Here is a 242,957-nt window from a genome sequence, read left to right as displayed (position 1 = left end):
CTTTCATGGCGGGAATCACTGGGTTGCTGTGAATTTTCTGGGCTGTCTGGCCATGTTCCAGAAGCATTCTCTCCTGATGTTTCTCCCACATCTATGAAAGGTATCCTCAGAGGTTGAGGGATCTGTTGGAAACTAGGCAAGTGAGGTTTATGTACTTGTGGAATGTCCAGGGTGGGAGAAAGAACTCTTGTCTGTTTGGGGCAAGTGTGAATGTTGCAATTGGCCACCTTGATTCACATTTAATGACCTTGCATTTTCAAAGCCTAGCTGGTTGCTGCCTGGGGGGGGGGGGGTCCTGTGTTGGGAACTCACCCTGTTAGTTTGCCTAGTTTCCAACAGACCTCTCAACCTCTGAGGATGCCTGCCATAGACATGGGCGAAACGTCAGGAGAGAATGTCTCTGGAACATGGCCATACAGCCCAGAAAACTCACAGCAACCCAATTAAGACCATGTTAGAGACAGAATTGTTAAGTCTGGAGAGATGCAGTTCTGCAATTCACATAATATGCATATAAGAAAGGTTGTGATATTTTACTGAAGAAGAGCAAAAAATCCAGCACTGTGGTCAGACTGCCCATTAAATCTCCATCTGAATTGGGATTTGGGTACAACACCTCCACATTTCTTAGTATGAAATCTCAGGGTCACCGAAATAACATACAGGCTATTTTGTGACCACATCCTGGATCATTTTTATTATTTTTTTCTTGTGAAGGAAGGATGAGTGCAAGGGGACTCTGCCTTTGTTTTCAACACTTTGAGGAAATAAAAACCGCACAACTGCATCACAGCACAGTATTTAAATCATATGACGGATGTACCTTTAAAAAGGCAACTTGCCTATAACATGTCTGAGAAGCCTTCAAGAATGTGTGTGTACTTTCTTACTTTTATTTTTCTGAGCAAAATTAATCGTCATGAATAGTCAGCCTCACATAGACAACTTCTGCTGCGTTTTCCTCATTTCCTCTCAAGCTGTGCTGCTATGAGATACTCATTCCCTTGTCTTTTCTCACCTTTCAAGCCTTTGCCACTGCACCTGTCATTTCTGTGCAAATCCTAAATACACATGTTCAAAATCTGGATTTCTCAATATTGGGGTGGAATCGTGTTGTGAGTCAGTGAAGCACAATGATACCCAGTTGTTTTCACAGATATGTAGAATTGCCAGAAGAAGGCAGAATTGCAAGAGAGGGTAGGTTATCTGAAACCCAGGCCCAAAAATGCAGCTCAGACAGGTGACCTTCGGTCGACTTCAGAAGCAGGAAACAGTTGTTGGTGCCTGACTTTCCTTCTTCCCATCAACACACAAGATGCACAAGTCACTAGACTTCCTCATCGGCCAAGCCACCAGGCTAAACCACAGATCAGAATGCAAATAACCAATTAGCCAGCAAGCCAATCTTACAGGGGCATCATGAATATTTCCCAAAATGATGCATAAATTATAACCGCAACCCCACTCCCCATCCTTGCATTTATCTGATTCTGCTTCACTTCCAAATTGATAGTTGCAGGGTCACCCAAGTAAAGTATTAGGAGGAATTACACAAGACAAGTACTAAGACAGTTTGGTTACATGAATAAGGCACAAAGTGAGCCAAATTGCTCAAAAGCAGCAAGCAAAAAACGATTATGACTAGTTGAAACTAGTTGTCTTCCTGCATACATGCAGGCCTGTTAAGAGGCTCTTTCCTAAATAGCTTGTGGTGTGGGCTTGGCTCCTGGAAAGGTAGGGAGTCCCTCCTGCCCATCAGGCATGCTCTTGGGCTCATTTTGTCTTAGTTAATTTAATTTACATCTTGCCTTTCTCTCAGCACAGAACCAACTGTGAATTTTGTGCAATCGAGTGTTATCCTATTTTTCTTCATAGTATCTGCTTTAATAATCTGTAGCCCAAAGGCACCAGATCTCATCTGATCTTGTAGGCCATGTAGGCTCAGCCCTGGTTAGTAATTTGATGGGTGACCTCCAAAGAAAACCCAGTGCTCTATGCTGTATTTCAGAGGAAAGAACTGGCAGAACCACCTCAGAGTATTCCTTGCCTTAAAAAAATCCTATGAAATTGAAGGGGTTACTATTAATTCACTTGAAGGCACATAGACATATACAATTAAAACTGTGATAGTTGGTGAGGAAATTGTAGCCTGATGTTGGCCTTCATCTCATTCCTTTCTTTCTCACACATAATTGCATCTTTCTCCTATATTTCTTGTATCCTAATATCCCAGTTAATTCCCCCCCCCCCCCCCCCCCGGTATGATCTTAATCTTCAGGCAAAGAACTTAATGTACAAGGAAGTTCATCAAATATTCTGGAAGTGGTTAGATGTATGTTTGCATACTTCTAATAGTACTGTATTTCTCAAAAGTAAGATTGTAATCAAAGATAAAAATACCACTTCAGCACAGTAGCCAAAAATACAGAATCGTAGAGTCAGGAAAAATATAGTAACTGTCTTGTGGTTCCTTAAAGACTGATAAATCCATTACCATATATTCTGGACAAAGCTCCACACAGCATATGAAATGGACTGTGGTTCATGGAAATTTGTACTATAATAAATTTGTTACTTTTTCAAGTACCACAGACCTTGTTTATGCTCCAACAAACATGTCTACCCTTTTGAAAATAGCAAGGAGGGCCCAGTAAGCACAAGGAAAGGATAGAAAAAGCAATGATGGATTTTGAAAACTATGGTAAGTAAGTGAGTTGAGTGTTACTCTACTAAATTTGGTCCATGTATAACAGAACTTTTTTATTTTAACAGACCTATTTTACATGCAAAAGTATACTTTGCCCCCAAAAAAGAGAGTCCAGTAGCCAACTTCTTGTTGTAAAGCGGTATGAGAAGGCAGTAGAGTGCAGAAAATCAGCAGAAACATGGGCCACTCCTAACTTTTCTCAAAAATAGCAGGAAAAAGCAGACAGCAGGGAATGCGCTGAGCACCTCTATGCTTTGCCACTCTTCTGCTCCACAGAGCCTCCTTCCTCCAACAATCTTTTGCAGCCAAGTTAAAAATGGTGGTTGGGTATTTTCCAGATACATATGCATCTTGAGAGTAATTTGCATGTTGTTATATACACCCACATTTCAATTTAGTGTTTCTCTATTGTTTGCGTGTTCATGCCTTAGTGACAATGAATCTTGCAACAGATGAGCCCATATTGTTCACTGCACATTGTTTCTGTAGCCAGGGTGACAACTGAGGCTAGTTGTTTGCCTCAAGTCATTCAACAGGTTCATGGCAGAGAGGTGGCACTTAACCTTGTTGTTAGCAAACCTAATTAAAGTCAAACAACTAACATTTTGAAAAATGTAATTTTTCACTTCTTTGTACATTGAAAGCTTGTATTTTTTTCCACTATGAAACATTATTATTGCCTTTATATAGGTCTACAATAGAAGCCTGTGATATTGACCATAAAATAATTGGTAGAATTATTTGCAGTGGGCAAAGTGTGCAGAGCCCTGACCTCGCACTAACAGTAAACATTAATAAAAGTTTGTCAAAACTGGAACTGAACATTTCTTGTTTTGTCTAACATATACACTACTCTGTACAGTCCCTAAAAGGATGCAGACTCAAAAACATGACTCTCAGATCCATAGCAGTTGCCCACTCCATGATAAAACAACACAAGAATGAATAAACCTACAACAACCCAATGAATAAACTTAGTTTGAATAATGGAGCATTTTGGATAATATGTAGATCAGTCTATTAGTATTTGGGAGACTAACAACTTTTAAAGATGCTCATGGTGCCATTTTGTGTGTTTGCCGAAAATATTTGATACAGCGTATAGGGACGAAGTTAAATGTAATTTTCAGATAATGAAATGGCTTCTGTGCCGAAGAAACTAATCTGCCAGTAACCAAGGCATTTGCTGGCATATTAGTCACATATTGGATTCAACTGTAATGTAATATTGCTTGTGAGATTCTAGCTGTGTAAGACAGAAACGAAACAATATTCCTGATGACTGGCATCAGAGGCCCCTTCAGGAATGACCAACAAAAAACTGGAAAACACATTCATACACACACCACCCTGCTCTTAGTTTTTAAACAAAGGCTTTCTGTCATTATAAAAATGAGTACAAATACAGGCAAATTTATGAAACTGTTTTAAGCCATTTAGAGGAAGTCCACCTTCAAATATTTCATCATAACCTAGCACATATGTGTTCATTTTTAAATAATATCCTATGGCCGAGTTAAATGGCCACCTCCCCCTGCCCCCCAAGATCACATACTATTAACATAGCAACTCTATGCAATCTAGACAGGTGATTTTGAAACTAATAGTTTCCTAAAGAACAGACATCTAGCCTAGATAGAAACTTCATTAGTCATACTTTTGGTAGGCCCCTATCTTCATAGTTCAACCGGAATCTCCTGTTTTTATTTCATTGTCTTTTTATGATTTAATCATAGAGTTGTTTGTCATTATGATGTGTCTTCACATTTGACGTGTATCCAATCTCTTTAGGCTATATTTCAGAGGAAGGAACTGATGAAACCACCTCTGATTATTTCTTGCCGAAGAAAATCCTATGAAATTAATGGGGGCACCATAGGTTGACAGGGAACTTGAAGTCATGTACACACACAATATGTTATTTATTTTTTAAATAAAGCACTGGGAATATCTAGAGGATGTATAACTCTGGAAATCCCAGGAACAACTAAAGGACTAAACTAGATCAAGGTCCCCCAAAAGGTCTTTTTTTAATACTGCCCATTTAAAATGGCAGCATGAGACTCAAAATCAAACCCAAACATGCCACAGATCAAAGCTTGGAAAATTTACTTTCCCCCTACAACTGCTAGCATCCTGCAGTCAACTCTAGGGCAAACTATCCATTACATCATTCATGCTTTTTAAAAAGTTGTTTAAACTGTACAGTCTCATTCTGGAAGCAAAATTCAGGCACAGTGGCCCTAGCCTGATACATACTGCCAGTCTGGTGGAGAAGAGGTGCTAAGCTGCTTTTAATAAATAATGCAAAACCTTTGAGGGCCTCATTTCCAGTTTGATGACAAATGCAAACTTTTTATAATAAGTAAGTGAGGCATTCTCTCACCTTCCTGAAGTGGAAGATACAACCAGTACTGCCACACACCTTCAGAGGTCCCTTCTACACAGTCCTTATATCCCAGGATTTGATCCCAAGTTATCTGCTTTGAACTGGATTAAATGAGTTTCCACTGCCACATAATCTGGGATAAATAGACAATCCAGGATCAGATCCTTGAATATAGGGCAGTGTAGAAAGGGCCTGAGATAGGATAATGAGCAGGAAAGTTTGTCCTTTAAACATACATCAAGCCATCTTAAGATCTTAAGAACTTCCGGGGGGGGGGGGCTGCTCTCGGTCCCACCACCCTCACAGTCGCGCTTGGTGGGGACGAGAGACAGGGCCTTCTCGGTGGTGGTTCCCCGGCTCTGGAATTCCCTTCCACTAGAGATTCGATCTGCCCCCTCCCTCCTGACTTTCAGGCAATTACTAAAGACCTGGCTCTGGAATGTGGCTTTTGAGGACTGAATCTTTAATGAACTGTGACTACGATTGCGATTGTATTGACTTTTTGGCCAGGGTAATTGTAATGATGATGTTTTATTGTATTTTACTGTGTTGTTTTAATCCTTAATGATGTTGCACTCGGTTGTATTTGTATATTTTGTAATTGCATATATGCTGTCCCTCGGTTGAGGTGAGAAGGCCGGTATAGAAATCTTCCAAATAAATAATAAATAAAATATATTTGTTTGAGGGAATTCAGCTGACATTCTTAATATGATAGGCCTTCATGTCACACCTGTGTGTACTGCTCTCAGAGACACCAAATGAAACTATTCTGTATGCAAATAGCAGACTCCTCTCAGTTCGTATTTATAAAGAGAAGCTCATATTGAGTAAGCTTCAGATAGCTTCCTGACACATGAGCAAACTAAGTGAATGGAAGAAGGGTGAGATGATCATAAATCTTCTAAATGATGCCATGCTCAAATCAGCATCCATGGTTAGCACTACTAGCACAGTCCTAACCAAGTAGTACAAATCCTATGAAGGTCTGGTAAGGTTAGGTTGCAAGGATAGTAATATAAATCAAATGATATTCTTTGCTTATGACCGCACTGGCTTTTGTAATTGTATGATCTGTATTTTAATGTATTTTTGTATTAATGTATTATGATGCTATTATGTTCATTCTATGTGAGTATGAATTTTCCGCTGTTAGCCAGCCTGAGTCCTTCTTCGGAGGTCAAGAAGACCAGGTTATAAAAGCTCTAAATAAATAAATAAAATAATTATGAAAATTATAATTCTGCCTGAAATGAAATAAAATGGCAGCACCCACAAAACTCTGGGGGAAGTTTTATTTCATAAAAAAATAGGGATTAAAGATTAAGAGGGATGCTCCCCTGTATTTTCAGTTCCTACATTTTCCCCAGGCTTTTGTTTCAGGCATCCTATCAGCAGCACAAATCCCAGCATCTCCACCTGGTGTCACACCAATTCTCCATAGCATTGCTCTCCTTTGCAGTCTGTGCATGGAAATGTGTCTGGAATGACGTGTAGCTCTGAGGTGAACACATGGGTATGGCCCCCAGGTCCTGGGAAAGTGACCTGTAAAACAAATTGCAACTTTCTCAATGCTTCATGTTGCAAAAATCAGGAAGGTAAGCTGCATGTGTAGCATGAGGACATTCCCAACTGTTAATTGAACTGTAGTATGTAAAAAAAACAAGAGCCAGTATATATACAGTATATAAGAAACAAGGTCCGACTAGTGCAGTGGTTTGAGTATTGATTGACAATCCTGGGGGCCAAGGTTCAAATCCTGTTCAGCCATGGCAGTCCTCTTGGGTAAGTCATATTCTCTTGACTTCAAAGGAAGGCAAAAGCAAATTTCTCAAATCTTGCCCAGAAAAACCTGTGATAGGGTCATCTTTGGGTCATCATAAGTCAGAAACTACTCAGAGACACAGAACAAGGGTAAAAAATAGATCTTATACCTGCCACTACATTTTAAAACTTGTCTGATCTTGGAAGTTAGGCAGGGTCAGCCCCGGCTAGCACTTTAATGTGAGAATGCCAACAAATAGCAGGAAGTAGCAAAACTGCCTCTGAGTATTCTTTACTTACGAAATCCCTATGAAATTCAGAGGGTCACCATAAACTGACAGATGATTTGAAGGTACGCAAACATATCCTGGATAATGCGGGGGGGGGGGGGGATAACTTCAATCTGCTCCACCTCCATATATTTATGCATGAATTCTGTAGTGGGGAGTTTTTTCTCTCCAGTCAGATTTGTCATGCATTTTGTTCACCATTATCAAGATTCAACTTGATAATTACCTCTATAAAGAATCCTCTCCATCCCTTTAATGGTTTATTCACTTCTGCTTTATAAATGCCCGGTCTCTGCAAAGTCAAAAACATTGCTAATTAGCCTGCTTCTAATCATGAGGTCTAGAATGTTTATTAGTATGACATTGGTGGGATGTGTAACAAAATGTTGCAGCGAAGGGTGCTCCTATTTGGTTCAGCTCTTTTTAGCAGCCTGTTGGCATGCTACACTGTACCTTCTTTGAAGATGCTCTGGTTTCCCATCGCTCCTGCTCTCTCGCCCCACCCACCAGTAGTCAGCATTTCATGGCTGTTGGGCATGCTTAGTGCCCCTTGGGCTGCTTTGAGGTTCCCGCCTTTAAAGGACTTTTCCCCCCAAATAAATTTTTTTTCATACATGAGAACCTTGGGATTTCTGCAGCTTTTTGACCTAGATGCACCATTTTGCCTACAGAACAATTAACCTTTAAAAGCCCAATATGTAATGCTCATAGCTAAGATGGAGGGGGGGGGGGGGGGGTGTCACCAGAGGAACCTTTGGTTATTTTAAAAAGCATTTAATAAGTAGAGGTACTTTACTCTTTGATTAACATGGTCACCCCACATGTTGTTCTTTTTCCGTGTCAGAGGTGACTCGAGAAACTGCAAGTCGCTTCTGATGTGAGAGAATTGGCCGTCTGCAAGAATGTTGCCCAGAGGAAGCCCAGATGTTTGATGTTTTACCATCTTTATGGGATGCGTCTCTCATGTCCCCGCATGGGGAGCTGGAGATGACAGAGGGAGCTCAACTCGATCTCCCTGAATTCGAACCACTGACCTGTCAGTCAGCAGCCCTGCCAGCACAAGGGTTTAACCCACTGCACCACCAGGGGCGCCACACGTGCAAAGCCATGACAGCTGGATGGCTTCTGGGTGCAACTCTTTCCTCCACATACAGTCAGTGATTGGTCATGGAATGCTGCACCAGGTAAGGAGTGGGCTTAGTTGGAAGGTGACGCCTGGGCACACTCTCACAGCCAATCAATGGCAGAGAGAAGGCTATTCAGCTGTGCCCAGGAGCCCACTGGGCGCTGTTGCACATCAAGAAATGCAGTCATTGGCATTGTGAGCCATAGTGCAAATACACTGCAAGAGATTTACACTCTGCCAACCACGTTTGTGAAGACAGTATAGTTCCACTTACCACTTTTTCAACACTGCATTGACACCACAGTACAGGCTGAGGTATACCGGGTCCCACAAATAACCGGAAATCCCGCCTGGAAATGACAAAGGAGAGATGCAACACTGTAAGCTGATTGCCATCAAGCTTACAATTCAGAATTTGATACTCCTTTAAGAATCCTACCTTTGAGAGCTAAGCGTGCTAGCAAAGTAACACTTGGTTGACAAGGGCTCTTGATCTGTGAAGAGATGGATAATGCCGGAAGTATTTGTCTAGGAAAGGGAGATGAAGCAAAAGAATGGTGATCATAAAGGATCTTTCTTCCATATACCAATAATTCAAGTTTATTCTGTACTGGCAGTACATAGGTTACAAACAAGATAGGTTCTGTCGGTTTGTTCTTAAGCTGAGTTTGTATGTAAGTTGTTTCAGGTATAATTTTGAATGGTAACTCTGCCATTAAAAAACAAAGATACCATAGGAAAAAGTTAATACTCCTGTAATATTTTGTTTTGCTACCTCTTTGTTCAGAATATTTCACCTCACTTTCTGTCCCTGTGAAAGCTGGATTTCGTAACATTTGGCTTATTGTGGAAACAAAGATTGGGGATCAAGCTTCGGTTGAGACAACCTTTGCCTCATGATAACTCTTCCAGGAGTAAATTTCCCTTCTTTGGGGCAGATTTCCTCTCACTTCCTGTTGTCTCACCCCTGTTTGTAACTAGGAGTAGCATGTAAATAAGATGTTTGCAACTTGGGAACTGCCTGAATTAGCTAACTAACTAAGCTTTAACATGCAACCACAAAACAAACCTGTTACAGGTATAATTTCCCCAAAAGCCTGTATCATATTCAGACATAATAATCAGTTCCTGCTAATAATAGTTTGTTTGCTCTTTTTAGAGAGGGCAAGACAGAGAAGGCACTGATCTATTAAATCTGTATACAAAGGGCACTCCAGAAAAAAAAGACTCAAATCTTCTATTTTTTTACAGCTATACAGGCTAAGTCTATATAATAAATAGGGGTTTGTTTTGGTATGGATTCATGTTACAAACATGCATCCTGTATTACTAAGGCACATTTTGGGTGCTGGAGTCTTATGAATATTTCTCCTAATGGCAGGATTATAGGAAGTAATTATTGATTTTTGCAAATTTTGATATTTGCCGGAAGAATTAACTTTGAAAATGGAGAATCTGACATTTGCCAATCAATTTGAAGCCTGGAGAAGAACAGATTTTTAATGACCAAAGTTCATGTTCATTCCCATCATTTGTCTGCAAAGATCATTTACCAAGGTTGGTGTGGAAGTATTTCTAGCAAGCCTCTTACTACAAATATTTCTGACACTGACATCCAAGTCCTGAGGCTAATCAGGTCTCTTGGTAAATGACTATGGCTTGAATTCTTCTGGGGCACCATACTAGTGGTTGCAGTTTTTTCTTGTGCTGGCTATTATTATTATTATTATTATTATCAACATTATTTATACCCTACCTTTCTCCCTGTGGAGACTCAAGGCAGCTAACAATTCTAAACTTTAATCATAATTTAAAAAGTACAATACAAAAGTTTAAAAATTATATAGTACAGTGTGAATCAAGGTAAAAACAGATTAAAATACAAGCATTTACATTTAAAATAGCCTGTAAAACTCACAGACCCCCCCCCCCCCCCGTCAATTCCCATCCACAACTTGAGTCCCTCCGGGGTGACAAAGGCAGGGTAGAAATGTCGTAGATAAATAAATAAATAACTTCCACAGCAGCCTGCCCCTTATCTTTCCCCAAAAGCCTGTTAGCAGAAGAATGCATTGACCTGCTTGCAGAAGGCCAGCAGGCATGGGGCCATCCTGGTCACTCTTGGGAGGGAGTTCCACAGTCTGGGAGCAGCCACCAAACACATTTGAGTGGGTGGGGGACAGAGAGAAGGCCCTCCCCAGTTGATAGTAGATATCTCCCAGATTTATAGAAAGAGATGTGGTACTTCAGATTACCTGGACCTGCACCATATAGGACTTTGTTAGCCAAAGGACCAGAAACGTGTTGGCAGTCAGTGGAGCCACTGCAACAGAGGAATTGTCCGGTCCTTGTAGCCAGCCTCAGCAGTCTGGTGGCTGCTATTTGGATCAACTGAAGTTTCTGAGCACTTTTCAAAGGCATTCCGCATAGAGCACATTACAGTAGTCCAACAAGGATGTAACCAAAACATGTACCACCATGGCCAGGTCTGACTTCTCCAGGAACAGGCACAGTTGGTGCACTGGCTTTAACTGCCCAGCGTTTATTTTTTAAATTTTAAACTATTACATTTGGCCCGGCCATAGGTTTTTAAATCCTTGTGTGTTATTGTTTATATGTGATTTATATTAATTGTATTGTTTTTTGTTTATTGCTTTTCTGTTTTCTATTGTGTTGTCGGGCTTGGCCTCATGTAAGCCACTCTGAGTCCCTTGGGGAGATGGTGACGGGGTATAAATAAAGTTGTTGTTGTTGTTGTTGTTGTTGTTCTTATTACTACTACTATTATTATAACTGTGCAAAAGCACTTCTGATCTCTGCTGATACCTAGGCCCCCAGGTTCAGAGCCGAACCCAGGAGTATTTCCAAATTGCAAACCAGCATTTTCAGAGGGAGTGTAACCCCCATCTAACACCAGATGACCTCTCCCAGCAGTTTCATGTATATGTTGAACAGCATGGGGGACAACACAGAGCCCTGAGGGACTCCACAGGTTAATGGTCAAGGAGTTGAAAATGAGTCGCCCAACACCACCTTCTGGTTACAGCCCTCCAGGAAGGAATAGAGCCACTGAAGAACAGTACCTCCTAGTCCCATTCTAGAAAAGCAACCCAGAAGGATACTGTGGTCTACCTGAAAGATCCGGGAGAGCCAACAAGAACACATTCCCCCATCTAGTTCTCTGCATAGGTAATCCACCAAGGCAAATCCACTAAAGCTGTCTCTGTCCCATAACCAGGCCTGTAACTAGACTGAAATGAATCTAAATAATCTGTTTCATCCAGGAACCTTTGGAGTTGCGAGGCCACCACACTCCAGTACCTTGCCCAGAAGGAGATTGGAGGCTGGTCTGTACTTGTCCAGTACAGTGGGGTCTAGGAAAGGGAAAACAGGCAAAATCAGCTGACTCCAAGGGGTTCCTTCATAGTCTTTATTACCTTACTTATCCTGGTAAGTTGTAGCAGCAAGATTATAATTCAAATATCATTCCATTAACTAATTCTTGAACCAGGCAATTCAACATGTTATTATTTATACTGATGGCTGATGTGATTACTTCTCACCTCAGTCCTGTTCCAGGTGATTTGGGGCCTTCTCAGGTTTTGCATGGTGCTGACATAAAAGGCTTTGAGTGAGTCCAGGAGAGTTACCCTTTGGCCCAAAAGAAGAGTATGAGCATGACCAATATTGGGAACAATCCTGCAAACCAATAACAAGACATTCTCAAAGTCTACTCAACACAAGTGAACACACAGAAAATAACTTCCAAGCTAGAACAAATAGGGGTGGGGGGGGATTTGGGGTGGTGGATTCTCTATGCTGCTGAAATGGAGCCCCATGGAGTCCTGTTGTCCTGCGTCATATGGTAGACTCCATGGGACTCAATTTTAGCAGTGTAGAGAAAAGTGGGGAAGATGCAGAGAAGATCGTGTCTGATGAGGTTGCAAAAGTTACTTCCTCAGATGCATGGATTTTGAGACAGCAATTCACCGGAAAAGTTTCTCTCCCATCAGCTGAGAAAAGTAATAGTGTGAATCATCAGGCTGAAAAAATTCATCTCCTGTTGCCACACTGATGTACTTGGCCTGCATACTGTATCGTCCATTGTACTCTAGAAGGGAAAAACAAAGTGTTAGTTTAAAGGAAGGCATGTCCACTTCTCACTTTAAAAAGATATCAAGACAGAGCAGATGAGTAGAAAATGGCACAATGCAATGAAGGAAAACTAATTCCTTGAATAGGTTTATCTGTTCAAAATGGTGTGCATGTAACAGAAAACATCAAAGCTATCTCAGTGCATGAATACAACTCTGGATTTATAGAAGGATAAAGGGCAAATATTAAGATACAGTGGTGAAAAGCATTCTGCATATATAATATCTGTGCCTTGACATCTTTCTTAGGATAATTGCGTGTCAATGATTCTGAATCAACTAAAAAGGAAATAATCATGATTGCCATTTGTTCCTCTCAAACTAATGTTCCTCAACACAGTGCTATTCATATTTTTTACACCACCACTCCCATTAGCTAATATGAGCAGTGGCCAGTAATGACAGAAACTGTATTCCAACTCAAAGTTAAAGAAAGATGTATTAGTCCCTTTCCATTGTTCTCCTCCAGAAGTAAGGTTGGATCTTTTGGGCAATGAAATCCCAGGAAGGAAGGTGCCATTAGGCATGAAGGCTGGATTTGTGTGCCCACATGTGATACCCACATCCTTGAGGGTTCCATGCTTCCCAATGTGGACAGATACAAATGATCTCATGTATATGAGGCATGGTGGCAGTTCATGAAGGCAAATGGAAGAGTAAAAGGGGGTTGATTTCATGACCTGGATGCTTGATTTCTCTATCACATTCTCTTCCAGGATCCCCATGGTCACTCAGGCCCCTTCTACTCTGCTATATAAAATCCAGACTATCTGCTTTGACCTGGATTATATGGCAGTGAAGACTCATATAGTCAAGTTCAAATCAGATAATCTGGATTATCTGCTTTGATAATCTGGATGATATGGCAGTATAGAAGTGGCCTCAGTAATTTCTGCTTGAACATACTCATTCACACCATTTCACTTTTTCTTTCTTTCCTTCTTCTTTCTCCCAGAAATGTAATCATATACGAACTACTCACCAAGAGGGTCTATATGTGATGCCATTTCCTTGAACCGGGGTTTATCCAACTGTTGAGTTATGTTTGTATCACGTAAAGGCCTCAGTAAAAAAGTCCATCCACAATATGATCGGTATTGGTGGTGCAAATTCTGCCCCAAACCAAATAAATATGAGCTTTGGAATATATGTGGTGACACAGAGCATAGCTTTTTAATAATCTGTGATAATATAATTTGGAGAGTAGGTATACACATAACTTCGTCTCATACAGTGCCAACTTCCTGGCTTTCAATATCTTATGGTTACTGCAGTATAATAAACTTCAGTGCAAAACTAAACCTACATTTTGGAAGTGAGGTGGAATTGATAGGCACTTCCTTATCTTTCAGTTAATAAGTCAAAATATTTATGTTTCCTATTCCAGTATCTCATCACTGAAATGCCAAGCATGTACATTTGTAGCAAAACACATCCTTCTTATCTTCTGCTTCTCGGACCACACTATGTTATTCTGCTTATTACTGAATGGAACTATACAGTTTCTATTAGTCTGCTTAATGAAACTGTGCAATTCTAAAATCAGCATAATGGTTCCAGAAATGAAAATATTTTTTCAAAGTCACCATAAAGGAGGAGTGCAAATAATGCAACTTTCTAAATGTTATTGGACGGCAACTGACAGCAGTCCTAGATAGCAGGGCCAAAGATGAAGAATGCTGGGGGTCGCAGCTCAAACACACATGATTCTCATCCCTGATCTAAGGTTGAGTTTATGGGAAAGTGTCAGAGTGCTCCTAACTGCTTCTAGGGTGGAGAGGTCACACAGTAAGTATGTCTACAGTATTTGTTAGCTCCCTACTAGCTGATTTCATTGGCTTTTAAATCTACCTCTGTTCTGAGTATTACCATTTGGTGCTTCATAATCCCTCCTCCCCCAATAAGTGCAGTAGGAATGTGCTGGTAAGGTTCTTGGATCACTCAACGGATTAGTTATCAATTGATAAAGCTTCAAGTCCTTGCTCTTCTCACCTGCTCCCCAGCATCACACCATCTTGGTGTCTTTCTATGTGATCAGGTTTTCCTCATCCTTATTAATATTTCTGGATCATTCTGAAATGTGCCAAAATGTGCCACTCCAATCCTGAGTTCAGAGAACTTGATCCAAATCAGCCCGATTTGCTTTGTTACTTGCGATTCAGCCAAATCAATTTTACAGTTGTTCACTGAAGCAGGACAGCCAGTGTTGTGTAATGGTTTGACCATTGAACGATGGGTTCAAATCCCACTCAGCCATGAATCCCACTCAGCCAGGGTTCAAATCCCACTCTGGACTTGGGCATGCCATACACTTTCAGCCTCAGTGGAAAGCTATGGCCAAGGCAACCCCTTCTGAACAAATCTTGTCACAAAGGCCCCGTGATAGTCGTAGGGTCACTATAAATTGAAAATGACTTAAAGGCACACAAGAACAACACTTACCAGAGTTCATCCATATGGATTGTTATCACTTACTTGACTCCTAACTGTATGTGGCAGTCTTTCTTTAGCCACTCAATCATCATATTTACTGCCTACTGATTTTCCAGTTCTGAAGCAATAGGGAGGGGAAACTCACCTTCCTCATATTCAAAAGATCAGCAAGGAATGGGAAAAAAGAAACCACCCTGTTGTCCACGGCTGCAGTGAGCCAGGAGCTCCAGCCACGCTGCAACAAAGAGACAAAAAGATAATAAGCAATCAACTGGATTGTACCTTGCCCAGGATAAAGAGGTAATTGGGATAAAGAAGAGATCCACAGTACCTTGGAAATGCCTGCTAATGTAAACTTTGTGATATTCATCTTCCCATTGGATTCATTCATCAGGAAAGCAGTTATAGTATCCATAGCTCTCACAGTAGCCTGTACATGAGAAGAGAGAACTGTATCTTTTGGCATTGGGTTGAAAGATTGTTCCTTTACTAAGCTTTGATCACTAAGAACATTATTACTCTAAAAATGTGATGTAGAATCCTCAGTAATCCACATTGTCAAAAACGCAATATAAAAATTTTCAAAATTATATTCCGCACATGATTCTATGTCTTGTCCTCACTATTGTTCCTGTTGGGAATTCAGGGAAAAACAACTCTAAAATTAGCATTCAACGGGGATGTCCCTTCATGCTAGTAAGAACTGGATGGGCAGAACTATCATTATTTTAATGTGAGTTATCTGATTTGAGTAATCCAGAAGTGGGCAACAAATGCCATTTAAGCCATTTTAAAAGAAGACCCAGAAGTCTCAGTTTCCCTCCATCCTTGAGTTTCATACAAAACACAAGTAACTAATTTATTAATACAAGAACGAGGAGAGTCTGAAGACCCATCTAAACTGACCATATAATCCAGTTTCTGACTGCAGACTATCTGCTTTAAACAGGATTATATGAGTCTAGGTTGCTATATATTCTCGTTTAAAGCAGATTATCTGTGAAATGGTGGAAATCCAAGTGCAGTGATCAACACAAATCCATGCATCCTACCATTTCACAGATCCTCATGTCTCTCCAGCCTTGTGTCTTGTTTGTTCACTTGTTGTTGAATTCTGCATAAGATGTGAGGATAAGAGAGACTGAGGTTCTGAGAGATTGGGGGAAAATACAGCTATCTGTTTTCTACAGGACATCTCCAATAAGCCTGCCAGAACTCCTGTTTCTGCTTTGTAAACTAACACAAAGGAGCACCACAGTTGTTGCCTCAATGCTGAAAGCAGGACCTGGTGGCAAAAAGTTACCTATTTTAGAGGATTTCAGATTTCTGAATAAGGGAGGTTCAACCCAGACCTTATTTTAAGAACAAAAAAATTGGATTATCACATACTTCTGCTGACAAATTTGGGTCCCCTCCCCCCCAAGGTTGTTAGAAATAGGCAACCTATATAAAAATATATATTGCACATTGGCATAGTCTCTGTTCCTAATAGTTCAGAGTCACCCGGCAGCTGAAAACCAATTGCCAGGCATAAATACAAGTGGTTACCATTTATTTTCTTAAAAGATATAAAATTATGGTTTTCCCAATTGGTCATGATTTAAAAGGTTATGATCCTAGCAAGTCATAATCCTTCGTTTGGTTATGTGACCAGTGATTATCCAATATCCAATAAAGGCAGTTTTGTTATTATAATTACTTCTTAATGCATTTTCATCACATTAGGTGCAGTTACTCATACACAGATCTTTTGTATAGACATTTGTATACAACTCTGATGCATATTTTACATAAAATGTAATTCTTTGCTATATTAATTATCCTGCTATCTACAGTAAGAGGCCTAAGCTCTTCAGAGGAGAAGTCAAAAATATAATTGCTTATGTCTGGCCCAACTTCTGTTCTATACACTCTTTATCTCTTTTGTGAAAGAAAGAAAGCGCATTTCAAAAGTCTTTCCTCGACTCCAGCTTTTAGATCTTACTTCCTACCTTGGTTATTTTGCTGAGTTCCTAGACATTGACCTGGCTTAGAGGCTATTCACTACAGCCTCACACCCAGAAGCAGGATAGACTCAAACTATTGGAAGATGCCTCTGTGGGCCAGGTAAGTGTTAGGAACGTGTGCTCATTCTATGGGCACGAAAAGCTAGCTATAAGTATCTAAGAGGTCTGGGGGTACCTGATTAAACAGCACACACAGGCAAATAGTAGAGGTTTGGTTCCAAAATCAGGAATGCTTTTTATATTACAGTTCAGTAACACAAACAGCTTTGTACTATAATCACTTTCTCTTACTCTCAGCAAATTCTCCAACGTAGATCTCTCATTTCAACGTGCAGGAACAACACAAACCACCACCACCACCACCACCACCATGTTGGCTGTCCTGCTTTATACAAAACCCAGCCAAATCAAACATTGTTTTGCATCATCCCTGGTGCTTTGTTATTACCTCATGGTTTTATCAGATGCTTAAACTTCCCTTGCCACCTGGATATGCTGTCATACTTGGTTTCTTGCCAAATCCTGACAGTTAGCCCAACCTTTCTAGTCCTCTTCAATTGCTCACCTACACTACCTGGGCAACTATGAGATGATGGGCAACTGGTAGGCTGTCTTTGGGCTACATGAAATTTAGCCAAGAAAGTGTTGTAGCCTGTTCTTAATAATAACTGAATCCGTACGTGTGTGTTGCCATTCTCCTAGTGGGTGCAATAGCAAGAAATTACATTGTATAAGAATTTAACATTTCCTCAAGTTTGAAGAAAAGCCAAGAAAAAGTAATATATTCCTTCATGTTCCAGAATTAATGGGATCATATAGCAGCACAATATTATAAAAAAAATGGATTCTGGAGCTGCCGTGTCTGTTTTCAATGTGATTCTAGCCCTTGATCCAGATCAGCAAGCCCTTTAATCAAGAGGTACTATAGAATGACTCTGAATAAATTATGGTGCAAGGCAAGTTGTTCTGGAAGAGCCTGCTTTCTTTCTTTATTCCTGGAAACACAACCACCTATTCCAATGATTATGCCATCAAGATAGCAGTTAATTTATCTTTCTCATTCATTTGTGTTTGGCTAAACGCCTACAAGTCATCTTATTCTTAAGCAAGCAGAGCCAAGTCTCACTTTTCCAAGTTCTCAAATGTCTTCCCTACTCTGGAATATAGGCAGGACACAGTTACCTTGACCATCGGGAATTGTAACAGTGTGTGTGGCCGAGCAGTCTTGTCATTGAGAAATTTCCACCATGAACAACTCAGTCCTCCATCAGAAGAGCTTTTCTTGCATTCTTCGATGGGAATTTTCTAAAATTAATTGGGGGGGGGGGGGGGGGAGAAGAAAGAGATCAAAGCTGAGTTTGCTTTGGTTCATCCCTTCAGGATCCATCAGAGAATCTGAAAATTCTATCTAGATTAGTTCATATCCATTTGCTTTGTGAGGAATGAAAACACTTTTTCAGCCAGAGGCACAATGGGAGCAGTGCTAGCCCACTGGATTATTGTCATATCATGCAGGGCAAATCAACAGAAAAATAGAATTGGGAGAAGGGAAGGGAAGGAAGAGAAAAGGATAAAGATCAGTTCCTTGAACATGGCACTGTGCCAGAAGCAGCAGGCACCAGAATACCATTCATTTTGGGCTGGTTTTCTTGCTTCGACACCAGCTAGCGACTCTTGAGCCTTTGATCCAGAGATATTTTTTCTTTCTGCAGGTACTCTTTTTAGTAAGAAGTGGAGGGGGGTGATCACAGTGCAGCTTCCCCTTTTCTGCCAGAGATTTATGCAAATTAACATAGTTTTAGCCTTGTAGGTATATGGATAGTATACATATAAACTGGGCTTACAAAATGTTTTTGTGATTATATCTAAATACAACAATATTTTTAATACAAAAATACATTTACGTGAAATACTGCACAAAACTTAATAGATACTCAGCTTGGTTGATTAAAAAATTGGTTCAAAACTCATTTCAGATTTAGGGGGCACTGGTGGTTCAATTCTAAAGTCACTTCCAATTTTTTCTAAAAAAAAGTTAGAATGTTCTGAAACTTCTGAAACTTCCGAATTGATTCATTAATGGCTGATGTGATTGCGCAATACACGGAAAACAGCACTGGCACTGGGGAAACTCCAGGGCCTTCTCCCTCACTCATTTTTACACCAATCTGGATGAAACTTGATATACCACTACAACACATCCTCCTCTGCTAGCATACCAAATTTCAACATGTCCAGACAATCCACCATTTTAAAAGAATTTTTAAAAATAATTTTATAAATAATTTATTGAAATAAAAATAAAACATCTACCTCCTTGAATTTTTAAGGAAATGACAAAAGGTAATAGGGGATCACTCCCCCCTATGCTTCATCATAGTTCTGACTCACTTCCACATCCCTGAAATCACGCAAGGTGAGTTGAAATTATAGGGGACGGAAACGTGGCAGAAGTCCCGTCAGAAGCAAAAACATGCAATTCCCCCCCCCCCCCCCCGAATTACACCACATCTGAGAGAACCTACCAAACCCTAATAGACACTCATTTTGGTGTCACTCACTCTGTGTTGCTCAGTGAGGTCTGCACCCCACTGGTTTAATACAACAACATTAAAATCTTCACTGATGAATTTATGCTTTATTAAGCATGAGGAGTGCAGGTGGCTATTGGACACCCGTAGCCGGTTCTGCATAGGAAATGCCTGTAGCTCTCTGCAATGAGAGCATGACAAATTCTGGCGCAGGGTGCATAATTTGTATTCTTGACTTACATAGAAGGTGTTTGGCTGGTTTGGGATCTGCCTCAATAGAGCTGCACACCTGCAAAGTCAAAGCAGAGGAATTATTACAGATACTAATTGCACAATTGATGTAAATGGAATTCATGTTTACTGGTGAGGCAATGAATATCCTTAGGAATCTCAAATCAGAGGGGCCAAAGAGAAGGACACTCATAGTTCCATCATGCACTCATAAATCAAATGATATAATGGGACACACCGACTGTCGAAATGGTACAAGAGTCAGTGACAATGTTTTATTGGTATGAGCAATATACTGCCTATCAAGCAATGCACATGAAAGCTTATTCAAAGGTGTAAAGATTTCATTTTACAAATAATTTAGTTCTATGTTATTTCATCTTTATAATTAGAATTGATGCAATCTTGGGGGAGGGGGTGGGCTGAGCTGCTTCATCTGGATTATAACTCTGGCCCAATCTACACTGACCATTTAGGGTGGTATAGGGTTGGATCAGTCTGCTGGTGGCCACAAAATGCATGCAAGCTGATCCAGTTTAATCCTGGAAAAGCTGCTTAATGTAGTTGCACCAGAATTTGGGCATTTCAGCTACAGTGGCAACAGGGCAACATAATTCCTGCTCTGCAGCCTCTCTTCTTCCTTCTAAGCCAAACAGGAGGTAGGTTGCCCTGTCACCACTATAGATGGCAGTGAAAGGAGGGAGGGGATGGTAGTTTGGCCCACATCTAGTGGCATTGAATTAGCTTCAGTGTGGCTGGGCAGTAAGGATGCCCTATCACACTGAGACAGCTCAGGATATCTTATTGAGCCGCAATGAAGACTTGAACTGGCATTTTGGATGTCAGTTAGAGCCCACGTTATGTAGCTGTGTAGACCTCCCCTCCAACAGCAATGAGTCAGATGACCAAGCTGTAAACTAGACGAGTAGTCTTATGGTTCACAAAACTGTTGTATCATATCCTGTAAACTTTAACTCAGGGATGGGGGACATGTAACCCTGAAGATTTGTTGGACTTCAACTCCATCAGCCTTAGCCAGTGTAAACCATAATGAATGACTATGCGATCTGCATTCCAACAACATCTGGCGAGCCATAGTTTTCCATCCTTCCTCTAAATGACACTCAGTTGCTGCATACAAATCTACAATTGTCAAGCAAACAAAATTTGTAGTGATCTTCCAAAAGTATGTTGCTAGATTGTAACTTAGTGTCTGGATGCACTGAATTACAATTTAGATGTCTTTCTGGCAGTAATTCAAGAGGTATTATTAATCATAAGCCAGAACTGCCAGAAAAGAGTACGGACCTCATTAGATGCAGCAAGAGAAACATCTTCTCCCTGCTTCTCTCCACTTTTGGCATGGAGTCCCATGGAGACCATCACATGAGGCAGGACTCTGTGGAGCCTCATGCCGGCAAAGTTATAGCAGCGGAGCCCTGAAAAGTCGGGTATACACCCAATTTCTCATTGAACAAGGCAAGAAGAGCTGAAGAGGAATCAGGGACAGATGGGGAAATGTCGTGTGAAGGCAGAGGACAGATTCCCACAGTAGGGAACAGAGTGTGACTGATTTTCCCCACTGTCCATCACCCAAGATTTCCCCCACTGTCCGTCACTTTAGTCCTGGCCATGTGATAAGTTTCTAAGTTTAAAATGTGTATGGTTCTCTTTTCTGTGCTTCCATGTTTGGGTGCCTTATGGTCAAAATGCAGCTCATAACTATCATAATAAAAAAATAAGGTTTGTCATCATCTACATTAAAATTTTAAATTGGAAATTAGAATTCATATAATAGTTTGCCAATATCCTGTATTTTATTTTTAGATAAAGTCATTTATCAATGTTTACATGCAGCTTCCTCCTATGAATCAAAACATTATGAATCATAAGCAGGTGCCATAAGGTTATTCTCTTACAAAATATGGCCTGAATCCAGCTGTTAGTCCCAGCTAATCTAGACCAACAGAATCAAACTAAGGCATGCAGTTTCCATTGCAATCAGTAGCTCTGTTCTTATTGAAAAAACAACTGGATTTGGGCAGGTTTCTGAGACAAAATCAATGTGTGTCTTCAAACTCACCCTCCCTTTACTATTTAGGACTTAAAAAACAACAGTTCTCCACCCAATGTCTAGATCAGTGCTTCTCAACCTTTTTTGTGACCAGGAACCACTTGGCCAGGGACCACTTTGCAAACAATGCACAAGTATCTATAATGACATAGAACAAAAATGTATGTATGTATATCTTATAAGGCTCTCAAGAGGAACCACTTTGACCAGAGACCACACTCCAACATTAGTACCAAAAGGGTTTTTGGTCAACTTTAGATTTGGCTTGGTTATTTGGGGTGAAAATTCAGAAAATTGCATTATTATTTTATTTATTTATTTATTATTTGCACTTGTTAACCGCCACTCTCAGCCCGAGGGCGACTCGTGGCGGTGTACAGAACATAGAAAAGACAACAATTTACAATAGATCAAGACCATAACACAACATCTAAAAATCCGCTTCGTCTAGTTTGGGGTCATAATCAATCTCATAGTCATAGTCCATTCCGGTGGTCATTCCAAAAGACATAGCACTTAGTTGAAGGCCTTTTCAAAGAGCCAGGTTTTCAGGCCCTTGCGGAAAGCCATGAGGGAAGGCGCCTGTCTGATTTCAGCAGGGAGGGAGTTCCATAGCCGGGGGGCCACCACCGAGAAGGCCCGCTCTCTCGTCCCCGCCAGGCGTGCCTGTGAGGCAGGCGGGACTGAGAGAAGGGCCTCCCCAGATGATCTCAAGGTCCTCGTGGGCTCGTAGGCCGAGATGCGGTTCGCAAGGTTGGATAGACCTCACCAGCTCTAGTTTCTGATACAGAACATATGCCACCCAGTAGTCATCATCTGCTCACCCAAAGAAAACCATATTTACAAGGGTTATCTGGAAAGTAAGGTTACAAGGCACATAACTCTCGCAAGGAATTTTCATTGGGGAAGTTGGTATATCACTGCTGTGTAGCAGAAAGTCAGTGGAAGTGAATGAGTAGTGCTAGTTGACAGTAGCTCATTGACAGGCATTGTGGTGGTGGTTAGAGATGAGTAACCTCATTCTGTTTCCCTCCAAGTGCGAAGTTTGCGCTGTAATACGCTGCCTAAATACTAAGGATATGAACGATTGTATGATTCATCGCAAAATCGTTTCAGTTTATGGAGAGGAAGTAATGTCAAGACAGTATGTGACAAAAGTGGTATGGAATATCTTGTGAGTCCATGAAGAAATTTCACAGAGCTGTCCAAAACAAACATTGTGGGATGCTGAGGGCGGGAGTCTGTTTCCTTTATAACAATGTGCATCTGCACACCTCTCATGCAACACAAGAGTTGTTGACTTCATTTGGTTGAGATGTTTTGAGATGTTTTAAGTCACCGTTCTCACCCAATCTCGCACCCAGTGACTATCATCTGCTCACTAAATTGAAGGAACACCTTGGTGGAAAACACTTTACCGAAGACGAGGAGGTGAAAATTGAAGTGACAAACTGATTGAAAAAGGCGGAGGGAAAACTTGTCCCATGGATGACAAACTGTATTGAACTGAATGGTGATTATGTGGAAAAAATAATGTAGTACCTCTGCTACAATCCATGTAAGTTTTATTAAAATATATTCATTCCTTGTATTTTTTAAAAAACGTTTTACCTTACTTTCTGGATAACCCTAATAAGCTTTGGCACTATAAGAGGGTTTTGTGAGACCAGCCAATCTTGTTGCAACAGTGTAGTAACGGTGAGACCATGGACCATATTTTAGTTCTTGCGAACCACTTGTGGTCCAGAGATCATAGATTAGGAACCGCTGGTCTAGATGAATAGCCTGTATGTACGTGTGTGTGTGTGTGTGTACATGCCTCTGAATTATACTAATTGAGCTATTTTGCAACATGTGGCAGAATGGAGTAAAAAAACAAACCCAACTTTGAGCCCTTTCGTGATACACAATATCCATTACCTGAAACAGCCTGTATGTATTTTATGACTACCCACGGACTGATCCAACTCTACAGGAGGGCTGCTTTGTTTCCAGCTCCAGTATAATAGCTCCAGTATAATATAAACTGGATTCACAGTTTATTGCTTTTAGGTCAAAGTCCTTCATTGTTTGTGGCTTTTCACACAAGTTTGTTCTCATAATACAGCCTAGTGGACCCTACTCATCACTAGGAGAGACTTCTTACTTACGATCCAGTAGATTTTGCTGTGTCAATGATGTCGTTGAGGTTATAGTCAATATCTAGAACAGGTACACAATCATTTCTTCCATTGCTGGGAATCAGCAAACAGGAGTCATTCATTGTTTGGACTTTTGGCAGGGCAATGAATAGTTCATGCCACCAAACTGATCTCTCCACTTCGGATTCTGAAAACAGACACACAGGCTTTGGATCTCAATTTTTCCTTTGAATCTGGCTTAAGCAGGCTTCCCCTGTATGATGAGGTCGGGGGGGGGGGGGGGGGGGGAAGCCGGGACAATGCGGGGTGTGGCAGCTCGTGTGAGAAGCTATTTTCTCTAGGAATTTTCTGTTGTGGCCGTATGAAGAGGTAAAACTAACAAGTGGATCTGAATTTTGATCTTAATTGCAAAATGACTTTTCTTTAGCAACTTACCAGGACATTATGCAAGGACAGCTCAGAAAATTCAAGGTGGAGGAAAGAAATTTTAAAGACGCCCCATTATAATGGGAAAAATAAGCATAACAAAGCTCTTATTGCTGTTATGATTTCCCAGGAAGATGGAAGGAGGAGATAGAGTGGAAGCTGAGGTAAACCAAAGTGTTATTGCTCTATTTGTTCGGCCTTGGGAAATACTTTAGTCTGTGTTTAGACAGTTGTATTTTTCTATGTTATTTTCACACCACAATTATGGTTCCCTTCCAAAAGTGTTTTAAAATCTGTTTTCCCCTCTAGAAGACAAATCACATTAATAGTTAAACATATTTTTTAAAACATTTTTTAGAAAAATAACTTGTAACATTATTTTTAGCTGGTTTAACACTGTTTCAGTGGCCTCATTGAGGAGCCCCAGTGGCGCAATAGGTTAAACCCTTGTGCCGGCAGGACTGAAGACCGACAGGTCGGAGGTTCAAATCCGGGTAGATCACGGATGAGCTCCCTCTGTCAGTTCCAGCTCACCATGCGGGGACATGAGAGAAGCCTCCAAAAAGAATGGTAAAACATGAAAACGTGCGAATGTCCCCTGGGCAACGTCCTTGCAGACAGCCACTTCTCTCACACCAGAAAAAACTTGCAGTAGTCTCATTTTTCACTCCAGGTCTAACTATTTTTCCACACTCTTTAGTACAATAAGTTGGCTGATTGAGTTCAGAAGTTAAAGGACTGTTTCTGTGGAGGCAATAGATGTGAAATAAATTGGTGGCATTACAAGGATCACAACAGGGATTAAGTTAGCCAGATTGTCTGATTTCCCTTTTTGGCAAGGCAGAGGTGACAATCTATGCCACCACAAATCAGCATTGCTTATTTTCAACCCACATCATTTTACATTCTCAGTTGTCTGTATTTGTCAGTTTACTTCATCTTTAAAAGATGCCTCAATTATCAACAAATAATTTATGCTAATTAGGGTATTAAGTGGTTGCCTGTCTTACTAATTTTATTATAGTGACAGTTGTTCCTTTGCAACAGGGCTTTCAGAATGTATTGCTGTTGTTCTCTGGTTTGTTTGTTTTTTTAAAAGGCACAAACAACAGTTCTGTTACCCTCAACTATTTTTGGCCAATTCCTGACAGCAGCTGCAACATTTTATTTCCAACTTCAAGGGGATTTCTTTTTCATTTCTAGACATATGGGAACAAAGTGTCCATTCCATCTCTTCCTTTCTTAAATTGTTTTCTCCTTACCATTATAATGCACCAATGAAATATAATTTTTGCACTGTGATGCTAAGAAGAAAAAACTTAGAAGGAAAACATTTACCTTTCAAACCATAGGATCAGCTCAGCAAACTAGTTACCATTTTTTTAAAAAATCTTTGGAAGAATCTTAATGCTAATCCACAAAATTGTTAAAAGGAGATGCAGAAAAAGCAACAAGAACCCAAGGAGCTATATTGTGAAAACAAACTCTTCTTTAGACTAGTCTGGAAGAGCTCCCAGACAGATTTTATCATCTTTTATCTCTATTTTGACTGTTTCTTTCATAGCCAACCCCATGAAAAGTCAGGTACCCATTCCTCCCCATTTCCCTACTCTGAAGGTGAATCTGCAACAACCTCCTGAATACATCCACATGGAAGAATTATAGCAGTTTGACACCAATTTTACTGTCGTGACTGTGTTGTATAAAATCCTTGAATTTGTAGTTCGTGAGATATTTATTTCTGACAGAAAAAGAGTATATATTTCACAAAGCTACAAATCCCAGAATCCCATAGCATTGCACCATGACAGTTAATGTGGTGTCAAACTGCTATAACTGCAGTGTGGATACGGCCCTCATATTTTGCCCCTTCCCGTCTTCCTATGAAAATGGCAGTGAGATCCCCTTCTTTCTCATTTGAAAACTCACCATCCAGCCACTTCAGAGAAGTCATGTTGAGTGAATAGACAGTGACACCCTGCTTGGTCTCTTCCTTTTTGAGGGTGTAACTGTAATATGGATCATGTTCCTTCACGTAGACATCCAGGGCCTTCTTCTGTTCACACATCCACACAGAAGGCAAGACGGTTGCCATGAAGAGAAAGAGGAGCACCATTCCAGACATCCCCAAACAGGTTCCTGGGAACCTAACCTTGAAAAAGGTACCCGCCTGGTGTCTTGGTTCTGTTTGCACACCAGTAGGTGGAAGGTGTCTACAAGCTGCGGCAATGTAGCCCAACAAAGCTTTGCTCTCTAGGGCAGGTCCCTCAATGAAAGGCAACCTTGTCCTTTCCCAGTATTTTTAAAGACATGCTTTGTAGGCAGGGCCCTGAATCATCACTACAGTGTTTATGCAAATAGAGTCCAATCATAAGGGGAAGACTGCATCAAACATTCTTGGCTAGTTTCGAGGAAGAGTCATAGCTAGAGTGGAGGCTGTAGGTCCTGCTGTATGTATCCATCTGATTTTGATCATCAGTTTGTCCCAGCTGTAGCTTTCTTTGTTACAAGAGGATTTAAATTTATAGTTCTGCTTACCTGCTTTTAAATGGCAATTTTTCAGCCTTTTTCAGACTAGCTTTGATCCTAGCAAAATAATCAAAACTCATGCTGTAGTGAGTCTCCTATTGGTGAAAATGAAGACCTTCATTTTCTGAAGCTTATTGAAGGCAGTTGGGGGTTTGATTTTCATCAGAACAACAACCAGAAAAACAACTTTGGATATCCATTCTAGGATATATGCCAGAAACGGGTACTGTGGAGGAGGAAAGTGTCTATATTATTTCTTGTCGAACTACCCAATGGCTTTTGTTCTGGACTGTCTCTTGCAAAATGAAGCTTATAAGGAGGCTACTTTAGAGCACAGTAGTCCATTGATGTCTGCTAGGTTTGGTTTCAGGACCCCCAGGGATACTGAAATCTGTGGATGCTCCAGTCCCATTACAGTACACTCTTGCTTATCCAACCTTCTCTCATCCAATATTCTGTATTATCCAATGCAGTCTGGTTTCCATTGGGATCCACAGTTGTTTCAATACATTGCAATGTTTTGGTGCTAAATTCGTAAATCAGTAATTACTACATAATGTTACCATGTATTGAACTGCTTTTTCTGTCAATTTGTTGTAAGGCATGATGTTTTGGTGCTTAATTTGTAAAATCATAATGTAATTTGACATTTAATAAGCTTTCCCTTAATCCCTATTTATTATCCAACATTTTTGCTTATCCAATGTTCTGCCGGCCCGTTTATGTTGGATAAGCAAGACTCTACTGTTTATAAAAAATGGTGTAATAAAATAGTGTCAGTGATGTAAAGTGGAAAAAACAAGGTTTGCTTTTTGGAATTGAGGGAGAGAAGCGGGAATATTTTCAAGGCAAGGATAATAAAATACACCTGTACAAAAGCCATGATACCAAGGGCTGACTATACTTCTAGCTCTCTTTGAAGATAAGTTTTAAATAGTGGTACTGGGAGATTAATTTCACCCTTTTGACCTATGTTGTTCTTCAAGGTATGAACTTATTCACTTTTCTTTTGTAGGCATGTTTGAAGCCACCAGTATACATTTGTCTACTTGTCTTGAATGGGGTTTCACTGACATGCTGTGTGGATGCTGCCAAAAAAAAAAAAAAAAAAGGAGAGAGAGTTTTCAGAGCTCCTAGTAAAATAGCATTATGGACCTGTTCTGTCTTTCTTTCCTTAAGAGGGTTTCTTTTTTCTGCTACGAAAAAAACAGATGGGGAAACTTGGCTTTCTAATAGACTGTGACAATAGATTGTATCCTACTGTAAAATCCACTCCATTGCAATGCAGGTTGGTTGCAGCATAATTTATTGGGAGTCACCCAATGTCACTTTGCTCTTGCCTGCCCAGAGGCCATAGGTGGTTCTGAGTCAGTGATGATTTGGATAAGGACAAATTGAAGCTCACTCTGCAAAGTGGCAGCATGTCAATTTATTAATCCCAGAGTTGCATTCCACCCTGCCTGGCTTCAGCTCAGGGTCGATGCCATCCAGCTGCAGAGGTCCAATTGGTTGGCTCAAAGAGAATCTCGTAGCTGGAAAGACTTTTCAGGAGCAGCATAAAAGGGCTGGCATTTGTAACAGTGCACTGTTGGAAGCAGTCATTATGTTGGTTATTATGTTATGGTCACCTGCGTAATTCCCATTTCTGTTCTGAGTCATCCTGATGCCAAATTATTTTTTCTATTATCTTTGTCTTGCCCCCCCCCCTTTGCACAGCACCTCATTGTTTGTATTATATTTTTACTATTTTGATATGAAATCTAGAAAAAAATATTATATCCCCATACTTTCCCACTGTTTGATGGGACATATTACAGGATATTGTACTACTTTTATCTCAGTTTCCACAGAGCATGTGTGATTGCAAACTATAACACTATCATCATAGATTAGGTTACAAAAATCTGGACACTTCTTTGTATAGTCCCAGAAAAATCTGATAGCCATCAGATGCTTTGGTTTCTATAATTGCCATCATATCAAGTGTTGTGAAATCTTAAGTTTATTTTTGACTTACATGGGTATCACCTTCTGTATTTAATATGGGAAACTGCTCCTTAAAAATACCATACAATTGGTACTTATTTTATTAATTCCTGGAAATATCATGTTTCTCTTTATGTAATTTTCAGCCTATGCAGTCTTCCATCTTGGCATGGTGTCAATATTGTCTTACCGCGCTTTCTTATCTCTTATAATTTTAAGCAGGTTCAAGTTTTTAGAACATGTATCCATGATTATTATGATGTGGATTTAAGTGTTTTGGTTTGTGCTTGTTTCTTGTTTACATTGTGTGTATTCCCATATAAATGGGAACATAGTAGTGAAGGTGCTATAAAAGTGTGTAGGTTTGTTCATGCCTAGTAGCATAACTCTCAACAAAAGAGTTATGCTACTAGGTAGCTACCATAACGTAGCAGAATGCAAGAGTCAGAATCAGTCTCCCCATATTTATTTCATGAGGAAAGCCTGACATTCTCTCATTGCAAACTAAATGTAAAGTATGATCACATACGACCTCATCATATGAGAGTAAATTCGGCAGCATGCGCCGGTTTGCCTATCCTTTTACGATGGAGCCTGCTAGGTCCCATCCCACAACACACTACAACTTCCGACGGGGCTCCGTCATAACAAGGAAGATGAACCAGTGCTTCTGTGTTGCCTTGGATCAATGGGGGGAAGCCAGACAAGGATGAGGATGTGGGTGAGTTGTGCGATATAGGGAGTGGGAGGATGGTGGTGATTCTGGCAGCCTTTTTGATGAGGTCCATTGTGAGTGGGTATAGCCCTTGCCTTCTGTGGAAAGTGGGAATCATTGTGCAACAAATGTTGATACAACGGGCGTGATACCAACTCCACCCCATGACTATCAAAATCTGCAGATGTTCAAGTGCCTTTATACACAATGGGATAGTAAAACGGTATCCATTGTATACAATGATAAAAACAAGTTTTGCTTTTGGGCATTATGGGGAAATAGCCATGGATGGTTGGGTCCATGAATATGAAAGTCCAACAGTATATCAGTTTGTGAGGAAATAGCTCTTGGAACACTTTTAAAAATGGTTAGGGACATTGAAAAATATAAGATCCAAAAAGGAAATTTAAAACCAACATGGTGACAGAGACAGGCTTGTAGCGAGGGGGGGGGGCGTTAGGGGTTCAACCCCCCCCCCCAAATTTTTCAGGTTAAAAAAAAAAAAAAACCTGGTTTACTCATGAATTCTAACTGGTTAACCAAATCCCCGTGCTAAGTCTATGAGACGCAAAAAAATTCGAGTCCCTCCAGAACTGCAAGCACTATCTCAAGCAAATATTGACAATTTATTCACACTGTCATTACTTGCAGTAATAGCCGATGTAGTGAAGCAACCAAGTTTGGGGGGGGGGGGGTGTTGAATGCTCTCATTAAGGAGGCCGGACTTGGTGGAGGTGGTTGACAGGGGCGGAGCTACAGGCTATTGAAGGCTGCTCTGCCCCTGCTGTGCTCTTTGCTTCAGCGTGAGCTTGGAGGCAGGTTTCAACCCCCCCTCGAAATTTTCAACCCCCCCCCCCCCCAATTTTCAACCCTCTCCCAAAAAATTTTCTGGCTACGGCCCTGGACAAAGAGCTGATATTTTATGACTGCTTTCCCACAAAGCATAACATGAAAAAATATTGGGGCCTTAACATAACTGAAACACCAGTGTGCCTAGATCTTGAAATGCAACAGTTGGTGATGGGAATATACATAGGCATTTTTTTTTTGCTAGAAACTCCATTACTTTCTGTTTTACAGACTTCGGAATCAATGAATGGGATGTCAATGCAGACAGATTCTTGCAAGATGTGGCAGTTGATAGTTGATGTCAGAAGAACATCATCGGAGAGAATGTTCCTTGGCAGTTGAGCAGCTTTCAGTTGGAGGAATCTGAACCTCTCTGTGACTTTGTTCAAGGGAAAAGGTTTAGGCTGTAGTTCCCTGATCTGCATTTTCTCTCAGATGTAAGGTACTCATATTTTATATGAGTTAAGAATAGCCTTGTAAGTATTCTTATTTATCTAAATGGCTGACCTAGTAAATTATGACTTAAGGATGAAACTGAAATGACATGTGACATATCTTCTCATAGATTTTTTTTAAATCACACTTTCTTGAATGTAACTGCTGACAAATCTGAAAACAGTGGCAACTGAGGAGAACTTTTAGTTCTGAGCATGTACCAATCAAAACTGTGTTTGAAAGATTCTCCCTACATATAGAGACAAGATACTGGGTTTTTCTCCGACATGTAGAACAAGAACTCAGCTGACATACTCTTTGTTAATCCCAGCTAGACTAGACGCATTTTGTTAGTTCCAACTAAACTAACCAACTGTTGAATGGTGAATCAATAAATATATGACTTTAATTGATTAAAGGGTCGAATTGAGTCAGGAATAAAAGATCATTGTAATTTGCATTACCTTAGTAGTATTGTAGTCTTGATTTTTTTCATGGTCTTTATTGGACATATCTCGTTTGTAGTGCAAAAAAAAAGGGAAAAGGAAGAAGGAAGAAAGAACAATATATTTTAAATGAAGAACAATTTTAACCAACATAAACTTAACAGTATTTCAGTGGAAGCGGGGAAAGGAGCGGGAAAGAGGAGGGAAAGCTTGGGGGAGAGGGGAAGGGGAAAGAGGGAGGAGGAAAGCCCCGAGTTCCCAAGTTTGCTTCATGGAGCCCACTTTAAGAACTGCTGGTCTATTCAAATAGCTTTTCCAATGCTGCCCAGTTTTCCATTTTACCATTTTGGAGGTGAGGGAGGCAAGGAGGGGGAGGAGGAGAAGCAAGAAAGAGGAGGTAAAGCTTAGAGGGGGAGGGGGAAGGGAGGGGAAGGGGAGGGAGGAGGAGGAAAGCCCAGAGCCCCTCAGTTTGCTTCACAGAGCCCCAAGGGCTCCACAGAGCCCACTTTAAGAACCGCTGGCCTATTCAAATAGCTTTTCCAATGCTGCCCAGTTTTCCATCTTACCTTCTGATTTGTCTCTCTTATCTCCCCACATCTGATCTGACTCAGTCATGTGGGTAATACTTTGCAAAAACTAAAGCAAAGATTCTGTTCTCTAGGGGCCAAATAATATTACATTCAATACATGGTTTGACACTTCAATTTTTTTTAAAATTGACAATAACAGCCATGTGTGTAGGAGTGGTGTCAGAACTGTGAGATTTAAGAAATGAGAATTTCACCCATCTTCCTGCACTGTGATCCTGGCTGGTCTCTGGATCTCCGTCTCCCACTTAACCTCCCCCTCCCAGAAAAAAAGCAGAGCCCCGTGCTTTCATGTGAGGTATGCAATGGGTTTACTCTGTCTGTGATCCAGATTTCAAAGAACCAATCAAAGTGTTGAACTCTGGTTCCAAAATAAGTTCCAAAAATATATGCAAAGTTGAACCATGTGCGTGCTACTGTTGCCTGTTCCTATGGTCCTTTAGGTCAAAGCCCTTAGCCCTCCATGGATGAAAGAACTATATATTATAGACAAGTGGCTGTGTGGTAAGAGGGAGTGCCCTTACTGGGTTTTACCTCCTCTACCTGTATATTTTGATCTAAGGGCCCTATATCACATTATTATAACACTATTCTTTCACTTTACATGCTGTGGCAAGTTTCTGGGGTTTGTAGGTTAGTGAAATCCAAAGACTGTCTGTCTGAAACTACTAAATGCCCCTCCCTAAACTGCAAATTCCATATGATGTTGCCATAATAGTTGAAAGTGGAATAGCATGCTAGAATGGCACAATGTAAATAGGACCCTAAATCTCTGTTTAAAACCTTTATTCATCATAGCCTTTCTTTATTTGATGTTAAATGTTCTGCCTTTTTGGATGGAGCGGATCAAATGTTCAAAGCCAATATATCAGGCATGGGCAAACTTCAGCCCTCCAGGTGTTTGGGACTTCAACTCCCAGAAATCCCAGTCAGTTTACTAGCTGTTAGGAATTGTGGGAGTTGAAGTCCCAAACACCTGGAGGGCCAACATTTACCCATGACTGTTATATATGGTCAGCTCTTGCATCAACATGGGAGCGGGGTGTTAGGAAAGCCAGCCAACATGATTCACTAATTATATGCATATGCATGGGCTTGAAAGAGCTTTCATATACTGTTCCTTGGAAGTGGTGGTGGGTGAGATTTTCACTAAAACGGTGGGTCTGAACCAGTGGGCCTCCAAATGTTTTTTATTTCAACTCCTGGACACTCCAGCAGCATGGCCAATTGCTAGGGATTCTGGGAACTGAAATCCGAAACATCTCAAGGAATGGAAACTGAGAACCCTGATATAAAATACAGTCACACACCACACCTCTATTTTGCTATGGTGAATTCTATGCTACATAGTATATGAAAGAAGACAGAGTATCATGCTTCATAGGTAGTTCTGAAATATGTTGATAAGGATCTTTCATTTCAAATGCAATAAAATGAGAGCAATTTAGTGTCCACCTTACCATCTGCCATATTTTATCCACACAGTGGTTAGATTCTGAAAAATCAAGATGACGACAGATAAACGCCTAGACTTCATAGAAAATTACTGCACCCTCTATCTCCATGTTAAGCCTGACAAATGGGCCAAGTTTTCCGTCAGTGAAGATGTCCTCTCAATGCTAAATGAGTTCTACGAGAAGCCAGATGTGTCAGCCCTGGTGATCACTCTCAACCCCACAGGACAATTAGTTCCTTGCATTGGCTTTCCAGCAACACTGAAGAATAAGGGGATTTATTTTGTGAAGAAGAGGCCTGAAAACATCACTAAAGACAACTTCAAGGATGCAGTTCTTGTAGGCGATATCAGCCCTTCTCCTGTAGAGCAGATGATGGCTGTCATAGAGGAGGTGGGTTTGCGTTGTTTATTAATGTTTATTAATACTTCCTTCTTCAGCAACCAGAGAGAGAAAGTGATGTTAGGATTTGGCTTTCACATACAAAAACTTGTCACTGACAGTCAATAATCTCAATCTCCTAATTTGTCGCCTGCTGGGCAACAAGCGTGTATTCAGGGAGGCTGACAAACTTCCCCATTTGGACTTTGGGCTGCATAAAGGTGCTCTGAAGTTTTGTGGGAAGGGTTTGTCTTTTTCCAGTGTTGTATCAATTCACTGTAGTTCATTCACTACAGTATTAGATCTGGAAGTAGGGGAATATATCTAATTGTAAATCAAGAGTAGAAGACATTCAATTCTCTAGACAATTTTGATGTCAGCTCCCATAATCCTTTAGCATTGATGATGTGGAATGTGACTAATGGAAATTAAAGGCAAAAATATCTGGAGAGCCAAGAGTTCTCCAACTAAGCTGAAACTCACACTGTTGTTGTGTGGGTAGAATTCCTTTTGTGATGCTCCTTGGAGCTGAAATGGAATCAATTGACGAAACCCTGAAGCTCCAAATCATTAGGGAATCCCTGAGCATCAACCTTGTTTTGCTGTACCACCTTAGTAGAATTATACGTAATTACATTCTCCATAAGTGTCTATTAAAAACATTTAGAAGAACATGTCAGTGGCACAGCATGTCCCAAGACAAGTCTACACCCCATTTCAAATGTGATATTTCATTCCAAATCTGCTTGTGGGTGGTGATGTGGAATGTTGCCCTGTATATTATTAAAGAGGAACTTATTTCTCCCTCTGCTTCTAGAAATATTTGGATGGATGAAACAAGTTCTCAACAAGCTTGTCATTCTCTTCATGAGTGCTTTCACCCAATGATTCCCAATCTGTGTATTCCAAATGATTTCGGATTCCAGCTTCCTGATTTTTTAACCATTGGCCATGATAGTTGGGTCTTTTGGGAGCTGGAATCCAACAACATTTGAGGACAATTGCTATGGTTTTGTTCTTCACTGTTCTTTCAACATATCAGAAAACACAGAAAACAGCTTTATGCCAAGTACATCATTAATACAGGAAAGATATTAAAATATTACTGTTATCTTTCTTTTCACCTCTTTCTTAATAAACTCTAGCATAACAATGGCCATTGACACAGGTACTATTAGTGCCACAATCTGGGCCAGAATCTTTACTGCATTGCCAAACATGGCCTAACCATGAAGTGGTTTCTTTGACTTATTGCCTCTGGATAGAGCTAAGGTCATGGTTAAGTCTATGCATTAGAGAAAGTTAATACACTGATTTAGTGGATTTTTATATGTTGTGTTACTGTTGTGCCTGTGATTTGCTATGCCAATGTGAAACTGGCATGGTTGCAAGAATAAGTGTGACCATAGGATTGGAGTCTGAGGTTTCCAGACACATATGTTTCCCAAACCAAGTGCTGTAATATGTAATGACTGAAAAGCAGAGAGACACCACAAGAAAACAATTCTGCCTCCCTAGGTGGTTTATTCCTTGTTTATGAAGAGTGAAAACCTAGCAGGATGGCCTAAAGTGGTAGTGGACGATGTGATACGGCAGGCCCATCGACTAAAGAATGAGATGTTTGTGATGGGAGGAAAGATCAAAGGAAAAACACTGCTCCCTTTGCCTGACCACTTGGAGACTGTGGACAGTTCAGAAGATGTGTTTGAGAGGTGAGTGTTTTTTGGTTATGGAAAATATTATTACTATTAATATTGTGTGTGCGTATGTGTGTGAGTGTATACACACACATACATATATATACATACATATATACACACAGTTGTACTTTGTACTAAACACCCACCCAAAATTTAAGTAATTTTCTGAAATGACATGAATAAGATTGAGATGAGCTATGGTAACGGATTGGTTTTATAACATTATATAGATTTAATGTAATACAAAAGGCGAATAAGCATGATAATGATAAAATAATAGTAATACTAACTTACTAACAATTTAAATACAATATTAAGATCATTTTTCACTCAAGAACTGGAAAAGAATATATAAAAACCAGGAGACAAAGTGAGATGACACAAGAAGATACAACCAATGGACTTAAAATTAAAATTGTTAGAATCTTCAATATTTTATGAAATGTGTGTTAAAGAAATGGAGATGAAGACTTAGTTGTAACAATGATAACTTAAAATAATTCCCCATATTCCAACAATCCACACCTTCTTTGTTTTCTCCTTGTAACATATTAGATTTTTGCAAAGATGCAACTAACCAATAACAAATCTGCTATCTCCAAATTTTTCTTTTTCCTCCCCCCCCCCCCCCTTCCACTCTCCTAGTAAAAATTCAATAAAAATTATTTGGAAAGAAAAGAAAAGAAAGGTGAGCGTCTTTAAATAGTGACTGCCTATGTATGTGCATTATATGCATTATACATGTATGTGCATTATATGTCGTATCTGTCCATGTTCACTTATTTTAAAAATCAGTTTACACTAATACTAGTGATAGTTCTTTAGGTTCTGGGAATGCACACGTATGTATCCTACTACTACCACTACATTCCATTCCCTTCCGTTGATTTTATCCTGCCTGTGTCACCCATGAGGCCTTTTCTCCTTTTCTATCAATCTTTAATTCATTCATCATCTGAATGTTTTCATATAATTGTGTGAATCTGTAGACAAATACTTTGTGTATGTATTCTAATCAAGAGATTCTATCTATGCTTATTCTACATATGCACTGTAGGAAGAAAGAATTGGCCATTTGTTTAAAAGATTGTGGTAGAGTTATCCTTTGACAGTTGCACTGAATATTGAATATATATATATATCTCACCATGTTGTTCTTTGTGGATTTTCAGTCTGCCTTTAGCCGTGGACAGTGCACTCTTACATTCTATTGAAACCATCATAATTGACTGGTCTCATCAGATCCGAGATATCCTGAGCAAAGACTCTGCACAGCCTCTCTTGGATGGTTTGAACCCACTCCCTAGAGTGGAATTTGATTTCTGGTACAGTCGGCAAGTCAACCTGGAGTGTATAAATAGCCAGGTAAGCTGATGGTTATTTTGATGATTAATTGAGATAAATTACCTTCCTTATCTCAATCTCCTTCAACCTTTCAAGCATCTGCCTGAAGGCATGAATAACTCCAGACTCCTTAATTCAGCTTTCAGCCAAAAGTGGCACTTTTCTTTATTGGTAAATACACACTATATACATAAGAGAACTTTCTATCATGTCCGTTCACATCTCGACACATTCTAATCTTATTAGTTCTTCATTTCCGCCCGACACAGGAACCTCTGAATGTTATACTCTAGTAATACTTCACAACTGTATATATTAACTCATACATTACTGAAACCACAAAGTTTAAACTACAAGCAATTTTCACATCATATAAAACCACATACTGACAAATTTAACATTGGGTTGAATATCATCTACAACAAAGGTGGGGCAGAAGTGAGGCCAAATGAATGGCAACTCCCATCAACTCTAGCCAGAAGAGTTAGTAGTGCTGAATGCTAGAGTTTCAGTCCAACAACATTTGGACAAACAACAGGATTCACAGCCCTACTCTATAGTAATAAAAATCAAATGAAAATATTGTGGCGTTTTTGTTTTCTTTTGTTCTAGTTATATGCTCCTAAAGTTAAAAAGATCGCTGATATTTTGGAAAGGGCAAAGAGCTGTTACTGGCCGGCACTCACAAATGTTTTCAAGGATGTATCTGCAGGTATAGCTATCACTTCTTAAAATTTGAAATGACCTTTTGTGACATATATGCATATGGATTTGAAAACTATTCAGTCAAACCTCTCCTTGATTCATCTATCTTGTGGCTTTCCTTTTATGCAGGACTGAAGGAAGCTGAGGACATTAACCTGTATTTACAGCCACTAAAAGTTGCCTTGGAGGAAGCAGAACAAACCGAATACCAACAGGTAGAGGGAGGAAGGGAAACGAATATGTCACAGTTAGAACTATCTTGCTTACATGTAAAGGATGGCTCCTTTGTTGACAGACATGGTAGAAAGTGAGAATAATTCCTGCAAAGCTCTCACCAGTTCTAGAGTGCTGGCTGCCAGCCATTTAGAAAATGTCATGTTTGCTGTTTTCGTATTTGGAGATACTAAGGAGATTCTTCTCTGATCTTAACCTCAGCTGGGGAATATAGACCCTAGGGTGGGAGAGGGAGGGAGCACCAAAGCCCATCCAGATTAGGTTGAGAGAAGATGGAGCACCCTGAAATGTGAAAAAATAAAACCATGGTTGAGCCTCCTTGGGAATTATCAGTCAGAAGTGTGCTGAATAACTTAAACATCAAGGCAGAGATTTGTGTTGAGCCCTGCTAAGAATAATAAAGGGAAGTAGACATTTTCATATTTAAGGATATGGAATGAGAAAAGTAAATTGCCCTCTCCCTGCAGATATTTTCAAGAGGACAAGGTTAATAACCTGCCTGGTAGTATTGCACCTTCTTGTAGCTTAAAAGCAGTGCTGGAATTTCCCTAGAAGGGCAAAATATAGGCCCCCAAATGTTTACAAGAATCCCTAAAACTTCTGGCTTGGCATGTACTTGCTCCCCCATCCTAATCCTCCTCTTCACAAGGCGAAGAGGATGTGGGAATGATGCCTTGCTTCTGGCTGAAGGGCCAGATTGAAGAGCTCACCTGCCAGTGCTCCAGGCAGGACTTGTCTCATGTTAGCCATGGAGATGGGCTATGTCCCCTGGTATTATCCAACCCATGGAGGATTGCAGGCTTGAGGGCGGAAATTTGGTCTGCCTTCTCTTTTCATTCTGCGCTCCATGTGTAGAGTATGTATCTTGTTTGGTGTATACACTGGATCAAAATCCTTAATTCTACTCTCAAGCAGATCAATTTATATCTTGCATTAACAGTCCCTGGGCTCTCTTTTCAGTAAATGTGTAAGACCACATCTGGACTAATGCAGATGACATTTTCCAGCTGAAACTGCTTTTTCTATTGAAGGTGCTATTTATTGTAGAACTCAGTCTTTATTGCTAAAAATGTGTAAATCCTACTTGGATCTGTTGCCAACTTATATACTATATACAATTGATAATGAAATGTGTGAGACTAGAAGACAGGCATTTATTTAGTCCTACCTCAGACGTATTTTTTTCTTTGAAGCGTAAAAGTTCTGGAAATGAGAACGTTGGAGGCAAAGTTTGGACTCTTCATCTTTGCTTCCCTGCCTTTGCCAAAATAAACAACAAAATGTTTGTTCTTTTCAGCTTAGAAAAGATTAAGCATTCAATATTTGGGATAAGGATAATTGTTTGAATTTTGGGCTCAGTTCCCTGCCTGGATGACCTTGGATGAGTTTCACACTCTCAGCCCCAGAAAGCCTCATTATAGGGTCACTTTAGAGTTGCTATAAATTGGTAAGGCACACAAGAACAACAATTTTCTGAAATAATAAAGGTGACTAACAGCATAATAACTATCTAGGAAATACCTATCTCCTTAGATGTGTGCAGTTTTCTTTCCTGAAACGTTTGTTCTTTTTATGCCCACCCAGCTGCCTTCATTCATCAACAGCGTCATATATTCTGTGTGCTTGGTCTGGGCCAATTCTGAATACTACAACATTCCCTCCCGGGTCATTGTGATTTTGCAAGAGATCTGCAATCTCTTCATTGAAATGGTACTATTCTATGAATCTTGAAGACTCAGCTGTTACTATTTGGTTTTCATAGCTTTCAAATACAAAGTCAATCTGTTTTGTTTTGCAGATGCTACAAGTTTTTTGACACTACAAAAGAGTAAAAAAAATGTAAAACTGGGGATGTTTCACCAGCATGGTATAGTGGTTTGAGCAGTGGACGTTGGAGACCAGGGTTTGAATTCTCATCCAGCTGTGGAAACCCTCTGGGTGACCTTGGGCAAGTCACTCTCTCTCAGCCTCAGAGGAAGGCAAAGGCAACCCTCCTCTGAACATATATTGCCAAGAAAAAAACATGCTAAGTTCACCACAATGCTTTGAACTAGGGGCCCTTCCACACAGCCCTATAACCCAGAATATCCAGGCAGAAAATCCCACATTATCTGAGGGCGGATCCAGGCAGCCCTTTATCCCAAAAGCATCCATGTTATAAAAACACAGATGTTTTGGGAGGGTTGTCCGCACCCACCCCAGAAAGTGTACGCTTTCTGGGGTGGGTTGTCCACACGTTCTCTCAGGAATAGCCTGAGAGAATGTGGGGAGGCCCTCCCCCCTCCCCCCAAGCCCTCAGACCCTTTAGAAAAGTAAAAAAAAATTACCAGCTTGCAGTATTCCCTCTGAGCAGCTCTCCTGGTATGTACAAATGATGCGCCAGGAGAGGGGGGGGAGAGCAATTTTATCACACACACACACACACACACACACTCCTGGTGTGTAATTTGTACACGCCAGGAGAGCTGCTTGGAGGGAATACTGCAGGCTGGTAAGTTTTTTAAAAAAAAACTTTTCTAAAGGGTCTGGGGACTTGGGGGGAAGGGGGTGGGTATTCCTTATTTAGCCTGGTAAACTGAAGGAATGGTATGAGTAGGTGCGGAATAAATGCACTAACAAATCAATTCACTATAAACCAGGGTTTTCCTGGTGTGTAGCAAATTAATGCGGGACTGCCCAGAATGTTGTCTGGACAACCCCCTTTTTATTGTGGAAGTTTCTGTAATAAAGGGGCTGTCTGGACGGGCCCGGAGTGTGGACTCAGATAACCCAGTTCAAAGCAGATATTGTGGGATTTTCCACCTTGATATTTTGGGATATAGGGCTATGTGGAAGAGTCCTGCGTTAACTGGCTCCACAGTGCCATATATTCCAGTTTAAAGCAGAAAATGTGGGATTTTATTCAGCTGTGTGGAAGGGACCTTTGGCTTAGGTTGTGTTATCACAATCTTTTATAGCCATTGCTCAAGCTCCTTTTTAAATGGGATTTGAAAATAGTTCACCTTATTGCTAGTCAAGTATTATAGGAGATAAAGATAGCTAGAAGAATCCTGAGAATGGGATAAGTATTTGACATAGTGGCAAAATGGTCTGAATCCTTATGGGAAATTCACACTAGAGTCGACCAATTAAGTCAATTGGCTTCACATATGTATTAACTCACTATTCAACAGTTATTCAGTTTGTCTGTTATAGATGAGATTATGAATAGCATTTGTGTCAATGTTTGTCATGTTTATTGTACTTTTGTTTTTATGTGTAAACAGGGCCACAATGAGAAGAAACATTAATAAAAAGCCACACTGAAACAATCCTGTTTTGGCACCCAACAATTACCAGCAGAATTTGGGCACTATCAGTGTGTCTTGTACAACAAAAATGTTATGATGTTCCATTTTCAAAGACTGGTTCCTTGTTGCTGGTGCATACATCTAAACATCTTTTGATTGCCACCTTTTCTATTTAGACCCGTAACTTTCTGAGTCCTGAGGAAGTGATGAAAGGCTTGCAAGGAGAAATTGAGGAAGTGCTGTCTGGGATTAAACTGGCGATTTCTGTGATAGAGAAACTCTACAAGACCTACAACACTTGCTGCACAGACCTGATGCCAGCATTTTTTAAGGTTGGTCACTGTTTTCAGCAGATTTTAGACAGGTTTTCAATGAAGTGTGAGTTAGAGCTTCACACTGCAGTGTAGTAAAAAAAAGTTTAAGAAGCTCTGATTTTTTAAAAATATATAATTCATACAGACAAATGATTCAGTTCCATTCCTTTTAACCATCTGAGGTTGGTGTTCTAAGTTCCAGTGGGTAATGTAAATCACTGTTAGATACTTGAAGTGTACTGTTGTTTTCTTTATACAAAAGTTGAATTGCTAAACCAATGGATGCTCGTATGCCCTTTCGCAAACACCACTATCTCCTTTTCGTCTATGTCCCATCATTATCTCCAATTTTAACTGTACATTTGGCCTTCCCACTGTTTTTACTTGTGTGTTGTCTTATTGATAATGTTGTATATTTTTATTGTCTATGTTTTTTTATTTTTAATTACTTGCACTGTTGATTATTATCTGTATTACTGTATTTGGGCTCGGCCTCATGTAAGCCACACCAAGTCCCTTGGGGAGATGGTAGCAGGGTACAAATAAAGTGTTGTTGTTGTTGTTGTTGTTGTTGTTATAAACCAATTGGTGACCTTACATGGCATAGCTTTCCAACAGTTCATTTTACTAAAGATAAATTTCTTATCCCATAAAATCTCTTGTCATAATATCTCCTTTTCCCATAAAAGGAGCAGTCTTGTGTCCTCCACTTGCTCCCGTAAGCATGTCTATGGCAACCAGTCCTCTCTATTCACCCCTACCAAATCTAGTCCTGCCTTGTTTCAGGGCACAGATCATACAGCAATCATTGGAAGTTGGGATTTATCTTTCTTCCCTCCCTACTCTAGTCACATTCTTCTGAGAAATTTACTCAAATAATTGAGGACTGTCCCAATTCACCAGAATGAGCTACAGTTGAATTCTGGCTTTTTTAATAATATAGTTGAGTGCGGCCAGGTTTGCAACAGCAATCTTTATTTTTATCTGCAGGACAAAGAACCACAGTATTGGGAGTTCCCTTCTACCCTTGTCTTTACTAGAATGAATTCATTTTTCCACAGACTAAAGACAATAGAGGTGAGAATAAAATAGTTAATCTGAAATATAGATTGAAAATTCCTTATCCAAAATGCTTGGGACCAGAAGTATTTGGATTTTGATTTATTTGTTTTTTTGCTTTGCTTTAGTTTTTTTGTATTTTGGAATACTTGTCTTTATATATATGTACATAATGAGATATTTTGGAGATGGGACCCAAGTCTAAACCTGAAATTCATTTCTGTTTAATATACACTTTATACACACAGCCTGAAAATAATTTTATTCACAATATATTTTAATGATTAGGTGACTGAAACAAAGTTTGTGTATGCTCGACTATCAGAAAGCAAAGTGGATCCATGTGGACCTTTCTGGCATTTAGAGTACAGTATTTGAGATTTTGTAATTCTGGATAAGTGATCTTTAATCTGTACAAAACAACCAGTCATATATGACTTGACACTGAAGCCATATAATGTCTATAGCTATGTAGATACAAATACATTGATGCATATATAGATATATATGCTTAATTCACAAAATACAATCAGAAATCCTCAGGCTGCTCTTCAGAGTGAAAACTAAATTTTAAGGTTATCAATTTTTAATGGCTATATATTTGAAACAGTTCATTTCAAACAAAATTATTTGTTTATGAGAAATGGCATTTTTAATAGATTAAGAATGTCAATTTTGAAGGTCCTTATAAAAATGCCTTGAGGTTTCTGTTGACCATCTCACTTCAGATTTTAGGGGTTTTGTTGTTTGTGTTGCACAAAAGAAGAAGCATGCAATTAACTGTGTACACGTGTTGTATGTTTTTAAAGGAACTGTACATGACGGCAATTGAATTCCTCAAACTGGAAAAAATTGAACTGGGTGGTGTGAGAGGCAATATCCTCGGGAGCCTTGTGGTACAGATATATGAGGAGATCCTTGAACATGTGAAGGTCTTTGCTGAATGCAAATATGACCCTTTAGATCCAGCAGATGAGGTTAGTATGTTCTTGGTGACATTCGTGTGTGTGACAAACTGTTGTCTTAATATAGACTAGGAAATCTTGGCGTGTTGATACTACATCAACAAATGATATTCCTTTAAGCTAATTTGCCTTGTTTGCCTCAGTGTATTTATTTGATTATCTTTTTAAAAACTCAGCCTATATAGAATATAGCAGAACTAATTAGTATATGTTTGTTAAATTGTTGGCTTAATATTGACCAGGAATTCCTGTTGTGCACAAGTCATAATATCAGCACATGATATTTCTTTGACATAAATTGCCTCGCTTATCTCTTGCCTCAGTGTACTCAATTAAATAACTTTTAAAAGTCTGGCCTATGTAGAATATAGCAGAACTATTTAATATGTGTGTGTGTGATTGTTGGATTAATATAGGCCAAGAAATCCTGGTGAGTATAAGTCATTATATCGACAAATGATATTTCTTTAAGATAAATTGGCCTAGCTCCTTTGCCTACCAGCCCTATCTCCTTTGCCACTGTGTACCTATTTAATTTACTTAGTTTTGCCATATATTCTACAGTGGGTTTTTTAAAGTTAAAGTATTAAAACTTAAAAAAACCCCTATATTGTAAATGGCAAAGAACTAATTACTTCTGTTGTTATTAAAAGCAATTTGATGAAGATTTTGCAGACTTCCAAATCAAAATTCAAGATTTGGATAGACGTTTGGCCACCATCTTCTATCAAGGATTTACTGACTGCTGCAGTTTTGAATCTGCTGTCAAGGTAAATTTTTCTGTAGAGGATTTGTATGTTCCTTATCCAAAAATAGAGATATGTTTAGCTGCAGAGCAGCAAACCAAAGACCTCATCACACTGAGGTCCTGAAGCTGGGTGACAATGGGGGAATCTGTGGGGCAGCGTGGCAAATCCGTGGGGCAGTGGAGGAAACTGTCACTCTGAGCCCCACATCACCCTTCCCCCTCGCACGAGGGAAGTTGTCACTGCCTAGCTTCCCCCTTTGCTTTCTCAATCAGAACATGGGCAGTCACCTGTCTACTGATTTCTTCTCTCAGCACGCTTTCCACATGGAGCTGGCATGGAGCCCTGCTGGCAGTAGCCCAACATCATGTGATGGTCTCAGGCAGGCTCCATATAAGCTCCGTATGGAAAGCGTCCTACAAAAAGCCCTATGTAATGACGTGCTAAATCCCTACATATGAATATGCTTTCTGTGGCTAGCTAGGATGGAAGATCCTCCCAACTTCAGAATTAAGGGGAAAGATGTCCTTCCCCCTTTTCCCCCTCTGATGTCACCAGATTCTCAGATTCATCCACAGCTAAAAGAGTCATCAAACGGCAAACTTAAATTTGATCAACCACATTCTGCCTCCTCTCTGTTTCTGTCAAATCCATTTAAACAAATTGTTGCACCAAATGGGTTTTGCTAGCACACCACAATCAATGGGCCTTTTCCTTTCCTCCCCTTTGTAAACTTAGAATTATGCCCCTGCATTTTCTCAGATGCAGGACACAAAAAAGCCAATTACCTATCTTGGTGCAATCAGTCCCTTCTACTTCTTTGACAGTATGCCAACAGTAAAGTGATGACAAGAGGTGGGATTCTCCTTCTTTCCCCTTCTCCCCTTTGTTATTCCCAAAATGATGATTTACAATCCAAGTCAAACTTGAGTAAGGGAAGAGGTCTCTCCAGTTACTGATAACCATAATTCAGATCAACCAATTTTTTGGGGGGGGGGGGGGGTATAAATTTATGCTCCCTAGCCCACTTCATCAAAACTGGAACTTGAAAATGTATATCAAATATAACTGTTGACCCCACTTCTGGAAAATTAGAGGCTGGGTGGGGCATCCAGAATTGAAAGAAAATCCTGGAGGAGAAAAGATAAACTGGGGTCCTGAGCAGAAAGGGCATGGGGAAAGTGGGAGAGAATTTTCTTTTGTTGTTGATGCCAAAGCAAATGTTGTTGATGTCAAAACAAATTTTGCAAATATGTCTTCATAGTTCAGGGATGTTCTCCTCATAAAATATTTAATTTTGTTTTTTAAGATCTAATCCATTTTTTGGTTGCAATTTTTATCTTTTAGCAAATCCATATGTTTGCATCACTATTGGAGCGCCCGTTGATCAAGGCAGATGTAGCTCCTCACTATGAAAGGCTCTTGGAGATGTTCAACGTTGAATTGGACAATGCAAAGATTCTGTATGATGCCCAAATAGCTGCCACAAAAGTAGGAGACCATGTGCCTCCCATAAGCAAAAACATGCCACCTGTCGCTGGGCAACTGAAGTGGGCCTGGGAACTCCAGGAAAGATTGCAAATCCCAAGGAAAGACTTGCGTGCCATTGATCATCCGTAAGTAACATTCTTTCTGATACCTGATTTTAGAAAAAGTTCATTCCCCACCACCATTACAATATTCTACAAGTGATGTTCAAACTCATGTTTTCTCATAGTATTTTTGTGTCATTTTCTGGTGACAGTGACAATGAAGCTTTTTTTCCAATTTGCAGTGTTATGGTCAGTTCTGACGCCAAACTCATTTACGAAAAGTATGATGAGATGATACGTCTTCTGCAAGGTTATCGTGAACAGATTTATGCAGAATGGATCAAGCGGGTTGACCGAGACTGTCAGTTCAATCTAGAGCAGCCACTGATCCAGAGAGATCCAGAGACAAATCTTATTCGAGTGAACTTCAGCAAAGAGGTTTGAGAATAATTAACCAACACTTCAGTGTATTGTGTCAGTTTCAGTGACTATTTGTCTGTATACTTTCCCACCTGTCCTTCCTCCATATGTCCTCCCATTCCACGCCTTACTACCACCTGAATGAGCAAGAGAATGCACATACATCTAGCCCAGCCATCACGCTAGTTTGATTTCCTCTCTGCAAGAAAGAAACCTGAGATGGATTGGGTTCTCATTTTTGCTGGATTGGGGCTATAAGTTTGGAAACGAGCTGTTCCATTTTATATTTTCTTAAAATCCTGTTAATCTTGAGTGAAGATCATGTGAGATTTCAATGCTGTGGGCTAAACTAGAGGCATTTAATTCTTCCAACACACACAGATTTATACACGCACACAGGTCTTTGTGGTTACAGAGAGAAAAGAGGGGAGGCCCAGTGAGAGAGACATTCACTGAGAGCGCAAGTGGGTGGTAAGAATGACAGGAAAACAAGGAAAGCTTATATGGATGTAAGTATATTATCATGTATGCAGAAAGATAAAAGTGCAGCCTTTGCAGTCATGTGACCTAAAATAATCAAACGCAATAAATCCATGAATATGATAGAAATATTTTTGAACAAAGGTGATTTCAGAGTGAGAGAACTGTGTGGCTTTCAAGACCAATTTGAGTTTTAATTAAAACAGGTGTGATGTTAGCAATGTCAACCCAGGGCAGGATACTGCATAACTGGAGCTGGGATACAACCATGGTGTGGATTCTGCCTGAATCTGACCTTTAACATTGAGACTAAATTCTGGAACTGACTCACCACCCCACTGAAGCCAGCATCCACATGTGCCCTGTGCTGATCCTTAGAATCTGAAAAGCGAACACCAATTCACTTCTTTTCAGGTTATGGAAAGGGGTTTGTGTGTCACTGTTGTATTATTCTGCAGCTTGTTGCTGTTCTCCGGGAAGTCAAGTACCTGACCTTTCAGCAACAGAAAGATATTCCAGACAGTGCTGGAGGTCTCTTTGCTCAACATGAAATGTTCCGGAAGTTTGTGGACAACCTGGACCTCATTGTGGGCTGGTACAATAAGGTATGTGTCATGAAACAATGAAGGGTGATGTATTTTCTTTCCCTCTCTTTTTCTCTTTTATTAGTGTATTAATTCACTTCAGGAGTAGGAAAAACCTCCAGGTATCCCCAATTGATTTTGATGTGTAAATCGCAGACTTACAACCCTTTAAAGTGATATTTTGAGGGTTGCAATTGAGCCTATATCTAGTTTACCTTGTTGCATCTTAATCCAAAGCATTAATCTCAGCACAAACAGCTGCTCTGTGCATATGAGACTGACATTAAAGGTGCAACATTCTAGATAGCAAACACTTTCCTTAAAGTAAGTCAAGTATGTACTCTAAGAAATGTTGCTTCTTTTTAGATCAAACTAACAATTTTGCCAGTAGAACTTCCACTGGTAAAAAGTGAACTGGAAGAGATTGATGTTGGCTTGCAGAAAGCTGAGACATATCTCTACTGGAGCAATGAAGGTACAAACATCTATAAAATTTATATAACAAAGAGTTACTTGTTGAATCTGTCCTCTGTGGCACCAAATGTTATGATGTGCCCTATGAGCATCAAAAACATCTACTGTAGCACTGCAAGTTTAAGACACTGACTGAAATCCCAGGGAAGCTTCTCTTGTTCTTATCTGGGTGGAAAGACAAATCTTATGGAAAGTGTCATTGAAATAGGAGAAAAACCAACATTTTGTATATGAGGGAAGTGGTTTCAGAGTTGCCACCCAATCACCCTTTGCCACCTTTTTCTGTGGATCTCTGCCTCAACTTGAAGGAACCATAGAGTTAGGGGGATCCCAAGCATTCATCCCTCTGCCAGTGCAGAAATCCTCAGCTTAAGCATCCTTGATTGGTAGCCGCCCAACCTTTCTTTAAAATTCTCCAATGAAGAAGAATTTGTCACTTTGTAAGATAGTCTCAACTGCTAAATAGTCCTTGCCATTGCAAAGTTCTTAATGTTTAGTTAAAATCTTTTATCTTGTTATTTCATGATCTCATATAGGGGCTCTTTAAAGGTAATTTCAATAGATCTGCTTCAACTTACCATATTCCTCACTCTCCCACTCCCAACAAACAGGTGTTATGGACTATATTCAAGAGATGCGGAATGTCTTATATGATTTAGAAACAAGGATTCAGAAAGCTAAGTTTAATGTGGAGAATATTGAGCAGCTCATGCAGGTGAGAATTTTTTCCCTAGGCATCTATCAGTGAGACATCTGTACATCAATTGCTCCACCCCCTCCCAAGTTGCATAACAAAAACATTGCATCTGCCTGATTGTTCTTATAGGAATGGTCAGCTAGTCCTTTGTTTGAAAGGAAAGACAATAAAGAGACAACACTTCTTGACCTGGATGGAAGACCAAGTTATTTAAACAAGCGGTATGCAGCAGTTAAAGATGCTGCGCAGAAGATCCAGACTATGGTTGAGGTGAAAATGTTATAAATAGTTGGGATTATACAGCTCTTAGAAACAGGAAAATTTTAATATACTTTCAGGAATATGAGAAGCTGCCTAAAACTGAAGTCCCATCTACACACACGCTAACATCTGTTTGACCTTGGGGCATCCAGAGAACATCTCCCCCAATAAGAACTCCAAACTGAATCTAGCCTGAGACAACACGATTTTTAAAAACTCACCAGAAATCCTGATTCATGCCATACAATCTGTTGCGTCCATCCTGTGTATAAGCAAGGCACAAAAAGGAGCTAAATATAGAGTGCCAATGTAAATAGGGCTCAAGCTACAGCAACTGGAGTAAAAAAGCAGCTGCAGAGTCCAGCTGGAAGGTAAACGAATCCCTCCCCACTGGCAATGAAATCACAGCATTCCCATGGGAATGTTCAATTTCACTGTCTTGTCTTGTTGTGAAGCAAGCACTAGAGTAGCAGATTGTCTCTGCCAGGAGGTGAAAAAAATCCTGGATTTTGATGGAACCAATTGCTCTGGTCAGAATGTGGATCTGGAGGACCTCTTTGCCACTGGCAGCCAGTTGTTGGCACTCCGGAGCAAACCGGATCTCCAAAATCCACATTCTGATCTGGAGTAATCTCCTGTGTGGAAGGACCCTGAGTCAGACTGTAATTCCATCTAGTTTAATATTACCTACATTAACTGGCAGGAAGTTTGTAGGATTTCAGGCAGAGCTCTTACCTGGTCTGACATGTGTTCCATCACCAAGCCACGTCCATTATTTTACTCCCAAAGTAGACAAAATGTGGCCTGTGAGCCACATTTGTAACTCAGGGTATCTAGGTGTGTGTGTATATATACAAATGCCTTCTAGCTGGGGTTTTATAAAACTGGATGCAAACTAAAAGTATTTTATGGCTATTTCCAGTTTTGAAAAAAGGCATTTCCTGGGCCTAATAGAAGATACTTTCAAACAGAGTAAATAAGACATGGTCCATCCTGTTTGAGAAGTATCTCACCCATTTCCAGTCCTCTCACTCCATGCCACCCAGGCTTTTGCTGTTTGATTGGTTACAAGTGTTTGTAATTTACTTATCTGTTTATATTTTCAATCTCTCTTTCTTGATTTAGATAATTATGTGGAAAAGGACAGTTAATCATTGTGTTACTTAATGCATTGTTGGATCATATGTGGGTTGTCTAAAATGACTTGTTTTACATGCAGGAAAATGCAGAATTGTTCAAGGCTGATACAAAAACAGCAATGTGGTCTCATTACGTGGACTACATAGATGAGATTGTTTTGGATGGCTACTTTAAATTTGTCCGCAAATCACTACAGTTTCTGCTCAGCAACATGGCAACTGATGTATGTTGGTGAGGTTCCTAAGGATTTTCAAAAATTATTTGTTTCTCAGACACATGTCTTTCAGTGGGCTGTATGGTGGAACTTCATTACTAGCTTCATGATATTTCATTTCACAGCTAAATAAATTAAAAGATTTTGACTAGAAAACAGTATAATCAGAATAAATGTAGGTAGATGCATTTGTAGACGTGAGAACAAATTTTCTTAATTATCCTACAAGAGCAGTCCTGACTCCTTCAGCCAACAATCTGTCAGAGGTTTTAGTGGTGCATAGGGATCCTTCTGCTCACAAGCAAAGGCCTTGATCTGTATTGAATATCTGTATTGGATACTTTGCTTATGATCACCAAGAGCTGCAAAGTTGTAAAAAGTAAGCAGCCATAAACCACGACTGCTGTGCTATTGTAGGAAAAACTTTGGATAACTTGGATCAATATCCATTCTGCTTCTACAGACAAGTTTGTAGTATTCTGTATAGTATTTCACCTCCCATGATAATAGTGAGAGAAACATTGAAAGGGGGGGGGGGCAAAACCTCCTGTGGGGAATGGGGTTGAGTTCTATCTCCATCTCCTTTTTCCATTGGTGTTGCATAGCAGAACATTAGCTCACTCTCCTCCCAAATATTATTTGTATGCCATACTGATTTTTTACACTTACCATTTCAACAGGAATAACTACAGTGTTTATATCCAAAAGATATACCTACAGTGTCTAAATCCAAAAGATATGGTGTCTATATCCAAAAGATATAGGGGATATAGGTGAAACTTAGATGACTTCTGACCCCTACTTTCTGATACCCATTGAGGTTTTTTAACATTTCTGCATGATTTTAAATATCTGATTACTGGTATCTGTATTTACATATTTACTTGCAATACAACTTCTATTATAGAGAATGAAGAGTAGCGGTCATAGCCATAATTATATGATGGGAGGGACAGGAAGTGGATGGAGAGGTTTTCAAACTATATTTTCAGTGTAATATTGGTAAAGCCTGACTATAAATATACCAATGTGTTTCAGGCCAATGTAGCCCCTTTATTTGAAGTGCGAATGGAATTGTATAAAGACGAATTAAGGTACCGTCCATCACTAGAAGTGGGAGCTGAGCAGGGTCTTTTGGAAGTGGTAGAAAATCTGATGAATGATATCTATGAAACAGCTACATTAATTCCACGGTTGGCAAAAAGGAAACCCAGCTACAAGGTTAGTACTTATCTGACAGACAGTTTTTCCTTAATTGCGCGTGCAGAGTACTGAATCTGACTTAGCTTGGTTTATCTCTGTAATTATTTGAACAATGTCCGTTGCTGTTGAAACATCAGAACATCTGCTTTATGTGTGCTTTTGTTCTTGGACCTTTTTGAAGCATCACTGCTCTGTTGTGATAAAGCCAGAAATGTGGGACCATCTGTATCTGTGCTTGCAAGTCAAAGAATCTGAGCTGTACAAAAAATTGTTGCCATACCTATGTCTTTTAGGCTGAATATTCTCTTGATTTTATATATCTTTTCTTATTGACAGTGATTCAGAGGATGGGGCACAACTATGAAATAAATACTCATTCATTTACTGAAAGCATTTATTTTTAGTAACAAAAAGGAAGCAATTTTCATGATTAGAAGTGAATGACTGCCACCTTCACAGTAGGCTTCAATGATTCACACAATTTTTTGTTTAACAACATTTAGATTCCACTCCCACAATGCCCTCTAATGGGAATACAATAATCATACAATCAATTTGATCTCTTACGCACTTAGGTTTTGTAAAATATATGTAATCTGCATACCCACATTGAAGAATTGCCCCATCATAGGATACTTCAGCCTCTTTTCAAGCATAGAGAGGCATGGAGCTTATCACATGTTCTGGGGTTGAAAAGAGGCAGAAATGTCCTCAAAGGAGGGATCTCTGAACATGGGCCAGCAATTGTGTTCAGAGCTCCCGCCTCTTCTCACACATTACTCCCATAGTTCCAACTGAAAAACAGGTAGGAAATGAACCATCAAAGTTTCCTGCCCTGTTTCATTTGCCCAACCGTCAACAGTCTCTTGTAACATATGGGGTTTGGTGCAGAAACATAGGATCGCATGGAAAGCCATTGTTTTTAAACCTAGATCACCGCTTCTTGTATCTTCTGGGGTTTAGGGCAGAACAATTTTATCCCATTGAAAGAAGTGGTTTTAAACTAGCTTCAGTCTGCTTTAATTTAAGGGGCTTTGGGCAGAGCAAGGGATCTCTTGGCTTTCAGATATCATTGTTTCTCCTGATTTTTTTAAAAAAGTAATACTGACCATGTGGTGAATGTATTGCCAGCTCTTAGGTTCCCGTGTGTGAGTGTGATGGGGAGGCAGAACTCTAAATGGGACGGCTGATGACATATGAGGGGAGATTCTCTACTCTTAAAGGGACAGTCACCCGTGTTTTCCTATCTCAATGTGATGGGGTTGTATGTCTAGATCAGGGGTCCTCAAACGTTTTAAACGGGGGGGGGGGGGGCTAGATTACTGTCCCCCCAGACCGTTGGAGGGCCGGACTATAGTTTTTTTTAAAAAAAAACGATGACCAAATTCCTATGCACACTGCACATGTCCCATTTTGCTACTGTTATGAATCGTAATGTAAATATCTGATATGCATGATGTATTTTTATCTGAACATAAAGCATAGTTTTAGCATTTCTGAAGATAAAATAGTTCCAATTAAAATGAGGAAAACATTCTATTTTCTGTCTTTTTGAAAGTGATTTTTGGAATATGTAAGCATGAGTCCTCTTTCGGGGGGGAGAAGGGCAGGGTATAAATATAGGAAATAAATATATATAAATAAAAATGTAATGTTCGTTTGTGGGATTAACAGAACTCAAAAAGCACTGGACACCTAACAACCCAATGTATGTCTTTCACTAAAAAAAAATGATTTTGTCATTTGGGAGTTGTAGTTGCTGGGATTTATAGTTTACCTATAATCAAAGAACATTCTGAACCCCATCAACGATGGAATTGAACCAAACTTGACACAGAGTTCTCCCAATACCAACAGAAAATACTGGAAGGGTTTGGTGGGCAGTGTCCTTTGGTTTTAGAGTTGTAGTTCACCTACATCCAGAGATCACTGTAGACTCAAACAATGATGGATCTGGACCAAACTTGGCACTGATGCTCAATATGCCCAAATGTGAACACTGGTGGCGTTTGGGGGTTGTATTTGCTGGGATTTATAGTTCACCTGCAATCAAAGAGCATTCTAAACTCCACCAATGATGGAATTGAACCAGTCTTGGTACACAGAACTCCCATGAACAACAGAAAATACTGGAAGGGTTTGGTGGGCATTGACATTGAGTTTTGGAGTTGTAGTTCACTTGCCTCCATAAATCACTGTGAACTCGATGATAGATCTGGACCAAACTTGGCACGAATATTCCATATGCCCAAATGTGAACACTGGTGGAGTATGGGGGAAATAGAATCTTGACATTTGCGAGTTGTAGTTGCTGGGATTTGTAGTTCACCTACAATCACATAGCATTCTGAACCCCATCAACAATAGAATTGGGCCAAACCTTTTCAGAGCAGCGCTGCGGGGACTCCAGGAGCTGCTGTTGGTCCAGATAAGCACACACCCACAGCTTGTTCTCCCGGCGTGGCTGGGAGTGCAGTGGGAGGCGCCTCGTGGCCACAGAGAGCGCAGCAGAGCAGATGCCATTGCTCTGCAACAGAAAATCCCTGATAGCAAGGAAGGTGTCCGCAAATGGTGGAGGTGGCGCCGGGTGGGCGTGGCCAAGCGATGCTGGCTTCCCTGGCCCAGAAGCTGCTTCCCTTCCACTCCCAGCCGCTCTGCTTCGCTCTCTGTTCTCCGCGGGAGAGCCGAGAGCGCTTCTCCCTCCACAGGCTTCTCCCTCCCGTGTGGAGGGAGAAGCCTGTGGAGGGAGAAGCGCAGCAGAGCAGATGCCATTGGCGGCGGTGAGGGGCTTTGTGCGAGGCCAGGACAGGCCGCGCGAGCCGGATAAATGCCCTTGGCGGGCCGCATGTGGCCCGTGGGCCGTAGTTTGGGGACCCCTGGTCTAGATCATTAGAGCTAGAATCCTTTTAAAAATAAAAAGCTCAGTTCCAGGATGCTAAGCAGGTCACTGGTTTTTTGTGCTTGGAGAGTTGTGAAGTTTGTTTTCAGCTATGCCAACATACAGATTGCCCTACAATGTACAGGAAGAATTAGTTCCAATAATGTTTATGAGATATGAGTTGTTGATGTATATTATAACATGAATAATGTAGTTTAACATCTGCTGAAAATAAGGACAAAACACAAGAATGTGAAAAGAGATTTTTTTTTATTCAAATCAAAGACCAATGCAATACAGTATCAATTTTGCCATAATGACTAACCATAAGCCTGTGAGAAGCAAGTTGAAAAGCAAATTTTGGAGACTATAGCTCTCAGAATTCCAAGCAGTATCACTAGTGTTTAGCATAATGGTAGAAGAACTCTGGGAGCGGTAGTCCAAAATGTAATGTTCCCAAACTCAAGTTTATTCTGCTTATTCATTTCCCCAATGGAAATAATATTCCTCATCTTTGCAGTCTGACCTAGAAGATACAGGAGAATTGATGGAGATGCGAGAGGAGGTAGCACACATTGTGATGAATGCCATGAAGCAGGGTGAAGACTATGAAGATTCCTTTGAGAAATATGCATATCTTTGGATGGATGATCCGAATGAATTCATGCAGCGCTTCCTCACCTTTGGTCGGGCACTAACTCCTGAAGAGCTGGAGTCTCATGCAGAGGAGTATTTGCCTCATGTTGCACCCACCCTAGAACAGTTTCAGCTACAGGTGAGACATGATGTGTAGATGTGGTTGTATATCTGATCTGTATCAATTCCAGTCCTTCAAGGCCCTGTTCCCAGTGTGGCTGAACTATGACTGGCTTTCTGTAGTCCACAGCACAGATACCTAATCCATATCTGTAACCCCTCAAAACTCATGAGCTTGATAACTTGTTATCATGGAATGAATTCCATATGTATTAAAGTAATTTTTAATCTTGTATTACAAAAGAAGTTGTTGTTGTTGTTGCTTCTTAATTCCAATTGTGATATTATATACTTTAAGGTTTGGAGGAGAGTAATTACAGTATAAGTAACTAGTTATTTGCAATTGATTAATTCTGATTTCTGATGGACATGTAGAAATACTTCTTTGCTAGTTTACCCTGTCCTATTGTGCCATGGTTTTTTGTGCCTCTGTAGATTGACACTTATGAGAAGCTCTATGAGGAAGTTTCTAAGTTTGATAACAGCAAAGTGTTCAATGGTTGGTTGCAAAGTGATTGCCGTCCCTTCAAGCAGGCATTACTAAATACCATCAAGCGTTGGAGCCTAATGTTTAAGCAGCACCTTATTGACCATGTCACTACCAGGTAAGATAGGCGGTTTCCAACATATGTTATAATGCTACAGTGGTGATCAGTTATAATCACTAGATACAAAGCATATATCTATATCTATATATCACATCAGTACTCATTGTCAGGTCTCAAAAGGCATAAGAGTATAACATAACAAGACTTATCTTTTCACTAAGTGAAGAAATACTTCCTAACAGTTTTGAATTATTCAAAAATCTAGGATTATGAAAAGAAGTGAAACCTCTGAGAGACATAAAATGAAGTGTTATATCATCACAGTTAAAGGATCTTATTTTATCTGGATTTCTGAATTGAAGAATTGATATACTAAACCATTTTCAGCAACTGTTGGCTTTTTCTTATTCTCTCTTCAGCTTGCATTAAGATTCAAGGAGCCTTCTGCAAATTCTGCTCCTCAAAGTTTGTAAGGGAGTCACTCATCTCAAAATAATTGTCACAATTCACAGAAAGTGTGCGCGCGTGTATGTACATACACATACATACACTATATATTCCTTCATAAGTTAGTTAATCTTCAAGAAAACAGAAGATTCGTATTTTATTTTTTATTGCAACACAGAAGCACAGCTACCCTTCTGGAGCTAATGCCCACATTTCTTTCTGTTTTCCTTACTACAGCCTTCAGGGTCTGGCTGCTTTCATGAAAGAAGTCAATGCAGGCTTGACTAAGCCAGTGAAAGAAGGTGACTATGATGGACTTGTAGAAGTGATGGGGCACTTGATGCGGGTCAAAGAGAGACAGGTAGCGACTGACAATATGTTTGAGCCCCTAAAGCAGACTATTGAGTTGCTCAAACTCTATGGGGAAGAAATGCCTGAAGAGATCCATACGCAGTTGCACGTAAGTTACTGGATGTTTTCACTGGAGATATTTGTATATAGGTGATTTTAATTTTAGTTTTTCAAAAGTGGCATCGTTTGTTTCTTTTTGTTTTATTTTGTAGAAGACAAACATTATTAAGGATTCATTTGCTTTTCTAATATGTTCATGTATGCTTGGTGGAGGAACAAGGTACAGCCTTTAAGAAAGTCTCCATCCAGGCATGTATCTGGTCTAAACAATGTGTAGATGACCACAGAACTCTCTCAGGTCATATATGACCTCTTCATCCACTAATGAAGCTTAGGTCTACTTTTGTTGGTTTTATTGAATAACCATCCCTTTCCCAACAGTGCAAACAAAATATTTTGAGAGGTCTCTTCTGCTTGCTTTTAGGAATTGCCAGAGCAATGGAATAACACTAAAAAGCTGTCATTTCAAGTCAAACAGAACGTTGCTCCTCTTCAAGCCAATGAAGTTACAATTATCCGAAAGAAATGCCAGCACTTTGAGGTACCTTTTGTGCTTAACTATTTCCTCTATCCAACTTCCATGCTGAGAGGAAAGAAAATTTTCTAGCAGAGTAATTTGTGTAGCTTTGCCAAACTAAAAAAACCCAGGATTCCATGAGATGTAGCAACAGCAGATAAAGTGGTATCAAGCTGCTTTAGTTGTGTTGTGTGGATTCACTAATAGGACTATGTAACACAATTTTTGCTCTGGGATTGTATATGTCATTTCCTAACTGGTTGTATAATAAAAACATGGAAAAAGTTTATTGAACTGCAAAAACTTTACTTTTGCGGGACATCCTGCAGCACATTTCATTATAGGTTTTTTTCCCCAATGAATATCTCATAGAGTCTCAACCAATTCTACATAGTTTGTGGAAGCCACAGAAACATAATTTCTAGAGTATAACAACAAGTAAGTACCCTTGAGAAACTGTAAGTTGTTTCTGGTCTGAGAGAATTAGCCATCTGTAAGGATGTTGCCCAGGGGATGCCCTGATGTGTTACCATCCTGTTTGAGGCTTCTCTCGTGTCTCTGCATGAGAAGCTGGAGCTGACAAACAGGAGCTCACCCTGCTCACCAGATTTGAACCATTGAGCTTTCGGTCAACAGTCCTGCCAGCTCAAGGGTTTAACTTATTGCATCAGCCAACCCCTTATAAAAGATATGTGCATGTACATAAATTGTAATAATGAAATATTTGGAGTGACAACATATCTCATGAAAACCTTTCATATAGAGATTTCTAAATGTATGATTGGTAAGATAATATAAGTTTCCAAGATTTTTGTCATTTCCCATTACATTCACTCAACATACCTACCCAAAGCAGTTGACAGACATAGTTTAGAAAGCTCTGGTTTAGAGAGCGTTGGACCACAAGGAACCCTTACCATAGTTCCACTTTGTTCATGTTCCCTACAACACCATCCAGAGTTTTCTTGTTTAATTTCCAGAGGTCAGTTCTTGGCTTCCAGATATTATATGGTTTTGCTTAATCAAACTACTCTCTTTTATTTTTCTTCCTAGATGAAACAACATGAATTCAGGGAAAAATTCAGAATGGATGCACCTTTCACTTTTGTTGACCCAGAGCCCTATAAATCCCTAAATAAGGTAATTTGCTTAAGAGATGGAAGTTTTTATTTAGTATGTTGTTGGCTTCTACAAAACAATAAGCATGAGTTTAGTATTGTAGCAAAATAGTTTTTTTAAGTGATTTTCCAGTGCATGGTTGAATGAGGGTATGGTCACAATTAGGGCATGTTCTACCATCCGTGCCTCTGTGCAGCCTTCAGTGGTGTGGAAGCTAATCTGTCTTGCAGGGGAACTGCCAGAGAAGCACGCTTCAACACTCCTCCTCTATTGCTCTTCTGTCTGTATTTGTCCTCTGTCCATTGACATCACCACAAGTTACATTACACTACCAATATATGTTGAGAAAGTATATAGGCAAAGTAGACAATCCACCATCACCGCCAGCGTAACATCTGCATTTAGCTGAGCCAAGAACATTAGCTAATGCCTTTTCATTTTCTGTCTCTAGCAACAAAAGATGATTACTGCTATGGAAAAAGAGATGGCAGCCCTCTCCAAGTCAGCAGGCTTGTTTGAAGTATCTGTTCCAGATTACAAGCAGCTGAAAGCATGCCATAAGGAAGTCCGTTTGCTCAAGGAGCTCTGGGATATGATTGTTTTGGTAAGAAGCGAAACCTGTCATTTATAGGAAAATCTACATAGAGCTGTAGTACTTGTTCCTGAAAGTTGGACTTCTACCACAAAGAGGTGAAAAATATTGAGGTCAGAATCCCAGATTTTGGCATCACATTATGGAATGCAGTTAAAAATAATTCAGTCTTCTAAATCTATTGGTTCAGTAAATCAAAGTGTGAATATTAAGAAACTATTCCCCAATCAACTCCAACAAACCATGATTTTGTTTGGAAGTGTAGCCTGGTTAGAATTCATACTTTGATAAAAGACTATGAATGTTTATTATAGCATAGGAGTGTGCAAACTGTGTTCCTCCAGATGTCTGGGTGACATCTCCCATCATCACTGACCACTAGCTATGTTAGTTGGAGCAGACGGTGCCTGGAGTCTAACTGGACGGCCACAGGATCCCATCCTTGCTTTGTTGGCTGTTGAATGACCTTTGGGATGGGCAATGCAACTGCAAGGGCATGGGATCAGCCCTCAGTGTTGGACAGATGTATTTGAGAGAAATTAGGACAAGTAGACAGAAAAGGGGACTGGGGGAGCTTTGAGCTGGCTAAGCATCTGGGAGCCGTGGTTTCTCTCTAGGAAGCCAATGCTGGATAGCAGATCTCCCACCTTGCTGATTTATGCATGATGAATCCCAACCTCATTCTCTGGATAGCCCGGAGGACCAATCCCCATACAGTTGGTCTTCAAGGCATCCAATCGCAACTAAGGAAACTGTGAAGCAGGACTGTGGATGGTGACAGAATAGGTCAGAAGGCAGAGATTGCCTCAGACAATTTGGTCAAGGTGTGGATTTCATACAGCCAGAATGTGGATTTCATACAGACAGTTGGAACTGTGAGGTTTAAGCTTATAGAGACAGAGTTTTATGTTTGAATAAGAAGGGAGACCACCATGGTTTCAGGGAAGCCTAAATTGGTCACTGGAATTTAACATATTTTCCATTGTGTTCAATAAATTGATTCTTGTTGTTTTAAAGCAGTCTCTAGCTGTCTAGTAAAGATGCATCTATACTGTAGAAATAATGCAGTTCAACATCACTTTAACTGCCATGGCTCAATTATAGAATCCTGGGAGTTGTAGTTTGGTGACATACTAATACTATTTGGGAGAAAAGCTTAAATACTTTGTAAAACTGCAACTCCCGTTTTGCCATAGCATTGAACCATGGCAGTTAAAGTGGTGTCAAACTGCTTTAATCCTACAGTGTAGATGGACCCAACCCTGAACTGGAACCAGACTATGAAAAAACTGAATAAGCTACGCAATAATATAACTGCAAGTCCACACTAAAGGGGACACCCTGAGATCCAACAACCTAATCCAGCAAAGAAATAATTGGAGTAACAAGGGAAAGGTGAATCACAGGATTGCTAGGCATCAGAATTTTATGACCACTATCCTACAACCAAAATGCTATGTGTCACTTCTTTGCATTTCTTGCCTTCAACAGATTTCTAAACCACCTTTCAAGACTTAAAATGTCTGTTAAAGGGATGTACAAAATAATAAAAGAATATAATACTAAAATACAAATATAAAAGTATCTATCTACTTGTCTACACAGATATACACAGAGAGAGAGACTGAGATGTAAAATGAACACCAAAGGATACACAAAACATTAATAAAGGCAGATTAAAATTTCAAAAAAGGTGTTCAAATGTTTTTTAAACTGTTAGCTATAGGGTTACCAAAAGCCAAAGTGAACAGGAAAAGCATATATATGTGTGTATTCTAATTCAGGTTAATGAAAGCATTAATGACTGGAAGACAACCAAATGGAAGGAAATTAATGTTGAGCAGATGGATCTTGACTGCAAGAAATTTGCTAAAGATGTGAGAGCGTTAGACAAGGAAATGAGAGCATGGGATGCTTTTGTGGGACTGGATAACACCGTGAAAAACATGATCACATCCCTCCGAGCTGTGAGTGAGCTCCAGAATCCTGCTATCCGTGACAGACATTGGAAAGAACTCATGGAAGCCACACAGGTATATTATATAGGCTACAAGGAGTGCTTCTATTTATTATTCCTTTAAAAATTCTTGAGGTCCTTTGTATGTAATAAATTTTTCTACTGTATACATATTCCTCATCCAAACCATGTGTGCTCAGACATCTTGGAAAAATAGATCTATGCCAGCTCTCAGCATCACAAGTCCTCTGTATGCTTCCTTGTGTGACCCACCAGCCCAAACTGAGATACAGAATGAAGACAGTATTGGGTTGGCCAGTTTAATCTTCAGTCCTTCTAACACTGTTATTCCATATCTTCATTAACAGAAGCTCATATATGTACACTGGCCTCTGATGAACCAGAGATAACTAAGCTTTATTTCATGTTCCGTTGATCTGTGACAGCTATATAATGGACTTCTAAAAACTGAATTTTATTTCTTGTTCTGTGAGTGTCTCCTTCATGCACATGTGTGCTTCCTGTCTTGTGTGAGGACAAAGGCAACAGGTGTGATAATAGAAAGCAATCTAGATGCTTGATGCCATTTGACAAGGAAAGCGTTGTCTGGCCTAACAGTCTTTCTTTCTGTATTAGGTGAAATTTACCATGTCTGAAGAAACAACACTCGCAGACCTTCTTCAGTTGAATCTTCACAAATTTGAGGATGAAGTTCGCAGCATCGTGGACAAGGCAGTGAAAGAATCAGGAATGGAAAAGGTACTGTTTTTGCCACGTTGCATTTTTTGCTTATCAGTTACTTTTCTATCACATACCGCATTCTCAAGTTGCAACTTTTGTATTTATTTCTCGCAATCCTTAAAAAAATTGCTTCCTATATTGGGAACAAATAATCTCACAGGTACCCCCCCACACACACACACACAATTCACTGACAAAGGCAGGAAACCATACCAGTGGGCTAGCCTGAGAGCCCCCCAAACAGAACGGCAACACTTGCAAAACCAGACAAAACAGATTGGCAGATTCTATACCTAAGGATGATCTGATTTGTGTTCTGCTTCTTCTATGTTGCTCTTTCTTTAATTTCTAGGTGTTGAAAGCTCTTGATAGTACCTGGTCTACCATGCAGTTTGAACATGAGCCCCACCATCGAACTGGAACCATGATGCTGAAGTCTGATGAAGTCCTTGTAGAGACTCTTGAAGAAAACCAGGTGCAGCTCCAGAATTTGATGACTTCTAAATATTTATCTCACTTCCTTCACGAAGTCTCCAGCTGGCAGCAGAAGCTATCCACAGCTGATTCTGTGATATCCATCTGGTTTGAAGTCCAGAGAACCTGGAGCCATCTGGAAAGCATTTTCATTGGGTCCGAAGACATACGGAATCAGCTTCCTGAAGACTCAAGGCGTTTTGATTCTATTGACAAAGAATTTAAGGTGATAATCCCCCTCCCCCACCTTTTTACTGAATTACAACCTGTAGAGAAAATCACCTGAAAGGATGACAAATCCATTTTCTTCTCTTAACAGAAATTAATGGCTGATGCAGTAAAAACTCCCAATGTGGTTGAAGCAACAAATAAACCAGGTCTCTATGACAAGTTGGAGGCCTTGCAGCAAAGGTCAGGAAGATGGCATTTCCTAACCTTAATATTACCGAAGTGTAAAAAGGTGGTTGTTGTTAACTGCTGTTAATTTGACTTCAGCCTATGGCAAACATATGAATATTGTATTTGCTTTCATTTGTAACATACTTGAATCCCCATTTGGGGAAAAGGCAGGCTGTAAATAAATACAGTAGAGTCTCGCTTATCCAACCTTCACTCATCCAACATTTTGTATTATCCAACACAATCTGCCTTCTGCCGGGATGCGCAGCTGTTTCAATACATTGCGATGTTTTGGTGCTAAATTCGTAAATACAGTAATCACTACATAACATTACCACATATTGAACTGCTTTTTCTGTTGATTCGTTGTAAAACATGATGTTTTGGTGCTTAATTTGTAAAATCATAGAGTAATTTGACATTTAATAGGCTTTTCCTTAATCCCTCCTTATTATCCAACATGTTCGCTTATCCAGCATTCTTCCAGCCCATTTATGTTGGATAAGCAAGACTCTACTGTATAGTGATAGTGATTATAATGAAGATGCTTAAGAGGAGGAGGATTAGTAGTAGTAGCAGCAGCAGTAGTAGTGGGGCATTATATTTGCATGGTTATGAGCCTTCTCTGATTATCATAGTAATTTGTGGCAGCTCATTCATACGGGGAAATCATAAATTGATGCTATAAGCTATCCTTAGGATATATCCAGTTAAAGTAATCTAGTCAAAGTAATTAACACAAGTAAAGTATAGTTGTATCTGCCCCTCACCCACCCTATAATTGTTCAGCTGGAGAGCAACACTCTGAACAGGAGAGTCTCTGCTTTATTTGGAGGCTTTGTCTTTTGACTCTCATTCTCCACACGTGGATAACAAAGACAAAGATGTACTATATATTTATAGCAGTACGATTGTGTGGTGGAGGCTCCTTCTTTGGAGGCTTTTAAACAGAGGCTGGATGGCTATCTGTCAGGGGTGCTTTGAATGCAATATTCCTGCTTCTTGGCAGGGAGTTGGATTGGATGGCCCATGAGGTCTCTTCCAACTATGATTCTGTGATTCTATGATTCCCCTTTAATTGTCATAATACTATAGCTTTTCTGAGAACGGGCACTCCACTGTTTCCACTCTCTCCTGCATTTTGCCTTTTAGTTTGGCACTCTGTGAAAAGGCTTTGGCTGAATATCTGGAAACAAAGAGGCTGGCTTTCCCCAGGTTTTACTTTGTGTCCTCTGCTGACCTGCTGGATATTTTGTCCAATGGCAATGACCCAGTCGAGGTAGGTTATGCATGGAAGAAAGAACCTAGGTTACTTTGGCATACTTGTAATAGAAATTGGGCACATGGACTTTAGGCTTTCTTTGGAAAAGAATAACTCAGCTAAGTAGTTTGTCCAAGACAAAAATCTCAGACAAATTGAAAATATAAATATTATATATATGGCATTGATTGGCACTTAAAAAGGGAAACCATAAACAATGGTATAGGGATGGCTAGTCTTCCAGGATGAAAGACTAGGACTTTCCATAACTACAGGAAAGTGTCGGGTGATGAGGCAGGAGATTGGCCCAGGCCTGCCAAACTCCTCTGGACTGATGTCACTTCCTCCCTCCTTCCTTCTCTCTTTCTCTCCATTCTTCAAAACATCAGGTAAATATATGGTACATGTCAATTTTAGTATTTATTTTAAAAATGTATTGTCCCTTTTAAGGTAATTCTTATTCTCATGTAGTGTAGTGCGTAAAGAAAAAATGATATTGTGCCTCATTTCTGACATGATCCTAGAAAATAAACTCAAGTCTTGAGTATAAAACTGCCTGACTCAGGCATGGGAAAACTTCAGCCTTCTGGGTATTTAGAACTTTAATTCCCACAATTCCTAACAGCTGATAAGCTGGTTGGGATTTCTGGGAATTGAAGTCGACAACACTTGGAGGGCTGAAGTTTGCTTGGTTTAACCGAAGCACTAGGTGTATACCAGTGGAGCGTACATATTCTGCCTTTGATGGTTTAAGAAGAAGCGTTAGGGACTTCAGGAATGAGAAATACTTTTCTCTGTCTGAGACTTTCGAATGTCATTGTCAGTTAGAGAAGGCAGTGATGGAAGAGGGGGGCCAACAGTCTGTAATATATAAGAGACATCCTTTCTTATCTAGATAGTTTGGAGATTTCAGTTTGTTCTGTGCCTATTCTCCTCAAACTTCCCTCTATTGTTTGTCTTATTTCATTTACCCCATCTTTATCATCATCTCCATCTTTCTATATATTTTGTGCCTCAACACTCTGTACTTTATCTTGAAGGTGTCCCGCCACTTGGCCAAGTTATTTGACAGTATGGCCAAGCTGAAATTCAAATTAGATGCAAGTGGGCAGCCTCTCAAGATTGGCTTGGGAATGTACAGCAAAGAAGATGAGTATGTTGATTTTGACAAGGAATGTGACCTATCTGGACAGGTTAGTAGGATTCCATTTTAAATTTGACATTGATCCCATGCGTTGATTTGCATGATCACCAAGGGATTGCTAAAACTACCTGTGTTTCCTTATGGCATTGCATCATGTAGCCACTGAGAAGGCCTCTCTCCTCAACCATATTTCAAACAACACTCACCACAGAAACAAATTTCCCTGCTCTTACTCCCAAAAGATTCCAAATATGGCCCAAGCAGACTCCCTTCGAGGGCAGTTTCTGTTCTCTGAGAAGCAGTATATACTGAACACGAATAAATAGAAAAGGGGCGATTTAATGTCATCTGCGTAGGTGAGATGTGAGAAACATGAAGCCCATTTTGGCAGCCCACCATCAGTACCAAAACAGTGCCCACTGTTCCTGCCATAAGCCAGGTCACAAGAATTCATAACAATTTTACTACAGCTTCCATAAATGTATAGGGGACTCTGTTATTTGGTCACAGAGGGCTTTATAACAGCAACTGCAGTGATGAGAGAGGGATGCATTCCAGCAGTGATTGAATCCTATAAAAGCCAGATCTACATTTGTAAGCATTACTAGGTACTGCACCAAATCTTTTTTCAAAAAGTCTAACTCAGCTGAGGACTGATCACTAGAACTGGAGTCTCCAATATAGAAGTGAGGAGAAAGATTCCTGATATCACCATAATATCTACAGTAGAAGATTGTTCTCCAGTCCATACAACCTTTTAATAATAATTGTCCATTTTCAATATTTGATGTAGCATTTCAGCATTTATGGGGAAATTGCTTCTAGGTGGAGATTTGGTTAAACCGATTGCTGGAGAGAATGCAGAGTACGTTACGCAAAGAAATTTCTGAAGCTGTAGTGACTTATGAGGAAAAGCCAAGAGAGCAGTGGCTATTTGATTATCCCGCACAGGTAAGCAGAGAAAAAAAATCGAAATGGAAATTGTATTTTTCTTAGTTTGTCAAGTGTAAACAAAAAGAGGGAGAGGAAAAAGAAGTTTCACTTCTGATAGAGGATCAGAGCCAGAAGCAGCCAAGATAACACATTCCATATTTTTATAGTTCAAACTGCAATGCCTATGGATGGTTTTGGCGTCTGTGTTTCATAGAACTCTTTGGCTGTTCTTTCAGATTGCTTTAACGTGTACGCAAATCTGGTGGACGACAGAAGTTGGCATTGCCTTTTCACGACTGGAAGAAGGCTATGAAAATGCAATAAAAGATTACAATAAGAAACAGGTACACTATTTTCTGTGTTCAAATTTCCGTTCTCTGTTCTACGCAATGTCAGATTATTCAACTGGACAGTTTGTTTCCCCTGGTCAGGGCTTAGGGTTGACTTAACCTGCCATTGAATGTGATTCCACTTTGTGCACAAATAAAAATATGCATGTAAAGGTGTTGCGTGCCTCAAAGTCGTTTCAGACTTATGAAGATCCTAAGATGAATCTGTCATGGGATTTCTTGGTAAGAAAAGTAAGTTCATAGGGGGTTTGCCACATTCCCCTCAGGAGCTCAAAAAGGAGGATGGTTTTCCCAAGGCCACCCAATATTTTATCACATGAAGCTGTTATTCCATGGTAGTTGTGTGAACAGCGATAGTTAATACATACTGCCATAAAAAACCTTGTTATTGCACTTCTTTCTATTCACACAATAGTGGCAATTATCAACCCATGGTCCTACAGTCATATTACCACATGTCCTTATAATCCTACCTTCCCACAATTCCATTGTTAAAATTACACTACGTAACATAATTTTTGTTCCTGGGTTATAAATGTCATTTCCTAATTGGTTCTATCATAAAAATATGGTAAAAGATTATTAAACTGCAAAAACTGTTTTTGCGGGACATCCTGAAGCATATTTTGCTATAGTGTTTCAATGAATATCTCATTGGGTCTCAACCAATTTGAAATAGTTTGTGGCCAACACTAAAATGAAGTTTCTGGAATATAACAACTACTTTCAAAGTAAGTACCACACAATTAAACAGGAAGTAACACTTTCAAACAAGGAACAGATAATTTTTTCAAATGTTATTATTTTTAAATCAAATTCACAGTTTTGGCAGTGGTTGATTTAAAAAACCCAAATTATTGTAAACTAAAAACCAAAAAAATCTCTGGAATAGTTACTGGGAGAGGAAGAGAAGGATTGTGAAAATGGAATGTGATTTTTCCAAGATCACCAAATACTTTTTCACATGAAGCTGTTATTCCATGGTAGTTGTGTGAACAGCTACCATGGACATCGCTTAAGTGCTGACATCCCTTAAGTGCTGCGATGCCAGCACAGAAACAGAACAGCCCTTTTGCACAAGGTAGCTGATGGGGTTTTGCAGGACTGACAACTATTGATGGGTTCTCCATTAGTAATGGGACATGGTAATCATGGGAAGAAGGCAGATTGTCAACACGATGCACATGGCATTGTGCAATTGGGACCATTATCAAAGGTAGCAGTCTTGCATCAATGCCACTTTGCTTCCCTTTTATGATAAAATCCACAGTTGGTTTCCATGGCCAAATATGGATTTGAACTCTGGTCTCCAGAGTCTTAGTCCATTACTCAAAGTGCTACACCACACTCCCCTATATGTAAGCAAATCCCCATATCTCATTGCTAGAAAGATCATTCCTTTCATGTCTTCTTCCTCTCTTTTCCTAGATCAGCCAGTTAAACACATTGATTACATTACTCATTGGAAACTTAACCCCAGGAGACAGAATGAAGATCATGACTATTTGTACCATTGATGTCCATGCTCGAGATGTCATTGCCAAAATGATTGCAGCAAAGGTATCCTATGCCCTCAAGGGTGCCTGACAGTGCATTGTGTTGTATTCATTTTTCATTTTGTCTATGTATATATGTATAGTCCTCGTGGACAACAAGTTAAACATGAGCCAACAATGTGATGTGGCGGCAAAAAAAGCCAATGGGATTTTGGCCTGCATCAATAGGAGCATAGTGTCTAGATCTAAGGAAGTAATGCTACCCCTCTATTCTGCTTTGGTTAGACCACATCTGGAATATTGTGTCCAATTCTGGGCACCACAATTCAAGAGAGATATTGACAAGCTGGAATGTGTCCAGAGGAGGGCAACTAAAATGATCAAGGGTCTGGAGAACAAGCCCTATGAGGAGTGGCTTAGGGAACTGGGCATGTTTAGCCTGAAGAAAAGAAGGCTGAGAGGAGATATGATAGCCATGTATAAATATATGAGAGGAAGCCACAGGGAGGAGGGAGCAAGGTTGTTTTCTGCTTCCTTGGAGACTAGGACGCGGAACAATGGCTTCAAACTACAAGAGAGGAGATTCCATCTGAACATTAGGAAGAATTTCCTGACTGTGAGAGCCGTTCAGCAGTGGAACTCTCTGCCCCGGATTGTGGTGGAGGCTCCTTCTTTGGAAGCTTTTAAGCAGAGGCTGGATGGCCATTTGTCAGGGGTGATTTGAATGCAATATTCCTGCTTCTTGGCAGGGGGTTGGACTGGATGGCCCATGAGGTCTCTTCCAACTCTTTGATTCTATATTTGAAAATGGAATGTGCTAAGAGCAAGAGTGATCTGCCATTCAGTGAGAGATCACTGAATCTTTTTAGAAGTAGTATAATTTTTAAAATGGAAACTCACTTGGTATCTGCTCAGGAATGCAAAAGGTGCAGTGGTACAACAGTAAACATTAACCCATGAATACAGAAACCCTATCTATCTTGGGGGCTCTTAAAGACTAAGGGGAAAGGAGCAATCCCAGGGTGCTTATTCTCCATTGTCAAGAAAATGTTTTTATATTTGGACTCCAGGTGGAAAGCTCCCAGGCCTTTACATGGCAGTCTCAACTTCGGCATCGATGGGATGAGGAAAAGGGGCACTGCTATGCCAACATCTGTGATGCTCAGCTCCAGTATTCCTACGAGTATCTTGGCAACACCCCACGCCTGGTGATCACCCCACTCACAGACCGGTATGAGCTGCTCACCTTGAGACATCCTTCCCCTGGCCCAGGAGCCATTTTTGGGGATTCGGCAGTACTACAGACATCTCTCTGGGTGTTTTGCAGGTGCTATATCACCCTGACGCAGTCTCTCCACTTGATCATGGGAGGTGCTCCCGCAGGCCCTGCTGGCACAGGGAAGACTGAGACCACCAAAGACTTGGGCAGGGCAGTAGGGATCATGGTGTATGTCTTCAACTGTTCAGAGCAAATGGACTACAAGGTAAAGAAGGAAGCTCACACAAAGAAAATGAAGAAGTATACTCTGGCCTGCCTTAAAATGCAGATTAGTAGGTTATTAGCTAATACATTACAGATAGCAGAGAATCAAAATGACCCCCTCCACCCAACTGAATGCCCATACTTTTTCTTACCTAACAAAGCACTATCTTTTAAGTGCCTTAAGTAATAGCTGTTGACTCTCGTCCTTTTTTGCAACCAGCCCCTTTCTTTTCAGCTGAAGCTGCAATTATGCACAATGCTGCCTCCCTTTCTTTCATTCTCATTGATCCATTGTCCTATGTGTGAATATTTCTTCTGTGTGCCAAAACAACATTTCTTCACAGTGGCATAGTTATAGCCAGCTGTGGGAAACGTTGCATAGATAGCACTGCCCACTGTGAGGTTGTCGCCTGTCATCTCCTCTTGCGCAGAACTGTGGGTGAAAGCCCCATCTGCTGGGAAAACAGCTTGGTTGGAAAAAAGCAATTTTCCACAGGGCTCAATTTGACATGCACAGAACTGCACTGAAGCCATCCTCCCAGCTGGCCCTGCAGCCTTTGAAGTCAAGGTCTCTCCACTAGGATAAAAAGCATGCCACATTTGGGGTCTTGAGCCTTTTAACTGAGCTTCATTACATGTTCTGTCTTTTGGAAAGAGATTTAAGAAATATGGGTAATTATAATTTAACAAGCACAGTTTGACAGAACCTTATTTACTGATGTCATTGTAAAATAAAAGTAGACAATTGAAGGGTGGAAAAAATCAAGCAACTTGTAAATGTCTTAACTTTTCCTTCCCCACTGAGTTGGTTACTTGCAGGCGATATTCCATCTCACCACCTTATCACATTGAGAAATTTCCTAGTCGCAGGACACTTCAGCCTCTTTTCAACATGTTCCAGGGTTCAAAAGAGGCAGAAATGTCCTGAAAGGAGAGATCTCCGAACATGGGCCAGCAATCATGTTCAGATCTCAGTCCTCTTATCACACTTTACTCACATGTTTACAACTGAAAAACAGGTGGGATGGGAACCATCAAAAGTTTCCCATCTTGTTTCATTGCTCAACTGACAGCAGTCTGTTGTATCCTATGGCTTTCATGCAGAACCATAGGATCTGACAGAAAGCAATGATTTTAACCTGGATCACTGCCTCTTGTACCCTATGGGATTTGAGACAAAACCATAGGATCCCATGGAAAGATGTTGTTTGAAACTGATGTCTAACTCCTTTAATGTAAGGGATTTTAGGCAGGGCAAGGGATCTCTTGGTTTTTGAATACTGTTGTTTCTCCTGATTTTTTTTTAAAAAGTAATACAGAATGTAAGATGAATGTATTGCCAGCTCTTAATTTTCCACATATGAGTCTGAGGTGGGGGCGGGGTATTCTCTCCCTTAAAGGGATGGTCACCCATGCTTTCCCTTCTCAATGTGATGAGGTGGTTAGCTATATGCACTAGAGCACAGAGGAATAGGAGGGCAGTGGGAGAAGATCAAATCTTGATACCTGATTGAGGGAGAAATGGCCTGAAAAAGTGGTTATGGAGAAAATTGTGTGTGTGTGTTCACCTTCAATTAGCCTCTTGATTTCTGGCAACCCCATGAATTTATTGGTTTTTCTTAAGTATGGAATATTCAGATGTGGTTTTGCCAGTTCCTTCCTCTGAAATATAGCCTCCAGCACCTGGGATTCATTGGTCACTTCCAATCCAAGTACCAACAAGGGCTGACCTTGCTTAATTTCCAAGATCAGATGAGATTAAATACTCCTTTAAGGGTATTTAAATCCCTTTTGGGAAATTGGTGTGCAAGAAAAGGGCCTACCCCTTTGTCTAGTTGCCTCAACTGAAATACTATAAGGCAAACTTTTGTTTGGAAGTAGTAACACCCAGTGGGCAACATCTCTGATTCATTTCAAGAACAGACTACTTTTCCCTATCTTACCTGATTTGTTTGTGAATTGCTTGAAAGTGAAAACATCATGTCAAGAAGCAAAGAGTGCTTTCCAAGGTTTGTGCATACTAGGAAATCGTTAGTTTGAAATCATTGCATGTTCTTTTAGGATATTGGAACTCCATAGGTTACTTGGCACTGTGAAATCCTATGAAACAATATGTTTTAAAAACTTGACGCACCTAATCATGCCCTTATAATAACACGCAGAACATCCAAGAAAATACTAGAGTGCTTTTTCTTTGTGACAATTTCTCTTTCTCACTTTCCCATCCAGTGTGCCATTCTCTGGATCATGTTATTTTTATAGGAAAACAGCATAGAGGATGCTAATTAACTGATGAAATAAGATTCCTCTAAATTGTTACCTACCTACACCTTTCCTTTCTAGTCCTGCGGAAATATCTACAAAGGGCTGTCCCAGACAGGCGCATGGGGATGTTTTGATGAATTCAATCGGATCTCAGTGGAAGTCCTGTCAGTAATTGCTGTACAGGTAAAGAATCTCAATGTGTCCTGCTCTTGTGTATAAATAAAAGGGCATTAATAATGCTCTCAGCTTTATCCGACAGATGGATACACTGTCTGCATTTAAAACAGCATTATAGACCAATCTCTTTCAGTAGGCTTATCCAGATGGTTTTTAAATTGTGGATTTTTAAATCATGGATTTAATATGTATGTATGCTTTTTAAAAAAACTGATGTTATATATTTTTAACAGTTTGTGTATTTTTAAGTGATATTTGTCTCTAACAGTGTTACGTGTCTACTTATTACTGTTTTTTAGTATGATCTTTTCTGTCTCCATAAAAAGGGAGAGGAGGGTAAAAATAATAACACGCACTGTCATCCTTGTGGTCAAATACTTCTCATTTTTTTCTCTTGGACTAAAACAGTACTTGACAAATGAATCAAGTGATCATGTAAGACAATGCTCTCAGAACACTCTAGCTAACAGAAGTGGGTTGCTAATTCATCTTAAAATAGGAATACACTTTGCTTGCAAGAGTGAGGTAAGCCTCCAGAAATTTACCAAAATATTGTGGGAGGCTGCAGATTTGAAGCACCAGAAAAACATTGCCTCTGCCTCCTTCAGTTCATGGAAGTCTACTTTGGATTACGACTCTTGTCTATGAAGAGCTGCAATCCAAAACACCTGGAGGACTGAAATTTGCCTATGCCTGCTCTACTGCATAGCAGCCAATATGCCCTTGCAGCGGCCACCAGCAAAATCTTCATGGTTGTAGTGGAGCTGTTTGAATATTTTTTACTGAAATGTGATTATTTGAAACAAAATAAGTCCAGATTTTCCCAGGAATTGAATATATTTCTCAAAAACCAAAACAGAACAGTTTCATTTGTAACAATTGCTGTCTCATGAGTTTCCAAACATCATTTTCCCTTCCTTCTATTGATCTAATGCTTCTCACAGCCCAGTTTGCCAGGAAGTAAAGAATTGTACCGATTTAAATCCTCAGGCTGGGTATTATGTAGTGAGTGTAATGAATACAAAAATGCCATGTTCAATTAAATTTGACTGTGTTACAGTATTATGAATCCACTTCTGAGTGAGGTTCAACACCTTTTAACTGGGTTCTTCCCTAAATTGGTTTTAAACCAACCAGATTTTTTTTGAAAATGGCATTCATAACCTTTTGGGGGAAAAAAACCTTTTGGAGATCATAACCTTTTTAGAAAAGCAAGACCTTTCAGAGAAGATCCAAAAAAACCTTTAGAGTGGAATCTTCTCTTGTGGTATACAACCAGATATAATTGTGCTAGGCAATGGTCTCAGTTGTCAGACCGAATAACTTGTCATCTCTGATCTGTTAGGAAAACAGAGGTTTTCCCAGTGCATAAAAAACAGCAGTGCTTCAGAAGTATTTTTCAGTCTCTCTCTCTCTCTCTCTCTCTCTCTCTCTCTCTCTCTCTATATATATATATATATATATATATACATACATATTCTCTCATAAAACAACTTGTTTTATATCATGCACTCAAGAGACAAAAATCAAGTAGACTTAAGATATTCGGTTTATTCACAACCTTCATGTGTTCAGCATACACAGGTACAAAACTTATCAGTCCAGTTTCAAATATGTTTGAGATAGTTCTCTGTGCCATCCGGCCAGGACATTGCTTACAGCAAAACAGCAAGCAAGTGTGTGATCTGAGATCTGAAGTAGTCTGTAGTAGTCTGTCTGCAGTCTGTCTGTCATGTGATCTCAGGAACTATAGAGTAAAGGAAGCTGCATATCAGAACATACATACAGGAATCAGTAAGCAACAGGATCATAGATAAACATATTACTAGAGAAGGCTTGAAGAAGGTTATCATTTCCAACAGATTTGGCAATGTGAAATTACAAATCCAATTCAGAACAACATGATGCTTTCTGCTCTCATGTTGCTTCTGTTTGCAATTGAAGCATTCAAAAATGTTTAAAGTAGAGAGGTACTTTCCTGATGACTTTTGCGAAGCAGTGTCACAGTCCACTCATTAAAACTCAGATAGAAAAATGCCTGAAGGGCTGAGAGCCAATTTTTCACTCCAGTCCTAAATGCCTAAGAGTTCATATACTACAAACAATACATGAAAAGGAGGTGACTTACATTTCTGTTAAAACACTTTTAAACATTCTATTTCTCATGCCAATCTTCAAATGAATAAGCTATAAGCTATTTTATGGACTGTTTAGGTTAAATGTGTTCAGGATGCCATTCGAGCCAAAAAGAAGACCTTCAATTTCCTTGGAGAGATGATTGCTCTCATACCAACTGTTGGAATGTTCATTACGATGAATCCTGGATACGCAGGTCGAACTGAACTGCCTGAAAATTTGAAAGCCTTATTCAGGTACTAGCATGTGTGTACTATTCTGCAGATATGCAGATGATCAGAGTAATGAATGAATTACTTTATGTGGGAGAGGATTCAAATATATGATTCTTTGAGCAGCTTTAAGAAAGTCTAAGAAAATATTGGCAAATAGTATTAAAAGGGAAATGCCAATTCTAGGATCAGTACTGAAAAAGCCAAATGAAGAAGCTATGTGTGCATATATGTATTTTAAAGATTTGTGTGCTACCTTTCAATCAGATGATCTTTAAATGACAAATACTAGAATGCCGAGCACATTCACTAACTTGGATTGCCAAAAGGGAAATTCGCAAGACAGATTATATATAGCATGTAAAATTGTCACAGCAGGACACGATCAAGTATAAGCAGAAAGCTTATGAGCATGAGCATTTGAAATGTAACTCTGTTTGACATTTGTACTGAATATTCACTTCAGCCTAATGAACAGGCTGACTATTGTTTCTAATTGCTCCGGATGTTATTTCGCTCGTCCTCTTTTAGGCCATGTGCCATGGTGGTTCCTGACTTTGAGCTGATCTGTGAGATCATGCTGGTTGCTGAAGGCTTCATTGACGCCAGGCTTCTAGCTAGGAAATTCATTACACTCTACACGCTGTGTAAGGAGCTGCTTTCCAAGCAGGTAATTTGCACCTTGCTCCCCTGGGCTGTCTTGTCACCTGATACTTCAGAGTTGCCAAGACTTTCCAGGAGCATATTGGCAGAAGTTTTAAAGATTCACCTTAAAGATTCACTCCAAGGCGCCATGCTGTGTGGTTGTTCCAAGACTGCTTGCTAATATCCAATTCACTCCAGAAAGCGCATGTCTGGATTATTGGAATAATAAACCCATCATGGCTGTTGTTGCCGCCGCCACCAATTCCCACTATTCATAGTAAAACATCAAAAAACTTCCTGCCGTTCCCTGGGCAATGCCAATTCTCTCACACCAGAAGTGACTTGCAGTTTCTCAAGTTGCTCCTGACATGAAAAAAAAAATCTCAGTATCACCCCTTGCATACTTATAATGTAAAGGTTTGCAAAAGACCCCTTGAAAGTTCCATTAGAACAGTGTTTCTCAACCTCAGGGTCAGGAACACTGGGGGTTTCAGAGGGGTCACCAAAGGCCATAAGAAAACATTTATTTCTGATGGTCTTAGGAACCCTTTGACAGAGAAGGCTGAAGATCTCCCCCCCCCCCCCCCACTTCTCTTCCTTTTTGGAAACAGCCAGTGAATCCTGCCACCAAAAGCCCTCCTTTGCTGTGATTGGCTGGCCTCTCAGCCAAATGGAGGACTGTTTCTGAGACTCCAAGCAAGGAGAGGAGAACTGACATGCTCAGCACATGGCAGCATGGTGCACATGTGCAGGCGAGGGAGAGTGTACGAGGCTGGAGGGAGGCTTGCACAAGCAAGTCCCTTCAAGACATGGGGGTTCTGTGTGAGAAATTTGGTCCAATTATATTGTTGGTGGTGTTCAGAATGCTCTTTGATTGTAGGTGAACTATAAATCCCAGCAACTACAACTCCCAAATGTAAAGGTTTATTTTCCTCAAACTCCACCAGTGGTCACATTTGTGCATATTGAATATTTGTGCCAAGTTTGGTCTTAGATCTATCATTGTTTGAGTCCACAGTGCTCTCTAGATGTAGATGAACTACAATTCCAAAACTCAAAGTCAATGCCCACCAAACCCTCCAGTATTTTCTGTTGGTCATGAGAGTTCTGTGTGCCAAGTTTGGTTCAATTCCATTGTTGGTGAAGTTCAGAATGCTCTTTGATTGTAATTTAACTATAAATCCCAGCAACTAGAACTTCCAAATGACAAAATCAATTCTTCCCCAACCCCACCAGTATTAAAATTTGGGCATAGAATCATAGAATAGAATCTTAGAATCAAAGAGTTGGAAGAGACCTCATGGGCCATCCAGACCAACCCCCTGCCAAGAAGCAGGAATATTGCATTCAAATTGGGTATTTGTGTCAAATTGGCTCCAGTGATTGAAAATATATTCTACATATCAGATATTTACATTACAATTCATAACAGTAGCAAAATTACAGTTATGAAGTAGCAACAAAAATAATTTTATGGTTGGGATCACCACAACATGAGGAACTGTAGTAAATGGTCACAGCATTAGGAAGGTATTGCATTAGAGTGTTTTGTTAACTGTGAATAACCATGCCAACACATCCCTTATTCAGAAAAGGAGTTCATCCTTTACCTTTTATGCTATCACATGCTTTTCATGTCTGATTTAAGTCATGTCCTTTCATTTGCATACAATGGTAAGATGGTGCCTTCTTCCTAACACAGGATCACTATGACTGGGGATTGAGAGCTATCAAGTCTGTGCTTGTGGTAGCTGGTTCCCTGAAGAGAGGAGACCCTGGTCGGGCTGAGGACCAGGTCCTCATGAGAGCATTGCGTGACTTCAACATTCCCAAGATTGTGACAGATGACTTGCCTGTGTTCATGGGACTCATTGGAGACCTTTTTCCAGCACTTGATGTACCCAGGAAACGTGATCTCAACTTTGAAAAGGTGAATAAATGCACACCTATTGTTTGAAGCAAAGGCCTGTGAGTGCATTGGGTTCTAACACTATTATTTGCCAGTGAGATTGGAAATCTGAATGCCTAACTCATCTCTGCCCTGTGGCAAAAATTATAGGGTTTTGGAGAGGCTTCTACCATAAGAAGACCTGATCAAAAGTTCCCAGGGCCTTTTTCTCCACAAGGAAGCCTATTATCCAATCAGTAGCCTCTTTAGTTATGGCACAGTAGGGCTCCAGTACTTTCCCAGCCATGAGAATGAGAGGGGAAAATCTTCAAGGTAGATTCTGTCTCTGAGTGAAGAAGTTTTCCTTGGCTGGCTGGCTGCCTAGCTGGAAATCTTTGATCTAGCTAGTGCTACCCAACCTCCTCCTTTCATTTGAGGACTATTTGGGCTTCCACGGGGCCCAGGGATCAGTATATGGAACAGCAGGAGGAAAAGGCAACTGGAAGTCAGGGCTCTCTGCTTCCCCGTCCCTGTGGAGAGGGGGAGAGGTTGAAATGTTTCCCCAAAAGCCCTTGTCACAACTATTTTACTTATTGTAATACCAGCTTATGCAATTCAAAAAGAGATAGATAGATAGATAGATAGATAGATAGATAGATAGATCTGTAATCATATTATTAAGGCAGAACACCATTATGACACACCATCACTGCTCAAATTTCTCATCATGAGAGAAAGGATATAGCGCAACCTTGTGACAGTACACAATACCCAGATTTTGCATTGTGAGAGGCGACATAGGGAAGAGAGACAGACACCACCATCCTCCAACATTTTTTTATCTTTTTCTCCTATGGAAAGTAAAAGTGTTTTTCAAGCTAGTCAGTTGTTTCAGGTTTTCTTAAACAAAAATGTTCAGTCTCTGGATGGCCTTTGTACTCCTAATTGTAATACAACATAATGCCATAGTGTTATTACACCAAAACCTTGAAAATCATTTTAAATAGCATTGCAGTGGCAGCAAGGTGACAGGAGAGCAGTGAGATATCTTTGTAAAACTCTCCCATGCAATTAAAGGCATCTGAATAATGACTTATAGGTCAAGACAGCAGCTTTATTGTACTATAACAGCAAATGTAGAAAAAAATCTGAAAAAAAGATTTCAAGAGTGTAAACTTCAGAAAAATAGTTGTTCTCTTCAGAAGTTTTGTCTTGTCCAATTGAGCACAGTTTCCTTGCTGAAGTCACGAGGACTGACAGGTAATAAAGTTGTTGCTGTTGTTTCCAGACCACATCCACACCTAATCTGCTAATGGATTATTTTTGCAATGAAGTTGAATGAGATACTCATACTTAAACTAACCACTGAATCATAGCTGGAAAGGTCATTAATTGATTATTTCCAGCATGTAAAAAAACCCAATTTCCCAAATACTGTACAGAACAATACCACTGCGAAAACCACTATCTCATGTAATAACGCTGAGACCAAAGTGGAACCAAAGCACAGCTGATTAATGAAGAAATACTGTGAAAAAGGCTTATAAATGAGCTCATGCAAAACTGATGTGGACAAGAAATAGACAGGTCACTCCACCCTTAGCATGAATGTATTTCTTGTCTTCTCAGATTATCAAGCAGGCTGTTCTTGAGCTCAAGCTGCAGCCCGAGGAAAGTTTTGTGTTGAAGGTGGTGCAGCTGGAGGAGTTACTTGCAGTCCGACACTCTGTATTTGTGATTGGGAATGCGGGTTCTGGCAAGTCGCAGGTAGTATGCAGAATGTATAGAGAAATATTTATGATAGCAATAATGGTGCTCTGGATCATATGCCATTAAAAACAAAAGGTTCAACTATGGCTCAAATATGGGATTGTTTCTCAGATGAGTGACACTGCTTGTTTCTATAGAGTAGGTTATAAGCAGTGCTCCCCATGAGCTAATCTTAGACCTCATTGTCCTCTTTAGCTCGTACCGTTTCCCCCCCTGATGCTTCCCAAATAGAATAGACTACATTTACAACCAACAGGGTTACACCTCTGTGCATCAGGTTGAGGTCTGAAGGTATTAGCTTTAATCTAGCAAAAGAGTACTCCTTCACCACAGAACTTTTTGTGGTCTAATGTTGTACAATATGTCTGAATTGACCCCTCAGCTAACGTGGGATGTTAGAGTAGGGTGTCCCATATTCCTAATTTTGCAGGAATGAGGAAGCCGACCAATCTTTCATTCTATAATGCAGTGGTTCTCAACTTGTGGGTCCCCAGGTGTTTTGGCCTTCAATTCCCAGAAATCCTGACAGCTGGTAAACTGGCTGGGATTTCTGGGAGTTGTAGGCATAAACACCTGGGGAATCACAGATTGAGATCCATTGCTATAATGGGTTCTACTGCTTTGTGTAAGTTTTTTTAAAATTAATTGTTACAAAAAAATATTGCAGTGGCCTTGCAACTTTGGGGAACTTAAACTTCAGAAATTAAATTATCCATTCAGTAGAAGATGATACTCATTAAAGCTGACCATAAAGGCTATTCAGTAGTGGAACTCACTGCCTCGGGTGTGGTGGAGGCTCCTTTTTTGGATGCTTTTAAACATTGGGTGGATGGCCATCTGTCGGGGGTGCTTTGATTGTGCTTCTTCTACATGGTAGCGGGTTGGACTGGATGGTCCCTGTGGTTCCTTCCAACTCTTTGATAGTTCTATCTTGGAATGGGTAATTCCCCACATAATTTGATAGCTAACATCCAAGATAGCAAAAGCCTTTGATTTCTTTCTCTTGGCAGGTACTGAAATCTCTGAATAAAACCTATGCGCTCATGAAAAGAAAGCCTGTAGCCATTGATCTTGACCCTAAAGCAGTAACCTGTGATGAGCTATTTGGAATCATTAATCCAGCTACCAGAGAATGGAAAGATGGTAGGAATCATAGAGACTGCTTCCAAACAGCATGTTTACAGAGTGTCTGAAATAACAAAATCACAAAAGTGGGTTATAACAGTAACCTACTTTTTGCAGACATTCTGCCCTAGAAAGAGCCATAACATAAAAGAACAGATAATGTTATGTATGTAGAAAAAATATTCCTTTTTTCGAGTTTGTAGAATAGTATAATTTGAAGTGCATGCTTTTTCCTCCATACTCATAGTATAGTTAACATTTTATTCCAGCATAAAGTCTTACCTAAAAGAGGGTTCTTCTTTTAAATGTTTTCCTTTTTTAAAAAAAACATTTTTCAATGACTTCTGCAAAACCGAAACTGTTTTAATATAGTCAAATGTCAAGACTTGGAATTACCTAAATTTACTAGACATTTTTAAGGTGCAATCCTATATACATTTACTTGGGTATGAATCTTATTGAAGTCAGTGGATCTTATTTTTGAATAGATTTACATAAGGTTGTGTGCTAATTTTAGTTCAAAAGGCTGAAGTTTACAATTTTGTCATCTGAAAGCCTTTATTGTAACTTGCTTTGATCCCGTGCCCTACACATTGTTTAAATCAACTTTGATCAAACCTAAGGGCAAAACTTAATAATAAATAAACCAGAAGGTTTTTCCCTTTTAAAGTCTATTTAATCTCAAATCTTTTAACTGGCTTATACAAAACATCTGAACAAAGAATGCATGAAATCTTCGATTTGACCTTTGAGTACTAGCTTAGACTAAGTGTTTTTTAAACAATTCCTTAAGGTAAGTTATTTGTGTGTGTGTATGTGTGTGTGTGTGATGGATGAGAGAGAAAGAGATAATCTAAGGCAGTGGTTCTCAACCTGTGGGTCCCCAGATGTTTTGGCCTTCAACTCCCAGAGATCCTAACAGCTGGTAAACTGGCTGGGATTTCTGGGAGTAGTAGGCCAAAACACCTGGGGACCCACTGGTTGAGAACCACTGATCTAAGAAATCATTGCTGCAATTTTGTAAGTCTATCCAGCTATCCACCAGTCTAGCTATCCAACTAACCACCTATCTACTTATCCAACTGTCCATCTATATTGCAGGAATCAAGAGTTACCCAAATTGTTTCAGAGCCTGAGTTGGAAATTTTAAACCCAACTCTTTGTGTCTCTCACTGACTTGCATGTCAAAGAAGTGGGTGAAATTTTGACACATGGAAGCAAGCCCCTGCTGTATTACTGTTGAGGAACTTCAAGTGGTTTTTTTTTTTTTTGTCCTAGTCACCCATAAAATTGACTTTTTTCAGAAAGATCAAATGCAATAATTAAAAAGGATGTACAATTGGTGGGGTACTCCCACTTGCTGGTTCCTGGTCCTGCTTTCATTCTAGTATCTGTGTGCTAGTTGTGCAAAAGGAAAATGTGTGTGCACATTCCTGTATGTTTAGGCGAGAGACATAAACGAAATAGAGAAAGACACAAGAGGAAAAACAGAAAAGGAAAAATGACACTTTCTGGGCAGCCTCAAGCCCCTTCTACGCTGCCATGCAAGATCCACATGATCTGCGTTGAACTGGATTATATGGCCAGTTCAAATCAGATAATGTGGATTTTCTGCTTTTATAACCTGGATTATCTGGCTGTATAGAAGGGGCCCCAGTCTCCCTAGTATGAAAGGAGGCATATTAGAGTCTCTCCAAGGTTCAGTGTTCCAACAAAATTGTATAAAAGACTGAAACGAAATAACTGAATTTATTGTTGTTTTATAACTTCCAATAATTTCTGGGTCATTGTGACCCCAGAGTGACCCTGCTGTGGGATTTTGTGTGTATGTGTGTGTGTGTGGGGGGGGGGGTATTTTTGCCTTTCTTTGAGGCTGAGAGAATGTGACTGCCATATAATACAGATTATCAAAGCAGATAATCTACATTATCTGATTTAAACCGGATTATGTGAGTATACACTGCCATATAATCCAGTTCAAAGCAGATAATCCGGATTTTACATGGCAGTATAGAAGGGGTCTCAGTGGGTTTCTGTGGTCAAGCAAGGACTTGAACCCTGATCTCCAAGTCATAGTCCAAGACTCAAACCACTATACCACACTTTTAGTGTGATACGTCAGAAGTGTCTTCGAGCATGTTTTAATATAACTGAATGTTCCTTCAGCAACAGCAAGAATATCCCTGTGGGCAGAAAAATCAGGCAATTCCAACTGGATGGTCCCTACAAGGGTCTTCCTCCAGGGGCAAACCAAAAATGGGCAACCGGGAAGTTCCTGAACTGACTCGGAAGTGATGTTGGGAAATCAAAAAACAACCTGGCAAAATGGCACTACCTAGAAAAATCCTCCACCTTGCAGAACAAAAACAATTCAGCATCTATATGCTTGTCCACAATGCCCTGCCTCATGCATGCACAGAAGAAGAAAAGTTTAAAGCTACAGACAATGAGGTCGCTGTTTCCCGTTTTTGGTCTAAAATTATTTAGCTGCTTGAAATCCCTTTATTTAATCAGTTTTATACTTATTATTTATGCAATGCTTTTGACACAAAATAAATACATAAGTATAACTGAAGAGCCAATGTGTGAATAATAATTTTTAAAAAACCATTTTGTTCTGGCCAGGCTTGTTTTCAACTATCATGCGCGACCTGGCTAATATAACTCACAAAGGGCCCAAATGGATTGTTCTGGATGGAGATATTGATCCAATGTGGATTGAGTCTTTGAATACTGTGATGGATGACAACAAGGTTAGTAGAACAAGCCAGGGATTTGATGGCTGGCATCTCCTTCTATGAGATGAGACAGCGATATAATGCTTATGTGTCTTCCTTGTAGGTCCTCACCTTAGCCAGCAATGAGAGAATCCCACTCAATCCCACCATGAGGCTTGTGTTTGAGATCAGCCACCTCCGAACAGCCACACCTGCCACTGTCTCCAGAGCAGGAATCTTGTACATTAACCCTGCTGACCTTGGTTGGAATCCGTGAGTTCTTAATCCTTTTGTAGCGTGTAAAATATGTCTCCTTCCATCTTACCTTCCTGTTTGGTCCTCTTGTGTCATGTCTGTGTCTGCATATGAAATGTAAAGATTGTAAAATGCTGGATGCTCTTAGCTCTGAGATCCCACCCGAAACAAATACCCTTCCTGGGGTCTGCTTCCTTGACTTTGGCTGTATCTATACTGCTATATAATGCAGTTTTAATTGGCTTTATATGGTCACTGTAGAAAGGTCCAGACTTTGTCATGACAAGATAACACAATTAGTTTACTCAAGATAACAAAATTAGTTTATGGTCAGGGGTTTTGTTGTGGGTGGAATACTCACTTTAGCTATAGGAGTATATCAGGTTTTTGTTAATTCACTACAGGTCTGTCAAACATGTAATCTCACACTGCAGAATAAAGACCTACTGAAACCTCATTTTACCACAAATTATTATTAGAAAAGGCGACTTACACAATAGGGGATGTAAACATACTCAGAGCCTGGGGATTTTCTTTCACTATAACTCCCAGAATCCTACACTCAGCATGGCCACTGACAACGGTGACTTAGGATTCTGGATCTTGCAGTCAATAAATAACTTTTCCAACCTCCCCAACAAATACAGTGCTTAAACAATTTTGTCATACTGCTTGTGTACTGCTCTAATTTGCCAAAATGGTATGAGGCAGCTAAGTGCAAAAATTCCTGCATTTTAAGTGTGATGACTCTAAAAATGGTGCAGCATGAATAAGAGAAATGGGGAATATGAGGCAATTCAACCTAAGGAAATTATGAAATATTACAAACATACAAATTCATACCACATACAATAATTTATATTTTATCATTTTGCAGAGTGGTGAGTAGCTGGATTGAGCGCAGGGAAGTGCAATCTGAAAAAGCCAATTTGATGATCTTGTTTGACAAGTACTTGCCTATATGTCTGGACAAACTGAAATTTGGGTTCAAGAAGATAACCCCTGTACCTGAAGTGACTGTGATTCAAACCATCCTCTACCTGCTGGAATGTCTCCTGACTCCAACCAACACACCTCCAGATTCTTCCAAAGAGCTCTATGAACTCTATTTCGTGTTTGCTTGCTTCTGGTCATTTGGAGGAGCAATGTTCCAAGATCAGGTACTTTTATAAGATTAAGTAATCATGTTCTGTTTCATACTTTTCCAGGTGTCACCATAATAGTGCCGAAATATACAATGAAGAACATTAGTTACGCAGATAGAATTTTATTGGTCCAATTCTCAAAGGGTGATTCAGTTGAACAGATACATCAATAAACACTCCCATATCGCCTAGGCTTCATGTTTCTGCACTATTGTTGTTGTTGTTGATGATATCTCATGTTTTCTCTCCACAAGGAGACTCAAAGCAGCAGTAACACTGGAATTTGTTTCCCTGATGTGTTGACTAGATTATTTGTGCCGTTGCAACAACCACGCTTTCTGCAGAGCCACTGGTACTACATTGACTGCTTTTACTATGTGATCTGGCAGCCCTTTATAGGAGGATCAGTCTTGTGGGACCACTGTCAAGTCCCAGCCTTTATTCATTTTGGAGTGAGCGAGGAGCCAACACAGTCAAGGATACACTCCCCTATTGTGGGAAAATGATTTTGTAGGTCATGCCTCTGAGCAAATGTTTAATGTTGCCTTATATCATTAACTCTTCCAGGAGCCAAATATGACTGTATGCATTTTTAAATTTATGTTTTTAAAAATTATTTGGTTTTGATAGGATTTGTTTGGATGTTTTCTAGCATTTCTAGAGAAGAAGGTAATTTTTTTTGGCCTGGTTTTTCTAAATCAATAGAAAGGTTTTATTAAATTGGATATCTTTTTGTTCCTAGCTTGTGGATTATCGTGTGGAGTTCAGTAAATGGTGGGTGAATGAATTTAAAACCATCAAGTTTCCATCACAAGGGACAATTTTTGACTATTATATTGACCCAGATACAAAGAAATTCATGCCTTGGACTGATAAAGTGCCACCATTTGAGCTGGACCCAGATGTCCCATTGCAGGTATTTGAGAGAAATCATTTGTTGAGTGTTTGGGGCGGGGGGCAGGGTAAGTACTACTGATGGATGTATTTTCCTCTGTCTTGAGTTGAAGTGCTGTTTCCCCTTCTATGAGTCACATTTTCATGTTGACTTGGGTGCCAATTTTAGGTATGCAGCATTTATAGAGCTCTCTCTGTATATTGACTAATTTTATTGTACAGGCAGATGGTGTATTTGTAATATGCTGCTTTATGGAGACAGATGGAAATAGATGAGTTTTGAGTATCACATTGTGAACATCTTGAAGTCCTTCATTCCAAATATATTAAGACCAACTTACTTCAGGATGCCATCTCACTCTGGAAATAATATTTGAGAAAACTGGAAGTGTATTATTGCTTTCTGCCCATGAAGCTGTAATGTGGAAGGGAGGGAGGGAGGAAGAACAAAAAGTGATGCAATGGCAATATTGTTTGGAAATGGAAAGAGTAAAATTGTAGAGTTGATTCCTAGGAAAGGGGGGGACAACCCAGAAAGAAGGCTGGAGCAATCTGTGTGAATTATAACTGGCAGGAATGCTGTTAAAAACAGTTTACCATCTATCATTATTACAATGTGTTTTTTTTATTGAGTTTTATGGGATCTGAGAAAGAAGGGAAATCTCAGAAAGAAAAGAAGTGAGTGTGCATATATTTCTAATACAAATGCTTGGCTTAAAAGGCACAAACCAAAGAAGGCTCTTTCATAATAAGTGGAAATAGCTATCTACAAGTAATTAGTGGCAGAGAATTACTTGCTCCCCAGCCACCCCCTCCCAAGGATGACTTTGTCACTTTTGTTAAAATCATATTTCTTAGGTCTAATATAAGCAATGTATATAATGCAAATCTATATAGGTTGTTGTAGGTTTTTCGGGCTATATGGTCATGTTCTAGAAGCACTCTCTCCTAACCTATATATTTTAGATGTGTAATTATCTCTGTATTGGAGAATGTTTTTTTTAACATGAAATGTGTTTCAGGCTGGATCTACACTGTCAAATAATGGAGTCTGAACTGCATTGAACTTCATTCTGTGGGTCTACACTGAACATATAATGCAATTCAAACTGTATCTTTAGCAGTGTAGATCCACCTTCGGATTCATGATGTTTGAGTTGCAAGTTATATCAGAAAATTATTTGCTATCAATGCCTTGCTGTCTCCATTTTCTCTTAACCAATTGTTCCATGAGATATGTATCATTCCGATTTAAAAATCAGTGTATTTTAATGTGAGGGTTTGTCTTACAGGCCTCCATGGTCCATACAACTGAAACTATTCGGATTCGCTATTTTATGGATCTGCTAATGGAAAAGAAATGGCCTGTGATGCTTGTCGGGAATGCTGGCACTGGGAAGTCAGTGATGATGGTTGATAAGCTTGACACACTAAACATGGATGATTTCATCGTGCAATCTGTTCCTTTTAATTTCTACACAACATCAGCAATGCTGCAGGGTAAAGGGATTGCCTTGTTATTAGTGGTAGATAACAACACTGAGGATTAGATTATAACAAGTGATAGGCAATGTTAAATAAGAGATAATAATGCAGGTTGAACATCCCTTATCTATGTTTGGAACCAGAAGTATTTGGGATTCCAGATTATATTATTTGTGTTTTGGAATATCTCTGAAAGGGGAATGTGAATCCATGCCATGTGAATGGCATGGATGTGAATCCATGCCATTTTACAGATCCCTGCATCTCTCACCAGCCTCACATATCTCTCCAGTCAGCTTCTTTGTCTGCTACTTTGGTTGCATATGAGATTTGAGGCTGGAGAGAGACTGAAGATCAGAGAGTCTAAAGAACTTAATATTTGGCATGGGGCGAGGGGTAGGAATAAAGTACCTTTACTGTGCAAGAGACCCCTGGGGAGCCCGCCACCTGCCTGCATCCACCGTGAAAATGAACATGCAAGAGTACTGCAGCCAGCATTTCAAAAGTGGAAATAGACAACCAGTGGGAAAAACTTTTGGATTTTTAGTATTTTTGCATTAGGTATTCTTAATTTGTAATAAGTAATTATTATAGTGAAAGTGTCCTTCTATATTTTGGAAATGTGTGGCTTTTAAAAATAGTGCAATATACAGAGGAGTAGTCTGTTAGATCAAAAAGTGCAAATAGCTTTGTTGTGTATTTATATAACATAGTTATTTGTTATGTTTTGATGTGCTACAGCCCACTATCATCAATTTGCAGTACAACAAAAGTGCAAGTATTTGTTACACAAGATCTACTCATTGTTTAGCACATTTATGGATCATTTGTTTGGTCAGTGACACGAAATGAAACTTTTTAAAGGCACACACGCTGAAACAAAGGGACAGAATTTTTAAACATAATATTCATTATAATAAAACCAGAAGAAAATTAAAAAGCAACATTAACTATTAAAAGCTTGGCATAACAATATAATCATTCCTCTTGAAACACAATAGTAACACAATACAATAGTACTGCTTGAATCACAATAGAAAAGCAGCAAATCTAATCACCATGAAGAGAAAGTTTCATAATATGGGTGCTGCTGCATAGGCTTCTTTCAAATAATCAGCCACCCTTCTCTGGTAGCAGAACCTGTAACAGAGGCTGATGAATGCACATCTTGTCTTTCTGTGAAGAGATCTGGGAAAGCTACATTTTCCCAGCACTTTGATGGGAGCAGGACAATTTTGTTTTGAAGTAATATCAAGCTTCCAGTCTTGGCATTGCTGTGTGTATATATGTGCCTTCAAGTCACTTGTCAACTTATGGCAACTGAATGAATGTCATAGGGCAAGGAATAATCACATGTAATTTTTGCTCGTTTCATCCTCTGAGATACATCCTTCAGCATCTGTTAGTTGACAGTTTCTCATCAAAGTACTAGCCCGCTAGCCTCCAAAATCAGAAGGGGTCTGGGTTAGGGTTAGGGTTAGAGTTAGGCCCTTCATGGTATTGGTATATGTCCCTAACAGTCCTGGTGATGCATACCATACCATACCTTGACCCCATACAACCTTGATGCCAGCCAGCATTCTGCATCCTGTGTCTTTTTGCCCCATTCATACAACACACCAGGCTGCATCAGGAGTTGAGGTCATAATGAGATCACTACAACAATCCTTCTTCCTAACCGCTTTGTCTTCAGTGAAGTGTTATTGTGTGTGATCCAGAACATTGCAAAAGAGATATGCTGCAATTGCACAGACAATTCTCCATTTGCAGAGTTTGTTCATCTGGCATACTGAATATGTGGTTTTGGGGAATGAGATCTGTTTCCTTTCACAATCACTACAACAGAGAACTGATCACATTCATTTAGTCTGAAATATGTTGCATGATGTAATTGATCTGGTCTGACTGCCCAGGTGAAAGTGCTGTTGGGGTTCTTCACCCTTAGCCTTCAGACTGGTCAGTTTCAATGTTATGCAACCCTTCCCTCACTGAAGTACAGCTGCCTTTTCCATGTTGATTTGACATAATAACCTTTGCAAAATGTTCCAGTTAGGCCTACCCCACAAAGGGAGGAAGTTTGAGGATATTCCACCTGATCATTTAGATCACTGGTTCTTAAACTGTAGGTCTCAACCACAAATGGGGTCCCCTTATCCCAATGTTGGGATCCCTAAAAAAAATTCTGAAGGTCACCTAGTGGCTGTTTTAGGCATTTACATTAATCTGTTGTGCAGAGTTTACAATAGACTCTATAGAAAATGCTTCAGCTGTACTTCATAAAAAGGAAAACCAGCTTGTGTAGTGAGTCTTGCAAATGCTGATTTATTATCACTATATGTTTGATTTCTATACTTATTTCATATACCTATATACCTGTGCTCGCATAAATTTCTTTAGACCAAAAGGGACCCTTAGTAGAAAAGTTTAAGAAGTCCTGATTTAGATCAGACTCAGTAAACCTTTTTTTAAAACATTGTGGTCTTCTGTCTGATTAGCTATACTTGAGAAGCCTCTGGAGAAGAAATCAGGAAGGAATTTTGGTCCCCCGGGTACAAAGAAGCTTATCTACTTCATCGATGATATGAATATGCCAGAAGTCGACAAATATGGCACTGTGGCTCCTCATACCTTGATCCGGCAGCACATGGACCATGGGCACTGGTATGAATGAACACCGTTTGATTGTGAACATTCACTATCATTTATATTTAAATGACACAACTGAGCATTACAGGTGTCAGATGTGCCCCTGGGGAACCTCCACATGTGTGGATTTTTGGTGGTCTCTCCAGGGCTGCTGAAATTGAATGTAGAGTCCCAGGAATAAAAACGGAGGCACCCCAGCAAAGCTGGGCCAGCAGAAAAAGGTTTATTTAGAATGGCACACCATTGTTCAGCATCATACATAAACTGAAAATGAAATTTATACTTCCATAAGCTTTACAATAAAATATAATTACCCTTTTTAAAATATAAGCAATTCATGGTTCTTTAATTGATAAGAATCTGTATTGACTAATTATTTATTGACAAAATTTTGTACATCATTATTATTTTCTTTGATTTTTAAAAACTAAAGGATGTTAAAACAATCGACAAATAATAAGAAAGACAAAATGGATGCATCATAAGTCAGGCTCTGAGCATCCTTCTAGACTTTAATTCCCAAGTCAGTCCTGATCTCTCTCAAATCCTAGGTTGTGAAGTTGGCACTGAGGTTGGAAGAAACTCTTGAATTCCCAGAATAATGCAGAATGCACCAAACTATTTGCCGTAGAATTGCATACATACTGTTATCTCTCTCCCTTTCCTCTGGTTTGAACTAATTCAATTTCTTTGGCATCAGTCTTTATACATTGGATTTCCTTAGTGTTTACTTGGCTTCTATGTGGGAACTCTGTTATTTTGCTAGATGTCCACAATGTAAGCAGTCTACTTTTGTGAACCTCTGCAGAACTAGGAATTATAGGGAGAACTAGCCAAGACTGTTTTGTAAAATCATATCAGCTACACCTCTCCGTTGGAAATTAAAACAAAGTGCTAAGGAGAAATTAAAACAAAGTGTTAAGGAGAAAAAATAATGATATGAAGACTTTAACATCTTCACTATGTCAAATATTCAGCATCAAGAAGAAATCCCATTGTGTTTTGCAAGTGATGTTTGCTTGCTTCCTGTGGGACTTATAAGAATTACCACAATAGAGATCCACTGGGTTGTTTTAAGAATGCTGCCTATCAGGCATGTAGCCGGGGGCGGGGGGGCTCGGGGGGCTTCAGCCCCCCCCCCCCCCGAAATTCTCATGGTGATTCGCGAAAAGGCTTACTGGTGCATTATTTAAACTGTTATGTTTATTCATATCATGATCTGATCACCATACTCAATATATCCCATATACATGGGGGTATTGGGGTAATGATACAAAAGGTTTGCTAGGCTACACCCTCTTTCACTCAGACTCAGCCCCCCCCTGAAACTCAGCCCCCCCCGAACCCCCCCTGAAAAAAATTCAGCCCCCCCCCCCCCCCCCGAAACGAAATCCTGGCTACGGGCCTGCTGCCTATGGTAGGCCATGGATATGTAGCAGCACTCAAATCCTAGTGTGCTTTTCATAGAATCATAGAATCAAAGAGTTGGAAGAGACCTCCTTTTCTCCTATGGTTGCTCATCATGCCTTTTTACAAAGTCATTGCATTTGGATATCATATAAAATATCTTTTTTTTTCTTTTTGTAACAAAAAGATATTATGAAATTATAATTATTTCTCATCTTTTAAAATTAGTGGTTCTCAACCTTTTTTGACCAGGGCCCACTTGACCAAAGCCCACTTGACCAGGGCCCACTTTGACCAGGGTCCACTTGACCAGGGCCCACTTTGACCAGGGCCCACTTTGACCATTTGACCAGGGCCCGCTTTGACCAGGGCTCACTTGACCAGGGCCCACTTTGACCAGGGCCTGCTTTGACCAGGACCCACTTGACCAGGAGTCACTTGACCAGAGACCATGTGAACAGAGACCACTTTGACCAGGGACCACTCTCCAACATTAGTACCAAAAGGGATGGGGCTGGTTAACTCTGCGGAAAGGAGTGGAAATAAAATAAATAAAACAAAATAAATAAAGAGGAAGGAGGTCTTCAGATCAGATGTTTGTTCTCACGGCTCACTGCTGGGCTGCAGCCCATAGGTTGAGAACCACTTTTTTCAACGTATGCACAAGAGAGGATTCACTAAGGTATGGATACCAGAATATCATTTCTATAGTTGTTCTCTATTGGACTGTTTCATTTCTTGGGTTTTTTTCCAATTAGGTATGACAGAACCAAACTTACGCTAAAGGATATCCACAATTGCCAATATGTTGCCTGTATGAATCCAACTGCTGGATCCTTCACTATTGACTCCAGACTCCAGGTACATAGCAGAGGCATGTCATAGAAATTTCAGTAAACTTGAAGCAGAAGAATTTAATATATCTGAAAGTGTTGGCTTCTTTAAAAATGTAAAATGTGCTGTTTCTTCAACTTACTAATTTTACACCAGAAAATTATCCTTGTAAATGTTTCCTGTTCTAGCGACACTTCTGTGTGTTTGCTGTGAGTTTCCCAGGACAAGATGCCCTTATGTCCATCTACAGCACTATTCTAAGTCAGCACCTAGCCTCTCGAAATATCCCAATGGTGATTCAGAAAATGCATACACAGCTTGTTTCTGCAGCTCTGGGTAAGCACTATATAAAGCAGCATGTACCAGGGCCAACTTTTCCATTACTCTGTCATCTCTCCATATTTGACCAATATCCTTAACCGACAATGTGATGAAGTCATACCCAAGGATAATGTTCCACAAGAAGGATTTTGAAAACTTAAGTTTTTTTCCAGCATTCTGTAATATTGGGACAATGCAACATTTTCCTCAGCTTCCTGAGCCACAATGTGATGCTCTCTGGCATCTAATGCTCTAGTTATTTCCACATTAGCAACCCCCCCCCCCCCCCCCGGACCTTTGTCCAGTTTTAGGCAGTCCTTTGTTTTCTGGGTTGCCTGCTGGTGTTTTTCCAAACCTATTTGTGATTATCTTTTCAAATAAAATAAAATTGCAGCATTAAATGGAAACAGACAGAGTACTATTAAGGCTTAGGGTGCTCTTGTGCCTTGAGGTAGACTTTCAATTTCCAATTTCAATCTAATCAATGATTAGATTGATTAATCAGTCATTATATTGAGCCATCAAATCAATCTTGCTGATTCTGTCTGGAGCATTAGTGATGCAGAACATTTGTTTGCATACAAGCAGGAGTCACTGTGTAAGAGGTTATGTGAGTGCTCCCATAAGCCCCAATGCAGCTGCAATTGAAATCTTCATGCGTTCTGCAAAAGATCTGGAAAGACTGCTTGGCAAAGTCTAAAAAGACTGTTTGGCAAAATGCATTTTACAGGCCTCCAGTGATTTTTTTTTCCTGTGTCAGGAGTGGCTTGAGAACCTGCAAGTCACTTCTGGTGTGAGAGAATTGGCTCTCTGAAAGGACGTTGCCCAGGGAACGACCAGATGTTTTGATGTTTTACCATCCTTGTTGGAGGCTTCTCTCATGTCCCTGCACGGGGAGCTGGAGCTGACAGAGGGAACTCATCTGCACTTTCCCTGGATTCGAACCTCAGAGTTGTCAGTCCTGCTGGCACAGGGGTTTAACCCATTGTGCCACAGGGGATAAAAAGCCATTGCGCCACTCCCATGATAAAAAGCCATGTTGCATTTCCAGTCATTGAATCTCTGTGTGTGCATTCATACAAGTATGGTCACAAAAACTGCTCAGTGTTGGTACAAAATGTAAAGCTCTGAACATTAGCCAGCTGTGGAGATGCCTCAGGGCACAACCCTTATCTATGCATCCACATTCCCTTCATAGTTTAGTTCTACTTTGATGAGGTGACTGCCTACCTTGGGTTTCTTCCCTCCTTTAATAGGCAGTCTTAATTGGTAGTGTTCCTGAGAGTGATGGGCAGAGGAGGCTTACATTAATGCGTTCTTTGTTAAAGCAAGAAACAATGTTATTTGTTCATTTAAAATGGATGGAAATTAGTAATTCAATTAATTAAATAATTTTCCATCTATGTATCTGTGTACTCAAAAGCCTTTTCCCCAAAACTGATATCCAAACCTTGCTCAGAAGAATTTCCTTTGCTTTCTTATAAACAATACAACAAAACAGCAACATTTTGAAAAAAACTGTACGTGGAAAGCGACAGAATGTATTTCATGATAGGTGCAGTAATAATTTTAATTCGTGATGCAGATTCATTACCTCATTAACCTTCAAATGACCCCAATGCCTTTTTAAAATGAGTGTGTGCTGTCTTTCTCCACAACAGCTTTGCATCAGAAAGTAACATCAACCTTTCTTCCTACGGCCATAAAATTTCACTATGTTTTCAATCTCCGAGACTTGTCTAACATCTTCCAGGTACAAAACCATTTGTCTATCAATGTTTTAATATTGATTTTATCGTAGTTGTTAATTTTGGAAAATGGCATTTATAACCTTTTGGGAAACACCTTTTGGAAATCATAACTTTTTAAGGAAAGCATGACCTTTCAGTGAAGAGCCAAAAACACTTTAGAGTAGAATCTTCTCTTATGGTATATAACGAGGTGTCATTATTATGCAAGGGTAATGGTTTCAATTGTTAGATTGAATAACCTGTTATCTCTGATCTGTTAGGAAAACATAAAAAACAGCAGTTGTTCAGAAGTGTTTTTCAGTGGCCTATATACAACTTGTTTTACATCATGCACTCAAGACACAAAAATGAAGTAGACGTTGATCAAAGAAACATATTTGGTTTACTCACAACCTTTATGTTTTCAACATACATAGACACAAAATGTATCAGTTCAGTTTCAGATATGTTTGGGATGGTTCCCTGTGCCAAGCAGTCAGGGCATCTCTCTTATAACAAAGCAGCTATCAACAAGTCACATAGTTAAAAGGAGAGAGATGAGAACATGTGGTCTGCAGCCCCTTTTGTAACTTCTCAGGAACCGTAGAGTAAAGGAAGCTGCGTACCAGAACATACATACAGGAAGCAGGAAGCAACCAGATCATAGTTAAACATTACTAGAGAAAGCTTGAAGAAGGTTGTAATTTCCAACAGTTAATTTACAGCACAAGCCCTTAGCATAGCTTGGGAAAGTTGACTTTTTGAAACACAGCTTCCATTATCTGTAAATTAGCTGGAAGATTCTGAAAACTGTAGTCTAAAAATGTAACTTTTGCAAATTCCAGTCCTGGGAGCACAGTCAGTTAGGAAATAGCAAAAGCAAAGCAAAGCAAAGCAAGAAGGAAAGGGAAAAGAAAAGCCATATCACTTCAGTCCCGCCACCTTCGCAGGTGCGTCTGGTGGGAACGAGAGACAGGGCCTTTTCTGTGGTGGCGCCTCACCAAGGAATTCCCTCCCGAATGAAATTAGATCTGCCGCCTCCCTCCTGACCTTTAGGAAGCTAGTGAAAACTTGGCTGTGGAACGAAGCTTTTGCGGGATGATGTCTGAGACCGGCAATTGACCAAAGTTACTGACCACAATATATGGACTGAATATATGGACTGAGTTGACATGATTTTATCTTGGTGAACGGCTGTTATGTAATTTATCCTATATGTATTGGTTAATTTTAATGTTGATGTATGATATTTTAGATTTTAGCCGGCCTGAGTCCCTCTACGGAGGTAGAGAAGATCGGGATATAAAAAGTTTTAAATAAATTTTAAATAAATAATATTTTTAAATAATCCATTCTAAAGGGAACAAAAATAGATTGGCTTGGAGACTAACAACATTGTTAACTGTGCTGATTTCACACTTTAATTGGAGCTCTTCATAGACGTGAGTAACGGCTGGAACTGTTGCAACATGATAAATTTGTGGTTTTGAAGACCACATGCTGCCTCATCAGCATCTGATAGTAGGGCAATGTTAGTATTGTGAGGAAAAAATAAGATGAGAAGGGGGAAGCCTCCCAGAAACGGGGACAGAGATTTGTTGCTTGGGTGCCCTCTTCCTTTCCTCCTGCTGATATATCAGCAATCTCCACAGACCTTCTGGCAATTTGTGTTTATACTGAGAGGTCCCTACCCTTCCTGTTTTCTTTCCCTCTGTTATCTTCAGTTTCAAAAATAGCTCCTTTGTGGTGGTGTCCATGGTCTCCCTCATGTGATTCAGCATGCCCGCTTGTCTTACTGCCTTTATGAATTTATACAGTATGACATCTCCTGAGGCGTTTGTGTTCTGGCAGAAGGAAACGCAATCTGTTAACACCCGTGTAGCCGCAATGTGCAGAAGGCCCTGGGGAACCACCGGCTTTCCTAAAAACTGACAAGCACCACCAGTTTTTCATATATATATATATATATATATATATATATATATATCTCAGTGCTTCTATTCTTACGCATTGTTACAACTTGATTTTAACAGAAGGAAATGAAATATTTCTTTGTTTAGCAACACTTTTTTGGCAATAGCAAAAATCTCCCTTCAGGTGTATTCCCGGAGAAACCAACACAAGAACTTAACACGCGGACACTTTAAGATTCTAAATGAACCAACCTCCACATATTGTGAAATAACTTTCTGAAGAGTCCAACTTGATTGTCTTCAGCATCTCTGCTATATCCTTTCATGCCAGGGTCAGCAAAGTTGAGGAAGGAAACACGTAGCCCCTCTCATGCATTTGGATTATACTTCCCATCAGTCCTGGCTAGTACAACCAGGGGTGAACAATGATGGGAGTCCAAGTCCAACAACAGCTGAAGATCCTTCTTGTAATATGTTGGGTTGTGGCAAATGTTTTTGTTTTTGTTTTTTTGAGATAGTGAAAAAATCGGACCTGAAGAAATGTAGATCAACATCAGGGAAAGAGTGTGTGTATTCATGATCTTTTCAAAGGTCAACACAGAGATTAAGATAGATAAGACACCTGGGAAAAGACTAACTATAGAACTAGGCAAATTATAGCACTGCCACTGCTACTCCTGGTCCTCCAATCATTTTCACATATCTTGAAGAAATCTGAGATAGACTAGAAATCACAGTTAGCTTGCTCTTATTTCAAATGAGTGAGCATGCCACTACTGATGAGACAACAGATGAAGCTGTCCTCCTTGGAGGATACTGGTGCTCTGGCAGGGTTATTTGTGAAACTATTTCCCTACCGAAAGAAGTGTAATTAGCCACATAGGATTTAGTCAAATATTGAAGCAATGGGTGCTGAAACTCCTCTCTTTGACAGGGATTATTATTCTCGACACATGAGTGCCTCAAAATACCTTCAGACCTTGTTCGATTGTGGTTGCATGAAGCTGAGAGGGTCTATTGTGACAAACTTGTGGAAGAAAAAGATCAAGAGAGCTTTGGCCGGGTCATGATGGCTAATTGCAAGAAATTCTTTGAGGTGAAGCAGTCTTTTCTCCTATTCTTCCTTCTTTCAGACTGTTGTTGAGAATTTGCAGTCTGTTAGAATCTTTGTGGATTTTTTTTCTACATTAGTAACAGATGTTGATTAATAATGTATAAGAACTGAGGCTTAATTTAATGGGAAGCCAGGAACATTTGTTGAGTTTGATATCTAGTGGACCAAAGACCCCAGCTCCTTTCAGCTTACCCATATCTCTTCAAGTTGCCATCTTCCAAACTGATGCTCTAAATGGCATCTAGATCAAAATGGCCATTTTGAATAAAGAGCTAAGTAATGACAATTCAATTACAGTGATGTCAAAAAATAATATGAGCAGCAAAAAAATAACCACAAATTCACATATATCACACTGCTAAACTGGCTGGGATTTCTAGGAGTTGTAGGCCAAAACACCTGGGGACCCACAGGTTGAGAACCACTACACTATATGGTTTTAGTACTATTATTCCACTTTACCTGCCATGACCACATTGTATGAAATCCTGAGATTTGCAGTTGGGAGTCATTCAGAATTTTCAGCCAAAGAGCCCTTGGGCCTCACAAAACTACAAACCCCAGGATTACACAGAATGCGGCCATGGCAGTTAAGTGGAACAATAGCACTATAACGGTGTGATGTAATAAAGCAGTAGGTACCAAAGACCAAAGAAATGCCCAATCCCAAAGTGTGTCTTCTTTTAAATGAACTGGAGATTATTGTGATTGTTGTTGTTTTAACTCAAGACTGCACAACATACAATCTGTGGGTTGGATGCAGCCTGCAAAGGCCTTCCCGGTGGCCCGTGAGTGAGCTCAGGCCCCTCCCCAGCCTCGCATCATTTTCCTGGGAACAGCAAGAGACTGGGATGGGGTAGGGCTTTCCCCACAGCCCTCGGCCCTTGGCGTACCTGGTCAGGCAGCTGCCCAGGTGGCCCGCTGAAGAGTTTGGGGAAAAATCTTTGCATGATCTAAGGGCCAAGTTGTGCAGACCTGTTTTAACTTATTTATTTGTACTTTCCGCAGGACATGGGTGACAATGTAGTCTTTGCAAAGCCCAATGTTTTTTGCCACTTCGCTCAGGGAATTGGAGATCCAAAATACCTGCCTGTTTCTAACATTCAGGCTCTGAATAAGCTGCTTGTGGAAGTTCTGGATAGCTACAATGAAGTCAATGCTGTGATGAATTTGGTGAGTGCAACTGGAGCTGAGAGTTGGAGTGAATATGCATTTGTTCCTCCAATATGGTTTAGACAATAACTCCCCATATGTGTTAGACTTTGGTTTGCCAGATTTTCAAAAAAAAAAAGTAAGTGTCCATTAAAATCCCTAACAATTTTCTGTTGACAATTTTCTGTCTTTATGAACATTCATAGTTTTTAAATATATCAACAATCCTGAAACCATTTAATCATATCATATTTATCTATATTGGTAATGAGCTTCAAACACAATCATTTGTTCCTACAACTTGGAATCATCTGGTGGCACAAGCTTGGTAGTGGAAGCATGGTACAAGGAAATATGCAGGCCAGGATGAAAGGGATTGTCCCTCAAAAACCTTAGTGTCTTATTGATGAATATTGTTGTACTTTTATTTATTTTCTCTTTTAAAATGAAAATTCAAGCATGAGTCAAGACTGAGCACAGGTCTAAATATAGTCTGCACTAGTTCATCAATGCTAGTAAAATTCTGAGCATGATAATACCGGCAGATGAAAAGCCATCAAGATTTACTTCTGGTCTGTACCATATTTAGTGTGGTTTGTGCTCTTGTGACTCCTTCCTTGCCTCTTGCAGGTGCTCTTCGAGGATGCTGTAGCACATGTGTGCCGGATCAATCGCATCTTGGAGGCTCCCAGAGGGAACGCCTTGCTGGTGGGGGTCGGAGGCAGTGGTAAGCAGAGCCTCTCTCGGCTGGCAGCTTATATCAGCGCCTTGGAAGTGTTTCAGATGACACTGAAGAAAGGTTATGGAATCCCAGACCTGAAGGTGAGGAGGAAAATTGTTTTCCCCAAACATACCATAGTGGAAAGTAGCTTAAAACTGACATTAATGTATCTTACAAACTCATCCTTCATATCAACAGTCAAGCATCTTTTTTCAGGCACAATATGAGAGGACTACATATTGGGTGTATGCCTAAAAGTGGTAATGGGAACTTTCAACCCAAGAAAAATTAGAGACTATGGGGGGGGGCAGTAAAGTGTTGTGTCTGTGTGTGTTTTCTCATTCAACAAAATCTTTGAGGCTAGAGATTAACGTTTGCACTATTTGTTGTTGTTTTTGAAGGCTTAAGAACATATTTATTTCCACATACAAACTAAAGTTAACTGATTCTGTCTTATTTTTTTAGCATTCCAAGATGTAAATCTTCATTTATTTAATTCTTGCATACAAGAACAATTTCTTTAAAAGTGTTCAGTCCACTGGGCATGATTGCAAGCATTATCATGCACTTTTGAAAGATGTTTCACATGAGTCTTAAGAAATATGTTTTTGTACAGAAAACGTATGAAGTAATAGAAAAGGAAAGCGGGGGGAAGGGGGAGAGGTCCTGTCAGTGAACTCTTTTCTCAATGAGATGTTTTGTTGTGTCAGGATACCCTTTCTCAATAAATAAAGAAGCACTGAACGTGCTTGTCAGCATTTTTCCAGTTATCTCAATATGCTGTACTAGATGTCTGCCTCTCAGTAAAGCACTACTATATACAGTATATGAATTCTCATAACCATCCCAGTACATAGTATGTTTGCTTTCTGATGTCTACAGAGCTGTGTCAGTGACATTTTTCACACCACTAAAGTAAGGAGCAATTCCTTAGGAAAGCCACTTAATGTGTTAGAAGAGTTGTGCATCCTGACTGACAGCTCTCTTGCCCCACACATTCAAGAAGAGCTATATGCATGAGGACTGGATGAGGCTGCCAGGCATGACTTTGCAAAAACAAAACACTTGTGCATCTGAACCCAGTCGTATGAGTTCTAGCATTATGGCAGCTGTTAGGCTTTTTCAAATCTGCTTGAATCTATGTCACTAAAATATGTGGTTCTAACCCTGAGTAACAGACAGAGGGAGCCTCCCAGGGAAACCTCATTTTACCAACCTTGTTAGGAAGTGCAAGAGTGGCATCTAGTGATCACCAAGAAGTACACCAATTCATGTTTTTTCAATTGGACTACTCATTATATTAAATATATTGATCTAAATTTAATTCTTAATTCCAATTCAAGTAAACCTGTTGAATCAATGAAACATGTATCTGAATTATCAAGTTCTTCCTGGTTTTCTTTATCTGCTCTTATTGGGATTAACAGGTGTCTTAGGCCATAATATGCAGGCTACGTGCATGTACTTTTATAACCTAAAGTAAGGACATGAAACATTGGTGCAAACTGGTGGCACTGCTTAGAGAAGGCTGAAATCTTCTCGCTACAGGCATTATTTCCCATAATTAGGGAGAGAAAGAAATTGAATGATTTTTATTTTATTTAAGAGAGAAAATAAGGGGTGAACATAAGGTTCTCTTATTTGCATGCACTGTTCCTGATCTGCATTATTATTATTATTATTATTATTATTATTATTATTATTATTAGCCACCTCTCTTCGTGGCACCCATGCCTGCATAATTATTGTTATTGTTTTGAAGTAGGAAACAAATAGGGCTCAGTGTGGTAGATGCTTTATGTAGTTTAGTCCAGAGAGAGCTTTGAGAAAGGCAAATTTAGATTCCAAAACAGAAATGCTCATATTTGGAGCCATTTTACTTTTCCAGTTTGGAGATATAGCTACAATTTTGAAAATGTAATACATTCCTCCCAAATGTAATCTTGAGACCTCATCACATTGAGGTCATCTATCCACGCGATAGCAGCAGGATTTGCCATAGATCTTGGTGAATCCAGCAGGGGGTGAGGGGACTACGTCACCCCACATCACCTGGATCAATCCTCACCTGATCCCACGAGGAGGAGCATTTCCCCCCATTGTTGTCTATGTAACATGGGAATCCTCCCATGTTGCCGAAGTTGCCTCCTGTGACACTTGGACCTCACTTTAGGCACAGAGCCCCACCAGAAGTAGATTGATGTCATGTGATGGGATCCAGTGGGCTCCGTGCCTGAAGACAGGTCCAAATGTCGTAGGACAGCCAATTTTGCCCATCTGATGAAGTCCTTGCATAATGGAAAATTTCCCTCTCTATTTTATCAAAATCTTCCCTCTGCTTCAATAAAAAAGCTGCTCCACTGAATTTTCTAAACATGAGAAACTGACAAGAGTCTGTTCTGTGATTCAGGCTGACCTGGCAGCTCAGTACATCAAGTCAGCTGTGAAGAACACTCCCACCGTGTTTCTCATGACAGACTCACAAGTTGCCGAAGAGCAATTCTTGGTGCTGATTAATGACCTCTTGGCCTCTGGAGAGATCCCTGGGCTATTCCAGGATGATGAACTGGAAAATATTATTGGTTCCATGAGGCCTCAGGTGAAATCCCTTGGCATGCAAGATACAAGGGAAAACTGCTGGAAATTTTTCATTGACAAAGTCCGAAGGCAGCTAAAGGTAGGGAATGCTTGTATGTTGCATTGACTCCCAGTATCTTTGTATCTACTGCACGTAATGTGCTGATCTCTGGTTCTGTAAGCTGTGACTCTGGCCATGTCATGCAGAAAAATGAAGCCAGTCTATTTCAGGTTCCACAGTGAATTGTAGGATTCCCAGGTCTCATAGCTTGACTCAGATTGATAGGGTCCTCTGGACCAAAGGATGGGGAAAGGAATCTCAGGACAAGAGCATTATCCTGAAAACAAATACCTTCTCCTCCAAAATGCTATAGTGTAATTGAAAATCTGTGTTTCAGAAATTTCCAGCTCTTTGTCCCTTTTCTTGACCCTTTGTTTGTCTTTTCTGTTTTTTATTTGAGTGACATGGTCTCAAAAACTGTGGTCTTTGGATTTGGAAAATTGCATGCAGGACCACCTTCACAGAGTAAATGTTCACATAGCCAAGTATCTTGTTGAAAGCTCTTTCTTTTGATTTAGGATTTTGCTGAAGCAGCTGAAAGGCCATTCTCTTCCTTTGCTATGGTTCTTTCCATCTTAATGGATTCACTCCAGAGTCCCCATGATTATGACTTATGACTTGGTCACACTCGGGGGGGGGGGGGGGGGGACTTGCAAATGTTGTAGGATGCTTGCAGCACAGCTGATTGATGGATCCCAATGCTGCCCATCACATGATGCATGTTCACTTTCACCAGGGCTCAATTGACCAATTGTGGCACAAGGGTGCTATGACTTCCTGTATTCCGTTAGAAACAACAGGGCCAGTGTGGGGGGAAGCTGCGTGGCAACACTTCTCCACATGCGATGGTGAAGTGTTGCTGCGGGTGACGCTGGGCGCAGGGCTTGCCACAAAGGCTGACTAATCACCCCACTGGGGCTCATCAATGTGATGAGGCCTATATTCCCCTTACACTGGTGTGGATAAATTGTGTCCTGCAGGTTGTGTACAGCTCCCTAAATCTGATTTGGAGGGAAGGGATACCCTCTCGCTGAAAACAAAAAATTGTTTTGGGAGCAAAAGGGAAATAGGTCTCTGGATCATCTTTTTGAAATTACATGATGGGGCAGCATCAAGGAGTCACTCTTTCAAGGTCCCTTGGTGAGCCAATGAGCCTTATTGCCTCCATCCATCTTGTGCTCTGCTTTTTATCAGATGGCTTGGCCTTTCCTTTCCTTTCGGTGAACTTGGAGATTCCCTGCAAAGAAAGAGAAAGGGGATAGCGAAAGATGACCCCCCCCCCCCCCACACACACACACACGCACACAAGTAAAAATTCTGTCCCCCAATGAAATTTTCCTTTAGCTGTCAAGTTTCTAGCATTGCAGGTTGGGACACATTGAAAGATTTTTCATTTACCTTTGGCAACTTCACTTTTCTTTGAATGTCTAAACTGCATATCTAAATACTCCACTCACTGAAATGTTAAGTTACCACAGTCATAGAAACTTGGAGAACGACAGAAAGTTGTTGGGTTTTTGTTTGGAGAGAAGAGAATTCTCATTTGAGGACAGAATGTCCTCAGTCCTTCTCCCCCAAAACTGCACCCCTGAAGACATTTCAGACTCAAATTCTCAGATGCAAGAAGTCAGAAAATCCTTCTCAGAACTTTACTTTCATATTTTGTTCCTCTGCCAAGCAAGACAGCTGCTGAACAGTGTTTCTTCCTGCCCCTGTGGGCTCCAGGTGATCCTATGCTTCTCTCCTGTGGGGTCCACCCTCCGAGTGCGAGCAAGAAAGTTCCCTGCTGTAGTAAACTGCACAGCGATTGACTGGTTTCATGAATGGCCGGATGATGCATTGGTGTCTGTCAGTGCAAGATTCCTGGAAGAGACAGAAGGAATAGAGGTGAGCCTACACTTATCGTAATGTCTTTTCTAGCAGTATTCTTTCATGAGAATGTGTCACCTGGTTTAAATTGGTACTGAGCAGAACAATCTCTGCAATTGTCCATTACTGGTTTTGTGTAGTGCTAACATATTTTTTACTCTTTGATGTACTTCAGAGCTGGCATTTTTTCTATTTCACTAAAATCAAAACTGTAGCACACTTTTGACCTAGAAAGAAATAAATTGACCAATTGCGAGATATCTTACAAGCCCGGGTATCCAATGCCACTGACATATATGTTTTTTAACATATTGTTTAACAAAAAAAAAAAGTGTGATGAAAGGGATAATTGCTCTGACTCTCTGTCCTAGTTCCTTGACTCCTAGAGTTGGAAGAGATCACGAAGACCACCAGTCCAACCCCATTCTGTCATACAGGAATGCTCTATCAAAGCACTTCCACCAGATGGCCATCCAGCCTCTGGGGCAGCATATTCTGCTGCTGAACAACTCTTATCATCAGGAAGTTTTTCTACTGCAGAATCTCTTTTCCTGATCATCTAAACCAAGCCCAGGATACCCTTGGCTTTCCAGATGTTCTGGACAACCCCTGCTACAATCCCTTAATAAGTGCTTCTGGAACTTGTAGGCCTTCAGCCTGATCTAAATGATGGTGGAGTCCAGTGGAAATGAGCTACTGGGAGACTCAGGGTCATCGGTCCACTGTCTCTTCCCTCTTGTGCACTGTGAAGAGATGAAGGAGAGAAAAAAATTATGCTTTTAACTTAGGGCACTTTCCTAATGCATTTTGATTTGATTCTGGTTTATTTTCAGTGTGGTTAAAAGAAGCCACATCAGTGACTTGTCTGATATGAGGCAGGAAGCATTGGAAGCAAATTTACGTAGAGGCTTCTATCTCGTTATTACAAAGCTGTAATGGTCACTGAAGATGTGTCTGCATTTTAGAATTAATGCTATTTGGCACCACTTGAACTGCATGGCTCAATGCTGTGTGATCCTTAGAGTTGTAGTTTCACAAGGTCTTTAGCCTTCTCTTCCAAAGAGTGCTGGTGCCTCGTCAAACTTCAAATTCCACAATTCCACAGCTTGGCTGTTAATTCCTCACTGTAGATGCAACCTAAGATATTTAAGTTTTGCGGTTTTTAAAAGGCTTTGTGTGAACCTTTGTACCAGCTGTTGTAGGATTTGGAGACCTCAGCAATTATATACTAGAATGTATCTATTTACCATTTACTGCTCATCTCTCATATCATGAGAATTTTCCTCATAGCGTGAGAAAGAGAGGCAAACAACAAATCCCCAGAGCAAGGACATTTTCTTTAAAGAAACAGCTGTTGACTGCACAAAAACCCCTGAAAATATGGTGATCCTTAGTAATAATGGAATGGTTTGAAACTGTTGTTTAGGCAAGAAGAGAGAAAGCAATGAAGCACCTGCCTTATTCTCACCCTTCCCTTGCTAGTGTTTTGCTGAATAAGCTGTATGTACAAAGCACTTGTTTTCAGTGAATTTCAGTAAGTTTTCAGAATGCAACTTCTTATTTCTGTGCCGCACCCCATGGCAGAGTTCCCAGAAAAAGACAATAGAGGTTTGGGTTGTTGTAGATTTTTTGGGCTGTATGGCCATGTTCTAGAAGCATTCTCTCCTGACGTTTTGACCTCACAAACTCTGAGGATGCCTGCCATAGATGCAGTCAAAACGTCAGGAGAGAATGCTTCTAGAACATGGCCATACAGCCAGAAAAACCTACAGCAACCCAGTGATTCTGGCCATGAAAACCTTTGACAATACAATAGAGGATTCTTAGTATGGAAGAAATCAATTCATAACTTCAAGAACTATAACGTTCACCAGGCTGAATCAGAATAGCTTCAAGGACTATAAAGGCTCAACTAGTTTGTTATCACATCACATCCTGCCAGGAGCCTTGAAAGAATGTACAATAGATTTTTTAAAAAACATTAAGTACACAAATAAAAACAGACTAAATCATTATTGACATATTTCTTTTTCTTATTACAGTACCTGTTCAACACAATACATGAACAGTGCGGGAGATTCTGCAAAAAGCCCAACTTTCTAGATTTTTGTATTGCCTGAAGCTTTCCTTTCTTGGAAAGTACTTTCTGCCTGCCATATATTTGCATATTCTGATTTTGACATGTGTGGCAGATAAAAAGCAGTGGTGCAAGTCTAACACCACCAAGTCTCATTTCATTTGTTGAGATATAATAACATTAGTGTCCCCCTGGGACTAGTTAATGCTAATATTCACCAGAAAAAAACCTTTATATCTTTGTTTTTCTACAGTACACATTATTTCCTTTTCTAAATACATGAAACATTAATAGGCTTTGGATTATACAGCAATACTCATGTTGCATATTTAAACAAAGGAAACTGGGGTGTGCAAAACCTCAGGTCCTTAGAGTAGCACTCATTCAGCAACAGCATACCAGCTTCTTCACAAAGAAATCAGGTGGTAAATAGCATTGTGCATTCCATATTATTAACATTGCAGTTAATTGCAGTTTCCAAGTTAGTATGCTTGCTGGAACTGGATAGAGATTGGAAGCGGGAACTGAGATGAAAAGGGCTCTCATATAGTAAAAAACCTTGGCTCAGTTTGATTGTTTTAGAAAATATAGATTGGTTCAGGTATAGCATGGCTTGAATACACTTCACCCTTGCTTCAGGGCTGAACTGGCAAAAATGATGAAAGGTAGATTTAGCTATGCCTTAGTAAGTTTTGCCCCCCTGGTGGTGCAGCAGGTTAAACCGCTGAGCTGCTGAACTTCCTAACCAAAAGGTTGGCGGTTCGAATCCGGGGAGCAAGGTGAGCTCTCGATGTTCGCCCCAACTTCTGTCAACCTAACCGTTCAAAAACATGTAACTGTGAGTAGATCAGTAGGTACTGCTTTGGCAGGAATGTAGCAGCGCTCCATGCAGTCATGCTGGCCACATGACCTTAGAGGTGTCTATGGACAACTCTGGCCCTTCAACTTAGAAATGGAGATGAGCACCAACCCCTGAGACAGACACAACTAGACTTAATGTCAGGGGAAATCTTTACCTTTATCAGTATGTTTCCCTGGCAATCTATTTTTATTCACTACTCCTCTGATCAGCCATTGTTCTCTAAAGAGGCCAACCAATATCTTGTGGTTCCTCTTATAGCCAGAAGTTAAGACTTCCATCAGCCTATTTATGTCGTATGTGCACAAGACGGTTAATGAGATGTCCAAGGTCTACTTGTCCACTGAGAGGCGGTATAATTATACCACTCCAAAGACCTTCTTGGAACAGATCAAACTTTATCAGAATCTGCTTGCTAAAAAAAGGAGGGAGCTGATTGCCAAAATTGAGAGGCTGGAAAATGGTTTGATGAAGCTTCAGAGTACAGCTTCCCAGGTACGTCTATGAATGAATGAATGAACTGACTTTTTGTTGTTGTTCTTAAGTGACAATTACAAGATCATTTATTAGGTTCATTTTTCCCCTGTGTACAGGTAAGTATCGGATTAATGTAAACCTAACGCATGCACTGAATGCTGTGCAGTCACTGAAGAAGGGTGAAAAATGCAAATATTCTGATATTTTCTGTAAAACCCAAGAGCTAATCTGTGAGAAAGGCTACTTTCTGTGAGGTAGTTGCTTACCCACTCTGAGATAATCTGAAAGATACTCCATCCTTTTAGAAGTTAAATTATTTACGCATGAGTAAAGGTTTTTCCAGCTGAGTGACCAATGCATGCTCTGATCGTATTTAATTCATTGCTTAACCTTCCCTGCTAGTACATAACAACTCAAATTATACGCTACATGGAACTGCATGACTCCTCACCACCTGTGTTGTTGATATTTTTTAACCAGCTTTTTAGCCTGAATGTTGTGTGTGTGCCTTCAACTTCTCTGTTAACTATATTGACCTCATGAATTTCATAGGGTTTTCAACATTAACGTTGCAGAAAAGAGAATTGAGAGAGATTGCTTAATTTTTTTCCTACGCTTATTTTCCAGCCCATAGACAAATTCCTTTTTTCCCTAATTTGCTTTTTCCTCTACTGGGATCGAGCATGCATCGGAAAAGTTCCCAGAGCTTTCTTATATCTAATTTTGAGCTGAAAAATGAATTCTCAGAGAAAAGGTGAAGCTGCCATTCTGCATTTTCTTCTTACCTTGCACTCAAGTTCACATTTTGCCCAGGCTGATTTTGACTTTTAAAAGGATGGAGATGAGGACTCTATATAATGTGCATGTTAAGAGTCTCTAGTCTCTCGGGGGTAATTTTATTTCATTAAAAGCTCCTATGCATTCATCTAATTAGGATTGGAGCTATTAGACCAAAGGGAGGAGTATCATTTACTCTTTGCCCTTGCTGTCTTAGATCTGAAGTGGGAGAATCATAGAAACACACAGACCTCATCACACTATACTTTGGAGTAAGTATACAGGGTACATCCCCTTTAAATCCTCCTGCAGAATTCTGGAGTTTAGGAGAGGCTTTTAATATTATTAGCCAGAGGTCCTGGGCCTGCTTAAACTTACAAACCCCAGGATTCTGCAGGATGATTTAAAGGGGATACACACTCTATACTCACTCTTCAAAGTGAAGTGTTGGGAGAGAGCATAGGAGGTATTCACTTCAACTCCCTGCCATGCAGGAACACAGAATCAAAGGGAGAAAGGGCATGAATGAAAGCAGATCAGCCAAATTGGACACAGACACAGCACACACACCTTCAGCATGATGCATCGGAGTTCATTTTCATCCCACCTGGAGAAAGTGAAAAGTGCAACCTTTGTACCAGGAGGCATAGGATATGCTGAATTCTCACCTTTTAAAATATGCTGAGACAAAAAGAGATTTTAGAGATTTGACCCAAAAGACCCCCACATTTTACTGCTATACTTGTATGCTGCCTCATCTCAGATAGTCCCTCCCCTCTCCTTTAAGGATATGGAAGTCCCTTTCATTCTGAGAGGATGGAAGAAACATGACAATCTCATATCATCACACAACCTGCCAGATCTGATAGCATTATGGCATCTCAGCTTCAATCAATGAAAGCAGAAAAGACTATATTTACTGGCTTCCACATGACTAACCAGATTTGACTACATGATGATGCCATGGAAGCAATGCAGAATGAAAGCAGGGCATCTTGTTCTGAGGAGCAAATCTGTTTACCTCAGATCACTGAAGCAGACAAATGCATTTTATGGGGATGTGGTGTGGAGTAGGTCATGAAACTCGAACACACCTCATAACACCTTATTTTAAGGCGGGATTTTGCTTTTCCTCTGAATGTACTTGATAGGTTGATGATCTAAAAGCTAAGCTTGCTGTTCAAGAGCTGGAGCTCAAACATAAAAATGAAAATGCTGACAAACTCATCCAAGTGGTGGGTGTTGAAACAGAGAAGGTGAGCAGGGAGAAAACAATTGCTGATGAAGAGGAATTGAAAGTGCAAGTCATTAACACGGTAAGTGAAACCCTTCCAGTCCTCGGTGGGAAGAAGAATCATCCTAGTAAAAAAAAACTTGACAGAAATGTAATTCTGCTTTATCTTTCTTGATAATGTGAGCAATAGCTAGAGATACTGATTAAACAACAAAGCACACATGGGTTAGAAACACAAACTAAAGGCTTCATTATGGGAACTCTGTTCTAAAATACAAAGAAATAAGAGGGAAGAGAAGATATCAGGATAGAGAGACAAGAAGGGAGGACACTTTGGGTCATTCATGCTATCTAATGCTGTAACCCCTGCTGTCTCTGAGGCATTCTGGACTCTTGTGTTGCTGCACGTCTAACACGTTTCCCCTAAACTAGCAGCATAGCAGAAATTGGCCCTTCAGTGGCCAATTTCTGCAAGTCTCCAGTCTGTCACCATAGCACAGTTTATTATGAACTGTGTCAGTGCAAGAAGACAGATGGTTAGAAATCAGAAGGAAATGTGCTGTATTACAGATGTTGAAGACTAGAACTGTTGACAAGTTTTGTAAAAATATTACATTGTTCCATTTAGCTATGATATCACTAATGAGCCGGAGTCCTGTTGAAACACAACATTAGCATAAATATGGTTGGATGTGCAATTGTGCTATCGCATTGCTCTTTCACCAAATAGAGCACCTCAGAAGTTGTGTAAACATTGGTGCCCATGCAGTCAATTTTTCCACAAGCAAACACTGGGCCCTTTCCCACTGTTTTTACACAGGATCAGGGCTAATCGGCTACCGTACAGCAGATGAGCTCAATGGTGGGACATCTGCTGTACAAGTGACATAATAATGATGATGATGATGATGATGATGATGATATAATTCTTTATACCCCGCTTTTCTCCTTCGCAGGACCCAAAGCAGTTTACAGGATATTAAAATCATGTAAACAACAAATACACTGATAATAGGTATAAAACATCATAAAATAACAATTAAAACAACAATAATATACATTCACATTCACATATTAGTGTATATTTACACCAACATGCATGTGTCCATCCCATATATGTCTGGCTACATTAAGATAAAGAAATTGCTTTGATTTCTTTAGAACCACCATTTTCTCTGGGGGTTTTTGTTGTTGGGTTTTTTTTTTTCCAGAATGACCATCTTTTTTCTTTCTGGCAATTGATCTTAGTCCATTCTTCCTTAACACCACACTTTCTCCCTTTTGGTGGAGATCCCTAGTGGAAAGCTTCTGAGAGAATTGAACCATGTTTACATAGGGTGGCAGAAGATTAATTGGGACTGCCTCTGCTATAATTGGGACAGTTGGAGGTTGTATAGGAGATATGTCTCAAAAATTAAAAGTTAAAGGAGAACATAAACTGAATGCATTTGCACCAGCTGTTTCGTTTATTCTTCACTTCTTGTACTTCTTGTATCCAGAACGTAGCAGAAAAGCAGCGGGCTTGTGAGACTGATTTAGCCAAAGCTGAACCAGCTCTGATTGCTGCTCAGGAAGCACTGGACACTCTCAATAAGGTACAGTTTTGGGCTTTTCAATGGACCGCATGATACATTAATTTCTAGTTTAAGGTTTGTCAATGTCAAATGGGATTACAGGAAGAGTAAAGTTTTTGGGATGCTCCATTTCCCCCCTGGACCCCACGTCTAGACTCCAAATAGCTTTAAATTTTGGGTATTCTGGAAACATTTAGAAACAGGCACCAAACTCTTTTGGACTCTTCTAGTGCAGAAATTCAGTAGAAATGGCAGACCGTAAATTAATGTGAACATGAGACTGTTTGCAGCCTGAGTCTCTGCAGATAAGACATTGCCTGTAAGGAGGGACCCAATAAGTGACACCAAAATGTTGTTCCTACTGCATCATATTTTCTATATCTGTCCCAGGTTATGTTTACTGCACTTAAAATAAATATTGTGTTTATTGGGTTCTTTGGGCAAGAAACTTCTACTGTTTTGTAACAGAATGCTCAGTATATACAGTAGCTGATTACCTTGACATAGCACATGGAAAATTAGTTTTTTGTCTCTCCTACCACATCCTACAGCATCATTTATTCATTCTTCTTCTCCTCTCTCTCTCTCTCTCTCTCTCTGTGTGTGTGTGTGTGTGTGTGCCTTTCTAGAATAACCTGACAGAACTGAAGTCTTTTGGGTCTCCTCCAGAGGCTGTGGTTAATGTGACAGCTGCCGTAATGATCCTTACAGCTCCAGGTGGCAAGATACCAAAAGACAGAAGCTGGAAGGCAGCAAAAGTCATGATGGGCAAAGTGGATACATTTTTGGATTCCCTGAAGAAATTTGACAAAGAGCATATTCCAGAGCCCTGTTTGAAAGCTTTTAAGTAAGGAAACTCTCCACTAATACTGTTACATCAAAGGAAGTTGCTGCCATTCCCTTATTGGATTAGATGCTAACAAAAGCAGAATACCTACCTAGGTTTCACCTCTCCCGGGTCCCACATCCACCACCTAAGCCAGGATAGGCAACCATGGGAGGCTAGGTGGCCACATTATCCTTCCATTAGACCTCAAAGAGCCACAGCCAACAGATCTCACCTCCACTCCAATCAAGCATTTTATTCCCGAAATATACAAATAGCCTCTGGGGCCATAGGAGCATTTTGCCAGATTTGACCTACCATTTTAGGCCCAAAGGAGACCTTTTTTAAACAACTGGAAGTAATCAAAAATCACTTCCTGTTGTTTTTTGTTGTTGTTGTTGTTTTTAAAAGACCTCTCCTGAGCCTGATATGACCAGTGGGACCCTATACATGCTGGAAATGCCTGCTTGTCCCTGGAGACATTTAGGATGAAAGATTGAACCCCAAAGAGCACGAAAATGCCCATGGAGGCCACAGCTTGCACTTTGCTCATTCCTGAATTAAGTAGTATATACATACCTAACAAAATAGAAAACATGATTCTCTTCCTGTAACAACAAAGGACCTGCTTGGTATTCTACTTTGTTGAAGGAGAACAGAAGTTTAAAATAGTAATTGGAAACTTAGGATCCATTCAGGCCAACTATGTGGTTTTGTTGTAGATGTTTTAGTGTACCTTACGTTTCATATGATATTTTTCTTTTTCCACAAAATTCAAAGTGCATGTCCTTAGCTACTGCAAATAAGAGTTTTAAGCTGAAATATGTTGATTATTTTTGGTCCTGACCTTTTGCTTTTGCCCCTGCCCCAAATTGTAGCTTCAGATAACATTTCTGAAATTAAATTTGGTCTTGCTCTTACTTCCAAATAAGTATGATCATTCCTATCCTGGGTGATCCTACCAGTTCTACTGGGGAGGCTACATACCTCCTTAGTATCCTGGAGAAAACATTTTCCTGCACATGCTGGACTCCTACAAGAAGAGCTAGAGGAGAATTGAAAAGATATTTGAATATCCCTCAAGATGTGAGATTCTGGAAATTATAATACAGTCCCAAAAAAGCTTTTCCAACTGCTTCTTTTAAGATCCTGTAGGATTCAAGTGTGTATATATTCACTTTACGCACCCAATCCCACAGAGAGTTAAGGCCAAAGCACAAGGAATGAGACAGGGAAAGCATGGCTCAGTGTTTCAACCCAGACCTTTCCAGTGAATGGTGTGTAATTTGACTAGCGGTACAGCCACCCTCCCTTTTCAGTTTGGCATTTGTACATCTGTCCTGACATCTTTTTTCATACAAACCATGTAGACATGATAATCCTCTTTGTGGTCCCTTTGCAAATCTTAAAGGTGCTTTTCTTCTTCCTGTATAGCACCCACCGCCTACCTACCATGCTTTGTATGCTTCTGTCTGCAGGCCTTTTCAACTTGACCGAAATTTTGATCCTGAGTTTATAATGTCTAAATCCACGGCTGCAGCTGGTTTGTGTTCTTGGTGCCTGAACATAGTTCGCTTCTATGAAGTCTACTGTGATGTTGCACCCAAGCGCCAGGCCTTGGAAGAGGCTAATAACGAACTGGCAGAGGCACAGGCCAAACTCACAATGATTAAAAACAAGATTGCAGTTAAGTACACAGTAACCTCACCTTGGTAATGTGCCAGAGCCCTAGGCAGTCCTGTCCAAGCAAATGTCACTGTTCAAAACAACTGACATTTGCCACTGGCGCTGAGCAAGGAAATTCATTATTTATATGCGAGTTAACAAATTATGCCTGTAGTGCTCAAGTGACATTCTCCCTATGTCTCTGTAAATGGAGAGTCAGTGTATGAGCCGAGTGTGTCATCCTGAGTCAGTAGGTCCCCAGTTCATGGCAGTGGTGTGACCTAAGCTCCCTAGATTGACAGAAAAACTGTGCTGGATTCGAATCAAAACTTCCCCTTGTCTGGCATCCTGTTTTCCACAGGAAGACACTAGATGCTTCTAGGTGCTATCTTAAGACACATTTTGTGTAGTAAAAAATAGGAACTTCTATAACTGAGGTGAGGAACTCTGGAGGGTCCAGGGACTGGATTCTTCCTTCACACATCCACTCCCCATTCCTGAGGATCAACATGGCATCGATAGTTACAGACTTGCACTTAATGTCATGGATCTCCAGCCAGCACAAGAACTGAAAATCTTACAACTGGAGTTCAGTCAGGAACTCTCTTCCATTCTACACCGTCAGGAAATTCAGAGGAAATTGAAGCCGGTTTCATGGCTAATGCTCCACTAGCCAATACTTTGGCTGGGGTAGTTTTACCATCTTTCTTGCACGTGGAAGATGGAAGTGCCGCATCAATGACCCACTGGATACGTCAAAGAATAAGCTGAGTCCCCATCATGAAATTAGACAATGCCTCATAGCATTGGGGAGTATCACTTTCTTGGTTTCCCTAAATGGTAAAAGGCAAAGGAGAAGACTCAGAGCTTCCAAGAGCCACCTCAGTCCTGATTGTAGGAGTAAACAATTGATTTTGCCTCTCCTTGCCCTCTTCTGCATTGGAAGGACAAGGAGCAGCAAAGCAGATGAGCAATAGCATCAAGGTTGTAGATCAGTTACTAGCTTAACTTTTCTCTCTGGTCCAAATTTGATCCCATTGTTGTTGTTGTAAACTGAGCAGTTTTCATGAAAGTAATTGCAAACCTATTTTTTAAAGGATCTAAATGCCAACTTAGCCACTCTCACTGCCGAATTTGAAAAAGCCACCGCTGAGAAAATCAAATGCCAGCAAGAGGCTGATGCAACTAACAGAGTAATTTCATTGGCTAACAGGTACTGTGTTAACAAATCCTGTGAGGAGTGTTCCTTGTTGCCATTGACTGATTGCCACTCTGGTTTCCTATTTTGGAAATTATACAGCCAAACAGCATGTGGAAGAGATTCATTCCTTATCTCCTAAAAAAACATGAAGTGTATGTAGGGGATGCCAATTTTTTGAAGTGATTGAAAAAAATGGTGAGTGCACCTCTTGTCATCATTACACAATCCAAGTCCAAATCAACACAGACATGCATTTGCTATGAAGATTAAAGACACAGAAAAAGTGCCTCACATTTTTTTAAAAGAGTTAGAATATAAATGTAGTAAGCACAGTTTTAAAATTGTGTCCCAATTACTAATAGGAACAATCATTCAGATACAATATATCAGTCATTGATCTTGTTTATATAATTATAATAAATATAATTGACCTTTTACATTTAACTTAATACGTTCTCTTTAGAATCTGTCTTCCTGCACAACTCTGTTGACAGTTTCCAGTGAATTGTGCTGGCGGATCCTGAGATTCCTAGAGAGGTCTTCTCTCTAGTAAAAGACAAATAGTGGGTTTTTTGTTCACAATTTTTCTTCTTACATGGAGGTACTGCACCCCTAACCTGCACAAAAGTGGGTGGCTTTCTGTAGTTTGGCTCTAGGAAATATCAGTGTCACGTTCTTCTTTGTTTGATATTTTTAAGAGGCAGAGCAGGATAACGATCCTAAGATGCTACAAAAGCTAATAACTGCATCTGTCAAAATGACTAAGCCTAGTGTTGAGTCTTGATTGCAATTCCCTAGATTTTTCTTTCTTTTTTTCATGTCAGGAGTGACTTGAGAAACTGCAAGTCGCTTCTGGTGTGAGAGAATTGGCTGTCTGCAAGGACATTGCCCAGGGGACGCTCAGATGTTTTGATGTTTTACCATCCTTGTGGGAGGCTTCTCTCATGTCCCACATGGGGAGCTGGAGCTAACAGAGGGAGCTTATCCATGCTCTCCCCAGATTCGAACCTCTGACCTGTTCTACCGGCACAAGGGTTTAACCCATTGCGCCACTGGGGGCTCCTGTTCCCTAGATACGTTCACATAAAGTATAATCACAAGAAGATGGTAATAACTGTGCAGCCGGTGTGAACTGTGAATTGCTCCACCAAGTACTATGAAAATCAAGCTGTGTTTTTTTTAAAAAAAAAAATGTGAGCCATGGGTGGTGAATATGATGCCTTAACTCAGAATCTCCATCTAAGCATTTTTTATTTTTGCAAATTAATTTTCCAGAGAGGTCAAAATCAACAACTGAGCAGTAGATACTGAAATCATACATCAAAAAGAAATTAGAAGTGTTTTAATGTTATTTCATATGGATAGCATATCGTGTTAAAATCTTGAGGTTCTGAAGGGATCACTCACTATTTGAAATATACAGAGTCAGAAGTTCAAAGGCTTATGGTTAATCCTCCCGGGAGGAGACTTGTTATGCTTCCCAGCATGCTATGAAACCTTACCAGAAAATGAATGCTTCATGGACTGCGAGTCAAGGGCACATTGTTTATTTAGAAAATCTGCAATTAGATTGTGGGGAGTCTGTTAGTTCAAAGGAAAGTAACACGCTCTGCTTCATTATGGGCCTGCAGAAGTTCAAGTTTTCGCTTATTTTGATCCTCGGAAAGTCCCAAAAACCAGTGCTTTCTCTCTCTTACCAGAAGTTGCACAAGGTATATCACACACATATACAAAAGCCACGCATCTTTGCAGTAGACAACAACAAGACTTTATTGATCAGCACAGAGCTTTGTAGTAGTATCATTGCAAGAGACAGGCCGCAGTGTGAATGACTGGAGGTTAGGAGCTCCATCCCTCAGCTGGGAGGAGTGGGAGGGGATTCTAGCCCTGATTCCTGAATATCTTCTTCAAGATTCCAGCAATTGAACACTATATTTTAAAGGAAAGCATCTACTTATTATTTATTAAAAGTACTTGTTTCACATTTAGAACCTTCTATTGCTGAGTGTATTTCTAGCATTTCTATAATCATTTTTTTTCTTGAGGCTTAGTTTGTTTTCTTCCACTTTTGAATGTCAAGTATTCTTGTTGCTATAATGAGTAGCGTAATATTTTAGTTGTTTTTTTTAGTCTCTTCATTCACTCATCCCCGTAAAGAATCATATGGATGAATGTGATCTGGCTCCAGTCTGTTTAGAATTTTGTAGGTCAAAATCAGCACTTTGATTTGAGATTGAAATAAATGGTAAACAAGTGTCATTGGGTCAAGATCAATGTTTTCTAAGTGCAAAACAGACAGGACATATGTTTCAGTGATGTCAAGTTCTGAACATTTGTTAAGGGAGCTCAACACAGCATGCATTGCAGGAATCCAATCACAATGTTGTCACTGTAGCCAAATGTTTCTTCACATGGCAAATGTGTAGTTGGCCAAAAGTGGGGGCATTCATACCCTTCCAAGGGCAATGCTGAAACCAAAAGCACCTCCAAGCTGAGAACCTGGTCCTTCAGAAGGAGTGCAACATGCCATCTATATAAATAAAAATGTAATGTTCATTTGTGGGATTAACATAACTCAACAACCACTGGACGAATTGACACCAAATTTGGACACAAAACACCTATCAGGTCAATGAGTGACCATCACTCATAAAAACACTGAAAAACACAGCAGAAGAGACTTTAAAAGCCAAAAATAAAAATATATTACAACTCATGCACAAAATCACAAATATACACAGACTGGGTCACAGCAAAGTGTGGGATGGCTAGTAGCTAATAAGACTAGTAGTTCTGCCAGTTTAACTGACAGATTTACCTCTTACAAACTATCTTCAGAAGACATGGGGGACATCTGAGATGTTTCCTGAGCACTATCCCAAAGTTATACCAGCAGGAGAATATGAAAGTGGTCCTGGCATGAAGATGCTGATCACTTTTAACCTTAAGCAAGAGGCATTGTAAGGCAAAACGTTTATTTCTTTTGCCCTAGTGATGAATATTGATTTGGTGGTGGTGGGGTGTCCTGCATTGTGCTAACCAAATGAACCTCTTCTTTTTGAAATGTTTCTCAAGGCTTGTTGGTGGCTTAGCATCTGAAAATGTACGTTGGGCTGAGTCTGTGGAAAATTTCCGTGAACAGGAAAAGACTTTGTGTGGAGACGTACTCCTAATTACTGCATTTGTTTCCTATGTGGGCTACTTTACCAAAAAATACAGGACCGAGCTGCTAGACAAATTCTGGGCTCCTTATTTACAACAGCTTAAGGTAACTAAGTTCTGTAGTAAGCTAGACTTTTGTCTCTCTGACTTAAACTTGCAGCTAAGCATCTACACTCAGAGGTCTTTATGCAAGACTTTGTCTTGTATTCCAGCAAATCTCAAATTGTGGAAAAGTTACTGGTAGTGCAGGCTAGGAGAGTCAGGAAGTTACACTCAAATAAAGTGCAACGTTTATATTTTCCAGTGCTCCCTACTTGCTTTATTCAGGAATTAAAAATGCTGAACCCATCGAAGTTAGGGTACAAATGGATTCCTCTTTTTAATGCATGCTATTTTTCAGTTTCAAAATGTGCAGGACAGTTTGCACAAACTGCTAGAACAGCAGACCACAAAAATGACATTGAAACACAAGAAATGATACACCTCAGATTAAAATCTTGGGGCCTTTGCCTGGTGTTTAAAAGACATTTGCCCTGGGGAGCATTACAAGCAGGGCACCGCAACCAAGAACAACCTGTTCCCAGTATACACTCGGTTCACCTCAAATGGCAAAAACACCAGAAAGTGGCCTTCAAGAAGACCATAAAAGACAGACAGGTTAATGTGAACAAATTATTATATATATTCTTTCATATATATAATCTGAAGGAAGACAGAATTTCAACACCAGTTAATAGGCTGGAGATTATCTGAACAGCCTCCTGTCTCATCAGCAGAGAGCCATGATTTTTTTTTTGTAGTTTTTTGTAGTTTTTCCTGTATGTGTTGTTTTATAGTATATACATTTTTGATGTTTAATAAAGATATTTCTTTTAAAATAATCTATGTCTTTATGGCCTCAGAGAGATGCTCTTCCTCACTAGGTGCCAATTCCTATCACTCCTGATCTGGATCCTTTGAGCCTCCTAACAGATGATGCAGATATAGCAACATGGAACAACCAAGGTCTCCCCAGTGACCGCATGTCAACAGAAAATGCAACTATCCTGTGCAATACAGAGCGTTGGCCACTCATTGTAGATGCCCAGCTCCAAGGAATCAAGTGGATTAAGAACAAACATGGAACGGACCTAAAGGCCATCCGTCTCGGACAGAAAAGGTTGAAACGAAATATTCTGTTCTCATTCTTTGACTTTTATTCTCAACATAAGATTTCCTGCAGATTCAAAGCAAAACTGCTCTATGCTCCCAAAGTGGTGTTCTTCAAATTCCATAAGAGTTGTGGGACACTTCTTTGTAGCCAGTGCATTGGATCTAGTTTCAGTTCTCACATCAAACCTGATGAGCAGAATTTTCTTATCTTGATCCGCATGTTCTTCCACAGTGAAAGCATTGGTTTCCTGGTGGAAGACGGTCCCGGTCAGGGTTGGCTTGATGTGCCTTCCTCTTGACATGTTTCTCCCTTTCGCCCTCCATTCGTGCCTCTTCGAATTCCGTAGCACTGCTCGTCACAGCTGACCTCCAGCTAGAGCGCTCAAGGGCCAGGGCTTCCCAGTTCTTGTTGTCTATGCCACAGTTTTTGAGGTTGGTTTTAAGCCCATCTTTAAATCTCTATTTCCTGCCCACCAACATTCCATTTTCTATTCTTTTGTTGGGAGTATAGTAACTGCTTTAGGAGATGGTGATCGAGTATTTGTGACCAGTCTAGCAGACTTAATGGCGTAGCAGCATCACTTCAATGGGGAACTCAAAATGGGCAAAAATGGAAAAGCCCACAGACTTAAAGCACTTTTTTCCTGCTCACTATTCTGAGTGTTTGTGAGAAAAATTGTTTCAGGGATCTTCAGTACACTATATAAGCTGCTTGTGCATCTTTCAGTGCTATGTGTCCTGCTTAAAATGTCCTCATCTGGTTCTGCAGCTATTTGGACATCATTGAACGAGCTATTTCTGAGGGAGACACTCTGCTTATTGAGAACATTGGGGAGACAGTGGAGCCGGTTCTGGATCCTCTGCTAGGCCGAAACACCATCAAGAAAGGAAAGTAGGTTTACTCTTCCTCCTGACTATGCACAGTGAGCTCCTGGTTTTTGAAACAACAATATTTTCTCTTACACTTTTATATTTGCAACCCAAATGATTCTTAATGTGAGTCTATTTAAGATCCAGTATATTTTTCATAACCCCTGCCCCGAAAAGGAACTCCACCAGTGTGCTTTCCTTTTCCCCTTCCATTTTGATCTGCTTTTCAAAGTCAGAAGGAAATGCAGAATTTGCTATGTATTTTTCTCGACATGCACCCCTTCTGTTTTGCAGTGGAAATTGTTGCCTAGGAGTTCCTGGATTAGTATATGACAGCCCCTCCCCAAACCCCACACCACATCTGCTGGGAAATGTCATAGTTATTTCCAGATGCAAATTAGTATGTTTCTTATTGGGATAAAAATTGAGGGGTTAGTCTTCACATGTCTTGCTTTTAAGTGGGCCTGAAATTGCAAGCATATTTCTTTCCGGTATTTGTGCATTTGCAAGCATAAAAAAAATAACACCTTCTTCTGCCACAAAAAAGCTTCCTAGTTTTGCCATAGGTCTTATTTCATTTCCTTTAAGAGGTGTGTTCAAAGATTTGCTGGAAGATGTGTATCCTTAAGGTAACTGCAGGGCTGCCAAGCATACCTAATCCTCTGGGATTACTACAGCAGCAATTTGTACACACAAATGCATTTAAATCTACTTTTATATTTTCCAGCAAGAGGCATTATGTATAGGCTGACATTTAAGATATGCCATTTAGGGGTCAGGAGATACCCACCCCACTCAGTGTTTGAAATGACATATGATTATCATCTGGAGTCATTCAGGTGCTTCGGAAGCATTTTTAAAAAACACTGTTTTTCTGCCAATGAATTTTGGATTCATCCTAAAAATATTTACCTTTGCTGTGCTTTTTTTGTCTTACATTACCAGTTGCTCTCTGTCAGGGCATTGCTGCTCCTACAAAGGTTTTTTAGAACCACCCAGACCATCTCATGTGCATCTCATGTGGGAGTGGACACGTATTCCATTATTTTCCATTACAGTTGCCTGGCTTAATTATTTTTTCAGATAACACACCTTGACAATATCTGTCTAACATAGTCAAAGCCTTGTGTTTGTAGGTTACAGGATAAGAACATGTAGCACTTGGATTCTTTTGTGTTGTGCTAACCATCTTCTCCAGGGTAAAACATTAGGATTTCCAGATTAACACTGGATCTCTGCTAAAATAAAAGAAGCTGAGACCATTTTACAGTGATCGGTATGATGTGAGAAACTGCAGACTGGAAAATTTCTCTTCTGGTTTGTTCAATATCTCATCCCTTCTTGAAACCCTAATCCACAGGTTCATTAAGATAGGAGATAAAGAGGTGGAGTACCACCCCAACTTCCGGCTCATCCTACATACGAAGTATTTCAACCCTCACTACAAACCAGAGATGCAGGCCCAGTGTACTTTGATCAACTTTCTAGTCACCAGGGATGGATTGGAGGACCAACTTTTAGCTGCTGTGGTGGCAAAGGAGAGGCCTGACTTGGAGGAACTGAAGGTAATTATTCATGGCAGACAAGGAACAGCGTGCCCTGCTTCAAACAGAAGCCTAGTCTCCCCTGCTCTCCTTCATTTCTCTCTCTCACTTCTGATCAAGTGAGAGACTTGGTGCTGGGTTCTTTCAATTGCTGTCAAAGGTGTAGAAGAAGAGGCACAAACCAAGCAAACTTTCTCAGTCGCATTTCCAACCCATAAACGGTTCTGGCCCAAGCTACCTATCCGAACGTATCTCTGCCTACGAACCCACCAGGACTCTAAGATCTTCTGGGGAGGCCCTGCTCTCGATCCCGCCTGCATCACAGGCACGGCTGGCAGGGACGAGGGACAGGGCCTTTTCTGTGGTGGCCCCTCGGCTGTGGAACGCCCTTCCCATGGACATTAGATCAGCCCCTTCATTAATGGTGTTTCGAAGAAAACTAAAAACCTGGCTGTTCGAACAGGCGTTCGGTTAAACAAGGCAATGTACACGATGAATATAGGAAACGCAATTATGGAAGACGAATTGGATCACGATTCTAGTTACGAGACGTTAATGTGTTGTTATTGATGTGTCATTCTGTATATTATGCTGTTAATGGTTTTTAAATTTTGTGTGCTGTTGGATTGACTTTTGCTCTTGTTGTAAACCGCGTTGAGTCACCTACAAGGCTGAGAAACTGCGGTATACAAGCAAAGTAAATAAATAAATAAAATATTAAGTGTCCACTTGAGCTCTTACCATTTGCTGTGCTTCGCTAATGTATTATGGAAGGCAATGATAATTGATAAATTACATCAGTGGGGTGGTAGGCCTTCTGCGAGTTTTAGTCTGAATTTTAAATGGGGTATCTAAGATATTGAACCTATGGTGAGAGAATACCAGTGGAGGGAGCCAATCTGTTATCAATATCTGAGAGAGATTAAAAATTTCAGACTTTGCAGTTTTGAAAACAAAATGATTAGGATTTTTTGGAGACCTGCCATTGTGTTGAGTCCCAAAAGCCCCCCGTCCTATCTATTCACCTTGTTTGGAGTCAGGAGCCTGATACACCGATGGAAAGATTGTTCTCCTTCACATGGAGAAGATGATGCATTCACCAATGTGTAACAAATTCTCAACTCTTCCTCTCCACTCCCCATATTCTTTGCTACTATAGGCTACTCTCACAAAGCAACAGAATGAGTTTAAGATAATCCTGAAGGAATTGGAAGACTCTTTACTGGCTAGACTCTCTGCTGCCTCAGGAAACTTTCTTGGAGACACAGCTTTGGTGGAAAACCTAGAGACAACCAAGCGCACCGCTAATGAGATAGAAGAGAAGGTGAGTGGGATCCCCTGTCTTTTGCTGTGCTACTGGGGCAGTGCTCATCTAGGCACCAAGAGGGCGAGGTGGCAGCACAGCAAGAGGTTGTAGAAGTATAAGTATATTGTGAAAGTGTTACTCAAAAGTGCTTTGTGTATCAATAATTGATTGCTTTGAGGTTTTTAGGTGAAAGAGGCTAAGATTACTGAAGTGCAAATTAATGAAGCTAGAGAGAACTACAGGCCAGCTGCAGAAAGAGCATCATTGTTGTATTTTATACTCAACGATCTCAACAAAATCAATCCTATCTATCAGTTCTCACTAAAGGTAACTAACATTGAAACACCTTGCTTGAATGGGCCATTGATTTCATTTGCACAGCAAGATAGTCTTCTGCCATCACAGAACCTAAGCTGCTTGGAATCTTTCTACAGTCCTTATGGTGGACTGTCTGCCCATCACAGTGAAATATGATAAGCATGATAGTAAAGAATAATTAAGGACCAAGGAAGAATAACTTGTTACAACATCATATTGTCAGAGAATCTAGATGCATTTGACATCCTAAAGACCGAATGTTGGTTGATTCATATTTGGATAAAGATGCCTTCTCTACATATGTATAGTTTAATAAAATATGAAGCTATATGACCATCTGAAACATCTTGGACCTGTGCTTTGACTTATCTTCTGACCAGGCATTCAGTGTTGTCTTTGAGAAAGCCATTCAGCGTACCCTTCCTGCAGATGACGTGAAACACAGAGTGATCAATCTAACAGATGAGATCACATACTCAGTCTACATGTACACAGCGCGGGGACTTTTTGAAAGAGACAAGCTTATTTTTCTAGCCCAGGTTGCCTTTCAGGTGAGATGATTACATGCTAACAAAAGCTAAAGAAATGATCCTGTGGATTTGTCTTGATGGGATGGAGTCAGAACATGCCTTTCCTGCATGATAATCAACATATAGTTGTGTTGGGATATGAGATAACTGGCTGGACATCATGTTATTACAGCTGAAAGATAACTGGTTATTGACTTATTTGTAAAGGACAGTAGCACTCATCAGGAGAGTGAGGCTCACCCAATAGTGGAAGTAAAAGCAGGAGAACAATAATGGGACATTTGAGAATCAGCATGGTGTAGTGGTTTGAGTATTGGACTATGACCCAGGAGATCAGGTTTTAAATCCCCACTCGCCCGTGGAAACATACACGGTGACCTTGGGCAAGCCAAAGTCTTTCAGCCTCAGAGGAAGGTTAAGGCAAATTCGCTATCATGCTTCCGTGGTGAGAGAACACAAGAGGGAGCCTCCTCAGTGGGTGCTCCCACCCTCTGGAAATCCTTTCTGCAGAGAGCTAAGCTGGCCCCATCCCCATTTTCCTTTTGCTGGTAGGCAAAGGCCCCTTTGTTTAAGAAGGCCATTAATGTGTAAGTAGAGAGTCTCCTTAGGAGGTATGTTGTTTATTCTTTAACTTTTACATTTTTTATTATTTGCTGATCTGACATTGAAATTTTATTGTTAGGTTTTTAATTGATTGTTTAAATGAGCTGATTTGTGTTCCACTTTGGAAGAAAGGCTGCATGCAAATGAAATTTTAAAATAATAAACAAACATTTATAAGAAAGAGTCTGAGCCATCCCTGCAATTAGGCAGAGTGGTTCTGCTACCTCAGCCGTCAGATTTGGGCTGAAATGAAAGGGAAAAAATATTATATGTCTTTTAAGAAATTGTATTGTTGCATTCCTGCCATGAAAGAGAAGAGGTATTTGTCGAATTACCTGCTTTGCATTACCTCTCAAAATAACCTAGCAGGCTGGAACATACAGCCCGGAAAACACAGCAACCCAGGCTTTTGTGGTTGGGATGCTATTTGCAGTCTTTGGGTGTCCCTAGAAAAGGTACTGAGTGAGAAAGGTTTGAGGGAGAGACTCATAATCCGTGAAGAAATGATAAGAGTGCTAAGATACAGACATAGAAGGTTAAAGTAAAAAGACAAAGAGGAAGCAATAAAATCAGCAGCCAAGGAGAAAGATGAAACAGCCTAATCTGGCCAAGTAAAATGTCATTTGGATTCATTTTGAAAAGTGGGGGGAACAAGTATAAGTCCTGTTATTTCAAGCCAGATCTTGCAAATCCATTTAGAAGATTCCCAACCTATTCCCAGAAAGTGAAGCAAAGAGTCCTAATGTTCTTAATTTCATGCCTTCTTCAGGTCTTGCTGGTGAAGAAAGAAGTGAATCCAGTGGAACTTGATTTCCTCCTGCGTTTTCCCTTTAAAGCTGGACTAGCCTCTCCTGTAGATTTCTTGTTAGGACAAGGATGGGGTGGAATTAAGGTTTGTTTGATTTTTTTTCTAGTCTAATACACTTTTAACAGCCTGACAGGGGTGGGGAACATGTGGCCCTGAAGAGTACAGCGTCCATTATCTCTGGTAGAAATACAACCAAGGCAGCCTAGGGAATTCTGCTTTTGTCGCCAAACCCAGACCAGATATAACAGTGGGATTCCTAAGATGCAAGTTGTTTTTCCATTTTAAAATATGAGCTGGATTTTCCAAAATATAGAAATTTTTAATACAGAAAGAATAAGAAATAGAACTAATAAAGAATATATGCTGACCTGCGCAAAAAAAAAATTAAAATTGGCAGGGTAATTGACACTGACCAGCAGGAAAGAGCTTGGAAAGACATGGCAATTTTTACATGTTCTAGTGATTTCAAAGAAAATTGTTATAAAGTCCACTGATGGTATTTAACCCCACAGATAATAGCTAAAATATATAAAACCAGGATGCTGGAAATGTGAGAAAGAGAAAAGTAGACCCCATCATATGTTATGGAAATATAAAAGAGTTAAGAACTATTGGAAGAAGATACATGATACAATTACAGTAGAGTCTTGCTTATCCGACATAAATGGGTCGGCAGAATGTCGGATAAGTGAAAATGTCAGATAATATAGAGTCTCCTACTGTTACCCATCCAACAAGGTGCTAGAACATTAACAACAGGGACTCAAAGGGTTGAAGCAAGCAATGCCTTGGGGCTAGAGTGACCCAGCAGGAAGCGCCCAGATGCAGAAGAGGAGGATGCAAAAGAGGTGTGTGAAAATCACAGAGGGAAGGAGGGAGGACACTTCCGCTTCCGGTCCTGCCTCTTTTCTCCCTTTCCTCCCTCTTCCTCCTCCTCCTCCTCCTCCTCGTCTTGCCTTTTTCATGTATTAGGAATGGAGAGAGAGTTGGGGAGCGCTCCTTTATTTGAAGGGGAAATGCTGGAGGAAAAGGGGGGCATCGAATAAGAGCGTCAGATAAGACAGAATGTCGAATAAGCGAAGGTTGGATAAGCGAGACTCTACTGTAATAGTATTTTACCATTAGGATTTATACCACAGCTGTATCGTCTCAACGTGATAGGTGTACAGATCAATAAACCTACAAGGAGAATAATTATGTATATGATTACAACAGCAAGGATAGTATTGTCAAAAAAAACAGGATTTTTAAGTTTCTCTTTTTACCGAATAGAACGTAAGAAGATTTAGGAAGAACCTCTACCTCAAAGGGAGGGAAGGAACTAGTGTATTTATCATTTAATTGGATTATGTTATGTTTGCTTGGTTTGTGTGTGTAATTTCTTCTTTGTATCTTATGGTGTTGAATGTGGGGGGGTTTCTTCTCTTTCCTTTGGAAAATAATTTAAAATAGTACCCAAAAGCCCAAAATAAAATAAAATATGAGCTAGATTAGGAGAGAATCAACCTTATAGGAGGTATACTGGAGTTGGGAAGGAACATGCCAGCCCTGCTGCAGGCCAAGTGTGGTCTCTTCAGGGGCAAGACTAAGCCCACGTTCTTCTCCAGTCAGTGTCCACTACAAGGTCTTGTGCAATACTCTTCAGACCTTCTCTCTCCTCTTTCTCTAAAGGATTTTTACTTTAACATTTTTTAATATATGTGTAAGAATGAGATGCTCTTAGCATGAAGTATTGCCTCTTCAGTATCCCACGTGGCCATCACCCGTAAAATGGGATTGAACCCATGTCATCATCTGAGCTGATGATAGAAGGGTGTGGACAATACACCAGGAGATGAGAAAATTGCTAACAGTTTACTTGGGAAGCAGGCTCCATTTGAAAGTATGTGGATTGGAAGAGGACTCCGCTATTTTACATGAAGCCATACTCTTGAGTATCCTTCATGAAGACATACTCTCATGTATTGGAAACAGACAGGAAAGGAATATTCAGCACCATATCTTTTGTTATTTTATTCCCAGGTGCTTTCTGACATGGATGAGTTCAAAAACTTGGACAATGATATTGAAGGCTCTGCTAAACGCTGGAAAAAGTTTGTGGAGTCTGAGACTCCAGAGAAAGAAGTATTTCCTAAAGAGTGGAAAAACAAGACAGCCCTCCAAAAGTTGTGCATGATGAGATGCATGAGGCCAGATCGCATGACCTATGCAGTCAAGTACGTGTTGTCTTCTTCACAGCATTATACTATATAGGAAAGGGTTACTTTGACATAAAAAGTGGTAATTATCATATTTTGGCTGGTCATTATATTTTAAATTAATTCACCCTCCTGAAACATAAAACAAAATGAAAAGTAATTTTAGAATTATTTAATACTGGTCCCTGGGACAAGGACAAGAGGTTGTAGCAGAAATGAATGTGGACAATTTCAACAGAAAGGAGGAAACCATGAAAATGAACAAAATCTGGCTAACAGCACAGTAAATAAAGAAAAACACTCAGAAAGCTGGGGAATTTCAGACATGAAACAATCAGGGCCACCTAACACCTCCTAACAAAGGATTCCCCAAGGCAGGAAGCAGCCAGGCTTTGAAGCTGTAAGACCATTAAATGGTAATCAAGGTGGCCGATTGCAGCATTCACACTTGCCTCAAGCAGACAAGAGTTCTTTCTCCCCACTCCAGACATTCCACAGATATAGAAACCCCACTTGCCTTGTTTCCAATAGACCTCATACCTCTGAGGATGCCTGCCAGAGATGTGGGCAAAACATCAGGAGAGAACGCTTGTGAAATACAGTCATACAACTCGGAAAACTCAAAGCAACCCACTTCCTTAATAGTTTTTCCTGCAGATGAATAGCACAAAGTCAATTATTCTCAAGCCTTGGGGAATGACGATTGTTTTGTTGTACTGTGTTAACAAGAGAATCTTAGTAAATCTGTGCGTTCTCAGGCATTGGTGTCTTTGCTTTAGTTATGCGTACCTATTAGGTAAATCCACTTATTTCAGTGGGATTTCCTCCCAGATAACATAAGATTGGGCTGCAGAGTTCTTACGTTTAAATTAAATGTGTTCGTTTCATTCACAAATCCCCTTTTCCTGCACAAATGGAAGATGAACCCTATCTATCCATCCTCCCCACCTCCTTAACTGTGCCCCAAAATATGATTTTCTCAGGAATTTTGTGGAGGAGAAGATGGGAAGTAAATTTGTTGAAGGACGAAGTGTTGAATTCTCCAAATCGTATGAGGAAAGCAGTATATCTACACCAATATTCTTTATTCTGTCTCCTGGTGTTGATCCTTTAAAGGATGTTGAATCCCTAGGTAAGTCAATATCCCCTCTCCCATAGCAGTGCACATAGAAAGTTTTTTCAAATGAGGCAATGAAGGAATATCACATTGAAATATTAATTCTCCTAGGTCAAAAGCTTGGCTTCACCATAGACAATGGAAAAATCCACAATGTGTCCCTAGGACAAGGACAAGAGGTTGTAGCAGAAAATGCTCTAGATGTGGCTGCAGAAGAGGGGCATTGGGTCATCCTTCAGGTATTAAAATGGCAATGAGATTTCATATGGCTTTGAAAGACCTAGTGCATAGACCAATGCTTGCCTTCCTTTCAAAAGTAATTTCTTAGCAAAATAATAATGTTCAGTATTAGTCACTGAAGATGCACAGCCAGTAATCTAGCAAAAAAGCTGGTGAGTGTTCAGGGAATTAATCGGTGGTGCAGTGGGTTAAATCCTTGTGCCAGCAGGGCTGACGACTGACAGGTCGGAGATTCGAATCTGGGAAGAGCGTGGCTAAGCTCCCTCTATCAGCTCTAGCTCCTCATACGGGGACATGAGAGAAGCCTCCCACAAGGATGGTAAAACATCAAAACATCCCGGCATCCCCTGAGCAATGTCCTTGCAGACGGCCAATTCTCTCTCACCAGAAGTGACTTTCAGTTTCTCAAGTTGCTCATCACACACACACAAAACAAGATGCAACACTGGCACAACTTAAAAGCCTCTGGTCATGTTGCAGTTTCTATCCAGAAACATCCAGAGACACTTGCAACTTTCTATAAGAGGGAGGGAAAATTTCTCGAAATCAAGCATGAGGAGAACCCTTCCATCCACACATCTTGAAACCAATAATAATAATAATAATAATAATAATAATAATAATAATAATAATATTTTTGTACCCCACCTTCATTTCCTCGAAGGGACTCGGGGTGCCTTACATGGGGACAAGCCCGATCAACATAGTTAAAGTATAAAACATTAAAATTCATAAAAATAGCAACAGGCAAAATAAAAGAACAACAAATGGGAGATGGGCACAGAAGGCAGACTTAAAACAGCTTCTGATTTACAGTATAGAACCCTAAAGCTACCATTTAAGAGGGCTCTTGGTACATGGGGGGAAACAGGTGTTCAACCTCAGTGGTAGGAAATAACATGTAAATTTGTGCACCCCATAGAACATACACCTGGTAGCCAAGTGGCTGAGCACCCTGGATAAGAAGGTTGAACGATACAGCATTGGCAGCCATGATGATTACCGAGTATTTATAAGTGCTGAGCCAGCACCCAGCCCAGAGGCACATATTATCCCCCAGGGGCTCCTGGAAAATGCCATTAAAATCACCAATGAGCCCCCAACAGGCATGTATGCCAACTTACACAAAGCCCTGGATCTTTTTACGCAGGTAAGCCGACTCTGCTATGACTGGTCTTGTGACTCTGTCATCTCTATCATGCAAGCACTGGGGTTGGTTTATCCCATCTTCCTGGGAATACTGGTTTCACTTTGACTAGAAAAACTGTTGATCACATACTTTCATCCCTAACATAACAGAGATGGCAGATTCACATTTTGCCATCTCTTTATTGAAGTATATGTTATGACACAACACTGAGATCCTGTATAAGAACAAACCTGGTGTAAGTACGGTAGAACTACTAGTGGAAAGGTATACTACAATACCTCTTGGGCGTTCTGTACAACTATTGCAGTCAGAGACATTTTATGAAGCGCTTAAAAAAAACCCTTTACAATTAGCAATAAAATGATCAGCTGTTTATTTATATTTAATGGAAGACAAGTGTATGCCTAGAACACCATGCTGCTGGGATGCTTAGTGCCTGCATTTTGTGGCTATGCTCCTAAAATCCCATAATTATCATTTTAAAAAAATACTTCATACAAAACCAGGTCACCTCCATTTTACCAATATGGCTAAAGCTAGTGACAAAATGCTTTTGCAAAACTTGTTTTTGAAATGTACATTCTAGCATTATGGTGTTGCCAGTCCTATGCCAGTTGCCACTCCTATTGCCACACTATGCCAGTCCTTTGTTTTTAATAGATTATTCCTAGAAAAACAAAATGATCTTTTAATGCTAAAAAGATCAGAAAAATAATCAGAATCATAAAATAAGAATCCAAAAGATGATGATGAAAGTGAACTAAACTGTGAGACGCCTTTTTTCGAATCCCTCACTGCCCACATCAAAGCCCTGTCCTGGAAGGCCCCTCTATCTGTAGAAACTGTGCTGCTCCTCCATGGTGTTCAGGGGCTGGCAGCCCAGCAGGAAGAAGCAGAATGGTCTTCCCCAAGGATGCTCTTAGAATACCTGCACTGCTTTAAAGAGCAGCCGTTGTGGTTACTCTTCAGTGACCCTTCTGTCTAGATTCATGAGCAACAGTAAATGCCAGAATAAGCCCAGTGTCTTCATTGATGGTACAACTGTGGTATTTGCTGCACATTCCACTGATTGGAGCAAAACCTGCCAAGAAGTGATGAAAAATGGCAGAATTATAGAAGAAAGCAACAAAACTCTATGTATACACACAGGATATCCCAAAGACAAACATGCCAATATATGCCTATACCTCGATCTCTCTGTTTGGGTCCCCCTCCCTGGCACTGAGAGAAGAGGAAAGATTATAGGGGCAGTTCCTCTAGCTCCACTTATGCTCTGCCAAAAAATAAAATAAAATAAAGTGGTGAGGGCAATGCATGGCCCAACTATTTTTTGAAGACCTTTCCCTCTCGTCCACCAAGGGATCGCCTGTGCTGCAGTGCAGGCATTGGCCCAGCAGGCACCCAAATTCAAGTTCCACACTCCTAGCACCATTCATTTTCTCAGCAACAGATGGTGCACCACCAGAGGAGTCATCCTCATTCATTCCCCTTCAGTGATCCTTGATTAGCTGGCTATCTGGAATCTTTGCCATCCCCAGAGTGGCCTGGCTCCACCATATGCTATTTTTCTATTGGGTTCCTGTGAGTTTTCTGGGCTGTATGGCCACGTTGCAGAAGCATTCTCTACTGACTTTTGCCCACAACTATGGCAGGCATCCTCATAGGTTGTGAGGTCTGTTAGAAACCAGGCAAGTGAGGTTTATCTATCTGTGGAATCTCCAGCTCAGGAGAAAGAACTCTTGTTTGCTTGAGGCAAGTGTGAATGTTGCAATTGGCCATCATGATTAGCATTCGACTTCGACTTCCGGTGGACATGGCGACGGGGTAGCCTCATCGAGAGGGAGCTCCCGACGAGGACCGGCGTTGAGGTGGTGAGGTAGAGCTAAAAAGGCTCCCCCCTTTGCCGGATTGAGTGCAAAGGTGCCGCGAACCCCAAGGAAGCCCGAGACCCCAAAGATCTCTCCCCCCTCAAGGAGGAGAGGTCGAGAGGGTCCGAGCGGGAAGGGGAAGCGAACCACCCCGCAGGGATCAAGCCGCAAGGCTTGTCTTACCGCCGCCAGCCCACTCCAATAGAAGAAAAGAAGATTGAAGAAATTCCCAGTGAGGGGAAAGAAATAAGAAAGACTTCACCCCCAGGTAACGGGAGAGTGCTCCCAATTGATAGTAATTGAAAGAGGGAGAAACGGAGCGAAGAGGTGCAAGATAAGGAAGGTTGGGGAACCAACAAAAAATAAATAATAAGAATAAAGAACAAAGAGTAAAGAGCGAAGAAATAGAGAATAAAGAGAACTAAGGAACTAAGGAAATATAAATTGTATAAATTGTATCCAGCTGAACAACTGGACTAAAAAGGACAAACTGGATAAGAGGAATTTGGCAGAATTTGGTTAGAAAACTGATTTATGGGAATTAACGATTTAATGTAAAGTATATCTCAATACAAAGAAGTAAGGAGGACGAAGAGCTCCCCCCCTGTGATTTGGTTTAAGATATTCTTAAGATTTGGAGACGGAAGAAATAACATAAACAATTCCGACCTTGGCGCCATTATTGTTGAGTCTACCCCAGCCTTCTTCATAAACAATCTGGCTGTTTGAAGGAAGTGACATAACTGGAAGGCTGGAGGCAGTGGAGGACTAATAAAAGAGAGGGAACCAAGAGGGGTCGGTAGGGAATGAGAGAGGAAGTGACGAAGCGGAAGAAGAGACGGCGCCATCTTGGATCATAGAGAAAAAGCGCTACAGATCGGCAGAGAAGAAATTTAGGTGTTTGGAAACATTGAGACCTGGAGGAACAGTGGAGCAAGACAAGAGTTAGAAATAGCAATAATAGAGGGGAGAGACGAGGACGAGAAGAAGACGACAACGGACAAGGAAGAGAAGAAGACGGCGACGGACCAGGAAGAGAAGAAGACGACGACGGACCAGGAAGAGAAGTAGACGACAGCGGACAAGGAAGAGAAGTAGACGAAAGGCATCACAACGAGGAGGAGAAGTAGATGTCAAACATCCATTGGAGGAAAAGAGAAGTGGATAAGTAAAAGTCTAATTGGGCTTTTGGTAGACTCAAGTGGAGGAAGAGAAGAAGAAAATAACAATTTTTGTTAGAAACTACATATCTTTCCTGATAAATTGAAAAACTGATGAATGGATAAATTGCAGTGAAGATACTATATCAGTAAAAGGAATTGATTTTATATAAAATAAGGCCATATTATTAAATATAGATATATATAAAAAAGAAGGGGGGAAATCTCAATTTAAATTTAAATAAATTAAATGAATTAACAATAATATTTGGGTTAATAAGAGACTGCCTGATATAGTTGATAAAATTCTTTATTTTGATTTTTAGTGGGAGAATATATTGTGAGAAAGTGAATTGATTTTATGTGCTGTAAATAACTGAAAATCTATAAGAAATTAGAAATTAATTTTGACCTTCTTTTATTGAATATAGAACTAATCAATTAATTAATTAATTAATCATTAGATTAATGGTCCTCTGTTTTAGAATTTAAGTAAGATAATTTGATTTTACTAGAGGAGAGATTTTTGGGAGAGTAAAAGGTAAAACTTTTGAAAATAAGAATCAAATTGGAAATTACAACTCCTAAAGCAGAACCACGAAGAGGATCATTGGATATAAACCCAAAAATGGATAACTTATTGAAAGAGATTAAAAAAATATCAGAAAAACAAGACGCGTTGAAAGTAGAACTGAAGGAGGAAGTGAAGACCAAACATGAAGAGTACTACAAGAAACAAGAAGAAATGATTACAAAAATGACAGAAGAATTTAAAGTAATGAAGACAGAAATAAAAGAGGAATTTGGACAGATAAGAAAAGAAATATCACAGTTGGATGGAGAAGTGAAAGAATTGAAGGTTTCCAAAGAAAAAATGGAGGGAACGCAAACAGAGATGACAAAGAAAATAAAAGGATTGGATAGACAAAGAGAAAAAATGGAACTGGAACAAGAAAGATTGTTACAGATGCAAATGGATTTCCAATTGAGACTCAGAAATATAATGGAAGATGATAAAGAAGATATAAGACTATTGATAATCAAAATTTTGGCAGACTGTCTGGAGTGTGAGGGAGACGAACTGGAACAAGAGGTTGATCAGGTTTATAGGATAACATCATTTTATTCTAGGAGAAATAAGACAGACAGAGATGTGATAGTAAAGTTCACAAGAAAGAAGGTTCGAGACGATGTGCTCTACAACAATAACAAAAAACCAATCTTCTACAAAGGAAAGAAAGTTGCGGTGCTGAAGGAATTTCCGCAGGCGACACTAGCAAGAAGAAGAAAATATTTTTTCTTAACAGAAGAATTGAAGAAAAGAATGATAAGATTCAGGTGGGAAAGAAAAGAAGGGATAATGGTGACATACAATGAAGAAAGATATTGGTTGACAACTGAACAGAAGGCCAAGACTTTTTATGAAAAGCTTATGAAGCAGAAGGAAGGAGATGAAGAACATGGAGAAGAGGAAGACGAAGAGGAACCAGGAGAAGAAGAAGAAGGAGAAGATGTAGAGATAGAAGAAGGAGAGGAAAGAAGATTATCTACACCAAGGAAAGGAATAAAGGCAAAAAAGGCAAGATATAAATCACCAAAGGAGTATGGCTTTCTGGGAAAAGAACCGAAACCACAGAGAATGACACCACGGAAAAAGGAAGAAAAAGGAGGTCAGAGTTCGGAACAACCGGTAACTGCACCAATGGAATTGGCTTTTGGCGACACAGGATTGGGACTAGATAAGAATGAGTAAAATGATGGAGAGACAAATAAAGTGTTTTTCAAACAACATCAATGGTATGAATTCCCCCCAGAAGCGAAAGAGAGTATGGAGAAGTTTGAAGAAACAAAATTTTGATGTAATAATGTTACAGGAAACACACATCTGTGATAAACACGTGGCACACCTCCCAAATAAAAAACTAGGAAAGGAATATTATTCGGCCTATGAAAAAAAGAAAAGAGGAGTTGTAACTTACGTGAAAGAATCAATAGACTCAGAACTGGCATTCAAAGATATAGAAGGAAGATGTGTAGCAGTGAAAATGATAATTGGAGACTCCAAAATATTGGTTTGTAATATATATGCCCCCAATGGACCAAAGAGGAAATTTGTGGAATATTTAAATACCAAGTTAAAAGAAACAGAGTTTGATGAACTGATCTTGGCAGGAGATTTTAATGGAGTCGTCGACTCTCAAATGGATAAAAGTTGGAAGAAAAAGAAGTCCAAGGGAGGGAAACTCCCCCAGATATTTATGGATATACAAAAAGACTTCGACTTGGAAGATGCATGGAGAAATAAAAATAAAGACAAAAGAGACTATACTTTTTTTTCGAATAGACATCAATCCTGGTCTAGGATTGATATGGTCTGGATAACTAGGAACCTCTCTACGAAACTGAAAGAGATCAATATTCTACCACGAGACTTGTCGGATCACTGTCCTTTGGAAATGGACATTAATCAAAAAAATTATCACAGAAAATGGAGACTGAATGAGAATTTGATAAAGACGGAAGAGGACAAAGACTACTTTAAGAGAATAATCCAGGATTACTTACAAATAAATAAATTGGATGTATCGGAGCCACGACTGGTTTGGGATGCCTTTAAGGCAGTTTTGAGAGGACACTTCATCCAACAAGGAGCAAGAAGAAATAGAGAAAGGAACAAAAGAATAAAAGAGCTGTCGGCTGAAATAGCAGCTAAAGAACTGGAATTAAAGAAAAATCCATCTAAACGAGTAGAGAAACAACTGGTGTCATTGAAACAGGAAAAAAATTATGTGGAGTTGGAACTACAATCAAGACAGATGAAATTTTTAAAACAACAGGCTTTTGAAAATGCAAATAAGCCGGGTAAATGGTTAGCAAACCAGGTGAGAAAAAAGAGGCAAATTAACCATATTGCTAAAATAAGCACTAAAGAAAAGGACTTGAAGACAGATAAAGAAATCTTGGAAGAATTTAGGGCCTTCTATACAAATTTATATACAAAGGAGAATATAAAGAAAGAGGATATTATGGAATATATTGGACAAATGAAGCTAGACAAAATTACAGATGAAGATAGAGAAGAATTGAATAAGGAGATAACAGAAGAGGAAATAGAGAAAGCTATAAACAAAATGAATGCTGATAAGGCCCCGGGACCGGATGGATTTACGGCAGGATTTTATAAAATATTCAAACAGCAACTGATACCTACCTTCAAGGTTATAGCGAATGAAGCATTGAAACATCGGAAGATACCAGACTCCTGGAGGGAGGCAGAAATTACTGTGATACATAAAGAAGGTTCATTGGAAACCGACATTAAAAATTACAGACCGATCTCCTTGCTAAACACGGATTATAAAATGTTTGCAAATATTATGGCCACAAGGTTAAAATCTTTTTTAAGTAAATGGATTGGAGAAGAACAAACAGGTTTTCTCCCAAATAGATACATGAAAGAAAACATACGCAACGTGTTAGATCTTCTGGAATATTATGAGACCAATCACCAGAAAGAATTTGCCCTTTTAGCAATAGACGCTGAGAAAGCATTTGATAATTTGAACTGGGATTTCTTCAAGATTCTGATTCAAGAGTTGGACATGGGTGAGAAATTTAATAATGCAATCAATGCCATTTATGAATTTCAAAAGGCTAAAGTTAAAGTGAATGGTCAGGTTACGCAAGAATTTGAAATTACAAAAGGCACGCGACAAGGTTGTCCACTCTCTCCATTGATTTTTGTTATGGCAGTAGAGATCCTGATGAAGAAAATTAGAGACGATGAAAAGATTAAAGGAGCAAAAATTGGCAAATTTGAATATAAAATACGAGCGTTCGCGGATGACTTAATAGGTACAATTGAAAACCCAGAGAAAAATTTACAAAGTTGGATAAATAAAATTGAAGATTTTGGAAAGGTGGCAGGATTTAAAATCAACAGGAAGAAAACCAAACTTCTTTTCAAGAATGTTAACAAGGAGAAACAAATAAAGATTCAACAGCAGGTGGGAATAGAAGGTGTGAAGAAAATCATATATCTAGGAGTCTGGATAACTGCTAGAAATGGACAACTTTTGAAGAATAATTATGAATCAGTATGGAAAATGGTTCAAAAAGATATACAGAATTGGGACCGGCTGAAACTATCTCTCCTGGGCAGAATCGCTCTGATAAAAATGAACGTGTTACCAAAACTTATATTTCTGTTTCAAAATATACCGGTGATAAGAAACCAAACTCTCTTTAAAAAGTGGAAGAAGGACCTACTGAAATTTGTATGGAAAGGAAAAAGACCGAGAATTAAATATACAAATCTAATAGATAAGAAAACGAGAGGGGGGCTGGGATTCCCCGATCTGAAGACTTACCATGAGGCCTGTGCACTATCTTGGATAAGGGAATGGATGACTTTAGATAAAGAAAAGTGCCTAAATCTAGAAGGCTATGATTTAAGAGTGGGATGGCACGCCTACGTTTGGTACAATAGAGAGAAGAAGGAGAAAAATTTTGGTAATCATTTTGTGCGAGCCTCCCTACTACGGACATGGATGAGATATAAAGAACTCTTTTACAAAACAACGCCACTATGGATTTCAGCAATGGAGGCACACCAAAGAAGACTATTGGGATGGAGGATTTGGCCAAGATACAAGGATATATTAGTGAAAGGCAAAACGGAGATTAAATCATTTGAACAGTTAAAGACTTTATATGGTAATATAACTTGGTTAAATTACCGACAAATCAAAGAATATTTTAAACAAGACCAAAAAATCGGTTTTGATTGGAAGGAGAATACATGGGATAAAATTTTAAAAACACAAAAAAAAACGGTTACAATACTATACAACAAGCTGCTTCAATGGCTGACAGAAACTGAACAGGTGAAAGCCTGTATGATTAAATGGGCTGAAAATATAAGAAGGCCCATCCACTTTGCTGAATGGGAAATGATGTGGAATAAAAAACTAAAATATACATATGCCATGGATTTAAAGGAAAATTGGTATAAAATGTTCTATAGGTGGTATTTAACACCGAGCAAACTTAGTCATATGTATCAAAATGTATCAGGTAAATGTTGGAAATGCAGTGAGCAAGTAGGTACTTTTTACCACATGTGGTGGACTTGCAAGGAGACATGTAAGTTCTGGTCCATTATTCATGAGGAGATGCAAAAAATACTAAAGAAAAGATTTAAAAAGAAACCCGAATATTATCTTCTTGGATTTACAGACTCTGATCTTAAACTGGAAGAGAATGAAGATAAATTATTTACTTATTGCGTAACAGCGGCTAGGATGGTTTTTGCCAAATACTGGAAGAATGAAGAGGTACCGAATATTGAAGAATGGTGGAAGAAAATTAAAGAAATAAGAGATATGGACGAACTGACCTTTTTGTTGAGAAGGAACAATGGAAAAATTTTAAGGAGGACGGATTGGTCCCCCATATATGACTATGAGAAAAAAGTGGAAAAAACATTGGGATGAAAATAGATATTAAGGAGAAGAAATATATGGAGAAGATCCTGAGGCTGGAGTGGAAGTCATTTTAGAATAGTTTAAGTAATTTTATTGTTTGTACTGAGTGTTGGTTATGTATTGGTTATTTTGTTTGTATTAGTTTTTCTTTTTCCTTTCCCACTGTTCTGTCTTCTTGTTATTGTTCCCCCTCTTTCCTTGTGTGGACTTGTGGAAACTTTAATAAAAATTATTTTAAAAAAAAAATGATTAGCATTTAATGGCCTTGCAGCTTCAAAGCTTGACTGGTTGCTGACTGGGGATCCTTTGTTGAGAAGTGTTAGCTGGTCCTGATTGAGTCTTGTCTAGATTTCCCCTGCTTTTTGAGTGTTGTTCTTTATTTACCCTCCTGGTTTTATGTTTTTTTAAATACTGGTAGCCAGATTTTGTTCATTTTCATGGTTTCCTCCTTTCTGTTGAAATTGTCGCAATTCTCGTGGAAATGGATTCTCTGTGTAATCTGGCATGGCGGTTGTTAGAGTGGTCCAGCATTTGTGTTCCCAAATCATATGCTGTGTCCAGGTTGGTTCATAAGGTATTCTGCTATGGCTGACTTCTCAGGATGAATTAGACTGCAGTGCCTTTCATATTCCTTGATTCATGTTTGGGCACTGTGTACTTTTCCATTCTTCTGGAAAAATGTAGAACTTGAGAAAAGACAGAGGAATTATGGGGGAAATACAATTGGGCAATGTTTGGATAATGGAATTACATCTATCCTCTGTAACAAGTGAGAATGCTTGATGTGAAAAAACAACTTGGCTATATTTTGAGTAGTTTCATGAAGCGCCATTGCGCTGCTGACTACCTGAAATGACCACAGTATAAGTCCCTTTGCTGATGCAATGATATTGTAGGGGGTGGCAGTCCTAGCACAAGTCAAAAAGTCCTCCCCATTTCTGGCTCCTTCCCCAGTGAAACTCTGGCTTGCAGAAGCAGACTTCTTGATTACGTTCCTTGTTTTCTTTTAGGATACCATGGAAATGTGCACCAAAGAAATTGAATTTAAATGCATTCTTTTTGCCCTCTGCTACTTCCACGCAGTTGTAGCAGAACGGCGGAAATTTGGAGCCCAAGGGTGGAACAGGTCCTACCCATTTAACAATGGAGATCTCACCATCTCCATCAATGTACTCTACAACTACTTGGAAGCCAATGCAAAGGTAATGAATTAGCTATTAATGTTTTCTACAGCAAAGCAACTGTTATCAATAACCCCAGTATTTCTTCAGTGGTTAGGAGGGAATGGGAAACTAGAATTTTAATTTGACCATATTTTAATGATTCCAAGGAGGAGAGGACAGATCCTAAGCAGAGAAATACTGATCAAACTGTCTTATGGTTTGGAGGTGGGGGAGTTTGATGCTTCTCCAAACGTTGACAACAGAGCCTCTGCTTTCAGAGTAATCAGTCTGCATTTCTCAACACAGAACTGTTTCTCTAGAACTCAGACCTCTTCTAATTGGAAAGTCCTGAATGTGTACTCTTCTAAAGCACTAGTTGTGTTTCTGCATCATGCTATTTAATGGAACTATAATCATTTTATTTGCCAACGCTTAATCTTTGGCTATTCAGGGAAAGCTTTTTCGTACTGTCATTAAGCCTTGAAGAGAGCAGTACTGCCACATTGTTTTGATTATTTGATATTTATCTGTCTGACAGAATGGTTGAATATCCCCTTGCTCTGTCTGAGCCCAAAATTGCTCTGGAATAAAAATCCCGATATACGTTGGAACTCAAATTTTGCAGGTTTAACATGGCAAATCATATATTTTATGAGTTCATTAATAAATGGGTCCAGAGGAGGGTGACTAAAATGATCGCAGGTCTGGAGAACAGGCCCTATGAGGAACAGATTAAAGAGCTGGGCATGTTTAGCCTGCAGAAGAGAAGACTGAAAGGAGACACGATGGCCATGTATAAGTATGTGAGGGGAAGTCATAGGGAGGAGAGAGCAAGCTTGTTTTCTGCTGCCTGGAGACTATGATGCAGAACAATGGCTTCAAACAACAGGAAAGGAGATTCCACCTGAGCATGAGGAAGAACTTCCTGTGAGAGCTGTTCAGCAGTGGAACTCTCTGCCCCAGAATGTGGTGGAGGCGCCTTCTTTGTAGGCTTCTAAGCAGAGGATGGATGGCCATCTGTCGAGGGGCTGAATACTTTTTTCTTGCTTCTTGGCAGGGGTAGGACTGGATGGCCCACGAGATCTCTTCTAACTGTATGATTCTATGAATTGGGGAGTTTTTCAGCCTGCTGCGGAAAATTGCAGATTATGTACATAGACTAAAATGTAAAGAGAACTTTTAAAAAGTTTAGTTTATAAAGTTTATAAAATATATGTTTGATACTTTTTGTGTGTGTTAAATAGTCAGCAGTATCAATAATAAAGTTGGGGGGGGGGGCGGCTAGGGATATTGTTTTCCACACTCATAGAGGTCGTCTACCCCTAATGCCTGTGAATATGGAGGACTGACTATACTGCAATCTTTCTGAAAAGAGTATCTTATTCTGTAGCAATTGCTTGGTTCCTTTGTAATACTGCCATACTAGTAGCATTCCTTTGATCTCATTCTAGTGTTGTTCTTCCCCAATCTTGATTTATTCCTATGTGCTAAGCAGGCATCTCTCCTTAGGTTCCTTGGGATGACCTGCGGTATCTCTTTGGTGAAATCATGTATGGTGGACACATTACTGATGACTGGGATCGTCGACTGTGCCGGACTTACCTGGGTGAATACATTCGTATGGAAATGCTGGAAGGAGAAATGTTTCTGGCACCAGGATTTCTTATACCTCCCAACTCAGATTACAAGGTACAAAAAGGTGCATGAGAGAGGGCCTACTTGCATGAGAATCATTCAGGGACAGAATGAACATTTGCACACAAGATATTTACCACAGGGAGAAATAGTATCAAGGTGTGATGGAAGATAATAACAGATAATCACATACTTCAGCACAGAGGACATAGAAAGATAATACATAGCAAAACCAATTCAAAAACAGAAGTCCATGAAAAAGTGTGCTAAATCCATGTGAAAGTTGACTTAGGCCCCTGGGGAAACGTCAAGCTACAGGTGAATTACTTCTGTAATGTGCACACAGTTGTCTGGATGTGCAGACTGACCTACAAGGCCAGATTAATTGCCTTAGAGCAACAATTCAAAATGTTAATGTTCCCCATAATGTATTTTATAGGGATATCATGAATATATTGATGAAAACCTGCCACCCGAGAGTCCTTACCTGTATGGGCTTCATCCTAATGCTGAGATTGGGTTCCTCACTGTCACTTCAGAGAAGCTTTTCCGCACCGTGCTGGAAATGCAGCCCAAAGAGACAGATGCTGGAGGAGGAACTGGTGTTTCCCGAGAGGAAAAGGTAACAAAGGCATCTTATGTTGGTGTGCGATGTTCTTTTTTTCTTCATGCCCCCCCCCCCAATACTTGCACCACAACTGGAATTTGGGCAGGATCCTCAGACAACTGCTGTGCCCCCAGCAAAGAAGTGGAGCAAAAATAGCATCTGCCCTTCAGGCAACCAGCATAAGTACACTAGTGAAGATTTGCAGTCCGACCACAAGCTACCTGGGCCTCAATCAAAGTGAATCATTCATATGGCCTTCCCCACTGCAGGTAAAATCTGTGCTAGATGAAATTATGGATCGACTTCCAGAGCCATTCAATATGGTGGAAATCATGGCGAAAGCAGCTGAGAAAACCCCCTACGTAGTGGTTGCCTTTCAGGAATGTGAACGAATGAACATTCTTACCACTGAAATGAGACGCTCTTTGAAAGAACTAAATCTGGGATTGAAGGTAGGTGTAAATGGTATGTTGCCACCCAGAAAAATAGCTGTTTGATCCGCTTCATTTACATTTCTCTCATAAACTGGCACCCCAAAAAATGAGAGCATGTTCTCAGGCAACCTCAGGTCATCAAGTGTTCAACTATTAATTTTCCTGCCATCTCTGGTAATTTGTACCAAAAGCACTTTAAACATGTAGACTATTTTTCAAGCAGAAAACTGCATATTCACCAGTTCATACACACAGCTCATGAAAACTGAGGTGTAATTCCATTAGTTTTGGTATTTTTTTTCTTTTATATTTGCTGGATGGAAGTAGACTTCATCAGAGAGAAAATTCACTGTCCATAGGCTCTTTCCACCCTTTCAATAATAATAATTAGACCTTCCAAAAAGTTTCTTTTGCTTAAATAAAACATAAACACCCCAAACAGAATGTTCTGGGCCTAAAAGAGGGGAATACATGGCTGCTGCAATGTAAACAATGATTCAATGCAGCTGGGTCATTGAAAAATATTATAATATTGGGGAAAGTGGAAAACAGAGGGAAAAGAGAAAGATCACATTATAGGGCAGTGGTTCTCAACGTGTGGGTCCCCAGATAATTTGGCCTTCAACACCCAGAAATCCTAAACTGGCTTAGGATACTAAACCACAAAAAGGAAGTTTGGAAGTCTTGAGAATTACAAACACTTGATACAGGCGATCCTGTTGAAATGATAAAGCTGGAGGGTGCTCATAAAACACAAAACAAGTAAAGAAAGAAAAAATGTGTTAATGCTTTCCTTACTATAAAGAAGACTGTGTAAAATCTGAAAGAGTGCCTGGACTATTTACCCACAAATGGTTGAAAACCGTTGTTTAACTATTTTCCCTAAAGGGAGAGCTGACAATAACAACAGACATGGAAGACTTATCAAATGCTCTTTACTATGACAACGTGCCCGATTCCTGGACAAACCGTGCCTACCCATCGTTGTTAAGTCTGGCAGCGTGGTATGCTGACCTACTGCTCCGGATCAGGGTAAGGGAGATATTGTCTTGCTTAAACCTTTTCCTGGACAGGCTCTTCATAAACAAGCCACTAAGTTCTGAATCATTAGACATGGTATGGAATTTAATGTAAAGCCTGGTGGGCACATTCTCAGGAAAGCTGAAAATAGCTGTTCAAGCATTGCACTTTTCTATTTAGTGAAAGTTCTCACAGCTAGCTGTTCTTGGATTAACTTCTGTTTGGCTCTCAACATCCATGCCTTGAAAATATATTTTTTGCAATCCAAAATGCATTTTGCCATTTTATAGCAGGGACACCGTTTTACATGGGACTTGAGCAACCTGTTTTTAGCATTGATGGGGTGTGTATGTCCTGTGTGTTCTCATTTTATGTCCAACATCTATTTAATAAAAATTAGCAACACTGAAATTATTAGTTGCCAAAGTACACCAATTCACGCATGCCACATTTAGAGCAAGGGTAGGCAAAGGGCTGCTCTCCAGATGTATATTTTTAGATTGTAACAGCCCTTGACAACAGACCTTGTTAGAAATTACAATCTAACATAATCTGAAAAATGCATGTTCTCAAGCACTTATGTACTCATAGAAACAGTACTGTATACAATTCTAGGGATCTGTATAGGATATGACACATGATGTTGCCAATTATTCAGATTTTTAAAATATATTAGTGTCTTCCATGAAATTAGAGGGACTGTGTTCAAGCTATCAGGCTCCTGACTACTTCGCTCCCTGTTCTCTTTCAGAATTTGTTACACTTTCTCCCAGTTCAGCATCCCATTTAGCTCCTTGTTTTCCTTCAATCAAATCACTAAAAATGTGATTTGATTTCCTTCAATCAAATCACATTGGCATCTTGTCCCCTGTGACATCAGCGCCCCTCCCCTAGCAATAGTGTAATATTATGTAGTACTAGTGTTATGAATGATGTAATAGTACTATGCTAGTTATGTATTATGTAGTATGTTGTATGTTGTATGTACTTATGACTTGTAAGCCACTCTGGGTCCCCTTCGGGGTGAGAAGGGCGGCATATAAATGTCGTAAATAAATAAATAAATAAAAATGTACAAATAAAAGCAAGTGCCCATAATGATGCACAAGTTATTTCAACAGCAGAATGAATACATTTCAGAGTTTTAGACCTAGTATGCTATAAAGAAAAGAAACAGGAATGTATTTAAAATCCCCCTAAACCCCCAGATCTCCCTCTATAAATAGGAGGAATGGTGCTGATTCTCTTTTCTGCAGGTGTCTAAAATGTGAGCTCAGTGATCAGGATACAGGCAGAATACTTCAGATGGGGTAAAATTAACAGCACCCTGAAATTCCACATGCAGTCCAAACCACAGGTTTCATGATTCAACCCACACTTGGGGCTTAATGCATTATTTATGAGGATCAATTCACAATCCCTTTTGTACTTTGCTGGGAGATGTTAAAAGCAGGGAACGTTGTGATATTTCTCTCTCTCTTGTGTATTCTGGCATCTCTTTAATACCAAATTATCGTTCAAATCTCCAGAAGTATTTATTCCATTACACTCACTGCCTGCTTCAGCTAGCTCAGGGGTAGGAATTATGCAGTCTGGAACCCCACCTCCTTTGCTAGGAAAAAAAATGGTCCCAGCTACAGAACTGCTAAGGGAGCAGGGTGGTGGTTCTCCACCCTGCTCTAGGCCTTCCAAAATTGAAACCACCATGCTACTGCTTCCTGTTTTGAAAGAGCAGGTACAGCCCACAGGACCTGGGAAATGGAGTGAATGGGCCCTCCACAGCTGCTCACCTTAGACCCAAGTATTAGAATTCACACAGTTTAATAAAGATATTTCTTGGCATTTGGGCTCATTTTTCTCATAACTTCTTACTCATACTGTTTAACCACACTTTTGCTTCACACTGTTTGTTAATAGAGTCCCCTATGTGTGAGTCACAGAGACCACTAAGGAAGACAGGTTGCTTACCTGTAACTAGAGTTCTTCGAGTAGTCATCTGTAAACTCTTACAACCCCATCTGTCTTTTTTCTCGTCATATCTTGCCCTTCTTTAAAGTCCTAACTGCTGCTTCAGCATCTATAGAATGGAAGGTTTAGGCCAGGCATGGGCAAACTTCAGCCCTCCAGGTGTTTTGGACTTCAACTCCCACAATTCCTAACAGCCCTTTAGGAGTTATGGGAGTTGAAGTTCAAACACCTGGAGGGCCAAAGGTTGCCCATGCCTGTTTTAGGCGGTAAGCATGGTGCTGTGGTACATGGGGAGTGGGTAGGCTACTATCAAAATGTTTGTGTAAGAGCATGCATTGTACAGGCGTATGTAAATCCGTTTGTTCACAGATGAGAACTCAAAGAATTACAATTAAAGGTAAGCAATCTGTCCTTATAGGCCTCCTTAGGAATATAAAAGAATAACTCAAATGGTGCAGCCTAAAATTTGATTTTCTAAGCATGGTTACCTATAGAGTCCCAATACTGTTTTCATTTCCAGGAGCTGGAGGCCTGGACAACAGATTTTGCCCTCCCCACAACTGTATGGCTTGCAGGCTTCTTTAACCCTCAGTCTTTCCTCACTGCCATTATGCAATCCATGGCTAGAAAAAATGAGTGGCCTCTTGACAGGATGTGCCTCTCAGTGGAAGTTACCAAGAAAACCCGGGAAGATATGACAGCTCCACCTCGGGAGGGATCCTATGTACATGGCCTCTTCATGGAAGGTAAAGACTCTCCTGCTATTATGACTAGCCATCGTATGACTGAATGGGATGCAGTCGATGGGGTAGTTTCATGCAGCCCATCCTATAACTTCAGAAGCCCTCTGCAAGAAATCAGTTGATTTTTTACTAAAGAGTGACGAACACTAGTTTCACACAAACACCAATAAGCAGGGAGGAAGAAAGGGGAAAATGCTGCTCTGCTAGCTTCTACCCAACCTATTATTGACACATGGCTCTCTCCATACTCTGTACAATGGTTGAAATCCTATTTGATACTGATGGAGCACAACATCCACCAGTGGATTTACACTGGAGGTCAGGGAGAAAGGAGAATATTTCCCCCTCCACTATGTGATGACAGCCAATTTGTGGTTATTTGGGATGAGGAGGGCAGAGCTGCATCTAGGTGGCATTTGGCAGCCAAAGGGATAGGGGAATACCACCTTGGCAACATCAGAGGGAAACTGTTCTGACTGTTATGCTAAGTCACAAAGAGGATTTGGAAGCAGGAATCTAGACCAAATCTACTTTGTTGTCTTCTATTTATAATGAAACCAAGCCTCTCCCACCCATGTCTATATTTCATTCCTGTATTGTTTCATTGATAGTAGGGATGAAGTGTGGATGGGGAGGGGTTTACTTTCTAGTCTTTTATAAGTTCAATGTTTCTGTTGTTTTAAATACCACCACCACCCCAAAAAACCCACTAGAAGTATATAGTATATCTGATGTCCCTCATGAAGCCTAAAATTACTGTTTTCTATTTCTAAAGGCAAGCATTTTTACCAGAATTAGCAGTCTATTTGGCTAAGGGCTTGTAAAAAATGCTTTTGATCAAAATGTGAGAAAAACTATTTTCAAAGTACTTCCAGTCTCAAATCTACAGTAATATTTTTTATCAGACATATGACCACAATAAAGAGTTTGGTAGCTGTTTTTTTTTTTTATTCCATGTCAACAGGGGGCAGCACATGCCCATTTTATTCCATCCAGACTGAGAGGAACATTTAAGACCAAGTTAACTGTTATTAACTGTTAACTGCTCTTATTAAAATTTCTAGTTTCAAGGCAAGGAATGTAGTGTCTAGGCTAAAACTTTTCTTTTTAAAGTTATTTTAAATTGGTTTGGAAAAAATAAGTGCAAATGGGCATAATTCTTGTCTACAAATCTAAATGAGAAAGCTAATAAGAGAGTATGCAACTTTTTGTAACAAAATAACTCTGTTTACAGGCTCAGGGCAGCATAAAATCCAGTGGGTTTTTTTAAAAACAATTCTATTCACAGCACTATAAATACTTATAGAAGTATTGGGATGGCACAAAAGGCACATCCAAGCCAAGGCATTGAGCCTTTAGCCATGCTGCTAATAACAGATGACTAGTAGTCATGCTGGGCTCCCTTTACTTGGATCGGCAGCCGACGAAGCATGTGCTCAGGTGAAGCAACTGGTCTTGAGTTCTTCCTTGTCTTGCCGCAGGTGCTCGCTGGGATGTTCAAACCGGCGTCATCAGCGATGCACGCCTGAAGGAGCTGACACCCTCCATGCCTGTCATCTTCATCAAAGCCATCCCTGTAGATCGCATGGACACCAAGAACATGTATGAGTGTCCCGTGTACAAAACACGCATGCGAGGTCCCACTTATGTGTGGACCTTCAACCTGAAGACAAAAGAGAAGCCTGCTAAGTGGATCCTTGCTGGAGTTGCTTTGCTCTTACAGGTTTAAAGCTTGAGCTGTCAAAGCCATGCCCTCATATCACCACTGCATCCCCCCTTTCCAGAAACAGAGAGAAAGACAGTTGTTTGGAAACTGACAATAAAAAGCATCTTTTTTTGGAAGTGTATCTGATGTGAAGTCATTATTTAAGTGAACAAAAGTAGAACTGTTGTACTCAGTTATAGCAATTCTCTAACATTAAGAAGGTGGTCCATTCAACACTGGCTCAGAGCCAGCATGTAGAAAAGAACAGAAAAGTCTGTGTACATTGTATTGTCGAAGGCTTTCATGGCCGGAATCACTGGGTTGTTGTAGGTTTTTTCGGGCTATATGGCCATGGTCTAGAGTCATTCTCTCCTGACGTTTCACCTGCATCTATGGCAAGCACCTCTTGAGAATGCCTGAAAAAACCTACAACAACTCTATGTATATTTTTTGCAAGAATCTCTAGATTCCTTTCCCATTCGAAACTCATAGCATTCGTTGCTTGTATGAGTACATCCGTCATGGATGAAGACTTCCCTGCACAATGAGAGATGAATTCATGAGTTGTGTTTCCCAGTAACATGGCCAAGAGGTTGTGAGCACAATGTTCTGGACTCACAGCCATGCCATGGGTGTATTACCTCATCCAAGCACAGCACTGCATAGTTCACATCACAATGACATGCACTCATGTTGCACAATGGCAAATTGCCCCCCCTCCCCCCATTCAAATTGTGCTAGGAAACATATTTTCTTAGCACCTACAAAACCTGGTCAATGTAAACGAGTCTTACACTGTACTATAAAAGTGCAACTGTGCTTTTGTCACTTGTCACGAGTAGCATTTTAGCCACCGTATGCATTTCCTTTGGAAGCCACAGCAGAGCAGCTACCTCTTCTAATAACCAAGATTGAAAAGACCAAGAAAAAATGTACAGGGCTTGTGATTGCTCCTGGCTTCCACTCCCTGCTAGAAAAAACAGACCAAGATTGAGTAAGGACATTAAGTGCCCTGTTTTGTGAAACCTAACCTAGATTGCCTCAATATAGAATTTTAACTTTAGTATCAAGTTCTCAATGCTGTTAAATTACTCTGGGAAGAAAATAGGAAGTATATCCATCACCTACCACCCTGAAACAGATTATGGAAATCCTATCTTCTTATTGGATATTATGTTCAAGGTACTTGTTATTAATTTGACACAGGAAACTGAATGGTTGCAGCACTAAGATGACCATTGCCATGGGAGTTTCCAGAGCAACTGGCACAGTTGGGAGAAAGGGTGAGCCATGAGTCTAAGTTTAGTCCTATGAACTCTAAGCTTTAGTCCTATGAACTTAAAAAAGAAAATGTTTCTGCCTTTGGGGTTCTTGACCACCACAGATTCTGCAACTGCCATTGGCAGGAAACCAGAATCTACCTTTCTTCATATGACACAAGGGTGTTACCATTTTGCCTAATATGGGGAGGAGGTCTGGTGGACATTCGAATTCTTTGGGGCAATCGCTCCTTTGCTGTTTCAGCTTTATTTACTTAGATTCTTTCTGGGCTTGGCACAAATGCCAGAGTCGAATACACATTCATTGTGCATCATTTATTAATGGTGATAAGTATTTAAACTGTTTTCTTCTCATAGCAATATAGGCAAAATAACATTTTAAGAAAAACGCCACCATTTAACTAAGGAGAGGATGTAAATACATTGAATTGGTTCTGGATTTCCCCCACAAAATACCTTTCTGCTTTTGCTGAAAGACACAGCAGTTTAAAGAGATTATCAAAATGTATGGGAATTATGTATATGTCTTCAAATTTATTGAAAGTGACTGAAAGTTCTTGAGGGTCAAAGTAGTTTCTGAAATATTCAAAGTTGCACATATATATAATGTTGAAACTTTTCCTAGAAAACACTAGCAGACTAATAGAATAAGATCTCACAACCATTAGTAATGATAATCTGATACAAGTCCTTGGCACCAGGCTTTATTCTTTGCAGCAAAACTAAGGACATTAACAGCAACATAAGAAACTTACCCAAGGACCAGCCGCTCTCTTCTCAAAAGAAGTTCTTAATCAGAGGTGTCACCAACTTCACCCACAGCTTGATATAGCGATTGGGCTGTTCAAAGGTTGAGGCAGAGACCATTCCAGAATGTAGGTAGAGTTGCATCTGTTCCTAAAAAAGTGAAAAAGAGAAAATGTAAAATATTTTTTTTACTTTTTTAATTAACAATTTACAACTACAAGGTAAATTTGAACACTAGTTCTCATCATGACCAATAAAAGGTGCCTCACCTCCTATCTGTCATCTACTATAACAACACAAGATTCAGCAACTCTTAACTAAAAGACTCTACCTTTGAGTTGCCCTTAACTATTTTGAATTACTATGCAAGATGCAATAAGGGTCAAGGTATTGTGTATTCCGAAAAGTGAGCCCACATCTGAATCTCTGAATCACAAGCCATGTTTCACGAACTCTTACTAAAAGATTTTAACTTTGTGTTGTCCTTAACCTTTTTGAATCACCATGCAAGGTGTGACTCAGATTGGTATATTGTATATTCTGCAAATGAGCCCACATCTGAATCTCAGGTCAGTCTACCAAAGCTTTTCAAAATCTGGCATCAAAAGCCTGCTGAGCCAAACCCAAGTAATTGCACACACAGAACCCAACCCACACATGTATACAAACACAACAAAGAGGAAAGCATTGCAAGATCTGGCCCTGCAGTAATTCTTTTTCCCGTAACACAGCCAAACCCTGAGCTATAATTGTCCAAATAGGAAGCCTGACTTTAATCTCTGGAGACCGGACTGTTCATTTCTCTTTAGAAAAAAAAAACTCCTAGGCTGCATTTTAAAATGAATGTGCCGTCAAGGTTTCAATGCAGTTCCCAGAAATACTAAGCTCCTTCAAAGTACAAACAAGACAGCTGGAGGGGGAAAGTGAGCATCTCTGTTACAATGGTTACACCACAATATTTGAAAGCAATGCTTACATCACAAGGATGTCTTTATTTCTGAATTAACAAGACAGATTACTGTACACACAGTTCTCTGATTCAATTATGGGACCTCTGCCCAACTTCATCTTGGCTCGCTACACCATGCCTAGCTCCACTCAGCCCCCCATTTCCAGCCCTGGCAGTATGATAGCCACCCCTGTTATAATCTCTCCCAGACCAGATTTAGACCAGGACAGGATAAACTGTATATAGCACAGACAAAATGAGAAGGGGGCTGCTTTTTTAAGAGCAGTGATCTGCTATCATGTATCACTAGGCTGTCACCTAAATTCTTACTGCACTTCCAACAGTTCAAATGTATCTGACTTTGAAAATTCCATTAGGTTGTAATACAATTTTGAATAATAATAATAATAATAATAATAATAATAATCTTTATTTGTATCCCACCACTATCTCCCCGGAGGGACTCGGGTAGCTCACAGAATGCACTCAGTAGTGCCACACAATACACATACAACAAAATATAAAAGGTTACATTTTAGCAACAATATTAACCCCATTACACATAAAATAACAATATAACCCCTATCCATTAAAAATAATAAAATATCCGACAAGCTATAAAATAGCAGCTATGAGCAATATTCATCCTTGTAAAGTGCAACAGTGACCACTCACTAAGTTTATAAATATAGTGATTCAAAGACACTTCATTTATGTTTTTCAGCCTTCCATAAACCAGCATGGATGAATGTGAATTCTAGAGAACCTGAGAGAGAAAATGGGAGCCACAGTAAAATTTCCATTCAGAAGATAGGAACAGAATTTAAAAGGCCTTGTGATGAAATTAATAAAAGGGAATTCAATAGAGACAAATGTAAAATTCTGTATTTAGACTACAAAAACCAAATGCATAGGTATAGGATGAGGGATTCTTGCCTCTGCAGTCCTACATGTGAAAAGGACTTTGGAATTATTGTTGGTGGTAAGCTGAGCATGAACCAACAGTGTGATGCTGCAATAAAGAAGGCAAATGCTACCTAAACCTGCATGAATAGAAGCAGGGCTTCCAAGTCAGGGGAAGTAATATATTCTGTGCTGGTTAGCCCTCATCTGGAATACTATGGTTCAGTCTCCTTCTCTAGACCTCTTCAGAAAAAGAGTGACCAGCTACCTGTTGAGGGTGCTGTCGCTGGATATCCTGCATTGAGCAGGAGGTTGGATCTGATGGCCCTTTCCAACTCCATGAGTCTACGAATATTCTATCTTGAATGTTCTGACAAAATGCATAGAATATGAAGGTAGGAGAATGTTTACTGATAGCCACAGAATAATAACTGTCTGGGACGCTTAACCACAATCAACGCCCTGTATTTAGCAGCCTGCATTGATGCATGAACTTTTCAGCCTGATTGCAGCAAGATTCAAACAATGTCCGTGCCATTTTTTATTTACCACTCCTAACTAGAAGTGTAAAGTGGCATTTGAGACTCAGGATACTTTAATACATTAAAAATGTAAAGCAAACAAATGGACAAAAACTAACAAACCAATCCGAAACCGAGTTTTAGTCTACAGGAGCATTAACATAAAAAAAAATAATGCTACAATCTTAGAGCCCTCATCATTTTTATTAACCTCAAAAAACAATAATCTAAATTAAAGCCCACAAGAAGAACGCATTAAAAGGAAACACTAACATTTATTTACTGAAAGGATGAGATTTGTGGGAAGGAAGGAAACCAGGAAGCACAAGAAATCGTTATCTCTTCTTACAAAACTAACTGGCTGTGGGTTATTTAAACATGGGGAGGAACAGAGTATGAGGAAGAATGGCAGCTGGGAACAGTGGACTGCTATACTCCTGATTTGCTCATTTCAGATGGTGACAATAATAAAATCAGAGGAAGAAAGCATGCAACTGTGTTATTGGTGACTTTATTTCATCCTTCAGGACCAGCCTGTTCTTGTTATGCCAGAAAATTTCTGGCTTACAACAACTATCTGACTATATCATCAGCATTGTGACCACAAACGAGAGGTCATGCAACCTCCTCCATTCAGTTTTTAATTGCTGCAATCTTAGAGCAAGGTTTTCCTCCAAATTCCCTCATTTCCATCCTTTCACACAGAACTCTGATCAACCCATGAGTTGCACACCTGATGGAACTGCTGCTGCAGAGCTTTGTTTTCTGTCACTATTGCAACTTGTGCTTCCAGGTCCCGATGAACTGACCTGTACCCAAAATTAGGAGACCCAATCAAAGTCAAGCAGGGCAGACTGCTCCCTGTTAGGTACAGCCAGAGACCTGCAGAGAAACAGAGGGAGAAAGGAAGCGTTTCAGACATAGGAAGTTACCATGGTAGCTATTATGTGTTTCAAACAATAGTTTGTTCTTGAAAGGAAAAGCAACAAAGCATTTTGTTAGATTTACCAGAAGTGCAAACAGGTCAGATCTCTCACTAAGCAACCAGGAAGCAGGGAAGCTTCCTTGGAGATAATATCGCTCACTAGGCACTGTGCAAAACTCCCAAGGGAGAAGGAGTCTTACCTTATAAAACCTTTGTAAAATGGGGCAAATCAGGTCATGTTCAAGGCTCTCTATGACAACACACATTCCCTATTCCACATGGTAATTCTAATAACAGCCTCAGCAGCAAAGAGAACTAATCCTTGGGGTCTGTATTTATTCACAGATGCAAGCTACACCAACATTTTTTATTTTACTTCTTTCTGCTTTGTTTTTGCACCTCAATATTCTTCAGAAGCTTCTTTCTCCTAAATGAAAAAGCTGAAATGTGCACAGGAGCACAACTGACCAAGTAAAGCATATGTCAAATCTAGGATCTATGCACAGAATACCAATACATTTTCTACATTTCTAAGTGCTGACTATTATTTGTAGTCCTATGTGTTTAGAAGCTGTATTTTTAAACGTTCTAACTGAAATTACTGATTTCACTACTGTTTCTTGAACACAACCAACTATCTTGAACATTAATCTAGAAAGTAGAAAGAAGAGAAGATATAGTATAGGGATCGGTTTGTCCCTAAAATTGAAGGCTTTCCAGTCGAAAACAATTAGCATCTTCTCTAGCAGTAGTCTTAAAAGATATAAAGGCCATTTTGGAGCAGTTAAGATACAGCTTTTAAAAGCACGTGGTGCTTTTCTTTTCTTTTTTTACCTTTTTTTCATTTTTAAATAGAAGTATAATAGAAGTACTTTGGCCACATCATGAGGAGACAGGAAAGCCTAGAGAAGACAATTATGCTGGGGAAAGTGGAAGGCAAAAGGAAGAGGGGCCGACCAAGGGCAAGATGGATGGATGGCATCCTTGAAGTGACTGGACTGACCTTGAGGGAGCTGGGGGTGGTAACGGCCGACAGGGAGCTCTGGCGTGGGATGGTCCATGAGGTCGCGAAGAGTCGGAGACGACTGAACGAATGAACAACAAACATAATCACATTTATAGATCTGTGCATTCTTTCCTATATTCTCATTTGAATTCATGAGCTGCCTTGAGTTCTAGTTATGGTGGGAAAAGTGGAAATTAATGCAAATAAACAAATTAGCCTATTGACTTGAAACTAATGCTCACCTTTTTTTGGCTAAATTACCTTAGGGTGCAGAATAGATTCACATAATACAGTAATCTTGGAGCTGAACCAAAGCAAAAGGAGCCCCTGGAGGTACTCTATCCTTAATTTAGTGGCCATGGCTCAATGCTATGCAGCCCTGGGATTGTAGTTTAGTGAGGCATCAGCTTCTTTGGCAGAGAAAGGTCCAAGAACTTGTAAAACTACAGCCCCCAGGATTCCATAGTAATGAGCCAAGGCAGTTAAGTGGATTCATTTCACAGCATAGATGCATCCTAATGTTTTCTTTTTAATTGATGGAAGCTTTAGTGTTTTTAAAGAAGGAATTATAAGCAGGCAGCAACTGTAATGTACATATTTTGGCCAAATTACAAAGAGTGCACTTTTTGCCACTGTGCATTACTTTTGGCAGCAAATACTTTTTTTTTGGTTTCAGAGTTTTGAAAACTGAGGTGCACATTAGATTTGATGCTGCATTCGCCTTGAATAAATACAGTAAATCAAGTAATAAGATTGAGGATAGCATGTCCCTTTCCTGGTTATGAAATGGTATTACTGCTGTGCTATAATATTACATTCTGTGCCTGAGATGAGAGATGTAACAGTCTATCACATTATTTTCCACTTTCTTTTTCCATCATCTTTACCATGAAAAATCAGAAAGGAATACAGGCAGTCCGCAAATTAAAATATTTAACTTACAAATGACTAATAGTTAAGAACAGGGATGAGACAACAGGAAGGGAGAGAACTCTACCCCTCGGACAGGAAATTCATTCCTGAAAATTATCATGGGGAAAAGGGGGCTCCACTGAAGCTTTATCACCAATCCTTGTTTCCACAGAAAGCCGATTTTTTCCAAAAGCCAATTATCACAGGGACAGAAAGTGAGGAGAAATCTTCTGAACAGAGGCACAACAAACACCACAGGGATGTTAACCCTTCCCTATGCTATCCAAAGTGCTCATATATGGAGTTACACTTTAAAAAATGTTCCTGTTCCAACTTATATACAAATTCAACTTAAGAACAATCCTATAGAACCTATCTTGTTGGTAACTTGGGGATACCCTGTGGTTCAAAAACATTGATATGGCAAAGTTCCATAATGCATTTTCCCTTTTCCTCATAGATCTTCCTAAATGTTTGGATCTTGCAATACATTAGGAATTGGCGACATAAAGTCTCACTATACTGTTCAGTTATACATGAACCATGCTGCTAAATAAAGCTCCTTCTGTCCTTTAGCAATCTTGTGCATATGAATTAATCTTGTTTCATAATCTATTGTGCCCATGTTTGAACTTGTACAACAGGGGCTGTTCTGCAGCCTCTGTTAACACAAAAAGAAGTCCTTTCATACTCACTAATTTAATATATATAATTGCCTTTCTATATACAAATAGGAATCTTGACAGCTCAGCAGAGTCAGCCTTGGTAAGTACTTGGATGACAGACCAGTGATAACTACCAGGCACCGTAGGCCATATTTAAGAGAAAAGAACTGGGAACCCTACTTTTGGAAAACCCCTACGACATTCATGAGGTTGCCATAAGTCAAGAGTTGACTTGAATGCACACGAATACACAGAATAATCAACACACGTAAAATAGAGCCTGGTCTACCAAGCTACTAACCTGTTCTTGTAACTCACCATCCCACAACTTTTTCCTAACCATAGATTTAAAAACAAATGGCCAGTGTCCAACAATTTGAGCTGTGGTTCATCACACAAAGACAAGCAGAACAAAATGCCTTCAGACATGCTGAAAGTTGACTTAGCAAATCACTACATTACTCCATCTCCTACACACTCTTATTGTGGTGTTAGCTTTGTGACTATACTAGGCTGAATTTGCTGAGATGAAATATAAACATGTCTCAACCCTCATTCCTTTCAGATGAAATACAAGAATGTCTCAGTCTTCATTCAGTTGCAGGGAAGAAGCTTTATCTGGGTCCCAAATGATACCAGGCACCCAATTGCTTAACATCCTCCAAAAATACACTTTGTTCTCCACACAGTGTACCTCTGATTTCACTATGAAGGGTTTTTGGGTTTTTTGTTTGTTTGTTTTTTGCTGTTCCTATCCTCATCCTCACTCTTTCAGCTCTCCGGTTTTTAGGCAAGAATAATTAACATCCCACAGTCCTAAGGCAGGAGAAAAGGGTGCTCCTGAACTTTAAATCAACTTGTAAATTTACAAGGACACCATATCTTCAGAGTCTGAAAACACTCTGAAGGATGCATATGGCAAGGGAGGCAATGCATGGACAACACCCAGTTCCCTAATGATTCTGGAATAACATTCTAGAGCATATTTCAAGAAAGAGGTAAACTATGGGATGACCAACTTTTTTGTTGTAGTTAGAACAAGATCCAAAAGCCCACCTCTAAAATGGGGACCAGACACTCAAATGACATGAGATGCATACTAGGACAAAAACATCCCTCTTAACTACTTCACATATATACTGATAAGATCCAAGCTTGCGCTGACAAATCAATATAAGGCTCTTGGGTTTGCAGAAGATAGCTCAGCAAAAAAAAAAAATACCTCTGTGAAGCTGCTATTTTAAAAACTTTACACTTGGGGAATAATTTTAAAAGGCGTCAACAATAGAATTGTTGACATACTGCCCAAAAGCTATGGTGTCATCAATCTAGGAAACCTATACATAGTCCTAATCCTAGCACCTACAAGAATGAGAAAAACCTAAAAAAAAGAACTAGGAATGGTGCGAAATGAAATGGGCAATTAAGGGCTACACAAAATCGCCTTATGTGAAATAAACCAGAATACAGGTAGTCCTCAAGTTAAGAAAAAAATTCTGAAGGATTGTTTTTATGTTGAATTTGTATCCAAGTAAGAACAAGTACATTTTTAAGTGTAACTCCAGCCACACACGCGCGCGCACACACGCGCGCTCACACACACATATATATATGAATGAAGGAATGATTTGGCTAGCATATGGAAGAGTTAGCACCCATGTGGTGTTTGTTTTCCTGTCTATGCCCCTGTTCAGAAGATTTCTCCTCACTTTCTGTCCCTTGATAATTGGATTCTGAAATATTTGTAACTTGGGGACTGCCTGTAGTTGGAGCTGTTTCTCAAAGAAAAAAAAGGTAACATGGTTGCACTCTATAGAAAAAGTGGATGGAATGACTTTTTTTGCATACTAGAACCTGAAGTCTTTCATTAAAGCTCAATGGAAGGAGATTCAGAACTGATGGAATAAATGTCTTAATAACTTTAACATTCATGGTTACAAGTCATGTTGATTCCAAGAGACTTCTCATTTTGCTACTACATTAACAAAGCTCTGGATAAGACAGGTCTGCAGTGTGAATTTAGCATGGCTCCTTGTGTGTGTTTTTATCTAGAAACCCCCAACTCAACAATCTGGCAAAAACAAATATGTGGTATGGGAAACAACATGATTCCTCAGGGCCATTTTGTATTGTTACCCACTGTTACTTCTTGATTTACAACAGGCTTCTTAGTTTTGCAAGATCAGGCAGACTCTGCAACACAACACAAGCACTGTTGGCTGAACTCTTTTCAAATGCCCTGTTTGTTCCATAACTTCCTTCCTGGTTGGAGAAAACTGAACCAGCCTTGGAAGGTAGTGACACTAGAAAGCCTATTATAACCAGGATTTCAACAGGCGAATCTCCTGCTACTAAAGAAGAGATGCTGATCTGGCGCACAATTGAAAAAAAAACCTGCTGGAAGAAGAGATCCTAAGACAAACATAAATAGCACTCTTTGTTATCTGCACAACCCCTTGCCAATTCTCATCATTGTGGTTACACACCAGTGTATAGAAACATGTGTTTTCTTAAGAGAATAGGGCTTAGTCAGCAGCACTCCCTACAACCCCCATCCCTTGCAAGCCTCTTCCCAGAAGCTCTAAGGAAAGGGGCAGGGAGGATAGCAACATTCCCATAATCATTAGCAACTGCAAGCCTCAGACAAACAAAAGGAGGGATCCCTGGAGAAGTGGAGTCCACAAGGACACAACCTTTGGGAAAGTGTGCACAGCTTGCTGTAATCCAATATATACAGTAAGTGACAGTTGGATTTCTCCACACAAAGGAATGCAGAAATGCCTAATTTTACTGTCTATTTACTATCACCTTGGAAGTCCTTTACAAAGTTTCATAGAATACACCATTACCCAGCTGCTACAGAGTATCGAAGTTGAAACTGCAAGGGTTATATTTACAACAGGGTTACTTAATTTCAGTTGCCTTTAGTGAAAGAATAGTAAAGATTCAGAATCTCCACCCAAAGGACAACCTTTCGCAACCTGACACTTTCTAGATGTGTTGGGCTATAGTTCCCTCCAGGCTCAAGCAGGACTACTAATCTTGCTCATTGGGAAATGGGACCTAGATCCTAACACATGCCAGTGTAAGGGACTGATATGGAGTATCTCTAGAATTAGATTTCTAGGAAATAGTCCACATTCTAGCCTTGCTAGAACTACCTATACTGAAACCCCCTGAGATGGAAAAGGAAAGGCTGAGGGTTTTTGTGTACAGGATAGGAGAAAATGCTAATCAAGTGACAGGACTTCTGTCAGGTACTGCAGGGAGATACCAATGAAATCCAATTTTCAGTTTCAATGTAAGTATTCTGTTATTGGAATAAGCAAGCTCTTGGAAGTCTAAGTTTTTATATTTTGTTATTATTTGCACTTTTCTTGGCAATATCTCACCTTTGGCATGGAATGTCCACCCATTCCTAGAATATTCCTGCAACTGGACCCTCTCTTGCTGACCCAGAGAGCACACCTCACTGAAAAATTGTCGTTCAATGTAAACATAGGCAGCAGGGATAGCACCGGCCACACCCTTGGCCCCGAAGAACCCATTGACCTCTGGTGAAGCTAGAAGGATCTGATACTTTGCCCTGGTGCCTAGAATCAGGTCCATATATGCTTGTGTGAGGTTGAAGTAACCAGTGGTAAGGTAAACATTGGCACCCCGCTCTGCTTCCATCAGGAGAGTCTCTGTGACAATCTCATCTATCTGAATTCCAAAAGGTTTCATTTGTATTAATGGATAAATCCATGTGTCTGGTTCAGGCTGCCCATCACCCATTGCTTTTCTATCAGTGTTCAATGAGATTTCTCCTTCTGCACCATTTCTGTGGAAGGTCCGAGTGTGCAATTGCTCCTGTCTGGTCCTTGCAGAATTGATTACTTCCATCACTCTCCTATTTGCAGCCGCACAATAGGCCGTTCTGTCTCCTAAGGAAAGGAATGCATAGCAATTAAGAAAAACTCTATACAACATTACAACATTTAAAGAAACTGAATTAATAGCAATGTGATCCCTTACAAGAAAAAAAAATCATAGATGCTAGACAAGGACATGAAGAAAATTACATAGAGCTCAAAATAAGACTGTGGTAAAACAGATTCTGGATGTTGTAAGCTATTTCAAAAAGGAACCACTGAAGGACTGGAGTATCCCTTTCTTATTGCTCAAGATGATTTACCATTTATCTGAAATTTTCTACCTTTACGCTCAAACATAACAAGGCACATTATATAGTCTTAGCTTGAATTTCACTGCAGAGCAGGAAAGACCCTCTCAACTCAAACTTGGGTTCTGCCTATTAATCCAAGAATATTCCCATCAAAAGGGTTGCTTTTTTCCTGTTACCCCTTCAGCTTCACACTGGTCAGGTTGAACACCAATTTCCTTTTGGGAGAAGATTGAGACAAAGGTGGTGTTGAGTAGCTATGCCTTTCCCCTATCCTGTTAGCATTTCACCACCCTCTCCATGCAGGGGTCCTACCGTTTTCTTTTTCTTCCTTTTTCTACGGATCTAACCAAATAACCCCTTTTTATTGTTTTTACTCTCTCTGGCCAGCCTGAGTTCATTTTGTGCCTTAGCCTTACCAACCTTTTCCATAAATGTTGGTTTTTTGTTTGAATTCCTCTTTGGTGATTCCTTACGCCCCTTCCATTTCTTATGCATTTCTCTTTTAAACCTTAGCTCAATTAAAAGTTGTTTTGACATCGATTTTGGTTGTTTTACACTTCTATTTTTTCTCCTTGCTGGCACTGTTTGCAATTGTGCCTTCAGTATCTCACTTTTAAGAAACTCCCATCCACCATTCACTCCCTTCTCTTTTAGTATTCCTGTCCATGGAATGACACTGAATATTTCCTGAAATTTCCTGGAGTCAGCTCTCTTAAAGTCTAGAATGCATGTTTGACTTCTCTTAATCTCACCCTTCCTTTGTATCACAAACTCCAGGAGCCCACGGTCACTCCCACCTATGGATCCCACCACTTCCACTCTATTAGTCAGATCCTCACTCCTGGTTAGGATCAGATCCAGAATAGCTAATTCCCCTTGTTACCTCTTCTACCTTCTGGCCAATAAAATTGCCTGCAAGGCAAGTGAGGAATCTTTTGGACTTTGTACTCTTGGCAAAGTTTGTTTTCCAACAAATATCAGAGCTGTTGAAATCCTCCATTACTACTATATCTCTTTTTTCTGCTAGTTTGGTCATCTGGTAAAGGAAGGTTTCATCCAGTTCTTCCATCTAGGCTTGGAGGTCTATAGGAAATACATCTTCTTTAGTCCTTCGTCCCACCAGGTTTCAGTCATGCCTATTTCAGCATAACTGCTTTGTCATGCTAAGAGTTCCAGCTCATCCTGTTTATTTCCCATGCTCTGGGTATTAGCATACAGACCGTGGGACATTTCCCCTAGCTGTTTGTTTGATATTAACTGTTCATTGCTTGGTTCTTGTTGTGCTTGTACAACCCTATCTTTAGCCTTTTGCTTGGTCACTCCCAGCCTTGAAAAACTACTGTTCCCAAGGATAATGTCACCCTCCCCCATACAACCAAGTTTAAAGTCCACCTGATCAGGACTGCCAGTCTCTGAGCAAAAACATTCCTTCCTACTTCTGAGAGGAGCAGTCCATCCCATGCCAGTAGGGCATCTTCCTGGAAAAGCAGACCATGGTCCAGGAAGCCATATTGTTTTTCCTGACACCATCTGTGGAGCCACTTATTCACCTCTACTATTTTTCTCGCTCTTCCTGGACCCCGTCGTACAGCTGGGAGGAGAGATTAAAAGACTACCTGTACATTAAGATCTTTTAGCTTTCTTCTGAGAGCTTCAACATTCTTTCTGATCTTTTGAAGACTATGCCTTGCAGTATCGTTGGTTCCTACATAAACCAACATGAAGGAGGGAAGGTCAGTGAGCTTGATGAGTCTTCTCAGCCGCTGAGTTATGTGGTGGATTTTTGCCCCAGGAAGGAAGCATATTTCTTGAGGCATCCTATCAGATTTGCAAATTACTGCTTCTGTCCCTCTCAGGGGGGTGTCACCTACGACACACACCCATTTCCTTTGAGGCTTGACCAGGTCCCTTTTCATGTAAGGTGTTTAAATACATAAGCGGTTCCAACTAGAAAAGCTGGATTCAATATTGAGGACATGCTAAAGCAATCAGAACTAATTCAATGCAAGGTAGAGGCAGCATACATTTACCCAGCAGTCTCTGCTGCATGTAAAAAACAAAAATGAAGAGCCCTATGGTTGAAAAAAACAAGCACAGAAATCAACTTAAATGAAGGTAGAGCAAAATATTTAATTGCAAATAAAAAGGGAGCTTGTAAGCGAAAATCTAATGGCATGAGGTTTTCCAGGCAGGCTAATTCTGAAAGCCAACACTAGGGAGCCCTTCCCTCCCATATTTTGAAGAAACTCACCTGAGCAAAGAAACATCTGCTGCTGGGAAGACAGCTGAATTCTCGGTGGTACTTGGAAAATATCTCTCAAGGGAAGGTGACAACCTAGTATCTTACATCTTATATTAGAAGTTCACTTCCTTCAGGCTATAGCAGAAGAACAGTGTTCCCCTGCCAAATGTGGCATGCAAAAAATAATATCTTGCTAAAAGTACATGTTACTAGCCAGGACATGTGTACTCATACACAAACGCTTTAGGAAATTCTATGTTGGGGCAATTTCCCATTTAAAATTTCCCTCTTAACCATATTGTATGATTTTCCAGGAAACATCTGAATAAAACATTGCAAACACTATTTATCCAGCAATCAGCATATTTCACGCAAGCTTATATTCCACAGAACACACCCAGACAATTAGAAAAAAGGCTCTTTTGGGCTTCCAAGATTTCCCACACTACAATGCCATCAGTTGGTAAATTCTTTCCATCATTGTTAATCTCATCATCAAGAAGATATATCTATTCCCTATTGTGTTTGAAACCTTGACAGCCATACCTGGCAAGGAAGCAATTCTAATTTCCAGGATCTAATCTTTTTTTCCTTTCTGATTCAAGAATCACTACTACTCCAAAGGCACACAGCTCCAGATACCAAGCTAAAATCAACCTTGAGGCTTCTTTGTGCACAGAGATGGCATTCCCTTTTCCTTTGGAAAATACCAGAGAGAAACTTGCTTGCATCTTAAAGCTTAGTGGTACATATTAAGACACTGTCTTGGGCTGAAGAATGCCTGGGCTCACCTGGACGTTGTGTGCTGAAAGAGCATGTGACTAATGCTGTTCCTACCTTGGTAAGGATGCACCATCCCATCCACCACTTTGACTGTGTCGTCTTGCTGTAACTGCAAAGACACATCTCCAACAGCATCTACTAGCTCACTAAAGAAATCTGCAATTTCAGGGGAATCTTGAAGGAACACGTATCGGTCTTGACGATTGGTGAAGTAGGAGTCACTCAAGTTGGCCCTGGAATGGGAAAATAGGGAGAAAGCCATCAGCTAGCTGTAAGATAGAAACAGTATGCCTTCATTTCGACATTCATTGTGATACCGATTATAGAACAAAATACATTAAAATGTATAAAGCAGTCTAAAATATATATAGGCAGAGATTGCCTCTTTAGTCCATCTGCTCCATCCCACTGAGCTAACACATGAGGAAACTTATGGGGCACTTCCTCAGAAACAGCAACAGCAGTAGCACTGCAATAATGGTAAAACAACACTACTACATATACTATAGTCCCCACTGTGGCACTATTTTGGTGCCACTACCAAGATGGTGGAATTACATGTGCTATGCTGAAGGTAACAGTGCTGCTGGTAGCGTATCCCAAGTCAGGCAGGCTGTTACTGAGGAGCCAGACTAAGGTACCAGGCAGTACATGCTTGTACTGATCAGGAGGCAATGGCAACCCATTCCTGAATCCTTTTGTCTTGAAACCCCTATGATAAAACAATCAAAACTGAAGCAAAAAATTGAACATATAATCACAGTTAGCGAGTGAAAGTGGATGGGAATGGGACATTTTGAGTCAGATAATTACACAGTGTTTTACTCAAGACATAAAAATCTAAGAAGAAATTGGGTGGCATTAAAAATGAGGAGAGATGTAGCAAAAGCAGTCAAGGGATGTAATGCAAAGTCTAAACATATAAATGCATCTATAACCAAAATCCAATCTTATTCTATAGTTCTAGAGACAGAAGAAGATCTATTCTCTGTGCAAAAACTGGACAAAATAACATAACCATGAACTGCTAATATAAAAAATAGAGTAGAAATAAGAATACCGAATCAATGTGCCAAAATACAACCTGAAGAATATTCCCGCAGAATTTAAAAATAATGTAAAAATAGATTTTCACCCCTAAGCTGAACTGATCAGAAACCAGAAAAAAAATTGGACTGAAGCCACAGCACCGTGAGGTAAGAATGGGAAAAAAGGCAATATCTAAAATTGAAAAGATATACCCAATTAGAAAACATAGGAAACCCATCAAGCAGTTAATGACAGATGAGGAGTAAAAGACCACAAATAATCCTGCTCAACAACTTGTACACAGGGTAGTGATGCTCTACGACCAGGAACACATTGCATGATCAAGAAAAAAACGGAAACAAAATATTGAAGAATTATATTAAAGAGATGAAAGGATGACAAATGTACTCAAGTAACAACCATTAGAAGAGGAACCTACAATTTTAGAATCTGAAGTGCAATCAAAGCATTTGGAAGAAATAAATCTCAGCCATAAATGCCCTACCAATGGAGTTGTTTCAGAGAACAAAGACAGAGTCCACTCAAACACTAACAACAACTTGTCAACAAATATGGAAACAAAAAATGGTCCACAGATTGGAAAACACCAATATTCCAGTCCCCAAGAAAGGGAATACCAGAATATGCAGTAATCATCAGGCCATTGCATTAATCTTCGTGAAAGGAAGCACAAAATTCTATAACAAAGACTTAAATGCCAGATGTCCAAGTTGAGTTCAAATGAGGATGAGGCCTAAGAGATCATATTGCAAATACATGTTAGATAATAGAACACACCAAATAATTTCAAAATAAATCAGTTTGTGCTTTATAGATAAGAGCAAAGCCTTTTGATTAGATAGATCATGACAAGCTACACTTCTGTTAAAGAAATTGATATGTCAACAGCATTTAAATATCTTAATGCATAACATCAAGAAACAAGTTCACCTTCAGAGAAGAATATGGAGAGTCATTTCCAATCGGCAAGTAGATCAGGCAAAGTTGCATTTTTTTCACCCTACTTATCTTATAACATGACTCACTAGAAAAGACAATGACGTTTGGCAAGATAGAAGGGAGTAGAAAAGAGGAAGACCCCATTATCGGTGGATAAACTCAATCAAGGAAGCCATGGCCCTGCGTATGCAATACCCAAAGATGCCTGTTGATGATAGGATGGCTTGAAGGTCATTTATTCAAAGAGTTGCCATAAGTCAAAATTGAATTCATGCCAGTTAATAACAACAAAGCTGACCAATGCAAGAGAGAATGCTTTGGCTACACTACCTTCAGCATTGCTCTGCTTTCCCCTTTAGGAAAAACTGAAAATGAGAGCTTACTCTAGCAGTGGAGGTTCTCTCCTCAAGATTCAGAACAGAAAGGAAAGCCTTGCTACTTCATCACACTAGAGAATAAATCCACTTTAAATCTGGTTTCTGTCTGCTGCAGAATTTATTTATTTATTTATTTACTTACTTACTGTATTTATATACCGCCTTTCTCAGCCAATTGGCGACTCAAGGCGGTTTCCAACAAATCGGTATGCATAATGCATAAATAGATAAAAAACATTAAACAGTATAAGACATCACCAAAGCAATAAAAGCAACATCAGCAGCGTCTCATTATTCTCAAGCATTGTCCAATTCCATTGTCAGGTCATTCGATTTATTCTGGAGTTTGTAGTTTAGTGAGGCTGTTAAAGGCTCCTCACTAAACTACAAACCCCACAATTCTGAAGGAGGCAGCTACTTGATTTAAAATGGATTCATTCTCTAGTGTGATGAGGTAGCAAGTGAACTGCCTCCATGGACAGACAAGGCTCTCTCTTCAATGCACCTGCAAAGGGAATGCCTTCATCCAGAATGACACTCCAGAATTAAGCTGTTCCCTACCCTGCTGTTCTCTACCCTTCATTTCCCCAAATGTCACAGAGATGCATTCCAAGTATGTCCTGTAAAATCTGGCCAAGGAAGGTAGATATGAAGGCTCCATTATAGGCGTAAAAATTCAATGAAAGAAGCCACCGCCCTGAGTTTGAAAGACATGAACAAGGGTTGTTGATGACAGGGTGACTTGGGATGTCTCTTATTCACAGGGATGTCTCTTATTCAAATTGAAGTCAACTTGATTCCAGTTAATAACAGCACAATCATTACGGACTGCCATATGCTCTTATCTCCTTCCTTATTCATTAGAGTTCACTCAATTCCTCATATGAGCCTCCCCCACTGAATGTTAGCCATTTTTTCCTTGTAACAAGGGACTCACCCACTCAAGATCACATTATCATCAAAGAGATAAACCTTGATATGCTGCAACCCGATGGTCTCATTGAAACGCTCAGGGATTAGGAGTCTAAGAAGACCACGTAGGTTAGGAGTGTGAAAGAGAGAGACACGGACCTGCTCAGGAAATCTCTTCAGGAGTGGAAGGAGCATAGTCCGAGAGTTCTCCTGGCCTGGAAGACAGATCAAAATGGATTTGCCACAGCCTCTAATAATACAACCATTTCTGCCACAATTTATTTATTGGAATTGAAACAGCATACTTCTTTAAGTCAGTTTTATAACACTTAATTGTTACAACCTCAAAACGATCAGTGGATGGTTACTGCTTATCAAATTGACACGCCTACATCTTCCTCCTATTGAAAAGGCTAAGCAGTAAGAACATCTGCACCTCCAATCCAGTTACCACATATAGCAAGATAAAACCAAAGCACAGCTTGGAAAGTTACTTTTCAAAAGTAACTAAGAATATTCACCTCAGAAGTTAGTTACTGACATAGTTGAAATTTTTAAAAGTAACATTTTATTTGCACATTTTTCAAAGTAACTATATTTTCCACATTTTAATTACTTTAGGTAAGAAACTGTGTATGCCACTTGTGGTATGAAGCATACCTAAGCCTACAAAAACAACATAAAAATTAAACTTAAACAGGAATGATGTTTTAAAAATTATCTATAGCATTAATAAAAGAATGTCTTAACATTATGCCCTGACCAAATCCCCTCTAATAATACAACCATTTCTGCCACAATTTATTTACCAATTTATTTACCAGCAATACCTAAGAATAATGTACAGAAATACCATTTTAACTTATAAAAACTACACTTAAAAGTACAGTAGTCCTCAAGTTAGAAACATGATAGATACTGCAAGTCTGTTTTTAAGCTCAATTTGTATGTAAATCAGAATAGGTGCATTATAAGTGTAACTCCAGACATATATGTTTTGCTATCTGTACCCCTGTTCAGAAGCTTTCACTTCACTTTCTGTCCCTGTGACAACTGGATTTTGAAAAATGTGGCTTGTTGTAGAACCAAGGATTGGTGATAAGGCTTCAATGGCACCTTTCCCTATGAGAACTCTTTCAGGAGTGCATTTCCCTTCCTGGGGATAGATTTCGCTCACTTCCTGTTGTCTCACCCCCGTTCTCAACTATGAGTCATTTGTAAGTTGGATGTTTGCAACTCAGGGACTGTCCGTATTATATTGTATTTAAATGCATCCCTCAGAAGGGACAATTCTTCAAACGCTGGTTGTGGAGTAAAAATGACAGAAATGAAACAAATCTTACAGGAGTACTTCGTAATCTTGTACATTTTAATTTCACAGAGACAGCATACTGACAAAACATCACAAGAACAATGTTTTATATGTCCCTAATGATTCTCAAAAAGAATTCTATGAAGTAGCACAGTACCAAATAAATAAAAACATAAATAAATAAATAAAATCTAACGATTGTGTGAAGAAGTGGTTTGAGTGCTGAGCTAACACTTCAGGAAACCAGGGTTCAAATCCCTGCTGGGTCATGGAAACCCATTGAGTCATTTTGAGGAAGTCGCTCTCTCTCAGTCTCAGGAGCCCCCGGTGGTGCAATGGATTAAACCCTTGTGCTAGCAGGACTGCTGACCAATAGGTCAGCGTTCAAATCCAAAGAAGGTATGTTGAACTCCCTCTGTCAGCTGCATCTCCCATGCAGGACCATGTGAGAAGACCTCCCACAAGGATGGTAAAACACCAAACATCTGCGTGTCCCCTGGGCAACATGCTTGCAGACAGCCAATTCTCTCACACCAGAAGTGACTTACAGTTTCTCAAGTCGCTCCTGACATGAAAAAAAAGTATCAGGGAAGGCAATGGAACATGTCCTCTGAAGAAATTTGGCCACGGAAACCCTAGGATAGGATTGCCAGAACTTGATGTTTAGAGGCATGTAACATCAACTTCACAAAAAAATACCACATTCCTATCTACTAAGAACAATAAAAAGCACTAAGATATTCACGACTAAGCATGGGAAGAAAAATATGAGAACACTGCTAATACAAACTTTTGCAAGTACTAATATGAATGGATGGGGGATATAAATGGAAAAAATTTAACAGGATCTACTAGGACAGTGGTTGGCTTGTTTCAACGGTAGCATTGCATAAGTATGATGTACTTTATTTAACTCTATTTATGAATGATGTTATATTATCATGTTTTGTATAATCCTTTATGTATTTTATGTTGTTACTGTTCATTTATTTAATTTTTAATTGTTTATGTGTCTATTATCATGTATTTTGTTAGTTTTATACTATTGTGAGCCGCTCCGAGTCCCTTCAGGGAGAGGGAGTGGGATACAAATAAAGATTATTATTATTATTATTATTATTATTATTATTATCATCATCATCATTATGAAGAAAATGAGAAATAACACTGTAGGTTTGACAATTCACAAAGGCACATAAAAGCACTCAATTGTGGTTACATTCTTCCAGCTTGGAAGAAAATGAATTGGATGGCTCAATTCGTGAGTACAAAGCAGGATGCAAAGGTGTGGATACACACATTAAGAGGTGCATAATCCCATTCCAGCAACACTACGCAGAGAAGAGAAAAGCAGCAGTGAGCATAGTACCAGCCAGTACTTAAACACTGTAGTATTCTCCTCCACTACTTAGTGAAAACATTTTAGAGTTCTAGTTATTCCTCTCCAAATTTCAGTTTAACAGTTACATATTTGTTAAGAAACTCGATGCTTCTAAGTAATTAATTTTCTTTTTTTTTACTCCAAAGAAGGAAGGAAAAACTAAAATTTTAAGACTCAGTTCTAGCTGAGGCATCATCTACACTATATGATCAGTGTAGACTCATATAATGCAGCTCAATGCAGATAAACTACATTATATGAGATTTCATTGAATATATAATGCTGTATTATATTGCAGTGTAGATGGGACCTGAGACAGATGTTACTATCAGGAATCTTGTCTACCCCCAATTTTACATATGAAAGGTTGTGCCTATAATTGTGATTACCATTTGCTATTTTAGAAAGTCCAAGCTTTTTAATTTGAAGACCATGTAAATACAATACTTCTGAGCAGAGACTTATGAAACTCAATTAAGAACACGAAGAAGAAAAAAACCCATCATAACCAGTTGCACAAAAACATACCCCGGGATCCCCTTGTGAAGTCCAGCAAAATGGACACTGTAAGACTGGAAGTCCCACATTCCTGCAAGGACTTCTCCAAAGCCATTTCAATGCAATCCACCTGAAGGAAAAGGAAACAGCCATGAATGCACAAGACAGACCTTGTTCCAAAAATGCAATGCGCTAAGGCATAAGGCATGTAAACATCAAAATCATAAAGTTCACATCAATTTTCTGAGTATATTCAACTCCTTCATAATCTTTCTAATATAACACCATCATTAGGCATTTATCCACTCATTCTCACCCAAAAGAGGGGAGGAATTAGTAGATTCCACTCAAGTTGGACATAACAAACATATTTACCCTCTTTATGATGTAGCCATAAGGATACAGAGAAAATAGTTTAGATCATTTAATATGCTTATAAAACTGATGCCTTCACTGGGTGTCACACCATCATTCCTCATTAGTTGGAGGCGAGATTATGAAAATATTTACACATTATAGAAGAAAACAAATGTTTTAGCAAAGAAAGATAATGAAGATAAAATAATGTGTTGATAGACTCCTTCGAATAACGGGTGCATACTACATATAATACAAACTGACATACCATATATACTCGAGTAATTAATATAAGCCAACCCAAATAATTTTACCATAAAAAACTGGGCAAACGTGTTGACTCGAGGATGAGATGTGCAGCACCACTGGTAAATTTCAAAATAAAAATAGATATCAATAAAAATACATTAATTGAGGCATCAGTTGGTTAAATATTTTTTAATATTTACATAAAACTGTATGATAAGACTGTCCAACTCTGATTAAACCATTACTCTAACCTTCTTCAATGTAAATGTGCTTATGTATTCTTCCAATAATTACAATAGTTTATTTAACTATACATTTTGGGGAAAATGCTGTGTGCATATTAATAAGGAAAAGTGAGAAAAAACTGGCAACGAGAGAGGAGGAGAGGAAGGTGCATGCTACACTGAGAGAGGAGGAGAGGAAGGTGTGCACTGCGCAAGAGAGGAGAAGAGGAAGGAGAGCTGGATTGCTGTGCGGAGAGGTGAGGGTCCTGGTAGGAAAGCATGGGGTTGAAAGAAGCCCTTCTTTCAGCACTACGCCTTCCCGCCAGGACCTTCACCCGAGGATAAGACGAGGAGAGATTTTTCAGCCTTAAAAAAAGGCTGAAAAACTAGATTTATACTCGAGTATATACAGTATCTTTAGCGCATACTGGCTGCTACTGGAGATAAAAGCAGGGAACAGCAAAGTTAGGCATGAAAAGCCTAATGTTAACTTTACAGTGCTATAATGAGAATGTGAAATGCTAGCTTTGTAGCGCTACAATGCATTGCTAATGCTACCATCAAAACCTCTTAATACAAAGATAAGCAGAATAGAGAAAGTCACCCCTGTGAAAAAAGAGACAAAGGACTATCTTCAAAAAAAGTCTACATTTAGGGGATCTCTTTACCTCGTCTCAACAACCTACAGCCCCTTCCTTGCACTTACTAGTTCCTGTTCCAGAGGCCCTGTTCCAAGGTACAGCGAAGCCAGAACTACTCGCTTCTTGGCCATCTTAATTTGTCTCTGAAAAACACAATGAGAGGGAGAGAGAAATTTAGATTCCTTGACTATCAAATGAAATACCCAAAGAATACCCAGTCAATATTTAATTTATACGTGAAAAGTGATACGAATCAAGCATATCCAAGAGAAAAATCTATTACTAGTAATTCCTGCCCAAAATTAAGTTGAGGGCAGACACTGTTATTCACCTGTAAAAGGCAGGCATGTTGCAAATGCATAACCCCTTCTGTGGAAGAGCAGGTACAAAAAAGACAGACCCTACTATAACAATTTTCTCAATTGTCCCAGTGCTCTGATACTAAATCACAGGCCCACCCCTATATTTTCCATTTCCACATATAGATCACATTAATATAATCTGGGAGATTTCTTCTTATCACATGCTGATCCTACCTTGGATTTTGAGGAATGTGTGGTTAGAAGAGGACTGTCATACTGACCTATTTACAATGGGTCAGTTTTTTTTAAAATAATAATGTTGATCCAGAAGTTTGAGAAAACTCTTTTAGACAGTACAATACAACTATGCATGTCTGAAATCCTGAGCTGTGATTTCTGATGTGGTGAGATAAAAGTGGTGATATGTATGCAGAATGAAAAGGCTATATTTTAGATCTATATTCTGCCATTGGCATCCTCATGTCACAAATACTAGAGATATAAAATTACCTTCATAAGTTCATAGAATTCTGTTGGAGATGAAAGCACTTTGACATGAGAGCTGGCAATTCCAAACTCTGGGACCAAGTTTCTGATCCACTGAAATCTATGTGATCCCTCTGAGCAGACTGAACAAGGTGGGACTGTTAGTTGAGGAACAACAGGAGAGAGCAGTGGAGCCAAAAGCAGCCATGATGACCTAATAAGAGAAAGATGTGGGTTTAGTTGCATACATAAAAGTACTACTTCCTCTCAACTGTCTCCAGGTGTGTGAGCACAGAGAATAGTCAAAGCATTACACATCTGCCTTTCAACTCCATTAGTCACAGCTAGGTCATTTCTGCCAGGAAGGGAAACACCACACCAAAGCGCAAAGAAAGGCGGGCATCTGGTGTGAATGTCAGTAACTTCTTAGAATGGCTACAGCACAGAGGTTATGTGGAAACTAACAAACCTGATCAACAGCAGAAAAAGGCACTGCAAGAAAAACAGCAATTAGAGTAATAGTATCTAAGCTCTGCAGCTTGCACTTATCACTCTCCATGGTCCAGTTGCTAAAAGAACATTGTTTTGGTGGGCTTATTTTTCAAATTATTATTATTATTATTGAAATCTAGTTGACTTTGAGAACCAATGTGGTGGTTTGAGTGCCAAACTGTGACTCTGGAGACTAGGCTTTGAATTCCTGTTTGGCGCAGAAAACCAACTAAGGACCCTTCCACATAGTCATATAACCTAGAATATCAAGACAGAAAATCCCACAATATCTGCTTTGAACTGGGTTATCCAAGCCCACACTGCCATATATTCCAGTTCAAAGCAAATCATTTGAGATTTTATTCAGCTGAGGTACCTTGGGGAAAATGTGTGATAGGATCACCTTCAGCTCACCATAAATTGAAAATGACTTGAATGTAAACAGAAACAATTATATTTGCTGAATATGATACATTTTGCCCAAGAGAAGGCAATCTTTCTCTTGGCATCTATTCTACAATGTAAGAGGACCATGTCACAATCTTTTATTGGCACAGTTCCACTTCCATTAAGTTAGCATACACATAAACACAACTAACAACTATCTGTAAACCTGGGGGAGGGAAAATGTTATATGCCAACTCCAAATTTCTAGGCCATGACATTTCGTGATTGAGAATTTTGGGGAAGAAACTGAAATTTAAAAATACAAATGAATTAAAGGAAATAATGTCAGCCAAAGTCATATCTATTTAGCAAGACATTGCATCACACAGTCACCACATACTCTCAGTACAGAGATTACAGTATATGGAGCTTACAACCCACCCTACTTTGCTTTGTCTGCCTTGGTGGATCACCTATGCAGAGAACTGAGCAGGGCGAGTGTGTCCTTGTTGGTTATACTGGACCACTGAGCAGCTTTTGATACCATTAACCATGGTATTCTTTTGGGCTGCCTTGCTGAGTTGGGACTTGGAGGCACTGTTTTACAGTTCCTTCCTGGAGGGGTACACCCAGAAGATGGTGCTGGAGAACTCTTGTTTGACCCTCTGGCCATTGGGCTGTGAGATCCCTGTGGTTCCTTTCTGGCCCACTTGCTATTTAACATATACATAAAACAACTGGGAGAGATCATCCAGAATTTTGATGTGCAGTGCCATCTCATCTATATGCAGGTGACACCCAACTCTACTACTCTTTTCCACTCAAAAGCCAAGAAAGCTGTCCTAGTCCTAAACCAGTGTCTATAATCAGTAATGCAGTGAATGGGGGTAAGAAAACTGAAACTTAATCCAGACAGATATGGTTACACTCCAGTTTGGGGGTACTCCTGAACTCAGCATCGAACCTGGAGGCCTAAGTTTCAGCAGTGCACATTTGAAGTTTATGTGCCAACTTGAGATATCCAATCTAGCTACCATGGTACATGTCTTGGTTACATGTGTGGGGCTGCCTTTGAAAAGTGCTCAGAAACTTCAGTTGCTCCAAAGAACGACAGCCAAGTTATTATCTGGGTCTGGCTGCAGGGAGCACACAACCCCTCTGCTGCAAAAGCTCCACTGGCTGGCTACCAGTGTGTTTCTGGACACAATTCAAAGTGCTGGTTATGAGCTCTAAAGCTTTATACAGCTTATGTAGGCTATTTGGCAGACTGCATCCCCCAGTATGAACCTGCCAAGGCCCTGAGATCCTCAGGAGAGGCCCTTCTCTTGGTCCCACTGCCACCACAAGCATGCTTGGTGGGGACTCAAGAGACGGTCTTCTTTGCTGCCTGTCTCTCAACTCTGGAACTCCTTTCTTCCCAGGGAAGTCAGAGTGGCCCCCTCCCTGCTGTCCTTGTCCTTCCTGTGGCAGGCTAAATCTCTTCTTTTCAGGCAGGTTTTTAAGGTAGAATGTTTTTAAGAATACGTCAGGGGGTGCCATGTAGTGTTTTATTTTAACTGATTTTAACAGACCTTGTACGATTAATTCTGTTTTAATTTTTTTTATGTAGTAGATTTTAAATGGCATTTTTAAAGTGCTGTGAGCCACTCTAGGCCTCAATCAAGAGAAAAAGTGGGGTAATAACCATCATAATCATACTCTCCACACTTCAATACAAAGATCTCACAGACCTGAACTTTACCAGAATTTTATGAGGAACTCCTGGTCATGAGGAACTTTGGGTCTAAAGCGCAAATGACCACAGATTCCAGGAAGATGATTTCACTTACTTGCTTCATGATAAAACATTGAATCTTCACAAGGTTTGCATGCCTTCTTGCACACACAAAAAACCCAGACAGTTTGCCACTGCGTTTCCCAGAAAGCCCATTGGTTTGTCACCACCTATTCATCACAATGGAGATCTGACTCAGTGTATGTAAGAATTCCTAGCAGTTTTGTTTTTCAACAGTTTGTGGGGACTGGGTACTTCTTTGGCAATCCTGAGTTACAGTAATTTGGAAGGAAATTTTCCATTCCCTTTAACCTAAAAGGAGAACTTTAAGAAATACTTTCCTTGTCCCACACTTGAACAGACAATTAAAATGCCATGAATTTGTAAGTTACCAATGAGATTGAACCAACAGTTGAAATAGCCACCTTCACTAAATCTGAAGAGTATTTGTCTTTTCAAATGCCCAATGCAATTAAGAACATTATATTATTGTATTTATATCCCACTTTTCCCCCAACTGGGACTCAATGCAGTTCAGAATCTAATAGAATGCTGAAATTAAAAACATATAAAAGTTAATTATTAAAATAGGATTAAACTAGTTACTGTATTTTTTTTAAAAAAACACACACACCTGAGTAAAATAAATGTCTTTTTTAAAAAATAAAAAAGCTCTTAAAATAGTTCAGTTATAACAATACAGCACCATCTAGCCTGTTCTTTTTAAAAAATCTGTTTAACAGCCTGCCTAAATTGAAACGTTTTAGCCTGCCACAAGAAGGACAGCAAGGAAGAGGCCATTTTGTTTCCCTAGACAGGGTGTTGCAGAGTCAAGGGGCAGACATCAAAAAGCCTTTGTTCATGTCCCCACCAACCATGCTTGCAATGGTGGTAGAACTAAGAGAAGGATCACTCCTGAGAATCTCACAGCTTTGGTAGGTTTGTACAGGGAGATATGATCTGTCAAGTAGCCTGGACCTGAGCCATCAAGAGCTTTATTGGTTGTAATCTGCACTTTAATATGCCAGAAACAAACTTTTTTTTGTGTCAGGAGTGACTTGAAAAACTGCAAGAAACTGAAACTAACTGGCAGCCAGTGAAATTATGTCAACTGGGGTGTACAATGGTCTCTGTAGCCTGTCCCAATTAACAGACTGCCTGCGCCATTTTGGATCAACTGGTGTTGTCGAACTACATGTCAACCTATGACATGTGAGCCAGTATGGTGCAGTGCTCTGAGTGTTGGACTAAGATGCTGTATGTCAGGGTTCATATTCCTGCTTAGTTGTGTAAAACAGTCCTGGATGGGGGTTATACTCTCCTGAAAGACTGTGGCCCTTTCCACACATCTGAATAAAATCCCACATTGTCTGATTTGCACTGGATTATATGGCAGTGTGGACTCAGATAACCCAGTTCAAAGCAGGTAGTGGGATTTTCTGCCTTGATATTCTGGGTTATGTGGCTGTGTAGAGGGGCCCTGTGTTCACAGCTTGGGAGCGTTCCTGGATCAGCCTCTCCAAATGTCAGCCCAGGTAGATGCATTGGTCAGGAGTGCTTTCTACCAGCTTCAGCTGATATGCCAGCTGTGTCCCTTTCTAGAATTGGAGGATCTAAAGATGGGAGTCCATGAACTGGAAACCTCAAGGTTTGACATCTGTAATACATTTTAAATTGGGCTACCTCCATACCAAGTTTGGAAACTCCAATTAGTTCAAAATGCGGTAGCCAGGAGTGAGCACATTACACCTATACTACAATCACTCTACTAGTTGCCAAGTAGTTTCCAGGCAAAGTAAAAAATGTTGGCTTTGACCTTTAAAGCCCTCTATGTTTTGGGACTAGACTACCTACAGGATTGCCTTCTCCCATACAATCTACCCTCTGCAGAGCAGCTACTCCAACCAGCCAGAAATCAACTGGCGACCATCACCGTAAGACTGTGGAATGTCCTGATAGAAGAGACCCGACAGCTAAATTAGCTTTCACAATTTAAGAGACAACTTAAGACCTATCTCTTCCAGCATAACTACCCAGTTAATTTTGGCTTGTGAATTTTAACCTGCATTCTATCGGTAAAATTTAACCTGCATTTTACCTGTATTTGTTATATGTATTTTAATAGTGCTTCGTTCTACTTCTTTGTTTAAACTATGTTGTACGCTGCCTTGAGCTGCAAGGAGAGGTGAGTAATAAATAAATAAGTAAACTCACTGGGTGACATAAACAATCCATGCTTTCACAGCCTTAGAGCAGAGCAAAGGCATATCCCTTCTGAACAAATATTGCCAAGAAAACCCTGTGATAGGTTCACTTTAGAGACACTGCATGTCAGAAACAAATGAAGAGACACAACAACATATGACTTATTTCAACTTCTTATATCATGTGGAAATCTTTCCTTCCATATTTAACTTCATTACAGCATGTCTGCATTTATTTGCATATATTCAGAAATAAGATTACAAAATGTGTGCATATTCATGATCAATACATTTCAGTGATTCTTTTTCTCTGAAGGAACCATCCCAGCCATACTGTTTATTCATGCATACACATGCAGTATAGAATAATATACCGAAGCATAAGGCACAAAGCACTGTTACTCTACTGTACCTTAATTTTAAAATTAAAAATTATGCAAGCCAATGTGTGTGATAAAAAATAGTATGCTAAAAAAACAAAACTCATTCCAGCAGCATAGGTGAATGAAAAATATCTGCAAATGGACTATTTGAATTATACCACCTATACATAAAATAGCTAACATATCCCATATAATCAAACTAATTGCCTGAAGGGGGGGGGGGGAGGCACTCTTCTGGTAACAGAAATACAGACTCATAGTTCCCCAGACAAGGAAATGAACTCAACAGGGGTCTTAATTTCTTTTCTGAATTTGAAGTGTCTACTATTTATAAATCTGGGTGATATGAAACTGCTATTTTTAGGAAATGATGCTCTCTATGAGCTCACGAACCACAATTCTTCTTAAACTCCATCACCAGAGGCAATGAGAGATTACAGGATATATCTCATAAGGTTTATCACACATATAAGCCACAACACAGCGACTTCTGTCAATAGCTCTTCATCCACTGGAATGCCTGAGTATGTATTACTGTATTTCTACATAAACTGTGACTGGATCTGGGAAATGGTTTTTATTGTTAACAATAAAGCAGAAACAACAAAAAAGATTTCAGACTAACTTCCTTAAGAATAAAATACTTAGAAGGCCAACCATGAACATGTGGTTTCTGACTTTTGCTTTCTACTGCTTTTGCTTAATGGGTGCTACACTTTGTTTTAGCCTTCCCTTTTTTTGGCTCTATCTTTCTCTTGTAAGAATTTGAGCTGCATCAAAAGGAAGCTTGCTTCTTAAAAAATACATCAATTCACATTATAAAATGTACTACTGAGGCAAAACAGTACAAAATCCCAGTACAAAATGTATAATCTACTCTTTAAACACAATATTGTGATATGAGGGCATTTCAATATCCTGTACTGTAGAACTCAAATTATTCATCACCTCTAAGAATTGGAATTCATTTCAGATACTAAACTGTTATAGCTGCAGATAAACCAGTTGTTGTTGTTGTTCATTCGTTCAGTCGTCTCCGACTCTTCGTGACCTCATGGACCAGCCTACGCCAGAGCTCCCTGTCGGCCGTTACCACCCCCAGCTCCCTCAAGGTCAGTCCAGTCACTTCAAGGATGCCATCCATCCATCTTGCCCTTGGTCGGCCCCTCTTCCTTTTGCCTTCCACTTTCCCCAGCATAATTGTCTTCTCTAGGCTTTCCTGTCTCCTCATGATGTGGCCAAAGTACTTCAGCTTTGTCTCTAGTATCTTTCCCTCCAGTGAGCAGTCGGGCTTTATTTCCTGGAGGATGGACTGGTTGGATCTTCTCGCAGTCCAAGGCACTCTCAGAACTTTCCTCCAACACCACAGCTCAAAAGCATCGATCTTCCTTCGCTCAGCCTTCCCTAAGGTCCAGCTCTCACATCCGTAGGTGACTACAGATAAACCAGTATAAGCTCACATTGTCCCCTGGACACAGATATGCATATAACCTAGAATTCCCCATTTCCATATAATTTGATCCACTCTTCTATAGAAGATATAGCCATATAACAGAGAATTTTGAAATTAAATAGGTCTATCTGCATAGAATTAATAACACAGATTTATATGAATTGTTTGATTTTAATATTTTGTTAATACGGAGCCCCGGTGGCTCAATGGGTTAAACTCTTGTGCCGGCAGGACTAAAGACTGACAGGTCGCAGGTTTGAACCTGGGGAGAGCGCGGATGAGCTCCCTCTGTCAGCTCCGGCTCCTCATGCGGGGGGTCATGAGAGAAGCCTCCCACAAAGATGGAAAACATCAAAATATCCGGGCCTCCCCTGGGCAATGTCACCCTTCTAGGAGCCATAGTGGTGCAATGGGTTAAACCATTCTGCCGGCTGAACTGTGGTTCAAACCCAAGGTGGGGTGAGCTCTCATCTTTCAGCTCTAGCTTCCCATGCAGGGACGTGAGAGAAGCCTCCCACAGGATGGTAAAATATCTGGGCATCCCCTGGGCAACATCCCTGCAGACGGCCAATTCTCTCACACCAGAAGCAACTTGCAATTTTTCAAGTCGCTCCTGACACACACAAAAAGTATTTTGCTACAAAATGGAGCTTAATATAACAGTGTTAAATATAAGAGGAAAAAAACCAGTGCATACTTGATTGGATATTTTTAAAATGGAGATTGGCAGCTTATTCATGTTAAGAATGCTACACACAAACAGAACATCCAAAATATTTACTGCTTTAAATGTCACCATCATTAGGACAAGGCACTTAGAGAAGTAATCTTATTCCCATGAAAGCACTAGACACTAAATTAGAAATACAGTATCAGATTTTGTAGTTGAATGGGACAGATTTCCAGGTCTCCTGGGCCTATTTGCTACACAGACCGCATTTAATCCATCTAGCCATTTTTCTAGAAATTGATTCTTTATGGAAACTGGCAAGAAAATTATGCCCTGGGAAGCAACGAAGGTTTGGAAGAGAGGCCAAGAGAGGAAGTTTCAAAACAGAGCAATCATTGTTTGTCATTTCTTTAGAATGTAGCTTTTTAAATGATAGATTTGTTTTGAATACAGTACATTTCACTGTACACAGATGAGTTGGCATAAAGGAAAAGTCAGAACATCTGCTGAGAAAATAAATAATTTATTTGAATGCAGCATACTTCCTGTAACACCAACACCAAGTAATTTTTCCCAGATAATGCAAGACTGACCAACTGTAGCACAGAAGCTTTCTTTCTTACATGTCCAAACAAAAAACAGGAACAGGAACTGGCCCTCTGTATGCCCTGAATGTGGTACGAGATGTTTTGCATACATTATCCTTTACTATATGAACAATGCAGAAAGCTAAACTGCAGTCTTCCATTCACTAATGTAAAAAAGTTGAAAGGCATCACTATTTTGCAACGGAACCAAGATTTCCAGAAATTTTAATCAAGCGTCTTCCCAGACCAATAATGGGCAAAGTGCAAACTGCATGCATCATCTAGGAATCAACATTATTTTTTGCTACAGAATATCTCAAATGCATTGTAGAGAGGTGGAGGTAATTTCCACCATGTTTGGAGCCTCCCTAGGGATCAAAACATTTTTTGCAAAATAACATTTTCAGTAACTTTTGTTCCCTGAAATGCTCCAAAATGTCCACTGGGTACATGGAGGGCATTTCTACAATATTTTGCAACCCCCTTCTCCCATCTGATTCAGAACCCAGGAAAGGAACCATAACATTTGATGCCCAAATGTTATGAAAATGCCCCCATACATTTCTAGGGATGCAATTGTTTTGTGAGAGAGCAGGTACAGCCTTTCAAGAGCTCCAAGTCGGCTAATATGGCCTCCTAGCTGTTTGCAATCACCCACCTCTATTCTAATCAAAATGCTGATTAGAAATATGAACTGAATGAGGAACTGGAGCAATTGTGCTAAAAATGCAGATTATAACAATTAGGAAGGTCAGTAAGGAAAGACATGACATGGTATGTATAAATATATGCATACGGTGAAGTAGGTTGACAGGACAAAAGTTTTCCCTTCCAATAATGTTGGAACCACTCAACCATATGATGGGAGATTCAGAACAGATATAAGGAAACATTTAACACAGCTAAAATACGTAACTCCCTGCCGTAATAAGTAACCTAGCTGCATCTACACTACAGATTTATCTACCAAGACTCAATGCTATGGAATTCTGGGATTTTTAGTCTGGCAACACATTAACACTTTTTGGCAGAGAAAACTAAAGATATTGTAAAAATCTAACTTCCATTATTCCATAGCACGGAGCCTTAGCAGTTACAGTGATTCTACGTAGATGCACCCATTGGATCCAAGCTCAGATGCCTCTAAAAGGGGACTGGATAAAATCAAGAAGGCAAACGCCATCAATGCTAGACCACTATGGTTTGATTGAACATAGCTCCTATCTTTTAATGAAGACACACATTATACTAGTTTGACATTCTATTATTACAAATGCAAGAATGATGAGATAATGGTGCATTTAATACTTACATAATGTGTACAGAAGAAAACAGCCTTTGATGCAATCTTTTGTTCTTGGTGTTTTATATGATGATAATTATTTTCTAATAAGTTTAGTTTACTAAAGGGATACAAAGGACTGCAATTCTCATATTAGGTATTTTGAACCTATTTTCATGCATCATATTAAGAGAACTGCTTTCGTGGGTGGTATATATGTATGACTCTTGTTTTAGTACTTTTTCAATTTTACTTTGGCCTAAAAAGGCATTACACTAATATGGGATTTCTTATTTTAATGTTAACTTTGTGAACCGTATGTGATCCTTTCCAGGGGGCTAAAGACAAAGATAAAAATTTAAAAAACAAGCAAGACATACATAAGGGAAAATTAAGCATTTGATACATTTACAGGTTTTGCTTTGTGTTTGAACTCTTGCCAAGTTTAGTAATACACTGTACATAACAGACACTTGTTCTGTGAAATCATCTACATTTGCAGACAGTGGTTTATTCTAGCTCTGGCACCTAAGCAGCCTAACTTATCAGCAGGAAGAGATTCATTGGATGAAAAAAAAACCTTATGTTTGTCAGGAGTGTCAGCTGTCTCTGAAGCTTTAAATCAACACAAGAGATTCAGGGAAACCAGGTGCATGTCCTCCTGATTACACAGTTTTGCTTCCTTACAGCAAGGAAAATATAAGACATACACTTGGATTATGAATCATAATTAATGTAACCAAACAAACCTTTCTTCGGTGAAATATCCAAAAAAGACATTTGGCTGAATGTATGGCCACCACATCTGCCCATCCCCACCTCCCCAAAGGTCAAAATTAAATTGTACAAAAAAATCCCCAAAAAATGTTTGCCTTGAAATGCCCCCGAAAGATGCCATCAGGTCACCTATGTACTGTATGTATTTTCCAAGATGGCTCCCACATCAAGTGAGCCCTGAGACTCCTGCCAACAACAATTCTGGACTAAACTTGGCACACATACCCAACATTATCAACTTTTTAAATACTAATGGGGTTTGGAGAGAATACTAATGGGGTTTGGAGAGAATAGACTCTTGTTTTAGTACTTTTTCAATTTTACTTTGGCCTAAAAAGGCATTACACTAATATGGGATTTCTTATTTTAATGTTAACTTTGTGAACCGTATGTGATCCTTTCCAGGATATTGGGGTTGTAGTTCATCCACAACTGAGGATAGATCTGGACCAAACTTGACACACACAACAACATTTTATTTATCATATTTATACCCTGCCCTTCTCAACCCAAAGGGGACTCAGAGTGGCTTATAACATGACGAACCTTCACTACTGGTGCAGTGTGGGAGCAATGACATAAGATGATGGGAGCTGTAATGGGTCCATTCATAAAATCCAAAACCGAACAATGACTATTTCCAATATTTATCCTAACCCAGGCATTGCCAGGTACCTAGACCAGTAGATATATAAAATAGGTATAAATTCAAACATTTACTGATAACAATTCAGCATTTGAAAGATTTGTAAACAGGATGAATTTCATTTTTATGGAGTATAGCTGAAGCATTTCCTGCAGAGTCAACTGCTAACATATTTGTTTAAATGTCTAGGTAGCATTCAGAAATCTTTTACTGTTGCCAATTTTTTCGTTATCTCAGAACTGAACCAAGGAGACCCCATTTTGAATTGGGACACACAGTTTAAGAAGCAGTGTCCTAGAAGGCTTTTGAGGGCAAAATAAAATGTTTGAAATGCAAGAGCCATGGCTAAGAGGGGGACAGCTGCAGTTGAAGGGAGCTTCTAAGTTTTCCTGGAGGGTTAATGTAGTTCTCTGTCTTCCACATTTGCCTATATCTGATGTAGGGGAATATGGACTGCACCATTGTAATTTTTTGTTTTGCTTTATTTTAAACATATTAATTAGTTCACTTGTCAAATATACAAAAAGAAACATTAAAATGATCAAAAAACAGAATATAAGCCATTACACTTGACTAAGAGATAATAAGATAAAAATCAAAAGTTATAGCATTATTGTTGGCCAAAAAGAGAAAAAATCCGATAAGATTACTGGAAACTATGAGCAGGCTTGGAATACAAAAATGTGGCTCTACTGAAGATATACTTGCAAATCATACCATGAAAAGCTCTATGAAGAAAGGACTTGAAGTCCATATTTTGCAAATCATACTATGAAAAGCTCTTTGAGGAAAGGACTCCATCTTCTGGGTTGATGATGATGATGATGATGATGATGATGATTATTATTATTATTATTACACTCTTTTCAAGGATGGCTCTTTTCAAGGGTGGTGAAAAGAATTTCAAAGGAAAACTTCAGAGGAAGACATCTATGCCATGAAAGGAAATTAATTATAACCTGTTAATTATAGTGGAATATGTTGTTCCTGAGGTTCACTTGCTCTTGGTCAAAGGATGATTTTAAAGTTTCTACTTCCTTAAACTATAATTATACAATGACAGCACATTTTATTTCTGTCGTAGGAGCAAACAATCCTCTCAGATACCTTAATTACACATTACTCTTATCACTTTAGTTTACATGACTTTAAGGAAGTACACAGTCTTAGTATTTCACACAAATGATCTTATTTGCTATGTGGCATATTTGGAAATGTGAATAAAAGAGAAGTGCAAAGTTTGTCTTAGCAATAAATATGGGGAAAATTGTGATAGCAACATTCGGGAAGAAACTGAATGTGCCAAATAAAAGAGAACAAGAGATTGAAAATGAGAAAAATATTGCATCATAGAGAATTCCTCTTAAGAAATCTTTAACAGGTAAAGTAGTGCTTCTTATCATTTCATGTAATCTAGTCTTGCCCTCTGTCCAATAAAAAGAAAGTATTTCCCTTGTTCTATGAAATAAACATTCAGCAACCTGAAAAGTGTCACTGAGTTCTCCGTTCAGCCGCCTCACAATCTGCAATGTGACTACAGTTGATAAGAGTTGCACTGTAATGACATCTGGGGGACCACCTATTACGCAGATTTAGTTTATGTTCTGCTTAAAGTGAAGCATCTACTGAGCATCTGATTATTGCAAGAACAAAGGAAACTGCGGTATTATGTCCCCTAATTGGAAATAACAGCTTTACTAATGCAGCCTAAAACGATATGAGCTTTTTTGCACATCACAAACTGAACACAGCAGCAGATTTGACTGATTAAAATCCCAACCATCTTCCCATGTACACTACTGACAAGCCCCATCTGCCTAAATACTGAGTCTATTTACCCACATCCGGACAAATTTGACCCAATTCTACTACTACTACTTTTGTATCCAGCAGATCCTTAGACATACTCCAAACAAAATTTCTCATCCACTTCCCCCCCCCCCCCCCACACACACACACACTTGTTTTCAGATGGTATTCCACTGCTAACGCAGATGATGTGATCTCCTTCACATGATACAAATGCCTAAGAGATGCTTTCTTTTCTAGAGATATGGCAATCCTTTGGAAAACTAGATTTTAAGGTTTCAAGGGGGAAGAAAAAAAACCCATTATTTTATTTTGCATTGATGTTATCATCAGAACAGTTGAAGTAGCCTCTAAGGCCCTTTCTTCACTGCCTTATATCCTACGATCCGATCCCAGATTATTTACTTTAAACTGGATTATATGAGTCCTCACTGCCAGATACTCTAGGATAAGCAGATAATCTGGGATCAGATCCTGTGATATAGGGGCAGTGTGGAAGGGGCCAAAGTCAGCTGGAATGAAGAGGAATTGACAAATAAGTCAAGGCTAACTTTAAATCAGTCTTAAAATCAGAAATTATCATAGCTAATTAAAAGTTAATTAAAGCTAAGAATGCTTTTAAATCTCTCTCTTTGAGTAATCTTACCTGTCATGATGGATTTTATTATTGTTGTTGTTTATTTATTTATTTACTATATTTCTATCCCACCTTTTTCAAGCCCGAAGGAGACTCAAGGTGACTTACAAATTCAATGCGGCTTACAACAATCTAGTTTAATTCTATTTTAAGTTGGATGTTTGCAACTCTCTGTATGTGTTAATTAATTTGTAGATTGAAAATGACTTGAAAGCATTCAAAAACAACAATCAAAATGTGCAGCAAAGTGAAAGACAGCAGAAAAAAAGAAAGAGAAAAGCCGCATTACAGGGGAAAGACTTGGTGTGCATCTATACTGTAGAATGAAAGCGGTTTGACAACACATTAACTGCTGTGGTTCCATGCTAACAATAATAGAATCATAGAGTTGTAAGAAACCATATGGGCATCTAGTCCATGTGGCTTGAGTCAAGTTGTATCATGAGCTGAAGCACTATTTCAGAGAATAGAACCATAGACTCATAGTTGGAAGAAATCACATGGGCCATCTACTCCAACCCCTGCCATTCAAGCAAATCTCAATTAAAGTACCCCAACAGATGACCAACCTCTGGTTAAAAGCCTCTGAAGAAGGAGCTTCCATCCAACTCTGAGACAGAGATTTCCCCTGTTTAACAGCTTTTATGGCCTGGAAACTCTTTCTAATTTTCAGGTGGAATCTCCTTTCCTATAATTTGGACCCATTGCTTCAAGTTCTAGTCTTCTGGGCAGTAGAAAACAAGCCTACTCACTCATCCTTTCAAATATTTGAGCATGGCTAACATGGCTCCACTCAGCCTTCACTTCTGCATGAAATCATGGGAGTCGCTGTTTTACAAAAGCCTTCCGCCTTCTCTGTCGCAGAGAACAACAAACAATAACTTCCAGGATCTCATAGCATTAAGCCAAGGCAATTACAGTGATGTCAGAGTGAGTTCCTTCTACAGCTGTGATTCTTAACCTATGGGCTGTGGACTACCAGTGGGTTGCGAAGATGAAAAATTGTTATGTGAGCCTTCTTATCCCCCTTTTTTATTTATTTTATTTCTGCTTCTTTCCTGCCACTCCTTCCCTGTCGCTGACCATGGCATATGTTCTTTATCAGAAACTAGAGCTGATGTGGTCTATCCAATGTAATTTTCTGAATCAGCACCCCAAACCGAATCTAAAGTTGTCCAAAAACTGATTCGTAACCCTTTTGGTACTGATCTAGAACTTTAAGATTGTCCAGGGAGGCCCTGCTCTCGATCCTGCCTTCATCACAAGTATGTTTGGCGGGGACAAGAGACAGGGCCTTTTCTGTGGTGGCCCCTCGGCTATGGAACACCCTCCCTAAGGAAATTAGATTGGCTCCTTCATTCTTAACGTTTTGGAGACAAGTTAAGACATGGTTATACAGGGTGAGGCAGCATAACTTCCTTTTTTAAAATGCGCGCCATTCAGTCGGTTGAAGACGTAGCAGAGTGCTAGTGGTCTTGTTCGAGAGGTTGGAGTATAGATTTGTCCTGACACAGTTCAGTCACCATCATGCGTTGGAACAGTGAGGGGCGTGCTTTTGCCGTTGAGGCCTACTCTTTGAGTGGATTTGGAGTGGCCGGCCCACTTTCCAGATTTGGCCCCTTGTGGATTTTTTTGAAATCCCGTGTTTATGTGAACTGTCCAAGGACCCTACAAGATTTGAAGACCAACATCCAGGAAGAAATTGACAACATAACGCCTGCTATGCTGGCAAGAGTCATGACAAACACCAGAAATTGGTTTAGTCAGTGTATGGAGAATGGAGAATGGGGGACATCACCTACCTAATTTGATCTTCAAAACTACATAAAAAAAAACTTTAGGTATGCGCCTACATGATAAAAAAATATTTTCTGATTCATACAATGGGTTTTATTAAGTTTTGAAAAAAGGAAGTTATGCTGCCTCACCCTGTAACTGACATAGGAACTGGAATCACTTGACAATGGAACTTGAACCATGCTTTTTAACTAGGAGACGCTGATGACAATGGTGTTGGTTCTCCAGTGTACCCTCGCCCCTTGGAGGTGGGGCGCTTGACAACCCCAGGGTGCGACCTTAGTACGGTGTCACCTGTTCTGTGTACTAACCGGGGACTCCCCGCTCCCGACATACAATGTGAGCACCTCCTTGCCCCTGATGATGGCCACAAGTCCTGCAAGACAAGCATACTCCCGAAGAAGCACAGAGCAAGCCCCCGCCGCGGAGCATTCTGGGCCAGCAACTCCGGCCTCCCTCCTTCCCGGCCTCCCTTCCCCTCACCTGCGAGCGCGGCGTTCGCGGCCCCGGCTCAAGCGGTCCGAGAGGCGGCCGAAGAGGGCGGCCCAAACCGGCCTGCCCCGAGGCAAATACTCGAGCAGCCGCCGCCATAGCACGGGAGCCTCGGCCGCCACCGCCGCCGCCATGGAAACCCGGCTGCTTCCGTTTCCGAGTGGGACACTCTGCTTCCGGGTCAGGACTCGCTTTGACGCTGCGGCGCGGGCGGTGAGAGACCCGCCAATATGGCGGCCCCTACGGTGGCCCTCTTTACACGGCTATAGAACACGGGTTGAAAGGGCCTCATCTTCTATGGCAGCGTCGTGGGCCCAGCCTTCGACGGTGTTTCTTCCCCGCTGCCAAATGGCCAAAAAGGCCAGTACAGACTAGCCCCTGGCAGAACATCCGGGCATCTCTGCCTTGTGCCTTGGATCCTTTATCACCAGCTTTTTGCGACAGTATGTGGGTTTGTTGTTGTGGAGTGGCGCCTAGTGGTTTGAGTCTTCCACTATAGATACGTGTAATGTGGAATGAATGCGGTTGACACTGCTTTTATTGCCATTGCTCAATGTTGTGGGATCCTGGGATTTGTAGTTTGGTCAGGCACTAACACTCTTCGGAAGATAAGGCTAAAGACCACGTCAAGAGAAGTACAAGTAAAAGTTTCCCCTTGACATTAAATCTAGTCGTGCCCAACTCTGGGTTGGTCCTCAACTTCATTGCTAAGCCGAAGAGCCAGTGTTATCCGTAGACAAGGTCATGTGGCTGGCATGACTGCATGGAGCACAGTTACCTTCCTGCCTAGGCGGTACCAATTGATCTACTCATATTTGCATGTTTCCGAACTGCTAGGTTAGCAGAAGCTGGGCCTAACAGTGAGTGCTCACCCCTATCCCTAGATTCAAACCACTGACTTTTCGGTCAGCAAGTTCAGCAGCTCAGTGTTTTAACCCGCTGTGAAATAGGGGGCTCCTCATGTCAAGATTTGTTGTTGTTCATTCGTTCAGTCGTCTCCGACTCTTCGTGACCTCATGGACCAGCCCACGCCAGAGCTCCTTGTCGGCCGTCACCACCCCCAGCTCCTTCAAGGTCAGTCCAGTCACTTCAAGGATGCCATCCATCCATCTTGCCCTTGGTCGGCCCCTCTTCCTTTTGCCTTCCACTTTCCCCAGCATAATTGTCTTCTCTAGGCTTTCCTGTCTCCTCATGATGTGGCCAAAGTACTTCAACATTGTCTCTAGTATCCTTCCCTCCAATGAGCAGTCGGGCTTTATTTCCTGGAGGATGGACTGGTTGGATCTTCTCGCAGTCCAAGGCACTCTCAGAACTTTCCTCCAACACCACAGCTCAAAAGCATCGATCTTCCTTCGCTCAGCCTTCCCTAAGGTCCAGCTCTCACATCCGTAGGTTACTACAGGGAATACCATGGCTTTGACTAGGCGGATCTTTGTTGCCAGTCTGATGTCTCTGCTCTTTACTATTTTATCAAGACTGGACATTGCTCTCCTCCCAAGAAGTAAGCGTCTTCTGATTTCCTGGCCACAGTCTGCATCTGCAGTAATCTTTGCGCCTAGAAATACAAAGTCTGTCACGGCCTCCACATTTTCTCCCTCTATTTTCCAGTTGTCAATCATTCTTGTTGCCATAATCTTGGTTTTTTTGACGTTTAGCTGCAACCCAGCTTTTGCGCTTTCTTCTTTCACCTTGATTAGAAGGCTCCTCAGCTCCTCCTCGCTTTCGGCCATCAGAGTGGTGTCATCTGCATATCTGAGGTTGTTAATGTTTCTTCCAGCAATCTTAACCCCAGCCTTGCATTCATCAAGCCACGCACATCGCATGATGTGTTCTGCATACAAGTTAAAAAGGTTGGGTGAGAGTATGCAGCCTTGCCGTACGCCTTTCCCAATCTTGAACCAGTCTGTTGTTCCGTGGTCAGTTCTTACTGTTGCTACTTGGTCCTTGTACAGATTCCTCAGGAGAGAGACAAGGTGGCTTGGGATGCCCATCCCACCAAGAACTTGCCACAATTTATTATGATCCACACAGTCAAAGGCTTTAGAATAGTCAATGAAGCAGAAGTAGATGTTTTTCTGAAACTCCCTGCCTTTCTTGTATCATGTCAAGATACAACTCCTATAATTCCATATGGGAGAGACAGTGTGGTTTAACGTATCAACTGGCATTCATTCCACAGTGTAGCTGGCCCCATGGCACAAGACCAGGGTTCAAATCCCCCCGCTCTGCCTCAGAAATCCCCTGAATGACCTTGGACACAGCACATTCTCTTAGCCTCAGAAGGAGCCAAAGGCAACCCTATCCCCACCCCCAAACAAATCATGTCAGGAAAATCCCATAAAGGGCTGCATTTGCACAGCATAGTGATCTGAGTGTCGGACTTATCTGTAAACCAGGATTCGAACTTCATCCACGAAAGTCACTGGGTGACTTTGGACATACTCAGTCTCAAAGGGAGCCAACAGCAAACCTCTTCTGAACGTATTTTGCCATAGGCCCACCATAGATTGGAAACTACTTTAAAGCACACAAGTCCTCCTGTATTGTACTTACTCTCAAAACCACACAATAGTGTGAATTTCATACCATAATTATGAACAAGTCATTATTCTAAACCTGTAATTTGGTGCACACTAACCTGGGATTTGGCCTTGTGAAATTAGAGGGGGGGGGGGTTCTGTGGGAAAAGGCATAGGACAGTGCTGTGCTCGTAAGATCTCTGGCAATGTGGCTGGTATTTCTATCCTAATTCCTCCTGCAAGCGCTGTACTCTGATTAGTATGATGCTTGAAGTGAAGAGCCAGCTGGAATTACTACACTACTTTCATGGCCAGAAAAATCATAACATGCAGTTCTTTCCAAAGTAGCCAAAGTAGCCATTGTAGCCTTCCATGCATCCCCACATGGGAATTTACACACAGTAAATGGACAGTTTCCAAACATCTCACGGCAGTCTCCGAACTTATGAAACTGAAACCCATTTCCCCCAAATGCTGTTTCCATTAGCTTCCCGTCAACTTTCAAAGTGACTTCAGCCTGCCCTCTATATTCACAAATTCTGCATCCTTGGATGGATGCAGTTATCCACAAGTTGAAAAAAATGTCTTTTAAACTATCCAAAATATATACTAATTCATAGCCAACTAAGAGTAAATCTACACTGTCAAATAATGCAATTTTAAACTGCCATGGCACTTGTAACTGCCATGGCTCAAAGAGTTTGGTGAGACACCATCTCTCTTTGGCAGAGTTGCAAAACTACAACTCCCAGGATTCCATAACACTGAGCCATGGCAGCACAGATGGTGCCAAACTGCATTAATTCAACAGTATAGATCAGAGTTTCTCAAACTGTGCTCCTCCAGGTGGTTTGGATTACAGCTCCGACACTTCCTAACAGCTGGTAAACTGGCTGGGATTTCTGGAGCTGAAGTCCAAAACACCAAAGTTCAAACATTTATGCCCATATGAGTAGTCTAAACTTGTTTATATTAAGTTGCACTGCATTCAGTGGCATTTACTTCTAAGACCTGTGCACAGATCTGAAGCCTTAAAACAAGGCTGGGCATTCAGTGACTTTCCATATGTTGAACTCCCTTCATTCCCAGTCTATATGATCAGTGGTCAAGAATAGTGAAGCGCGGGGCGGGGGGGGGGGGGAGTTAAGTTGAAAAGTAAGGCAGTTGATGGTCTGCAGATGTGCAGACGGGTAGAACCAGTTTGTATTATGCATTAAGAGAGAAAAGAAGTTAGGGTTGCCAGCTTGTCTTGAAATAAGTCTGTTTCAAACAGAGTTACATCTCTGAAACAGAAAAAACAAAGAGGATCGTGTTCTGTACCATCATCGCATCCTGGTTTGCGGCTATGAAACAGACACATGGCAGATCTCTGGGGCAGAGGATGCATTATGGAGAGACTTGAAGCAAAGTTTCATAAGAATTATAAGAATGGCACATTTCTGTACTTCTCCATGCTTTTTGTGGCCAAGAAATATAAATTGATTATTTGGGCAGAAACTGACAGAACCCTTTGTTATGTTTTTATAAACATTAAATACTCTCTTACATAAAATGTTAATTGCTGACTGGGCACTTCCAGACAGCACCAAATCACCGGGGAAGGGGGGGGGTTGCCTGTTTTCCATCACATGTATATTAAAAAAAACGGAACCTGAGAGCAGGTCCACACACAGACCTGTTGGTTCCAGGATTTCTGCCTTCAATGTCCAAACTTACTCTTTCGTTATGGGATTTTGAAGTCCACAAGATGGCCACCGCGGGACATCAACTGGGAATTTCAGCATTTAAAAAAACAAAATTTAAATGTGCAGATGCGAATATGCACATCGTTTGTATGAGTTTTGATCCTCAGTCATACATATCTATTCCTCATTGCTTTTATCCTGAAAAGATGGCAAAGGTTGACTAGAGGGTGAAAACTTTGTCCTGGCAAGAAAAACTTCATCCTCCACATGTTTAATGAATTTTGTGGCACACAAAAAAGTTTGTGGCGTAGTACCGCTACTTTCAAAGTCAGGATTACATCATTAAACAGGAACTGGCACTTTCAAGCCAGGAACAGAACGTAGTTATTTTTATCATTCAGAGGCTGCATGGCCATATGTCCAGACAGGTTTGGTCATGTACTTGTGCCTGGGAACTACGGGGTGATGTTCCTGGGTAATACATGTCTGTTCCACATTGCTTTTATCATAAAAAACATGGGGAAAGTTGATTACATGGAGAGAGAAAAACCTTTGTTTGTGTGTCATAAATTTCATTAAACATGTGGAGGATGAAGTTTCTCTTCCAGAATAAAGTTTTCACCCTCTAGTCAACTGTTGCCATGTTTTTAGAATACAGCCAATCAGGAACCAACATACATAACCCAGGAACAAACCAACATAAAAAAAAAAACCCTGTATTTTTCGAGTGTATGAACATACAGAGATTCTAATATCTTCATTTTCCGACCCTAACTGGGATATTCCCCACAAATGAAAATCTCACATTTGTAGTGCTTTGTAGCAATTACTCCCATGTTTTCAGGGGACGTTGCTTGGCCAGATAAAATATAATACCTTATGATGTATTCTATGAAAGACAAAATAAGGAGGAGGAAATAAGCATAGCTAAAACACAATACAATGGTGTGTGTTGCTGCTGAACAAGAAGGAAGTGCTTAAATCTCCATACAAATACACTGGAACCAGAAGTCATTGTTCCCATAAATTTACACTCTTGTGTTACTGACACTTCATCTTGTTTGCTTCTCCAGAATTAAATTCTGCAATGTTCCGTAAAGTTTATTCTTCAGTAAATGAGCTCAGGATCACAACTTTCATACAGAATTATGTATTCAAGAGAGAGGAATGTTTGCTAAACCCAAAAAGGCACACTGAAATATTTCTGTCCTAGACGACAGCTCCGTTTATCTTGAAATAGTTGAGAGTTATTTAGAGAAGCCCAGCTGCCTTCCCAGCATAAAGCAATAGAAAACCTTTTACTTTCGGAAAGGGAGAAGGTTTCACCCACAATGCCTGGCAATTCTTCGGGCCTTTGAAATCAACTAATCTCCAAATCACTTCTCAAATAAATTAGGAGCAGAGGCTTTTCTTGAATTATAAATCAAAAAACATTTTCCCCACTGAAACCAGATCATGCTGTTCTCTCCCCACTGAGTTGCTAAACTCTGTTGCTATAGTGTTTGTGCCTCTGGTCAGATCCAAGAAAGGCAGGAAATCCTTACTTTGGGCTGTAATGGCCAGAATGTCTGTGATTCAGCCCTAAGGCAAAAACCATCAAAAATATTTGTCCAAAAGACATGCCGCCATTCCCAGATGCTCTTGGCTTCCCTGAAGATCTGAGATCTGTCTGGGTATCTGCCCATGGGCTTTTGACCAAAACCAATGGCATTCCATTTAAAGATCAGAGCACAGTTTGACTTCTCCTTGTATTTTCCCATTGTGGCTTTCACATCTGGCAGCAGGATACTAAAATACAGTTACAAGAGACCTTGTGGCTAAGGCAAGTAAGGAACAAAACTAACAGAAATTGCAAATATCTTCCAGTGTTTTCAATCATTTTTTAACTAATGATAGTATTTTGGAAGCAATGGCATTGTAAATTAATATTGTAATCCAATACACAACTATTTGGAGAGAAAGTTCTATTGAAGTCAGTAGCACTTACTTGTGAGTCAACATGCTTAGCATCTCTCCAGTATTTATCAAAGGAGAGATTCTCAGATTATTGATTAAACCAATACAATTATCCTGGGTTAACTTTTTCATGAGAAACCTCATCACTATAGAGGATTGCAAAGGGACAAGGTTGGTAATTTGGCTTAATAAGTAACATGATCAGGGGGTCTTTAGATACAAGATAACAAATAAAGGGATTACCTCACATTAGCTATCTCCCATTCAGAAGTCAACTAAAGGAAAAGCAAAGGTTAATTATGTGTTTCCTCCAGTCCACAAATGACTCCAGCCTTTTTCCTCAGTGATGAAACCAGGTCAGACTTGTTTCATCAACTCCATCCAATCCAGGTCAAATATTCTGGATTTTACAACTTAATGAAATGCACTGGCTTCTACTTTAAGGGTAATGATTGAAATATGTCCCATAGTTTGAATACAATGGTTTGCCAGAAGCTGGGGGGAAATCATAATTAATTCACTATCTGAAAACAAAAGACCATGTAAATTTATATAAATTCAAGATGGCTCCATAACGATACCACAAGCAGTAGCACACTTAGATCATTTTGGTGCCTGCATTGCAAAGATTTCCAAGACCCACCTTTTTGAGACAGGTATATATACATCAAAATTTAACAAGCTAGATTTGCAGCATTTTGGATCCTTCCTAAATTGGAGTCCTGTCCTGGTGGTATTACTGGTCATAAACCATTCACATGAGACTCACTTGTATTTGTATTTAAGTTTCTTTAGAGAAGTTAATGAGTTCAGAGTATTAAGGGAGCACTGATGCAACATGTTGCTCCTTTATTTTTCAAATAGATGGGAGATCAGAGGGTTCCCCATGTCAAGACAAAAGGAGCAGAATGGTTATAACATTTTACATATCAGGCATTGGTTTCAGAAGCTCATGGTGTGTGTAGAGCATGTTAAGTGGCTGCATGGATCAACACGTGTGCATTTGGAAGGGTTAATGCTGCTTCTGGCTGTAGTGATCAACTGCTGAGATCAACAGGAACAACCAAATAAGATTTGGATGTACTGTATGGAACAGTGGATAAAAGATACTGTTACTCCACGATCTGATCTGGCTGCAGGAACTGGTTTCTGAGCCAAACTTCCTGCTGTCATGCACATGGCAGGCAGGAGCAGGGTGGCATGAATGGTTTTGTCAATAGCATACGTGCTGGATTCCTGTGCCAAGATGTACAATCCCCTCAACTTTAGTAAGCATTTGGCTTTCCAACTCTATAATGTTTCACCAAATGTGAGGGAAGTTCAGACATTTCCACATATTTGCAGTTTTGACTTTTGCAGATTTAGCTGGAGATTGCTTCATGATCTTTCCCTCTGCCTTTCCCCCAGCTAAGTTACAACCCAAAGAGCTACAATGTATCAAAAGCACTTCCATTTCCAGACCCCCTGCTACTGTATATCTCTCTATATTTCTTTTTTCCTATGCGAATATGTGCATGAGCAATGGGGATGAATTAAAACAGATAAGACAAATAACCTTTCCCATCTTATGCTCAGCACTGATGTACTGATGTTCTTAATTCTGCCACCAATTGTACAGGTGCAAACCCAACAATAGACACGGTATAGGGATTTTTATCTTTAAATATCCCACCGCTGCCACCAATTGTACCGTCTGTTCTTACAATAGACAGGGTATAGGGATTTTTATCTTTAAAGATCCCACCCGCTGTCACCAATTTGTACAGACGTTCCTAATTCTGCCACCAATTGTAAAGGTGCAAACCCAACAATTGCACAGTGTGGATGATTATGGAGGGAATTGATCTCAGGCCTCAATTGTGTATAAGAATTTATTATAGAGGAGGCCAATTATTACTTGTAAATTAAGATAACTGCCACCAACGTGAGGCATCGCCGATGAGATCTGGCTCCACAGACGCAGATTAATGGAGATGAGACGGTCTTCAACAAAAGTTAACAAGTTTATTATGTACAAAGCGTATGGTTGCAGGCTGTTACGTGACTTATAGAACTTTGAATATAACTTAGTTTGTAATACAGTCCACTCTTCTAGATGACACAACTCGTGATTAACTTTTACTGAGGTGAAGCACTTTAATGAACGATGTTTCCTAATATGAATAGCGTTCCAATTTGATCTTTCCTTGACCAAATATCTGATCTCTAGTCCTTCCCTGACTAGTGATCTTAACAAGCTTCCTTTAGTCTCCTCTGACTAAAGAAACTGGTTAGGTTTCTCCCTTCAGCCCTCCTAGACTGAAAAACCTTCCGCTATTCACACACACTGCTCTCCCAGGCTTTTCAATGCCTCCACACTCACTCACACACTCAGACTCTCCACTCTCAACTGTCCTTTTCCAAAGACGCACATAACATTTTCTTGCTTGGCTCTGCCCACTTCTCACTCTCCTGCCTGGTCTCCTTGGCAACGCTCACTGTGCATTCAAACCAATTAACTCTAGTTTTAGCTACTGTTACCAACACGAATATATTCTAACAGTTAAACATATACATAGTATCAATGACTTCTGCACACACCCCTCTCTTCACCCTCTCAAAGTCTATACCAAGAACAGCACCTGAACTATATTATTATTGCTATTGTTATTATTATTATTATTATTGACCCATATAAAATAGAAGGCAAATGTACATGAACTCATGAACTGCAGTAACCTCTCAAACAACCTCTTGAGCAATTCCAGATACTCATTCCTTGTCTTGTGTGGGAATCAGAGATGGGACATACTCTATGGAACAAAGGACCTTCCTGGATCTCAACAGGAGGCCATCTGCCTGCTACTTGAAACTTTCCTTTTGGGGATTTCACCTATCCATGGGACAAAAGTCTAGGAAGAAACTTTGATTGCAATTCCATCAACAATAGACCCCTTTGGGAATCTTTCTTTGTCTCCCCAGCATGGGAAGATGTCTAGAACAACAACTCTCTTTGTCCTCTTCGCTGGGACCCAAAATCTGCATAATTCTTTCAAATCATTTTTTGGACTTTTCTTTATCTCCAGCATTCCATTGCTACACACCCAGGGGGTTAGCATAGCCCCCCCCCCCGCCTCCGGAGACCTCTCCCCCAGGATTGCCTCCGCCAGCCCACTGGAAGCCCCAGGACCTCCCTGCCCAACTGGAAAGGACATCCTCAGCAGCATCACCGTGCCCTCCTCCAATCAGGATGTGCACTGGCTCAGAGACCTGAGAAACAGCTGCTGGCTTCTCAGCGCTGGCCAACCAGGAAAGGGGAGTATTTTCAAAGCATAGCAATGTTAATGCATGAGAACTTTTGTGTATAAAAATGCCTGCTTATGACTATGCTTTTACATTGTACCCTTTTGAGCACCAATTGCTGTACAAGTGTCCCTCCTGCGCAGTATCTATCTTTTGCCTTCAACCTGGTGAGATTCCTGACTTGAAACATCCATGGTTAGCTAAGCTTGCCATGTATCCCTCATTATCCACGGGGCTTTGAAAAACCTCAAATTTCTGGCATCAATTACAGTATTAATGGATTTGGTTAAAATGTTCCCTTTAGATTCCCTTAAGTCCTCCAGTGTGCCTATATGGCCAGCTTCCTCCAGTCATGCTGGAGGCAGGGGCGGCTCAACCCATTATGCAAAGTAAGCATTTGCAATATAGTTGATTTTGCCCAGGGGCGCTCTTGAGGTGCTCTTGGGGGAAAATAGACCTTGACATATGCGAGTTGTAGTTACTGGGACATATAGTTCATCTACAATCAAAGAGCATTCTGAACTCCACCAATGATGGAATTGAACCAAATATGGCACACAGAACTCCCACGACGAACAGAAAATATATATCAGTGATTGGTTGGGGGGGGCACCAAAATACTGTTTGCTTACCATTGAAAATTACATAGGGCCACCTCTGGCTGGAGGACTTAAATTTTTTCTAGAAAGAACACCTGTTTGGAATCTCTGTGTGATTTTATGTTTGGCTTCTGGCCAAAGTTGACCAAAAGGCATGCTAGAATACTCAGAAATTCCCAGAGAAATGTTCTCCTAGGGCCCTTCCACACAGTTCTCCTAGGTTAAAAAAGGAATTTCTTTATTCCTGGTTTTCCACTTTCATGGCAGTCTTATGCCCCTTAACCCAGCAAATGTGGAGTGCTGACTCTATATTCTTGGGTGGTTTCTAGTACCAAGCCATCCATAAATTCACATCATACACTTCAATTCTGAAAATGAGATACTAGAGTTTTTAGTTGGATTAGATTTATGATTAAATACCCATTTTTCAGGTTCTTTTAAAATGTCTCAGTTTCTTTCTCCTTCTCTAACTTAATCCCAATGCCCTTCTGAATTTACTTTGTTTGCTGCAAGGTGAATTCAAAGTAGAAAAATAATTTCCACAAAATCAATTCAGTCAGAGGAGAGAGTTGGAATCATGCAGTTCCGGATAGACTTAGGGAAAGGAAACTACTTCAGTCTCTCCATATTCTTTCTTCATTAATATATTTTTCCCTTCTTGCCACACTACGGTGTTGCATGGTCACCTATGTCCCAGTCTTCATCTATGAAATTCATCTGACAGTGTCAGAAATAGAATCTCTCAACTCATGCCACATCGGTGTGGATTTTCTAAATCTCCAAATTTGCAGGACAAGGCTAGACATCAAAAGTAAAAGGTCCATGTTGTTGCTGAAGGTTTTGGAAACTTGGGCCATGTTCATAGTGCAGTTATAGTACTATGATTCCAAAGTAACTGCCATGGTTGCATCCTAAGGAAGACTGGGCTGGGTAGTTTTGTCAGAGATGCCAGCAGAGCTGCCTGGCTGAAGAATCTGGAAGACTCTTCTCTCACTTGCCAATCTCTCAACTCCATAGGGAGGAATCATGGCAATTAAAGTTAAGATCATAGTGCTGTATATGAGTAATGGGCCTCAGAACTCTATAGAAACACATGTTTCCAATTATGGCCGACTCAGAGGGACATCCCTATTTTCCCAGCATTTCCCAATATACAGTTCACATGCCTACATAATTGTGCCTATCATTTGATACTTGTGTAATGCTGTTAATGTTGAAACATTTAAAAACATTGCTTCCAGTTCGAGATAACATTCCAAACCCATTGCCTTGCACCCTTTGCTAGAAATGGGACAGTTCAGTTTTCCAGATTTTCATACTCTGTTTCACTAGTCATATTACATCTCTGTAATCAAACATAGCCTTTCCTGTTTGTTAATGATAACATGAGGGCCTGTGAACACGAAACATTGTTGAGTCCCACTGATTTCAATGAGAAGTTTAAGACCATAACTCAAAACCATCAAACCTTAACATGTTTTGCTTTGGCTGAGTTTTGCCTTGTTCCCATTTGTCGTGTACTGGAGAATAATACCCTATAATGATGAAATATGGTTAATTAGTATCCCTACATTTCGTTCCATATTTTTCCCTCAAGGTTATCACAGATCACAGCCCTTTTTTGTGGCTTTTCATTATCACAGAGTCCATCAAGGATCATTCTGCATCTGTGCTTTGCAAAGCTTGGGAAAATCTCTGGCCAATGATAAGTTTGGAAGTTGTGGGTAAAAGAAAATATTTCAAAGCTGTACTTTGAAAATGGGAAAATAACCTAAACCTGCATCCACTGGGGCAGAGATAAGAATGTGTGGTTCTCCAAATGCTTTTGGACTACAACTCCCAGCAGCCCGACCCTTCACACTTCACGATTAAGAATGTGGAGAGTTGTCATGCTACACCACCTAAAGGGATGCATAATTCAAATCCTGCAGCAAGACACTGTAGGCTACATTTCAGAGGGAGGAACTGGTAAGCTACTCTGCATATTCCTTGCCTAAAATATAGATTAACCATAGTCAACAGGCAACTTGAAGGCACCCAACTAGGCAGACTGAACAAAATGGAGTCCTTTGCAGAATGAAATGCAGCATCAGCTCTTGTTGAATCTATTTCTATCCTCTAACGGTAAATGGTGAACTGACTAAACTCTTTCTGCGTGACAGGAGTCTTGCCCAACAGGGACTGACTCAACTATGGCCTAGTAGGGGCTGACTGTGAGGATTTTCTAAATAAACATATTGGTTTTCAAGCCCCCACAAGCCTGGCTGAGTTTTTGGAACAAGATATTATTCCTGCTACAAGGCCAGAAGTTTTGTTCGCTTTTCTGTCACGATGGATTCTGGAGTGCAAGAATACATGTGACTCCCCTCCTCCCTATCAAGACAAGGAAACTAAATAAAAGTTAGTATGACTGATTGGCAGAAAGTGCTCAATTGTTTAGTTTAGATTATATTTGTCTTCCTCCTAGCCCATTTCCTCCTCTTCTTGAGAGCCTGCAGCTCTAGAACAAGAATCTTTGGGTGCATGTACACTGCAGAATTGACACAGTTTGACACCACTTTAACTGCTATAGCTCAATACTCGTATACAATCCGGTGAGCTGTAGTTTAGTGAGGCACCAGTGCTCTTCAGCAAAGAAAGCTACAGACCTTGTGAAACTTCAACTCCCAGAATTCCATTGCATTGAACCATGGAAGTTTAAGTGGTGTCAAACTGTATTAATTATACAGTGCGGATGCATTCTTTCTCCAAATAGGGAAGCTTTCAGAATTCAGTAGGTTGAATGATGTGCTAGATCATGCACGGCCCACACTTACTCTCTAATTTCTTGATTCAGCAACTTAATTCAGCATTATATTACACAAATGAACTAGGCCTACAGATTGAGCTCAGCTCCTTCTTCTCTTGTACCAATTAACTCTTGTCCAAAAAGAAGCCCATTGCTTCTTCAGCCCTTCTCTGATTCAGCTCTAACTCTATGGCTGCTATAGTTTTGAATAACATACAACAAACTGCCTGAGGAGCTGCAATGTAGCTTCAAAATGTTCTTGCTACAATAAGTAAATTCAGGTTCATTGGGTCGTAGAGCTGGAAAGGACACTAATAGTCATTGAGTTAAATTCTCTGCCTATCCACAGCTGAAGTATACCAGTGAAAGCATGCTGCAACCTTTCAAACAGTCCACTCCACTGCAGAACAGCTCCTACCATCAAGGGGTTCTTCCCGGGCACTTTCACCTTACGCAGTTACAGCATCATGATTCCACCTATGGATCTACCCCATTGAATCCTGGGATTTAAGGAGAGGCTCCTGACCAAACTACAGTACAAATTATATGAGATGGAGCCATGGCAGTTTAACTGAAATCATTGATGCTTTAATCATTTAGGGTAACAAAGCTCCTAACATTTAGCAGTTTAAGAAGTCACAAGACATTTGAGTTGCTATGAGCATGGACTAGAAAAGTGGACTTCAAGAGACCTATACTAAAGTAGACACCATTGTAACATATTTATGAACTCCTTTAAACATTACAGGTTGTCTTTCAAATGACTCCTGAGAGTTGTAGTTTTGTTGCAGGTAATAGCATTTAATATATAATCCAAAATGTTTTACATCTTTAAAAAATCCATTTCAAGATGGGACCCCACATCACATATCCAATGTCTGTTTCTTAAATGAGGAGATATACGCTTGCAAGATCAGGGATATAGAGCAAGGCACTTTCTTAAGGAGAAATCCAGTTCTTGTAGTCTGCGTGGCTGAGTCCTGATTCATAAGCCTGTCATGATGCATTTACACCTGGATGAATTGATCAATAACAAGGAGTCTATAAACATGTAACTCATCTTGGAAAGTGGAGTATTAGTTTGCCACAAACTTTGTTTCAACATCAGGAAGTTAGCGTGAACTATTCTGCAATAGGGACTCATCAGATGACATTAGTAGGAAAAGAATTCAGTACTGGTTCATTTTTGTCTCCTCGTTTTCTCATTATTATTTGACTTCCTCCTTCTCTTCCTTAAACTTTTCTAGGTAATATGAAATGGCTTTTAAAAGTTGACGAGTTAGGGGAATTGAAGAAGGGGAATTCCTTGGCTAACTGATTAGGTCAGTTGGGCGTGAAAAGAAAATTAATCATAGAACATAGTTGTCTGATTAGCCCAGAATTAATTTGTGAACACACCTTTTGATGAACATATTTTTCATTGGCAAATATGCTCCACCAAGCACTCAATACAGAAAGAAAGAAAGTCAGACAGACAGGCAGGAAGAAAGAAAAGGGCCAAACACTTGGTGAGGAATTTGGTGAGAAGAGTGCATTCATATGGCAGCCCCATTAATTGTACGTTTCAACAAATTCATTTATGAATCTGTGTTAGTTCAGCAATAAAGTTATCCATGCATCGTTGATGCCTCATGAAACAAAACTCGCACTTTTAAGATTTAGGGAGCAATGCTCTTTGCTCTTTAAAAAATCATGCAAGTGTTTCTGCATATTCATACTGTTTAAAGTTTTCAATCTCCTGCCCTTTCTTCAGTGCATTTGTTGTTCTTGTCATTGTGTATCATGAAGCCATTTATAGCATTTGTTGTTGTTGTCATTATGTGCCATGAAGTCATTTATCGCATTTGTTGTTGTTGTTGTTGTCGTTGTCGACAGTGTGCCATGAAGCCATTTATAGCCATGAAGCTATAACACTTTTGTGTTATAGTAACATGAAAGTGAGCCTATCGCAGACCAAATTTGTTCAAAGGTGGTTTACCTTTGCCTTCCTCTGAGACTGAGAGAGTGTGACTTATCCAGGGCCAATCATTGGGTTTCCATGACCAAAGACAGATTTGAAGCCTGATTTCACAGAGTTCTAGTCCAGTGCTCAAAGCATTATACCTTGCTGGTTCTCTTCATTGCAGAATTGTGCAAATCGACTCAATTTCCCCAACTACAGATGACCTTTTCCCCTCCCCTCTGTGTGTAATACAGCTTTCAAAAAAGAAGAAAAAAGAAAACTTTCACACCTCATACACTGAAATCAGCGTACATTTCATATAAGTGTTGAGACTAAAGTGAAAATAAACTGGACTGGATTACAGAGGGAGAGTTTCTCAAGAATCTAAAGGAAATAGATGGCAGGAACCAGGGGATTTAATTGTGTTTCGGGGTAAAACTTGTCACACAATTAGTTACATTTTAATTAAATATACAACATTCATCCCCTCAATTATTCAGTTCATAAACCGTTAAAATAAGAAATGACATCAAAACAAAACTGTACCAGCAAACAAGAGTGTGTGTAAAAATACAGTAAATGAATCAAACTCTAAGAAGAAGAATCCCAGGGATTTGAGAGTTGTGGTTTTTTAAAAAAATACAGCTACCAGGAATTAAACAAAAAGGTACAACCCTCACAGGCTAGAAGATTCTGAGAGTTGTAGCCCAAAAAGGGGAAAATTTCTAAGCTGCCCAGATGGATGATCTGGCAACACACATGCACATGCAGAGCTCTGTACATTGCCTGGAAAACCACCTGGGAATGCTCTGCTATTAAGAAAATGTGGGGCTTAGTCCTCTAGCTGTTGCTGAGTAACCGCAATCTGCTGCCATCCAACCAAGGATTAAGAGACGAGAAGACTCTGTTTTAGGGCTTGGCTCCATCTGATCCTTTCACCTTTCTGAGAGCCTATAACTGCCTCCCTCCTCATGGCTGTTTGTTCATCCCTGCTTTAAAAGAAATGAATGGCCAGAGCTTTTCCATTCCTAGCTCAGCAGCACCTGGCTTGACTTTCACATGTTCCTGCCCTCTGCTTCTTCTACTTCAGGAAAAGGCTCCAGGCAGCATCTTCTTGTTTGCATTTCAGAGCAGCTGCTATTGCACCTTCACTTCCCAGAACTGCTTGCTGGTGTTTATTCCTGGCTGCCGATGGCAGCTGCCCTGAAGCAAGAGAAAATTTCCTTCTCCTCCCCCGTCCTTCCTCCTCCTCCTCCTTTCTGTGCATACAGACCTGATTCCTAAGGTCAGAACTAATGCATCTCTTATAATTTTCCATCAGGTGAGGGAGAGGATAAGAACATGTTCCTAACCAGAATTCACTCATCATGGGCCAAGGCCGGCCTTATCAAGATATCTGGATACTGATGGGAAAGGGAAGATGGGGACAACCAGTATGACTGATATCCTCCCTACGGCTTTGTTCTTGGAGCTCCTTTGCATAGGAAGAAACAAATAGTAACACACCCCAAACCATTCCAAAGGAAAAACACAATTTAATTTGTATTTTTTTCTAATTGATCCACTATTGGTAATCAATCTGTGTTATTACAGTGTAATGATGTGCTTTCCAACACTGCTTCTGCCATGTGGAAACATGAAGCTAGGAAATCTTACATCTGATCAAGTAATGTTCCTGACATGGTGGTACAATGTGCAGATGGGCTAGCCTTTAGGTTTGTCCAAATTACCTAAGTAAAGTAAAACTAAAGGTTTCCCCTTGGCATTAAGTCCAGTTGAGTCCAGCTCTGCGTATTGAGTTCTCATCTCCATTTCTAAGCCAAAGAGCTGGCTTTATCCGTAGACACCTCCAAGGTCATGCGGCCGGCATGACTGCATGGAGGGCCCTTACCTTTCTGCTGGAGTCGTACCTATTGATCTACTCACATTTGCATATTTTCGAACTGCTAGGATGGCAGAAGCTGGGGCTAACAACGGGAGCTCAACCTACTCCCTGGATTCAAGCCACCGAACTTTTGGTCAGCAAAGTTCAGCAGCTCAGTGATTTCACCTGCTGCGTCAACAGGGGCTCCACCTTTCTAAGTAGCATTCACCAAACACTTCAAAGCTACAGTGATTCACGAGAGATGGGCATAACTGTGGTCATAAAGAAATTATTTATTCTTTTAAATAACACCTTTACAAAAAAAACACAATATGAGCAAGATAAATGCCTTGGATGTGAACCATTGGTGGAATTATGTAATATGTGGCCATGACATTCATTCAGTTCTGGCAATAAAACCAAAGATAGTGTAAATTTATTGAAATTTCAGAACTATAAAATATGTAAAGTGTGACCCTGAGGGCAGTTAAATTTCAAGTGGCAAGTAAATAACGCATTTACTGGACTATTAAATTTTCCAGGTTAAGTCCTTTTGTTAGCCCTGACTAAATTAGTCATTGAATTCATGGGGTTTTTCTATGTGTTAACATACCATTTGGCAACTGCGGATTGCAACTGACCCACAGGATTCCAGACAAGCTCTAAGAAGGCCCTGGTTGGCCTACTTTACATGGCAACTGAGGCTACTGCACTCATGGTTCGGGGATATTTCAAGAAAAAGGCTCTACATTCCCAGTGGACAGGCTTCAGGGAACCACAGCCCATCAGATATCCCAATGCACGCTTCCAAGCATTTAGATCAGTCATCCTCAAACTGCAGCCCTCCAGCTGTTTGGGCCTCCAACTCTCAGAAGCCCTAATGAGCATGTTCAATTGTCAGGAATTCTGGGAGTTGAAGGCCCAAAGCTGGAGGGCCGCAGTTTGAGGATGCCTGATTTAGATGAATACATCTGGCCTTCCCTTCACACTTTTGTGAAGCCAAAGGAAGGGAAATTTGTGAGTCAATTTCCTACTAGCCTCAGTTTGCAAGACCACTGGTCAAGCATGTGGAAATTATAATCCAAAAGCCTCTGAAGGGTCACAGTTTTCCCGTCTCTGTGTGCCATTTTTTCTTGTGGGAAATACAGATGCAGCAAATGCAATGCGGGTGTGGAGTGTCGTGTGGTCCTCACACCGAGCCAAAGCTTTTAGTTGCCCCCTCACCTCCCTCCTGTGTACTATGATATTGTTCAGTCTGTGCATCCCGTTTCTTACTTCCTGGGAACTTTCCAACAGCCTAACCCATAACTCATCCCACAATTCTCCTAGGAAGGCACCCTCAATCTCCTGTCCTTCTCGCAAAACCAGCTCCATCCATGACAAGCTATTGCTACAGAGCATCCACTCAGTGGTTAATACACTAACCTGACTTGTTTTCCTAAGCCTTCAGCTACCGAATGAGGACAAGAAAGGGAGAGAGGATCTTGCATTTCTGGTTCCCAAAACACGTCTCAGGCTCAGTTTGTCTCCCTTCCCTGCAGCTCTTCTGAGAAGGGCAAGTAAGGATAGGATGGAAGGCTGCCCTTGGAGAGAGTAAAAACAAAAAACAAACTGACATCTTAGAACTCTGTGGACAATTAAACCCCAAGTCTTCCCATAGTCCAAGGACACCCTGCCAAGCACTACAAAATGCTAAGTGGAGGAGGAGGGAGGGAGGGAGGGAGGGAGACCTTCTCCATAGCAAACGCTGGAAAACATTGACACAGAGCTTGCTGTCATCATCCAGCTCAGATTTTGGGAAATGCCTTCTGAGTGACTGCAGCACAAGAGAAGGATTCCCCGGGATGCACTGCTTGCTGTATATGATTTAACTCTGCTAAGAAATGACTGTGTCAATGGGAAGTTGCTTTGTAGAAACAGGAATCGGTTAGGAGGGAAATGCTGTTTCCATTGCAGTGTCGAAAAGGGGAATAGGAGAAAATTTTCAACTGGGATTTTCAGAGGGAAAATTGCTACATATTAACAGATGGCATGTAGCTAGTTCATCTTTCCTTAATTGTCAGAAATTTTGGAGATTTCCTTTAGACATGATGCTGCTTTTATCTTTTGTATTGTCAAACGTTTTCATGGCTGGAATCACTGGAGTGTTGTGGGGTTTCCGGGCTGGATTGCCGTTCTCCTAAGGAGAATATGCTGCTGAACACAGGGCCATTCAGCATGGAAACCACACAACACTCCACCTTCTATCTCTTGCTTTTTAACATGGAAATTTTAAATGTTTTTTTAATTATCTAGAGTACATTCAGTGCTATTTAAATAAAGTTTTTGTATTTGTTATCTTCAGAGTTTTACTTCTGTTTGTTTTTTTAAATCCCATAATCCGCTCTTAGTCACAGCTTTCGGTAAAGGCAGTGTATAAATAAAGTAATACTATACGATAGAATTTGGGGAAACACTCCAGGATAAGATTGAGAGGCCTTGCCTCTTCAGGAGGCTGCGGCTGGAAGCTCCATAAAATTCCAGCAATAAGGGGTTTTTTTGTGTGTGTCAGGAGTGACTTGAGAAACTGCAAGTTGCTTCTGGTGTGAGAGAATTGGCTGTCTGCAATTACATTGCTGAGGGGATGCCCAGATGTTTTACCATCCTGTGGGAGGCTTCTCTCATGTCCCCACATGAAAAGCTGGAGCTGACAGATGGGAGCACACCCTGTTTCACAGATTCAAACCGCCAACCTTCCGGTCAGCAGTTCAGCCGGCACAAGGGTTTAACCCATTGTGCCACCGGCAGCTTCATATCAATAAGATGCAGTGGTTGCACAATAAAAGCTGGATTCCACAGCACCCCAAAGGCACAACACGGATATTTGATTAGGTGTGGTGCAGCAGGTTAAATTGCTGAACTGCTGAATTTGCTGACCGAAAGATTGGCGGTTCAAATCCGGAGAATGAGTTGAGTTCCTGCTGTTAGACCCAGCTTCTGCCAACCTAGCAGTTTGAAAACATGCAAATGTGAGTAAATGAATAGATACTGTTTCTGCAGGATGGTAACAGAGCTCCATGCAGTCATGCCAGCCACATGACCTTGGAGGCATCTATGGACAACAACGGCTCTTTGGGTTAGAAAGCATCACTTTACCTTAGCTTATATTTCTCGTTAGAAGCCTCCAGTGGCGCAGTGCTAAACTGCTGAGCTGCTGAACTTGCTAACCTAAAGGTCACAGGTTCAAATCTGGGGAGCAGCATGAGGTCCCACTGTTAGCCCCAGCTTCTGCCAACCTAGCAGTTTGAAAACATGCAAATGTGAGTAGATCAATAGGTACCCCTCTGGCAGGAAGGTAATGGCACTCCATGCAGTCATGCCGGTCACATGACCTTGGAGGTGTCTTTGGACAACATTGGCTCTTTGGCCTAGAATTTGAGATGAGTGTCACCCCCCCAAAATCGGACAGGACTAGACTTAATGTCAAGGGGAAAACTTTATCTTTACTTATATTTCTGTTTGGACACCTTTAAATGCATGTTTCCATTAGATTCAAATACAAAGCTTTAAAATAAAAAGAGCACATGTCTGGAAGCATAGGGTGCTTCCACACGGTTGAATGAACGCATTTTGAGACCACTTCACTTGCCAGGACTCAGTGCTATGGAACCATGGGATTTGGAGGAGACTAGGCACCCGCTCTCCTTGGCAGAGAAGGCGAAAGATCTGGTGGAGCTGCAACTTCCAAGCTTCACTGGCGTTGAGCTGTGGTAGTTAAAACGGTCTCAAAGTGCATCAATTCCATAGTGTAGAGATGCACCCCAAGATGGAAGTAATTCTCCCTCCCACCGGCAGACTTCCAGGAGCAGAAGCCTGGGCTCCTCTGAAGAGGGCTGCCTGGAAGATTGGTCCAGGGCCAGGAAAGTGCCTGCCAGGCTGGCTCTGGGCGCTGGAAATCGTGCCACTGCCATGACTTGGCAAGCCCTCGCGTTGCCTGACGCACAAGGCCTCCGCCACGGACCGGGCAGCAGGGCGGAAAGCGCGCCCCCTCCTGGCCCTTCGCTTCCCTGACACCCCCCCCCCCCCCCCCGGCCCCGCTCTCCCCGCCTGGCTCCAGCATTCAAAGAACAACGCTGCCTTCTAAGAAATCCCAACGACTGACTGGCAAGTCTGCTGCAAGGGGCGGGCAAGAGAGAACAATGGCCAGCGGGGGATGGTGGGAGTTGGAGTCCCAGGAAGAGCGGACGAGGGAGCTGGCTATGTTTACCTTTCAGAAAACAAGGCTACGAGGAAAACACTGAAAGGATGTCACATTGAGGAAGGGGCAAGCAGAGTCCTAGAGTTGGGAGAGACCTCGTGGGCCATCCAGTCCAACCCCTCTGCCAAGAAGCAGGGAAACCGCCTTCAAAGTACCCCCGACAGATGGCCATCCAGCCTTTGCTTAAAAGCCTCCAAAGAAGGAACCTCCACCACACTCCGGGGCAGAGAGTTCCACTGCTGAATTGTTCTCACCGTTAGGAAGTTCTTCCTCATATTCAGGTAGAATCTTCTTTCCTGTAGTTTGAAGCCATTTTTTCCTGCTGCTCTGAAGACAAACTGGAGCAATGGGTTCAAACTGCAGTAAAAGAGATTCCACCTAAACATGAGGAAGAACCTCCTGACAGTAAGAGCTGTCGGGCGGTGGAATAGGCCGCTGCCTTGGAGTGCAATGGAGGCTTTGAAGTAGACCCTGAGTGGCCATCTACCGGGAGTGATTTGATTGTGTACTTCTCCATAACAGACTGGGTTTGGTGTGGCGGGTCCTTGTGCATTCTTCCAGCTCAGGAGAAGCTGGAGTGGCCATCTGCTGGGAGTGACTTGATTATGTACCTCTCTGTAGCAGACGAGTTGGGGTGGCTGGCCCTTGTGCATTTTTAACCCGCTCGGGAGAAGCAGGAGTGGCAATCTACCGGGAGTGATTTGATTGTGTACTTCTCCATAGCAGACTGGGGTTGGGATGGCGGGCCCTTGTGCATTCTTCCAGGTCGGGAGAAGCTGGAGTGGTCATCTGCCGGGTGTGATTTGATTGTGTACTTCTCCATAGCAGACTGGGGTTGGGGGTGGCGGGCTCTTGTGTATTCTTCCAGGTCGGGAGAAGCTGGAGTGGCCATCTGCCGGGTGTGATTTGATTGTGTACTTCTCCATAGCAGACTGGGGTTGTGGGTGGCGGGCTCTTGTGTATTCTTCCAGCTCGGAAGAAGCTGGAGTGGCCATCTGCCGGGAGTGATTTCATAGAATCATGGAGTTGGAAGAGACCTTATGAGCCATCCAGTCCAACCCCCTGCCAAGAAGCAGGAGATTCTGTACTTCTCCATAGCAGACTGGGGTTGGGGTGGCGGGCCCTTGTGCATTCTTAACCAGCTCAGAAGCTGGAGTGGCCATCTGCCGGGACTGATTTGATTGTGTATTTTTCCAGGGTGGCGGGCCCTTGAGCATTCTTCCAGGTCAGGAGAAGCTGGAGTGGCCATTTGCCGGGAATGATTTGATTGTGTACTTCTCCAGGGTGGTTGGCCCTTGTGCATTCTTCCAGCGCTGTGCGTCTAAGCTTGGAGGGAGGCAGGGCTAAGAGGTGGAATCCAAGAGATCAGGAGCTCGGAGTGGCCCTCGGGGTCTCTTCCAGGAGTAGGACTGTGTGTGTTGCTTTCCCCGTCCAGGGCCTGCCTTGACCGGGGCGCGAGAACGCGGGGCGGGGGAGCTCCATCCCTTTCCCGATCCCTGGTCCCGAGGAAGCGGACAGGGCAAGGCAGGGCAGGAGGGGAAGGGAGGGAGGGAGGGAGGGAAGGCGGCTCCTTTGCCAGGAATGGGCCGTCCTGCCTGCTGCCTGCCTGGCGAGGAGCCTATTCGCCTGCCTGGCTGGCTGGCTGGCGGGCTGGCGGTGGCGCGCGGGCCCTGCAGGCCGAGGCGGGGCGTGGCCTTACAAGAAGCAGCCCACTTCCAGGAACCAGGAACCAGGGGGCGGGGCGGGGCGCGCGGGCAGGCGGAGGCGCCCATAAAAGCCTCCGCCGGCGTCTCCGGCAGCTTTGCAAAAGCAGGACGAGTCAGGCTCGGCGAGAAGAGCCACTGCTGCTGCTGCCCACTGCTACTACTCCTACTACTAAGCAGCGAGACAAACTCCACGACCACGACGACGTCGCCTCCGCGCCGCTCTCGCTCTCCAGGTAGGCATTCCTGGCGTGGAAAGGGGAAGGAAAACGGGGCGGAGGAGAAGAGAGAGCCCGCGGTTGGGGAGGGGAGAAGAGGTGGCCCTCTTGGCTCAAGGGCATGCGGGTGGTAGCGGCCACATCGGGGAAGACCTTAGGGCAGGCAGAGGTGCCCTCCTCCTCCTCCTCCTCCTCCTCCTCGAGAAGCAGCTCCTGGCTTGGCCCTTTTGTCTGCTAACCTTGCCTGCCTTTCCTTCCTTTCCAGAGACCTCCGCACCCTTCTCTTGGCCCCTGCTGCGCTCCAGAGCAGCCCCGACCGGTCGGAAAGCTGGCTCCCTGCGCCATGGTCACCCACCGAAAGTTCCCCAGCGCCGCCGGGATGAGCCACCCGCTGGACACCAGCCTGCGCCTCAAGACCTTCAGCTCCAAGAGCGAGTACCAGCTGGTGGTCAACGCGGTGCGCAAGCTGCAGGAGAGTGGCTTCTACTGGAGCGCGGTGACAGGCGGGCAGGCCAACCTGCTGCTCAGCGCCGAGCCCACTGGCACCTTCCTCATCCGCGACAGCTCGGACCAGCGCCACTTCTTCACCCTCAGTGTCAAGACCGAGTCGGGCACCAAGAACCTGCGCATCCAGTGCGAGGGGGGCAGCTTCTCGCTCCAGAGCGACCCCCACAGCAGCCAACCTGTCCCCCGCTTTGACTGCGTCCTCAAGCTGGTCCGCCACTACATGCCGCTTCCCGAGCACCAGCCCACAGTGCAGCACCCCGGGGAGGTGTCGCGCCCCAAGCGGGCCTACTACATCTACTCCGGGGGAGAGAAGATCCCCTTGGTGCTGAGCCGCCCGCTCTCCTCCAACGTGTCCACCCTGCAGCACTTGTGCCGCAAGACGGTCAACGGGCACTTGGACTCCTACGAGAAGATGACCCAGCTCCCGGGTCCCATCAAGGAATTCCTGGACCAGTACGACGCACCTTTCTGAGGAGCATCCTTCTCTCCACATAACGGGAAGCAAGGAGGAGGAGGAAGGAGCCTGTGACACAAGCACAAGAGGGAAAGGAGGAGAAAGGAGATCGATGTACAACAAAGATGACATTTCTTTTTGGCCCGGCTGATGGAATACGCTGCAGTAGGGAGGGGAATGCTGTGGGTTCAAAGAGGGCAAGGCTCCTCTGCCCAGCGGAGAGCGATTGCCCCACTGTTGTTTGTGTTGGATGGTTTTCCATGGGTTGCTTTGTGCAAGGGGGAGAGAAAGAAAGAGAGAGAGCGATGCTGCTGGACTAAGGAACAGGTTGCTGCTCCTTGAGATCACTGCCTGCCTGGCTTGCGCTGGGAGGAGAGAATGGTTTGCAAACTTCGTTACCCAATGGACCGTTTACAAGGAGCTTTTGCTCTGCACTGGCCCCACACCTTCTCTAACAACCTCTGACCAAAACCATTCTGCAGATAACGGAATAGATGCACTGGGATCCAGCTAGTGCCTGAAAACCAACTTTTCCTCCGTTTTAAGAGGAACCCTTTTCCAAGCCTTTACCTCTCTCGACCTCCTGGAGAGGCAAAATTTCCCCTTCCTCCAAACCTCTTTCCCGGAGGACGCTGCCACACATGAGACTAAGCCTTAAGAAGAAGAAAAGACGAGTACCCTCCTCTTATCCCATGGACTGACTTCTTACTGCACATCTCGCACAGAAAGATTGTCACTCCCTTTCTGTGTCATTATGCAAGCAAAGGAGGACATCCTTCTGAGAAATCGCATCACTGCTTTTGAAACAATGACGTGGATGAGAAATGAACTAGCAGTGTTATTCTACCTGAGCATCTTTTGCCTGGACTGATAATCTTCTGCCTTCATCCATGGGTTTTCAGATGAATTGGCTTGCATCTACAGCAAAGGCTGTTGATTTGTTTGGGTCCTAAATCGCACTGAATAACTGAAAGAAAGCAAAACAGGAATGTAGCAACAACAGAATTACCTGGAACTCTCATATCATTATTTTTTTGTAAAACTGTAATCCAACTTTTGTGTGTTCATCTTATTTTTTTCCCATATCAGGGTTTTAGAAGGGCAGATGAGGTTTTGTTTTTACAGAAAGAAATGTTTACAGACCTGCCTAAAACAATATCGTTCTGTCTTTTATAAAGATTCCACCCTTCAGCCTTGCAGGCTGCTAGACATGCTTGAAGACTCAACCAAAAATCAAACTTGGAAGAAAACTTTGCACATCTATTTATATTTATATTCAAGGAATTTTAAAAGAAAACATTCATTAATTTATAATAAAAAGCACTATTTTTTAAATGAAACTCTCCTTTTCTTCTTCCATTTTGTGCCGTTCCCATACAGTTCAATGTTATGTGCCCCTGGACCTGTTTATGCAGTACTAGAAAAGCAGAGAAAATATCTGGGTCAGAAAACTGCATGCAGCAGTCAAGCAGCTACGCTCCCATTGGTTTCTCAGTGTTAAGCAGCTGTGCAACTAGGTCACGCAAAAGCGAATATGACATTTGGTGTAAGAGAAGGAAATTCTCATGCTAGTGCTGCCTAGAAACATATCAAATCACAGTTTAGCCTAATCCCTAATGACTGAGGGTTACTTCATACTAGCAGTGTTGACCAGGCATAGGCAAACCTAGGCCTCCGGGCTGGATGTGGCCCTTTGGGCTCTTTTCTGAGGCCCTCCTCTCTCACACCATCTTATTTTTCTTTCCTTCTCACTCCCTCCTCTGCCTCCATTCTCTTCCATCCTTCTCTTCCACTCTTCTTCCTTTCCCCCTGGGGGATGTTTAGCTGGGAGAAGAGAGGGAACATGAGAACCATGTTTCGAGATTTAAAACAGTGTCCCATTGAGGAGGAGGGGGGAAACTCATTTTCTGCTGCTTTAGAGACTAGGGCAAAAGGGAGCAAAGAAATTTGACTGAAAAGATCAGGAAGAATTTCCTGGAGAGTGGCATAGGCTGCCTGGGAGTGTGGTGGAGCCTTCTTCTCTGGAGGCTTTTCCGTAGAGGCTGGCTATCGGGAGTGCTTTGATTGTGCCTTACTGCATGGCAGAAGGTTGGACTGGATGGCCCTTGGAGGCCTCTTCCACCTCTAGGGTTCTATATCAGGCAACATGGGGTCACTTTTTATCTCCTGTCCACCATCTCATCCTGACCAAGACCAACTCTTTCGGGATCCAAACATTTCCTGTCTTTCCTTCACTTTCTGCCCCCAAAAGGAAGGGGAGGAAAGGGCAGGAAGGGGGCTTGGAATGAACCCCCTCCCTCCCAGCCCACCAACACTGCTTCGGCCCACCAAGCAACCCTCAAGTTAGAAAGTTTGCCCATGCCTGGTTTAGAGGGTAATTTTGAGGAAGAATTAATATAATGGTTATGCTGCAGCCATCTATAACTATGTAAACAGATGTGTGAGAGATACTTCTCTGCAACCCAAAGCCGCCACCTCTTACTGCTGCTTATGGTTGGTTTTGGCATGTCGTTATATTAATTCTTAAATACCACTTTTCAAGTTTTGCTTTCTACTGATATACCTGGTTATGTCAAAGAAAGCATGTGGTTTGCAACTAAAGAACAGCTGCCCACAGTTATCTGCTTAGGCGGTGAGCAGGAGAGATGCCTTTTTTCATTTCTTCTACTTTACCAAAAGTAAAAGCATGAAGGGTGGGATTACATGTGACGCAGCAACAGCAGTCCCTAATCTTCACATCTGTGCTTGTTTTCTGGCAAGCTTCTTGTGCTTTACTAACTGTTCAAAAGTCACCTGATGCGGCTTTCCCCGAATCTGCGTCTTGGTGATAGAAACAGAACTTAAAGAAAGCTATTCTTCCTGTCATTCTCCAGACAGCTTGTCCAGCATAATAAAAAAAGTTACTTTTCCAAGTTTTGCTGCTTATAGACAAAACCATGAAACAGCACCTGTGGGTGCATCTGTACTCTTTTTTTGGGACCACTGTATTTGAAGACCAGAATCTGCTTTTCATCATGTGTAGTTCTGTCCTATTGTGTTGTTAAGCACTTTAAACATCTAAAGCAGAAATTCTCACCGAAAGACACAGCAGCAGAAAACTGGATTGGGCTGTTACATGCCGAGTGGGGACAGGATAGCTCACCAGGAAAGCATAGACCCTGCATGCAGAGGGTCCTTAGTTTAATCTCCAGTTAGAACTGGCAGGTAACAAATTGGCAAAGGTTCCCCATTGCAGGAACAGTAAAAATGTGCTTGAGCTGGCCTAAAGTAGCTTTCTCTGTGTGGATGGGCAGAAAAAGAGAAGAAACAAGCAGCCTGGCAGTATAAGGTGTAAAGGTAAAAGTTTCCCCTTGACATTAAGTCTAGTCGTGTCTGACTCTGGGGGTTGGTGCTCATCTCCATTTCTAAGCCAAAGAGCCGGCATTGTCCATAGACACCTCCAAGGTCATGTGGCCGGCATGACTGCATAGCATGCCATTACCTTCCTGGCGAAGTGGTTCCTATTGATCTCACATTTGCATGTTTTCGAACTGCTAAGTTGGCAGAAGCTGGGGCTAACAATGGGAGCTCACCTCGCTCCCCAGATTTAAACCGCTGACCTTTCGATCAGCAAGTTCAGCAGCTCAGTGGTTTAACCCGCTGTTCCACTGGGGGCTTTATAAATGTATGAAAGGCTAGGCATAGATGATCAATATCTATCAGGACAGTTTTAAAAGTCAGACTGAAGGAATACACCTACAGCCTTTCCAAAAGCAACATAGACCTGAGTCATCCCAAAGTGTTGGATCATATCTCCTATCATCCCTTACCATTACAGTTCAGCTAGAGCTGAACTGTAGTTCAACAACATCTGGAAGCCCACGTATTCCCAGACTCTGGAGGTATGACTCCATAAGTCTGTGATCTCCAGATGTTTCTACAACTTGGGTCCCAGTCAGCATGACCAATTCCCAGGGGTAGCAGAAGTTACTGTTCTCTCTGACTGCTGTTAGGAACCCAGTGTTTCCCAGAAGTAAAAGTGCATGTAAAACATGCCCTTGGTGTGTGTGTGTGTATGGGGGGTATGCTCAAAGTTTTACTGAGTCTTCAGGTGATGGATGGGAAAGATCAGTCTCCTGATTCCCAGTGCCTTATGGCCGGACCATTGGGAGGCATGATAAGACAGCTTGTTTAGCTTCAGGAGATTTCCAAGGGCAGTGGAAAGTTCTGGAGGGGAACGTGCTGGCTGCCATGTCCACTTCTTGACTGTGTTTGCAGAATGAAGCATCCTTATCTTTCAGGCATTTGTTAGAGAAACAGGAATGGGGGGAGGTGTCTTCTGATGGGCCTATTTAGAAGAGCCATAGTCTTTTCCCACTTCTGTCTTCACGTGTGTAGAGCTTGCAAAAAATGATGACCCAAACAAGCATGTTCAGGACCTTATCTAACTCCTGGACCATATTGCTGTGTGTACTGTAATTCTAAAGCAAACTTTCACAGAAACTTGGGCTATTTTTAAGCCATGGGTTTTGCAAACATGGATGAACATTTATTGTCCACTTTGGAGTGCCCCCCCCCCCCAAAAAAAAACTGTAAATATCTCTTCCTCATCTTCCGGTCTTGTAATTCATTTCTCCCCCCTCCCCCCTTTCAGTAGCTTTCCCAGGTCTTAGTAAATTTCACTTTCCATTACCTCTCCTTTTAAAGTTGCATAAATGTGCAATTAAACACACATACTTTATTTTCATGTGGTTCTCCTTTTATTGTTCTAAAAGCTCATTTATGTGCATGGAAGTCCTACAAGATCCTCAACCTTATGGCCTATTGTGAATGCTAGCCACAAGGAAAGGAAGATAAAGAACCACTTGGCTAACTCTAAAAGCTTTCATCTTGATCCCACCGGGACTGAGGACTACAGCTTCCTCAGTCTTCAAGGTAGTATGGCAAATGCCCTTGTTCACTGGGGGGATTATGGGACTTCTAGTCAAAAATGCCATTTTTTTCCAAGCTCTAATCCTACCCCAAAATTTGAATGGGCCTATTTCTCACTCATGGGTTTCCCATCACCATAGTTTGTCATGCATACCTCTACAAACCACCAAATGTATATGTCCAGAGAAAAACTGAGTAATACAATCATTAAACATCAATGTATATTTTTCCTTTTTTTCCGTGTCAGAAGTGACTTGAGAAACTGCAAGTTGCTTCTGGTGTGAGAGAATTGACTGTCTGCAAGAATGTTGTCCAGGAGACTACCGGATTTTTTTTGAAGTTTTACCATCCTTGTGGGAGGCTTCTCTCATGTCCCCGCATAGAAAGCTGGAGCTGACAGAGGGAGTTCATCCATGCTCTCCCCAGATTTGAACCTCTGACCTGTCAGTCTTCAGTCCTGCCAGCACAAGGATTTTACCCATTGCGCCACCAGGGGCTCTTTATTTACTGCTTTGTTATGAATGCTCACACAACCACAAACTTCTATGGTAGTCAGCCTCCTTTCTCAGAAGTCTTCAGAATGATGAAGATTCATTGGAAATAATTGTTTCAATACGTTTTATTATTAACTTGGTATCCAGTTGATAAAAACCATTATGGCAAAAGATATAGATGAACAGATAGAGAAATAGATTCATACATATGATACAGATAAAAGTACATCATATGGAATTCAAGAAAGACCCACGTGCAAATACTAAAGGCTGAGAGCAAATACAAACACAGAGCTTGGGGATGTTTCTTTGTGAATCACTTTCCCCGGCATCCCATAGTCAGAAGCCATGATGGCTGGGTATTGAAATCTAAGAAGTAGATTCCCCACGGTACCCCTTCAGTACTTGCTTTTTGTGTCACACTTAAAATAGCACGGTAGAGTTGTATATCAGCTGGCTTACATGGTCTACATCTGCACTGCAGTTGGACAACACTTTAGAGTTATAGCTTGATGAGGTACCAGCACTCTTTGGAAAAAACTAAAGACCTTGCAAAACTGAAACATGAATCCATATCATCGAGCCATGGCAATTAAGATGAGGTCAAACTACACAACCTGACAGGGTAGGTGCAACTATGGTCAGGAGTGCCACAACCTTCATTTGGAGTAGCTGCTGAATTTCTTCTCCTCCTGCATCTCCTCCAAGCACAGAGAAAGGAAAGCCGAGGAGAGCTCCTGGCCCGGCCCCTGTCCGGCCCCTTTGGCCTATTGTCTCAGCCCTGCCAGGAAACTCTGATTCCCAGCCCACTAGGAGAGCTATGTCAAGAATGTCCAGGCGGAGTAAAGCTGGTGGCGCCATGCCAGGCCCTGCCGAGACACATCCCCAGCGCCAATGCCAGCACACACCCCTCTCCTCTCCCTTGGCGTAAAGATCTAGGTTTCTACAGCAACAGAATTAAAAGCTGGAATATCACTGTTTATTCTTTGGCCTGTGCCAGGAAATGAGAGGCCTTCTCTCTCCCTTTGCTCCAGCAGCTGCCATGGGCCAGGGGGAGGGAGGGCGGTATTCATGGAAAATTTGGGTAGTCTCTTTCATGGAAATGAATGGGCGGTGGGTGGGGGCTGGAAGGCAAACAAAGCAGCCAATGAAGGGAGCGGATTGGGGGTGCCCTTGATTTGTAGGTCCCTCTGAGAGCGCTGGGCCTGGACAGCATGGCACAGGAGAGAGGCTGTGGCTTAATACTGGCTGACTTCTTGCAGGGGAACAGGCCACAATAGGTACGTTGTTTTCTTGCCAAGCAAAACAAGCCTCAGGTGCTTGGGCTACCCTGTGAACTTAGAGGGCTTTCCCAAAAGGCACCAAAGGGAGACAGGGCTATCCGCACACCAGCGTACATGAAAAACGTCAGTGTCTACTGATACACCAGTCTTATCTCACTGTACCACCTGCAGTGAACTGAGATAATAAACGCCTTGATTATAAACACATCCCTCCCAACCCCGGAAAAGTGTTGACATCTTTCTTTGCAGGAGTGCCATTTCCAGAACCCCTCAACTGGCATACCAATGCTGGGTAGAGGACTCTGGGAGTTGTAGTTTTGAAACACAAAATCTTCCCCAATCCCTGCCTCTCACTGGAGAAAGATCTACCCTTAAGTCGGGCAGCAGCCCGAAGTCATTCTGCATGCCCAGAAAGAGCAGGAAATGATTCATTATTTAAAAGTCTTATCACATTACACTGTTATTGTGTTGTGTTTCCACTTTCACTGCCATGGCAACTGCCTACGGACTCTGGGATTTGCAGTGTAGATAGTAGTATTTATCATTTTCACCTACACAGCTCTTGGGATTCACAAAACTAGAAATCCCAGAATTCCACAGGATGATGCTAGACCAGGCATGGGCAAACTTCAGCTTCCCCAAGTGTTTTTGACTCCAACTCCCACAGTTCCTAACAGCCGGTAAGCTGGCTGGGAGTTGAAGTCCAAAACATCTGGGAGGGCCGAAGTTTACCCATGCCTAGTCTATACAGTCAAAAGAGAATATAGAACTGTGCAATGCAATGGATTCAGGATCTACGTCTGAATCTGCACTGCAGTTTGACACCACTTTAACTGCCATGGCTCAGCACTATAGAATTCTAGTTTTGTGATCTATTGGAACAAACAACAACTTCGAGAATCCCAACTCGTGGAGCTGTGGTGGTTAAAGTAGTGTCAAATTGCTATAATTCTGCCATGTGGAGTTATGATCACTTTTTTCTCTGCCAGGGATAGATATTGTTTGACCATCAGGCTCTGCTGCCACAATAACGTGCGTGCCCTGCCAGACACTTGGGGCTGGCTTTTGTTTCCTCTGCAGTTGCTTGCTTCATACAAAACACAGCACTTCTGCAATTGATCACTGATTCAAAAGGTCCAGGAAGGCTTACAAATACTCCTCATTTCTTGGAATGTTTCCCAGTCCACTATGACGTTCTGGTCCAGCAGAAAACTTTGAAGTAGAAGTTTTGCAAGACTCATGCTTTCCCCAGAAATGTCTCAAGTTCTGCATTACATAGGGAACTATATCAGTTATGTCATCTTCCCTTTCCTTGTTTCTCTTCAGAACTTGGACTAGTAGAAGGTCACCGTTCTGGGTGTTTCCTGGACAAGATGGGATGAAGGGGGCAGACTTGCTGGACTGGGCACAGAAACAAAGCTTGGCCCTGGTTTAACTGGCAGGAAATACGCTGTCCCAGCAGGAAAGTATCTCCACCAAACGCAGGATGCTTGGCTCTTATCTAGTGCTGTACACAGTTAACCAGTTCCTGTCAGCCGTGTTCTGAGAAAGCAAAACAGAAACTGGCCAGAAACATTGATGACTGATTTGCATACTCCTTTTTAAACATCACAATCCACCGCTCATTCGCCCCTTTGCTCCGTACGGAATGTTTTTAAAAAGTAGAATTTTGTTAACCCATGTTTTAGATAACACAAGCCAGTTTTACAATGTGTTAAACACTCTAAAGGCAACAAATCCTATCTGATCTTTGAAGCTAAGCAGGATCAACCCTGATTAGTACTTGGATGGGAAACTGCCAACAAAAAACCAGGTGCCGCTGGCTATAGTTCAGAAGAAGGAACTGGTGAAACCACCTCTGAGTATTCATTGCCTAAGAAATTCGTGAGATCACCATAAGTCAGCAGGCAACTTGAGGGCGCATACTGTATATACACAACTATCTACTGGGAGGTGGGGGAATTGGTGTAGTCCTAGCAACTGCAAGTGTTATATGAGAAAATGTAGCTTGTTTTGAGCTTCTGATTCCATAAACCTTTGTCAGCATGCTCAGTGCTAGAGAGCTAGGAGAAATCAAAGGGTGCGTCTGCACTCTAGAATTAATACAATTTCATATAATTTTAATTGTCATTGCTCAATACTATGAAATCAAGGGAGCTGTAGTCTGGGGGGGGGGGGGCATCAACATTCTTTGCCAAAGAAAGCAAAAGATCTTGTAAACTACAGTTGTCAGAGATCTACAGTACTGAGCTATGGCAGTTAAAGTGATGTCAAACCACATTAATTATCCAGTGTAGATGTGTCTATAGCAGTGGTTCTCAAAGTGTGCTCCGTCTCCCTTGCTCCCAAAGTCCTATTTCCCTTCTACCACTCAGGGGGTGTTTTGATTGTGCTTTTCCTGCATGGCAGAATGGGGTTGGACTGGATGGCCACCAAAAGTATTTTCTTCCACCAAAATACTGTTATGTTGGTCAAAAGGTTTGCCCATGCCATATATATATATATATATATATATATATATATATATATATATTTTCTTGGGGCTCCATGAGAAACTTTTGCCTCAAAAAGGGCTCCGCAGCTAAAAACGTTTGAAAACCCTTGGTCAATAGTATAAAATGTATGGCCAACCAAAGCTGCCCTAGAAAGTTGATTTCCCCAGGAATCAGCTAAAAGGCATAGAGCAGTGCTCTTAAGCTAGTACAGATCTGAGGCTTACCTGGAAAGGACAGCTTATTCTTTTTCCCATTCCTTCATTAGGTATCATAAGCATTCTGTAATATTGTATTTATAATTCTTACCTGTGAAATTGCATATTATTTTGTCATCCTAATGTCCTTTCAGCAACAGACTCTGATCCATAAAAGCTTACACCACAGTACCCGGGCTAATCTTTAAGGTGCCACAAGATTCTTTGTTGTTTACCCTCCTTAATGGAGCTTCCTATCCTAACCACAAGATGTGTTTGTGTATGCTGCCAGAGTGCTGTTCAGTATTGCTTGTCAAGAAGTCTAAGGATGCAACAGAAAGACTTTGTAACACAGCCCAAACTCTTTAAAAATGTGCAGTGGGAAGAAAAGAAGATGGCATTGAAAGTGCCACCCACTCTAGTTGGGCAATGGCCCATCATTACCAATTAATTATATAAAGGGAACTCTTTTTTGTTTCAACAATGCTGTTTTTAAAGAGGAGAACTGAAAAACACCTTGGCTTTCCCTTAATTCAAACTGAGTTAGCTTGAACTCAACATGTACACTTGAAAAGTAAGCCATTTAAAAAAAATGATGCCATGTGTTATTATAAGGGACACCAACCATTTTCCCCCCTTTTATATAGACCGAACAAGATGCCAATAATCCTATGTTTGGGGTTGGGCTTTCATAAAGACAGAAATGTGTGAACCCTATATTTTCTAAATGTTGGCAGTATGTTTATTTTACAAATAAACAAATGGCTAAATTTGCTGACAGCAATGCTTTCATTTAGTATTTAGCTGTTCCGAAAATCTGGCAACAGTACATGTGTTTCTTCAAAGGGCACTAAGACTAAAGATGTGTTGAGCTTCCCGCTATCAGTGAGCAGAGTGTGCAAAAATGCTTTCACCCAAATTGTGTTGAAGAATTAAACAAGGGTGTTCAAAAATAATGAATTCAGGCTGTATATGAAACAAGGCTGCAGTCCTATGAACACTTCAAACTCCAAGTCAGTGGAGTTTACTTCTGAGCAGAGAAGTGTAGGAAGGAGCTGTTATTCCAGATCTCTGGTTGGCTAGAAGATCTTTGGACATCAAACCCAGCAATATTTGTCCTTTCCTGTTCTTCCTCATGCACTTACGCATTCACTCAGTAGCCCATACATCCTCTGCTCACACCCTTCCAGAAATGCTGATTCAAGCAAAGTAAGTGCACAGGCCAGTGAGCGAGTGGGTCTTTGGGCTGGCGAGTGGATGGGCGAGTGGATGGGAGAGTGGATGGGTGGGTGGACAGATGAGTGAGTGAAGCAGGTGGGTGGATCCTTGGGTGGGCGGCTGGGTCCTTGGGTGGGCAGGTGGGCAAGTAAATGGATGGGTGGGCGGGCAGTGGATGAGTATCTGAGTGAGTGCATGGGTGATAGAATGAAGTGGGAAAGTGGGTTTTTGGGCAGATGGGAGGGTAGGTCTTTGGGCAGATGGATGGGCAAGTGAGTGAGTGATACATCCTTGCTAAAAGGAGCTAGCAAGCAGTAAAGCTCTTAAAGTGGGACAAAGACAGTTGAGGGAACACTGGGGAGTGTTTACATTGTGGAGGCTGCCTTCCTCCACACAACTTCTGGCCATGAATAGGGGTAAATGTCAAAGTTACTCAGCAGGGTTCAAGTTGAAAGTCATCACTTTTTTGCTGTGATGGGCATGTAAACAGAGCTGCAGGAAGGTGGTTTTCTGTCGATGAGAGGTTGCTGCTTGACTGGTGGAAAGGGAAAACCAAGCTAGAGAAAACCACCCTTACTTGGTGTGCATTTAGAGGGATTTAAAAAACTGGCATTTCTAATGCACTGGGTGAATTAGAAGATGATGCACTGTGGGAGAGTGATTAATAGGAAAAAAAACTGCAGTGAGCAGTAAGGGGGATAGTGCATCAGATACTGACAGCAATGATAATGAAGTGAAGTCTTCTGATAAGGATGATTAAGATGTTTAACTATGTAAATTTGTTTTCAGGACATGTCTGTATATGTTCTCAAGTTGTTTTTAATGTCAGTTTATTAAAAAGTTACTGTTCTGGAACCAAAATAGACTTTTTCCTCCCTCACATGATAATTGCACTCTCCATTTTTTTTTAAAAAGGAGGGGGAGTGCAACTATTATGCGATTGAATACAGTAAGCCCTTTGGGGTCCTCTCTCAAACAAAAACTTATAAGGCACATTCCTATACAGCACAGGTCCAAATTATTCAATTTTCTCCCATAGATGAACCCATCCATGTTTTGATATCTCTTCCACCAGCCTCACAAGTAAATGAGGTAGGAACAGGAGAGAAGGTCTTCTCCATGGTGGTCCTTAAGCTCTGGAGCTCTCTTCCCAGAGAGTTTAGACTGACACGTTTCTTATTTATCCAGACACTGGTGAAGAAATTCTTATTCTGGCAGCCATTGGAAAACCTTTCTTTAAAAAGTAGATCAGCCTTCTATAATGTATTGAACTTTTTTTTGTTCGTGTTAATGGCCTGATTCTATTTTTTGACAGTTTAATTGCTTTCAAGCCTTTTCATATGTTTAACTCTATCTTTCAAATGTTGTAAGCTTTGGAGGGTGTAAATGAACAGGGGGAAAAGGCAGAGGAGTAGTATATACTTATCATGTCTACATTAACCATCTGGCATTGGCTATGTTTGGCCAAGGCTGCTGAGAGCTGCAGCCCAGGAACATCTGAAAGACACCACAAAATGTCCACCCCATCTTTGGACATCACAAACAGTAATATCATTTTTTTATTCTGAGAAGTTGTCCAGACTGATCCAAGAGGAAGGAGCAGCCTTTCCTGAGGATGGGTTGGGAAAAAAGCAAATTCCAAAAGAGTTCACTGTGGCAAGTTCTGATATTCAAGGAACTGTAACTAAAAGTCATACGTGTGGGCAACAGTTGACTCTTAACCTGGGTCCACCCACTTTCCTGTTACTGGAAATAAAAAACCCAGCCAGGAAAGCTGAATACCATGGCTTAAAAACTCCATACATTAAGGGCCACAAGAAATGAATGACCTCTTTGTAGTCTCTGTGTTTGAATTTGCCTTCCAAACATGATACTCAGAAAAGCTCACTGTCACACAGTTTGGAGGTGAAGCTGGAGGCAGAAGTGCCCACAAGCAACATTCCCTTTGGCAGTTTTTCCTCAGAATGAAAAAGAAAAAAAAGTCAGTCATTGGTCTAGAAAATCCAGGCTATTCCAATGTATAAAGGAAATAAGTCTTGTCTTCTCTCATCCTTGTGCAATGCGTTTTCAAGTGAACTAATGTGACAGCTAATAGTGGACTTTTTCTTAACAAATACTTGGGAATAACTAGTTACAAAGAATACTCCTCCTCTTCAGATGCAGCTATTTTATGTAAGGCTGGATCTAAACTGCCATGTAATGCAGTTCATTGCAGTTCAATATAGACCCATCTAATGCAGTTCAACTGCATTATATGGGTCAACACTGACCATAGAGTGCAGTTCCAAACTGCATTATTTGGCAGTGTAGATCCAGCCTTAGTTATAACTGCTTTTGGGGTATAACTATCTGGTTTTGTTAAATGTTACTTTTACGGTTCCAGAGTGTGTATAAAAATAAATAATAATAAACTTTATTTAATACCCCACCACCATCTCCCCAACGGGGACTCGGGGTGGCTTACATGAGGCCAAGCCCAACAGCCAATTACAATAAAATAAAAATCCAAAACACAGTAACAACACTGTAACATACATACAACATATGAATAAAAAAATGATATAAAATGCAAAACAAAATCATACACAGTACAATAACAATGAGCGGGCTGCATGTGCAAGATAAAATACTAATACTAAAAAAAATTCCATCAGGGTCAGATAGGAATGGAGCAGATTGTTTGTGAGGGAGAAACGCATAAAGAAACGGGGTCGTAAAAATAGACCTTCGTACAGATGGGGAAATATGGATGGCCTTTTCGAGTATGTACGATTAGTAGAACTTTGACAGTGATTTTCAAAGGTAGCAATTTTAGTTACTTTTCAGTAAGGAGAAAATAAATAACTTTAGTTTAAAAAAATGTCCCTAGCCATGGGGGGAGGGGGGTTAAACTTTAACTGTAACTACTTACCAATTTAACATAAAATTCCAACCTCTGCATCCAAATAATTACGATCTCCCCAAGTATTTTTAGTTGTTGCTGTTGCTGTGTGCTTACATTTTTTTCTGATTTATGCCAACTGTATTCATGAGGCTTTGTTGTCTTTGACTTCCTCTGAGTCTGATAGAATATGACTTGTTAAAGGTGGGTTCCTCTGGCCAAATGGGAACTCAAATCCTGATATCTCCTAGTCCAATATTCAAACTACTACAACACACATGTCTTTCACATTTATTTCATCCACCAATATGAAAATTCGCCCTGACCAGATGCTGATTTGTTATCTATACAGGTTTCTGCAGCTGAATCACTTTCCTGTGGATCCTTTTACACAACTACAGAAGTTTTAGCAACCCAAACCTCACACAAGAGTGCATCCACATCCCATTTGTTCAGTGTTTTGGCCCTTTTGAAGCAGGAAAATGCATCTTTTGCTCTTATGCAAGAGTCTTTTAAAAACAATGTTTTCATATACAATAAAAGTTTAAACAAAACAGCAGTGAGAGGGTGGAAATTGGGAATACCTTTCAATCAAAAATGGCTAAAAATGGCTAAAAATAAAAACAATATAAATAGGTTGAATAGGAAAGACAAAAAGTAAAAGCAGCTTTTAATGTGATCTTCAGCACTTATTGAAATGAAATCTATAATCAATTTATAGCTTTCATCTATCACCACAATTAATCACCTAGGAGCCATAGTGGCACAATGGGTTAAACCCTTGTGCTGGGTGAGATGCTGCTCTGAGGTTCGAACCTGGGGCTGGGTGAGTCAGCTCCAGCTTCCCATGCAGGGACATGAGAGAAACCTCCCACAGGATGGTAAAGCATCCGGGCATCCCCTGGGCAACGTCCCTACAGACAGCCAAGTCTCTCACACCCGAAGTGACTTGCAGTTTCTCAAGTCACTTCTGACATAATAAAAAAATCACCCTCCTCTTTGAAACATATACACAGACCTCACAACCCCTGAGAATGCCTATCATAGATGCAGGTAAAACGTCAGGAGATAATGCTTCTGGAACATGGCCATACAGCCCAAAAAACACACAACAACCCATATACACATTAATATCAAAATCAAAGCTCATAAAATTAAACATATTGTCTACAGAGTGTCAATAAAGAGTTAACACTTGTTAAGAAAGAAGCTCTATAACTCTACCCCCAAATTAATTTTGAGGCTTATTTTTAATAACCTGGGGTACATTGACCCTGAAGAATTAATGCAATTTGACTACACTGTAACTCAATGCTACTAAATCCTGGGATTTGTAGTTTTACAAGGCCTTTAGCCTTCTCTGCCAAAGAGTGCTGATGCAAATCTGAAGATTCCTTAACATTGAGCCATGACAGTTATAATGGCTCAATGTTATGCATTCATTCTATGGCTGGCTGTACTCATAGTTTCAAGATTTGGTACTTGTTATTACTAACCAAGTGTTTTCTGACAGTAGAATACAATCACTTCCTAACTCACTCACTCTCATTTCCAGCCACAACCCTTGTGCTTTTGCTTTTATCTAGTATTTCTGGTTTTATGAATACCCAACTAAGGTATATAGTTGTTCCCAGAACAAAGACCTCTCCCTATCATCCATCCCTTTCCCTGAATGTGCACACTGTCTCTATGTTTACCAATCATTACACCTACAAACATCTTTCCTTTTGAAAGTAAAGACTTTTTTTCTGAATGTGTTTAGTCATGTACAAACAAACCCAGCCAATATATGGACGTGCACAAATCACAATTTTTTAAACAAGCTTGCCCACAAATGAAAATATATGCAAGTGCGCAAACATAGAGAGAACAAAAGAAGCTGATCCAGATAATTACAAAAGGAGGAAGCGTTTGTGTATGTTTTATAAACAAGGTACAACTTGCTCGGAAGCAAGTTATTACAGACCGCAAGAGCAATGAAGCGCTATGTTAATAAAACATTGAGGACTTATGAAAAAAGTAAGGTAACGGCCGGAAATGCGTAAGGTACTACAACCCCACAACAAAGCCCTTGCTGAATGTTCCTGTTGCTGCTTACAATGAAGAACACAGCCGTAAGCTTTCTGCACACCACAGGCATTTGCCATAAATACTCCTGTGCACTTTTGCAATGGCATTATTGCAATGGCAACAATGGAGCATTCAGGGCACATACGTACCCAAGATCTGGCTCTTCTACTATGTATTATTTCATCAAGAGCAACTGCTCCCATTACAATGAATCACTAAGATATGACAATGGATTTAGTGAGGCAGGAGGGGGAAGACCCACGCATGCATAGCCCATCCCACTGAAAGCAAGATTTGTCATGGTGACATGATTGCAACAGTTTATTGCTTCCCAATCAAGGCTCTGGATAATTCCCAGCTGTACACAATTCCTGCTTTTGGCTGTGCGCTGAGTCAGGAAGAACCCGCAAAATAGGTCAGTGAGTGAAGGAGAAGCATAAGGTTTCCCATTATTCAGGGACTGCTTCTCCTTGTGCCTGAATTTCCTCACTCATCACTTCCCAGAGAAACTCAGGAAAAGAGTGAACCACAGTCACACATTTACAGTAAATCACCTCTCCTCTAATCCGCCCCATTTGCTTTGTTCAGATTTGTGGCCCTTTGGGCAATTGGAATAATCTTTGGCAATATGTTCCTATATGGCAATCAGTGTGGTGTATAGGAGCCCCCGGTGGCACAATGAGTTGTTTTGGCAACCCTTGGCAACCCTTGTGTTGTGTTGGCAACCCTTGTGTTGGAAGGACTGCTGACTGACAGATCAGCGGTTCGAATCTGGGGCGAGCGGGTTGAGTTCCCTCTGTCAGCTCCAGCTCCCTATGCAGGGACATGAGAGAAGCCTCCCACAAAGATGGTTAAACATCAAACATCAAACATCCAGGCATCCCCTGGGCAACATCATTGCAGATGGCCAATTCTCTCAAATAAGAAGAGACTTGAAATTTCTTAAGTCGCTCCTGACACACACAAAAAGTGTGCTGTACTGCTTTGCTTATTGGACTACGGGTGGCATCTATAGCAGGCATAGGAAAACTTTGGTCCTCCAGGTGTTTTGGACTTCAACTCCCACAATTCCTAACAGCCGATATGCAGTTAGGAATTGTGGGAATTGCAGTCCAAAACACACGGAGGGCCAGAGTTTGCTCTTGCCTAATCAAGAGTGTTGAATTAATGCAGTTTGACACCACTTGACCTGCCATTGCTTAATCCTATGGTATCCTGGGATCTGTAGCTTGGCACCCTTTGACAGAGAAGGCTAAAGACCTTGTCAAACTATAACTCCCATGATTCCATAGCATGCCATTTTCATTAAAGAGGTGTGAAACTGAATTAATTCTACAGTGTAGAGGCATCCTGAGACTTTGAGCACTACCATTCAACTCCCCACTCAGCCATAGAAAGCTACTGGGGAACCTTGGGCAAGTCACACTCTCTCGGCCCCAGAGGATGGCAACGGCAAACCTCCTCTGAATTAATCCTATCAAGATTAGGGTTGCCACAAATCTGAAATTACTTGAAAATACACACAACACAAAAGTGCCCATAAAGTTGGCTCAGGATGACAAAATGATGAATATCTAGGCACTTGTAGAGTGTCTAAGTGCCAGATTTTATACTTTATGGTTCTCAACCTGTGGGTTCCCAGGTGTTTTGGCCTACAACTCCCAGAAATCCCAGCCAGTTTATCAACTGTTAGGATTTCTGAGAGTTGAAGGCCCAAACATCTGGGGACCCCCAGGTTGACAACCACTGTTCTAAAGGCCTCATCACACAAGAGAATTAATCCACTTTAAATCCAGTTTCTGCCTCCTGCAGAATTCTGGGGTTTGTAGTTTAGGGAGGAGCCTTTAACAGACTCACTAAACTACAACCCCCAGAGCTCTGCAGGAGGCAGAAACCAGATTTAAAGTTTTCTTGTGTGATAAAGTATTTTCCAGCCAACTCAGGTTTTAAGACGAAGGGTCCTTAAGAGGAAAAGCAGCAGAGCTCCTCATCAGCCTTCTGCCAAAGGCCAGCACAAATAGGGAGACAGGCGTGTCACTCATCCGCATTGTGCTCTTTAAAAACAGCTGAAGAGTTATGACTTTCCCCCAAAAAATTCCTGGGAATTTCATTATAAACTGGCAGCTGATGGTTCCTCATGTCAATAGGAGTAGTAAATCCACAGTGAATGTGGATCTGAATTTGAAAGGATGTTGCATTATTTTGAGCACAGAATACACATTAATGGATTGCCCCTTTAAAGTGCAGATCCATTAAATCCCAGGCTGGATTCACCACCTCAGTGGCATCAAATCCACCAGCTGCCATAGTTATTGAGAATTTCCAAATACTGCAGAATAAATTCAAATTTCAGTTGCATTAAAAAAAGGTGGGGGCAAGACAAACAACATTACAGCAGAGTACAAAACCTTATTTGCAAGATAAATGAAGAATGAGAACCTACACTAATTTACCTTTGGGCAGGCCCCACAAGATTTAATGGGGGTTACTTCCAAGTAGACACTTACATGTATATTGCAAAGGTATTTGAAAGATAGCAGATGAATCTAGACTTGGTAATGTTTTCGGTCATGACTAACTGAAGTCCTACTGATTTCAGTTGTTCTGTTGTAAGCATGACTAACACTACCTGCAGCCTCTTACGTTGCAATTTTATTTTTTTTTATACCTCAGAATATGCACAATGTTGTTTTCAGCATAGAATAAAGAGCCACCTCTGTCATGAAGCACACCTTTGACATGTACGCCTACCTTTCAAGGCCAAGTGTTTATAACAGTCACAATAGAAGGGTTGTCTTGAATAGAAATACAATTGTTCCAGAGACCATCATATGTGGTTTGAAAAACTGAAGGAAGTTTCTTGTGTGGGGTGGAGGATGGATTTATTTTGTTTGAGATTCTTTTTGGAGTACTAATTCGTAATGTACATTTTAACAGCCATTATTCTCAAGATCAAAACAAATAATCTTATTTTGATCTGGGGAGTAATGGGCCTTAAACTAAACATCACAAATTCTTTAAATTATGGGCTCTTCTACACAGCCCTATATCCCAGAATATCTGCTTTGAACTGGTTTATCTGAGTCCACACTCAGATAATGTGGGATTACCTGCCTTGATATTCTGGGATATAGGGCTGTGTAGAAGGGCCTTAAGTCATATAATTCAAAACCTTGCATACAAGAAGGTTGTGAATTATAAGTGTCATACAAGAAGCACTGGTAGGCACACAGATCTTAAGAAAAATTCCAGAATTGTACTGTGGCAATGTCTTATTAAGCCCACATCTTTAAACTGCCCCAGTTTGGGAGAGAGAGTCCTGATTCATTTTTTGTCATCCCACTTTTGGAGGGGCCTTTACAATTTCCCAGCATCTTGCTCCCCCTTCGTCCTCAGCTTACTTAAACCCTTGTGCCAGCAGGACTGCTGACCAATAGGTCAGCGGATCAAATCAGCCAAGAGTGAGTTGAGCTCCCTCTGTCAGCTCCAGCTCCCCATGTGGGGACATGAAGGAAGCCTCCCACAAAGATGGTAAAACATCAAGCATCCGGGTGTCCCCTGGGCAACATCCTTGCAGATGGCCAATTCTCTCACACCGGAAGCAACTTGCAGTTTCTCAAGTTGCCCCTGACATGAAAAAAAAAACAACCCAAAACCTTCCATTGTTGTAATAGAAAGTTGGACAGAACATAGAAGAATCTGGAAAGATGCAAGTGACACAATTTCCTATCACATTTTATCCAACTTCCACAACTATATAAATATGCTTTATCCTTGCGGTCTTAATACCACTTGGGTTTCTATCCGAAGAAGCAAACGAAAGCTTATGTGAAAGAAAAAGTAGCTAGTTTCAAAGGTGCCAATTTTTTCTCACTCTCCCCTTCCTTCCTCTTTTTAATTACTGTTATTAATGCATTTGTTTAATTTCATTGTTTGTGTGTTTTTTGTGGGTGTACATATGCCTTCAAGTTACAGATCAACGTATGGTGACCATAGGGATTTTTTTAGTCAAGGAATACTCAAGAGCTCCTTTTGCCATTTCCTTCCGGTGAAAAATAGCCTACAGCCTCTGTATTCTTTAGGTGTCTTCCATCCAAGTATAAACAAGGACTGACACTGCCTATCTTTTAAGATCAGATCTTGTGCTTTTAGGGTATTTAAACTGGAGAGAATATACCCTTGGATAATAATGTTCAGATAGCACAAAGTACCTGTTGTTTAGGTTCTTGCAGGGAAATGGCTCAAATGTGGTATTTTCCAATGAGTTTTGCTCTGTTTTCTTCCTCCTAAACCATAATGAAGATGTCTGAAGAATGTTGAATCCAAGACTGGAAAGAGACCACACAGGCCCTTCAATCCAACTCTATTCTGCCATGCAGGGATACACAACCAAAGCACTCCCGACAAATGGTCTTTATTTATAAACCTTCAAGAAGACTTACCCAACCTCTAAGGCTTTAAAGCTTGGACACTATGTGACTAGACCAGTGATGGGCAACCTTTTGAGCTTGGTGTGTCAAAATTTGCCAAAAACCAGAGCATAACTTGGGTGGGGTGTCAACTTCGAGGAAAAAAACCCCCATAATTTTGCAATATTTATAGTTTAAATAAGAAAAATGTATATTCCATGCTGAGTTATGGAGTGAACAATGCTCAAGTGTGCAGATGTTAAATTTGTAGAGCCTTTTACAAATTTAAGGATGGAATTAGATTGGCTCTTATAAGGTGTACTTCTCTGTATGCGGCCGCATGTGGCCGCGTGTCATCAAAAATAGCCATGTGTGTCAGTGCTGACACGTGTGTCATAGGTTCACCATCACGGGACTAGACAGTCGAATAATTGTACTGCTCTTATATGGATGTTTTTCTCATGGCTAGTATGATACTTCTTTGTAAGAGATTACTGAAGTTCACTTAATCAACACAGAACTCAACTGCTGAAAGAGGCCGAATTTACTGATTCATGTTACCAGTCTTTCAGGGAAGTGGAAGCTTTTAACAGAAGCATGAATACATATTGCTGCAATGTGATTGGGGGGGGGGGGGGGGCGGCAGGATGGAGACTGGCACATATTTTGGGGAAGCAGCGCTGGCTGGTTTAAAGTGCTGTGTATCATGTCACCATAGTAACACATTTTCTGTTGCTCCATCGCCAGTGAGGTCTACAATAAACCCTCGTAAAAGGAGACAGGCAGCTGCACATTCCTCACTTGTTCCATTAGCAAAACTCCGCTCTGAGCCCAGACCTTTCCTTCTTGCCAAAGCAACCAAGATCCATGAGGTCATCAGATTCCTCTCTCAGCACCCCCCCCCCCCCCGCGCTATTCCTCCCCGGCTTTACTCCAGCCACAAGATTTCCCAGAGATGCTGTGAATGAAATCAGAGCAAAGCTGGCTAATCTCAGGCCAGTTTGAATTCGGTGTAAACAGATCTGGGACAGAGTGGTTATATAAGGTAAAAGATACGAAACTAACTGGTATGATCTCTAGTAGCATCCTATCATCTATAAGAGCCTAGTAGCTATAAGGGCATTAAATATGTGTTCATTTTTTTTCAGATGGCCAGTTCCCTTTAGCAGACAAGATTAAAAAAGGATGTCTATTGAACTGATGTTGAAGTCAGGATATTTGCATGATGGGTTGAGATCAAGGGTCTACTGTCAACGTTCAAATTGGAATCGGTTAAGTGATTGGTTTTCAGATTTTACCAGGCTCATCCCAAGGTAACTGAAAAGGCATGGAAGTTTGATCTTCCATTTGGGAAACATAGAATCCAATGGGGAAAACAAGCCAACTGGCAAAACAAGCCAAATATGTAATAACTGAAGTCTGAAACCTTTAGGTTTTAAGATTGGTGCAATGCATACATACCCACACACCACAATTTGTATCTTTGGCATTGTTTTCTTTCTTGTAAATACAATGGGTCCTTGGTATTCACTAAAGTTTGGTTCCAGGACCATCAAGGCTACCAGAATCCATGGATGCACAAGTACCATTATGTACAATGTTGTAGTGAAATGGTATCCATTAGATATCAAATAGCGAACAACTCAAAACAAGTGCTGGATGGAGCCTGAGGACCTGTGAAATGGTGGAAGACTTCAGTAGGGTGTGCCTACATATCAGCATAGTTAGTGTATGGTAAAATTAAGGTTTGCTTTTGGAAATTTCCACTCCTCAAATATTTCTAACAATTTTCTTGATATGGTTGGTTGAATCAGTGGATGCAGAACTTCTGGACACAGAAGACTGACTGTGGTCACACTATTCTCAAAAGGTATAAAGGTACAGACATTTTTCAGACCATAAAATAACAAGCACATGACCCTTATGGCTGTGGGATAACCTTTTTAATAACATCTGGTGCTTCCTTTGCTTTACCAGCCACTATTCATAGATGAGATTGTGTTTTCCAAGCAGTGGTGATTTTTTTGGGGAGTTTCCTCCTGTATTTCCAGTGTAGTTAGATGGCATCAAGAAAGCTCCGCTGTAGGGCTGGGAAATCTTGTGTGCCAAAGGTCGGTTTGCATAAAATAATCTTTGCCCTTTGGTGTAAGGACAACAAGGGAGCAGCCTGCCAGCCAAGGCTCCCTTGGAAGTGTGTTCGAAAAGCTGTGAGCTATAGCCACCAAGAGGGCATTCTTTTCTCTTCTCCAAATGTGCAAAAAAAAAAGGTATCTCAAAGAACTATGGCATTTCACAACCATCATAAAGTAATTAATATAAAAACCAGTGTAGGGCCAGCATGTTAATGCAACACTCCACTAGATGATGATGAAGTCTGGCATGGATTAAGTGTAACATTGAGATCCTGATAATAGGAGCAAAATTATTCCCATAAGATCAATACTATGAAAACAATGAAATTAATTCCAGGAGTTCAGAACTAGGAACCAAGGCCATGACTACATTATAGATTTAAATCAATTTAAAACCCATTTAACTATTATGGCTCACATCCAAAGAGCATGGGAACTGTAGTTTTGTCCAAGGACTAAGAATCTCCAATGAAAGCTGAATTCACTGACATCTAAAGCATTATTTTCAATAGTTTAAAATCACACAGGGGACTATTTTACTCTGTTGCACATATGAATACACTTTTCCTCAACATATGCTTAAACATACCCTGTCTGGACAAAGTAAATGGTGAAAGGGGAATATATTGTCACCAAGCAATTGTCACTTCTTGGATGCAGAGCTCTTGCAAGTTTGAAATATAGAAAGCACTCGTCCTAAACACAGAACCATTTGGATGTGCCTTAAAGTCTAGTATGAGTGCAGCATTGAACACTGTTTCTTAAAATGTATGCCCTAAACCCCATAGTGCAATGTGGGGGTCAGAAAAAAATGGCGACAACAATATGCTTTTGAACACCAGCCATTTACACATATCTTTTAGCAAAAATATGCAGTGTTTACAGTAGACTCTGTAGAAAATGGCTCAGCTGTACTCCACAAAAAAGGAAAATCAGCCTGTTTAGCAAGCCTTGCAAATGTTGCTTTATTATCAGCAAATGTTTAATGTTTATACCTATTTATCTATTTTCATACCTGGGTTCACATAAAAAACATTCTTGAGCAGAAAGGGTCATGAGTGGAAAAGGTTTTAGAAGCCATGGTCTGGAACAGATAGTGGAGTTAGGATCTGAAAAAAATTCACTTCCTCCTTCCTTTTGAGGCGATTTCAAGTGTCATTAAACTGTCTTATGCTTGTAAAAATCTCTGATGTTATCTTTCTCTGTCAGCTGAAAATTATATTGATGCACATCTGCTGTTTAAACAACAACTTTCAAGATAGTGGAAATATGAAAATATTTGCATGCACAGCAGAAATTACAAAACTCTACTACATGCATTAGCATGGGAAACCTACAGCATTTCATACTGTAATATCTCATTGCAGTTCTTTATCTATCAAGGTGAATAACAATGTAGCAGATGCCTCATCTGTTTTTCCAGGCAAGAGGTATCCTGGCAAGAGGGGTCAGCCTGTCATTCTGCGGGGAATAATCAGTGTAATTGCTTCAGGCCCTCCAGCTACAACCCAGGTTTCCCCACATGGCATTTGAATCGTTCATAAGCTTTCACAAGTTAGGTGGCCAATAGATGGCCTCCACCAGAAGCCATGGTCTGAAGGTATCTCATATTCTTTATGTGCTGGGACTTTGCACCCAAGGCCATGACCACCCATTCTACAGCAAGGCTTGCTACCAGGTATTTCTCCAGCAAGATTCTTGGACTGGCTGGCCCATGCTGTTCTTTATGGGTCTGCAAAACTTGGGAATGGATTTGCCAATGCATACCCCAGAAAGCTCCAGTAATATCTCTGTGTTGGTCCTATTTAAGCATCCTATCCCACACTTAGGAGCCCCCGGTGGCACAGTGGGTTAAACCACTGAGTTGCTGAGCTTGTTGACCAAAAGGTCGCAGGTTCAAATCTGGGGAGCGGAGTGAGCTTCTGCTGTCAGCCCCAGCTTCTGCCAACCTAGCAGTTCAAAAACATGCACATGTGAGTAGATCAATAGGTACTGCTACGGTGGGAGGGTAACGGAGCTCCATGTAGTCAAATCAAAACATAGAAATAGGGTTGCTGAAGTTCAAAAGTCAAAACAGGAACTTAAATGCAAGGCAAAGCTTCCAAGGTCCAAAAGCAAATAACATTAATATAATGCACAAACATTGGTCAAAACAGAATCCATGGCATCATGACAAACTCCCAAGAATGAAGATCCAAAAGCAAAGTCCCAAAGAGCTAACAGATTTCCCCTGAAAGTTGAGGAGATTTCAAGGAAGTTCACAGGGTGTGAGCAAAGATACTCTGACAAAGAGTTGCCTTCAAACAGATCATTAAATATGTTTTGCTAGCATGAAAGTATTACGTTGCCCCCGAAGTTCCCGCTTGTTTGCAAGCTGGGTGCTTCGGCGTAGCCTTAATTGCAAATGGTCCTCCCTACACAGATCCTCATTACTTTCAAGGCCGGATCCCTCATTATCTTGTGCCTGGGAATTGATAGACCCTGAGTTCACAAAAGGACCAGTCGACTCCTCGACTTGAGGTGTGAATCCAAATCATGACTGCCTTCTAAAACAACATTCCTTTTCCTGCAAAACTGAGGTGCTTCAAAATCAACACTGTCTGCCTCAACAACAGGGACGCATGCAGAAATCTGTAACCCATCATCCTCCTTGTCCTGAGGAAACTCAGGCTCAGAAAGAAGAAACCCAGGCTCAGAAAGCCCATGCTCAGGCTGAGCCACAACATTAGGTAGATTGGCAAAGTATGTATCAAAAGGGTTAGGTCCTAGAGTCTTTGGCCTCATCTACACTGCCATAAAATGCAGGCTGAACTGCATTGAACTGGATTATATGAGTCTATACTGCCATATAATCCAGTTCAATTTGCATTATAATGGCAGTGTAGATGAGGCCTTTCTCAGCATCATGTCAAAATGTTAACAGCTGTCCAATGGCCTCAAAAGGGCTAATTAGACTCTTTTAGATAGTTTCACAGTGCCTGGTTTATTATTATTAATAATAATAATAATAATAATAATAATAATAATACTTTGTTTCTAGATTACCCTCTCTCCCCAAAGGGACTCAGGGTGGTTTACTGGGCTATTCCATGAGAAAACACCAAAAAGCACGTGGAATGGAAGCTGTCAGAATTGCCCACACTGAATTGAATTGATAACATGGGCTAATGGGTGGTCCTGTGGGCGATCTCCTACCCAGGAATGAGTCCCTGGGACCATAATGCAACTACCCAGTCCCTGAAAGGTAATTTTTTAAAAATTCAAAAGTTCAAAATAGCATGATGATGATGATGATGATGTTTATTATGTTTATTTTTACTCCACTTTTTTGTGAGAGTTCAATCCAAGTTTGATCCTTCATGATGTTTAATAATCCACTGTTTCATGGGTTAAGAATGAAAATGTATAGTAACGGGTATAAACCAGCAAATTCAGACGACATGTGATAAGTAATGAATAACAGAACGTAGTGATTTGCAATGCTACCAGACTAAACGCCACGGTTAAATGACATTACCCCCACCCCATGGGATAAGGTCCCAAGTGAATGAATATTTTAAAAACCCTTGCAAGCAAAGCAATCTAAGTATATACATGTACCAACAGATAACTGGATGGTGTCCATTCATCACACTGCTGGAGATAAATCTGAACTGGCTTAGCAGCCTATAATATCAGAGTAAGATTCTATAATTAGGAACTTTGCTACCCTGAAGCTTAGATTGGCAGATCAAGTTTATTCTTGTTTCTGTGCTGAGTTATTCATTTCATAGCCTTTATTTCATAGCCTTCCAGATTTTTTTGGCTCCCCTTAATGGATATCTACAGTTCTGCACTGGAATGTTTGCTCTACCAGTCTATTGAAACTGAACCAGCTGGAGTCAATCCAATTTAGTCTCCTAATGTGTGCATATGTGCAATATAATAGTTGTAATATCATACTGTTTACATTTCAAGTATCCACAGTGCCAAAACAGAGAGAGAGAGAGATAAAAAACTAGTTCTGGTGGAATAGTTTTTAAAGTAAGTGTGGGAAAATGTGGGCCATCAGTCAAATACGTCTCCTGGGGGGTGTTTTTGCATCTTTCAGGTTGATCCAGTCTCCTAAAGTCTCTCTGCAAGTTGTTTGGAGAATGAATATGTACCACATATTGGCGCAAATGGGCCAAAAATGCACAGGCATTGCGTACACCACACTCTGGAAATGATGGTTTGCCTTGAAACAGAGCCTCTCCCAGTCCCCAGAACAGCGTAAAAATTATGGAAATCCAAAACAGAAGACCTTTCTGATCATTTCTGGTTCAGATAGTTTTCAGTCGGTTACAGGTTTGTAGAAACAAAATTGTCCTTCATGCTCATCCCTGAAGTAACTGAGCCCCCAAATACAGGGGTCTGCTAAGAGACAGATCTGCTGGGGTTGTTGTTGTTTATTCATTCAGTTGCTTCTGCCTCTTTGTGACCTCAAGGACCAGCCTATGCCAGAGCTTCCTGTCGGCCATCACCACCCCCAGCTCCTTCAAGGTCAAGCCAGTCACTTCAAGGATAACATCCATCCATCTTGCTCTTGGTCGGCCCCTGGAGCTGGCCTTGTAGGAAAATCCATGGCACCCAAATCTTCTCTGACTCAAGAATTAAGAGGCACTTGGAAAAGAAAAGAAAAAATGTATTAGTGAGGGTAAATAAACCATGCCAGAAATGCCCACAGGGGTTATTCTGCGACAGCCAATTTGGAGCTCCTATCCACAATATACCCTAAACAGTTCTGGCCCAACCTACTTGTCCGAACACATCTCTCCCCATTAACCAGCTAGGAATTTAAAATCTTCTGGGGAGGCCCTGCTCTCGATCCCACCTTTGTTGCAGGGGTGCCTGGCAGAGACGAGAGACACGGCCTTCTCGGTGGTGGCTCCTTGGCTATGGAACTCTCTCCCTAGGGATATTAAATCAGCCCCCTTCCTACTGACATTCTGAAAAAAAATAAAAACCTGGCTTTTTGAACAAGACTTTGAAAATGCAGTGTAATGAATGAATATGGAACCCAGGAAAGAATGAACATGGAACGGCTTGACAATGTCTTTGGAAAATGAGCTAATAGGAAGTTACTGGTGTTTTGTGCTTTTAACGCTTTTTACAGTGTTTTTATAATGTGTGTTATTTGTTTTTAATTTTGTCTTAAGTTTGTTCATGTTCATTGTGGCATCAAATTGTGCCATTGTAAGCCGTCTTGAGTTGCCTTCAGCCTGAGAAATGCAGTAAATAAATAAATAAATAAATACCCACCACTGCACTTCTTTCCACCAGCAGTGGCAGCAAGGGATATCTTGTTGTTTGCTGCACACATACATTTGTGTATATTGTATGTGTATGTACACCAGCATACACACATCACTGTTAATGATGTCACACATGTGCCACTTAACAGACAGAATTAAAGCCCTTTCACTGCGACATAATCTTAGGGAAGAGTGTCAAGACTATCATTATTTCTGTCTGTCCTCTGTTTTTTTGTTTTTGTTTTTTACAAAATAAGCGTCTTTAGAACACCAGATGTAATAAGAAAATTAACACAGGTCTCTTTCATTCTGTCATGCACATTAAGCAGACACTGTTTTCAATTTGTTGGACTTTATCACATGAGATTGATAAAGTGCAATTACAACATGATAAAAGCACCTTTTGATGGGATTTGCCATACAACATTGTATATTTCCCAAATCCACATTGTACTTTAATCAAGTGTTTTTGTTAGTGGGAAAAACCCATTAATGGAACCAATGCTGATGTTCTTCCATCATTCTTCCTTGTACGATAATGTCCATCCATTGCAGTCCTGATAACAAAAAGCAAAAGAAGGTCTCACGGCAGCATGTGTGTGTGTGTGTGTGTGCTTTAAAAATGGATCTCCAGCTTCCCTTTTGTCAATTTTGCTATAATTAAACATTTTTCCTACTTTATATCCAAAGAATTGTTTACTTCAGTTTGTTTTAACATTAGCAAAGATGAAGTACTTTGGCCATGTCATAAGAAGAAAGGAAAGCTTAGAGAAGACAATAATGCTTGGGGAAATGGAAGGAAAAAGGAAGAAGGGCCAACCAAGGGCAAGATGGATGGCATCCTTGAAGTGATTGGATTGACCTTGAAGGAGCTGGGGGTGGTGACGGCCGACAGGAAGCTCTGGCGTGGGCTGGTCCATGAGGTCATGAAGAGTCGGAAACGACTGAACAGATGAACAATAACATTAACAAGTGAACATCCCAACATTTCATATCTGGTCTCATTTAATAAATTACCATTGGGACTTTGCAAAGCATCCAGAATAAACCCGTGCATTGTTCTGGCTCCTTGCAAATCATAAACTATTCTGAGACAACAACAACAAAAACACCCTGAGAATTGTAAACAGGAGTGTCAAAAACTATGCATGCCATTTTAGTGGGTGCTAAGCTCTATTCCAATGAGAGCACTAATGATTTGCTGAAATTGTCACTCCCAAGGGACCAAAAGAGATGGATCTGGCTAGGAGTGGCCAGCTTCCACACCTCATTATAAGCCCCCTACTCAATTTGGGCCTAGGAGTTAAGAGTGATAGGATATTTCAAGGTGTGAATCACATGTGAATATGAAGATCTAGAAGTTATTTTTTCCTCCAAATAAGCTTTCAGAACTCAATTATTTTCTTATAGATTTTATAAATTTTATTCTGAATTTATAAAATTCAGAATTAGTGAATTTTTAGTGAGACTCTATAATCTCATGACTTCAAGAAACTGGTTTCATGGTTATTTGGGTTTGATCATTGCCTAGAAAATGCATGGATCCCTTCTGGACTTTCTCCTTGATAATTAGGTAAAGTCCTATAGAAGGAACTTCCCATCACAGGGCTTATCTTGAGTGCTGCATTGCTCCTAGGCAAATACATTCAGACATGAGCATACTTGTCCCAGACATAATTCTGCTTGAAAAGAAGTCATCGTGGACTAGATGGGCCCAATATGAAAAAGAGACAGCTAGAAGACTGTGACAAGCACTTCCAAGGTACACAAGTTTTGGCTACCAGCACGTAATAGACACTTTCGAGGCTATGCTTCTGATCACAGTTGATCTTACCACTTGGTGACTCTAAATGAACCATTAAGGTTGAAAAATATGACTCCCATATCCACAGTAATTGTATATGTGGTTTTATGTATCCATATCCAACAAAATATGTCCTCTCTAGGCATTTTCTAGGCCATCCACCATGATTCTATGATATTCTTGGGCCAAAGGTCCTTTATTTCAATATGATCTGCTGTTTTCTATCTCCTGTTTTGGGCATTGACTCATATCCTGGGAATTTCTCTCTGACAGGCGTGCAAGGTGTACTGTACATAGTAGGGAACAATACAATTCTTCTGCGGGATCAGAACAAAGTCAGTCAAATCCAATTCTGCCCACACTAGCTAGGGTTACTGTGGGTCTTAGTCCCCAAAAGGTAACTTTTCCAAACTCTGCATCAAACACACAAAACAAATGTTCAGAATCCACCATTTCTATGAGATTTATCATAGAGTCTCCTGTGCTTTCTCCCTCTTTCAACATCTTAGATTAGGAACTGCTTTTGAAATTACACTGTTTCAAAATCGGCATGGAGGCTGTTTTTAGTGAGACTCTATAATCTCATGACTTCAAGAAACTGGTTTCATGGTTATTTGGGTTTGATCATTGCCTAGAAAATGCATGGATCCCTTCTGGACTTTCTCCTTGATAATTAGGTAAAGTCCTATAGAAGGAACTTCCCATCACAGGGCTTATCTTGAGCGCTGCATTGCTCCCCGATGGCAACAGAGGGAGGAAATGTCATTGTTATTTGCATAATTTGAAAACAGAAAAAGGAACTAGCAGCTGGGACAGTAAAAGAGAGCATTTGCTTCCCTGTTTGACCAGGCTCCAAGCTGTTTCGACAGGGCCATATTACGTGGCCACTTTGCGAAGGAAATTGCAACTTCAGGAGAGTCTTTGTGATTGACAGGGCTGATATTTCCGGGAAATGTTCCAGTGAGAAGGATCTCCTACGCACTCACACACCCCTGGGGGCTGGTTCATGGGACGAAAAGAGAAGTCTTGTTGTCATAAACAGCACGAGAGATTCCCCAGAAGCTCCATTTCCCGAAAGCCTCCCAGTTTCTGTCAGAGACGAGTCACAGCTGCAACCAGCAAGTGGAGGCAAGCAGCACCCCAGAGGGCAGCAAAGGGGCATGCCCTTCCAGCGGAGGCAAGGCTATGGATACCAGATTGAATCTACACATTTTAGCATCTATTTATAGGCCTCCTAGAGTGTCTTCTTACATGGATCACCTGAGTGGTCTTTGTGAAGCAGCTCAGCCTTCCATTCTGAATGCAAAGGCTTGTGTAAAAGTGGGGCCCATGTTCCAAACAAGATTTTGGGTTGTTTCACTCAAGGCATCAAGGCTGAGAGAAGACATGATGGCCATCTGTCAGGGGTGCTCTGAATGTGATTTTCCTGCTTCTTGGCAAGGGTTGGACTGGATAGTCCACAAGGTCTCTTCCAACTTTATGATTCTATGATTGCTTCTAGGTAGAAGGCGCCTACCTCTCACAGTCAAAAGATATTGAGCAGCTGTTCCATTCTTTTCCTTAACAGATTTTCTCTTGTAAGTAAATAAATGTTGAAGAACCAAGGGAAAGAACTGCCAAATGGAATCAGTGTTGTCTGAACCTCTACAAACTTTCATGAATGAGGCAGCTGAATCTGAACTAACCGGAAAATCTATTAAGAAAAAAGCTATAGAATAGTTAGAAAGTGATTTCCAACTGCTAGTAGAATAAAAGCCTTGCCCAACAAGGCCTATTAACGTATAAGAAGGACTGGTGCAAAGTGATGAGGAGGACCATCTCCATTTTCTTTTGCCCCCATAAATGAAATCCCTGTCCACATTTTATCTGATTAGCTAGATTTGGAATATATTGCCATCCTGGCTGCATTTCTATGCGCATACACACATTTGTGCATGAGAGACAGAAGAAGAGAAAAGGGCTCTTTTCACACCAGGGTGTTCTACTTTAACTGCCATTGGAACATACTGTGGAATCCCAGGACTTTGTGTTTAGGAAGGAGCACTTTGAACTCTTAGCCACCCAATTCACAACAAGCTGCAAATGCCATGATTCCATGGGGTGCAGTCACAGCAGTTAAAGTGGAATCATAGCGCTGCTAGTATGAGAAAATTGGCCGTCTGCAAAGATATTGCCCAGCGGAGTCCTGGATGTTTTACCATCCTGTGGGAGGCTTCTCTCATGTCCCCACATGGGAAGATGGCGCTGACAGATGGGAGCTCACCCCATCCTGCAGATTCGAGCCACCGACCTTCGGATCAGCAGTTCAGCTGGCACAAGGGTTTAACCCATTGCGCCATCACAGATCCTACTCCCACAATGAGAGCCAGGGAAAGCCTTTCCCCTTCATTATGACTCACTTCTGATGCTGGAAATAGGACAGAGGAAAATGTCTCAAAGCAGCCAAGTCCATGCTTGATTCTCTGCCTCATATACTAATTTCATATAAAAAGTAGATCAGAGAGATAAAGATCTCGGTGACATAACAATTACTTGTGTAAAGTTTTAGACCACACACTCCTTTTGAGATGTTTTGTCTTTAGGGGTTTTTTTTTTACCACTGTACTACATGGATGCTCATAAACATCTGTTTTCTTCCTTTTTCATCCACATCTGTGTAGGAAAAGTGTTTATCTGAACTCCGTGTATCTTAGCTCCTTTTTTTGTGCCCCTCAAGCCCTTCAGGACACTTCCAAAGCTCCTCAAATAATCTGAAAAAAATCCTGGGTTGAATAAATCACTTCAAACCCAACCACACCACAATGTATAAATCTAATTTAAACCCTGTCATCATTGAGGAAAAAAATAGCTACTAAATTAGTCACAAATCAAGTAAATCAAAGGTGACTTTCATTGACTTCGATTTTGCTGAAAATGCATTGATATGCACTGCCAGATATGTGAGGAACTGAAGATTGTGCCTGCCTCTCATGCATGTTCAGCCATTTTCTGCATGATCCAAATGGTGAAACTATTATTTGCATACATGTTAAATTCTTTGTATCTTTCAATATGCCCAGACATAAGTAGAAGGTAACATTTGAAAACATATATAGAGCCAGGAAATAAAAAATTAAGTCTAGTTTGCAACATTTCTTCCTCCATGTTTCATACAGAAACACTGCTCTTGCTTTGTGGCTTATAGTTACATCTTATGGCTCCTGAAAGGAACTACAAACATGCAGGAGAAGTTCAGAAGGAAGTGAGTGTTCCCCCCATTTGAGAAAATTGCTACCTCTGCCTTTAGGTTTGGTAACTATTCTCTCTACACATCTTCTACCACCAACTGCATCATTACTAAAGTAGTAGCCAGCTGTGGGTGGTTTGGGATGTAATTAGTACGGAAAAAAAAAGATGTGCTCATTGGGTTGTTGTTGTTTTTAATCCTCCTTTGATTCATCAGGAACCACGAAGTAACTTTCCAAGCCCACACTATAACCAGAAGGAGAGCTTACTCATTCAGACTCCTCCTGTTGTAATGCAAGACCGTGTATTTCCTTTGAAGCTGTCTGTATTACACCCAGTTACAGGCACCAAAAATATAGACCAATGCTTCCCATCTGATGATCTGGCATTTCCTCCCCAATGTGCTGGAATAGGTACCATATTTGTGCCCACTGGCTACAATGATTTGTTTTCCTGGAAGTCTCCTAAGGAGCAGCATATGATCAAGCCTGTGGCATCACTAGGATTAGTATCGCCTGGTGTGGTAACTCATGGACCAACTCCCAAAGGAAGCCTGCACTACCTTCCTAGTCATTACTCTCCTAGAAATCCAACCTAGCCCTTTCCTCTCCTAATTCAGCTCCTTCACTTGCATGGCTACCGCACAAGGGTGCATGTTGGCTCTTTTTTTGGTATCAATAGTATTGCATAAATTAGTATAAAACTGATAACATAGAAGGTGTGCAGGCGGCTAAATATGTTTTGACCAAAAATGGGCAACAGCAAAGGCGTTGTCTGTAGCCTCCAACAATTCCTCCTCTGTACATGAGGCAGGGCACAATGGACAAGCATACAGATGCAGAGTTGTCTGTTCTGCTCCACAGTCACACAAGGTATGGGACTCTTTTAGGTAGTGCCATTTTGCCAGGTTGTCTTTTGATCTGCCCACTCTGCTTCTGAGTCTATTCAGGGACTTCCAAGTTGCCCATTCTTGCTTTTGCCCCTGGAGGAAGATTTTCATGGGGGGCCAGCCAGTTGGCTCTTGATTTGCTGCACTAAGAGGGGGGTTTGAGTAGATGGTCTTTAGATATGCCTTGTCATTCCATATTTATTTGTTTATTTACTTTATTTACTTTATTTGTATACCGCTCTTCTCAGCCCTTAGGCGACTCAGAGCGGTTTACAACAATTTAGGTAAACACAATACAAAATCATTAAGTATTTAAAAAGCAATAGCATCACAAATAATTAAACATCGATATCAATACATCACTACATCAGTATAACAAATCCATCAGGTCTCATCAATGAAATCGGAATCCAAACTCGTTATCCGATATTCTGTGTTCCGATAATCAATCAATCAATCACACTGCTTAGTCGAATGCCTGTTCAAACAGCCAGGTCTTTACTTTCCTCCGGAATGCCAGCAGGGAGGGGGTCGATCTAATATCTGCAAGAAGGGCGTTCCACAGCCGAGGAGCCACCACTGAGAAGGCCCTGTCTCTCGTCCCGCCAGGCGTGCTTGTGAAGCCGGCGGGATCGAGAGCAGGGCCTCCCCAGACGATCTTAATGTCCTAACTGGTTCATAGGAGGAGACGCGTTCAGACAGGTAGGTCGGGCCAGAACCGTTTAGGGCTTTAAAGGCTAAAGCCAGCACTTTGAATTGTGCCCGGTAGCAAATTGGCAGCCAGTGGAGCTGGCACAGCAGTGGAGTGGTGTGCTCCCTGAGTGCCGCTCCTGTTAACATCCTGGCTGCCGATCGTTGGACCATTTGAAGCTTCCGAGCAGTCTTCAGAGGCCACCCCATTTGTGCTGAAATCAAATGCTGACATCTTGTTAGACCCACTGAATCAGTTGTTCAACGCATTAATAAATCCAACTGATTTGATAAATCTAGTCAAGGTGAGCAATAGGATTGGTACCAAATAAATCCCTGCATTAGGCAAGCTTCAGTTTGGTGGTACACCATTTGTAGCATTGGAAGCCTCTGTTGGTACAGTCCTTAACTGGGGGTGAGTCCATCCTTATAATTTCACCCCTTCTCCAAAGGTTTCTGGACTCACTCCAGGCAAGAGGAAAGCATTGAGGGTCCAAGGCATGGCTGCACAACTTCCGAAATTAAATAGGTCAAATCTCTTGGGACTGCAGATAAGTTTGTAGCACCTCACTTTCCAAATAAAGGTATAATTGTGCCGTCGCGCTTGGGGGCTATTTTTCTTAAAGAAGGAGGGATGGACGTGGCATCTATCCCCCAAGGGATTGCTTCTTGCCTTCCTATAGGAAACTGGAACTCCCAAAAATCCAAACCGCTGTAAATAACTCAAAATAGGTTTTATTGATCACAAAGAGTTATTTCTTAAAGCAATAAGCTGGAAACTTCAGAGGGGTGAAGGAAAATATACGTTACAGTCTCAATTAGTACTGGGTCCAAGGTGTTTGAAGCTGAGAAACCTCACCAAGTTTCCTCTTTCATCAATGGCTACGAATGCCAGAGCAAACCACAACCCCAGTTCAGATGGCCTATGTTTTGAAGACTCGGGATCTTTCTTTGGTGC

The 242,957-nt window shown here is 40.6% G+C and overlaps 4 protein-coding genes across 7 annotated transcripts; 2 read left to right on the top strand and 2 right to left on the bottom strand.

Moving 5' to 3' along the window:
* Window positions 1–6,380: 6,380 nt before the first annotated feature.
* LOC132766615 (autocrine proliferation repressor protein A-like) lies at window positions 6,381–26,790 on the bottom strand. 2 transcript variants are annotated; one of them, XM_060760952.2, is made up of 13 exons: window positions 26,202–26,790; window positions 23,856–24,033; window positions 19,641–19,689; window positions 18,052–18,174; window positions 15,195–15,293; window positions 15,009–15,098; window positions 13,413–13,542; window positions 12,267–12,387; window positions 11,840–11,975; window positions 8,716–8,804; window positions 8,551–8,626; window positions 7,377–7,442; window positions 6,381–6,641 (listed from the first exon to the last, which is right to left on the bottom strand). In XM_060760952.2, exons 1-13 carry the CDS (start codon window positions 26,395–26,397, stop codon window positions 6,522–6,524), a joined length of 1,473 nt encoding a protein of 490 aa, XP_060616935.2. In that variant the 5' UTR covers window positions 26,398–26,790; the 3' UTR covers window positions 6,381–6,521. The 2 variants fall into 2 exon arrangements, with proteins under 2 accessions (XP_060616935.2, XP_060616936.2); XM_060760953.2 differs by lacking the exon at window positions 7,377–7,442.
* Window positions 26,791–33,327: 6,537 nt separating this feature from the next.
* On the top strand, window positions 33,328–145,149 carry DNAH17 (dynein axonemal heavy chain 17). Its single transcript, XM_060759821.2, has 80 exons — window positions 33,328–33,666; window positions 35,173–35,366; window positions 36,527–36,719; window positions 37,311–37,410; window positions 37,533–37,618; window positions 39,222–39,347; window positions 41,104–41,259; window positions 42,232–42,318; window positions 43,110–43,277; window positions 43,919–44,035; window positions 45,359–45,627; window positions 45,786–45,981; window positions 46,902–47,048; window positions 47,394–47,502; window positions 48,113–48,216; window positions 48,328–48,468; window positions 49,679–49,822; window positions 50,852–51,034; window positions 54,415–54,669; window positions 55,086–55,255; window positions 55,883–56,105; window positions 56,481–56,597; window positions 57,627–57,713; window positions 58,144–58,296; window positions 60,069–60,317; window positions 60,878–61,000; window positions 61,335–61,682; window positions 61,776–61,867; window positions 63,008–63,134; window positions 64,157–64,309; window positions 65,086–65,211; window positions 65,430–65,537; window positions 66,972–67,103; window positions 68,110–68,270; window positions 68,367–68,523; window positions 70,866–70,970; window positions 73,179–73,336; window positions 73,844–73,982; window positions 75,660–75,887; window positions 77,475–77,612; window positions 78,626–78,758; window positions 81,366–81,493; window positions 81,582–81,730; window positions 82,590–82,872; window positions 83,600–83,773; window positions 85,044–85,251; window positions 87,732–87,897; window positions 90,048–90,150; window positions 90,312–90,459; window positions 92,106–92,197; window positions 95,022–95,183; window positions 96,210–96,374; window positions 96,984–97,175; window positions 99,485–99,751; window positions 101,438–101,599; window positions 104,779–105,012; window positions 106,923–107,087; window positions 108,505–108,600; window positions 109,209–109,426; window positions 110,884–111,091; window positions 112,168–112,283; window positions 115,347–115,539; window positions 116,357–116,592; window positions 117,355–117,477; window positions 118,816–119,020; window positions 120,159–120,323; window positions 120,492–120,632; window positions 121,004–121,174; window positions 122,526–122,648; window positions 124,587–124,780; window positions 125,746–125,894; window positions 125,991–126,118; window positions 127,042–127,269; window positions 136,794–136,985; window positions 138,456–138,635; window positions 139,021–139,203; window positions 139,458–139,640; window positions 140,511–140,654; window positions 143,131–143,356; window positions 144,835–145,149. Exons 1-80 carry the CDS (start codon window positions 33,328–33,330, stop codon window positions 145,080–145,082), a joined length of 13,389 nt encoding a protein of 4,462 aa, XP_060615804.2. The 3' UTR covers window positions 145,083–145,149.
* PGS1 (phosphatidylglycerophosphate synthase 1) lies at window positions 144,789–184,628 on the bottom strand. 3 transcript variants are annotated; one of them, XM_060764369.2, is made up of 10 exons: window positions 184,269–184,628; window positions 168,912–169,101; window positions 168,165–168,242; window positions 166,659–166,758; window positions 163,463–163,652; window positions 160,214–160,392; window positions 156,359–156,892; window positions 150,192–150,340; window positions 147,094–147,235; window positions 144,789–145,016 (listed from the first exon to the last, which is right to left on the bottom strand). In XM_060764369.2, exons 1-9 carry the CDS (start codon window positions 184,409–184,411, stop codon window positions 147,116–147,118), a joined length of 1,683 nt encoding a protein of 560 aa, XP_060620352.2. In that variant the 5' UTR covers window positions 184,412–184,628; the 3' UTR covers window positions 144,789–145,016; window positions 147,094–147,115. The 3 variants fall into 3 exon arrangements, with proteins under 3 accessions (XP_060620352.2, XP_060620351.2, XP_067319944.1); XM_060764368.2 differs by having other exon boundaries at window positions 144,839–144,927; window positions 184,269–184,626; XM_067463843.1 differs by lacking the exon at window positions 184,269–184,628 and adding an exon at window positions 184,097–184,134 and having other exon boundaries at window positions 144,839–144,927.
* A 22,286-nt stretch (window positions 184,629–206,914) lies between these two features.
* SOCS3 (suppressor of cytokine signaling 3) lies at window positions 206,915–209,371 on the top strand. The gene is made up of 2 exons (XM_060764370.2): window positions 206,915–207,088; window positions 207,336–209,371. The coding sequence occupies exon 2, from the start codon at window positions 207,414–207,416 to the stop codon at window positions 208,047–208,049; it is 636 nt and encodes a 211-aa protein (XP_060620353.1). The 5' UTR covers window positions 206,915–207,088; window positions 207,336–207,413; the 3' UTR covers window positions 208,050–209,371.
* The last annotated feature ends 33,586 nt before the right edge of the window (window positions 209,372–242,957 follow it).

The sequence above is a fragment of the Anolis sagrei genome, chromosome 2 (genome assembly GCF_037176765.1).
Source record: "Anolis sagrei isolate rAnoSag1 chromosome 2, rAnoSag1.mat, whole genome shotgun sequence".
Taxonomy (NCBI): Eukaryota; Metazoa; Chordata; class Lepidosauria; order Squamata; family Dactyloidae; genus Anolis; species Anolis sagrei.
This window is presented reverse-complemented; position numbering and strand designations above follow the sequence as displayed.

What these genes read in the sequence shown, in the direction of transcription:
- LOC132766615 (XM_060760952.2), bottom strand. Translation starts at nt 26,397, where the DNA reads ATGTCTGGAATGGTGCTCCTCTTTCTCTTCATGGCAACCGTCTTGCCT. An exon ending in ACAGCAAAATCTACTGGATC is followed by an intron (nt 19,690 to 23,855) that starts GTAAGTAAGAAG and finishes TTGACTTTGCAG; the next exon opens with GTGTGCAGCTCTATTGAGGC. An exon ending in ATCACATATAGACCCTCTTG is followed by an intron (nt 12,388 to 13,412) that starts GTGAGTAGTTCG and finishes TTTCCCTTCTAG; the next exon opens with AGTACAATGGACGATACAGT.
- DNAH17 (XM_060759821.2), top strand. Translation starts at nt 33,328, where the DNA reads ATGACGACAGATAAACGCCTAGACTTCATAGAAAATTACTGCACCCTC. An exon ending in AACTCATGGAAGCCACACAG is followed by an intron (nt 60,318 to 60,877) that starts GTATATTATATA and finishes TTTCTGTATTAG; the next exon opens with GTGAAATTTACCATGTCTGA. An exon ending in CAGAGCAAATGGACTACAAG is followed by an intron (nt 68,524 to 70,865) that starts GTAAAGAAGGAA and finishes TTTCCTTTCTAG; the next exon opens with TCCTGCGGAAATATCTACAA.
- PGS1 (XM_060764369.2), bottom strand. Translation starts at nt 184,411, where the DNA reads ATGGCGGCGGCGGTGGCGGCCGAGGCTCCCGTGCTATGGCGGCGGCTG. An exon ending in CGCGAACGCCGCGCTCGCAG is followed by an intron (nt 169,102 to 184,268) that starts GTGAGGGGAAGG and finishes TTCTCTTATTAG; the next exon opens with GTCATCATGGCTGCTTTTGG. An exon ending in GATGGTGCATCCTTACCAAG is followed by an intron (nt 156,893 to 160,213) that starts GTAGGAACAGCA and finishes TCCTTTCCTTAG; the next exon opens with GAGACAGAACGGCCTATTGT.
- SOCS3 (XM_060764370.2), top strand. Translation starts at nt 207,414, where the DNA reads ATGGTCACCCACCGAAAGTTCCCCAGCGCCGCCGGGATGAGCCACCCG.